Consider the following 288358-nt stretch of genomic DNA (forward strand, 5'->3'; position numbering starts at 1 on the left):
ACGGAGCCAAAAAATGTATGATTTTGTTACTTTTACTATCACATTATTCTTTTTTTTTTCAAAGCAGGAAAGTAAAGATGTAATAATTAACATGAATGACTAATTAACATGAATGACAGAACCATTAATCAACACTTTTAGTACACGTGGGCTTTACCTGTTATAAGAAAGTGAAAATCTTTACTTTGACAGGCCAATAAAACAAACCGTTTTCCAAAGTTTCCATCTGAACCAATTAATTGTGTTACATTGAATATGTGTTGGTGAAAAGCGGTGATGGCAGAGGGAATATGCAACAGATAACTCCTTCCACAGTTGTTTCTGTATAAAGCGATAGCAACTTAAAAGTGCTAATATTTCACTTTATCACAAAGAGATCAGAATATGTATTAATGGAGAGTAATTTGTTAAGTACTAAGATAACCTGCAGTCTAAAATCTCATTCTAGCCCAACTTCACAATCCAGTTATACGTTTTTATTGTCACTAGTGCAACTAAAACTATTGCAGCCTGTTGCGTCATGCTAGAACTTAGATCTTTCAGTTTGATCTGTGATTTAATTTGCTGCCAATTGCCTCCATTATCAAACTGTGACTTTAGTATTTTGTGGCATTTACTGGCCATTATGTGTTTGTTGCTGCTGTTCCTGCAGGGATTTAATGTGAATTTTACATTTCTGCTGCGGTGCTGTTGTGTCAACCACACTAAATTAGAGCACATGTATATTTTAGGTAGCAGGGCCCACTTGCTCTTGCTTTGAACAGAACCGTTTTTGCCTTGTTGTGCGTTTGCGGCACCCTGTAAGGTTGTGTACTACACTTTTCTTGCGAGGGCACAATGGTCACTATTGCTTGCCACTCTTCTGTCATGTCTTGTCTGGAATTACAAACAAGGTAGTAATAATAGCCAGAGTTTCCTGTTGTTCACCCTTCCCCTCCGGGGATAACAGTGTAGTCCCACGCCAGGACTCTATAATGTCTCTCTATCAGTCTGTGCGGTGGCACTGCTTTGCTGCAGCGCAGATTGAGTTCAAGCCCTCGGACTACAAGAAAAGATTCAGGCCATCTCTTCATATTTTTCTCCGAAATGAGAAGTCGGCATGATTGACAGGGTGTTAATAGTAAATGGAGCGAACCAGAGACGCCTGTTCAGGCTAAAGGAAGCGGCTCCTGTATCCAAAGATAACCTGACGTACACAGCTACCCTTTGGGTTTCAACAAACGTTCATAATGGAGCTGCTCCGGGAACATTTATCAGGTAAAATGTACAGAGATTAAGCTATAACTAAAGCTATAAGTTAAATACAGAGGTGGGAAGTTAAGTATTAAACATCTTCCGTATGGATGTGTTTGGTACAACATTGACTGCCAGGAGCAATCCATTAACAAAAACGGATTCATTAATAAGGTATTGTGATGTAAAACCCTTTGCGTTCACCAAAATCTGAACAATTCTTGATTTTGATGAAGTTATTGATAAAGAAAATACCAGTTAAGACAGTCCTTATGTTCTATATATACCTCTGTGACTGGCCCTTAATTCAGATGGAACCAAAAACAAAATGGCTCTTCAATATGTGCCAGTCAAAGCTTCACTTGTGTTATAAATACAACGAAAAGTAAAATACACAGGGAGTGAATTACAGTAGAACTTGACAATTACTGAAACGTGTGGCTGTGTGGCGATTATGACATTAAATTAATTCATACAGTATTGTTTTTAAATGATGTATGCAGATTAATTGACAAGGTCTCTTGATTCAGTATTTGTTGGTAGTTCTTTTGAATTGCAGTGATCACAATTTTTGAAATAGTATTCGCATTTCCAATGTCAAAATGTATATTATTACAGTATCAGAGAATAACTCAATTCAATCCAGTAGGATTTTGAACGAGAACCCTTTCAATTTGCATGTCAGCCCATAAATGTACCAATCAAAAAGGAGACATCTGCAAATTTGAACATGGGAGACCTTATGTTCGACCGGCAAAACTCACACAGTTATCCGGATAAATGAACCCGGCAATGTTTCAGAATCTACGCTTGAAAGCCGCTTAAGATTGCCGTCTTAAAAAAAAAAAAACACCATCAGCATCGTGAGGAATCGTGCCCACCAGCACTTCACCCTTGGGAGACACTGGTGCTGTCACACCTCGCAGCGAGATTTATCGGCAGCACCGTGAGAGGGTGTATGATTCCCTCACACCTCTTTCCTGACTCCGGGGGTCATTGACAGTGACTTATGCGAGAGGAGACAGAAGTGTCATGGGGGAAAATATGTGCGTCAGCTCACATCAGGTCTGTTCTGCTCCCGTGAAACCTGACCATATTTGAAAAAGTAAGAAATCCCTGACAGTGATGCTATGATACCTTCAAGACCTGCAGGGCAACTGCAAAATATAGAGGATTTCTTTATCATACATACCTTGGGAAATATGTATTTATACTGTACATATGACTTGATGTTTTTTACATTTTAAATAAAGATCGACATATGTCTGCTTTTACATGTCTAAGCTGTCATTGCGTAAAACAAAGTATGTTGTAAGTTAAAAAGATATGTCTGGGATAACTTCAGCTGACTAGTTTGAAAAGGACAACACTATAAAAGGAGTCTTAAATATGCATTTGATACATTAGAAATTATATCATACTGAAGCTGAAGCGGCCTTTTCAGCAATTGATTGCCCTAATCCATGTAAAAAAACACAGCTGGCACAGAATAGACGGAATTTTTTTTGTATTTCAATAGCCATATATTTGTACTGTAGTTTAAGAAAAACATGTAAGAATTGTTCATTGTAGCAGAGCTCGATTTGTCTGCTTTCTTTTACAAACTTGCAGTTTAACTAGCAGCAGGCTATTTGTTTGGAATGTAAAACATAATTTCCCCTGCACCATTTTGGGGATCTATGGAAGCCCATTACCGCCAGTAAAAGGGAAAAAATGATGAGATAGAAAGTCAATTATGAGATAGAAAGTCGAAATTGTTAGATAGAAAGCTGTCTTTCTTTCTAACATAATTATGACTTTCATATTTTCAACTTTCTTTTACTGGCGTAAACGGCGTTCCATTGGAACTGCCTTAAGATAAACATCGTAATTCTGTTCAATCAAACAAAAAAGGAAATACAGACTGCAGCCTTGAGATTCTACTGTGCTTTATATCTATCTCTGAGAATAAGGATATTTTCCTTTACATGAGTTTGGTCTGTTTTTCAAAAGGTTCATATTTACTTCCCATGCAGTCATCTTTCAGTTTCTATATTTGTATTAAAGCTTGTCCAAGGTGTGCTACACACAACCTTTGAAACCCATCACTGGGGTCCTCTATAAATGCAGCCAGTGCAAGAGAGCTACCCAGACACTATGGGCCAGAGATAAATCCTACTCATTTCCTGTGTTGACAGTCTGAGGCTGCTTCCTTGACTTGTTAAAATTAACGGTCCAGAACGTTATTTTCCCATCCAATATGCTGCCATCAATCATTCTGTGTGCCCTCATCACTTTCAGAAATGACGTGCCCCTGTTTTCTACAAAAGCAAAGCGGCCACTTTACTCACCAGGAGAGATGATGAAATGCACACATTTGAGGATAAAATGAGTGGGATGTAAAAGTAGATGACAAGTTTGAATTTCTGTCCATGCAGGGATAAAGATGTACTGCAATCAGTTCTGGGTAAGACACAATGCTTTAACGAGAGCGTCAGGAAGTAATACAGGATAAATGTAGTGCAGTATATGCAGTATATGTGCAGTATATGTGAAATGACTGCAGCTCAAAGTCTTCTGTAACTTACTAACTTATCCATAAAAGAGTCAAAGTATAGTTTTGTAAACAGAATATTGGCAAACGACGCCAATATTTACATTTTAACAATTTGTTTCTACACAATGTATTTTTGATGCGATGTGAAATGAAGCTGGTTTTGCAAATAAAATATAAGGAAGCCCTGAGAGGTGAGAAATGAAACGCATTTGGCAGGAGAATTTCTTCTGTACCGTAAAAGTCGCGTTACAAGCCGCTACTACCCTCGGTGGGTGTCCCCGCTAGCTCCCCGCTGTAGCCAGCTAGTGCTGCTGCTGGCTCTCCGTTAGCTCCTCGCTGGCACCCCAACAACCTCTGAAGGTAGTGGGATCAGTCAGCTAGTGGGAGCTAGCTGTAGCGTGGAGCTAGCTGTAGCGTGGAGCTAGCTGTAGCGCGGAGCTAGCAGCAGTGCTAGCTTGTTACAGCGGGGACACCCATCGAAGGTAGGAGCGGCTTGTAACACAACTTTTACAGTGTTTGTGTTGTAATACTCTTTTTGACCAAAGGTAGCTGATACGTATCACGACCCCATGTTCTATAGGACTTAACACATTACTGACATGTATTTCTTTAAGTAATGATTGAAATATTTTTTTTGCCAGAAGAAATACATGTCAGTAATGTTACATAACTTGCAAACAAACAATATACTTTGTTTTTAGGGTGCGTGGAGAAATTAAAACTCACCTGGGTGAATATTTTAAGTCCTATTTAGAACATAGGGTAGTTTACTTCAGCCTCCTGTGGCCAAAATATGTATTATAACAACAAATGCAAATGATATCACAAATAAAAGTTTGCCATTTAAAAAAAAACAACCTATCCTATCCTAAAGTTATAAACACAGAAGAGAAAATTTAGCCCATAGAAAATAGACAATGAAGAAATATATCTTACTTTCCTCCCAGCGCTTCCATAGAAATATAGTTTTTTCCAGGAACAAATCTGCATTTGAGGTGATAAAGTAGAATTTATTTTAGAACAACAATATCCTTTGGTTGACAGAGAGAAGCGAGTATATCATAACTGTGAGCTGCGACTACTCCTGCGTGAAGTATGGAGTCTCATTGCAGAGCGGGAAATTGCAAATACCAGCGAACAGATGTGAATGACATCAAGGAGGATGGTACGGTAAGGGAGCATGTAAAGCGCATCCTCATTTCCCTGCTAGGCTGATGCGCTCTCGCCGCCTGATCACAGAGCAGCTAGGGCTGATGGGAAAGCGGATGGGTGGGGGAATGTGATTTGAGGGCATCAAGAAGCGGAACTGACAGAGACGGATTCACTGTGGCCGAAGCATGCAATTGCTTTTCCTTTCCCCCGGAACTGAGCTGGAAGTGCCTGCGGCTGCAAACAATCTCTAAGCAGCAGCTTTCACAAAGCCCAAGAGCCAGAACCATAAAAGCTCAGAGGCAGGTGAGAAAACGCTGAACTGGTTAGAACAAGAAAAAAAACAGGTGGCGAGGAATAACTAAAAGTGATCTCAGGTCCTCGGAAACTGCTGCGTCAACAGACGATCTTAATGTGAACATATTGTATATCTCTTCTCATACCGTATCGGGTCAGAAGTGAGCATGTGTGTATGCATATAAGGTATGACACGTTGTTACTCTCCGTGTGCGCACACATAACTGGTGTGGGTGTGTGAGAGCCACAGACTGTCAGAGTGTGTGCGCTGTTGTAAAGCTGCACAGCTAATTAGGCTGGAGTTACACAGCTCCAAGCTGAAAGCTAAAGTAGTGAGGAGTGTTTCACTCGATGAGTTTGACAGAAGGATGGAGGTGTAGCATTCAATTTACACCCCAGTCTGAGAGAAGGTCCATGTGGATTTCTGTTGAGTTTAAAATCAGACCGAGAGAAGTCAGCTATTTTTAGAGCAGTACAGCGCTGCTACCAACAAAATTATAAAGCTACCAAATCAACATTGCATCAATACACTCCACACCATAATGAGCCCCAAGAGAGTGATGTTACAATGCGAAAACATCATTAGAATATATGCATGAGTTGAAAAATACATATTAATCTAATTTGAATTAAATGTGACAAACATCTTTCTTAATGGCCCAAACTCTTGGAGTTAACATTTGTTAAGAGATCAGACAAGAGCCCCTGTTGCTTCTCCCCTAATGGTGCATGTCTGTGGGGCGATGAGCCATCGTTGGGCGGAGAGCCTCGTCCTCACACGAACCCGCTCTTCATACCGAACATCACTGTTTCTAATCACTCAGTCGCTGCACATCCGGTGTCCAATGCGCTTGTGTAGAGCAGTGGTTCTCAAACTGTTTGTCACGCCACACTTTGGAGGAAGCAAAATGTTGGGGCCCCACCGCCCCAACAACATAGAAACAAAATGGTCCAACTTTTTGAGACTCCTCCATCCGTGCTTTTTTAATTAATAGATTAAAGAAAATTGAAATCCCTTTCAAGTAAACCAGATTGCTCCATCTGACAAAAACTAATAACATGTGCAAACACTTTGTTAAAACAATGCAAATAAAGTTATATATTTGCAAAAAATAACTCTGAGATGGACTAGACAAGGCCAGTTTATTTGTATAGCACATTTCAACAACAAGGCGATTTAAAGTGCTTCTAGTAGTAAATACATTCCCACTGACCTAAAGACATGGCATTTTCTTTACGTGTGAAAGTACTGTGCTTGGACAGGGAAAGAAAAATAGCTGCCATCAGGGCGCGATAATAAGAGGATCACGTAACTAATGCGTACATGCATTTGGACACTTCTGGTAATTACGGTCTGTCGTTGCCGCTGTAGAGACATGTCCAGCCCCACGCAATATGCAACACGGTTCAATGTTTTCCCTATTTTTCTACTCATTACAGCAGATTAACATCAAACCTGGAGTTAGGAATGCCACAGCGCATCACCGAACTAGGTCCTTGAATAATGCTTAAGCATAGAGTCAAAGTCCAGTTATTGTTCACACCTAGGAGAGTGCGATTTTCCTTGTCTGTTTTTGTGAATTCACCCTAATGTTTTCCTCTCTTTCGCCATTCTCCAGTACAATCAAAGTTTCAACTAACGAAGGAGCTCTACAAACAATAGTGGAAACACAAAACTAAAGGTCTGTTACATTGCCAATATGACTGATTTGCGGCATATTGCCGTTGCCAAGTTGGAGTGGTGGCTGTGTCGTGAGAAAGTGGCTCCCACTGAGGAGTGAATTCTCTCCACTGTGAGTGGCACAACAACATCAAAAATATGTATCTGCAAGGCATGTCATGACCCCGTCACCTCGCTCGCACAGCAGAGCAGACAGCTGACATGCGGGCCGGCAAGACTTCCACTGCAACAGCTGTCAGAAAGTCGCACCTCCACCTCTCTTCTAACCCGACGCAGAACAGGCTGCATGCAGAGATGGAAAATAATAGGACAAGCAGCTTAAAAGGGGATGCGGTTTACAGAAAAGGGAAACAATAACAGATGGGTGGACAAATAAAAAAGGGAAATTGCAAAAGCAGGAGTGAAATTGATAAAAGGCTTCAAAGAAGAAGAAAATAGTAAGCAAAGCAGGACATTCAACTGGAGGGGACCATGAATTATTCTGTTGTTATCCTGTCTGACAGCGGTCTCTGAAGACTTTTCTTTCCTTTTTTTTTTGTTGCGAGGAGGTATTCTTCCGGTACAGACGACCTGTGGAATGAAATATTAAAGAGTTCATATCTGCATTAGTAGATCCGAGGGCCCGGCCTACATGGCGCGAATCCAGAGCGCGCATCGAAAATGGAAAAAGCCAACGAGACAGATGAAGAGAAATGGTTCTTTCCTTCCTCTCATTATGTTTAAAAGGTAGTGAAAGGCCAGAACATGATACTGACAGTTTCTCTCTCTCTCTCTAGGCGAGAGACAAGCCACTTAAACCCAGAGAACAAATTCTCTGTCCTCTTACCTGCAGGGCGATGGGGTAAATGTTACACCAGTATGGCAGGTGTAATCAGAAGTAGTGAAAGGATGAGCTCAGTCGGCCAAATTTCACGAGATGAGCAGATGCCGTGAAAAATTAAGTTAGACGGGCAGTAATTGGAGGGAAAAAAAGCCTCCCAGAAGAATAAAGTGAAATGACAATGAAATTAAATCGTAGCAATAGTTTGACATTTTGGGAGATATGCTTATTTGACTTGAAAAAGACTCGTCATCACCAGGAGGTGTCCAGGTTGCTCAAAAGGGAAAGAACGGATGAAACACATCAGAGACAACGTGATAACTTGTGATCTTCAGCGGTGCATTTTGTTCCTTGCTGAGAGCCAGGCCAGTGGTTTGTGAATGACACCAACATGAATTATTCATTATGGCCATATAAAGATGTCATGCAATCTTGAAGTATTATATTCCCCTTTCGACCAACCGTCTGGCTCTTTAGCTGCTAAATGCTCCACTTTGTTCACCTGCGAGTCTCCGATGGAGTGCGTGTGCCATTTGGTGCTAGGCAGCTAGCACGTTTTTTGTTTTTTTTCCAACAGCTGTGTGCTGCTGGAATCGAGGTTGATGAAAGCGTGGAGACTTATTCTGGCCTGTCGCTGTGCTGGTTGGCTTCAAAGCCAAAAGACGCTCAAATGTTCAGAAGAGCTGTCGGGATCGGGGGATAAACCTCTGAATGTGAAAGTGGTTGTTTGTAATAACAAACCCACAAAATATTTTAAGGGTACTCATGGAATCCAATCACAGTAGAGATGTATTCATTTTATGGTGTTTTTTTTTTTTTTGATGGCCAGACTTTTTTCATTATTTTAGCTGCGGGCTTTGATTGGGCTATTTTTGGGCAATGTGTACCCTAACTTGATGAACAACATAAACTAAATTGCTGTTGATATTTGATGTTCAGTGTTTGATTGGATTGCATCTGCTCGTCGTCTTAAAAAAAAGGAGCTGCCCTCCATCCCCAGGTCCAACGCAAACACAGTAAAACACAGAAAATGCAACAAAATAAAGTGATAGGAGGCACATTGGGAGTGACTAATCTCCACAAGTTGAGGGGCTAAATGAAATGAGGACATTGTAAATTACACTATTAGTGTGAAAGACAAAGTGTTGAGAAGGAGTAGTGTTGGAGGCCACGTTGTCTTTGAGGTTGCGAAGAAGTGTTTTCTCAACTAGCGGAAAAGGACTCAGCCATGAGAGGAGGAAGATAGCCTGCTACTACAGGGATGCATGAACCGGAGGACACAGGGCTCCAGGGATGTCGGGGGGGGGATGAGGAGGGTTACAGCATCCTACACTCGGGGGCGTCTGGTGGAGGAGAGAGATGAGGGAGTAGAGGACGACTGTTGTTCTCCCCGAGGTTATTGTAGCACTATCAGTTGCACAACTGTCCTCCCATGGCTGCATTTATTTGAACAAATGCACTCTGAGAAAAGGGCAAAAGGAATGAGGGAGATAAAGACGGGAGGGACGAGGGACATCTGGATGAAATGGAGACTCGCACTGTAGAGACCTGGAAAATAAACACTGGTAGCACGGAGAGTGTTTGCTTTGTTGTGTTTAAGTGCCTTGAAAGTTGGCAGCAGCTCTTTGAATTAATGGTCTAAAAACAAACACAACTTGTGTAAGCAGTTAATACAAATCCTATGTAACACTCATGTAATATTAAGTATTATTACTATTATAAATCAACACTTAGACTCAACTGTGAACATGCAATTATCCGCTGTCTCAGACATAAATGCTCACAGCTAAAAGAAATACATACAAATTAGTTTATTTACCATTTCTTTAGACGCTGGTAAAATACAGTAGCTGCCATGTGCCTAAGTCATTGTAAGAACTTTATTTTTTTTTTTACAGCAATGAAGAGGAAACATCCACTTTATTGACGAGGGAATGTCCCCGGTGTTTGTTCACTACCTCAAAAGCACGTCTGTTCCTGTTGAAGTGGCGTCAATGATCACAATGAAGTGTGATTGATGTCCGTCGGCGTCGCGTGCAGCTCCCTTTTTCTGCTCTAAAAAAAAAACCTGAAGGATAAATCCAGTTGCTAAGCCAGTCCCTCAAAGGCCTGACCTTTTGATAAGCCCATCTCTCAAATTTATGGCAGCTTTGAGTTGCTTTATTGCCACAACCCAGAAATGGTTCATGTTGACACGAGATCATTTACAAGCTTCTCCCCAGAACCCTCAAGGCTCAACAACTCTATATGTGTAGCCGGCTAACAACGAGAGATTATCCTTGGGGGCCAAATAACTTCAGCCTCTGCTTCACCTGAGATTGTAATGTACATCAAGATGGGGGGAGGGGAGGAGGGTTGAAAGCAATATTCTCTGCATAACCTTAATATTTGAACACTATGCAAACTTCATTTTTTGCTTTTCCCTCGGATTTCACACCACCAATCTGCGCCGTTTGCACCAATCTCGCCAACCATTTTGTTTCCCTGTGGCCGCTTCTTGCCAACCATTTTGTTTCCCTTCCATTGGATTAATTCAAGGCCACTACATGACACAGGTCAAAGCTTCCTGCGTTAAAGGTGGCAGGTGTCCGTGTGTGGAAGCATCCCTGAATGGTTTTGTCACAGCAAAAGGTGAGCGTGATAAAGAGGAAATGGACGCTTGAGTTGCTCGCGTGTCCGCTATGATTCTGGTTATCTGTCTCCAGCTTCCTGTTTGCCTCAATGATCCGGGCTGGAACCATCAGGAGCACCTTTTTGCTCAAACACGTTCATGTGAACCATGACTTTCACTGAACTGAGAGCACACTGCTAAGATAAGGGCTCTAGTCCGACCGACTATGGCAGCGAGGAAAGCGTGGTGGACGGAGCCATCTGGCCGGCTCCTACTTCGTCCTCGCTCTGCTGAGCACAAAGCTGGAGCCACCTGTCTTGTCGGCTGCACTATCCGGCAGAAGTTGAGTACCACCAGCATGGTAAGACAAGCCGATGTGTGTGTGTATGTGTTTACATTTCACCTTGGAAATAGAAGAAATGCACAGACAGAGAAGACGAATTTCTCCTCGGAGAAGATCCGTCTGTGTACACATCTGTATCGCGTCTGAGAAATCATATATTAGGCGACATTGATCCGGAGTTTCTCCCTCTTCCTAAAAGCCTCCAACACTATTTCCATGCCGTGTTAAAGGATATGATTCTCTTTTTTCTTTTTTATTGACTGGGGCTCATAGGCAAGGTCACCCTCAAAAGCTTTTGTGACAATATTCTCCCAGAGAATATTGAGTTGTATCTGCATCTAGCATTTGGCATGAAAGCCAAAAAAATGTTTAATATTAAGATACACCACTGTGCTTTGAAACATAGCATTTGGCAAATGCTAAAAAACCCTCGAGGAGATTTATAGTCTGTATCATGTTTCTGTAGCTATATGTGAGCAGTAACTCCCAACCTGAGGTATTTATATATCCCAGCAGGTGTTGCTGCCGTTGCTAGAGGGTAAACGCAAAGTTGGTGGATTATAATAAAACATTCTTGCATTTAGGGAGAAGATATATCCATAAAAATACACACTTTCCACCAACTAAGTTCAAACACCTGATCCATTTACACATCCATTTATTTAAATTGCAAATGCAGGAAATCTTGTTTCTGGTTAGCTAGCTGAGAGTTAGCTACAAGTAGTTGATAAATAGCTAGCAAGAAAATAACATTTGAAATAACCAGCCACAAAAAAATCATTACAAATAATTACCTTTTAATAACGGATAAACGGAAATAGTTAGCTAAAAGTCGTTGGCCATTAGTTGAGAGATGAGAGGAAAGCCATGCGTACATGCTCAAAGTCTTTCAGTAACGAATGACTGGTTGAAATAGTTAGCTAAAAGTATTGGATAAACGGTCTAAGTGGTAAAGTTAAATCAAAGGATAGAACATGTGAAATAGTAAGTTCAAAGTAGTGGATAGTATTGGACAAACTGTTGAAATAATTAACCAAATGTACTTGACAAAGAACAAGAAAAGGCTATTTTAGCGCGTGCAGCAGCTGCTGCTCGGCCTCCTTCCATCCATCAGCTGAACTGTCGGCCCTCGCTGTCGTTTTAGAGAAACACCACGAGAGTGTGTGTCTGGTGCGAGACTCACCAGGGAGCCGGCGAGGCTGACATCCATCCAGCCCGTCAGGAGCGGAGTAGAAGACAGGAAGCCCAGAGAGAAAAGACAAAACCGAGTTGGATCTTGGCCCCCGTGATAAGCTACCTCGCACACGTCAGTTGTTACGGCGTCAGAATTAAATGATAAGATTCCAATTACCGATCAATTTAAACCACCGGTCAAAATTGAGTGGCAAAGGACGATGGAGCCGGAGGTTAAGGATTTCACTCTTTAGCAGGCCGACTTTCCTCCAGGTAAAAAATCGTATAGATTAAAATAGGGTAGTGTAAATGGCCTGCCTCAGTGAAAGAGCCCCTTATCCTGTCATCTATAATGCATTTTTGCTCTTTCTCAATGCCATGACTAATGGACAATCTCATCCAAAGAACTCTTGCATTTACCAAGGCACTCCTTTATCACACTCAAAAGCTTGTTGTCAAGGTTGATCAATTTCCAAACAATCTATCGGTGAATCCGTAGCAGGAGGAGGAGGGCGGAGGGGGGGGGGGGGTCTTGTCCTTTAATTAATCTGACTTGTCTCTCTGCTAAACACTGGATCAGTTTGCAGGACCGCTGCATTATTCAACATGGCCGAGGGGAGGGAGAGAGGAAGTCTGTGGTCTGGAGTCACCTTACTCTGGGCAGTGCAGCAGAGCGAGAAGGATGGAGAAGGATGAGAGGGAGAAATGAAAGTAATGAAAGAGGAGTTGGGGATGGGAGGGTGAGGGGGGGTTGAGAGGCTGGCGGTCGGTAAAAAAGGGGGCAAGGGAGAGAAAAGAAATGAGAGATCAGAAGGAGGGGAGCGATCCAATGGTCGATGTGGTTCAAAGCGAAGGGAACTGCTAAAAGACCACATCCGTGTGAGAAACCGCAGGGGGGGTCAGAGGCGAGACAGGAAGTCCATGTCTAGCGTTCAGTCATCCGCTTCTGCTGACAAACCAATCCTCTTTTTTTCTTTTTTGACAGAATATCCAATGATAAGTCGACAACCACACATCTTTTTTTTCCTTCCCCCTTGTTCTTTTATTGTCGAGCGCCGATATTGTTCAGAACAAACCCCTCTCCCGACCTCTAAATACATCCGTCTCCTCCATCTCTTTGGTGGAGTACACACCTCGTCCCCCACACGTACATCGTGCACGTCGTGTGCTATCGGTTCGTACGGGAACACGGGCGCAAACCGTCGGTCCTCTCGGTGGGTCAGTCGCCGTCGCTCAAGTCACGATAAAAAGCTTTTGGAATGGCCAAAGTACAATGTGCTCACACAGCCGCGGCGGCTGCCGGGGAAACACAGCAGCTGAAATCAAAGGATGTGGGATATTCTGCGAGGAGCTAAAGGAAATACAAAGCACACAGTGGATTTCGCACATGCTTTGACAGACATGTTTTTACTCAGAGCTCTGGGACGGGCGCTCGGGGACGCTGGGGTCACACTCGGCTGTTTGAAGTCCCGGCCCCGAAAAAAAAACAACTCACAAAATAGTCATTTACAGCACATTCACCTTCGTGGTTATGTAGTGGTTAATTACTGTACGTCTTCACTCTCGGCAAACATAGAGTATATTATTCACATGGTATTCACATCACATCATTTACATCTGTATGTACACATTCCTTTCACCCGCGAGAAAAAAAAAAAAAAAAAGTGTCCAGGCACCTCTGACTACACGCTAGCTCGCCTCATTCTTCATCATCAAAAACACGCTGCTCTATCAGTGAACCGTCGTACTCTGGAGCTCCCACCGGAGCAACCAGCTGGCAGCGGAGCTCCTCTAGCTGCCGTCTCTCACCGCTTTCCGTGGGCTTTTCAAGGCGTCTCTCCTTGTCCTTGAGGGCAGGTCCTGGAGCGATACCTTTACCGCCCTCTCGGAAAACCTTTCAGGAGATATGGTGGAGCGCAATATATTTTTAAAGGGCACAAATTGAGCGGGGAATAGATATTTTCGTGCTTCTTGTAAGAAAATGTCAAAAAAGTAATTAAAATACAAAGATAATTCATTTCTGGGTCATGGGTGGAGGCTGACGCAGGTCATTGTGTGTATCACACATGCCAAGCCGCCCGAGTTTTGTTCAATGTTTCAGGCATTAATAGTTTCCAGTGGTTTCCAGGTGTTGAACTGGAACAGTGGCTTTTCTTTGTCGATCAGGTCCGTGATGACTAAAACATCTGGGTTTACGGGTCTCTTGCTATTCATTCTTCTCAAAACACCATTTTCTATTTTAAAATACCATAATGACCTCCGTTGTGAAAACACCAGTCACGAGCGTTGACGCAAAGTAGCATTTGTCCTCCTTGCACAATGTTAATGCCCCGTTTTATTTATATATATTTACTTTATTTATTTTACACCACTAGGAACAACAACTAATATCCATGTCAAAATAGTTGAATGAAGCCCCTCGTGAAAGGGGTGATGGTGAAAGTCAAACTGGTTTAGCTTGCTGAGACAGTTCACAGTACAACCAAGTGCCTCAGACAACGAAAAGGAGCAAAAGGAGTTACAGACTCAAACCTGCAGCACTGGTTTAGACACGTCACCACGGCATTAATGGAACATCATTTTTCACACCAACACTATGGCATGTCGGGACATTTTGAACAGTTTCCCCCCCCCCCGTCGCTCCTTTTTCTTTCCTGCTGGGCATATAAAATACAAACAATCACTTTGGAGCGTGAACGTTAGCTGATGCGGTACACACTGTATGTTTGTAGGCATATATCAAGATGGTAGAGGAAAAGCAAATCGAGAATTCAAGTCAGTAAACGGGATTGGCACCGTGACAGTAATGAGACAGGAATGGTCCGTGGTGGCACCGGGCCCAGCGCTGTGGTCCCTGGAAATGTCCACCGAGAGCACACATGGTAATCCAGCACAAACATTATGGCAAAAATACAACACGTTGCACTACTGTACAGTTTCTGCATCAATACTGTTGAGGACTGAGCCGGTCTATCCTAATGCTGCAAATCTCTTTGTTGCTGTTTATACACCAGTATGACAACCATCTTGCTTCATTCAGTGATTTGAATAAATCCGTCAGAGAGTAAGGCAGTTTATGGTATGGTAGAGAAATCATGCCACAACCACAGTGGACTGTTGTCGTATGTAGCTCTTGAGGGAAAAGGAAAATGTCTCCAGGTTTGGATCATTCAGTTTTGACTCTGGATATTCATCCAGCCTCCTTCGCCGTTTGAATGAAACGATGAAACTCGGCCATGGTGACCTTCCTTCAGAATAAACGGGTCCATTTTGTAGCTCCGAGTATTGTTTTCCCGCTACAGACACCGTTAGCACAAAATGCTCCAGTCCCGAGGCAAAGAGGATCGAGAAAAGCACAAAAGAAATATCAAAAGAGATAAACATCACCAACAAGGAGGAAATCACAGCTGTACATTAAAGGTTAAAAGTTAGAACCTTGACCAAAGTTTTTTTAAATTTTTTTTATCTCCTTTCTTTCCAATCCTTTCATTGCCAAGTCCTTAGGTCCAAACATTAAGGTCGAGGGGTCACTGGGCGGCCTCAAATCGAATCTCCAGCGGGTGGAATACTGCCGCTGTGGTCAACATTTGGTTGCTATCTACCTTCAAAGCAGTCCAAGTACTCCAGGACAAGGTCATAGCAGAACCGATACTGGTCCTGAGGGGAAATGAAATATTCAAAAGTGAAAACGCATGAATAATCATAGACATATTGATGCCAATTTCAAACACACATATATTTTTTTATTGATTTGTGTCTCTTACCAAGGACTCGACCATGTTGGGTTTGCAGTTGCGTAACGTTTTGACAGCATAGAAGATGTCCACCATGTTCTGGTACTGGATCATCTCAAGGAGGATGTTGCAGGCACAGAGGGTCCCACTGCGCCCACCACCGTTACTGCAGGGGGGGGGGGATGGACAGACATTAATGTTTCTCAGATTAGAAAGCCGCATGACTTTGGCGACCCCATGCCAATTCTGCCACTATGAGGTTGATTTTGCTGCTTTTTTAATAAAACATCTTGACTGTCAACAACGGTCTTTGGTCATCCCCGATCAGAATGTTAGATTTGGGTTTATTAGCATGTTAGCAGGCGGGTTTTCGCATTCAGCTGCAAGCACCACTCAGCCTAAAAACAGCCTCACACAGCCGTGGAGTGTAATTCTGTCTGAACCAGATCAGAGTCCAGAAAGAAGTTACCAAACCCGAAGCGAACTTCTCATTTTAATGTCCGGCCAGAGTTCTGAGTTGATGTAATAATATCACGCAATTGTTGCTCACATGGTTCTAGCCATTATTTAGTCTGGTAGAAACAAATTCCAGGGCTGAACAATAAGTATCCTGACATTTTAACACATTATTTTCACTAAAAAGAACTTGAAGCGCCGTAGAGTAAGTGAAGTGGGCGGGTTGCAACCTGAACCAGAGCATCAGTTGTAAATATTTGTCTGAACTCTGGTATCCACACTAATGCGCGAGTATGGCAGGAGAGTCGTTTTTTTATTTTATTGTGATTCATGCACTATAAAAAATCGCCTTTGTCTTTAAAATGTGCCATACGAATGAGCTCGCCCCGCTTTGCCTTCCATTAGACGCAGCGCAGCTTCAGACCTCGACGGTCATTAAAGCTGCAATCCCGATCTTATCGCGTCGCATGAGCTGCGTATGTGCAGCACATTTAAATACAAATGCCTCTCAAGTGTCCAATCGCAGCCTCCTAATATGTTGGAGTGGTTTCTGGAAGACAATAATGCAGCATGAGCGCGGCAGTAGTCTTCATAGTCTTCATGCTACCTCATGAAACACGTGACACAGTTCATACAGCGTACGCAAAAAAAAAAGAAAATTGCGACACGTGACGAGCTGTACATAGAAAGAAGGAAAAAAAAATTGGAACAACAGCAGTGTGGCATTTCCTCGGAAATATTGTCTTGGTCATCACAAATGAAAGGCAATATCAATAAACCAGCGGAGGACAATCCGCTTCCTCTCTCCTGAGACAAATCCAGAGAAGGTGGGCATGGACTCCTCTGCAGCGCTACACAAGCAATATTAAAGTAATCAATCGTAGTCAAGCGCCTTGGCAGTCCTGAATTTACTGTAGTGAGAGCCATCGCATTCTGTATTAAGCCGTAATTGATTTGATCTCCATAATCTCTTTCCGGGTTGTCGTGGGTAATGCTGTGTGACAGCGCTGAGTGATGTGCTTTTGGATGGGGTGGTGGGTGGTGGGTGGTGGTGGTGGTGGTGGTGGGTGGGGTGGAGACGTGCGACGGGTTCGCAATGAGCCGGACGGCCCATTCACATTCATCAGCGGGCGTGCGCTCCGGGGCCTTGGGACAACAGAGGGGCCCCCTGTGAACTGCGCTACCTTACAACACAGTTTGATTTTCTACTTTATGAAAAAACTTGGCGGCGAATCTCATCGATCCGAAAAACCCACGTGGAACGCCGACGAGACACGAGCCTCCGTCTCATCGAGACGGTCGTGATTTACCACGGTTTTTTGTGATACACTCCTCGTGGAACGAGATTTTGCACCTTTTTTTTTTTTAAAATGTCACTCTGCGACAGCAGTAATTCTCACGCCTGAGACCTTTTCAGAGAGAGAGAGAGAGAGACTGAACGTATTTCTGCCTCGTCTCTTTTTACTTTTAATTTTACGGCGCGTGATGCGTGCCGCTCGCGGATTACTCACAGGCAGTGGACGACAGTGCGTCCTTCTCCACACTCCCTCTGCCACTTGTGCACTTGAGCCAGCAGGTTGAGGAAAGCCTTCTTGGAGTCCGGGACATCTCGATACGCCGACCAGCGTAGGAACTGGAACTGACACACCACCAGCTGGCCCTCTTGGAGCTTTGAGGAAGAGGGGGGGCCGGGGGGGGGGGACGCAACAGAGAAACATTAAGCACATGGACCGTGAGCCCCGTCATACTGTGTGTGGCTGTGCGCGCGCGTGCTCTCCGCCTTGTTTGTGTTGCATTACATCTTCTGGTGGTTTCAGTGTTTCTGAGTCGTGCCAGTTAACACGCCGTGTTTGAGTTCTCCCCCGGGCTGCGTGCCGGCGCGCCCAGCCGTGCTCAGCTCAGCAGACTGACTTTGAGATATATGGGTTTGCGGGTGTGAGCGGGGCCCCGCCGCCGCGCTGGAGACGGGTCCCTGTGTGTTCATAACCTCGTCCTGCAGAATCTCGCCTAATACTTAAGCACCAGTGGAGAACTGTAAGTCATGCAAATTGGGCTGGCAAAGACACCAATGATGCATGGAGGAATTGCCTTAGCAGATGTGGGATTTACACTATGTACTCTTTTTTTTTTTCCTTGCACTACACTCAAACCCACACATATATATGCTTACATTGCACTTTGGTTGACTTGTACTCCCTGCCCTTGTATATCATTGTCAAGCATACAAGGAAAGCTCACTAAAGCACTGCTGGAGGGGCAGTGATGGGGAGAGGTGTGTGTTATTTCGGTGCGATTTGATTTCTCCCATGCTGCGTTAAGTCGCCCTCTCCTCGACAGTGGTGTGCACTTAGGAGAAGAAAGGTGCCACCGGGTGGAGGGGGACGACGGGGGCAGCCGAGAGAGGAGGTGAGGACGCCAATCAAGGACGGAAGTTCTGGGAAAGGAAAAGTGGCGCTGCTTTCTAATGGCAGCGAGGAAACGCCTTGCATACAGATTTCTTCAATAATTGGTTGACAGTGATCCTGAACAGTATGCATGAGCTTATGCAAATGTGCAGGCTTAAACCATACCTGCACACACCAACACACACACACACAGTAACATGTGAGGGAAGACACAATTACCGATACAGTTGCACACATCTGGAGCATGAAAGTTGCGAAAAAGGCCACAGTGACATCCCCTGTGCTCCCTCCACCGTGACGGAGCTGTCAGTGCGTTTCATAAAACCCGTTTCATAAACGTCTTCCTAATTCTATACATGCTAGATAAGTGGGGGAAATGTGTGACATTGTTTTTGAACAAAACAAGCTCGCAGCTTGAAAAGAGAACGCCGTCACTGATGATAAGGCATGCATTTTGATGTGGAAAGTTCCCTCTTTAGTATGCCTGCAAGCACAAAAGAGAGGGAAGAAGGATCTAGGTAATGACACGAAGAAATGGAACAAAAAAAGAGAGGGACTGACCTTTATTGCATGCATGTTAATGTGCTTTTCTTGCATGTTTTTCGTGCAAAGTTCTTATAATATGTATCACTCTTGGGAACATCTTGTAGAAACACTGGTTCAATTTTCTGGACTGCTGAATACCAAAACAATGTCCCTTGTCGTATTTATAATACAGTCTATGAATACGTTTTTTCTTCCTCCTGATGTGCTACTGTGCTCACTACAAATCTCCAGGCTACAATTTAGCAGTGTATTTATTTTCAAGGGTATTTATTTGACATCTCCCTCTGCTCCACGAGGCACACACTGAAGAAATGCCGATGTGTATATGCAAAGATATAGACATAGCAATAGCAAGATATATGCAAAGGCACAGACCGGAGAAATCTAGCATCAAGTGGAGCATTCAGCCGTTAAGCCTCTCACACACACAATAAGGTTTATAGAAATTAAAATCCTCATCCGAAGGTTTCCGGTACACAGTAATTGTACAGCCGGGTCTATAGTACTTTGACTCTGAGGACTCGTGTCAGGTGGTTTTTATATGCACATTTCAGCTGGCAGCTCTAAATGCTCTGTAGGTAAAATGTCACATCTGAATTACCGGTGAGGATCACGGCTAATGCATTTCTAATGAGGGTCAAGTTATCACTTTGTGAAATACCACCGAGTGGAACAACATGTCCAGGTGCAGGCTTTCCCCCCCGAAACGGCAATGACTCACCCTCGTGACATTCTTGACCCGAAACAGACGAGTAATGACATCCTCATCTGCTGACATGGACAGAAACTCCACTTCCATCGGCCCGTACTGCTGGAGGCCCGGCTCCGGCCAGTACTGAACACAAGGCTACAGGTAGAGGGGGAAGGAGAGAGAGAGAGGGAGAGATTACATATAGCACGTGTCGTACTCGTGCATTCTTCAGTGGTTTTGGCCAAGAAACACTTTTGCTATCAAAGAGAGAAGAACTTTAAGAAGCTAAGATGACACAAATGAACCCAGTATGTGTGTGAACGGGTGTGTGTATATGCAGTGGGAGGGTTGGGGGGGTATAACTTGTCCTTATAGTACGTTACGGTGTCGTAGTGGTGTCCATGAGGCGAGCAGCAGCGGGAGCGAGAGATGTTATGCGCTTTGAGAGCTTGCGAGAGGGAGACAGAGTGCTCCAGCGCCACAAATGAACTCCATCACAGATTATAGAGCGAGATCTTGCGAAGAACAACTTAAAAAGGGCGATAAGTGAATTTTCAGGCGAGAGCCAAAAGTAACCGCATTGCACTGGGAGAAAAGAGATGAAAAACATTTAACGGGGCGCAGATTAATGTGGGACTGAACAGGTGGAGCCCACAATTTATTGTATTTTCTTTTCTGTTACACAACAGCATGCAGACAAAACAACTGCAGTTGATAACTTCAATGTAAATAACTTCTATTCATACTTAAAATGATCATCTTTGGAAAAAGTGCGGCTTCCTCTGCTCCGAAGAGCATTTGTAAGATTCCACCACGCCCAAAAAACAACGACCAATCAGAGCAGAGGAGTCTCTAACGCAGCTGTCAATCATTGCTTGTGAAGTTTGTGAACTCCAATTAAACTGTCAATCTAAAAGTTGATCAATTATGAACCTCTGCCACCGCATCGGCTATTGCTCGCCTCAAATGTCGTCAGAAACATATTTCCGTGTAATGTTTAGCCGTAAAATGTGTTATTAAAGTTACTAACGGCAGCTTTAATGACCACATCTAACACAGTGGTTAAACATATAATATAACTTATTGACATTGTTCTACAGTTACAACGTTAAAGCACTTAAATCAGCAAAGATGAATATGATCTTTAAGTTAATTCTCCTTTTTTAATAAGGTAATCTAATAATGAAGAAACAGTAGAGCCACTACGGCTACTTACACCTAATAAGAATATGTCATTGTCATCAGAGCATTGTCAATGAAACACAAAATACATGTTATGGGATGATTTTACAACAATTAGGTAGAAATCTAAGGTAAAAAGATCCATAATTTAAAATAAGCACCTGCTTTTCTTAGGCTGTGATACAATGCAATACATATTTCACATGATTAATGTTTCATGTTTAAACAAGCAAAGCATGTAAATCAAGCATTCATGGGAATAAACTAAAATCTATATTCTGCATAAGCCATTATCTTGGACGCCGTTGGCGTTTATGTAACTCACTAGTGATTCATACCCATTAAATATACAGGTGTTAACACTGCACAAGGTAATATCAAAATTGACGCACAAATACTTGAACGTGTCCTTGTGAGAGTTGTTAATAATGTATTGATGAGAGCTGGAATGACGGATTAAAAGATTCTTATTCAGAGTTTAAGTATCTCTGGAGCTGTCCTTGATCGAGTTTGTTTGTGAACCGCAAATTGCATCGTATCCGTCAGCGCTCCTCCTCACAGTGTGGCGCACCACAAGGGTCAATCCTGGGGTTAATCTTATTTTCTCCCATGTTTTTTTCTGAGGCTACATTCTTAGACGGCGTGACGTCTCCGCATTTCTTTCCATTATTATGCCGATCATATCAAGTCATACCTGTCCCAAGGTCGTTGAATAATTCAGCGGCATCGCTGTTTATCTGCCATTAAGCACTGGTTGTCTGCCAGTCTCCTTCAGCTTAACTCCAACAAAATGGAGATCTTAATTATTGGCTGAACACGTCTGTCGTCAGGTTGTGCCAGCTTTCAGAGTATGTTGTTCCTTCGGCTGAAAATCAGGGATTTACATTTTATCAGTCTGGACCCTTATATTACAACAATGGGCATAATCTCTTTTCCCCTCACCTGAGAAATAGTTAAAGAATGAAATCACCCCTTTCTCTTCATGACACTTGGGCTATTTTACATGCTTTTGTTTCATTCACGCTTAATTAATGATCTGCTCATCTCTCTTAATCAGGAAATTATAGGCTGGCTCAATTTGCTCAACAGTTGGCTGCCAGACTCTTCACAACAACGTTAATGTGTGAATCATTAATATGCTTAGAATAGACTTTGAGGATCTATTGCGGACTTTTTAAGTGTTTTTCATTATGACGCCGTATTACCTGGTCTTTAATAAAAACGACACACTATTTTAGTTCCTTGTGTTCCACTAAGTTTGATTGATTTCTTTTTGTTTTGTGTTCCTGCTTTTATTACAAATGTAAAAAAAAAAAAGAAGCAGAAATACTGTAGCACAGAAAGAGACACATGCTCATGAGACAAAAAGTCAACTATAAGTCAAATAAAAAGCCCGATATGTGGCTGAAGGGTCATGCAAGCCCATTCTTCAGAAATGTAACTCGAGGAGTGGAAGGAAAAACTGGGGTGGGAGTTATCAAGTCATGCCTTGAGATCAATGTGGTCAGGGATCAAAGCCCAACAAAATAGCAAGAAGGAACTAATCCCGAGCACAGTAAGAGACAGAAATAGTGACGGCGGTGTCGGCCGGAATAAGTCTTCAGAAAAGTTCAGATAACCTCGAGACTGGAAGAAAAAAAACTTCCGCAGCGAAACCGCGGCTCTTGTGCGAGTGCACTCACACATTTTTCCTTCATGCTGTCAACAAAATCAATGGCAATAAAAGCCCGTGTACAACGCTTTGACCGTACCCAGGCAGAGTTTGACTGGTTGAGTTGGTTGAGCATGACCACGGCCGTGCAGCCGTAGTCGAAGACGAGCCTCCAGAAGTCGGCCGTGGTGCCCGGCAGAGGGTGAGGGGTGACGATGAACGCAGCCTGCCGGTGGAAGCTGTCGGCGAGAGCGGCGTTGATGTAATTGTTGCTCTCCCCTTCGGTGGTGACCAGGAAGGCCAGCGCGCGGTCGGGCGGCAGGACGTCCATGCTGCGGTTCTTCTCTCGGTTTCGGGGCAACAGAGCGATGCTGCACTCCTCCACGTCCAGGTGGGGAGTCACCGAGTTGAGCGTCTGCAAACGGGAACATTGAAGAGGTGAGATGAGAATCACACACATGGAAAGCGTGAGGAGGAGTGAGACACGATGGCAGAGAGGAGGAGGAGGGGGAAGGAAGGAAAATAACATCGTTTGAAAGAAACTAACATCACATTAACAAACGGATTCAAATGATTGAAAGGAAAATATTGCATACCAATTGTCTTTGATGAACTCTCTGTTCATTTAGCCGTAATTACATGAGACAACATGAAAAAAAACAGTAGTTTGATCATTAATACGCAGCATCAATAATAGATCTGTGACTTGCCGAGCGGTACTACCGGTCGGCTGTTTGCAGACTGTGGGATGAGCAGAAAGGCAAACAGAGAGCCGAGAGGCTCGCAGAAATAATGCCAGACGAATGCGTTGACAAGATCAAAGTGAGGCATGAAATATTTGCCTTTGTGAAGAACTAACCGTCAGTAATCAAAGTGTGGAATCAACCTACAGTGTCACTTATTCTAAGCAATATCTATATTGTCATTTTAATGTAAAGAATATAACTGTATGATATTAAAAAGGAGGAGCGTGAGCCTTTTCCATTATTACTTTGAAATGCTAAATCTGGAATCAATGCGGCTGCTGGTTGAGCGCTGGGGGGGGGGGGAAGGTAAAGCTTGTGGGAACACAGCTGGCTTTCTTCTCTCCTAATCAACATCTAATAAAATGTTCTGAGAGCATTCCTACAAACCAAGCAGAGGACTTCAATGGCAGTCGCACAGAATCAAAAGTGAAGGGGAACAAACATCCTCCTGCACGAAAACACACATTTTTTTGGACACATTATTATTGCTTTACTATTGTTGGTGGTAGTAGTAGTACAAGTACAGTAGTAGTACTAGGTCTACTACAGTATAATATTGTTGCTGCTACTAGCAGCAGAATTACTAATTCCATTGAAGTAAATCCTTTTGTTCCTGATATTTTAAAAATTGCATCATGAATGCAAATATATTTTTTTCTGTACTGTCGTGCTCAGTCAAACAGTGACTGAAGGATTTTATAGATTTTTAATGACTTTTTTGATGGGTAATTTTTTTTTGTACTCTTTATTTATAGTTGTATATAAATTGCCAGCTTGCAAAGACAACTAAATACTGGAGGTAACAAAATAAAGGTCGGGGTGAGCTCTTATTGTGAAAGGCTCAGAGCCTGAGCGTGTCGGAGTCAGAGCGCACTCTGAGATTCTTTTGAATGAAAAGTGCGTCACAACAAAAATGAAATTTGTATTATTATCGTTAAATTACTAGAGTTGCCCGTGTTATTACTGAATACATGTTTTTGCTGCATACTGGACCCAAATAAATATGAGCTCAGGAGGTTGTTCAGGTCCTCGACGTGAGCCTGACCTGAAACTCCTCCCGCAGCTGAGACGAGTTACTCTGGGAGTCCACCCGCAGCATCTCTTTGTAAGTGACCGCGAACTCGTTCACCAAGATGGCCGTCTCCCCGCACAGGCAGGCCTCCAGAATGGCGTCGTGGATGAAGATGTACTGCTCCTGAAAAGACGACAGCCGACACAATGAAGTGCCGAGCGTGTGCAGCGTGTGTAAATGTTGCAAACAGCGAGACACACCAAAGAGGCCGGCGAACGCAGAGAGAGATTAACATCATACGTTGATGTGAATAATTAATCCCACAATACGAGAAGAATGAGTTGCCATTTTGTTCTGAATTAAACATGCGCTGTAATGTTGGTGGTGCATGTAAGCTGTTGAGGAATAAATCAATATGTCTAAGTCAACAAAACACATGCGTGGTGCATTTAATTAGAGCACCCCCGCAAATAACTCCAAATAAAATAAACAAATGTCAATGTCGGATTTACATAATAAGGGCTAAAATTGCAAATTGCCTGCACATCTAAAGAACAGCACGTGCCGACAACACATTGAGAGACAATGCAATTCTTTCCTCCAAAACTATTGCAATGACCTTTACATGAGTCCCAGAGGGGCAGTATGATAATACACCCCCCCCACCCCCTCCTCTCCTTTCCCTTGCTCTTTGAATTTCCAAACAACAGGAGGGGAAAAAAATAATAAATAAATAATCTAACTCTCCCAAAAAATGTTGCGGCGGAGACAGATTACCATATGTGACGCAACCTCCTGAATATGTGCAGGATAAAACTGCAGCTATTTGACCGAAGTCTGCATGTGAAGTAGTTTCCGAGCTGACCTCCGTCTGGATCATGTTGATGCGTCGGGAGCAGAGGGTTTTGACGCAGTTGTAGATATCCACCACGCCTTCGCACTCCGCCATGTCCAACATGACATCCAGCACGATGTAGCAGCCGGTGCGGCCCGCCCCCACGCTGCCACACAAGAGGACAACGCACACTCTTAAAGCATTTTATTCGCCGGACTTTTCGGCGAGGACCAACATCGCCGGGATTCAGTGTGCCCCCCCCTAACCCGCTCAGAAGCACGAGTTATTAGCGCCACATGACTTAAAGGTCAGATGCAGCACACAGCCGAGGGTCACGCCACAGATGGAGGTTTGCGAACGCAGCGTACGCGCCACGCCGGGATCGGGACAATTTATCGGTCCAAATCCCCCGTTTCAACAATATTCAGTGAATCCCCGATTTTTTGGATGGTTTTGTAGGTTATGTGGCCAGATTTTCTTGTGGTGCGAGGTATTCAAAACGTGTTTTTACGTCCCCAGTCTGCTCACAAGTCCGTCCTGGCAACACCAATTTCCAATTGCAAATATCAAACATGCTCAATATTTACTGCACACACTATGAGAACAGAACTGAAACCTTTTACTACATATCATTACATATCATTATGCGTGGAGTCTCACATTTTCCAAGCTGTTAAAGGTCTATTAGTTCTTACATAAGCTCACATGCACTAAAAGCACGCACAACACTGACTGTCAATAAAGCAAGCGGAAGGTAGGAATAAACTACACACTGGGGGAGAGCGCCTTCATTCTCAGGTCAGCGAGTTATTACTCTACGATACCTTCTTGTGCAAATTGCTGCTATATTAATGCTCTGAATGTCTAATGTGCAGCTGAAAGCCATCACTGGCGGCCAGAGGTGAAAACTAGACCACACTGCATTTACACAGTGTTATACAATGCGCAGTGTATTTGGATGAAGGTTACATCTTTGTATGAAATGTATTTTGGTTAACTTTTAATACATTTAGTTGTGGCTGTACCTTCTACAAGTTAATAAACACTTTGTTAGGTCTGCACCAATACACAATTTAGTGAAAGTACAAATCTGAATAAACTGATTCGGCATGAATATCCATGGTCACATTTTGGAGTCTAGTGTTGTATTTATTTAGCAATCTGAGTGTTTTTAAATGGCCAATGTTTGGGCACTTTTTTATATTCAAGTCAGGGTAACATTTGAATCACAGGAATAAGGTATTTGTTTGTAAAAGAGAACAAAGATGTGTGGCAGCATGATTCAAAAACCCTTTGTGTTGAACTGATTTAATAGCAAGGCTGTAAAGAGGGCCTTACCAAAGCTAACGGCTGCCTTTTAATGTGACTCACTCTGCACAAGGAGAATACCATCCATCACTAAAACTACATGTGCTTTTGAACAAAAGTCACAACACGACGGGTCACAGCCGCTGCCGAGCGCCGCACTACCTGCAGTGGACCACCACGGGGCCGGCGTCAGGCGGCGTGGAGGCTTTCACTCTTCGTATAAAAGCCAACAGTCCGGTGGCGTGATACGGCACCCCGTGCTCCGGCCAGGATGTGAAGTGGAACTGACGCACCTCATGCTTGGTCGAGTAGCCTCTCTGGAAACAAAAGCGCGGCACAAATTAGCATGGCGCGGAAAGCATCAACATTTATACGGCTTGCATCGTAACCGTAATCGCGCCTCGGGGCCCTTTTTTATTTCATCCCGAGACGGGCCCCCGTCCATTAGCAGACGGCCGTGATAGATGTGACAGATTTTTCGGTTCGCCGTGTGGACATTATTTACGTAGGGTGCTAGGTCTTCGAGGACAGTTAGGCCTGTGGGCATCACACGCTAGTAGCAGCTGCACTGTGACAGACACGCGATAAAAAAAGAAGAAGAAGGAATTACTGAGGCTCATCTGAGTTCATGGAGGGCTGCGAGGTTTTACTCCTCTCCACTGGGAGGCTCGCTGCAGACACACAGCAATTTCTTCCTCTGTGCGGAGATGACAAAGTAAAGCGACGCAAAGCAAAGATTTGTTGAAGACAGAAATCCCCCAAAAAGAAAAAAGGAGAAAAAAATAACTGAAAAGAGCACGGGGAAAGAAAAAAAAAACAAGCTGTCAACCAGCTCCCAAATTCGTGCCGATTTGAAATAAGCGGCAGCGTGTGCCCGTGGAGAGCGGATGTGACAGTGTGATGATAATGCTGTGTGTGTGTGTGTGTGTGTGTGTGTGCCACTGTCACTCCAGCGTGGCTCCGAGCCCCCCTCCAACGCATGAGATCCCCCAGGAGATTGACAGGAGGAAGACCACCGGGGCCACAGCATACTGTAACGGCTGCGGTGGAAAGACGGCAGGGGCATTCACGTCGCGACTGGTGTTAATTCCTCTCAATTTAGCATGTAGCCCTCGCACGCATCGGCTGTAGATCCTGTCGAGTGTCTAATCCCGTCTAGTAATGTACTGCTTCCCTTTCTGAGACGAAGTACGAATACAAGCAAAAGATGGTGATGCAGACAAGGGCGGACAAAACGTCAATCTCAGGTAAACTTACTCTCTCCAAGGCAAAGGTGCGAACTGTGTATTCGGCCAGTGTCTCTGTCTTCAGCAGAGTGATGTTGATGTCCCCGTACATCTCGCTGTCTTCAGGCCAGTATTTACAGCATTTCACCTGTTTCAAAATAACCGAGCAACGGAGTTAAACCTCTCGGTAACGTTGCAGAAAAAAAAGCACTTGCAAAACTAGCGGGGGTATAACATATGTGTTGATTGATTTACATTTTTTTGCAGCAGAAAATTCAGCGCATCCACCAATCTTAATTAATAACTAATAAACCAAAGAAAAGGGTGAAAACGTTTTAAGTTAAAACATCCATCCTTTCACAGAAACGTTGCTCAACAGAAAGACGACCTGTTCTTTCAGATAGAGCCAGTGTTCCCCAATTTAACCTTCTCAGACTTAAATTGCCCAATTTTCTAAATCGTTTCCCTCTTGAGGAGTAATTTCTCTGAATCTCCCACTCGTTATGACAAAGATACCTTTTACATTTCGATAGATCTATAAGGTTACACCAAATAAATGACTTCTATTAAATGTGCTGCAAGGCCGTTCTCTGCTGTGAGCGATGCTGTTGAGTGTTTCAGGTCACTGCATTAGAGCGTCGTCTTACCTTCAATCTACTCAACCACAAGGTTAAACTGTTCAACACATGACACGAGATAAGGCTGTTAAATGCAGGTTTAATTGTATTGGATGATTCTCAGTGTCCCCCTTAAACCTCGTCTTGCGCTAGTTGTGTCCTTTTTCCAACATATTTGAAATTTCAGCATTAAATGAAGCATTAAATTGTAATAACGACAAAAGAGATAATTCCCTGTATCATTGTGATCCATGAATATGAAGTGATTGGTTTGTTTATTTAACTAAAACAAATGAGTGTGTAACAGTCAATACATTCAAAACGTACAGGAGCTACACGCAAAAACATTCCTCCGCAGATATTTCATCTTCGATGGCAAAGAAAAAAAAAGCACAATAATCATATAATCATTGGATGCAAAAATGGACAGGAGGGCGGCAATCTTCTCCACGGAGGCCAGGCACAAAGGAGGTCGTGTTCTTTTATTTAATGGAGGTGTTGTTTGGATGCAGTCCCACGTATCAGTCCTCATTTGTTGACTAGTTTTCAAAATGATTGGACTGGAGAAGCACATTATATGTTGGGCTACTCCTAGCCATCTTGTGAGTAATACATTGCTCTTGCCTCTTCTTGAAAGAGCAGCTCAGAGCAGTTTTCATACACTATGTGTACCATAAATATAGCATTAAGCCTGTGTTATTGTACCGTGGATATTCAAGGACAGCAGCTCTAGTTATGTGGCTCAGACATTTGTATGCCTCGCATGTATTTCACAGCACATTTTATTGACTAATTAGACGATGAACATCGCAATTTCATGATGTTCTCTAAACAGACAAATATGGGATAATCCACGTCCCAATCCTTTAAAATGTGTCGGTTCAATTACCTCTACAGTGCACAGAGACTGTGTGTCGCCTGGTTTAAAGTGTGGCCCACAATTACCACCGAGAGAACATGGTACATGGAAAGTTAAAAAGGCACTGTTTTGACATTTTGGGAAATATGCTTATTCACTTTCGTGCCGAGAGTTAGATGAGAAGATTGATTTCATTCTAAGTCCTGTGCAGGAAATATGGAATTACAACCAGGCAGCGAGTTGGCTCAGTTTAGCATAAATACTTGAAACAGCTCTCTGCCCAAAATTTCAAATGAACTCACTCAAAAGTGCCGGCATGTGGGTTTTATGGTGCAACTTTGTCTCCAGTCTTCGTGCTGAGCTGCTGCTGGCTGTAGCTTCATAGTTAGCCGACACACATGCAAACCGTATTGCTCTTCTCATCCAGCTTCCAACAAAAATAAGTGCATTTCAAAATGTTGAACTGTTCCTTTAACAGGCTCCGTACTGCTTGTGGTTTCACATAAATGCAGGGCATCTTCACTCAAATTAACCACTTTCAGGCCGTGGTGTGCATGCACAGCAAGCTCCTGTGAGATCTACACTTACCACACACACACACAAAAGCCTTTTTTATATATCCAAAATGTCCCCTATGGCGAATGTGTGATGTTTCTGAGCACTGGGTGGTGACAGGAGAGGAGGGGAGGGGGTGGTGCACATCACTTACCCTGCCAACTTCCACCAGCTTAGTTATCATGACGATGCTGAAACAATTTTCCTGCCACACCATCCTCCAGAAGTCATACAGAGTCTCCTGCTTGGGTCCTGCTGGGGAGAGGGAAGACATAACAGTGAGAGGAACAAAAGCGGCGGCATCAGAAAGCATACTTTGTTCAATTGCGGTTGTGCGGCGTCGCATCATTGCGACCTCGTTGTCCTTTCCTCAGACGGCGTGGCCGTACTGATCCCTCCGGATTGAGCTGTCGATAAAGTTATTGGGAATTGCGAGCAGGGAAAAGGGTAAAGGGTGACAAAGCAAGAGCAATGCAGCTGGTGATGAAAGCCCGCGGGACCGTCAGTCACCAACGGTGATCAGAGGAGGAGAATTCAGCTGCAACTTTCAAGCGAGGATCACCTCAGAAAGGAAACGCTCAAAAACACTGCTGGTGTTTTGTTTTTTTTCTTCTTCTCTCTCTCTCTTGCAGGTTTTTTCTCCCGCTGTGTCTCTAACTGGGTGAAGACGAGGAGCTGGTGCAAGATAAGCAGATGAGCAGACCTTGGGTGACTTTGAGATTGGATCTCCCTGGAAACTGACACTCCTTAGGGGTTTAGAAACATTTTTTTTTTCATGGATTCCTACTGTACATTTGAGTGACAGAGGATGAACTGATCGCCCCGACAATGAACGCGGCGCTCGGCCCGCTGCGGGGACTGAGAAGTCATAATTAATGTCTTTAATTATTCACCGCTTCTCATGAATAATGGAGTGACATCACTAGCACGGGCTTCACGGGTTGGTGCTCACGCTATTACTTTTGGATTTTTTTTTGCCGTGGAGATTGTTTTGGCGAGGGACTGTTCATGAGCAGGCTCATTGGTTAGATCATCTTCAATTTATTACATGGCGGCAAAAAGTACTTATCGTGCTGCATGCACATACACACTCACGCATGAACACACACACACACACACACACAGCCTTGCCTGGATACTCACCCTGAGTGGCGATGAAGTGGTTGGATCGATGGTAGCCCTGAAAGAGAGAAGAAGGATGACATGCTGAGTAAGCCATCTGCGCCTGAGGCACAGCTGGATGGGAGGGTGCCTCTACGTCTCACCCTCTTCCTTGTTCTCCGCATTGTGCTTTCCTTTTCCGACTGACCCGCTGCAACTGCTAATGCCGTTTCCTGTTTACCTGTCCGGCTCACCGTCTTTGACCTATTGCTCACTACACGCCGGGTCTTTGCTCATCGACTCCACAGGGAGTTTGGCGCAGTTGAGGCAGCACGAGGTAAATACTGCATTTTGACAAACTGCTGAGGAATAGAAATGAAATGTGGATGCCGGCAAGCAGTCGGGGGAGGCCGACTGAACAATCACTGAAACCCTTTGAAAGTTTAATAAAGATATGATAAAGAAGATAAAGGTGCACATTCTTCAATTTCAAGTGTCCGATTGCTTTAGCTCACTCTCTCTCTCTCTCTCCCATAAAAACAAATCCATTTTTTTTGACGATGCAAAAAGGGACTATATCTGGGATGATGAATTCAACCAAACTTCCCCCTTGACTTCTTCTCACAAGTCAAATGAGGGGAAGAATAGTGTACTCAGGTGTCACATAAACGCACGATATCATCACCAACAAACAGTTTTCCAGACACAATCTGATACGTACAGTGAAGTGCTCGAGATCCTTTATATCAAAGAACGTGACGGCCTTTGATATAGATGACAGACATTTTCCTACGGTGAATATGGGGTGAATATGAATGAACATTGAGATGTCACCTCTACAGCCTAGAGGGGAATAAACATGACAAAGACCACCTGAGGTACTTTGAAGCGAGAAGACGTTAAGGACGAAGCAAACTATTCAAAGGAAGTCCTGAAAAAATAACGTTTCAAGGTGAAGGAGACGCCCGTCTCCGTGACGCAACCCTATGAGAACATCATCCTGGAAAACCACCAGGATGTCGTGGTTCCACAGTTTTGTTGTCACTTGGAGCAGCTGGGAGGATAATTGATGCTCCAATTACATTACACGTGTGGAATTGAGAAGGCAGGTCAGGATTAATCTCAATAAACTCCTTGAGTCCACCGGCTGTCATCAAATCGGCATGATGGGGGCCAATCCACGTTCATAACAGGTTCCCTCTTCCTGCAGAGGGCATCTTCCTAATTCATCCCGTCTGTCCAGGTTGCTGATGGGTCGCTAAACTGAATTTCATCCAGTCGTGTAGACGGGGACATGTTGGAAATGGAGATGGATGACCAGAGCCGTGAGGCCCGCTATCCACAATTCCTCAACACCATCAGCCATCCTCCAATAACGCCATCACCAAAGTCTCAGACACTTATGAGAACCACTTCCACAGGCCACTTCCTCTGTCCGAGGACACATCTCCTCGTGTTCATTTACAATGAAAGGGCTAAAAGGGCTTTTTGTGACGGAGGAGGGAGGAGGGGGGAGGGGAGGGGGCAAATGTGCACAGACCTGAAACACACTTACACATCTTTGAGCATTTGTGGAGAGAGGATAGTGGAAAGAGAAGAGGGAAGTGGAAAGAGAAGAGGGGCGAAGATAGAGCGATGGAAGGCAGAAGAACGAGCAGTGAAGTACTTACTTCCCTGTTAATCCGAATCTACAGGGTCCAAGGTCGAGGAAGTGGGGAGGGGAGTAGAAAAAGAAGACATAGAGGCTAGTTAATGAAAGAAGCTTTCGGTAAGTAGGAGTTATGGTTACAGACAGGTGGGAAGAGGTGTGTGTGTGTGTGTGTGTGTGTGTGTGTGTGTGTGTGTGTGTGTGTGTGTGTGTGTGTGTGTGTCAGTAAGTACAGCAGGGGACTGGGCTTCATTTGTTAAAAGATCTCAGTTTTGAATGACTTTATGGCCTTGTTCCTTTACTCTTCATATATGGTTTGCTTTTTCAAATGAAGATTATTTTGGGATGTATTACTTGGATGTGTAACATCAGTGGAGAGCCCGTTCATAAATAAGAAATCTAAACAGGAAAGTTGTTCGAACTGTACCACACATGTATCCATGTTGGGGCCCGTCATTTAAAGCAGGAAGCCAATTAAGCACGTAGGATGCTACCATTATTTTTACAATAGGTACATTTAGACATAACTTAGTAACAGTATGGCGCTGTGTGTGGGTGTGTGTATGTGTGTGTGTGTGTGAGAGAGTTTTGGATTGTGGCCACGCTACACCTGTCAGCGCGACTGTGTTTCTCTTCAGAAGCAACCGATATGTAAAGCAGCCACAGCCATGACGCATTGGACTGCTCTGCATTTGCAAAAAAAAAAAAAAAAAAAAGGCACAGGGAGCTTTCAAACATATGCAAAGTTCTGCTCCTCTTCCGGCAAACAAACACCACAGCCGAGCAAACACTCTGACATTAAGTGACAGAGAAAGAGGCGACGGGGAGCTTGCACTTTTCCACCTCGGTTTTTGAAAGCGCGATAATAGTTCAAGAGAGAGGAAAAACTTTTGCATTTAACCTCCGGTGAAGTAATCACAGGCTGTCCAAAATATGCCTCGCTGTGGTTAATAGGTAGCATCCAGCGCGCTGGGTCAGCCTCGTCGGGGGGGGGGGGCCGACGCTGACACTGTAGTGGCTGCTGAGTGGTGTTTTTCCTCTAACGTCTGCACCTTTGTGCCCTCGACGCTAATGGAGACCCTCACAATAACTACAATCCTAACAGCAGGCCAGGTTTTGAATGCCCTCTCATTGTAATGAACTATCTAAAAGCATCTCGCCAACACCGGCTATACTTTAGAGCGGAATAAAAGAGGGAAAAAGACCCTGTAGTGTCAAGCATTTTTGATTGTATAATTTGGTCAATCGTCAACTTGTGCAGGTAGTAATTTTCTCTCACTGAATTTCTTTTAATGTTCGCTCTAAAAAGATTTTCTCAGAGTCGTTTAAACTCTACCGAGCCTCAAACGGGACTGGAAAAACATCAGCAGGCCTCAGCTTCCTACCGAGTGGCGCATATACACTTTACGGTATTCCCGATGAGAGGCGTGCCGAATAAACCTTGTAAATAAAGAAATCACATCACACGATTCAAATGGAAAAACAACATCTGACAACCATACCAGACAATCCACCGCGGGAACCAAAGCAAGTTTCTATTCGCGAGGACATCTCGTCGTAAAATTGGAAAGCTCACGTTCAATTTCTCTGTTGAATTACGTCACTGTTGCCATCTTAAAACGTGCACTTCCGCTTTCTGAATGAACACAGCCTCCTCTAGTTTTGTATGAATGAGAACACGTATGAATGGGACCGTTTGAGACACATTTGGAGCAACATATACTGTACATGTATTTCGTATGATCAGTGAGAATGCTGCTGTGGCGCTGCATGTGTGGCAGACAGCTGAGGTGAACCGTGGAGAGGATAAACTCCACCGAGCCAATCCAGAGATTGAATAACATCAATCATGTCTATTTAATTTGGGGGGATTTTTTTTTGGGGGCATCTAACAGAAAGGGTCATCTCCTCAGCGGGGCATTAAATGCATTCATCCCACTTTGTTTTAATAAAAGCAATAGCAGAGTTAGTCTGGGGCAGGGATTCGGTGCGGCGATTGACAATCATGGCAGCTGGCAAAAAAAAATAAATAAAAAAATCACTCGGAAGGATGTTTGATTGGATGAAAGCTTCCAGGTGAAAGTGGGCCAGCAGACTGGTGAGCTTACAGGAATGAGAGAGATGGGCTGTGGCTTTGCAGGGTGTGAGAGATAGAGAGATTCAGCAGAGGCTGACTATTCGTATCCCATGTCGAACAGATTCAGAAAAACAGGATTACGCTTACGTCAATGTAGTTGGCGTTAATGTAGTCGGAGTTGGGGTCTCCCAGGAGGGGGTGGAGCTTGACTCTGTGGCGGTCATCTGAGACGGATTGGAAGGGAAGAGCAAAACAAAAGGACTGTTGGAATACAACGTGCACGCAACATTTTCTGTTCATTTGGTATTGAGAAAATATGTTGTTTGTGATGACTTACGTGACAAGGTGTCGTGCCTCCCTTTGGTTTTGTCCTTCTTCTTTGTGCAGTCCCAGCCATCAAAGAAGCTCTACGGAGAGAAAGAGACACTCGCGGATTTTAGGAACAGCAACATCTCGATTAACCATTCATAAAACATCTTGGATAAACATTAAGCAAAGCTTCAATACATCTTTTCTTTTGATTTATGTGTGATACGGAAAATTGGGTTTCACGGCGAGCATGATAAAAGACGATCAGCACATCAAGCATGGCGGAGGAGATCAAGAGCCAGTGTGTCCTACGGAGAGGGTTAGTGGTTTATACATGGAATTAATCACAACAACCCAGTAGCTATTTACCTTCTAGGTTCAACATGTTGTGTCCACCATGAATGAGAATATCAAGAAATACATAAAAAAAATGATCTTAGAATTGAGTTGGAGTGGTTGCTGTGCTGCACAAATTGACCAAACAGCGATCATCCAATCACAGTTCAGCGATTATAACTAGACACGGCACGTCTTGGGATCTTTGGGAACAGGGTTATTGACATTTTTTTTGCCATGATACTTTAGTGCATAACAGTCCCAATACATGCAGTGACAAAAGAAAAGACAAGTCCTGCAGGAAGAGCCGAGAATATAGACAAATACCAGAAATGCGTGCTAAACATATGTAGTGTCTTTTAGAAAGATTTTGCCATAAAGTGCATATTAAAGGCTGCCTTTACACCGTTTTTGGTTTAAAAATGGGGTCAGGTGGAGACACGTCAGCTGGATAAGGCTTCCTGAGTACTGAACTAGCTCGCTTACGATAGCTGATCAAATCTGTCAACGGCAGTTATTTTAGGTCGATGACGAGACATGAGAAGCCGGCTTTTGTCCATCTGTGTCTAAATTCAAGGCCTCCACTATCACTGGCAATGTTGTGTGTTGTGCTCTTAGAGCAGATGCTAGTTTGCGACTAAGATTAGAATGAGGTATATGAAGTCTGCAGCCCCTTCAGATCCTGCACACACACACACACACACACACACACACACACACACACACACACACACACACACACACACACACACACACACACATATATCAGTCTACCCCCCGTGGTTTTCAGCCACTGGGGGAATTTGGTGAAACTTTGCCCAAGTATGCATGCTGAGCGGGGGATTACAACACAGTTCCCCCCACAGAGAGCCAAGAACCAGCCAAATCCTGCCCGGGATTACACCCTCCTCCCACTTTTTGCTCCTCTATCCCTGCACACTCTCTCTCTTTCCCTGAATCCCTCTCTCTCTCTCTCTCTCTCTCCAGCTTCATCACTTTCTCTCTGCGTTTCTCCCTCACTTCTATTTTTGACACCAGACCGCTGAGCTCCGTTTCTCTGCTCCCACCACTCCTCTCTGCTCGGTCCTCCAGGGAGGAGAGGGGAGCGGGGGAGAGGAAAACACAGAGAGAAAACTGCGAAAGAGTGGCAGTGTATGGAAGGGGGAGGGGAAGAGAAACAACACAAATCTGTGTAAAGATTGATTTGAAACCCTCATTGGCAGGGATCAGTGGGTGGGGTTGGTTAAGAGGATCACATCAAAAGAGGAAAATTAGATGAAAGAATTAACGACACAGCCCAGTACAGCCCTGAACTATTGACATCATTACACTTAAAAGTGTCATCAACGTCCCACTAGATTTCCTAATGTGCATTATTTTCGGCCTCACAATACAATTTCCTTTTCGGAATCACTCGATAACTAATATGTCACCTTGTTTGACCAGGAACGCTGATGAGATTCATAATCCCAGCATATCCTGTCATGTCATAATCCAATCAGAGATGTCGGAGATGTGATACAATTGGGACACGGGATTTAAAAACAATATAATAAACAAGCCTGAGTCACGCTGCACTAAAGGTAGCATCAGGCCGCTGTTTTCTTTTCGAAATAAGCGCAGTAATTCAGTTGCCCCTGGTGGAACAAGACGTTGTTGAATCAATGAGTCCATCATCCTCGCTCACCTCAGCCTGCGGCTGCAAAGCGGCATCATGAAAGTTTGGAGCTCTGCTGCTGTGGACTCGTAAGCGTCTGTGGTGGGATTATGACGGGAGTGACAGCAGCCGCCACACATGCGAGCCCCTTTACAACTCACTGTAAATGTTTGATCAATGGTTTTACACAACATAGGTATTCTTCGGGGAAATAAAAACCTATATCTGCCGGGGGGGAGTGTGATATGATACTCCTCATCATTTTCCTTCATAATGGAGAGAGACACTCTATCAAAACATATACTCTAGCAAAGAGGAGAAAAAAACAAAAAACAAAGCAAAGAGGTGTGTATTGATTTTTTTGAGTGGAGTGTGTTTTGCCCGTGAGGGACAGTTTAATGAGTCTACAAGCAGAGTTCCAGAGGGGCGAACCATGAACCAGACAAAAAAAATGTTTTCTCTTTTCATAAATGCCAACGGCTGCGGGCGACAGGGATGGACTTCTCCCCTGGGTGGTATCTCAACTCTCAGCCACAATCATTCCACAGGGGAGGGGAGAACTCGACCCTTTGTTATGTGCCCAGAAACATACAGCTAGATATAGCAGCTAGTGGGCCAGCAGAAGGGGAGGAGGCGGGTAAGCAATGTATTACCAAAAAAAATAACATGTGTATACATCCAGGTCAGTTCAGGACTGAAACCCCACGATGAGTTGATGCCAAAAAGAAACTAATCCAGTACTGATCTGTCAGGCAAACCCTAAGGATTTAACAACAGTACTGCTGCAAGCAGATTCTGAACCATCTTTGTTAAGATGCAATGACAACGGCTTGGTTGATTATAGTGTGTCTTAATGGGAATTAGAAATGCAGAGCCCCCACTCAATCATCTGATTTGGACATTGCAGAAAGGCAATCATCAGACATCTGCTTTGTGAAGATCAACATTCAGTGGTCCTCAGAGACTAATGGCTTTCTTCGGAAAATTATAGAGCATTTACGTTCCAAAATATACTGCATAAATACCAACATTGCGACTAGGATTAGGTTTGTATGGAGCCAAGAGCTCTTTTCATCAATTCTGTACCCCTTCATCTTCAACAACCCCTCCAGTCTCCCCTTTCCTCTCTTTGCTACTCAACAATCTGTCAGCAGTGGACAGGGGACTCACTGTCTGGAGCTCCACCAGAGACGATTTACCTCATCAGGTCTGTCATGGTGACAGAGGTCTTCTTCGGGGCCTAAATGAGGCCAATTTATTCATATGCCCAGCAACAGTGTGATTCCTGTGCCTTTTAACCTCACTAATTAATTTTAGTGGAGGGTATGGAGGGCGCATGGATGATGTCAGAGGAGGATTGATGGCCTCCCACGCTGCTCTCACAGGAGTCATTACATCTCTAAGCTAGCAGTTACCCACAGCATGAAGTCATTTTCACACGATCCTTCTTTAAACTGACTAACAGACGGTAAAGATACCCAAAACGCTCGCTTTTTAAAGCACAATTTAAGCTCAATTGTATCTGCTGGCCTGAAAAAACCAGGCTCCGGCCCCCAATCCAATCGGTTATTTCTTGCTCAGTTTACCGAAAGTGGTGACAGGAGGAGACACACTGGATCCACGCCAGAATCCAAATCCGCACCTTGAAAAAAGCTCTGCTCACAGCTCGGAGTTTGAATGCATCGGCTCGCAGCACTCTGGAGGTTATCGCCAGCGTTGGGTGTCTGTCATGATTGGACTTGGTTCTTTTATAACATTTTTTGGTGCCTACACTGCAAATCACTTTTCACAAGATGTTTCGGGAGATATCAGGAGGATATTTCAGGTCAGGAAGGGGTGGGGGGGGACATAATCTCACCGTTTCTTGGATGTGGGGCTTGACATCCGCCCTCTCTCCTGGCTGCGTTGCTTGCATTTCAAGCCTTTTTTAACTTGTCAGTTTTCTCTGCTGCGTTAGGACTGCGCAGGTTTAACCAGGCATGGAAGTACATCAGTGTAGCCACTGTACCGGACCTTATGGTGAGGAGGGAGCTAACCCACAAAGCACAGTCTTTTGTCTTTGCTACAACCTCCAACCAGGCAAGAATGAGATCATGGATACAAGAGGCTAAAATAAGTTGTTTATTCCACATGGTGACTGGGCTCATGAGGGCAAGGAGCTCAACGGACTTTGGGGACCTTCTGTGTCTTGGAAACGTGTACAGAAGATCCCGGGTTACAGCTTTAGAGGCATACTTGACCGGGAGGAAACCTCAGGATGCACACGTTTGAGAGATGACACACTCCAGCTGCCATGAAGAAGACGCTTTCTGCTGTGACCCACTTAAGGTGTTATACAACAGTTGGACTGGATGAACGGATAGATGAACTGCAGACTATGGATTTTTATTAGTAGATAACAGTGAAAGACCTAATATTATTCATATACAATAACTTGAAGTTTCAATGAAGATGGTGACCTTGTGCATTCTTGAGAATAGCAGGTTTTCTATGACTATGTATGCCTCTATTTGAATGAATCTTAGGGGCTCCACGAGCTTGAGACTTGTATTTCTATAGATAAGACACAGAACGCAATAGAAAAACCCTCTCCATGGCAAGGAAACTGTTCTCCTCGCGCGGGAACCCAGTTGCCATAACATTATTGACAACCACAAAAGAGAAACTAAATGAAGAGTTCATATGTTCAATGTTAAGTAGAGGTGAAAAAGCCTCCAACCTTGAGATCGTATTAAGTGTTTTACTGCAATTATAGTGTGAAATTATATATATATATATATATATATATATATATATATATATATATATATATATATATATATATATATATATATATATATATAGTGAAATTACAGGGTTGGTTAAGTTGGTTATTTCTGAATACAATCACAGTCTGAATACAGACACCGGTGCACAACTGAATAGTAAATATTTGCATTTGCTATTCATTTCACGTTGTCAGAGTGCACGAGTAGCAGTTGTCCGTGTTGTCTGGTGCTGTGGAAGCGAGGCGTGGACTGTAACGTCGCTCTCTCACCTCGTACTCCTGTTTAAAGCCGTAGCCCTCGGCGGTCTTCATCTGGTTGATGTGCTGGAGAAGGTCAGCCACTCGAACGGCGGGGTGGAGCTGCCCCGTGTGGTAGGGGGAGCCTTTACGTCCACACTGGTGCCTCGGGGAGCCTCCCAGCAGGCTGCTGGCCTCGTTGACTGAACTACGAGCGTCACCTGAGCGAGACACATTTGCACATTTCAGCGGGAACTCCGGGATGAAACATTCATGCACGAGACCGCTTGTGATGTGAAAAACATGACATTGCCCGTCACGTAAAGACATTCTGCGCGCTTGATGCCGACACATACGGCACAGCATGGGCAACAGGTGTGTTCGCTTTGATGAGGTTTGTCCTCGTAATAGATCTCATGGAGACGTGACGGCAGCTCGGTCTGCAGGAGACCGAGATCTGAACCAGCTTTGGAGTGAACACGTCTGTCGCTGCCTCTCCGCGAGACTGACAAAGAGATCAAGAGGAAAAGTACTGACAAGCCTCACAAATCATTTCTTTCGATTCAGTCAAATATCTTACTTTACTTCAGCAATTTTCCCCTTTTTTTGCAACCTTTCCGAGAGATTTCTTTTGTCAATCAGCTGCGGGCAGTGCAGGTTGTACCAAAGAGCATTTTTTTCACACAGGATGACGACTGTCTTTCACAATACTTTAGACATTTATGGGGCGAATGAGTGGCGGTCAACGGGATTACAAAGTGAGGGACGCTGCATGTTTGGTTTGACGTTGCTGTCTGTTGTGGTGGTCAGCTGGTATGTTTGTGCACACTGCTCTTTGCGTGTCTTTTGTCTTACTGCGGGTGCCACAGGTGTGAGCGTCCATGAAGGAAAGGGCCATTCTTTCATCTTCCTGTAGAGTGCTCTGGTCTGTGAAACTGCGCTCCATGGAGCCCATATGGCTCTTCTCCTGCCGGTAAGTAATGGGTGTCTTATTCATGTTCACTGGTTTCCTATTCACGGATAAAGAAAAAGAGGGCGGGGGGAGGGGAGGCAATAAAGGAGGGATTGTAATAAACAGTGAGTTCATGAGAGAAAGGCATAATTTTGTGTTTAGTAATAAATAATATGGAGGTGAACCGAAATAAAAAAAGGTGATAAAGAGAGGAAATAGTGAGAAAGAGGACATCCGCTGCCTTATTGTTTTCCCTTGGCAGCTTTATGATTGACAGCCAGAGCACAAGCGTGTACAGGATGGACCACAAAACGATGGGAGAGCAAAGGGGTGGAGTCACTTACGGATAGTAAGAGTAGTAGTCCCTTCTGGCAAGAGCGCGGGAGAAGGGGAAAAAAAAAAAAAAAAAAAGAATCAAGAGAAAGAAGAGATGTGAGATGAAAGCAATGTCAGCCGAGGCCAGAATGTATCGATAACAGTGATAATGAGATCCGTCCTCTTTGCGGACGGCCGAAATGACACGCGCACACGCGCAGATTGGGCGCCGGCGGAGCCGACCAGAGCGAGGTACAAGAATGAATATGTCCCACTTCAGGGACTAGACCACGTGCTTCCTGTCACAGCAGATTCAGCAATCAATTCTCTTAGAGCGAACTTCACGGTGGCTTAGCAGAGGGACGCCGGACTCATGAGGGGAGCAGTGGCGACTTGAAACAACATTATTCAATATTAGCCTGGACGCCGTGTCAGCCGTTTAATAAATGATTGCTGGAGCCCCGAGTAACTCACTATTTGGCATGGCGGGTTCTTTAGAATACAATGCATCTCATTTCAGGTTATTTGAGACTTAAACCCCACTGGCCTGCAGCCGCCGCTACAGTCAAGCAGAGCCAGAGGTGGAGATGATCTACTGTAGACCTGTGGGATCATTGGCTAATAATCTCTAAAAGCACACCTTTTCCCCTCCCAATTACCATCTCATTTAAGAGTCAGGTCTCTGCTCGGTGAGCATAATTAAGTGGCTAATTGAATTGCATCCGCCTTTAATTAGTTGCTTCACACTCAGATAGGCTCTGCAGACGAGAGCCGCCCCCCCCCCCCCCCCCCGTGCATTGTGAGGGAATGGAAACAACGCCGCGCTGGCTGTTGGTCCAGCTTCTTCCCTAAACAAGCGTGACCTTTTCCACAGTTGATTACTAAAGTGTGCTGGAATAAAACATAAACGAGAAAAAAAAAAATGTAAAAAATGTGGGGGGGGGGTGTGGTGTGAGTGTACCTAAAGAGGCGTGTTATGCACGCAACAATTATCGGCAGACGTTTACCCTTTCTTAATGATGATGATCACGGCACCCAGCAGAAGGATGAGGACCACCAGACCTCCAGCGCACACCCCGAGGATGAGACCCATCTCCTCAGAGTGTTGGGTAACCTCCAGAGCCTTGCGGTGATCCTTGCAGGCGGCTGGAAGCAGAGATACAGATGCACAGATTTAAAAAGAAGGAGAAAAAAAAGCACAATACAAATACAGAAGATGAAGGAATGAGGCTGCAGGTGCTGAAGAAATGAGTCACAGGAAAGTATGAAGCAAAGAGTGTGAAAAATGTAAATGCAGAGATGAGAGGATTGGAAATTCACAGCTTTGAGGAAGTTATTATTCATGAACACAAATCTCACAAATGTAGACTTTTTACATGACACTGAAAACATTCACACTGCTTATCTTGACTATTGTGACAAGAGCCACTGAATTATGATGATCTTTTTAAAGCCAAAAACTACTTTTCAATAACAATTGTGTTTTCAAATAGCTGGGGAGGATGAAAGACACAAATATAAAGAAGTGAGGCAGGCAGTGATTGTCCGTGTTGTCCAACCCAACAACACAACCTGCAATCCTCAGACTAACATAATGACAATTTGACAAGCGACATGATTGGCCTGCAGAACGAACGCTCGGTTGTCTGAGAGGTTTCAACCGGATACTTTTCAGGATTGGTTTACAGGAACGGAACAGAGATGGGAGAATGAAGCGAGGTGTAGAAGAGTGAAACTATTTCCATGAGAGTTGCAAACATCTCAGAGTCAGACAGGAAACTCATTTCCTCAGATCCATTAGTCAAGTGCAAAAATCGCTCGCGAGCACATTGTTCTTCAACCTTGTGAGGTTACAATGGAGCATTTATGTGCGATGATACATACGCAAAACCTTTGAGCTGCACTTCTATACAATACTGAAGTATTTTTCCCAGTCGCAGGTCAGCCATGCAACCCGACAGTATAATCTCAAGGTGTCCATTCGTCTGCTGGCTGAGGTCGTTATCATAATAGCGGGTTATTCATTTCTCTGGCATAAAGCTTTGTACATATGTAAATGGTGCCGAGCAGCGGGCCTTTTCTTTGTCTTGTTCTCGGGGCCCACTGATCTAGTTTTTCTTGTGTGTCAGCCTGTCCTCCAGGCTTTGACAGCCCCCGAAACTATACCCTTCTCAGTCTATTGGAAAAGCACAGTCTATCTGGAGAGTGGGAGAAGAAGTCAGAGCAGGCCCGAGGATAGAGCTCTATCTTGCAGCCTGCTGGGGAAGAATCAGATCTGGGGCAGTGGAAATGAAAACAGAGCCATGTTTTAGCCTGACTATCTGCAGCCCCCCGGCGGTTTTCATTTTCACTTTCCGGGGTGCTTTAGAATCCTATACCGAAGATGAAAGTAGCACAATATTTCATTATTTGGCAGAATTTCTTACTCAATGATGAGTGTTTGGCATATCTGAATGTGGAAAATGAGTCATTGGCTTGATGTTTGAAAGGAGCTGTTCCTTCTAAAACTGCTCAGGATGTGGCTTTTTGGATCGCTACCTCCATGTAACATGTTGTTCCAAAAAAAAAAAAAAAAGAGGGACATTTCTTCCATGTGCCGTTTAGTGTATAGACGTCACATCTGACAGGTATATTTTAGCCAGACTGAATCAAAGACCGACTTGTTCTTGTTCTTTTCTCCCCTCACAGGGCCACGCCGGCGTCCACAGGGGCCTCGCTGTCTGTGAGCTACTCTAACTGAAGATAACACAGACTTACTCCCGTCTCAAGGTGCTCCCTTCAAAAAAAAGAAAACAGCTGCAAACTCAGCACTTTCTGGTTATTTTATGCTGTGACTTCATTTAAAATTACATGTACAAGTGAAATACAGGGGTGCATTATATTGACTAGAAGTGAAGATTAGCGGGGTGGGGGGGGGGTGAAAAATCAATTTCAGCTTTCTGACATTTTGGACAGATAAGGCGTTTTTGCCACATTTAGCCTCAAAATTTCTATTAAGCCAAACACGAGCATGAAATAGATTTCCACATGAATCCATGCACCTGCCACCTGCCCGATGGTGGAAATTGGCACTTAGAGCAGGAATGGAAGTCTATTGTTGTGTTGAGCCTGCCAGAGGATCCTTAATTAAACTGTCACCTGGAAGTTGAAATGTAATCTCCAGCTTTGTTATCCCAGCCAGAATCATTTGCCTCCACTTTGCTTGTGATGGGCTGCTTGATAATAACGGCTTAGGACCCGATGATGCAGAGGCTATGTTAATGGTAGAGGGATCACAGAGATCACAAACAGCCACTACAAAAAACCTCTGACCTGTCGCACCTTGAAATTGGAAATCACCCTGAGAATTTCCCCCCCTGGCAATGAGTCTTTTAGGCTCTATTTTTACCATTACATCATCAACGTATGTGGGTGATGCAACGCTGGCAATCTTATAAATCATTTCTCTCCACTGCACACTTTGTTTTCTCTTCCCCTCTCGTCTTTCCATTTTCATGTTATTGTTCTTTTCTCACCTATTTATTATTTTAACCGTTAGCGGTCCATCGGGTATTCGTTTCTTCCTTCCCGTTGCTTGGCGTCAACGGAAAAAAAAAGAAGAAAAAAAGGCAAGCGCACTGAAAAGCCCATTGGTGTGAGAAAGCATAATTAATCAATGCCCAACTGGGTGTCTGTGTGGGGCAGATGGAGTGAGACGCTGAGCTGAAATGGCTGGCCTTGCCTTTTGGCTTTATGCTTGAGGAGAGCCTCATCTCTTTCATTTTTTACTCACAAAAAAAAAAAGAGGCCTTCCCGCCAAGACAATTTACTTGCAAGGCTCTGCTTACTGTTGCTGTGCTGTGATAACTATAAATACATGACTTTTATTCACCATGATCTGACAGTGTACTACAGCAAGAAGGGCTCTCCTGCCATCAGGACTTAGAGTCAATTTCCGTGCCCTTTTCATGTCCCCGTGAATCCAAAAGCTGAGGTATAGAAGAGGAGGAGAAAGTGGCGGGGGGGCGGGGGGGGTCTTTCTCATTCTGAGAGGCCAACGTAGCTCCATCTGGAAGTTTTGATCTGGAGGACCCTTCTGGACCTTGTTGATGTCAAAGCCCTCAGATGTAGCCGTGGAGTACGCTGCTGATGAGAACAAAGAGGCTGCCTTTGATATAGTCTGTCCCGGCGTCTGCCCCCAAACAAAAAGGATGAAAGCCTGACCTTAAACCCCTCTCTGCTTGTTGCCCTTTCCTCAGGAGGCCCACTGCTAAACAATCAAGACCAGTCAGAGAAAATGTGTCCAGATCCCCACCTTTTGTACTCAAAGAGAAAGGTGAGCAGAGATGCAGTATCGACGGAAAACGAAACAATACTGTGAAGATCACACTCTTCATTTTCTTTACCCGACGACAAGGAGAGAGCAGACGACATCACGAAGCGCTCAGAAACAATGCAGGGAAAATGATTCCAGGTCACAGTGCGTTTGCGTGGAGGAGAAATATTTGTTGAATTACCTTTGCGAGCTATGCGGATGCAGTTTATTCTGGATTCCTGAAAGAGAAAGACAGACATCAGAGGGAGCGGTGCCACTTTGCATCTTGCATAAAAGCGATAAAAGACGGGAAATACTGAACTGAGACATAGGCGTATGTATCATATTACAAATATGACCACAGCAGAGAAAAAAAACATATTGAATGAACATAAAAGAGGAAACAGGTGAGGACCACATCTGGAACCACAGAGTTTTTACCCAGACTAAATATTCAAATAAACATGAGTGGGTTGCACTACGCTTCTTTGAAAAAAATAAAACATCATTTACTTTATAATATAGACAAAGATGAGCAATATTCTGACACAAAGAAGAAATCACCTCAGAGTTAAGAGTCTTATTGATCCTTATGAGATTGCAAAGTGTTTAAAATCTGAGTTGTGTGCGTTTGAGAAAGATCGGATATTCTAGCTGAAGGAGAAACTACGAGAGTTGAAAAAGAGAGGAAGCATAATTAAAAGGAGGGATTCAGACCAGTGCACCATTATAAAAAAGGAATTAATTTTATTCAAATTCCACTGATGACATCTCAGTATTATGAAAAGGACCTTTGTCAAACAGCGCTAATGAGATCCAAGTCTGTAATCCAATTCCATCCTGCCAACACTTGGAGGACATGCATTATCAAATTAAGATTTACAGATGCTAATTCAGGCATTATGGGGCAATTATGCAAATTTGCACATTCGGAAATGAGCAAAGAGCACTTTCCTCAAACTCCAGTTAAATAGCTTCTTTTTTTTTTTTTTTTAAATTGAAAATCCATTTCACACTGACAGACACTTAAACAAGTTCTTAACATGGAGGTTTGATTTGAAAATACACTCCCAGGCTGTAGACAAACATGTTATTTGTCAGACAGACTGTCATTTTCACAAACAAACCGCCAGGACTCAAAAAGACTGTATATATTTTTCCCATTATTGAATGCTCTTTGTTGTCCTCTTATTGATATTCCTGTACCGTGAGCTATCAGAAATAAACTATTTACTGTGCAGGTTGGTAAAAAATCCAATGCAACAATTGTCAGCGCATTGCCTTTTCATTTAATAACTATTCTTTTGGGATTGTTTTGTTTTTCGTCGTTAATATCAGTGTTGGAAAGTAAGAAAGTACAATTACTGAAGTCAAATTTGGAACATAAGACACACAGACATGGAAATAAGTTTATTCCTGATACGTTCTTCATTCAGTCCTTATTTACTCTGTATTGTGACATCAGCGTGCTACCATGCTCACTATGGCAATGCTAACATGCTACCATGCTATGCAGGTATAAGCTGAACCCTTCTCCTCACAGGTGTTCAAAATCAAAGTAAATGAGCAGCCTGCCCTGGCCTGCTTGTGGTGCATTGTGGGATTTGCAGTTTCTCTCCCAAATTAAAGTGAGCTCATCTCACGTGAGAAACAAATGCAATAATTAGAGAGTTCTAATGTTTATCTCAACATTCATATCGGTCGTTTATCCCGCCTGCTCACTGCAAATGTGTTTTTTTTTCTGCATATTATGTGCAGCTAAACAATGCTCCTTTTTATTTTTTCATGTGCTTTTTATTACAATGAGACCAAAAGTTGTAAGTACAGTCTGGACAGTCTTTTTCTCGCCTCAATAGGTAGGTCTCACCTGTCACTGAGGCAGAGGTCAGGGATCTTGGGCTTCAAAAGGTTGGTGACCACTGAGCTACACCATATGCTGACCTTTATTTCACTATGCCAACATATCATAATTAGACATCTGGTCATAAACCAAAGTATTGGACAAATAATAAATTGTCTGTGATGAGGGTGACAGGTAAAACGTTTAGGGATCAGCTGATCAAGCTGAAGTAAAATGTCTGAAAACTGAACTCTCAATTAAAAATTAATCTCAATCGTTCCTGTTTACCTGATCATTTGAATGACAAACATGAAACAAATTGCTTTGTATTGCATTTTTACTATATGTGACTGACTTTTTAAGCCTTAAAAGCATTATCCATGCACAAAATGCTGATTCATCTGAGCCTGCCTTCCATACAGAGAAGGCATCGGAAACCTTACATTCATTCCTTTTCAGCGTCGGCAAATTAAGACACACATTCTGACTTATATTCCACTGCGTCCATCTGATAGATAGACGCAAATGTCTGCCACATGAACGTTTGAATTGTTGCGCGCCGGCTCGGCCGAGGAGTCGATCGGCCGGCTCCATATTGTGGGACACACATCACACGTCAGTCCGTGCTGCGGCGGTCACGCCAGAGGGGCTGGCGGTTCCTGGCAGCTCTAAATACAAAAACTCAAACGCCAACATGCAAACGCGGGGGCTCTACGGCACACTCAAGGTTGTTTTTTTTAACAATGTGTGCGCTCGTGCGTGCGAAATCGGGAGACGCAAGCGCCGATGTTACGAACGACGACGGCGCTGTGACCTGCGAAGCTACCGCGCGCGTGTGTGTGTGTGTCCACAGTATTTCAAGTACTTCTTTAGATGAATCCATCAAAGCAATTAGAGAGGCTTGACAGCCCCTCTCGAGATAATTAGCATGGGTAAATGCCAAATATTATGGGCCCCATATACTGTTCAAACCAGTCCCACTGCTGTCAGTTGTAGTGGATTAGAGGCATTGTTATTTCACACAAACAAATTCCAGAAGAAAAAACAACACCTAGACACTTAAACAGACCACACATACTTAGGCTGACAATATGTATTTTGATAAGGGGTTCAAGGTGCAAATCATTTAAATGGAAACTTTATCACCACGTCCAGATGCAGAAACCCTTATCTGCAATTGTTTTATCCAAGTAAATGTGTGACGGCTTTTAATGCCAGCTACCCTTTCAGTTCAAGAGCAGGTACCGGTTTGTTTTCTCCATCTTCAACAAAGAGTGGGCATAAGGTAATTATGTTTCCATCTTCTGAATAAAATCCCACTATAAAAATACCCCACAGTACATAAATATGCTAAATGCATTCATGCTCCCGTAAAAAAAAATCTCATTTAGGATGCTAAAACTCTTTTTTGGCCTACATTTCTGCAACAAAATGAGTGTTAAAATGTAAAAGGCCTGAAATACATAATTGCACACAGAGGATAAGCAAGAAGACAAAACACAAAAGGAAGACACAAAATAGCGCAAAATATGTTCGGAAATTCCAGTTCAGAGTCAAATCATAACATCTGCTTTGTGGTTTTAATAGATTCTCTCATTAACACTTTTACATAAATCTGTTATGGAAATATAATTATTAGGCAAAAAAAAAGGCATCAGTGTCATAATGTATAATTCTGTTAGTTTAATTGCTGTTATGTAATGCTCTTTTATGTTATCTTGAGTTCTGTGATTAGCACTTCTTCATGCGTCATGTTCATGTTGTCCCAGCATTGCTGACATGTCCTCATTGCCCTGCTGTAGATTGGTTATCCGCCCAGCAACTAACAGCCCCGCTAGCACTGCTGAACTGAGTGAATTGAGCTCAATCCTAAGCTTTTTAGCTGACATTCCTCGTGGATAAAAACAAAAAATACAATCACGTATTGTGCCTAAAACAGAGCAAATTGCACCCAAAACAAATACACTGCCTCTACAATAAAGCAGCATCTGCAATTATGTTTTCCATTTCGTCTTTCTTTGATCGTTTCCCGACAAACATTTTTGTGCAGCCGTGAAAATGAAGTTCCTTCCTTCCCGGCACCCTGTCGCTGTTCCTCCAAGAGGAAATGGTTCCAGTGCCGTAGTCCCAACCCGACACTGACGGCCAGATTTCAACTGTGACTGTTACTGTATTTCCAGGCGAACGGCGGCAGCGTTTGAAGGAGCGGGGACAGTGTTGGCCGTGTGAGTTGGCACTGCGTTTCCACTCATTGTGGGTCATGGATGCTGGCCTCCTGCCAGGCAAAACAAAACCTAATCCCATCCGCCGGTAAAGCCAGGCCTCGCCGATCTAATCCCGTGCTTAGTAGCCCAGTTGTGTGAAGTGCTCACACTGCACTACCGCCGTGTATTTCTCCACTGGGTTGGAAGAAAGATCCTACTGGGGTCAATGGGACTTTAACCACTGACGAGGCTGGAAAAAGGTCGCACAGACCAGTAACCCAGCTCGCATGTGTTTATTCCCACATGAACACACGGGGCTTCATTATGACAACAGCCCTCAGCTCGGGCTGTGAAGATTAAAGCAGCAGCGGTCTGCCGCTGATCATCTGCACCTGTGCCCAATTATCTTTAAGTAATTGCCTCGCCCAGGTAGCAATTCTTCCTGTAATGGAATTTGGAAAGGTAATGTGGCGTCCTCTGGGTATGACTGGCGACCGGAGGGCTTTGTGTGCACAAGAGTGTTGAATTGGAAATGAAAACAACAAAACTGTGTAAAATAACACACTGCTTCTCAGCTAACAAGGTCTGCCACCAGCATTCACAAAGTTTCGTGTGATTTAAACACGAACCCTGACATGTAAAAAAAGCTTTAAGCCGGGTTTCCTTCGGTCTAGAAATACTCGACTGATTAGGAAGAGAAAGAGATGAATAGATAAGGGCATTCGTGAAAGGGCCATTGAACGAAGGACATGAGGCAACAACAAAAAGGACAAAAGAAGAACAGAATAGGACCGACGCCGAAAAAGCACAGGAAATAAAAAGCACAGGGAAGTGAAGTGCGTTGTTGACTGAGTAATCCCAGCTAATCACAGCTTTGCTAGCTGTAAGTAATTGCAAGTAATTCCCTGTTACACCGCCAGCTCAATATGTTTTATCCAACAACCCCATTCATGGCACAAATACTCTTTCAAGGGGTTGTGAGCCCCGACAATGCCAATTGTCCTCCAGACACAACCGCAGCATCAGTAAATACAGATACTCATTAACGGCACTCATTCATTATGCTGAACACTGTAGTTGATATAGAGCGTTGCCGTATCTGCTGCCCCGCTGGTGGGAGTTAGCAGTCACTCACCCCTCTGAAGTTGCTCATAGCCTGGAAGTAGACAAGGTAGCTTTTTCGCGGGTCCAGAGGGCTGTTCCAGTAGCCGTTGTAAGTGTGATTGTCGCCCACAGTGAAGGGACTGGCCTCTGGCAGGCTGCTGGGTGGCAGCTCGGCGGTGTAGTAGTGCGGCGTGCCGCGGGCCTGCGCCTCGCCGTGGGACATGGGCAACGGGAAACACTCCTGAAGGCCCAACTCTCGCTTTACTTTCTTCACGGTCTCCTCTTCAACCACCACCTGGTACGTACTGGACACAGAGTGGATGTGCGCCTTTAAGTAACATGTGTTTAGCGCAAACCAGGGGTTCTCAAACTGTGGGGCGCGACCCTCTAGTGGGGCGCGGAGGTATTACAGGTGGGATGCGAGGATTTTTTAAATTTTTTTTTTCAAAGAATCCTTTTTTAATCCCAGTGGGGGAATTATTCTCTGCATTTTACCCATCATCCTTAGTAATGAAGGAGCTTTGTGCTGCTGTGAAGCTGTGGGGCGCCAGTGTCTTGCTCAAGGACACTTCAACATGAAACTATGGGGAGGAAACAGGGATCCAACCAACTTCCTTGGAATATTTTTTGCCAAATATGAGTTATTTTTTGCACATATATAACTTTATTTGCATTGTTTCAACAAAGTGATTGCACATGTTATTAGTTTTTGTCAGATAGAGCGATCTGGTTTACTTGAAAGGGATTTAATTTTCTTTAATCTATTAATTAAAAAAGCACGGAAGGAGGAGTCTCAAAAAGTTGGACCATTTTGTTCCCATGTTGTTGGAGCGGTGGGGCCCAACAACATTGGGGCGTGACAGAAAAAGTTTGAGAACCACTACTTCAACAAAGATTGAATATATGAGCGTTTGAGATGATTCTCTCACCTGACAGGCGCCCCTCTGCCTTGGGCGGGGCGCAGCAGGACAGTAATGGTGCTCTCAGTCTCGCTCAGGGGGGACGGCATGTCTCCGTAATCAAACGTTGGCGCTGTGGACACAGAAACGCAAATATTGGCTAATCCAGTGGTTCGTTTAGTCCACCTTAATCCATTTTTAACAATCGCCTCTGCTTCCTCGTGAACATGTTCAGCCCATCAATATCTTGTGAAACTGACAGACCTATTAGAGCCACCCCTCTCTCAGTGCTACTCTACTCCCATGTCATCATATTGAGTGCTGAATTTCCCTTCTCGTTGTCTTGCATACAAGACCAATTATCCCTTCTGTGTGTGACGCTAAATTTACAGAGTTTCTCACTTGAAAGGTTACGGCCAAAGTCGTGCTCCTCCCTGGAGATGTGGCAGCCCATTTCTCTTTCATATCAGTAGTCAGTTAGTGAGACGAAGGAGAGCAAACTATTCACGAGGAATCAATGATTATCTTATTAAAAAGGCGGTTTGCTCACGCCGCAGCAGAGAAGAGCTGACATCAATTAAGGTGAAGCATTAAAGGGAAACTCAGTGTGCATTTGTTGACATTAAAGGTCTGCTGAGGTTTGTCGAACTAAAAGAGGGTTTGATGCCTGCTGCCAGATAGCATCCGTTTGAAGGATGGTTGCGTGTCAGCCACGGTGGTGCACACGTCTTTAAGTGTACGGGCGAATGAGGAAATGTGTGTAGTGGGATACTCTGCGGTGGGTATTGCTTGAAGATGCTGACAGTAGTAGCTGTTGAAAGGTGTTCAGTGTTTGCTCGCTGTCAGAGCAGATTTGAGAGACACTCAGTGTAAGTGAATGTTCTGCACCGTGGGCCAGTGGAGGAGGTTGAGGATGATCGGCAACGACTTTTGGACTTTATCTGCGGTCTGGCTTTGTGCCGGCGTGCTGTCTGACACACAGCCAGTAAGCAGTGATTGTGCACCAAATCTATAATTAAACCAACCGGACCCCCTCTGTAAGGAGACGAGGCAGAAGGAGCGAATAAATGTGCGAGCGTGAAAGGGTGGGAGAGGCTGTGCTGTGCGTTCCTAAGGGGCGTAATCCCATCCCTTAACAAGCACAAATGCATCATTAGGAGGAAATAGAAACACCAATGCTGGTTTTCTATCACCAGTAATAAGCTCTGAGACTCTCGGAAGTGACACTCTGGTCCCGGGAATGTACTGCATCTTTCTTTATACGCAACACACAGCAGAGTCCCCCCACCCCTCTGTAGCATTTCTCTGTTTCCTACGAGTTAATTTATGTCTTGAGGACTGTGAGATGACAGTGTGTCAGGAGTTTGGGGAGGCAATGGGAAACAGCTCTTACACTCTGGGAGCAGTAGTTTTGCCTCTGCGAGAGAAGAAAGATGTGAAGGTCAAAAGAGAGAAAACTCAGATCCTAATTATAGGATAAGTCTGGCGGTGCACCTGCATGGTGCACCAGTGCTAGAAGGTGACGGCACACGCGCGATACGGAGAGAGGCGGCCCGTTTCCATTTCTATTTTACAATCTCAAGGCAGCTTTCACACGCCCTCGAGCGCACACACGCGCTCAGTCAGCGAGCGGGGCTAATACCTGAGATGTTAGTGGTGATTTCAGTGAGGGCGGTCTGCCCGAAGCCCTTCACGGTGCGCGCTCGAACTGAGATGAGGTAAGTAGTTCCCGGGTGGAGGTTGGAGAACATGTGGTAGGTCTCATTCTTCATCTTGGACACGGTTCTTCTCGGCCCCGGGACGTTGATGCCTGGATCGGACGACTCAATGCTCTGGTAACTTATCTGTTGAAAACCAGATGGCGTTAGGGTAAGATGGTGAAAAAGCAGAGTCACCTTAGTCAGCCTCATTATTGCAGCTGCTCACCCAATTTCGAGTGATAAATTCCTACTGATCTGCTGAGGTCATTACCTCAAACAGCTCTGTCATATAAAGTCATTTGACTGGCTGATTGATACGATTCACTTCACTCAGAAATTAATTTGCTTCTCTAAATCAATGTGCTAATTGCTCGTGTACCTTTATGGTTTTAGAGGAATACTGTGGGACTTGATTGGCATTGGCAGTGTTTAGTCAAAGTCAAGCAACCTGCCGTTTTTCAAAAGTAGTGAGTGGGAAATGATTGACTAAGTAATGCATTATAAAGGCCGTGGACCGCGGCAACACGCAGTAAAAAAACTGAATTCAAGTGTTTAAATCAAAAGCACTAAGTGTTTATGAGTTTAATTAACTCTTTGATTAAAACTCAAGAATTGCTGTTCATAAGTGTCCTTTAAAAAGCGACATTTTATGAATTTTTTCCTCAAGAGGTGATTTTCCTTGCCTCCATAGTACTCTCAAGAGAATTTCCACTTATACTCTGTGAAATAGTGGAGAGCTAAATTAGGTGACCTTACCGCAATCAGACAAGGGTGAACATATTAGGATATACAGTACATTAGGGCTGGGATGGATCCACTTCATTCAAGGAATGAACACACAATCACTGCTCATATGCATGTTATATGCGCACACACACACACACACACACACTAAAGATGCCACTCAAGCCAAACCAAAGGCTTTGCTCATTATCATAGAAGAGCTTAATGACTGTTCATGCCTCCTTAGTGTGGAGATAGAATTAGGAGCCATCCAGTGACTAAACACAGACAAACCTCTGTGCTTCCTCTACAAAGGCAGACATAAAAGAGGTCTGACAGTGCGATGAGCAGTGAGCAGGGCTAGCAGAACAGCATGGCGGCCCATGGGCTCAGACGGTGGTCAATGGTTTAATCTGAGAGAAATGAAGAGGCTTCTTTTACAGCTGTGTATCAAGTGCTCTGCATTAGCTCAGAAAGTTCAGCACACACACGGATCCTGTGCATTCTCCACTTCAAATGTCAAACCACGGATCCTATTTAATAATATCCTTGAGGTGGCATTGCAATTGAAGCCAAGGGGGGAAAAAAAGGCTTGAGGATACTGATGGCTCACTGCAGACAGAGGATACATAGGAAATCCTAAATCATTATCTGGCTAAGCAAAAGGCCTGACACAGGGCTCTGTTTTAATGGCACAAAACCAGTGTTAAGTGATGGGGCTTGACCAAGAGCACAAGGTCAGGCACAGCAAATCAGAATATTGCTGCTTTTTTTTTCCCCGTACACATGGGCAAAGCGCACCATGCGCTAAATGGTTGGGTGGGGAAGAATACAAAGTGGAGTAGAGTGGTTCGCTGATGAAGAACATGTCTGTACTGTGCCAATTGTGGTGGCAGTTGAAGACAATGGCTCACCAAATAGAGAGGAAAGTACTTTAGCACTGGGCACACCAATACCAACGAAGGAAAAGGCTGATTTCAGTTACAGGAGCATGCTAACGTTACATAATGTTGCTTGAGATTTAAAGTACAAATGCGACTGGACGTTTTGTCTGTGTGCAGTCTGAGTATTAAAAGTGACATAACAACATGCTGCACCTATAGCTGCTGAAAACTAAAAATACACTCGCTGACCAAACAATCTGACCACAAGGTCAATTTGGTAGCACGCATCTTCCTCAGCTGATGTTTGCACAGTTGACATGAAGTCAAACTTGAACTTTTCTCTGCACTTAATGGACTTTACATCAATCATGGCATAACAATTTAACCCCCTAACCCTAAATTGTATTTGAAAAACAAATAGAAAAAATAGACTCCGAGACATTTTTAAATGCTATAGCTGTTCCACAACCAAAAAAACACAAGAGAAAAAGTTGAAGAAATGGATTAAAATGTGTACTAGTGTGTTTATCTGCTCGAGCTGAAAGCGCAAAGCCAGAGCTAATGCATGTCCGGCTAACTTGCCTACAGATCAAGGGAGAGGGTTAGCATTAGCTGACATTTTGTGTGACATTGTGTGACGTAACAGGTTACGTAGAGAAAAGAAAAAAAGTAATAATTGTGAAGTATTTACCCACCGTCAAGGACACGGTACTGGATGCTACTTATATCATAGCGCATTAGCTGCTCTGTACTGCACGTTATTGGATTAGAGGAAACCTAACAGTCCAGTAATGCTAGCCAAGATGGCCGTTAGTGATTAGTTCTCATCCTTAAGGCATTTCCTTTAGTGACGTAAAAGTAAAACAAATACTGTTTTAATAAACAGTGAAGCATAAATCTCAACCTTGCTCGTCCATGCAAGTCAACTAAACTAACAATTAAGCTAACCACGCTGGCAATCTTTACATTTCTGAGCTCACCTCATATTGGGTAATAAGGCCGTTGGGCTCGACGGGCTCCTCCCACTTCAGGAAGATCATGTCATCCAGCGGGGTAAAGGTGAGCGACTCTGGCGCTATGCCTCCGGGAACTGTAAGAAATTGACAGAACAAACATTTGTCGGGGAAATTGAAGCGCTGATCCCACGGTGGGTTTTTCCCTGTCAATATCACAGACGTGAATGTCACAGTAGCTCAGAACAATGCACCACATGAGACACTCAGACGAGAGAGCAGCAGGCGCAGAACATCAGATAAGGACACAGTTAATTTAAGAACTGCATTTATTATGTAACCGCAACACAGACAAGACAAAAATACACTCTAAGAAGGATACAATCATTTTCTAGCAGTCTTCAGTTGAAATATATCTATGAATGTGTCAGACACTGGCACACTTGTTTCTGAATGGCAGTAGGAGGACAGTCAATGCATGAACATTCAACATTAGCCTCTTTTAACAGTTTTTTTTGGGCCATTTGGTTGCAGCCTCAGTCCCCTTGGTGTGTGTGAGCGCTGCACAGAGAAAGATTGTTATATGAGACTCAGGCCTGAGGCTGAAGCCAGAGCCAAACAGCTGAGTCAGCTGTTATTCTTTGAATCGAGTTAGTCTGGAGGAGAGAGTTGCTTATTAAGGCTTTTGGAAGAAGCGTTCAGAATTGACATGTACTGTATGTGCGTGGGTGTCTATATATATCCAATCACTTCTGTTAAAAAAAAAAAAAAAAGTTTTAAATTCTATTGCGTTTTAATTTTCTCTTGATGTTTTTTTTACATCCTTCCCCGTACTGTATGGATCTTTTTCTGAAAATCTTGTTTGTTTTGATTTTTGTTCACGGCAGAATTGATTTCTCCCTCAACTGCCATGCAGACGATGTGCCGCGGCACAAAAGAATAATAGGAGATAAGAAATAAGCACAAAATCCTATCTCAGGGTTGCCAGAGACTCAGATATAATGTTTTCTCTGTTATGTTATTTTCGTCTAAAAATGAAATGGATCTTTCGTCATGCTGATTCCGCCGCAGTCAGATGGTCACCCTCTGTATTGTGTTCAAGGATATGCATAGTAGCTGTTGTTAATGTTTGGAAATATGTAGCAAATGTACCACATATGAAACAAAACTGTTTTATCTATAAACTTCGATGTTTTCCCCACATGTACCCACTTAAATTAGGTTAAACAACATCATAAAACCTCAAAAAACAACCTTTAATGTGATAGTAAAGTAGTAATCTCATTGCAGGATACAGACTGTGGTGTTGTTGAACTGTACTGACATTATAATGATGATGTTCCTATTATTGTGTCAACCCCATTAATATCAATGAAGAGAGGCTACATTAGAGAAAAGACATCTTTTTTTTTATATATCTCCTGATGAAAGTTGGATTGATTGCATGTTGTTAGACTGCATTTGTGTGCCTAACACTCTGGTAACTTAATGCATATTAATGTTAAAAGATCAATTCTGACAAGTGTCATTTTTTTTGTTTTCCTCTCTGCATCCATGCTATCTTTTCTGTAACCTCCGCAAGAGACTTACTGTCTTCCTCGGTCTGAAAGGTGACCTCTCTGCCCTCTTTCTTTCCCTCGGGGTTGGCCAGTGACAGACGGACATAGATGCCGTGGTAAGGTGGCAGATCACGCAGTGTGAAGCGTGAAGCGTTGTGTTCCACTGCCAGGCACTCGCGCACAGTGGTGTTGTGGCCGCCGCCGCCTCCCGCCGTGGTGTAGCGGTAGCAGAGGGACACTGAGTAGGTGTGGCAGCGTGTCAGGTTGAACGCCAGATTCTCCCACTGCAGGGACAACTGCCTGGGCTGGATATCTGTGGCTGCGAGGCCCCGCAGCGCACGCATGGGCTCTGGGTGGGAGGAAGATTGAAGTGGGAAAAAAGAAAGAACATTTAGCAATAAACAGAGAAGTTCTGAAGGCGTAATACTGGATTCTAGAAAATTATACCACAGGTGACTTCATTTAAATGTGAAACATGTGATTTCCTGGCATGCCCATCATATAACACTGTCACTGATCCCGAGACTACCCTCGCAGTTCTTCGCTTGTTTTCCCTCCTAGATGGCGCGATATTGCCCCGCCACAACATGGAGGTTGACAGTTTGCTGCCAGCGCAACACGCCCACATCCCCCATGGCAAAGCAAGAACTTGTGCCAATTGTGCTAATTAATTGGACAGGCTGCGGGTTGCTGTCGCACTCCCACCAGTCCCCGCCTCCATGTCGCTGAGCAAATTGACTCTCCAATAGTTTTACTTCTTTGCCCTGAGGTTTAATCCACACACACACACACACACACACACACACACACACAAATGCCAGCGCTTTACAAGGACACTCACTTCCGCTGGTCACTTTTACTTCTGGGTCATTGCGACGGCCAGTTGTATTTTTAGAAGGGCACCAAGTTAATTCTGGTCACTGCCGGGTTAACCCTGACTTTTCTTTGACCAAAAGAACAACAGCTCTGTCTTTGATATCCCCCCTCTCCCCTCATCAAATGTAATGGCGAGCCGAAAGATAAAGAGAGTCTCTATGCACAGAAGCACAGACCACCCAGTGTTCAGGAGGATGTCCGAAAACTGCCGAGAGGCCAAGTTAAGCCAAGGACATCCTCAGTATCAATGGAGGCATTTATCAGTGGCCATTATTAACACAGTCGACTCCTTTCGGTCGAGCAATATGCTCCATAATGTATTGTATTGCTTTATTCTTTACAAAGGCCGTGTTGAGTAATGGGCCGGGGAGGCAGGTAATGACAGCAGAGATATGGGGAGCAGGGAGAGATCATTGGAGTTTGAGGTTACTGGCCAAGGTCTTCATTCCTGTACTGACTCGCGCACTCAGTGGGATTCTCGCTGCAGCACGGATTAGTGCAAGGAACATGAATAAGGCGGCTAATGCATCACTTAGCAGGGGCTAATGCACTAAAACAAGAATTATCAAAGAAGATGGATTTGAAAGTAGCTTGCAAAGACACAAAGATACACACACATTTGCTGTGTAAAGCCCCGTCTCTATCTTTTTTTAATATCCATTTTCAACTTCCATTTATTTCTATCTAGTTTTACAACACACACATACACACACATACTTTTGCATGCTACTGTAATATAAGATCCATCATCCCTACACCCAGATGCTGCTCACTTATTACTGCCTATGGTAGATACACTCTTTCCAAGAGAAATTGTATGACACTTCCAATCTATACTGAAGGTTTCTGCCGTCACCGGCCTTCTCTTTTAATGTGCTGACTGGCATCTCACACTAGACGGAAATATGACCGGAGCATTGATCAGAACCTCATCCAGACTATTATGACGACAGATAAATGGGTGGGACACAGTAATCTCAAAGTAGTACTCTGCAGCCGGCAAGAAACGTTAATGTTCCATTGTTCGGTGTGAGCGAGGATTGTCTTAATGGTGCAATTGATAGTCTGCACGGTCTGAGAGCTAAATAAAGAGAGGCATTTAACTGTTGAGTTGATGAAAGCGCCGCCAAAAGAGGCCACAGTGTGCTCATTGTGGCTTTTCTCAAAGTGGACATTTGTGCCAGCCCCTTCTCTTTGCTTCGTCCTATTTGTGTGTATGCCACGGGCGCCCATTCTCTGGCACCCTGTGGCGAGAAAACTGCAGCCACTCCGACATGGCCAAAAAGCCCAGAGCGCCATGTTGATCCTTGGAGATTGGAAGTTAGAGTAGATGTGACAGGTTATGGTTTTATTATCTCCCCTAAAACTGTAAGATGGGGGGCGGCAGCAGGACGGGGCAGAGTCGCCGTGGACCGCACGCGTCGGTGGAAGGTATCTGCACTGACGGTGTCAGCCGGGGAAAACCAAATTGATACAGACATGCATGCCTTTACCCATGTGCGGGCAGAAAAACACCAGCACGCATAAATCCAAGCACCCCCAGATGTAAACATACAGGGAATTGCGGCTCAGAATGCCAGCCTTGATGGATGGCATGCCAAAAAAAGGCAAAGCACTTGTGTTCCTAATGTGTCTATTTTAGTCAAGCGCCAGCGTTGGCTCCCTCTAACAGACCAAGAGCATCATGGGTAAGGGGCTTTCCAGAAGGTTCAGTGACCCAGTAGCAGGTGGAGGCACATTAACGTAGTTCGGGGACCACCTGCAGTACAAATGCACGCCTCTCCTCTGTGATTTACTTGAAGGGGCTTCAAGCTGTGCTAATGCACCGTGCTGATAATCACAGCAATGGCTCATCAAGCACACCTGGACGGCCATCGGAGCCAGGCAGAGACCATGTTCACATTCACGGTCATTAGTTTTACAGCGGCCGCGCGAGGACAGCTCGCTCGACTCGGCGAAGGGATGCATGTGTGCGTGTGTGTGTGTGTGCGCGCGCCGGCTCGCCAACATGTTTGGGAAGGAAGGGAAATGTTCAGCATGACCATGGGAGAGTGAGATTAGTCACGGTGGCGATGGCACAGCTCCCGGAGAAGGAGACGCACTTTCCTCCTTAATACAGCGAAGGTTCCAAATTTCCCTTCTGCTCGCTGGATAATTACCACCTCACCCATCACCGCACCCCCACTATCTATTTTCTCCTCCTTAAACCTTAATCAGGCCAACAGCAAGGTTGGACAATTAGGATTCAGCGGTAGGATGTGGGGTCAGCGGGGGTCAGCGGAGACCAGATGGGGAGCTCTGTTGTCTCCCGCAGGGTCAAGCAGGTGAGGTACGCCAGGTGGAGGAGGTGTACAGTGTTGCAGCTTACTGTAAAGTGTATAACACATCAATAAACTCAGGTCAGCGCTGTGAACACTGAAGGAAAAACTACGACACAGAGTGATTAGCTCAATGAATTTCACCTACATTGTCTGTATTGAACTAGAGCGGCATCTAAATGCCCCATTTAACAGCTCAGCAAACGCAGCAGCGTTACTTATCCCGCACATGGCCGAACACGCTACCGTCACAGTGGTTGAAATGCAAATACATCATTAAAAGGCTGAGTTTAGTGACTTTCACAAACACCGATAGCAGCGACTGTGAAAGCAATTTCTGTACGCCGGGAATCTCCTCTCGCTTCAACTCTCGCACATTCGCTCGCTTCGTTTCTACTGTTTCACTCTCACTTTGAAGGACTACCTCTCGCCCAAATCGCAGCCTTCCCCTCCGACTCGTGCTACTCTCTCGCTATCGACTTTTTTTGATTTTTTTTGGATTTTATTGTGATTTCTCTGCGTCTCTTGGGTTGGGGCGGGCGCGGCGTGCAGGGAACGGTGGGGGAGCTGCGAGCTCACTCATGGCACCCTGATGAATGGGGGGTGTCTTTGGCTGTTGAGAGAGGAGAGTAGCTTTAATATGTCATTGGAGAGAGGGCCAGAGAGCCTCTACTGAAGCAGTGTAGGGAGATATGTGAGGGATGGTGTGTGGCAGGAAGAGACCGTTGGGCATAGAAAAGAGTGATGACCATGAAAGACTCAAATCCACAGACTGCCTTCGGGTAACACAAAGCTCTTTATTTTGTGTGCCTGTGAGCGCCGTGCACACATTGCAGATGCAGGCAGCGGTAATGACTGTGTGCATCTGCATCAACACAGACCTCATATATATGCTATATATACACTGTGTATATGTGTGTGTGTGTATTTTAAAGTAAGCATGGGATTGGCTTGCTGGTATGACTCGTCTCCCTGGGTGTTCTCTCCCAGCCAGCATGTCCATGTGGGGCCCATAAGGGTTCAATTTGGGCCGCCGATAAGGGTCCCAAGTGGGTTTGTCCACAGTTTCCACGGTGGCCTCACATGTGTTGGCCCATATGTCAGCGTGTCATTTTGAAGAAAAGTCGTGATATTTGACATTTTCACTGTATTCCACCAGATTCAACCATTTTCACATTGTAGGCCGATGCATGGATTTGTTGTATATTTGCCACTTCATGAAAAATACTCTAATCAGAACCAAAACCCCACCACTTTATTATTTATTAGATGGAGAATAATCCAACTTGAAACCCCATAATTGAGCTTTTAGATAATTAGTCTATTTTATAATTAGTTTATCAGCAGAATGTCTTTTTAGAAGGTATTTTTAATAATTGCTTCATTGTTTCTGTCATTATTCAAACAAAAGTGTCAATCCAACCTGGTTGCAGGTTGTCAGATTTTGATTCGTTCGCATAAAACCAGAAATTAAAAATTAAACATTTCCAATACTCACAAAAAAGAATGGATTAATATATAATATAACCTGAAAATGAATTAACTGACTCCATATGTTATTTTAAAACCAGTTCCTTTATCTGTGTTAACTGGTATTGATACGTCACCTCCAAATTCTTGTCCATTTCTTTCTTGACCTTTTATTGTTCGTGCCAAAAATGTCTCTCCTCTTCAGTAGATACCAAAGAAGCTAGTCACTGTAGTCAACCGTTATCTTTTAAATAACAGTCAAACCAATATTGCAGTGCTGGCAGCAAAAAAAAGTCTTTCTTTCAGTCTCCTCAGCTCCAGAGTTCAGAGAACGCCATTGATAGCAACTGTCTTTTTTCCGAAGAGATAAGTATATGCAGAGGCGGGTCACAACGTGTCTATCAGCTCCTCTCTGATTGAATTTTAGCAGATTATCGTGACAGATGCAGCCCCATAATGTATAACTCTCTGAAGTTTCGGGGTGTTGCTGTTGCATTGGTACTTTGAGCATGCAATTAATTAATTAAGTACCAAGAAGACATAGTTATTGGTATTAACATGTGCAATTTAGAGAATAACAGAGCGGCGTCCTGGTACAGGTTGCATTGAACACCCTGCTGCCCCGTGCTTGTGGTTTCCACCAAACAGACAACACTCTGAATTCCCTTATCCGGAGCTCTGGGCGACTGCAGCACCTCAACAGAGCAGCGCCGTAATTCCCCCAAGCGCCACACATCACTACACAAAGCATAATGAGTCCTTTCAGAACATTTTCTCTGCCCAATAAAAAAAATAAAATCGCATATTTGGCAAGACAGACACGATACTACAAAGAGGAATAGAGTGAATAGCCTGTTTTCTCTGCAAACATGACAACATACCTTCAGCTTCACCTCATATTGCTGCCATAGACTACATGTGAGTGTTAAAGTAAACAATACTGCATAATTCAGCTTGAAACTAACAACATGTGTTACAATAACACAAGTTTAGTGGTGCATTTTCAGCTGACAATGCAGCAGTTTGCAGAGTACTGACACGGGTCTGATGGGGCACAAGACGGTAAGAGGGATGCGAAAGAAAACTAAATCAAGTAGATTTCTTTCAAATTTGTCTTTTTTTCTTGTCAAACAAAATACTTTCACCTCTCAAAACCCTTGAACACCAACGCCACAACCCGCCAGGACTGCATGACCGCGGCCACGCCCCGTCCAGCGGCACAGCGTGCCCGCGAGCTCACCTGCACACTTGGTCCTGCTCACGAGCGGCGGTCCGGGCGGGCCGGTCCCTCCCTCTCCGGGCCGAGTCAGGAGCACACTGATGTGGTACTCGGTGTCTGGTTCCAGGTGCCACAGCTTGTACGTGACCATGTTGACTCCGTGCACCTCTGACCACGGAGACTGGTTGGCGCGGTACTCAATCTCCTTCCTGATGATGGGGCCGTCTCCCAGGATAGAGTTGGTGTTCAGCTGGATGATGAGGTAAGTCGAGCCGCCGCGCAGCAGCTGGGGCGGCGCGATGGGGGATGGCGGCACTGTCGGGAAGAAATGAAAAGCAGTGTTTTTTTCGTTTTTTCCCTGCTCAGACATGACTTTGTATTGTCACTGGCATTCGCTGGCGGGCCCTTAGCACTGTTTACAGTGCAGGGGGGGTAACGTTGTGGTGGTATTAACTGTATTAATTAGTTGTATGCAAACAGATCACTATGTTTAAAGCCCACTGACACCTAAATGAGTCCCCAGAGAATACAGGATGTGAGCAGGTCAAACTGCGTCCAAGTAGCAGATTAGTCATACCTATTAACAAGGCATGCAAAGCCCCGCATACATTTTTAGCAAGAGAGAAAAGCTGAGCATGCAGTGCAGTGAACGTCTATGATCTTTGTAGCTGAAGGATTAAGTGGAGTACATCTTTTTCTCTGACTGAGCGGTCGGTCCTCAGAGCTGGTAACCGTGATGAAAGAGGAGACTCTGCATCACTGTCGGGAAAGATTGCCAAACCAAGGATTAATTCCAGAGCCCACCGGTCAAATGTCACTAACTGGCAGATCTAAGCCACTGAACAATTACACGGGCAACAGTGTGAGGGAGGGAAAGGAATGCAAAAGGAATGAGGACAAAGCAATGAGAAAAGATCAGAGTTAGATCTGCGGCTGTGACTAATCCTTCATCCGGCAGAGGCGCCTCTGTCTTTTATGGCGCTCCTTCTCTGTGAGCTTTCAACATTACGAGCCCCTCACCTCTACTCCCAGCTGCTTCTCTTTGGCTCGACTTAGCCTGCAGCAGCTCATCTTTTCGCCGTCAATGACTGCATTCATAACGAAAGGCCGACTCTAGGACTCGGGTGTAAGCAGCCAGAGGGGCCAAACTTAAAATAATTCACTTATTGGTTTTTTTTTAAGTTTACAGCTCAGCTTTTTTTGGTGTTAATTTTACAGTTTATTTTTTTTTTCTTAGTAAATTATTAGTTGTCCTTTTCATTGCTTCCCTCTCGATACAGAGCTGTAGAGTGCTGCAGTGTTGATGGCCAACCAAGAGGCATTGCAGCAGTCCCCTCAACAAAAAGCCATGGATTTTGGGGGAAATAAGCTCTGTGCCAAACATTATTTGTTTGTCATACTACATAGTTTTAAAATGAATGAAACAGGTTTTCTGCATTCGAGCCACCCTTAGCAGGAGCAGTGAGCTGCTGAAAAGCCAGATGTTAGCGGCCTTTTAAAACACATACATTTCAAATTCAAGAGCAGGATATTGACTGACTCCTGATTTCATATCTTAGCACAAAATGTTAAAATCTGTTTTAACCACAGACCTTATTTAAAAGGCATCCAACCCCAAATTTCTGTTTTTTTTCTTCATAAAAACAATGACTTCCAGAGGGAACTGGAAGTGCTGAGATGCTAACTCATTTCCAGCAGCACTCTATTCTCAAACTAAACATCGCTCCCTGGTTAATTAAGGACTTCTTTGCAGTCAGACTCACGCTTTAAGAGGGGCTAAATCCCTGAAAACACATCTTCAAATGTGCTCAGGATCAAACTGTGATACGGGACCAAAAACAAAAGCCACAGTCACACAGTACCTTAAGGAGACCGAGGAGCATGGTTTATTCATTTTGTGGGCACGTAGCTGTCCTCTATGGAGCAATACGAGAGTTTCATCATGATTCCTGCATTCAATCGACGAAGTTAAAATGAGTGGTTCCAAGTCATTAAGGGAAAGATTAGGCCTCTTAACGGGGCAGTGTGGGGAAGGGAATTCATGAAAGTCGTTAAGGTGGAACAGATTACAGGGTCACCGGCAGGGTGTTCGAACATGACTTACAACCGGCCACTACTCGTGGTGCAGAATGAGCTTCCTCATAAATAACAACTTTGTCCTGATTAAAAACTGGAATTATTGCCTCGCCATTGTACGCTTCCGTCAACCGGCCAACTCGTTGTCTACATCCACGTCTTTCCAGACTCGCATAATATATGTCGTGAAAACGTTGACGGACTTTAATGAAAAAGGTATTATGTGTGTTTGTTTGGTGAAATGGAGTTCCAGTGGACAACATGCTGTCTTCACGGAGGAGTTTGTTTTCAGAGGAGTGCAAAGGACTGATGGAGAACGACGTCACACGGTGCAACGACAACCACCGAAACCTCGATGTCAGCAAAAACTGGCCACGCGGTCGCGTCGACGGACTCATTTTGGTTTATAGTTCCCGCCTTTTCCATACGCCAGAACAGCAGGTGGCGCAACGACCGTTTAGAGTCGACCTGCACACCGACGGTCACCGATATCTCCCTCCAGGAATTCACCGCCATCTGCGTGTCCTTATACTCCGTCAGACGGGTTTTAAGAATGCTCATATTTGCAGGACCTCTTCAGCCAAACGTTCTTCAACGGGATCCATTGTTCGTGTTTCTGCTGCGGCTTTTAAAAATAGCAATATTGCAAAATGCGAGATTCAGAAAAGATGGGGTCAGCGGACCAATCGCAGCCTTGTGGGCTGCAAACGGCTTGAGTGGCTTCGTCGGTTAGTCAGAAATTTTGGTGCGATGCACGCAAGCACACAAGAGGGCTGACGGGGCTACGCAAGGGCCCCTTGAGCGTCTTGCATGCTTACGTCTCTGCGTAAAACCAGACTATAAATGACCCTTCATACAAAGTATCTTGGAGTCCAACTCAAAAGAAACGGGGTGCTGCACATCTTCTCTCAGTCTATAGTAACCAGGGCTCAGGTCTTCGCAGTGATGTTGGCATTAAGGCTTGGAGGTCAGCAGCCTCATGAAGCTCTGAGGGAAGGCCAGCTCGGCGATCGGTTTGAAACTGGCGAGAGTGCGGAGGCAGTATGGCGCATAGGAACACAAGGGCAGAAATCAAAAGCATCTTGAATAACCCTTCTCGCCCTCCTCTACAACGAGCTGTGGCAGGTCGGCAGCTCGTTTCAAAGAGTAAGAATGACAACGAGTCAAAGGGTCGGAGGATGGAGGATGTTGTTTGCTGTGCAGAATTTGAAGCCCCTTGAGGATTTGTGATCAACATCCACTTGATTTTGTTCAGCTTTGTAGTTCTTGCTCGGCTGTATGTCTGCAAGCGTGTAACTTTATTAAGCGGAGCAACAAACACAGTCATGGTCCTCGCTCGCGTTCACGCGCCACGACAGTCGACAATGCTCTACATGTAGATGTACGAATGTAGACGCTTCACAAGCTAAACTCCTACCGAGCAGCACGGACGATCTACACCATCACCCCGGTTTTAAAAGGTGGTGATCGTACAGATTGTTTGTGATTAGTGTCACAGAGTCAATATCTGATCATCAGAATCAGTTTATTGCCGGGAGTGTTTTCACAAACGAGGGATTTACCTTGGCGGACGGTGCAACGTTAGACGAGACAAACAACAATCGACAGTCGGCAACAACGCAGCGCAGTGTGGTGTTAAATTAAGTGTGAGGTAATAGGTGGCAGAGGTGAAACATGGTCATAATCTTCCCTTCCGTTGCTGAGTTACGGCATGGAATAATGGCCAGGAAAGTATTTTATGAAACTTAAGGACACGGCCTTGTGGTTGAAGGATGACCTGCTCTACCCACTCAGCCACAGTGGAACATTAATTACAGATGAGGCTGATGGGAATGTCATTAGTGTTTCAGGTCATAAAACAAAGTATTGCACCAAGAGAAATTCTGACCAGAGAATGCCACGAGAAGAAGAAAAAAAAGTTATTTTTATGGACCCTGATGAGGAAGACGCATGTTCATACCAGATTTCATGGCTTCTAATTGCTGCAGAGACATTTAAAAATCAACAACATTGGTGTTCGGGGAAAATCTACCTTACACTTCCGTGCACTTTATCCTCATCTTAACTTCCCAATGTAAATATTCATGCTGCTTTCTTCTCGCACTCTGTTAATAAATGTCTACCTATAATGTTACGCACCTCCCGCCAGGACAAATTCCTCGTATGTGCAAACTTACGCTGCAATAAATGGTTCTGATTCTGGAAAAGGGATCGTCCATTCATTCAGATACATCATCTGGGGAGCATGAATGTCTGTCCACGATTTAAATGGCCATCCGTGAGACATTTATTGAGCTCTTTTTAGTCTGCACCAAAGTGATAAAGGCACCAACCAATTGATCAACAGACCGCCAACGTACAGCCTGATGTTGCCATTAATACAGCCTGTCATTTAAAAGACGTCGCATCAGGAGCAGCGTACAGTAGAGGACAGGGAGATTGGGAATCTCTCATATTCTTATTTCCCCTTTTCTCGACCTTCCTTTTGCTGAGGGCTAGAGTTTGTTATGCCATCAAACCATCCCGCAGCCGTGTCATTACTATGCTGTCAAAGTGGTGTCAGGCCGTGGGGTTGGAGTGAGTAATGGGAGTGAGGTCACTATCTGTGGTGCGTGATATGACAGGGGCTGCAGGAGTCCAAGTCAAGTGAACAGGTTGGTTGTTTTTTTTTTTTGACAGAGCTGAAGAGCTGACTGTGGCGGCCTATTTGACAACTCCAGCTCAGAAAACAACACATGTCGGGGAGACGGCGTTTGCCATGCGAGCAGCCTGGACGCGTGTCGAGCGCCGTGCGATTTGGGCTTTTCTGGGAATCGGTGACGTTGTCGGTGATTCCGGCCGTTACGCACAAAAGATATCCTGTGGGTGATTTGAAATGTCTTCAGACGAGTGCGATCAATTTTAAATTCTCCTCGGCGTCACACGCAGTGCTCTACGGTGACCGAGAACATCCCGTTATCGGGAAAACGGCGGGAAAACCGACGGCCGGGATGAGAGACAAAAGGGTAGAGGAAGAGCAAAACAAAAACAAACAAAAAAAGAGACAACAATAAGAGACAAATAAAGAGAGACGGTTTTACCTTTGACAACGAGTTCAGCAAAGTTTGAGACCCCGGATCCCCTGGGGGACTGAGTGACGCAGCGGTAAAGGTCTTGATCCGTCCGCTGGACGCCGTCGAGCTGGAAGGACACCACAAAGCGCCGGTGACTCAAGTGCTTGACCGATGCCGTTGTGAAAATGTCCCCATTGTGTCTCTGAAAAAGAAAAAAGAAAAGAAGCAGGAAAGAACAGGGTCAGAGAAAACAGACTGGGGATCATCATGTCTCTCTAACACACACACACACACACACACACACACACAGGTACATGACATTTCATAGTGGGCATCGCTACACACACACACACACAAACATACACAGCTAGAAAAATAAGCAGCAAAAGCCAAGAGAGCTGAGCTGTTGTTGTAGTCCCTAGGAGGGGTCAAGCTCCTAGGGACTGTGTCACACACACACACACACACACACACACACACACACACACACACACTAAATACCTATTAACTAGCCTTTGTATTCAGTTATTGCTCAGTAAACCCCCCCAGAGACGTAGCCAATAATGTAGCAAAAACACGGTGAAATTATCGCTATCTGGGTCAGTTCTTATTCGAGCCGTGTGATTAAAAAGGAGGATTGTCCAATTGTGTGCAATTTAATTAGAACGGCGGGACCGCGTCTCTGATTTAATCGGGCAATATGACGATCAGACAGGCTTTAATAAAACAAACGATATCTAGTTAAAATAATAGTGATTATGAGGGTAATGCATGTCACGAGTGCCGTCCCTTAATGGAGCCCATCTACAACCGTCGCCGTCCTCGGTGCGCAATGTTATTGAACCAAAACATTTAACTGCTCAGCAGTTAGAATTGGGAGACAGATGGGCTCTGGTGCATTAAGGTTTAATCAGTTTAGTAAATAGGCTAACGGATGAGGAGCGGCATGTAGACTGTTTTGTTTTTTTTTCCCCCCCGTAGAAAAAAAAAAAAAAAAGAGACCGTGGAAATGGCTGTGAAACAACTGCTGGTTTAAGCATAAAAAAAAAGAAGTCTCAAAGCAGAAACAGAACATAAACAAAAGAGAGTTGGGGCAGAAAGTAGGAAACAGAGGAAAACAGGGCTTCGAGAAAAAAGTGCGATTCGGATGAATGTTGCATGATGCACCTCGCTGTTGTGCCGTGAGAGGCATTTCTTACATTGTTCCACACCATTAAAACCACGAGCATCTGTCAAGTCCACGTAGTCTGAACTGAGCACATTGGATCTGACATTTCCTCTGCTCTGGCTTTCAGGCCATTCTCTTTGTGTGAAATGGTGGACATTAATCTTGAAACGCATCCTTTTGATCTGCCATTTTGAACAGAATCCGCAGATTGTGAGCATGCTGAGGCTAACAGGGAAGCCTTTGGGGGTTTCTGCTCGGCCATCCCGGCCTGTGTTGCGCTTCTGATTCGGGCCTTTTTTTCTCCGAAAAAACACGGACCGCACAAAGTGGAGCCTTCGCAAACAAACACATGAACACACACACACACACACCCTCTGATTAGAGTTAAGCCGGCAATTAATCGTGTGACCGCGAAGAAATAAAAACACTCTCAATCATACTCCGTGCAGCATCCTCCCCTTTTTTCTTTTTTTTTTACAGTATTTTCATCGCCGAGCTCGTGGATTACAGTAAAGGAGGCGAGGGAAATCAGGATGAATCAAATAAGCATGAGATCACTTGGTGTTACGCAAACAATCTGGCTGTGGCTAATTGGCGAGGAAACAACAAAAAACGATCAGTTAATCTGGCAGACGTGCGCCGCCAGGACGGCGCTGCAGCTGGTACAGACACAATAAACACAAAAAGGGCACAACAACAACAACCGAAAACAACAGTGATGCGAGTCTATAGGAAGAAAACGGGTCAGACAGGCAGACGGAGGTGAAGAGGACAGTAGTGAAAAAAAAAGGCCGAGGAGAGGAAGAGAAGGAGTCTTCCCATGGCCTGGACGGCTCATTACAAGCAGGCGCCTGTATGTTTGTGCCAGCGAATTACCCAAAGTATTTATCTTCATCCTTGTGTTGTGACCAAATTGCTGTTTTGATTGAGCGTTCAGAGGCGTTAGGAATGAGGATGCTTCGCATCCATAAATCACACACCCCAGTTTCAAACAATACAGTCGGGTGGCTGAGGTCGACCGTGATTAACACTCGCTGTAGCGGGGCGGGGGTAAGATGTTGGAAACCGTAGTGACGGTGTGGCTGCAGAGCATCTGCAGCGTGAGATGAAAAACTGTTTAGCCCTGCAGCATTATGACGTTTGGTCCTTTAATCAGTGCAACATAAAGAGGGGGATTTCAAGACCACAGAGTTATTCCCCACCAGAGGAAGACGGCCTGCGTGGCCCGTCTGACCTTCACAGAGTAAGCCGTTGTAGATGAAAAGACAGATATCTAAAACACAGGACACGATTTGAATAGAAATGGGAGACAGTGCAGAAGGCGGCGAATGCTATGATCCCATAAGCAATGCAACTTTTCAAAGGCAACGAAGTAAGGAGGCTTCGAGGCCTTCACGGCCTTCGCAGAGAGAACTCTACTGTCTGCCGTCCTTATTTAAGCACGAGCACGTTTGGGACACTTAATGATTCAAAAGACAGAGAAAACCTTGTTGCAGTGGTTATTTTGGGTAACACACGGCACTTAAAATGCAAATAGATCACTACAGAGAGTCAAGAAGACGACAAAGAGACATGAAACAACCACGAACGTAAACTAAACGACCACAAAGAGATGCAAAATGACCACCAAGAGAGGCAAAACAGGCACAAAGAAACACAGAGGGACGCAATAGAACTACACAAACAAACTTGCGCTTATACAACACGCGCAGACACACAAAACAACCAGAAAGAAAAACGCAAATTAAGAGGCAAAAAACAACCAGAAAGTGAGGGAAAATAATGATAGAGCAACACAAAGTGATCACAAAAAGATGCATACAAAACTTGTGCTTATGAAACAAGCAGAAAAACACACAAAACAACCTCAAAACTACAGCGAGGAGACACCTCACAACCTAAAAAAAGTTGTTTTTTGGACTTTTTTAGTCTGGTTGTATTTCTGCTTTTCAGGGGAGCTGAGGGGCCGATGTCCAATCTGTTCATGAACTGAAGTGCTTCTAAAATATAGAGGTCTAAACCTGCTATTTTCCTGTTGCACTGCTGCTGGTTTTTGGCGGTACAGAATACAAAACTCACACACTTCCATGAAGTCCAGCAGTAAACCACTGACCTCCAGCAGGAACTTCTCAGCCTCTGCCGCTCGTCCAGCCGCAACACACTGAAACGTGGCGTTTTGCCCGGCGTTGACCTCCTCGTCGCCGAGCCTGGAGAAGTGCGGCGCCTTATCTAAAGAGACGGGCGGAGAGAAGAGGAACGCAGTGAGATCAAAAGACTCCATTACCGATCTGCCAGTCCACAATGAGTTACAGAAAAGCAAATGTGTTCAAGGCTTTTCTTCTTTTCTTTTTGAATGCTGAAAACAGGAATTTCCGGCATCATCGAATGATGGCAAATATGTACGATATCACAAACTTGCATCAGAAACAACAAGCAGCAACAGCTGATTTCAGTTGAAGGTTTGAAGCAACACGAAACATAAGCAACGACTTTCTATTTTAATTGTTTTATTCAAATTAATTTGGCTTAATTTATGATAGTGCTGATGAATATTAATGCATCGGACTTTAAAACTGCTCTATCCTTTAGGTAATTGTTTTTTTTTCCTCATAGCAGTTTGCAAAAAATGCATTTACAAATAAAGTTGTGGGAAAAAAACAAAAACAAGTAAAGCAAATAAAAGTATAAGTGAAAAAAAACAATGTTTTGGGGTATGTGTTGGCGTATTCGTGTTGACACTGGAGGATAGAAGATGTTACATTGCTTTCCGCTCCCCAGATCCTCCAGAACCGTGTGTGGACATGTACTGTGTACGCCCATGGGAACATTCAAATACATTTAAATAATAAAATAACCAAAAAGTTGAATTGCACTGTTTGGATGAGACAAAAAAAAAAAAAAGTGAGTAAATACGTGTTGAAAGGGTCACACACTGCGAACAAAATGAGAACAGAGGCGATGTGAGCGGGATGTGGGAGTGAATCTGCAGAAGGAAAAGCCACAGAGTGAGCACCAGCCCTCCACATCTCCACTAATAACGTCCCAGCGTGCTGAGCGAAGCCGCCAATGAGTCAGTGCGTGTGGGAGTCGCCCTCTCGCCCAACACTCTGGGATTTACAACAGTGCAGCGAGAAGCAGACCCCTGCAGAGGCAAATCGCCGGGTAAACGCCGGCAGCGCCGCCTGCGAATCCCTGGGAAAGGAACGGAGGGAAGGCCGAGTCCACGCGTCGCTCCGGGTGATTGACGGGAAAGAGACGGCGGAGCGGCGGCGGCAATGTTTGGGGTCTCGCACGTCTCCTGCTTGGTTTTGCATAACATTATGTTGTTGTGTAGCAAGAGATGGAGGAGAGGGCGAGGGGGGGGGGGGGGTGTTGATCGTGTTTGTTTACAATAAGTAGTATGGGGAGAGTGCTTGGATCTGCACCCCACTGGTGGCCATGTTTTCTTTGGGTGACTCGCCCTCCTAATAATTCATAATTCATGCTTGAGAGCCAAACAAACAAACAGTGAAATGAGTGTGAATGGAGGGGGGGGGGTAAAGTGGCCCCACAGTTGGCAATAACTGCCGTGTTGTACAGCTAAATATGTCAGATTTTATCCTCAGGACCCTTTAGCGTGATGAATATTTCATCGGAGTGTAACGCCGGTTTCAAAGACTGAGATTCCAGATGAAGAAAGAAGAAAAGTCACCCATGCTTTCACCAGAATGTTCTACAAAAAGGAACTTGTTGAGCTTTTTATTGATTTTCACATGACATTTTATTTGTGTTTTTTTTTCTTCTTTCTTTCCCCCCTGCAACACTTTTGCGTCGGCGTTTTCCCTCCGTCTTCCTCCCTCGCTCTTCGTCAGCTGCCAACTGACGCAGCCTGGCCGCGTGCCACATCAGAAGGCGCGCTCAGGTCTTGATGAGAGTCTTAATTATTTAATGGCCACAGTGGGAGCGTTCGGGAAGACGCCATCTGCCGTCTCGGGGAGAAGCGGGGTGACGGACCGGGTGGGCGCGCCTTCACCGATCTCGCAGCCGGTGCTCATTTATTAAAATCACCGGTGACATGTCCCGTGTGACGTGACGTCGCCGACACGTCTCCAAAACACTATTGCGATAACAGTCGGGGTGATGGAAATATTAACACGGCGGTAACGCTGAAGCTCTGTGATAGTGAAATACATCCATCGGGCGCGTGTTAGCTGTGCCACTTGAAAGCAGGGTGGACTAAATGGCGTGTGATGTGCTTTGAGCCCTCGTGTTCGGCAGTGCGACGCTGAAATACTTTGTCCAGGTATTAAGAGACTCTTGACTCCTCAGCTGGGAGCCATTGGAAACACAAAAAAAAAACCCCACCATGAACATTCTCATAAAGCTTTGAAATGCAGCAGAAAACCTTCCGTGCACAGTGACTTATGACAGAAAAAGGGTACATCGCACTTCCAGGCAGAACACGGAGGCCTTCAAGAGAGAGAATTACATATTTCACTGATTAATAAATGTAGCTGTCAGACGGGGCTGGGGCGGCAGGTGTGGTGTCAGGTGGTGAGCGTTGGCATTTGGGTGTCACAGCGTTTTTAATAGCCCGTCTGTTGTCGCCGGACGCCTCAGGACAACCCGCAGGACTAATATTAAAAGGTCAATCAGCCATCACTCTTCTCCGTATCCTATTGAAATACATATTCCCCTCAAAACCACAAAACCTTTCCTTTCCTTTATTCTTTCCTCCCTCCAGCGCCTCCGGCAATTGCAATGCATTGTCAGAAGTGGCACTTACAGCAAGGGTAGTTGAGCACCATGATGTCATCCAGGGCGACGTAGCCTCGCCGCTCTCTGGAAACGGTCGCCTCGATCAGAACCTGCGAAAGGGATTAAAAGAAGATGCGTTGCTATCGGAGGAGTTGAAGTACGGAACAACACTCACATGGACGTGAGGACGGTGAACTCGTGTTTGGTTTGTAAGAGGATTATTCATAAAACAATATTTGAGAGTTACAGGTGTGAATCAAATGTTTCTACATGGAAGATGTAGACGGACAGACAGACATGTGTATATACATCATTTTCTTTACTTTCTTTGAAATTAATTACCTGATTTAATTGATAACAATTTAGGATGGGATTATATAAGCATTTTTGCTTCCACCTATACCTTTTCAGTCTCTTTTTTTGTATATAACAAAGTATACTATAATAATAATATTGTATTATAATGATTGACTGAATAAAGCACACAAACAAACAAACAAACAAAAGCCAACGTGAACACGCGACGAACAGATTGGAGTCCATAACCAGGACGGCGGAAGCAGACGCTCGCGATTGACCCCGACGCTCTCAGAGCCGACGCGTGCGAGCGATCTCCTGAAGAACGTCGGGGGCGGCGCGAGTTCCCCCGCTTTCAGGTCGACGGACGCATTATTTACAAACAAGCCCGTCGCCACACGGTCGCACATCCGCTGACCCGAAACAGAAAAAAATGGAGACAATGGGAGGAAACGAAAGAGAGAGAGAGAGAGAGAGAGAGAGACAGAAGCATAAAAAATAGGAAGATGGATAAGTTTTGCCTGAGTCCGCAGGGCCAAGAGAAATAATAGCTTTATCAGAGAGGCACACAATGTGGCGGCTGACTCATGAGCTCTATTCTACATTCAGGGCACGGGGGCCGCTGCGAAGCCATAACGGCGGATAATGCAGCGAGCGCGGGGCCACGAGACTCGAGGGAGGACAAAGCTGCACACCGTCCCGTGGAACAATAAGCTGGACGAGCAGCAGGCTCTCATGAAACCTAATCAATATCAAATCACCCTCCTCAGTAATAGTGAGAGAGTTATGAGACACAGGGGGGGGTGATGTTTGTTTTTCGCAGCGCCAAGGACGCTCTCCCATCCGCACGTTTGATCGAAGGCCGGCTTTTGAGTTATTGCTTCTCATAATCCTCTGACCGAATGATTACAACATGTTTCCTATCACTGGGTCTTGATTTTTTTTTTTTTTTTGACTGAGATCTTACGTCCACAGAGCTACTTTAAATGTGTGTGTCTGTGTTTACACACAGGTGGAGGTGAAGTGGGCTGTACGAGAGTGGAGATGGAGCTTCTGGAAGTTGTCGTAGCTTCACCTGTGACTCTTTTTTTGGGATACACTGAGGCTGGGTACCTGAAATGTGATGCTGTCGTTTCAGTGCCAAAAACAGAACATGCAAGTTTATACTTGACGTTGGTAGTTCGGCCCAAAAAAAAATCTTCCAAAAAGCGTGTTAAAAAATGATAACTGCATCCCATGGTCCATTTGAGATAATGCAGTTTACTTATTATCTTTACCAGGATGATGATAAGGTTGAGGGCTCTGGGAACAAAATTAAGTGGGCCGTTATATACTTTTTGGGAGATTAGGAGTTTTTTCATACTCCATCCACAGAGGAAAACCTTGAGATGGGATTGAACGTTCAGGAAAAGGTTAAGTTGGTGTTTTTTGACTTCACTTTGAGGATTTTCACCAAAATAATGATCAGATGCGTCGATCATAGAACGACAGATTCGAGTGGCTTTTTCTGCACCGTATGACGACAGACCTTGGCTTTTTTTATTTATTGATGACAGTATGATATTTTCAGTTATGCCAAAAGGTTCAAGTTCACAACTTAGCTGGTCCAAAGATTTCGTTGAGTTATTTTTCATTTCAAACTCTTAGTTTCAAACACCATCCGCTGCGGAGGACCGTGAGATTGAGTTGAAAGCTCAGTCAAAAGCAAGAAAGTGGACCTTAAAGTGTGTGGTTTTTACAACAAAATCCTTTCTCTTTTCCACAAAATAAGCAAACATTCTCAAACGCATCAGCCATATAACTAAATCACATCAAGACAAGTCATAACACCTTCCCACCAATGGCAATATGTGTTGTTCAGCAATCGCACGACAGCATCAAACATCTGATGCAACCTTTTGGCATCAAACAATCTTATGTTGCTGAAGACACATTTCAAGCGAAAAGTAGAAAAAAAAAAAAATCACCCAAACCAGAAAGACTCCTGCTCGTCTTCACCGACACACAATCCGCTTGTGTTTTCAAACCTCATTCAAGAGTCAACATCTCCGGGACCTCTGGCCCAAATTCCAGCTCCCGCCTCCCACGCTTTGAGAGGCAACGCATGCGATTACAGAAAAAAAAAAATAAAAAAAAAATTGGTGTGACAACATCCCTGGCCAGGCAGGAACCCCTGAAGGCAGCTTGCACCGACACATCACGATGGGATGTGGGGGGAGATTTGGGTCAGCGAAAAGACTCCTGACAAAGAGAGAGGAGGCATGCAGAGAGAGGAGAGGGGTGAGGTCGAAGGGTGACGGAGGGAGAGGTAAGGAGGAAGGAAGGAGGAGGAGGAAAGGACCGGCCGGCTGGGTCTCGCTGGTGGAGGGTGACCCTGCTCGGCCCACAACTGGTCGCTCTCCTCCGGCTCAGGGAGGAACAATCAGGATAATCTTCTCCTGCCAGAGTCAATTTTCCCGTTTGTTCGCAGACACCACTGGAACCTGAGCCGGGGACGAAGAAAGAAAGCCACCGCTTTGAAAATGTAAAAAAAAAAAAATGAACATTTCCACTTTTCATCATTTCCTCTTTCCCCTCGTTTCAAGTGGTCTGTTTTCTTTAAAAGCCTCGCCCCTCATTTCACTCCTCCGATCCTTCAATTGTTCGCTGTCGTGCTTTGTTTCTGTTGCCGTCCATCTTTCCTTCTCTCCGCCTTCTCCCTCCCTCATCCCCCCCCCCCCCCCGTCTACTCTGCAGCTGCCTAAACATATGATATTTACGGCAATGATTAAAGCACAATATCCTTCAATGTGTTGACCTGAATTAGCCGTGGAAGCACACGACCGGCCGTGTCGTCAGACCGACATCAGAATTAGCCAGAAACACTGATTAGGCTTAATGGTACACATAAAAGACAGAAAAATGTCTTGAAAGTCTAATTGAAGGTGCTATTACTCTCTGCTGAGCTCAAACACTCAATAAGAGATTGATTACTGGTTAATCCTCCCTCGTCTTAGCCATTAGGATGGGAGGTTATTAAGGGGGAGACATTCACAGCATTTGTTTCAATAAACAACCTCCGCATGTTTTTTTTTTTATTGAAAGCCACTTTCCCAAAGAAACTTTCTCGATTCCTGTACTTTATTCTAATGAAGCTACTTTACTTTCCGGAAGATATAAAAATGCGGGAACCGGCTTTTGAAGAAAAAAAAAAAGCGTGACACGCAGTGATTTATGACTGGTATAAAATGCACATTAGGAGAACATATTACATTACCCTGCATTATTGGCTTTTAGAAGCAATTGTTATGTATACAAATCAAGAGATGATTTATCTGGCCCTATAAACAAGCGCCTAGCTTCCCCTCTCCAGGCAGGAGACACCATTAGACGCAGGGCTTTCACTCACCATTACACACCGTCACATATAAATAACTTCTTAAATATTCGCAGGCAAAAGGTCACACGCTGAAGTAAATCTGGTCAGGTGGAAAATGCCAAAGGATAACAGTATGTGTCTGACATTATGGTTTAAATCTTCGGAGTCTCAATTTGCTCTCCGCAGTATTTCACAGAGGTCTTTTCCATACAGCCAAAGGCTCAGCTGGCACCACTCATTAGACCGAAGGAGAGGGAAATGGGAGATATTATCAGACAAAGCCGAGACATGAGGATGCTCATTTACACGTCTTTGTTGCTGCCGACCGTAATACAACGCGTTCCTTTTCCTGAAGGAAACCAGCCTCATAAAAAAAAGGAAACGAGGCGGAATCACGGGAAGCGTGATGAAGCGAGCTCCTCTGCTTTACGACCTGGATGAGGAGCTGGATCCATCTCGCGCGTGTCGCTTGTTAAAGTTCAGAACTGCTTCGCCTTCGCCGGGTTTGTGTGTAGCATATAGAGCCACGAGCCGGGGGCCAAGGGTAACACAAAAAAACAACAAACACACAGCATCCCCTTACTTATGAACGCGATGTGTCTCCTTTATAAAAAATACAGCGGGCCGGGTTGTGCGCTGGACTCGTTTCTCGGCCCGCCGGCACGGCGAGGTTACCAGACAGTGGTGTTTGAAAGTGCATTTGACATGACATTTGAGCATTGTATTAAGATCAGAAGTGTAGTGTGTATCCGTGTATCGAAACGAGGGGGATGAATAATGAAGACGCAACGTGAACGAGTGGAAAATGTAAAAGCAAGGCAGGTCTGAAGAAGATTCTGACATTTGGAAGGAGACAAAGTAGAAAGTGAGAGACGGTAAAGAGGGGAGGGGGACATGTCTGTTGGCAGTCTTGAAGGGATAGATAACATCTTTAATATTTGATAACAAGGTTCTCCAGCTACTGCAAACACTTCTACAAGTAAGAGTCAGAAAGAGAAATATGGCAACGTGTACACCAGACCAACACACGTCTTCAATCAAGATATCTCAAGGTGATCTTGTTCTGTTAGATTTTCATCCCCAAAAATCCATTGCACTCCAAATCCCAATTTCCCAAACTGTGATAGAAGAAAATTATGTGTGTGTGTGTGTGTGTGTGTGTGTGTGTAACGCTCCTTAAATACAAACGGCAGGCTGGTCACAGAGGAAGAAAACAAGGTGATTTTGGTTTCTGGCATTTCAATTAGTTGTGTTGGTGATTTTTAGAGAACTGCTTTGACATTCTTTAGTAAAAAAACAACAACACATTAATATATTCCACAATTACTTTTTACAAAAGTGTGTTACATGTGCCGTAAACAAGGTCTTTCTTTTCACTCTAAACCATGAAATGAGCGAGCTTGGACGTAATCTCACAGCTATAGATCTGTGCAGTGCAAAAGGCTAAACTGGCATTTTGTATCCCCGTGCCGTAGGAAAAGGAACCAGGAGCTCCAATATGACCTGAAATCTAATAAGACGGAAAAACCTACGGATTTGAAAAGCCTCTCTGAAATGATGCGTGTTCTCCTGGGATTTATTTTACTCTGAGACAAAGATAAGAAGTGCCTCCTCTCCACCTCTGCTTCAAACGAGTGCTTTACTAGTTTAATGACATGGTAAATCTGCCTACCTATCACTTTAAATCCAAAGTGATTGTATTAGACTTGCCGTGGAGCTGATACAACCCAAAGCCCTTACTATTTAAAGTCGCACAAGCTTCAGCTAACGTGCTTTCGAGCTAAAAGTCTCGGGTGAATTTCAAGAAACCTTTGTTGAAGCGAAGCCGGCGGTAGCAGAGTCCCGTTGCGCTGCTTTTTGTTGTTCTGTTCTCATTGCACTGTTGATAGCATTAAGAAGCTCTTAAATACAGCATCCAGCCCGACACCTCCAGATCTACCCTTTTCTGTTTGGTCTGTTTAAAAGAGAGCGGTGACGTGTGGGAAAGGCCAGACCTTGTGTCGTTGCACAGTGATGAGCTCTTTGACTGCAGAGGGATTAGCAATGTAAGCTGTGGTATGTGTGACTTTGAGGGGGCAGTTTGTTTTGCTCTCTTTGTGCCGAGAAGCAAGCTCAGCTGAGTTAAAGTCAGATGTGGAATGAGAAAGGAAACAAAGAGGGAAAGCTTCATGTCACGATACATTTTCTCTTAACGGTGCCAATTCCCTCGAATTTTAATCCATTACATTTGAACACTGCGTTTTCCCACACTGGAGAAGATGTGTATTAAAAAGCTGTACTGTCGATTCTAATATACGTGTTGAGCATTTCTTTCTCCTTCACTATTTGTCCTGTCTTCAGAGTCATCTCTTCCTCCTCCTCATAAGCACTTAAAAAAACCTCCTTCTCCTGACAAGAGCCTCTCGTTGGAGGCCGCAGAACCATCCTGACTCACCTCTCGGCCATCGTTATTTAGTGGGATGCTTACAGAACAAGAAAGTGCACGACGCCACTGGGTGAAGTGGAAGGGAAGGTTGAGGAGAACAGAACCGGTTTCCACTGGCACATGCAATAGCAGACAGACGGCGAGGAGGCAGGTTAAAACATGCTAACGTTGTGTTTGTGAACCATCTGTCCTGATGCGGCGAGACTACGGCAGCGTAGTGGTTGAGGCGGTTTAATAACAGAGAGATCACAGCTCAGCTGTAACTGCATCCATCAGCAGCGAAGCCGCTCCTCAGCAAAAACACTCCACTGTTTTTCGGGCTCACTCATTTGTTAAACATTCATCATAAGAGAGACAGCTATTTAATACATTTAATTGGGGTACTGTAAAAGTAATGATTCACACCGAAAATGCCATTAAAAGAAAAGAACAGACAGTGGGAACCTCATTATTTTTGTTGCACCATTGAGCTAATGAACAGTTTTACTGGCAGGGGTCCTTGCCGGCTTGTTTATGAGGAGCAAAGCTCAAGAGAAGGTGCGACTGCCAGAAGCATTGATTAGTAGAGCTCGCGATCCTCTCGTATACTGATTTGTAGCTTCGAGATGAGGCCTGGAAATAAGGATTTTGTACTCTCAGCTCCACGTGCATCTGTAACGTAATGGGTTTTCCCCGGTAATGTTTTTTTTTTCTTTACAAAAAAGGTATTTCTATAAGGCCACGGGGCCCTTAGTAGGACTGTCAAGGGGATTGTGTGTTGTCCGTATTTCAATGAACAACGTAAACATCACTGGGAATACACGTATTCACTTCAGTACAGTAGAAGAGAATCAATCAAGCTTTATTTCTAAAGCGTATAGAAAAACCAACCCACGTCGATCAAAGTGCAACACAGACCAGAGCACGTAGCGAGAGTCGCAGATGAAAGAGACGCTGACGTAAACATCCAGAGCGATAGCATTCTCAGGGCTGTACGCTAAGCAGCACGAGGACTGGAAACATACCTGTACTGGCACGTACCAGCACCTCTAAAGCTCACGAACCAACACGTTATATCTAGTTTCTTTGAATTTGTTTAAAACCAGCTGCCGGTCGACCTCACAGTGACCACCAGCGTCCAGGAAATAGTCCCGCTAGCGGTATAAAACCGTCACTAGCGGTTGTTACCACTCACAACGGTTACTGCTAATACAGTTGAGAGGTTTCATTTCCGTGATGTTTGTTGTTACTACACAGCAGTATATTTGCAATACATTTCATATAATTAATGAGCTTTAGCGGTGCTAGGCTTTTTCTTTTCTACTCGTTTCTAGTTTCAGTGCTAAGCGGTGCTCATAACTCCCAACACTCGCGTGCAGATATCAGAATCTTCTCTTTTAACTCTCAGCAAGAAAGGAAATAAGATTATTTCCCAAAATGGCTGACTTTTCTTTTCACAACAAATCCCATTATTCTCTGTCATCGCACCAGTGGTTGAAACAAAGTTATCTCCGCTGTACCTTTAGTCAAAGTGCCACGGTTTTCAAATATTCTCCTCAGATGTTTGTGTGTTTCTCTGTATGTACATTTGGACGTCTGATCGTATTTTAAGATCAGGATGTCGGTGGAACTGTGTCGGCATACGCCGAGCCCTCTGGTAAAGAAAAGACAGTCCTTTGTATAAACAGAGTGAAGGTCAGATCTTGCAGAGCAGAATAGAATTTAATTAAGTTGGCGGGATTGACAGTTCTTGATAAAATGCACAGTAGTCAACTTAATTGCTTTTTGACAGCTCCGCAGCGTTTGCAGAAAAAATAAATTGGATTAATAGATGGATATCCCTTGTGCTCACCTGACTCTACCGTCGACAGACCACACAGCACATCAGGCAGCGGCATTAGATGCCAGTCAATGTCTGTCTACTGCGAGCGGGCAGTGACATGTCAAGCAAATTGTCAGAATCGGCTGAATACACAGTACACAGGCTTCAGTAGCTGGAATATCTACCAGGCACGCCCACAAAAGAACTAGTTAGGGCCCTTGAGCACTAATGTTAGCTAGATTCACAGGGGAATCCATGCTAATTAAATTGCAAATGCAAGTAATTAACACCAGATTCACCTCGAGGCTAAAATGAGTGGTGATCAACAGAGCCTTACTGTGTCGCATTTTTCAACTGAACAAGATGTCGGTACACGGGTCTGCAGATTTGAAATCACGGAAATGAAACCTCTCTTGACTGTTAAACTCTGTGTCAGAGGGGCATCTTGTGCCATTAGCACATCCTGAAATCAAGGATCCATTAGTCGCTTCATCACACGTACGAGTAACGAGTGTCGGCCTGAGAGAGAGAGAGAGAGAGAGAGAGACAGAGAGAGAGAGTTTGTACCTGGTATTCGTTGGGCCAGAAGGTGCTGACCGCCAGCTCCACCTGGTGCCACTGCTTGGCGTGAGACCCGGACGTGTTCCAAACCGGACTGCCGAGCGGACCCCCGTTGACTCGAACGTACGCCCGCAGGGCCCCCGGGCTGTGGCCGTCGCGACTGTACAGGAAGTAGCTGAACTGGACGCAGTGCGTGTCATTTTCACTCAGAGTCTGCAGCAGCAGCTGAGCACGATGACCCACGGCATGCTGGGAAGAGTTCACCAACATATAGGACCCTGGAAAGGAGCAGAAGAAATGCATCAGCTCATCTTAGTGTTCGCACTTAATGGGTCATCGCAACAGTTTAAAACTTCTGTCATCTGTGAATAGTTTGGTTCCTTCGACCATTTCCTGTATGAGGCTGAAGCTTCAGAGAAGAACTCATGTTCTGCACGCCCAATATTACGGGTTTTAAAAGTCAGGACGGTTGGTTTTGTAGGCAATCTGTCCAAATCTTAACTGGGAGGTATCTGCTATCCATCCCCTCTGCACCGACTGTCATATTGTTAGCGTGTAGCATTTATTGAATGCCTGGTGTAAGCCTGCGGAAGAAGTCAGTTTGACAACTTCTCTCGTTCTCTACAACTTATTTACTAAATTGATCACAAGTAAAGTAATAAGTGCTGCCGTTGCAAAAGCAGTGAGCGGTACAGCCAACACGCAGGTTGGGGAAAGAACAGCTGCCCCACAAAAGGGAAGCGGAGCCTTTTCAAACACAGGTTATCGTCACAGGTTCGTCTCGCGTCGCGCTAACATCTGATTCGCTTTATCCTGTCAAGAGGAGGAAATCCCGTGTTCTCATCTTTTCACAAGGCTGCAACGCGCCAGTCTGCTTCCCTAATGTATATATGCTGATAAACAGGTGTGGGTGTTGAAGTGCGAAGGCGTGTGACGAGCTTCCCTTGAGAACCGGAGCTTTCACAGATTTAGCTACAAAGCTGTGTGATACTAACCTCGGCTACCTGAACTTTAATAGACATGAAGAATGATGAAGAAATAAGGATTTATATTATGGGGCAGAAACAGACATCTTAAACAAGTTGAGGCAGTTAAGCATTTAAAAAAGTTACCAAGCAGCTTAATGCCTGCGGTGTTGAATCATCTTAAATTGGAAGTTGAAAGCAGCCAAACAGACATGAGCACTGTGTCTGCAATGCCCGTTTTCCCTCCGGCAGTAATAACGTTTTGGTCGGTGTTTTTTTATTCAAGGCTTACATTCAAAAGACATATTTGGGGTATATTACTATTAATTTACTGCGTTGTTTTCATTGTAAATGAAAGCCAATAAAGGAGACATAATATACTACAAGTGTGCACTGTAAGTTATGTAGTAAGACTGAAGGCTATCAATAATATATATATATATATATATATATATATATATATATATATATATATATATATATATATATATATATATGTAGATTATTAAATTAATCAAAACAAAAGAAACAAAAGAATTTTAATAAATCATTATGATCAATACAGTGAGAAAAAAGCAGGAAATGTATATAATATAAAATTGTAGTCAGAATATGTAAATGATAATAAAGTAATAAAGCATAAAGTATAAATGACAACAGTTGTTATTTTGTGAATATGTCCATAGCACAGGTTTTTTTCATTTGTTATAGATTTACAGAAACGTATATAAACCATTGAGGGATTTGTGTTAAGCCGACTTGTATAAACCAAGGCAAACGTGTCATAAAGGAGCACATCTGCAGTTAACCACTGTAAGAAGGGGGAATCTACAAGGAGTTAAAATGAACGTTTTCTCCCCCAACTCATTGTGTAACGCGTTCGCGGTTGAAAACCGGGAAAAAAAAAGAAGTTCCTCGTTAAATCTGTGCCCGCTAGGGCACTAAATGTGAATACTGGAGGGAGACACACAGAACACAATGGAAGAAAAAGCCAAGAGACTGTGCAAGAGAAAGTTTTTTCCCTCTGCAAGGTGACGCCGAGGTAGGGAACGAGATTCACAACCCTCCCCCCCGAAAGCCTCCTCTAATCAGGATAACATAACCCCATTGCCCTTTGCCTAGCATCTGTCCCGCCTTGAGTCTGTGCCCGCTAACGTGATTAGCACAACAATGTTGGGAGACCTTCCTGTGTACTCACATAATCAAGCCTGTTGTCTTTCTATGCCAAGGTCTTTCTGCGCTCAGTCTGAAATGAGCCCCAGACAGCCTCTGCCTCGGCGCCAGGTGTCCTGAAGACATTTTATTCTCCACGCCGATGGAATAGCATGCGAACGCCGGATTGTCAGACAGATCATTCTGAGCATCCCACGCAGTGTGCGCCTCTCGACTGTGAAGCATCCTCGACACAGACTATACTCCTTAATGTTGTCACACCTTCCCAACAACTCGCCATGCGGGCACAAGTGCAGCAGTACGAGTAATGAGCAGAGAACTTGTATTTGCTCTTCCGGCGCAAGAAAAAGAACTCGCTCGTGTCCCCTTTTTCTCCATTGGCTGTGTGCAAAACAAAAAAAACAGGACAAGTGATGGAGTCATCAGCTTCTTTACTAAAGACACACTAATTACCTCCTTCAGTGCAAATAAGACAGAGCACCTAAATTCACAGGCTGATGTTTAACATAATGAGAATGAGATCCACAACCCTTAACCCGTATAAAGGAAGTTACACTGAGGGAAAGAAGTAGGGACGGTCATTAGCTGGAGGCAGGAGGAGCGGCCTTTATACTGCAAAGCCCTATTGCTCTGCAGCCCACTGTCAACAGCCCCTGATTTGTGCCTCGTCCCGGGCTGAGGATCTCTGCACTCTCATTTCGCATTGCTTAATTAGATCTTTCAGAATCGGTCTCCTCTCCTGCACCCTCCAGGCTCCCGAGAGACTTATAAAATAATAGCTGGGCTGCAGTGCTTCAGCCGTACTGTCCTCGACGCTGCTTCTTTTTTTTTTTCTGGACACGTGCCCCTTGTTTTATAGAAAAGACATCATTAACACCTTTCTATTGACTTTGCACGTTACCATCATGTCACGTGGGGACACGTGAAGCAGTCCTTCTGCCGCCCTCTGACCTCATTTGAGATTCAAATTGAAGATAGGTGAAGTCTTATAATTAATAGGGTGCTGTAAGTGAGAGCATATGATGTATGAAAATGTCTATGAATTAAACATGGTGGCAAAAATAAATTGAGGTCCTGGACACATTCTGTGCAGTAATCCTGATCTATCGTGAGATAGTCCATTGCACCTCATTCAACATTGTGCATCATTTTGGTTTGTGTGATTTGGCAAAGTTTTACAAAATGTTTGTACCAAAGGAATGAAGGAGTACAAAGCATTTTATTTATTTATTATAATTGCATAATTTAATGGAAAATATGTATTTGGAATCTCGGTTTCAACACATTTAAAAAAATTTAAAAAATGTTTTGCTATTTCAATGATACAAAACAGGTAAAAGCAAAAAATCCTCACATTTGAGAGACTGGACCCTCTTCAATGAAGGACTAGTGGATATTATCTGAAAGTCAGTTATTGTGTTCCTGTCTCAAGGTTGAGATAAATTGACTATCTTTAAAAAAGCTGGAGTGATTAAGGACACGTTACCTTCAAGTCAGGCTGACTAAGTCATGACGCTCTACTACTTACAAATCCTTGGCTTTCTAAAAAAAGTACTCCTCAACTGAAAGTCATTCTCATTAATTCCATGCTTGTGCACTTTCACTGTAACTTTCAGTTTGTCATCAACACTCGCACCATAAGTTTGTGTTGTTGGCGAGTCCAGTGGAAGGAAGGTATTTGGGGGTAAAAAATATTTCCTGTAATATTGAGAACTAAAACACCCAAACGGCTCTCATCAATGTCACTACAACTTTCTTGATGCTAGTTCTGGACACTTCTGCTTGGTTTAATCTCTACCTTTGATGTGGTTGAACACTATTTATGTTGCCAGTACAGAAAAACAGCGAGCAGAAGCTTTACAGTTTTCCAAGATGTTTTTCCACATCTGCCTCCCTCACTTGCGGTGTTACCCCAGAGTCATTGTTAGGGCCACTGCTATTTTCTGTTCATATGTGTATACAGATTTTCCTAGAATGTTCATGTGCCATTTATTATTCATTAGAAAACAACCTGCTCATACTTTTCCTCTAATTCCCTCGTTTTGAAATCACTCAAGTAGTATATTCCTGGATACTCCATCTTAAAAGGGCAAAGCAAAATTACATTTCTTGGTTTTAATACCTACATAATCTAGATTGTCTTCTTTTTTTAATCTTCTTTTTCGATCGATTATTATTTGTAATAATTATTTGTAATTTTCTCACAGATCTGCATGAAGTCATCCATGCTCTCATCTCTTTTATCTTATCTCCTTAGATAAAGGACAAGAAAACAACCTCCCCACCACTCTTGCCTCCTGCTGTAAGTTTGAGAATTGATTTTAAGATGTGACTGATAACTTTTAACACTCTACATGGTCAGACTCCCAGCTACATTATAGATATGTCAATCCCACGAGTCGCAGGGCGGCCTACAGATACAGGTCTTCTGCTTGTTCCAACAAATTGTCTGATGACCAAGTGTGGCCTTTTCAATCAGGTGCCCTGAGGTTTCAAACTAGATACATGAGCGTGTCAGGCTATAAACAAAAGAATCTCAACTGTATCTGATTGTTCACCTGGATTTATTAGGCTCCCCGTCTCTGTGGAACAAGCTTGTATTCTTGTTTTATTTGTCACATTTGTAATCGTATCATATTTTTTTATTGTTTTGCTCGGCTTCCTCTTCTGTTTTTCATAGAAATAACTTTCAATTTTTTTTCTTCCATTTTCATCAAAAAGGTAAATGCCGGAAAATAAATGGAAACTAAATCAGATCAAACTTTAGTGTTTAGAACCACCGTGAAAATTCCCCCTACACACAAGACATCACCTTTCATAAATAATCCTCCAAAGCATCGGGAAATCTGATAACGTTCCATCCATCTATTGATGCCCCTCCCAAGGGCAAAAGAACATTCATAACAAGATTAGGACTGATCCAGCACATCATAATTCATAAGGAGCACGGCTGGACTACAACCTGGTCACAGGCTGCAGGTGACACGATCTGTGGCAAGCCTCAACAGATCAAAAAGGTCAAAGCGGGGTCATAAACACAGGGTGGAGTTTGAGTTGTGCCGCATTGATGGATAAGGTGAGAAGGTCAGAAACTGGCAAAGTGCAAATAAGACGCAGAGCTGTGGACGTGGGAGTTGTGAAACATGAAAGCAGGAGGCTAGCGCATATTTTTTCTATTTATTTTCCTCCGATGTATGGAGCCTTTCTCTGTATGAACTATTCATTAAAACTTTGTTCCCCTGACATGCAAGGCCAGAGTCCAAGAAATCTCTGCGACACCAAAAACAAAGAGCAGAGGTCTGAATATAATAGGCTCAATGGCTGTGTTTGGGTTTAAGAGGCGTCCTTGATGCTGCTTTCCGTATCATTACTGGCCAGCTCTCAGCACATTGGCCTTGATGCTCGTCTTTTCACCAGGCGCCTTCATTCTGCCCTGGACTCTGTTCTAAGAAGGTCATGTGGGATTGCAGACGCAATCTCTGAGGTTCTGATGTCCCAAAACTGTCTTTATATTTGCTGCTGTCCGCAATAACCTTCAGTAACAAATAAATAAATAGAGTAGAGCTCTGGCCAATGCCCTGAAAGGCACATTAGTGTTGTCGTTTCCCTGATGTTTGGTCACCCTCTGGGAAAAACTGGCTGACAAATAAAAAAAATTTGCCTCGTCGCGTAGTGAGATTGTTCACCGAGCGATAAGAGCTCTCAGTGAAAGACGCTGCAATCAAAGACATAAACACTTTGTCGCTAACATCAGACGTTAATGTGTTTACTGCCCATCACTGTACAGAGTAAATGGCTAAGCTAATTATTCTTTGGTGTGTGTTTTTGTCTGATCTCGTTGGATAATTTAAGGCAAGCCTGTAGGTATATAAAAAAAACATAAACAGAGGATAAAAAGAAACCCGTTGAGAGGAGAGACAAGTTCCCCCTCCTAATGGAAGCACTCACACAGGGACAGTGCAATAACAAGACATCACACAGGCTTAATCGACTTATCACAATGACACACAATGACAGCGTTCCTACTGGGAATCCAGGGGCTGACCTTATACTCGAGAAGAAATCAGCACAACAGTTTCCTCAAAACATTAGCAGCCATTTTCTTAGCTGTAGCTAGCTGGTTCAACAAAGCCAGCGTTAGCTCCAGGAGGCACTGTTGCTGATGTGTTTTGGATTTTGGAAAGATTTGAAAGACACCAAACTACAAACTGATAAAAATGACTCTTATAACAATGCCTGACATTTCACCTCAACATGACAGGAAATCCAAAACTCAACAGACCTGCCATGACGTTGCTAAGCTATGACTCGACAATCTCTGTGAGCGGTTGGGCTTCAGCAACTGTTCAATTATACAATTGCAATAAATAATGTTAAAGTTATGGCTATGCCATTGTGAGTATATATATATAATTTGTTTGTGTATCGATAGATAGATTTTCTATTCGTTTATATATATTTTTTTATATTTCATTATTTTATTTTGTGCGTTTAGTTTATTCCATTTGATGTTTGTTAGTGTGGGACACTACTATGACAAAAAAAATCCCCCTGGGGATTAATAAAGTACATATCTATCTATCTATATCGATGTATGTGATGTTGTGAAACCTCACGTTAATCAACATTAATTAACAGATTCCTTGTCTGCTCAGACACACAAACACACACACAACAACGTTAAACCAGTGAGAACAGCGGTGTTCTCCATTGCAGATGGATCAATAGAGCCCCCCGACCAGCTTTGCATAAGGCCATGAAGGACTGACAGGTTTTTCATTCCCAAGGCTGACATGCCACCTGAAGAGCGTAACCTAATCTCATTTTCACCCTCTCTCATACTATCCTTCACAGCTCCACCTCCGTCATCCTCGTTCTCGCCCATTCAAATCATTTTTCATTATCATCGCCGTCATCCATCAAGCAGCGCCTCCATCCTGCAACTTTAAAATATTCAAAGTGTACAATAGGTATCGACATGTTCTGTTCTTTGCCACTATCCGCCCCTCTGGCTCTGGTATTTCTTATTGATTGGAGATCAATTTCAAATGACAGCTCTTCAGTCATTTATTTCGAAAAAACAAAACAAAAAAAAACATGAATAACGGAACAGTCGTCACTTCATCAAATTATTGTTTTTCATCTCTGTCTTGACTAGACTTTACGTTAAAACATTGTTGGAACATCTATGTCCTCATTTCATAACTTCACTATTCTCCTTAATTCCAATTTTAAATTGAAAAACAGTCCCACAAGTGAGAGAAAGGAAAATATTGAATTAGACTGTAAGGCGCCACGGGGCGCTCTTAACCTTTTACCAGTACATTTGCTTTTGTCTACCATCCGAACAACCCATCCTCACTTTCTGCTTTTAACTTCGTCTTATCATTCCAGCCCAGAGCTGTGACTGTTTTCTCTGCATCTTTATCGCCTCAAGTCGAGAGAGCCAGAAGACCATTACTAACACCTCTGGGGACAACCTGGTGCGCACTGGATAGAAATGGAGAGTGAGATAGAGTAGGGGGGCCGGCTGAGTACTGATGTTCGAGCACAAAATAAATGAAATACAAGAGTGTTGCAATTGTCGAAGTAGCCTGTGCCTTCCAGCACTTGAGAGAGATGAGGCCATGTCAGCAAGTGCTGTTGTCTTTTTTTTTTTTTTTCCAAAAGAGAGAGAGGGAGGTGGGAAAGAGGAAAGGTGCAATTTCTCAACAGTCTGCTTTCATTGACCTTTTGAATTGTCCTCCAGGCAGTTCAGGATCAACTGGCAGATTTGCCCAGGAGAGAGGCGGATGAGTGGACACATGACAAAAGATAGGAAGGAAAGGAGGAAGTAGTATGTAGACTTTTAGTATCCCTCAGTTGGTCAGCACCCAATATAACTCATGGAAAACACATTATTTGGGCTTAATTAATTCTGTCAAAAAAAAGAAAAACCCTCACCATGCACCATACACAGTAACAGACTCTCAGTGGTTGTAGTATGTATTACTGTAGTACTCTATATTCAGCAGTAAATTGGGAGCCATTATCATTTTGCATCAGACTGTGTTGCACAGACTCATTGTTAGCAGAAGCAGCGTGCGCGGCATGGCACTGATTCCTTTTGTTCCATTGTGGAAATTTCTGGGGCGACTATACATCGAGCATAAAATTCACACTCACAATGTGGACACTCAAAGAAAATGGCGTATAGTTAGTACAGTGCACTTTAGAATACATTTACAGTGGTGAGCTTCTAACCACCGCACACTAATGAGCTCTGAAAGGATGGACTTTGTTACGAGTAACTACAACGTCAATCGTACGATGGTGGCCTCGGGTTTGAGACACAAAAGTGTGTCTACTAGCGGACACTTGAGCACTTCGAGCACTGACTTTCAGTGCTGAGGGCGCCACGCTGACAAAACCAGCAGAGCTCAGTGCACTGAAAGTACCCGATGGCGCACTGCAAACGGTCAAGAAAAAGCAGGGTAAAAACGATGGACACTACTCGCCCTCAACGGGCGCCATCTTGAATACGTAGCGGAAGAGGAGGAGCTATTTCCTCCAGCTTTTCATTTATTTATTTATTTATATGCTGCTGTGATTGTGGAGGTGTCCCCATTTTCCACAAGGGGTGAACAGGGGACAAAAGGACGGCAAGAAGTGCGTTCATTTTGTCAGTTTTAGTTTCGCGGGTATCGCGAGCAGATTTGCGTATGTCACTCTCGCCAAGTGGTTAACATAAGTATTTAATTTAATACAGCGCTTATCAGCGACGGAGTGCACTACAGATGTTAGTGCACTGTATTGCGGTGTACTTTGTAAAGTGTTGGGTAATTGACACAGTCACTGACTGAACTACAATGTCCTCAGTTTGATGCATTTTTGGAAACTCAATTGTGTGCTTTCTTTCCGAGTCATTGTCTTGCTGGAGCACAAAGTATTTCTAATATTTTAAAAGTCGTCAAATCCGGAGTCAATCATAATTTGGTGTGGAAACTTTTCCAAGAGCACTTGAAGGAAACTGACCTTCAAAAATAGCACACCGAGTGAGTTGACTGATTGGTTCTTCCTCAATGCTTGAAAGTGTGCTAATCAGTAAAATCACCCTGTGTAGTCCTGCATACTCTCAGCTCTGCATGGTGGCTGCACAGCTGACCAACCGGCTGCAGACTAAACCATATGCAAGTCCTAATAAGGACAAAGCATTTTGGAAATAGTAGAACTACTTATTTCTAAGTGTCAAGACAAATCAACACAGGAATCACTCAGGATTAGCAACAAAAAAAAAAATTCCTGCGCCGAACCACAGCCATTCAGAGAGGTAATGTCGGCTGCAGACTGGAAAGCGCCAGGAGAAAATCCTTTACATATTTGCCCAGATTTTTACCGTATGACTGAAATTAGTGACTCATTAAAAAAGATTAGTTCAGCTTTCCAGAGATGCAAATGAATAGAATAATTGCAAAGTTGTTGTTTAATGCATTTTGAATTGTTAGAATTCATAAAACCCTCTCAAAACGGAGCTGTTGAGAAAGTGTTGAACTTCAACTTTGCAGATCGGTCAAAGAAGTGATTCGTAGGGCGGAGGCACTCTGACTGGCAGAAACAATGGGCCATAAACACCTGTAATATTTGCTCAAATCAAGCACCTCAAAAGAAAAATGTAATTACCACCTTGTGTTTGTCTGCCTCCACTCACGTCTTTTTTTTCCCATGTCTTTGCAGAATGTCATCAATTAATCTTTTTATCCTCTTAGATGCGTGTGTGAAATTGTCATGATAAGCATATTAATTATTGAGTAATGGACAAAATTGTGTTTCGTGACATTTGAACACATTCCAATGCGTTCAACCATGAATGCAAGTGGACGTTTGCGCCAAATTTGAAGACCTTCGCTCGACGCGTTCCCGAGATGACCTTGACTTTTCACCTCTGACTTCCAAAATCGAATAGTTTCATCCTCGAGTCAGATATTTTCCCATAGTTTGATGCAAAACGATGAACGCAGAGCTGATGCCCGGCGCGACAGAAGGTAGCTAGCCCCCGTGAAGCTTTGTGGGCTCTACGTCAGCGCGAGTGCACACACGCGACAACCAGGATAAGGTCACCCCTGGCGGCTCTGAAGGTTGGTCAGCGATGTAATCAACCATGTGGTCAGGCTGTAACCTCTACTGCAAACTGGATAACCAAGAGGCCAGATTAATGTGGTCCCCATTCGGTCTGTAGGAAAAAAAAAGGAAAGAAGTTGCTCACCAATGAGCCATGCATCACCATTAGCAGTCTGGTCAAAGTGCAGGCCCATACTGCTGTTCTGCAGAATGAACATGTTATAGAGCCCTGCAGGTCAGCAATAAAATGTGTTTAGCCGATTGAGACTGGCATCATAAATTAACTGTACGATAATCAAAAGGGAAGTGTGTGTATAATTGAGACAGACTATGTAGAGGCCTTTTATTAATAATCATGTTTATTGCTCCAGTGGTATTTTGCAGGACAGCAATCACCTGCAAATACCTTTTGTTTTGCTTTGCTGTTATAAGAATTTAATTAATTGGGATTTGCATTTGGGAGCATGCGGCTGACGGGCTGCTGTGATGACCCACACTGGATAGCTGCCTCCTCCTAGAACATACTGGACGCCAGGGAAGCGGAAGAAAAAACACACATTAAACATGTGGAGAAAGAGGTTGGGACCGGGTTGCAGTCCTGCTCCCCACCCCCCATCCTTCCCCCCACGGGTGTTGCGGAAATCCATAAACCTCGCCCCTTAGCACTCAACAGCACTTTATCAGCCAGTCGTCACCCTCAGAGAACACATCACACAGCTCCTGAAAGACACGCTCCATCCCCAACAGCACAATTAGCCCCGAAGCTTCCAGAACAGCAAATATAATATCAATAAGTGCTGGATTCACTGTGGCTCGTAGGTCTTTTTATATCCCCCCATCCATCACAATCAATAGATCTTATTTTCTGCATTAGGGGAGTGAAATGCCATTTAAAGTTTGGAATCGCCTGCCACAAAAGCTTGATTGAGTGCCGCCAGATGGCAGACAGGACTTTCTTCATTTGGTGCAGTATTCAGTTTTATCTCTACTATGATACAATTGCAATTATTCAGGTTAAAAAAAAGATGAAAAAACACCGATATAACAGGTGATTCCAACTTTTAAACAGCTACGTTTTTTTGTAGCAGTGAGAGCTCAGACATAATCCATGCACGGTTCGTACTTAATGGATTCTTTAACTACTTGGTTTTGCATAAAATCTCGTGTTTGTGGACACATTCATGAATTAATATTTACATAATATCTAATTATATGCATGTTAGATTAAGCACCGAGCATATGTTCAAACTCAGGTGCGACTCTCCGGGGTTACGGCTCCAGACAATACACATATGGCTCCTCGTCGCTGCCCTACATTTACCGCCTACGGGGTATTCACACATTCCTCGGTAAAGCCTGCCCATTTAGCTTCACTGCGGCATCCAGGCCTTGAGGGCTTCATCCCAGTTAGCGGTTCCCCCTGTATAGAGATGAGAAAACATACAGTCTCCCCCCCGCTCACAGTGCAGCGATATGCAAAGCAGAATATATCCCCTCAACTGTTGAATGAGTATAGTTTTAGTCGAGAGATTATCTGACCTTCTCTGCTGGGATGCTTAAAACATGATCGTGGCCTCAGCTTTGACCTACTCTTTGTCCTGCCTCTCAGCGCCCCAGGAGGATGAAGATAAAATAGAACAAATTAATGGGGCTCCATTTATTCATTTCCTGTATGCCCCCCTTCGAACAGAAAACGCTAAATTTATCATCGCCGCGATGGAAGGCGACCTGTTCAAAGTGTTTTACGGTCCCTTCCTGATGCAGTCTGGGGGTCATTTCTCGTCCCCGAGGCCCCAAAAAACAGGGTCGAGAAAATGAATGAGCGAATAAATAAATAACTGAATATTACATTTCTCCAGGATGACACTGCAAATTACAGCAGCTAATGAGACCTGAGATGGAAGTCTTCCTCGCCGTCTGCGACACTCAGAGAAGGAGAAGACAATCCAGCGACGGGCTTTTCTGATTAGATTTTCATTAGCCCCTCTTGTTATCAATGACTGATCCCATTAACAAGTCAGCATGGCGACGTGCCCCTGTGGTAAACTGAGAGGCCCCCGGGGGACAGTGGGCGCCGCCGCATCGCAACGCCCGCCACGGCGTGGTCATCCGTCTTGACACGAAGCTAATGAGATAGTCACGAGAGGAAATGAATGGCAGTTTGCTGGCAGTCTTGAAAGTCCTTTCCAAAAAAAACCAACTTCCTGGCCAAACATTATCGTCACACGACATGCACTTGAAAGATATTTGTCGTTTCTAAAACTTAAGTCAAAGTCAACATTGTAGTGATTTAATTGTGAGGCTCTCGGCACGCCATCTCCCAGGATAGCAGACTCAATAGCGATAAATCTGCATAACAAGCCATTCAGGCAAAACAACCCTATACACAATCTGCTCGTTTTCTCTCCACACGGACACACACAAACACACACACGCGCGCGCTTATACACCTAATCTAGCGATTCGTGTCACAGTGGTGTCAACAGATGCCTTCAGCATGCTTTTTAGTAATTACTCTGCTTGTTTAAAAGAGCCTTCACCGGTTCCATCAGCGAAGTTGTCCACCCACACTGTCCCTTCAAAAACATTTAAGTCCCAATAAAGTCTGCCAGCTTTTTTCCCCCTGATGGATGGAAAACACAGCAAGGGCGCTCCAGCGACGACAAAGCGTCTCTCCGGCTCTGCAGATTCGTATTGTAGGAGCAAAGACGCCGCGTCCGCAAACACACTTGCGTGGCATTTATTTAGTCGCACTCGCCGCATGAAGCGCTGCGAACGATATCACGGGCGTAGGAATGTAGAGATATTGCGTCCACTGCGTCACAGGAGGGCTTCAGACGCTGATAGATGGACAGGTGCCAAGCCCGGCCCAAGACGAGGCCACAGTCGAGTGCGGGACGGATAAATCTGGATCCGACACTGATAGGCCGCGGAGTCATCATAATGACAGGCAGGGCTGGAGCCGAAGGCAGGAGGCTGCAGTTACGCCCATCCCAGAGGTGTAATGTGCCGGTGATTAACTGTCAATCCATCCCCCCCCCTCCCCCTCCGCTTTGTGGGCAGACGTTCTCTCTCAGTAAGAACCACTCGTCATTGTGACAGCGACTGTAGCCCTGACCTTGGCCTCCATCAAGAAGGCTGCAGACATTTTCCAGGACACTTCCAGGGATATAAACAATAATACAGACCCATTATCAGTGTTTTGTTTCTGTTTTCATCTGTGAGACACACACACACACATATATATATATTCATTTATTTATTTATTGGATTTTTTTCTAGCATTGGTTGTCGATGTGTCTGGCTTCCTGTGTAGCGAGCTGCCATGTTGCACGTAATCTTTCTCGAGGTAGGGGACATTCGACAAGTGGCCCGTGCGAATGTAAAATAAAATGGTGGTTCCAACTATGGGATGCGAGGGACCCCCGAGGGCATAAGTGCACAACACTCATTAATATACATGTGTGATAGTGGGTTCAATATGGAGAATGATGAGTTATGTCTGATTTATGTCCGTGTTTTTCTGTCCTAGTTTGATTGTTCGTATCGTTGGTTGTTAAGCTGTTATGTATTATTTTGTATTCATTGATTTATTTGTTTTTGTTGTCTAGTTTGAGGTAATGTGTAACGTGTACAAACGTGAAATAATGATTGAAAGAAAGGACTTTTTAGGCATTTTTTGAAAGTTGACGCGTCACCGTATGAAAACAGGTGTAAATCCTTTGCTGTGAATTTGGAGTAAATTAGGTTTGAATTAAACGTTTAAAGAAACGTTTCTTCTGAGCAACCACGTCAAACCGCTCTGCTCCAGCAGAACAGTTGTTTTGTCATCTTGCTGGTTTAGTGCACGCTGGCTCGCTGTCACACTCGCGGCTCTCTGGGACTGAATACAACAGAACACTTGTGCTTTTTCCCTCCGCTTTTTAAAAAAAATTTTTTTACAGTGACAAGTCAAAATATCTGCTGTGAAGAAAAAGGTATATAGCTCAAGGATTCCTTCTCACATACCTGCAATCACATACACCCCCTGCAGTCAACTGGTAACCTAAATGCTTTTAGCTGACACTTCTTTCCAGAAACAATGTCAAACCTCACTGTCACACATTTGCATTGAATCTATTTTCTGCTGAACAAGCACTGACTATATACAATGTCAATAGTAATGCTATTTTTTTTTCATCGCCGCGAGCTCTGTTGAAAATGCATTTTATTGAGAGCCAACAGTGAAGAGAGACTGGAAACATCGAGAGGAAGAGCGGGAAGTGACGTGCAACCAAGGGCGCTGGTCAAAATCAGATTATGGGCATTTGTGTCTGACTTGATCTCGACTCGCTCCGAGGTCACGCAACACGTGGTCAACGATAATCTCACGAGAGCGAGGTGGCGGCTCACCGATTTTAGAGCCAGGCACCGCAGCAGCTCTCCACCGACCGTGTGGCCCAGTGCATGATGGGAAACGCCTCGCTGTCACCACATCAGAGGCTCTTAGATAGTCAACGATCGAGTGTAGTTAATTACAACTATTAGTCTCAGGTTTCATCTAAAAACATATGGTGTGGTTGATAATAATAAAGCTTTTTTATACACAATACAACTAGTAGCAATGTATTTCACAGGCAGATGATGCTACACACACAACTACAGAAATATGTATTTATAAACACATATGAACAAATCTAAACGTGATCTGTAAACTACAAGTAGACGACAGAACTAACAGGAAGTCATTTTTTCTGTGACTTCCTGTGTATACTTTGAAGGCAGCCGAACACGGTCCGACTTAACCACACTTTTTCGTCATGGCCGCCTGCTCTTGTCTGGATTGCAGGCGAGCTGCAGCGCTTTCGGATGAGCCCCATTGCTTCCGTTGAAGTGCCCCGATGTGCCATGTGGCACTGAGCCAGTCTGTACAATAGCAGTGTCTTTTTAACTCACTCAACTAAGTGGAAGGAAGCCGTTAACAGCAATTAATTTAACGTGTGCGTTTTTCCTTCACGGCCCTGTCAAAATGTCTGCTTTGAATAAGGCCTATTAAGTTATGCTTTAATCACCAGTCAGGACGGGTCACAAGCGTTTTTCCACCCAACACCCGAGCTCTGTGCAGAAAATGTTGATGTTTGAAAGCGTTGACCACTACAGCGCCGCTGTGCAGATACAGGAAGGAATTCAACAATTGTACCGTAGTACTCTGCTCAGTGACGATGGTTGCCACTTGATAAGAAAAGTCTGTTCGGGGGAGAAAAAAAAACTACCGGTATGAAAACTATAGATACTGTGAGCACTCATTTCCCCACTATCTTTAACACAATACATTTGTTCTCATGAATCAAAAACAGCATTGAGCCTTAGTGATGAGATATCTATCTATCTATAGAGAGAGAGAGAAAGAGAGAGAGTCTGAGAGATAGAGAGAGAGAGAGAGAAAGAGAGAGAGAGAAAGAGAGAGAGAAAGAGAGAGAGTCGGAGAGAGAAAGAGAGAGAGAAAGAGAGAAAGAAAGAGAGAGAGAAAGAGAGAGAGTCTGAGAGAGAGTCTGAGAGAGAGACAGAGAGAGAGACAGAGGGAGAGACAGAGGGAGAGACAGACAGACAGACAGACACAGACACAGACACAGACAGACAGACAGACAGAGATAGAGAGATAGATAGATAGATAGATAGATAGATAGATAGATAGATAGATAGATAGATAGATAGATAGATAGATGGACATAAATGGCTATTATCTGTTGTTAGCTACAATGATTCTCCCCTGCCTAAAAAACAGAGAAAAACACACATCTGTATACAAAAGAAAAGCTGAGCCAGTTAAAGACACATTTTCTTTTCAATGTGAAAGTGGTTTTGGGTTCTTAAAGCTTAGCAGAAAGAGTGCTTTTCTTCCTCGGCTTCTGTTGAAGGTCCCATCGATTACCTTCGTTGGCTGAGAGCAGAAAGGTGGGGTTTTTACTGGCCCTTTTTTTGTGGTGCCTGTCTGTGGTGTGTCATCCTTGTCCTGACAACAAGACTATGTGAGAGATAAAACACAATGAAAGTTAGAATAAACAGAGACAAAGGCGGCAAAGCAGCACAGCCAAGTACTCACTGAGCCTTTGTTTTCATCACACATGCAACTATGCACACTCAATACAACGATGCGTGGTTGAAACCGACAGAGAAAACTAATTTGGACTCCATTTTCCTCATGACTCCCTCTTGCTTGCTGCTCCCCACGCTGCATGTATTGTGTTGCCAGTTTTGTTATTCAAAATGTTATTCAGTTTTGCAGTCTTATTCTTAATGTATTCCTCTTTTATCTGAGTACCTAGAGGGAACTAATTAGAGCTGGTCACAGATGATGGGCTCGGCAGGGTCCAGTCTGGTTGTGTGTCCTCCAGCATTGGACTGATAATGCAGTCACTGCTCTGTGAAACAAAGACTTATTTACTTAACCTGTGTCTCTGAATGGACCAGAGAGACATGCGAAAACAATCACTTCTAAAACTTCTGCATATTGCACTGTTAACCTTTTGGAAACTGTGTGCAAAAATCCTTCCGCATGCCCAATTTTAAGTCCCGGCATGCCCAATTCAGACAATCTTTTGGCATAAAATACGTAATTTCTCCACTTTTGAACGGAACGGCACAGTTTTTTGACTGAAACTCCTTCGTAACATGCCGATGCTTTGTTTTATTCTGATTTTTGTTGCACATTTTGATTCTTTAGGTCCTAATCTTTCCAAAAAGGTGCCTTATTGATCGCTCCAGGAGGCATTTTTTGGGGAATCTGGCTCATATCTTGATGTTCGTAGCTACGATCAAAATATCTTTTAAAAGTGTTTTTTTTTTTTTGCAGCTATACATTTCTTTCCTAAGACTTTGCTGAACAAATACATACAATAAACACAAGTATTGGGATTCATTTGGGGTTTCTAGGACGACTCAAACACAGGGAAAAACACTCAAACACAGCGAAAAAGGAGCCAAAATTGGTTTCCAGAGTTTTCGACGGGTTAAATATCCTGTGCATCCATTTTCTGTCAGGAATTTCACACACGCAAACTTGTGATACATCCACAGAGTGCCGGTGTCCCCATCTCTACTGTGTTTAAAATAATCAATAAATCACATCACACAAAACACTTTTTTTTTCTCTGAAACTCCAGTTCCCAAATCTCTACAGGCATCTCAGACTCCACTTCTCCTCGTCGTCTGCCAGGGCTTTATCTCTTGCTTAAAAACGGATCAGAAACTGTCAACTGCCAAACTCTGAAGAGCAGCAGCAAGGCCATTAGGCAACCGCGGAGTCTGCCGCGCTCGCTTCAAGAGGGGTTTTGCGAGCGAGCGGCTCTGAAAAGCCCTGCCAAGCCGCAGCCTGAGGGAGCTGCCGCGAGCTCGGGGCCCCACTCCTGCCTTCGACTCAGTGGCTGCGCTCATCAGCCGGCGTGTCTGCAATCAACAACAGAGCCAGATGGACGGCGACCGAAAGGACCCCGTCGGCCGACTCTCCAGATCACGCCGCACAGAAGTAAAGAAATGACTTTGTGAAGCCGGGAAGTCCTCAGTGTCCTGGGCCTGAACAAGGTGCTCGGGCTCGTCTTCCTGGTGCTCGTTTCTACAGGAAGATCGCTGAGCGTGCACGCGCACACATATGTGCTCTTTCACTTTGGCACCATGACCCTTGTTCACACCTGGAGGCTTCGCAGTACAATCGCAGTCCACCGCGGACCAAAGCGCTATACATTCCCCGTTTAGATAGCCAAAGCCAGGCTGTAGACATCCTCGCTGCAAGGACGCTTTCCAGGACTTCACATTGCAGCACATTACAGCTCATATGGTAGGTCGTTATTGCGCTACCTACTAGCAAGAAAGAGTATTTTATTACTAGGCCAGACGCTACATTGCAGGTTCAGACGCTCAACAATGGAACAATTATTTGCGGCAGCTAAATAAGATTTTTTTTTGGACCGATTAAGTGAAATTGGACATTTTCCCACGACACACCTGAAAATCACTCATCTAGTCTACCGTTGTGTGCAGCACATCGGTTCTGAGTACGGACGAGAGAAGAGATGCTGAAGATACAGCATTTCCCCTCTTGTATTAATGGCAATATGTGTGTAATTAAGTCAGAGAGAAATCACTTTTATTGTGACAAGCTGTTAATAAAATATGAAATGTCACTTGAGATAGCTCATTAAAAATGTTAATTAATTCTACTGCAGTACCTCAGTGTGGAAGGGTCAAACATCAACCAGAGGACTGTACATCTTGTGAGGAGGAAGGACTCTGTGTGGTCCGGTCTGATGCAACGGCGGTCTATTTCATATGATGAATGTACCCGACAGAGACGGAGCCGAGGCTGTGCCCAGTCCTGTCACACAACTTTTAGAAAAGCTTTCATGCAGTTTCATTTTTTTTTTTGTGTGTACGTACTCCCATCTGCTTGCGAGTGTATTCAAAAGAGCTGGAGGTCTTGTGAGACCGAGTGCCGAGCGCGGCCCCCGAAAGAGAACAGACTGTACGTTTCCCTGTGTGGCGCCGCGACCTGCCAAGCGTCCCAGGGCGGGGAGGTCTCCACGAGATGAAGCGCAGCAGAGCCGCGGGGAAGGAGAGCAGGAGAAGGACGAGGCCCGAAAAGCCAGCGGCATGAGAGACGAGCCTTTGAACTGGGGACTGGGCTAAACCTTCAGGATTTACAGCTGCACCCTGCTCCTGCAAACAACCGGGCATGAGCCATGTGTCCATCCACATGCTGGATATACATGAATAATATCTCCTGCGGGGTTTTATTCTCACACACACACTGCATTACATTCTCGCACACATGCAGGGACACATTAATTGTACTGTATCCAGCTCACACGCGTACACGTCGGAGCTTATTTAAGACTTTCCTCATCTTTGAAGTGCTCCTCTTTGGTAGCGTAAAGAGGTCCGACCCTCAAAAGCCCATGGAAACAGGATTAGTCGAGGCCCACTCGCTAATTAATTGTCGAGGTGTTTGGCTAATAAATCTTGGTTATCTGGTCCTCTAATCGTCGAGGAAGTGGCACGACTCTGACCTAGCCGCTGGAAATTTTGAACAGTCTGTGCTTTCTGTAATCAAGCTTCGAGAAATGTGGAGGGAATATCTGCTTCTTTTTTTCTTACTCTCCTCCTAATTCAATTAAAAAAAAAAGATAGGCCAGTGCATTGCGGAAATTGTTGTGCATCGTTAGATTAGGCTCTAATTGGCTGGCTGTATTCTGCAGGAAGTTGTGTGCGTGTGTGTGTGTGTGCGCGTGTTTAAGAACTTTTCTTGACACGGGGTAGGCAAGGACAGAGGAGGAGAGGCAGCGAAAAAAAAAGTAAAGCGAGGGATTATCTGACTGCAGAACACCTGACGTTTGACTGAAGCGGTACACATTGTCGTGTACTGTAGCTGGAGTGTCTTGAGTCTGGCATACCAGCAGACATTTGAGGAGAAAAATGACGCTCTCACACCCAGAGGCATACATGCCGACAGTGATCACAGGTTGTGAGATGGCGGTGGCTGGTGTTCGACTGCTCCTGTGCCCCGACGCAGACAGCTTGCGCCTCTCTCTCGCAGACACGATTTTAAGTCTGGCACTGCGGGTCTGCTGCAACGTGTCTGTGTGGCTTTCTGTAATGCAGCAACCAGAACTGCCATGTCATCTTATTCTCAGTAGCGCGCTACAGCCGGGCGTGAAATGTGAAAGAAAACTCAAAAGAGTTAAGCAGAGATAGAAAGAAGAAGAAGAAGAAGAAAAAACAAAAAGTAGTGAGCAAAAATGAGTGAGCGATCATCTGCGGAAGAGCAGAGAGATAGAAATGCAAATGTGAAGTTGGAGGACAGCCGGAGACTCTATGAAATGGAGAATGTGTGTGTGTGTGTGTGTGAAAATAAGTGCATCTGATCTGACTCCTCTGCTCCCAAAGAGGCCTCAAATAAATTAGGTTAAGCGATGTGCAAATCCCGCAGCTGTTTGTGGGAGCGCTGTGCAGCGGTGTAGGGGGCATCCAGCTGAGCATCACAGACTGTCCCCGACACCTCGCGGAGGAGACCAAAGCGCCGGCTTCGTCTCCCTTGGGGAATCATGTTGATGAGAAAGCCTCTTGAAACGTTATGTTTCCCACAAGTTGGCTCCTGAAATCCTCTGTTTTCTCCGCAATGAAAAACACAACGAGCAAAGCATATAAAAGAATATTAGTTTCCACTGAAGTTATGATTATGGCTTTTTTCTATAGCTCCCTTTAGAGAGCGGGGCCCTCGGCGAGGTGACGAGCAAGCCGCTCACGTAGCAGCGGGAGATGGAACTTCATAATTGTACTGTCACAATAAAACTGATGCAGGGCTTCCAGATTTCGCTTTATGGCGTTGCCTGGAATGCTTACGAACTGGCACGGAGGCGAAGCAGCCTCATGTTTTCCTTCACGTTAGTCAATTGCTGCGCATGCAAAACCAGAAAGGCAGCGCGCGGCGAGCGCGTGACGGCGTGCGACCGAGTCCAAGTTCACTCAGGTTGCCGGTCGCGTTTGTGCGGCAGCGATTTGCGGCGCGTGCCATCACCCTCGCTCTCGTCGTCCGATATTAATATCTGAGCAAATGCTGTCAGACAGCTCCTGGCGGAGAACCCCCAGCAGTCATTAGCTGTAACAACCTGGGAGTGTTCCTCGGAGGGACATGCTCTCCGCCGCAATTACAAACAACACAGAGAAAAGCGGGAAACCGGGACGCCGCGATCGAGCCACCTCTTCAGCGTCTCTGATGTGTTTTGTTCTGCTACAAAAACGGAGCTGTTGTTGTTGGGTTTTTTTTTTAATAGAGCAATTTTGAGACTTCAAGCTGTGGCTCGCGCGCGCGTCTGCCGCCGCATTTTGATCGTCGCAAAAGACGGTCGCTGTTTTATGCCGTCCTCGCCGGATAATTGCAGTCAATATTTCTGAAGGTAGGAGGTACTGAACATATTTGATGGAGGCAGTAAAACGCAGTAATGACTGCGACTGTGATAGAGTATAATGAAGTAATCCTGCAGAAACCATGAAAGCACACTCTTAAAATGATTATCTTTCATTTTGGAGGCTGCCGGAACAACCATTGGAGTAATTATGAGAGGATGATCATGCATTGTCGCAGTCATTTAAGATCAGTTTTTTAATGAAGAATGATACTTTTTTGGGGGGGGAAGAAAAAAGATTCATTTGAATTTTTACAAAGTCTTAACTTCACCGCAGTTAATCCATCTTTGTTTCAGTCCACCGCGGTGTCCCGTCTCCATCCAAGCCCTTCATACAGTAATAACTCATTTCAAAGGCAATGAGCCCTTTCATATGAGTAAATGGAGAATAATAAAGTTTGGCGAAGCTTGAGAAGCTAATTGTCTGCAGTCTGGTAAAAAGCAAAGAGAGGGAGAGCATACTAAACAGATTGGCACATGACAGACACATAACAGACACTTTCTCACTTTGTTATCCTTTGTTAAAACCATGCCGGAAATATCTCCCTCCAAACACAACTCTGCGTACGTTTCATTGCCTCGCGCCTCTTCCACCTATTTACACAAATTCCTTGCTCGCTCCTCACGCGACCTACTTTTGCACGTCAGATATTCCATTGAATCAGTTTCAAGTATCACGCCTGTGCCGAGGAGGTTTGGGAGGCTTTCTGGGTGCAAGCTTAACTTGAGCGTGAACTGTTCCCCATCGACGATTCTGTCGCACGGAAAATTACTATACTCGTGACCTTTGACCTCTATTTGAATTTCAGTCAGTGGTCGGATCTCCCTCTGTCCCTGGACGGGAGAGTTCATGTAAAAATAAATATTCTCCCCCAAATGTATTCAATGCTTTGACACAGTCAATTATTCGATTTTTATACAACTAGATAAATAAATCAACTATTTTAAATTGGAAAAAGAAACCCCCCCGAATTAGAAAGAACTACAAAGACCAACGCAGAGCGAAGGCGTGGGACAGTATTTAATTTACAGTATTATTAAATCAGGACGTCATTGTGAATGAGAACTGGTTCTCTGTTGACTTATTCGGTTGAATAAATGTAAATAAATTAAGATTATTGGCCTGTAATGCACCAGCTCACTCTCTCAATCTGCATGGATGCAAACTGATCAGGCCCCACGTTACTCTTCCTGTCCTGGTGCACCGTTTCACTGTTTTCCTTTTCCTGCTGCTGAACCTGTTGTAAAACAGTCGCTTATAATCTGGACTCAAATATGACAGCATTTTGCGTGGCATGGAAAATGATCTCCTTGTTCCTCTGCAGGAAGTTGAAAAGAGAGAAGAAGAAACCATTTCCATCGCTCTCCATTAGATAGCTTCTTTGAATTATGGTCTGGATAATGGCATTATAAAACTGAAAGATCGTCATATTAACGGCATGTTTCCCTCTTTTGAATGACTGTGCAATACATTTCATCTGCCTCGAGCCTTGTTTCGATTTCTGCATTTTCATAACTGTATTAGATCCAGTGTGGCTATCTTTCCCCGTCGACTCACAGCCCCCTGATGGAGTCTCTGTTCGCCGTTCATCCTTCGTCTGGGAAGGCGATAGCAAAGATCTGTACGTCTAATCTTTTAGATGCATCTCGATTTTCTGGAATCCGCTTGTGGAGGAGGACCTGGCCATTGGCTGAACAGAGGAGCAGCTAATGCCCAGAAGGACGTGCACTCGGCGTCTACATGGAGCGAGGATGCTCCCACACAGTTCAGGCATCTTTGATCAATGGGAATTAGGAGACAATGCAACGATTTCAAATAGAAAAACTTCAGTTTACGAGGTTCCATTGAGATTTTCCATAACACCCTTTATTGATTATCGAGAGGCAAGACAATAGATACATTTTTTTACTACGATAAGGTAAAACCTAATAGATTATCTGACATATATATACACACACACACACACAAAAATACCAACAGACATAAAAGCGAGAAGAAGAAAAAGAGAACAGTGGGTATGAGGAAGAGGATAATAAAGCGGCAGATGAAGAAGGGGATGCCAGATGTAATGCAGACTATTTATATCCAGGCAGCCGGGCCGACCCCAGTGAAAGACAGGCAACGCACGCAGACGGAGCCGTGGACCCCTGGGACCTGATATAATATATTACTTATTGTTAATAATTCAAATAACCATCCATCTCCAGTTACACATTCTGCGTGCATCAGGCCTCCCTCACATTCATTATCGTATCAGTTAACACGATTTAATGCAAATGGCTCCACCCAGAAGCAGCGCCCACATATCAATTACTGACACCGTGTTGTGCACAGCAAGACTTATGGCGGCAACGCTGCCGAATTCAATTGCACCTGAGAGGACGAGTGTGAACGCGATTGGCGGGAATGGATGAGAGATGAGGAAGGAGCATGAGGAAGGGAAATGAATTGTTTTGTCCCCCCCCCCCCTCTTCACTCCTCTCCCCTGAAGGACCCTCCCCGAAAGCACTTCATGAGCCTCCAAACCAGATGCCAACTCAAGAGGATCCCACGTCTCAAATCAATGTTATTCCAACAAATGGAGATGAAATAACCGACACTCAGAACCCCTCCTGGCAACTGGATTGCCACCCACCACGTCTGCAGAGGAAAACACAACGAAATCATTAAGTCTCACAGCAGAGGATCAATGGCTGCATACAAATTTTAGCTCGTGTGCGATTTGCAGGGGTGTTTATCTTTGCCATTATTTAGCACTTGTCACGGCGATGATGGCGAGGACACCTCGAGCATATGCTGAAGTTTCAGTCTAAATGGCACATCCATCACACACTCAGCCACGGTGACGGATGATATAAATATGGAACAGAGGGTTCCTTTTTTTTTGCAGGGGATTCAATGATATGCTTGCGTTTCAAAACAAAGCTTGTAAATGTTTTAGAAGTCAGACAGATTCCTATCAAATGCTTTGTGGTTGTGAAATGTGAAGTGCGATGGTGCTCGGGTTGTGTCGCTGCTTTGAGAGAGCTGTTGCACAGCTGAGGCCACTTTGTGAATCCTTCAAGGCACAACCAGTGCTCCCAGTGGGACCTCTGGAGTATGAATTGTGGTCCCAGAGGGAGACAGGGCACTGCATTCATATTCAGGCGGTGGTTACTTCCCACTGCGACAGGAGTACACTACAGCATTTTATCTCCCTTTCAGAAAAGCAGTCCGCCTAACAATGAAATGAAGCATGGCGCTGAAGAATAATATCATCCAAAGAGCAAGTCAGCAAGTTGGCAGTATTAAGTGCAATGTTCTGATCCTGTAGCAAAATGAGTTTAGTCTTATAAGGGCCTGTTCCTGTGGAGAATGTTAATGAACCAGGTTGACTCCAGGAACTTTTTGTCATTAAAGTAATGCCGCACTTTGACATTGACGTTAGAGTTGATCCACCCAGTACAGCTGGGTGGATCGGTAATACTTGGCATTCAAAACAATAATTTTTGATCTCAGATAAACATGTTAAATGTTCTCATCTCGCGTCATAAACACATTGTTGACATGCAGAACCATCGAGTGCACTAAGCCCTGGCTGCTGTCTATCATTAGATATGTAACGCTTAACTTATGAGTTCAATACAGTTAGTTTATTAAGCAATTATTTACTTTTTTAACTAAAGCACCGCATGGCTAATCTTTAATTGCAGAACTACATGCAAAGGATATCTGTTTTATGTACATTGATTTAAAAAGGAGCACAATACAAATGAAAAATACAATGCTTTATATGCAGCATAACAACCAAATACAACACATGACAATGACCCAACAACTAAACGTTGTAGGTAATAAGATCTCAGCACAACTCGATTACTCTGCTTGATCCTGGAATAATGATTTCCTTTGACCAAAATCAGCTGTGCTCGAAATACATCATGCATATTATGGAAATTGTGTACTATATGGTCGAGGATAGCGAATGTTTGGGAGGGGGAGGGGGGAGATAAAGCGGTAATCAATCAATCGATGCACTTAACGGTTAAGAGCAAAAACAAAAAGGTTGATAGTGTGAAAATAAGTGGACATTAGGGTGAACATCCTTAACTGTTCTGCTTGAGCAAAGATGAGCCACAGGAGCCGTTGAAAACGTGAATATCCTTTAGAAGAATGAAACCCTATCAAAAGTAACACGTCTTCATATATCTAGTTCTGACATCTTATCTGCTGAGTTCAAGTACTCGCAGAAGAGACGCTATTCCCACTTGTAAAAACTAATATAGCCCAGAATGGGTCATGAATGAGTGTTCGTGATAAATGAATGCAGAAACCTTTCCTCCTCCTTTTCGTATGGACAATTTTAAGAAGTGCATTAAATCTATTTGTGCTGGTTTTCTAACATGCCAAGGCCACAAGGCCTTTGATCTGTGGATATTTGGAGAGGGATGGAGCAAAGTGTGTGGCCACAGAGGAGAGGAGGAGTGCACAGAAGTTGGGAAACGTCTAAATACACTTCCTGAAACTACAGCGGGCGCACGTCCAGAGCGTGTTCCAGTCTCGAGATTGCCAAAGAGGGTATATGTGTGATTAGCAGAAAGGCGGGGGATATCAGAAGAAGAAAGAACACTTCAAATGTTCAACATGTTCAAAGCCGGCAGGCAGGAGTAGAAATACCTTTCAAAGTTAATTCAAGTGTTTAGATTTAATCCACAAAGATGCTTTAATTCTGTTAATCGTTTGCTTACAAAGACAGGAACAGAGAGCCTTGGTTGGATTAAGTTATTTTAACTTCTGGACCTCTTTGGAAACATCCCTAAGCGCTGAGCTCAAACTAACTTGCAGATCAATATTAGCTCTACACATTAGACGCTTTTAGAGCATTTATCATGAATAGTCCGTTTATGTTGGTGACAGTGGAGAAATGAGCGCGCCCTGAAATTGAGAATGGATCCTTTGTGCACATCGAAATGGATTTTGTGTTTTATTATATGCAAAGTCTCACACTAGCATATCCGTGTTATTAGCTGAAACCATAACTTTTGCAAAGGAAGACGGATCATTGAACGCACAAGCAGCATGGCTTTATGGATGCCAATGCCAGTCTGCCAGTCAGCTACTGAAGTCATTTGAATGGATTGGCCCAAAAGTTTGGTCCAAACATTCTCAGTCCCATGAGGATAACGCTTACTCCCTTCAGTGATCCACAGAAATGTCCTCTAACGCCAACATGGTTCAATTTCTCGACAATTACTGGATGAATTGCCATGCAATTTTTGAAAATCAGGCTTTCATGGTCCCCAGAGGACGAATCCTCAGGACTTTGTTGACCCTTTGACTTTTTGTTGCTCAAAGTTGTTTGATACGTCGCCTAAAGTTTAATTTGCTACAAATATTCATGTCCCCCTGTGATGAGGTTAATCTCTGACCTTCCATCCAGCGCCACCATCAGGTCCAAACTTCTGTTGGTCTAACACTTTGGGTTTGGACCAAACATCTGCCATCAGCCTTATCTGTACTTAGTGTTTTGTGCGTATTAGCTCATATTAGCATGCTAGCAGAAAAGGACACAGATAGCTGTTGACTTGTTAGATTGTATCCAACATATTCCACTAAGGTTTAAACACTAAGGACTGCAAAGTTTCCAAATCTGCAAGCAAAAAATGCCATTGCTCAAATTGTGTTTTAAAGAAATCACTTATAATGGAGTTGCAAACCAACCAAAATCATTTATAAAATATCAGAACAGCTACACCACTCACATGCTGATGCTAAAACCATCCTGTTCGGCATGCTTCACTATTAATTCCTCTACAAACTGTGCTGAAATTGTTCAAACGGCAAGGAAAAAAACACCAATCGCCCGCTACTCCAGTCTGCCAATTATGAGCAAAATCCAGGTTTCCCCAATTCACACCGCAGCGAATGTTGCAGTTGTCAACCAGTTGACCTTTTTCATGAGCTGAACCATTACGCTTCAAGTGACCGGCCACTTCATCTCACCTGAGTTAAGATGACTAACTAAGAAAGTCAATTTGGCTACACTCCCGCGTGTGCTTTCCGAGCCGCAATTATGTTGTTAAACCCCGCAACCTTCCACATGAAAGCCCTCTCGCTGTCCCTAAAGCGACACTAATTAGACCGGGAGCCGCAGACAAATCGCTGTTGCATTACCATACCTACCCATCACCTGGGTGTGTGTGTGTGTGTGTGTGTGTGGGCGATGTAAAGCACGGAGAACAAAAGATGTGGTCGCAGAGTGTGCACCGGCTGGAAAGCAGCACACGGCGTCCGGGCACAATGTCGGCTCTGGAAACCCTCCCCGTTTGCGTCTCCATCACTCACATTAACGATTCCTCTATACCTTGTTGAGAAGGCATAAAGGGAGCCGGCGACCGCTTCCCCGAATAACAGTTTAATTAATTTGCTATATTTTACAAGCTGTGACGGGCATTTTCTCAGATGGCTCGAAAGAAGATTGAGCCTTCGGACGTTTATATGATACATCAGTGATCAATAAGCAGGATCTTCTTTGCCTTGAGGTAATGAGTCGTGAGCAGTTATCACCCGGGAGCCGCGGGGTGTCCGGCCCTGAGCCACGGAAAAGACTGCAGGTCCTCATCCCCACCGAACGCTACAGCTGCCGGTTTCGCTAATTAGTTCCTCCCTTTCTGACCGAAGGTAGGTTAATTAGTGAAATCAGCTGGTGGAACGTTGGGCTGGAACAAAACCCCGCAGACTCTTCGACAGCACATAACCGGACACGGCGCTCTTCAAGGGAATAATTGTCCTCTGTAACCCGAGTTAAACGATAAATATAACTCTGTGGCCGGGAGATGTGGAAAAAGGGTCCTCTCCCGGTCGTGCACAAGAGATGCAATACCATCCATAAGAGTACACAGTGGAGAGCATTTTATCTCAATTAGTTTTAGCCTTGAAGCCGTTATACTACTTTTAATTTGTTGTGTCCATATCCTGCGCTCCCTTTCAGGTCCTCAAACATGATATATTCATCACTTTAGAGGGAAACTCTTCTGTCAAGGTTTCTGAAAAACATGTCCTATGACATGCTATAACACAGTAATAATGTATTACATTAAAATAATGCAAAATACAACATTACAGAATGTCACTACTTCCAGAATAACGGTGTCTTACAGAGCTGTTGCAAGTGAAAGCTGGCAACTTTTGAGTTCCCCGTTTGTAAAAAATGTTATACTTGAAATTCTCTTTCCATCATCCCAAGAGCAAATACTGACACCAGAATAAAAACAAGCTGATATCTGTCCTAATACTATCACGCTCGCTCGACACCTGTGAGCACTAACAATAGACACGTTTGTCGTTTCCGTTTATAACGCGAGGCCTTCTCCAGAATAGGAACGAGACGCGTTGGAGGAGGTTAGTGATGACAACGATGATCTGCGTGCTCCCTCGCGGGCGTTCACGTGTTTTGCAGGTGCAGTGGAGGGATGGGCTGTTATTTTTCAGTTGGATCGCTTCATCACGTTGCACACTCCGGCGTAATTTGTGTGAGTTAGGGCCGGGCAATATGTCAGTGGGATAGTTTATCGTCTTTCCATGGAATCATATCAGGATGAAATCATATACCGAGATATCGTCGTGCACAATAACGTCACCCAACTGTTGATAACAAGCACATTCTTACTTGAATTTGTCAAATACCAAACACTAAGCTTAACACTTTCAAAGCTGTGATATGAGACCTCGAGGTTCAGGGTAAAGCAGCTTGTAGCCTCCGTCTGTGACGGTAACATTAAGGTGATTTATTTACAACCAGCAGTTAGTTATTGGTACCAGAAGTGCCCGACCGTGCAGCTGAAATCAATACCTGATGCTACATTTGTATTTCATGATTATATTCCATATTATTTCGTCAATATTGATGTCAAGTACATCTCTAAAGCGATATTTCAATAATTTGTCAATGTTTCTACAGAAAACTAGACAGACTTTTCTCCGACGGTTCCATCACAACAAGCGACTTCACTATTTATAAACATATAAACGCATGAATATATCCAGATGTATTTATGTAGACAGAAATTCAATCTCTGAGTGTGCTTGGTACGATCGTATATTTTCATCCTGTAGTATAATTTATAGAAATTTCAATATTGGTCAGAAAAAGTGCAGCTTGATCAAATCAGACGCACAACAACAGACAGATATCTACAACGCAGCAGCACAGTTTCAATACAAGCTGCAAATCTACTAGCTGTAAAGTATATTATCTGCCCGAAAAGGAAGAGTTATACGAGCAAAACTAACTGAATTTGGAGCCAACAATAAATGGAGACCTTATAAATGAGATGGTATACACTGCATATATATGTTTGTATATATATAGAGAGAGAGAGAAAAGGCAGACTGCCAGAGGGGAGAGGTGGAGGAAGGCGGTGTAATAGAGTATTAAACCAGTAAGGATGGCTGGTCAGCTCTGATAACAACGCCTCTCCTGCAGTAGATGTATCCGTCGCCTCGCTCTGCCTCGTCCTTTCACGGACGCAGATGAATCTCGGGTCGCTGTCAATGACACACACACACACACACACACAGCTGGTCCGTAGTGTGCGCCTGGGGCCAGGCAGGGGTGAGGGGTGACGGATATGAAAAGGCAGAAGATATGACATTGCCCTCCACGGCCGACTGCAGGAGGGTGCCGAAGATCCAGATGGAGGTCTGTGTGTTTTAGTGTATGGATTACCTCTGTTAAGGTCATTGCATTGCGCCTGCTGCTACAGAATGCGCCACGTGACCTCGCCATGACCCCAGGACCATGTCTCAAAGCCATGCTACATGCAAGTCCTAACCTTCCTTTAAGGTCCCACGCAACTTTAAAGTCCATTAAAAAATGTCTGTGCGTATTTATGCAAGTGTCTAGTTTGCTAACAGCGAATAAAACAGCCAATCAATGTGTACAAATACAAGATGGAGCAGGATCCGAGCCTGCAGCAGGACACTTTTTAAGAAAAATACCTTCATTGAATGCGTCATGGGAATTTTTTTTTAAAATTCCAATAACAGCCCCCCAAACTCCCGTAAACTGTCTTTACAACGCTGTGTGATATTCAATCTTCACTTCCACAGAATCGTTGAGGCGTTGTGTAACTCTCTTCTCGCCAGAGTGAATACTTTAAAGATAAGTTTGGGTTTTTTCCACATTCGGCATTTCAGCTTTCGAAAGAAAAACTTTGCCGCGACGATTGTGTAAAGCTGGACAACACAGGAGACTTTTACAAAAGAATCCAAAAAAATAAAAAGATAAGGAGAGAGCGGGATTTGCAAGTTTAGCATGCAACACATTGTGAGGAGAGAGAAAATAAGCATATTTCAACACTAAACACTATTTCAGTACCGTCAGAGAATTTTTGTATAACTCGGCTGGAAACTAAAACCCCAATTTCTGCATATCCAAGAGACGCCGTCTGTGTCATTGCTGAGGTGGACTACTCAGCGAATGTTGTGTGCTCAGTGAACAAGAAGCAACACCTTACGCTGAGGGTTGAATGGGGAGGCTTTCAGCAGCTCACACACACAGACACACACATCACTCAACCTTAAGACGGATATCAAAGTACGTTTGCAGGTCTCCGGACGGCGCTGTGTGAAGCTTGATAAACTGCCTCAGGTGATGTCACTTAAGTCAGCGTCAGGTTCGGGCTGAAGAAAAGACATTTGAGAAAATAAATCCGTCTGGGAGGTCACAAAAGAAGTGAGCTTGCCAGTGGACAGCTCCTCAGCGCTGCTTGGGGCTCAAGGTTTGTGGCTACATTCGACACAACTAGCAACACACACAAATCTTCCAAGTGTTGGTGAGCGAGTTGCCCGGCGGGTAATGGGAGCGCCAGCATTGGACAAGGATTGCCACGGGTACAACTTTACAGTTATCAGGCAGATTGTCACTTCCATGGAGTCATCCGTGTTGTTTTCCACCTCATGTGTCTGCTTGGCATCCATTCATTCATCAGCTTTACAACAGTTAATGGGGAAAAAGTGTAAATATTTATTATATGCTATATACAATTTTGAAATCAAACATATTTAATCGCTAACAGGCTCCCATATTTGTTTTTGTTTTAGATTTTTTTTTTTACTTTTAAAGCTGCTGTCACTGTTGTCAACTCTGCCGCTTCTTTAGTGCATTTTTGGATGTCAAATGTTGAGTCTTTATATTATCTATATGCCTATTTTCTCATCTCTACTTTTAATCAATTACACAAGAGACTATCTCCAACATGTCTGATCTGTTGACCTGTTGGAAGGAATTACAAATTACAGCACAGAACAAGGCGAACAAAGAAAGCAAGATACATTGCCATAAGCTGCTTTTTAAGCTTGATCAAGTCTCTAATGGATTCTCCCTTAAGGCCACTCCGCTACACTTTAATGGATATGGCAGCAGACCCATAACTTTTCAAGATAATGAATCTGCCTTTCAGAAACGCGAGGCACACTTGACATGCAGACACATTCTTCTTTACAAGGTCATCATCCCGCACGGATTCATAAACCGCTAAAGAATTTAAAATCATCAACGGCAACCCGACATCTCGGATCCAATTCAGAATGAAGGAGAATGTGATTTAAAAAATGGGCCATTCCTATTAAGACCTCACTGCATTTTTATCTTCTCTTTTTTTTTCCCCAAGACTATTTTCTCTTTCATGGGAACGGTAGTCTCTTAATTTCTCCTGGGAGTCACAAGCTGCAGCTATCTCAGCTGTGTTTACTAATCTTCCCTCGGCACCAGTTTCTCAGCCTCACAAAGTTAATACTGGTCCAATGTAAATATCCTTATCTCATAAACTCTTGTTCCCCTCCCCACCTTGGCTGCCCAATGTGATACACGGTTAGAAGTCAACACGGGGGATTAAGCCAGAGAGACGGGGAATAACTAGAATTCCCGCCTTGCGGCTGTACGCCTCTGCCGACGAATCAGGTCGCAGTTTACATCCGTGACTTTCTAAAAATGTAAAAATGTCATCGCTCCATTATTTTATCCTCGTAGACATTTGTGACTGCTGTCACTTTACAATGACACCCACCCCCTCGAAGAGCATGGGTAATGCACTGCTTATAGCGCGGGGGCTGAGGGATGAGCAGATAATAATTTAAACAGAATTTGTCTCCCGGTTCTCAGAACTGATCGATGGAGAGTTGATGCCCGCAGCCTCCGTCGCCTTCTCGCCATGCGCAGATTACAGAACATGCCTCATTTCACCTGCGTTTGTCTGTTTCACTGGAAGGCCCTCAATCACAGTAAATGCCACGGCAGTACGTTTTAATTAAACCCAAAAGGGAAAAAGTATTAATTATCCCCATCGCCTGCCGTGAATTGGCTGGTGGCTGGAGGCGAATTCTTGCTCGAATGATGACTGTGGATGTGAGTTTTAAGAGTTTCGGATTAAATGTGCGATTTATCAAGTTCACAATTCGATTTTGATAGAAGCCGGAGGACATGAACACATTTTGCTCCGATAAACCGAAATCACAACCGCACGGCTTTTAAAAACGACGCCGCTCACACTCGTTCAAGGGCACACATCATGTCGGTACTTTCCAAAAAGGACGGATTATTTCATGAGGCCTGCAATGATCGCTTTCAAGTTGGTGTCCATGTTTCTGATTGTATCCTATCTAGTCATCTGTACCTCTGCTCCTCCTAGCTGATCTATCTTTATATCTGCCACATTAAATGTCAGTCTTTTCGTCCAAACTTGAATGACTGCCGTCACTGAACAGGCAGGTTCCTTCTCTCCCTTTTTTAAATGTATGTTTTGTCATGCCATGGTCATGAATTGCTTGATTTCTCATGACCAATACCATAGAGTGATTGATTGGTTATAGCCCTGGGACGCAAGTTTCCACAGTAAAAGTATTTCCAGCAGAGAACCCGCTGCTGCCACTGATATTTCTGCTGAGAAGCTGAAACAGCACTCTTCTCTTTGTTAGATCCCTGTAGGTATTTGTTAATGCAGAAATAGTGGAGCGCGTTATAAACTATGCATGCCATCTCCCTCTGGCACCCACCAGTAGAGCGCATGATGGCAGGAAAATGCTAGTTTCTATTAGTCCTGTGAGGCTGGTTAACATAAAATTATCCTTGGGGTTAGCAGAAAGCAGAAACAATTGGGGTGAGTGCTTCATTAAAGCTGGAGCTTAATGGACGCTGGACATCTATAAAGGCTGATTTGCATGTAGTCTAACTTTTCTGATATGTTGGCTTCGTAAAATAAAGTCATTTTATTTCTCAGACAATAAAATAAGAAACCTCGGCACACACCAGCTGCTGGCACGTCTCAAAAAATAGCCTTTAGTGTTGTGCCCCATGAACTCGTACTTGATGTGTTTTTTAGATTTGGAGTGAGCCAAGCGCCGGGTCTGCTCGGTCTAATCTGCATGCCGACAGGCATCTGATCCGACCAGACAAAATGGCTGCCCGCCTGAAAAACTGTCCCGTGCAGAAGTGTAGAAGTGGGGACCACTCACCTCGCAGGAGGTCGGGGCTGGCATAAGGTGAACTGTACGTCCGAAACAGCAGCCAATCAAAGTCGTCCTCCTCCCCCTGGGTGAAGTCACACAGACTGGGGTCCGAATCCTCTTCAAACGTGCAGCCAGCCGCTGAGAAGAGAGAGGACAATTAAAACGACCATCAAGAAAGGGAACAGCATGTTTTTTTTGGTGTTTTTTTTTTTTACTGTTTCAAAGAGATAGCTTTACCTCACAGATGGCTGAAAGACAGGACAGAAATAAACTAATGTAATCACTTTTATACTTTCACTCTATTTGCTCCTTTTGTCTGACCATCACTCCTAGACCAGCTTTAAAAACAGCAACAACGTTGGAATTTATGCTTGAAAAAATATCAAAATACTCGATTAGCACAATTGTCGCTGCAATCAACATTTGGGAAACATAACAGAGCATTGGTGCTTTATTTTCCAATTCACTCTGAACCGCCTCCTCTTATGAAAAGTGGAATAAAAAAGCAATCCCGCACTAAATGTACACTTGATCCACTGACAATGAAATGTGGCCTGCAGCCACACTGACCAGCTCGCTGCCCTTTCAGACTAAAACAATGACCTGCGTTTGCTATTGATGGGAACCTTTCAACCAACTGCTGCCACCAGTGTTTTAAACAGAACTGGTCAGTTTATTATAATAAATGTTGTGTTACAGATTATTATAGCCTGACTGGAATCACAGACGAGTAGGCAATGTGTGTCCCTCAAAGACAAATAGTCAACTCTTTGTACTTGTGGAGATGCTTTCACATGAATGTAAAGTATGAGTTTAAGTGGTCAATATCAGCGAGGCTCATACACACAGGATTGTGTGTCAAGGTTATATTAGATGAAATGTGTCCACATATGCTCTCAAACCAGCTACAAACCGAGCAATGAGCTGTTAATAGTTTAGACTCACACAAAAAAAAGGTACAAAATTCCTGGCAAAAGCGATAATTGCCCCTGCATCTGAGGAGAATAACCCCTCTCATTAAGCATCCACAAACAAGACTACATATCCCAAAGCCCATGCACAAAGGCATACAAATAGCAATAACATTTGGGGAAAGCAGGCACCCTGGGGAATGTAGTGATTATCATAATACCTCACAACCTGCTATACCACGAGCCAAATAGCTAATTTTTTCAAATTATATTTAATAGCTATGGCTTTAATGGTCCTTGGGTCCTGAATAATGGGCTTCAGTTCTGCATCTGTTGCCAGATTTCACATTAATCCATCGGTGGGAGAATTACAGTCTAGCAGCGGGCAGTTTGAACAGCGCCGTCATAAGACCAGAGCCCGCGTCAGTCATAATTGGAGTAGGACAGCACGAGACGCCACATGCTAACGATGGCATTACCGCGAGAAGCTCCTGAAGGTGACCCGTGTGGTCTGCAGCTTTATTGGTGCTCATTCTTTTCTCTAATCTGCCATTAAACAAATGGTCTCCATATGACAGGCTGCAGAGAAAAACGCCAGCTACACTGGAGTGAGGAGACATAACTCACTTTTTTTTACTAGCGTTGTATAAGATAGCCACAGCTTCCGGTCATTAACAGGTTATTGCGATTGCTGGTTTGCTATGTTATGGGCCAAATTAAAATGGAGGACGTAATTAAGATTATGATAGAGCCGGGTGCCGTTTGAGAATTTGTTCTGCCAAAATGTGCATTTGTGAAAAGACACAAATATAGCAAGACCAATTACCAAGCGGACAAAGCTCGTTCCAAAAATGATTGTAAATCCATCTATCCAAACATCTTAACCTGCTATCTATCTTAACCTGTTATATAAATAGCAGGTTAAGACATAGTTATCTTAACCTGCTAGCTATCTATCTTTCTTAATCTGCTATCTATCCATATTTCTTAACCTGCTATCTATCGATATTTATTAACCTGCTATCTATACATCTTAACCTGTTCTATAAATAACAGGTTAAGATATAGAGATATCTTAACCTGTTATCTATCTAAACCTGCTATCTATCTTAACCTGCCATCTATATTTATTTAACCTGCTTTCTATGTTTCTTGCTGCGGTTAATTATTTTTTTAGGCTTTTATTGTGAAGCAGCTGTAGAAAAAAATATTTTTCACAGGATTTGCAGAACTTTCTTTGCCAACTACAGTTACCGCTTTAAAGTAAGTTTGAAGTTTACATCCGTGTCTTTTCACAATGTCCTCACCTCATCATTTTATCCTGTTTGGCATTTGTGTTGAACTGCTGTAATTAGCATATGAATGACTGGGTTTGAGAGGTTACAGTCACTTTTGGCCGACAGATTCTAATCAGTTCATCCTCATATCTAATCCAGCAAATGTTATACCTGACAAATTCAGATGCTTTGTCACATTAATGCAAAAACTATATAAGAATACAATATTACCATAAATCATTCCTGTTCAATGATCCAAAACATTGCAAAACAACCTGAGATATTACAGCAAAGCCCTCCATGGTAATAACATTATAGCGGAATATATTTTTCTTTTATAGCCTCACACTGTTTATCATCATATCATCCAGCACTCAGTGGCGGCCGTGGTTTTGGTCCCTATGCCCGCTGTTTAGTTTCACAGCTGATCGCGGCGCGCAATGAGAAAATAAGCTAATAGGGAAAAATAATGATAATACATTACATTATTTAATAGATATACATTTGATTTAAAAAATATTATAATAATTCTAAAACAGCCGTAACTTTGTGATTCTGTTCAGGCCAGCAGAGGTTTAGCCGGCCCTGAAGGCCGAGCCACTGCCATTTCTTTTAAAATATGTGGTAAAGAAAATGGCATAAACAGGAAAAAATATAACCATGTGTCCATTTTAGAGAGTCCCAACTGGCAGATTGATCGTTGTGAGCCGAGTTCTTCATGATGCCTTGAAATAAAGTAGCATGATTAGTAAAGTGCTGCTATTTCGTCTCGATCGGCCAATCAATGATTGAACTGGTGTTTCTGCACATTAAAGTGTCAGCCTTGAAAAGATTTTTCTGCAGTTTTAAACCAAGACCTCATTTACCCTGATTTCACTGTTCAGTTTCATACACTAACTAGACTCTGCAGGTTAGCACTAAGACTCTGATGTGAATGTTGTTCCACTGCGAATGTCTTGGACTGTACAGTATGAAGCATCTGAAAGTTAAGAGAGGGGTGTTGAGCATTCTCGCTCATGCTGCATGTTTGAAAGTTTTCAGGAATTGATTCAATGTAACAGTCGCTGGTTCCATCACAGTATGGTTTTGCTGTTAGCTGGAATATGTTTTAATGCACGAGCACAGTGCAAACCAGATGCACTGCAGCTAGAAAGAAACTAATGCATGTCACTCTGACCTTTGACCTACAGATTATAATCAGTTCATCCTCGACAGGTTTGTGCCAACCACCCGCTTTTCTCAGATATCACCAGGCACACTGACGGACGGACAACCTGAAAACACAAGGCCTCGGGCGACATAGAAATTGGTACCTATAGATAAATATGCCACAATTTCATGCATGAATTTGTAGGAAGAGATGGCAGAAGAAAATACTGTAATAATATTGAGCTTGTTACATGAGGGCATTTTGCTGGGTGCTCTTTGAGACAATAGAAAAGCACGTGTGCCTTGCAAGAAAGCAACATGAGATAAAATAGGTCTTGCCGTTTGGTTTGTAGGTTTACAGTAGCTCTCAGGTGTTGGATTTTCTCCAGATGGTGTATCACTGCAGCACTAACAAACTCAGGGTGCCCTTGCCTACAGCCAACCTATTACATCACACTTGCACCTCGAGTGATCATACGATAACACCGGAGCATATCTACCATCGTGTAAGCTCAGTCCATTGGGCGATAGTAGCAGCCAACCAACAGGGGAGGGAGTGTGGATTTCTCCCTCTGGGTTTGATTTATGGCCCCGTGCTGCGCTGTTACTGCACAGATCTGCTGCTGAGGCCAGGGGTTAATTGTCCCACACTGGGGTCTATTTCTAATAGAACAGCCAGAGATATGGGACCTGACACATCCAAAAGCTGGCACTATATTATTCCCTGCTGCTTCGGTAAATGAAGCCCGCGAACTCCTCCCTGCAAGAGACTCATCATCCAGAGGAAGGAAGCCGGGGCGCGAGGCCAGCGCTGCCCGGGAATGTCATCTCCTCACAAGACACTGGGAGGGATGCAGCCAATCTATTATGACAGAACGCACTCCCTCCTCAGCTCCTTCAGGAGGACCAATGGGTCTGTGGGTTTGTCAGTGGCCATTTTTTACCTGAATAATTACTGCTTAATTTAGTGCAATGACCAGTGCAAAGTCAGACACTGCCAAGATTTTATGGCCGAGGTTGAGACATGTCACTATTTGGTGCTTGGAGGAATGAATTCTGGAGAACAAATTATAGGGCCCGCCTCATTAAAATGTTTGTGAGACTGCTAACCGATGTGTTTGATCTACTTGCCAGGATTGCAATCATTTTGAATATGTAAGGTAAGCCTCCAAAGAGGACATGCTGTGCCTCTTCTTGGAAGCAAAACGGAAGAACCTGATTAATCAAATTCTCTCCAACAAGCCAGGAAGCAAGCTAGTTTTTAAGGACGCAGTAGAAAACATTGTTCAAACCACTCAGCTGGGCCAAATAGGCCTGCTGTGGTTCTCTGCATGCGGCACAGCAGTGCACTGTTCCCAGGAGCACCTGAGGGAGCGAGATGACTGAGGTCTAGAGATGCTGAGAGGGGGGGGGGGGGGGATTTAAGGACTCGGATGGGAGGTATTTCTGTCACTTTTTGGTTTTGTCACACTCTTTTAAACACTGATCTCAGCGTTTACAATGAATCAACACCGATCGCTCATAAATAAATTGATCCACGACCTCCGACTTTATAGGGAACAGAGATAAACTTCAGATTTACACAGTGAAAGTAATGAGCCACGCTGTCAGAGGGTGGACGCAGGAGCTCCTCTTTGATTTCATAAGGACATGAAATAAAGTGGCAACTTGGCTACCAAACACTCCAAGTTGCTTTCACGTTTGTAATAAAATGTTCCCTCGTTTTATATATGCACAGCTAATCAAGGCACATATCGGTTGTGAGTGTCACATGTAGACCTTCATGTTAGATTTGCTCTCTCTGTGTTTACTTGTATAATCCTTTGCCTCGCTATCTAATTGGAGCGTCAGCTATGCACAGTGGATATTGTCAAAGTCTCTGCTGATCCCTTTATTTGCATATGTTTTAAGCAGAAGGACGCCGGCCTAAGCTTATTTATTTTATTCCAACAACTTTTCACTTGAATAAATCAAAACGCAGCAAAACATGAAGTCTAGGAAGTGGCAGAGCAACAGTTTTTTAATTATTTTAAATTATATGGTCACGTCACGTGCAGACTGTCATTAAAGTGCAATTCTAGCACCTCTTTTCACAATATTTTGAAGAAAAAGAAAGATCTGTTATTAATTACAGAAAGCAATCTTTTGATCTGAAACACTGCAGTTAATCTTTTTACTGTCTTTTCAAGAGAGTGAGCAGAATAAAACAGTCGAATCGAAACACTACAGGGCAATACTTGTACAGATTGTAAATCAGTAGCATTTGTTTGAGTACCGAATCAGCCCCTCAAAGAGATAGTAAAAAGCTGTGTGAGAAAATCGCAGTAAATTTGCTCAAGTGAGAAAATGTAGAACAAAACATCTTATTGGGGGCACGACCAAATTCATATTTAAACTTTAAGACCCATCAAGGGGTGGGCAACATTGATACAATCCTCTGACAGACTCTCAATGTCATATATTCTAAAATAAAAAAATGAAATTGAGAAAATGCTCGGTCACATTAGTGCAAAAACTGTATACGAATACAATATTACCATGAATAATGTATGTTCAACGATCCAAAACATTGCAAAACAACCAGAGATATTACAGAAAAGCCCTCCATACGTAGTTATAGCTAAATATATATTTTCTTCTATAGTCTCACACTTTATCATCATATCACGCAACCATTCTTTATCCAATATGTGGAAAAGTAAAAGCAGTCAACATGAAATAATATCACCAGAATGTGTCATAATCTATGTTCATATCAGAGAGTCCGATCTGGCAGATTGATCGCTGTGAGCAGAGTCCTTCATGGTGCCTTGAAATAAAGTAGCATGATTAGTAAAGTGCTGCCATTTCGTCTCGAATCAATGATTAAACTGGTGTTTCTGCACAGAAATATATCTCAGCCTTGAAAAGAGCTTTTCAAACCAAGACCTCATTTACCTTGGTTTCACCGTTCAGTTTCATACACTGTAGCTGTAAGTTATTATACGCTCTAGACCCGCGGCAAAGACTTCTACAAACTCTGCAGGTCCCATTACAGTGTGGTGAATGCATTGCAACGCTTAAGCTGTATCATTTGCATGGATGTATATAAAGAGAATCGAGGCCTCCATTGCTATGAATATGGCTCAGTGGAAATTTCCAGGATCGTTCATTGATCTTGGGTTATCAAAACTCACGTTTCCTTTAGCTCTGCCTCCCAGCCTTCATTCAAGTCTCTTTAGCTCATTTGCATGAACGGAAGAAGAAAAATAACTCAGAATTTCACGTTTAGTACCTAACGACGTAAATAAAGTATATTCTTATATATACACAGGTTTTAATACGGTGGACTTGATTTACCTAAAAAATATATATCTGCTGAGTTAGATACGTCTCTTTCCCAATAACATGGATCCACTATGGGGAAAAGTATTTTTGGGCCCCATGGGACAAAGGTAGAATATTCAACTTCATAAAATTGACCTTTCAGCTACTCAGCAATGATGGGTCAGGATGTGTTGTAAGAAAGAAGAGACAGGTCTCCTCTCATATGTCCCCGCCTCCAGAATTAGAGAAGTTACAAAGTGCTGCTTGGATTCTCATCAAACTCTTGGCAGGAAAGTGAATACGTGAATTCATGAAAATGTCAAACTCTGCTTTTAGCTCAATATATTAAAAAAATTTAAAAAATCAAGGCAGTTAAGATTCAAGATGGAAAATATAATGTAGATGGGAGGTTCAGAGGAAAGTTAAAAAAAAAAAAAAAAATTAAAAAAAGGACAAGTGATGACTCACAGCTGTGCCCTGGAAAATAAAAAACCTCTGGTCTTTTCCATTATGAGACAATGTCCGAGAGATGGAAGCCAACAAGCCAATTTCAAGACTCTGAGCAAAACACTTAAAACCTAGTCTCCAGTTTACAGCAAAACAAAAAAAAAAAGTAGACGTCGATGTGTGTGCTCCGAGAAACCACTCACAACCTTTGCTTTAATGTCAACTCAGCCTCTGCCCTTAATTATCTGGCAGCCAGGATGGGTAATGAACACCAGAACCTGCAAAGTCACACGGGAAATAGCGGCGTGATGACGAGGCACGGCAGCTCCACGGATCGACATCCCCCCCCCACCCCCCTAAACGGGAGCTGCGAAAGCTGCGAAAACAGTCCGTACCTTAGAGCTCTCCCACTTCCACAGCCTCATCGGAGTCTGCGGTGACTGAGTGTCTGGCTGGTGGGGATCCAGGTGGGAGCAGGGTGAGTAATACCGGAGGCAGTTAGGGGGGTGGAGAGTGGCTGATTTGCATTGCACCGAGTGTGGCCCGATGCATCAGCTGGAGACAGGTATATTTATTCTCTACAGAGGCTCTCCTCCCCAGCACTCCCTCGGCTGCCGCCGAAAGCCATCCATCCCCACACCTGAATACGCAATGAAATCATCTTCTCTGCCTCCCCGGGCATTAATAACTCAGCCCAGGTGGCTGGACGGTCCCGGTCACACACAGAGAGAGACAGAGGGCCAAGAAGATTGAGAAAGGAAAAGTGAACAGGTAGAGAATGTTTACACTGCAAGAAGATTTTAAAGGTGTAATGACTAAGAGTGGGAATCACCAGAAGTCCCAAGATACAATATCGTCACGATACTTAAGTCCTGAAACGATATTATCGCGATACATTGAGTATCCCGATATAATGCGATTTATTAAAAAATGTTCAACCCCAAATTGTCAACAACAAATAAATTAATTTCATTATTCTAGGACCAAAACGTTTAGAATTGATTAAACAAAAGTTTGATACTTGGCTTCCGCGTATCGATACAATATCGCCACGCAAAATATCGCGATACTATGCTATATCGATTTTTTCCCCCACCCCTAGTAATTACACCTGAAAATGACTGAATCTTATGGTTCCCTCTTATAAAAAGGAAGAATGGCCCTCAGCATTGTTCATACTTTCTTTGGACTCCCTTTACTTTGGAAGAAACAACACTCTTCCCTCAATATCTCATAATGAAAAGACACTATTGGATTGGTGGCTCAATAACTAAGTATCTCAAGACACACAGAGCAAGGATGAATTGTTAATTGCTTTCTGCTATGATTTAATCAATTTCACCTTTTTTTCCTCTATATAACAACATTACTACACGTTGGCAACATTGTTATATTAATGCCAATGAAACACATTTAATATAAACTCTTAAAGAGAAACGTTGCCGATGGACACTTCAAAATAAGTAAAAACTAATCATGCAGCAGAAGCAGATAATATTGTCCCTTTTTTTCACGCATTCCTCTTCCTTGACAAAACATACCTGGCATCCAAATTTCCCACAATGCAACTGGACTGTTTGGTTGGCGATGTGGGTGCGTTAGCTAACGTAGCCTCACGCTACTAGCTTCAAGCCGAGGTGAGAGCCGGCTCGAGGTCTAAAAACTCACTTCCTTTTAACTCCAATACTCTTTTCTTTTACATTATTCAAACCTGTACTTTTGGTCACTTGAGGCACTTCAGACCTCTCTGAGCTCCGAGGTAAACCTTGTTCACATGTGAAGACGTATTCTCAAAAACCTGTAAACTTGGCTGTGTAAAATGCATTGATTGTAACATTTAACACATGACAAATGTACCTACTAACTGCATTTAGCTGACAAACTGAAGGAGCTACAGTAGGATAGTGACAAATCATTGTCTGGGAGGCTGGTTATGAGTGATTGAACGTTACATCTCCAAAGACTGCAGATAAAAAAAAATGAGCTTTTAGCTATAACTCATTCAATGCATGTCTTGTGCGACGTCCCTGCTAAATAAACTAAATAAATAACAAAGATCTATGTCTATTCTGCTTCTCAAACTGGAATGAGAAAAAGTGAAGTGGGTCTATACTCTGCCTTCAGCAAAAGGAGAAACATATATCACCCCTCCCCCATCATTTCCATACAGTAATCCAAATGAAGGAAAGCCACATTTTTCAAGAACATTTCATTTTTTCACCTTCTGATAGTGAACAATGACAAAGGTTCGCTCCAGTTGTGTTCACACTGACTCCTCATATACCAGTCAGCCGCGATTCATCTTGTAAATTAATTTTGCCTTCCCTTTAAAAAGGATCGGTACAATATTTCATCCTCTGTGTGAGGGTTGATGATAAAAAAAAAAGTATCTCAGACATCAGTAGACTAGTCAAAAAATATTATTCCTCTCTTTCCGTGCTATTCTGAGGGCAACACAAAAGGGAAAAACAAAGACGCTGAGACAAAGGCAATCTGCGCTTGTTGTCTTCGGTTTCTTCTTCTCGGAGAAAAAAAAAAAGAAAACATCAATTATTCCACTTCCCAGTTCCTCTGGGTATCCTCCCCCCGACAGTAGAATAATTCTCAGTTCACACTGCTCATAAGGAGTTAATTATCACACTTATTTTCATTTCAAATCATTGATCTATTTTGAGTCGATGTCTGTCCCAGGTACGACTGGATTGCCGTGCGTTCGTTTCCGCCGAGTCTTCCACTCAGACGACAAAAGGCGGAGTGGCTCGTGACAGCGAAGGCCCGTAAAACAAATCAGTTTAATTAGCAGGAGGAAATCTCTCCTGTCTGGTGGCTTCACTTCCAACATCTGTTTCATTCAAGGCTCTATGAATACTCTTAGATTCGAGAGACACACAAAAGAACTCATTTGCAAATGTAGGTTCAAAGCAGAGAAATAATAACCATAGTGCAGAATAGCAGGTCCTTGACATAGCGAAGGGCTAAAAGACGCAAGTCTCTCGAGGAGAACACATGTTTTACTTCAGCGAGGGACCGAGACTCTGCAGCGAAGGAGCTCTTCTGAAATATATAATATTGTCAACATGTAATGAGATTTACTTTGCCAAAAACTGCATTCTTTTGATTCGGCACGTTTAAGTGATCTGCTGTCGAAGTTGGATTATTAATTAAATGTTGAAGTGCATGCCAAAAAGTTGCTGGTTTTGCTCCTCTGATTGGCTTTCTGGTTTATATATATATATATATATATATATATATATATATATATATATATATATATATATATATATATACTCTTTGGATTTAGTCGTCAACTGAAATGGCTAGTGCATTTATTGATTAGTCGATCTATAGAAAAGTATTCAGCCGTTGTTTTCATAATCCATCAATTGGAGATTTTAAAAGCTAACATGGTCTCATTTTAGCTTCAGCTTGTGTTGTCACGTGATAGTAAACTGAATGTTTCAGGGTTTTGAATTGATGCTCCGGAAATACCAACATCTGGGAACATGTAACGGACATTTATTTGTATTTTCTGGGAGAAAGAAAAACAGCAGATTGTTTAATAATGAAAATAACGGAGCGTAATGGTGCGGTGGACTCTTGGAAATCGTGATGGATGTTTTACACCTTTTAATGACATTTTATAGATAGTTTAGTTGATAAAATAAAACAAGATTGATACAATAGGGAAAGCGTAAAGGAAAGACTTCAGACCTGAACAGCATTTAAGATTCACTTTTACTTACAAAAGGTATTGATCACTTTTCTCATTACATATTTTAAGATAATTAGCAGCATTTGATATTCTTATTGGATTTCCATTTCACACGTATATTTTAAAGTAATATTTGAGTCCTGTTGAGTAAACCAAGTGAAAAACCAAGAACGTGATCCAAAATCTTTCCTCGTCCATGTCACAGGACCGTGTCTGCAGAGATAAATAATTAACGCGCGGAGATAAAAATACTACACTATGACACACCTCGCTTGTGAAATAATTGATGTCTTTAATTTACATACTAATACATTATGACCGAGCCATAATGACTCATAATCCCTCCTCGCGTTATGAATCACGTTATTATTATCACGTTCTCTAAACTATGATGCAATTGAAATGTGCTTAAATGGTGATTACGATGTGTCAAACAAGACACAGATCTAAATCTCAAAACGTATTACTCACTAGCGCGCCCGCACCTCCAGTTGCAGTGGAAAATATGCAGAACCGAAGAAAATGTTGACTTGTGAATGTCCACACTTCCTGTGCGTTGTTGCCACAGCTGAAGAGTTGAAGTAAATATTGGATTCGTTCCCTGGCGTCGCCGACACTTTCAGAGATTTCTCTTTCCTATCAAAACAGCGTGAATGAGCTGCGGTCACCACAACGCGGGGGGATAAAGACACGACCTCAGGGTTCATTTAGAAAAAAGGTCACGAGTACAGAGTCGGGATTTAACAATTATTTTTGGGTAAACAACCATTTCCTCTTTTCCCGTTCTGACTGACCTCGGCCGATTCAATGCGGCTCCTGACCAGCTGAGCCAATTCAATTTGACTCTGCATCCTAATCAAACTGCCTGTAGTGTCCCGACTCGCCGCCGCCGCCGCCGCCGCCGCCGGGGAATAAAAAAACAACAACAAACCTGTTGTCTATCAACACTGCTAAACCACGTACCCTGCAGCAGCTTCACTGCTCTGCTGCCCGTCAACTCCACTAACACAAAGACGGCCAATTGCCGTCTCCGCAACCTGCGGCCTTTCCATCCCACTCGCCCCCACGAAGCATCACATGAAGGCAGCGAGAAGGGAGGACCTCACTGCTCTCTCACAACCCATTGTTCCTGTTGTCGATGCAGCAGCACACGTGGATGCCCTTTATTTCTCTTGCCATCAATATGAAAGAGACAAAGGGCAAATGATTTTACCCTTTTTAAAGTTGTTTTTTCTTCTTCTGGGTAATTAAAACCTGGGACCAAATTTAGTCAACATGATAAGTTGTGCTCTATTCGTCACCTAAACACAGACGACATCTCAACAGGCGCACACAGACAGTAATATATTCATTTTGTGGAATATAGTATGATATAGTCCGACAAGCTGTGTCGAACACAAAATATAAATGTGATTTGTGTGGGACTTTTTTTCGAAAAATACGTAAATGTTGAAAATTACGAAGCAGTCAAAAGCAAGTTTTTCCCCACTAAAGCAGCCAGGATTTGAATTGTTTCATTACCAGTTCACAGCGAAGAAGTTAAGCATTGTGTCGGCTGATGTGCATGTTCTTTGCGTTTCAATTCACAGTTGTTTCTTGGAAAGTTTTTCTCTGTGTAAAATTAAATATTCGTCACAACATTCAGCAGCAATCAAAGTGAAAAACACCCGGACATCGGGGATGCATTTTGATCCCATTTTACTGCCAGTAACGCATGTCTTTGGGGCACAACAGCATTGTTTAGTAAATGAGCTCTGCAACGTTCACACCAGTGAGAAAAGCAACACATGTGTTCAGGTTGCTGCCGGCGAACCAGCTCGTCCAATGTAAACCGCCACGGCGACGAAAAGGTCATAAACATGCGGCTAATTAAAAAGACAAATAGTGTTGGCTTGTTTCAGGCTGAGCAGTATTTAAATAACTCCAGTGACTCCAAAGCCAAACAGAAACGAGGCATCCTCCCATTTGGCCATGACATTTTAAGGGATTATCTGTGAAGAAATGTCCTGACACCTGTGCAGCTGGTGCACAGAGGAGGTGTGGCACGTGTCTCAGCAGCAATAAGCAGAAAAGAACAACAATATTCACCTGACGCTAATGCAAATATGTAAAAAAAAAAATCAAGCAAGCAAACCACTGTGTTTTACAAGAGAACAAAAAACAAAGTGAAGTGCAATTCATCTAAGATAGCAGCGGCCACGGTGATGTTTTTGCTGTAAAGATTCCACAACGGAGAGCAAAAGAGTTGCTGAAGCGGCTCTAAAACTCCTGAGAGAAAATGCAAAAAGGATAAGACAGAAAAAGTTACGGAAACACAGCGAATTCTTTGTGTAAGCTCACGCTGAGGTACCGAGTTCAGCTCCTGTGAACACAGACAAAACTGGCGCTCCAGATGGCTCTATGCACTCAGGAAGTGTTCCTGTGGGGCAACTTCTGAACCGCAATGCTAATATACCTCAACTTCCAGTGTAAGAACAAAAAAAAAAAAGTCTAACTCAACTAAAGAGACACGCTTCATCACCTTTTACCAGTATCCTCCATTCCCTCCAGCATCCAACTGCTCTGCTACCCTTTTCTGGGCAGCCGGCCGCCAACGTCCACCTGATCTTCTCGCATCCGGGCAGCTCTTATGAGCTCTTATGAGCGCGCTGCTTGGGCCTGCTGTGGGCCTACTTCCTGGTGCAGCTGCCACCTGCCCAGTCGCGTGGTGCCTCGCATCAATCTCGCTGCAGCCGGAGCCAAGTGGTCAGTCCGCTGTGTGTGTATGTGTGTGTGTGTGTGTGTGTGTGCTCTCATATGTGCATGTGTGCTCCTGTCTGTCTGTCCGCATTCATTTATATGTGCAATATGCTGCTGCTGCTGCTGCTGCTGCTGCAGCAGAGACACGGCGCAGACAGGCCGTCACTCAAACAAAGACGGACGTGTGGCGAAATGGGAATAGACATGCAGCGCTCACACACACACACACACACGAGGATGCGCTTTCACACTCAATCCGAGGAGACACGGCCACAAGAGACGCCGAATAAACCTGAAGCTGCCCTCCTGACCCACTGACGCTCACGGCGCTCTCTGTTAATTCCTATGCTGTCCTCCATGCTTGAGATGTGAAGCAAGAAGGTGATTAAACTGACCTCAAGTCCAAGGGTGGGGGGGGGGGGATTCTGATAAATGTCACAACTTTTTGTTTGTGGCTTTCAACTGTTATTAGTTTAGTGCGTCGAAACCCAACCCGAACTGGCCCTGGTCTGAAAGATCCAGACTTGAAGACTAGACTCTGTTAGTTCAGCTGGTCCTCGCAGTAGACGGGGAATGTGTGAGAATCAGAGCCAAGTCCAGCACCGGCCAACCTAGCAGCTCATTGATCGTCCACATCATTTCGTGGTTTGAATGTTCAGCCGTGACGGCTTGCAGATACACGAGGAGGAAATCACCGGCGCTACGCGGAAGCCGCGGCAGATTGTGCCACGCTGCGTGTTTTCCGACGTAATAAAGAAGTGTTTCCTCTGGTCTCCCGGGGACTAATCAGTGACAGTCTGCTGTCGACACCGCGTCAGGAGAGGAAAAAGAGAGCATCGAGGTGCAGAGAGCTGGCCCCGGTGCGTCAGCGACGAGCGGAAGAAAAAAAAACCCCAAGAAAATGCCAAAACCCCCGTTCCAGCCCTGTTAGGTGGGGCGAGTGAAGACGGCGGGAACAAAAGGCCTCAGCCGGTCGCAGCACTTTGAAGACAGAGTCAAAGCTCCCCTCAGAGTGGAAAACACCGTTTTGAACAAATTCCCCTCTGACGCGTGTCAGACTTTTACCAAAGATTCATGAATATTCAATCCGGACCCTGATTAATCGCACGGTCGAGGAAAATGTGACAAGCCTCTTCAGAAGAAAAACCCTACACGCTGGCTAATTAACACCAAGTCAAATAGCACTGCTGCTAAGATGATAACGGAATGGAAATGTTTAACACGGCACTGCTGCAAAACAAATACATACGTGTGCGTGTTTGCTGGAGTGAGAGTGAGAGAGCAGAAAGACCAGACGATATTTTACTTTCTGTTTGGCGCTCGGCCAACCAGTAAGGGGACAGTGTTTGAGGTGAGAAGTCCAGGGGGGGAACAGAGAGAGGGACGGCTGCCAACATTTCACCGTTAGAAAGCTAATTAAACTCTTGGCTCATTGTGAGGGAGGTGCGGGGTTGAGGAACGGGCTCCGGCCGGCCCCCAGGAAGCACCTCTGCAGCGTCGGAGCGACCGAAGCCCATTTTCCACTGAGTCATACAAACAGGCCGCCGACGGCCTTTTTTTTTTTTTTTTCCCCCGATCACTCCGCTCTGCCTTCTCTTCTCTCCGCCGGTCGCCATCTTCTCGCTTCTTCGCCCTCCTGTCTCCCTTTAGCCAAAAGAAAAGAGACATTCCAGGAACCGCCCTGCGGCTTCATTCGCCGCGCCCCGTGTGAGCCCGGATGAGTTTCTTCTTGGGTGTGGAAAAAAACAAAAACACAATGCACCGCAACGCAATAAATTCTGCCCGAAATCTGGGGGCCGCGCTCGCGCCGCGCTGACAGCCAGCGGGGTTGTTTGTGGCAGGCATCTGTGTTTTTATTGGACTATGAAAAGTGGGAGCGTCTCTGCCGCCGACCCCGAATGACAGCGGCAGCTGTCTCTCTCTTTGAAGGAGTGACACGGGAGGCTGGAGATGAAATGATTTGACGACTCGGCCACTTCTTGTATTTATTCTTGATGAATAATATTGAAATATATGTACTTGCTGGGCTTTGAAATACTGCTTGTCCCTAGCTTTTAAACTGCAGAGGGAAACGTTCGACAGGTAGGAGCGATCAGCACATTTGTCAGGCCTTTCTGCCTGAACATCAAATTCAACATAAAAACGCCTCCAAGAACCCAGAGAACGGTTCCCCACTGGGCCCGCGAAGCGTTGGCCCCTTTACACTTCATTTCTTTTAAGAAATCTAAGCAGATCCACAAATATTTCCAAGAAACTTGCAGATTACGGACATTCTCCCGGCAGGTGAACACTAAAAGTTGGCGAGCAAGAGGTTCATTTGTGATACATGTCGGCTGTCCAGAGGAATAAGAGGTTAAAGCTGCATCCACGTGGAATCAGGCAGACGGACACAGAGGGGTAAATTAAAGAAACACTTCGAAAGAATAGCAGAACGACAAAACAACACGCATGACAATGTGTCTACGACCTCATTGTGTCATCCGAGTAATGCATGTAAATATTTCTCTTTCCTACTTTATTGCAGACTTAAATAACCTTCTCCTGTGTGTGGAGCTACCATGCAAGGTGCCACATCAGCACTGTCTAACCGTCATACACCGTAGTCGCAGCTACGGGAGCAATTTTAGGGTTAAGCGTCTTGCTCAAGGACCCATCGACCCCGGCTAGCGGGGCCGGGGATCGAACAGCCGATCCTCTGATGGAAGGACGACCCTTGCTCATGGGCAAGGCTGTTTACCGGTAAACCTTTGCCGTTATTCTCTGCCTGCCTCGCCTGATTTTACCATCCTGTCCTCGTCCAGTTTGCCTCATTTCATGTGAATGCAGCATGTGGAGTCTGACTGCACATCCAAACTCCTTTAATATGCATTTGCTTCTCTCACTGACTGTTGATGTTTCGGTGGTCAAACCCCGTGCATGACTGCGACACATCGTTTGCAGCCGATTGGCATTTCAAAATGTGATTTAACTCAATGCAAATGCCAAACAGCACACTGCAGTTTGTTAAAAGACCTTTGGAGCTCTGCTCCATGTTTAGAGGACCAGCCTCTTCATAGACATAAAACATGAACCGATGCACGAGGGTTCCATGATTTGTAGCAGCAAACATTTCTTAGATATCCCATGCCTGTGGCCGGCTCTCTGATCAGCCGTGTGGATGCAGGGTGCAGCCCTGAACATTAACAAGCCAACATAAGAGCACGCAGAGCCTTCAGATATAGCGGCGTCCCGCTGCATCTCAGTGGCAATTCTGCCCCAGTTGGTTTTCCCGACTGCTGGAGGACCCCACAGGCTGCTTCCTCCTCCTCCTCCTCCTCACAGTTATGGGACCCATGCAGAGTGAACTAGAGGTCATGCAGCCACAGATAGGCTGCAAGCTCAAACTCACTGAGAAGTGAGAGCAGAGACTGGGTGGGCTGTGGAGACTTGATGTGTTGGACATCATTGATGTCATGATACAAGGCCAAATATGCATGTGATACATGCCTTTAACCAATCTGTATGCATCCTTCTTTTCATTTTACAGCTTCAATGCATGGAAGATGACCTAGTTCTCCAAGTACTCCGTATTCTCTTTGGAACACTGACAACCATAGACGTCCAACGGCCAATATGTAGCTTACTGATTCATCCAAATGACAGAAATATGACTGGTATGATATTTATCCGCAAAAGGCAATCCTTTTAATATACCTTTACTACATTTTTCTTTCTGAATAATGCAAAAAAATAACTAAATTCTTCATTTTTGTTCCCCTGATAGGATACTTTATCCTTTGCGATATCAGTAGCCGAGAGACAATGTGACATTTTCTTCTGAAAAAGGTTTCAAAAGCTAACAGAAAACAAATTAAAACTCCCTTTGCCACACCTCGGCTTAAAAGGAGGGATCATTTTCCACAAGTCAGAGATGCACCTCAAAAACATTTTCACGGTAGCACGTTGTAAAAAGGTTTTAGCTGCTTTCAAAGACCTATGCGATTTAGGAAAAGGTCAGAAAATAATCCAATCCTTTCATGAGGTTTTTACCCTTTTATAAGAACTGCACTTTTGTGTAATAATATCTTCCATGAAGGTGCAAACTTGTCACTTTTAAGGTCTTGAAAGGGGAATTGAATTGTTGAGAGCAAGGAAACAGTCATTTTTGTACGATAGAGTGTGTGCATTTTTTACTTTGCATTCAAGTATAGTGATCCAAATCTTGACTTTTAGAGATGACTTCCAGCGTATTCTCAAACGTAGCTACATCCTGATATCATCAAAGCCAGTCATTTTTCTACCAAACTTCACATTGGGAGTTTTACAGACTCAAAACAGCCAAATTCAAATTAGTTTTTACTACGAATCAAGTACTTTTAGACCTCCAACACCTGGCATTAGAATGGCGGGCTGAGCGGATTTTATTTGTTGTATATGTGGCGACGCCCTGCTGGTAGACACATTTTCTCAGCATGCCGCCGTCTAGCTTATGCTCAGGACAATATTCTGAAAGATCCATTTGTGTCCTAATTATAAAATCTAATCATGGTGAAATTAGACTGCTATTGTTACATCTGGCGAGTTCTATGAAATTGCAGTTTTGCTCAGAATGCAGGTGTCGCTTGAATGTGTCTTTCAGGAACAAAAGGACTCATTCACGGTGCTTTAATTGTTGATGCTCTGCGTCTCCAGCTCCGTCCTCTATTGGTCCAGATGAAGTGTGCTTGTAGTCTGGGGACATAATTGGTTGCCGTTAACAAAACGCGTCGCAATTTCGTTCAGCTGAAAGTTGAAAAAGTAACTACATAAAAAAAAAAAAGACTGATGCATATCTTCCTGGTTTAATTATCAGAGGAAAAATGGCTGACAAATAGAGGTAAAGTCCAATATCTTCCTACGGGGTTATCTCTGGAGGTTAATTGCTATCGGAATGTTGGGAGAACGTCTTGTCGAACATGACGTGAAAATCACATTTGATTCAACATGCGCAGTACACAACGCTCAAGGATGAACCTACAGGTGAACCCTGGCTCGATAGCCGCAGATTCAAAAGGGACTCAAAGCATATTGTTAAAAATAGCTTTGTTGTGGTTGTCGTGAAAGCAAAACGGACTTCCTGTCACCATCTCTCTAACAAGCTCTTTTTTTTTTTTTCCACGAGTCGGAGCTCTCCGGCTGCCATCACAGACCGCGCGAGCCTCCATTTTATTAACGCTGCACTCAGCGGGCTCCAAATTGATAGGATCCCAAAGTGATGTCCCTGGACTGAGATGTTTCCATCATGATGTCCTCTGACAACATAATTATGCATTGTATCTCACTTCGCACGGCTCGCCAAGCCACATCAGCTGCAGCTCGTAGTCCCTCATCCCGGCAGCGGCAGAGAGGAGGGTGGAGGGGAGGATGGAGAGAGGATGGAGGCGGGGGGGGGTGGAAAGAAGCTCGGGGCCTTACGCTAAGCAAATGCAAAGGCGGTAGATTGGAGACCAAACGCAGAGGGGCCTGGATAGGGATGTCGGAGGAGCGCCAGTGCTCTTTCACTTTACATCAACGTCAGATTAAGGGCACTGGCAAGAGGAGCAGGAGCTAAGGCACCGAGGGGCAAGGGTGGCAAAAGAGTGCGGGAAGCGAGGGAGGAGAGCGTTACTCTGGAAGCCAGCGCTGCCACTGCACATCACTGGAAGACCGTTTTTTTTTTTTTTTTTTCAGGATTGGAATCGTGATAAAAGATGATGAGGAGAAAATCTGCCCGAGAGAAAGGATTGGCCCTGTGCTGAAAAAGCCCTATTATCACACAACATCATGTTTACAACCACAGTCTGAGTCACTTTTAGGCATATATCCAACTTTGACCAGGAATCCATGAGCGTATTAAAAATAAGAATAGAGGCTTGACTCATGCTTTGCAATCACTGCGAAGCACAACATGGTTTAAGATGTTTTCTGGGTATTTTCAATTTGTTGCATTGAGTCCACTTTAAAGAGAACAACGGGTGACTGTGAGGCCGACAGGGACCCACTGTGTATGCTGCTGCGCACGAGCAGCGACTATAAAATAGGAGTATACATAGCAACTGTTTATTAAATGATGAGGATTAGACAGGTCCTCTAAATTAAACATGACTGCAACTACTGAAAGAAGTAGAAATGCCATCGTCCAATTCAACGCAATACCTAAGCAATAAAACGCACCCCCGACTCAATTCAACACACCCCACAACCAAGTCACCAAAGAGCACTTGCGCAGCTTCTGCACCTGTTAAACGAAACAGAAGCCGTGTAATTCTCCAGGCACCTGCAAAGGGTGAAATTCGTTGCTCTGCCAAGCTAAAAGCTACGTGGTGGACCGGTGCTATTTGCATTACTTTTAATGAGGTAATATGCATAATTTAGAGGAAAATTGGCTCCTTTCTATGCGAATGAGAGTGATCGCAAAAACATTCAAATTCACAAAGATTAGCACGAACAGCCACATGTAGTCGCAGTGAAAATATTAGCATCTTCCAAAAAAAAAAAAAAAAAAAAAGGGGTGGCGGTAACTGAAGGGCAATTATAAGCAAAGCAACATCACGCCCAAACACTCTAGGGATCTTGTGCGTATTGGATCCCAAATACAGTTTCTCTCCATCACGTTTCGAAAAGTTTGGAGACATGCCTCGGCAACTTGTTGGTCAAGACTTGCAGCCGGCAGTCTGAGAATGTGACCTTTCCTTTTTCCCTTCGCTTCTGCCGACTGTGCTCTTGCTGCAAAGGCAACATATAAGTTGCCACATGGATTGCTGCACTCAGAAGCGTAAAAAAGAGGTAAACGCACTCAACTGCGAGACATTATGGGCATGTTTGTTGTAATATCATTAGTGCAATATCTTTTGTGAATCGGGGCATGGAGCAAGTGATGTGCGATTCATGTTGCTATCAGTGGCCGCAATTTATTCTGTTATTTCGTCAGTCAGTGATTTTGCTGTCACAGTCTGACATGACCAGTATAGCTTGTAGTGGTGAATATTTGTTGACCTATAATGCCATCATCCTCCTTTCTTTTTGACAGACAAGAGTGAAAATTGCTCACGACGTTTCCAACATATGTCGTGATCCGGCATTTGGTGAACTGGTCGATGTTCTTGTATTTATTAGGGAGGACTGTGTCGGTTTAGAGCAGCGACAGGATCGCAGTCTTGGAAGGTTTCAAAAGGAGGAATATTGGACTGGGATGTGTGACAACATTTAAATAAAATCTGGCAAGTTAGTTTAGTTCACAGGTTTGAGAAATTCGAAACAAACAGTGAGAAATTGCAACTAAATGATCTGCAGTCACCACCTGCTCATGTCAAACATTCCACTGTTCACAAACACATTTGATCATGTTCTTTCACACTGCACATTGCACTTATTTTAGAAAGACAATTTCTATGAAAGTCTGTCTTACCTAAATGGCTGAATGTTACAGAGTACTACCCACAAAGCAACAGTGTGAAAGTGTAGAGGAGATAATCATGATGTGCCTTCAACTTTACTAAACTAGGTCTACTTAGTTCTTTTAAACAATTGTCCTGAAAGAAAATAGGAAAAAAAATAGTCACACAAAAAAAGCAAATGGAGTCTACAAAGTCAAATATCACATAAATCTAAAAAAAAAATAGTCCCTTTAACTGAGCTACCATTCCCAGCTGAGCCAAAGCACGAATCACCCCCAATGATCCATTTGGCAACTTCAGCGAGGTCATTGTTGTGGAAGTCCCGCTGCGCCGTAAACCCCGCCGCAGCCGATAGGGGATGCTGGGTAAAAGGGGTGAGGGGTTCAAAAATGGCTCCTTATATCTCCACCTCCATTAATCACACTTTGCACGCCTGTGGTCCAGCGAGCAGTGTGACAGTGACTGTGCTGAGAATGATTAATACTTAATGCAGCGTTTAAGAGAATGATTTATGCCGTCTGTTAGTGGATGACATGCCGCAGAAGTTTGGGGCGATATAAGGGGAGGGAGAGGGGTGTGTGACGACCTCACCATCAAATTAATTAGTGGTAAGCAAGAATAGCCCACAACTAATCAGGCATCGTGCTCAGTCCAGTTTGAACACCTAAATTGTTCAAACCCTCCATCCGTGTTCTGCCACTTGCCCAGTTGTGGAGGATGGTATCGAGGGTACGGCGGTCCGTATCTTCCAGCTGTTGCCCGAGGGATGCCGATTGCTCCCAGAGGCAGTTTGGATAAATAATCCCAACAGTATGTTCTGGGTCCAACCCAACAATGCAAATCAGATGACCTGACCTTGCCGATGACCTCTGAAGACCTATTAAAGCAGAAGAAGCAGCGGTTCTACTCCGAAACCGTGTTTTTAGCCACTTATATCCTCAAGCTAAAGCTGTATTCATACTTGGCAAAAAAAAAAAAAAAAGGCCTCGAGTACTTACAGTTTGGGTTTAGATTTATAGATTGAATTCATTGACATCAACAGCACAACACTAGATTGTTCACTAGGTTGTTCTAATGTGCTCTTGGTGCTCTGAGGGACGGCAGGATGATGCGTTCATAGCCTTGCTCAAGGGCACCGCCAGTTCCCAAGCCAGGTCCGTACAGGCCGAGCATCTGTCGCCCCAGAGGCCGCATTCAGTGTTTGTTTGGTTTACTTGCGATGAAGAGCCGGCGTGGGCAACACATGTACTCATTGATCTGTTATTTATTCCCTGTGATGGAAAACATCGATCAGAGGAAGCAGAAGGTTTGCGGTAGAGATGGCCGGGTTCCTGGAAAGAAAAAAAAAAAAAAAAAGGAGAAAGCTACTTTCTTGAATTTCCTCATGTTGTCTTTAAAATCAAAGATCTCAGCTGGCAACAGGAGCTTAGAGAAGAACAGACAAGGATCAGACGCACAAATAGATCGACTGGCAAGACGAGAGCGTATGCTCTTTCTGTCCAACACGCTTGTGGATCTCAAACCATAAAGAGGTTGATTTTGAATATTAATGTAGTGCAACCGCATGTTGGGAAAGGTGTATAGCATTCAGCATTTAAAATAGTTCCTTGTGCTGAAGTGGTCCAGCTATGAAAAACTCTTGGCTTTGAATATTTAACCTCATGTGGCCTGATTACAATACAAATCATACCGTCATGATAATCAAAGCTACTTAAATTGAAAAAAGGGGGGAGAAAACTGGATTTTGAGTTGTTACTAAAAAAGGTTTAGTGCTTTAAACTCTCCCAACAAGTATCATCTAATCTTGGTTGCAAATGAGCGGCGTTATCTCGGCCTGCCTTCCTCGCGGTTTCCCCTGTAGTATCTACGTATTCAAACAAACTGTCAGAGCCCCAAAAACAAACAATTTGTTATCCGCCAGAGTTTGCGCAGTTAAAAATACTTTGCATCTCATCAGCATAAAAAGTGTCCGTCTCTCGTCGGGCGTTCCCGTCGTTCTCCTCTGTTCTTCAGAGCGCTATCACATGACAAGGTGAACACAAGGGTAATCAGCTCGGTCGCTGCTTTCAATGAGTCTATTCTGGAAGGTTACGCTCTCGTTTCCAGCGTGACGTCCCCGCTGAGAGTTAATCGACAAAAATCAGTCTTTCAGCAAACCCTCCGATCTCTCCACCCAATAAACAGCCTGTCCAAACAGTCACTTCAGATTACCGTTAACACTGCGCTTTCGTAAAAGAAGGAGAAAAAAATGGTTTCCTAATCAAGATCAGAGAGAACATTACTGTATTCAAATGTGGAAGGAACGTGTCCTTGGGTATTTTTATTCTCAACCCATCCAGAACCCTTTAGGGTTGTTTGTCAGTCTCAGGCTGCGATGGCGTCCAAGAGCGTGGGAGCAGCATTTGGAGGAGAAAAGCTTGATGCTTTGATAAAGAAAAAAAACGCATAGAACAATCCAGACGTGAGGGCAAAAACAACCTCACCTTTATACATATTTATCGTCCCGAGCTGTTGCTTTTGAAAAAAAAAAAAAAACTCCCTGCAAATTATAAATTAGTTGTTTTTAAAGAGAGAGAGAGAGAGAGAGGGAGAGAGACAAAATGCAAATGAAGGAGTTTAATGAGCGCCCCATTTGTTGGAACAAGATACTTTATCCAATTAATTTACAGAGTCTTAAAGCTGCTAGCTTCTGCACCTCACGTTGTTATCCAGAATGTGGAGCCGTCTGAATTTAAATACATTACGACTATTTTTAAGTGCAAAAGACTTATGTTTTTGCTTGACCTATTTAACGCTGCTTTTTTCTTTGCACCTTTGCTCTTCCCGGTGCAACTGCCTCATGTCTGTCTACAGATAGAAGAGAGCATTGAAAACCAAAAAAAAAAAAAAAAGGTATTTAGAGCAGTGAGTGAGTAGTAAGATATTTATGAGAGAAAACTCCACCACGGGAGTGAACAGCAGGATTCATTTCATACAAGCAGTAGGGTGTTAAACAATAGTTACCTCAGACGTCTCATAAGCAATACTCGTGTCTCATTAGCGTCCGATTTCAGGCCCTGGCGTTTGCTTTTCTGCCGGCTAAAGGGATCGACTGAGACGCCATCGAGGCGTACCTGCAGACGCTACCTGTGAAGCCGCTGCTGCGCCGTCGGCCCACGTGAAACCTCCTCCGATACGAACTCTAATGATGTGAGTGTTGTAAAACGACGGCGCGCGGCAGTCTGAGCCGAGCGCACTCACACGCACTCATGATTGATTGATTGATACACAGTGGTATATCAAAGAGTGGGGTGCCTTTTCAATCACAGCTGAAGTCTTTGAACATAAATAACGGCGTCCATCTTGCCCGTGGCAGCTTCAGCTCCCTATAAACACAGGCACTCTGGCAGTCTGTTTGAGAGGAAGACAGAATTCTTCACAAATGCTAATTTATGGACACCCCATTTGACACTTTCCACTCTTGATTGGTTTGTATTTTTTTTTTTTTTTGCCTCCTTCTCCTTCCTACTCATTATCAAGAGATGATTTGCATTATTCCCAGGCACAGATGAGGCAACGAAGAAATCTAGCGGGTGGAAACGAGGGCTGTGAAAGCGCCACTAACCCGAACCCGTACCCTGCCAGCTACAGATAGCCGGCAATGCCTTTCTTCTGTTGACAACAAAGAGACACTGCAGCTATTCACCTGAGACCTGAGCCCATCACAGGCCTACAGAGGTACAGTAATAACAACTCCGCTAACCGCACACTGAAGAGGGACCCTTCTCCAGAGGCAATTAGTTCTAAAGAGCTTTGTCTGTTCTTTTCTTGTCTGCAATTTTAGCAATAGCTACCAAAATTACAGAGCCCGGGGAGGAATGACTGCAGCATTCAACTGTGATTTAGTCACGCTTTTCAATATTAAAAAAAAACAAAAACTGCCACATTTGTGGCATTATATGTGATCTTTGTCGCTGCATTAAGCTCTGTTCCACTTTGAGCGAGGCATTTATGAATCTTGAGAGCAATGGCTCACTTTCATTTAAGAAGATGACAGTCTGCCAATTTGGCCATTAATGCACCCATCAGTTCCAAAAAAACACAGCCAAGAAGAATGACTTCCAAACTGTTCCAATAATTATGGCGAGTTGTTTTGCTTTTTTTGTAAATGTATTTTGACAATGCTTTACAGGGTTTTTTGCCGGTCCTCAAAGCATGAAAGAGAAAATGAATCAAGACCCATCGCTTTTTTGGCAAGACTGGAGGTTTTAAAAGCAGGCATGCAAGCACATAAGTTGCACAGACACATATTCATAGATAAAGCATAATGAACACTTAAGTGTTGTGTACTCACTTCATAGTCTTTGCTATTTTGCCTTTCGAATGTCAGAGAGAATCAGACATTCGAACAGACAGCATGAGGATTCATTCCTATGTGGGAGTGACACTGCTACCTACCGCTAATGAGAACTGAAATATACAAAAATAATTAACGGCCGATGGTTTTGTACAATTATTTGCATACTAAATTAAACCATTACCATGTCAAAAGAGGTCCCTTAAAAATGATGGAATCTTTTATGCAGCCGTATTTGCATATTTCCACGCTTCCCGTAAAAACTGATTCACAGTTTTGCAGTCACTTATCACTTCATTGCCCTAAACTGGGTCATCATATCTCCAGGCACAATTACAACAACAACAAAAACAACCTATGGAGAGACAAACCCGCTGTCACTCGACCATCCCGCTTTTATGTACAAACAGCAAGCTGTCAGCGCGACGGGCATAGATTTAAAAAAATAAATAAATACAAAAAAAAACAACTATCAGAGGGCGATGAGGAAGCGTTGCAGCGGCCCTAACAGGTCGATAGGAGACAAACGTACGTCTAATAAGCGATGATGAACCCAGAAAGGTCCCTCTTGTGGGGCCACGCCGGCTTCTAACAAATGTGTTATTGACCTCGCGGCGGCAGCCAGTCGCAGCAGCACACTGTGCATCTGAGAGATGACACACGAGAGGCTGCTGCAGCGGGTTAAAGTATCGATCATGTGATCCACTTTATACCCGCCAGCGAGTGACGGGGACATAATTGACACGCTGCAGCGTGACAGCGTGAGCATCGGAGGAACGGTTAGAACAATTCAACCTCCGCACTGTTCAGACATGTTTTTGGACATTAGTGCGAGGGACGTTCCTAATAACCGAAGAACTACAAATCAGATCCACGCTTTTGCAAAATGGAAAAATCAATGGTCATAACAGCCACTCTTTCTTCTGCTTGCATTTACTGAATACTGGATGAGGCTACTTTTAAATAGCCGATGCACTGAATAGGGACTTCAGCTGACGACAACATCTCGCGGAGATCGGCTTTTGGTAAAACGCCACGAATTGGCCAGTCGCGCATCCGCGACCTGTTGAAAACGGCAAAAGTACAGGCCTTTCCCTTATTGGCTTAATCGACAAACAACTAACAAACGTTGACTTAAAAATGTTTTTCTCTATTGACATATTACTCGACTAATCGCTTCAGCTTCTCACTAAAGCACAGCTTCTTGTACCTGAAATAAATCCTTCATTAAATTTGAATTACACTCCTTTAATGGTAAGTGTGTTTGTAATTTATGAATGTATACCTTCACGAGTCACAGATAACGAAGACAAAATAGCAAAATTGCTTCCAGAAAGATTATTAATGTGTTTGCTCCTGATAGAATTGCAAAGTGCACTAAATTCTATAGTGCTTCCCAGAGGGGCATCATGAACCGCCAACAATAAGTCAGGACCGCATTAAAGCCATTTCATCTGCAGTTATTCATCAAAGTGATTCAGTAATATTAACCGCGGTTATGCAGTTGCATGCCGTGCATTATAGATATGACTTATTGAGCTGCGAGGCTGAATTACAGTCACATGCCACAGAGTCCAGTGAGTCAGGCTGCCACGTGCATGTGTACTTGTACCTGTGTGTGTGTGTATGCGTACGTGTGTTCTCACGGATTCTTTCAAACGCCGCTAAATGGGAGATGAACAAAGTGGCTCGGAGGAAGCCGCCGAGTTCTCAATGTCCTCTTTTTTTTTTTTTACATTAAAATCTTCTATTTCTATAAAAAGGTTTTTGAATGAAGGTTTGTATTTTTTTCACCGCAGTGAAAATGTTTTCTTTAAAAAAAAAGACTAAATAAATATGGATTGAAGGACAACATTTTGTTAGGAACAAAGCGTGGAACATGATTACATCTATCCCCCTTTTCAATAACTTCTGGACTGAGATGACTGAGACAATTACAGAAACGGGGCGCGCTGCAGAGCTCGCCGTGTGTGTGCGTGCGGGTGTTTGAGAGCGAGAAGGAAAGAGAGTATTGTGTACTATTGCACGCAATGTTTCTGGTAGTTATTAATAATAAATTGTAGTTCATCTTTAAAACATATTGGCCGTTGAATAAAAGTCTGGACCCTGCACATACACAGGTGTACTATTACTCACAGTTTTTCCAGTGGAAAAGTTCTACAAAGATACATAGCACCAAATGGTAGAAAAGCCAAGTGAGCAACGGAGGAGCTGAAGAGTCAGATATTCCCTCGCCTGCCGCTGGAGACCAAAACTGAGCTAAAAAGGAGACTGAATATTAGACTTAAATCCATAGATTCACAAAAACATGACTCCAACTGAAGTTAAAATTCTTAACCAATCCCTGAAACTAAGATTTTTTTTATCTGAAACTGTAAATCATGGGTTGTTTTATGAATTAAAACAAAAATAAAAAGCCCCAAACTGCTGTATTTGGATGTATCGAACACCATAAGTAATAAAGTGAAACAAGTGGTTTGGTACTGCAGCTTCAGCCCTTATTCTTTTATTTTACTTTGACGAAAGAGTTAAACTGGACGAGCTCTTAACGCATGTTTCTGAATATCATCTTTTTAATGAAATATTTTGTTACAATGAAACACTATCAAGTCAGCACTGGCCACAAAAATGCCTCCAAAAAAATCCCTTAAAAAAAAAGGTGACTCTTAGAGAACACAACCGGCATGCTGTAATCGGAGACCTGCGAGTTCCCCGCATAGCACCTAGTCTACCACACACACACACACACACACACACACACACACACACACAGACACACACAGGTGTGTTTTCTGGAGACGTTGGTCAACCAAATTACTTCAGTAGTATTCTCAGATGGGTTCAGGCATGTTTCCAGTTGATAAAGAATTCAACGTTCCCATCGTGTTATTTTCTGCATGTTTCATTATGGAAATATGTGCGTTTGTGTTGCAAGTGTTGATTCAAAAATCCCCAGTTGGGCGGCTGCTTGCGTTTGTTGTCATTGCCGACTTAATCCATGCATGCGCGCATACATTATCTGTGCATCTGTGTTTGTCTTCCTGTGTTTGTGTACATGTCGAGGGGCATGAGCTGTGTGTGGGTGCGGAGCAGGACGCAGGTGGAGTTTGTGATAAATGTCCCGTTTGGTGCTGACGGAGCACGTCCCAGAAAGCTATACAGTCCCCAGGGGCGGGAGGCTAATCCCAGCGGTTTCTCTGGAGCCCTTCTGCTTCTGAATGACCAACAACTGTAACCGCCACTCATCAGAAACAACACACACACACACACACTCATATCGTCGATTTCATTTCTACTGTCCCAAACTTGAAATGTTGGCGTTACGTCACATCAAAACGTGTCTGTAAATCCCTTTAACAAACCGGTTCATCACCAGGTGAGGGGAGAACGAGAGGAGCGGAGCGATACAGCCATAAAACTTGATGTAGTGCCGTCGAAACACATCCTTACAGTTGGTTATGAATTAACGCAGGGATTTAAAAGCATCCGAATGGTTTTGGGGAAAAAAAAAAAAAAAAGTAATCAGTGTTTTCAGCTTTTCATAACCTGAAATTTAATTACTTCCAACCACCAGATTAATTAATGTATATGAACGCTTTGTTTAGTCCATTGTGAGGAGGCATTTGGAGAGTTTTCCACGCTGATCCTCTTGACAATATTTGCATTTGTGATCAGAGCTGATACTGTGTGTCGACACAGTTCTGTTTAACAAAGCATTAATTATGTAAACTCGACAAAAGCAAAGCCGGTTCCCCTGGCCTCAGTTAGGCGCTCTCTCTCTCTCTCCCTCCATCTCTCATTGCCTTTCCCTCCATCCATCCATCCTCCCGCCATCCCACAAATCTCAAACACGCGCCCTCAGACGCACACACAAAGTCCAGTGAAGCAGAACACATCTGGCTACACAGCCCGTCAATCACACGCACTGCTGTGTGGCCTTGCTGCGGGACAACGCCGGCTCTGCCCGGTCTTGCTGCTGGTGTTGATTTGAGGCTTTCCGCAGGACGGCATGAGAGGAGAGGATGAGACGGAGGGAAACGGGGAGAGGAAGTGGAGAGGGAACGACTGTGGGGGAGACGGAGCGAGACGAGAGAGATGTGGGAGATACGCTTTTGCCCACCGAGCACCTCTTTCTCGGCGCTAGACGCACGCATGTGAAAACCTCTGGTTGTGATTATTGCCGCTCCTGAAAACTCGTCTGAAGCGTGTCGCCGTTCTGCAGAGAATAATGAAACGTCTTCAACTCTTAGCGCTCTGTGCGCCGTGGGCACTAAACACATGCAAAAGATCCCGCCGCCGCCGACAACATGCCAAACACGTCTGAAGATAATGTGCAAAAAAAAAAAAAAAAAAAAAGGAAGCAGCCGTGTAAATAGAGGCCACCTTTGAAAACGTAGCCTTAGGGTGCATAAGGGGGGGCAGGAATGGTGTCAAATGACTGCATCAGGTTGCTGGAGATGTGAATGAAGCGCCGTGTGAAAATAAATTATGGCAAACCGAGCTTAAAGCTTGACAACTCATAATAGCATTACAACCTCTTCCAACCCCTCCGTGCTCCTTCCTCCACAAGGTAACAATGGTTTTCGCTGAGCACGCCGGGGAGAGGGAGAGAGGGGAGTTAAAAGAAGCTATGAGACCGAATGGAGAATGCACAGTGCAGCTGGGAAACCTCGAGCAGATACTACAGAAGCGCTGCATGATATCTTCATACTTATCCTGCTCCTTCAGGCGCCAACTGAACACACCGCTCAGCTTCAGCACCAAAGTGCTTCTCCATCGCTGAGATAACGGCTTTCTTAATAACTGCAGGGCATGTGTAAAAGACAGTGAAAAAGGCAAACGGACAGTGGTATCTGTGTAAAAAAATAAACCAAGAAAAGAAAACTTTTATTTTCTCATACATTCATACCACGGACTACACAAGTGATGTCGTCTATTGGTTTGTGGACGTTTGTGGAACTGGAAGTGACACTGGAGACATTTTTAGGCAACCAAAATGGTCACAATGAACGTTTATGCACAGATGGCACGCGGTTAAAGCCGTAAGGTTGTAAGACAAAAAAACAGACAACTCCCAGACTGGAAAATGAGGCGGTAGAGACCTGTAAATCAAAAGGTTGCCCCGCCCGAAAGCAGAGCGCTTTATGGCTTTATGGAACATTATTTGATACTGATTTCATCATTTTTCTGGTGCATTATGTATGCATTTTGTTGAGTCTGTGTGTATTTGTTTAGTTGTGTCTGTGTGTTTGTATGTGTGTTTTGGTGCTTCTGTGTGTATTTGTTTGTGTTTTTGGGGGGGTTTCTGTGTATTTATGTGTTTTGTTGAGTCTGTATTTGTGTCCATCGAGGGACAGAAGTTATAAACTTCACAAAAGGACCACTTTAAACCTCATGTTCACCAGCGATGTTCTTAAAACTAAAAATAATCGATTAAACAAATCTTAGTGGACAAAGAAAAAAATAACGTATTAGTTGATTAAAGCACTTCAAACTATAGCTGAGGCTATAAATATATGAAATTGCGACAATTTATGACATCCTGAAACTGTTAGTGTCTGAAGGCAATTTTCCCATTTTAGCTTCATCATAAGTAATCAAGCTTTAATCAAAAGTGCCAATTTCTTGTCAAGCGACTATAATTCCATCTACTAATCATTTCATTGAAGGAAAAGATACTGGAAATCCAATATTACCATAAAGCATAACCGGTCACGACCGGGCGTGGTGGTGGCAGAGCAGACGACAGGAGTCAGTGTGGCAAAATAAAATTTAAAAAAAGTACTTTCTTTACCAATTCAAAGTTACAAAACAAGGAAAAAGACTGGCACGGGAAACACACACTAGAACAGCGGTCCACAACCTTTTTTGCGACATGAAGCAATTATGAAGTGCATGAAGATACAACTCACCATTACGCTGAATTAGTGGGAGCCCTGAGCTGGTTTCTCTGCTACCAGCCGGTCCCGTCTCAATGTGATGGGAGGAAACGTCACCCAACGTGTGCTTATGTCCTGTTAACTCCGTAAATTAGACTTGTATGTCCTTTCTACTGCTTAATTTAAACCCGCTTCACAAAGACAGGATGTTGAAAATAGACGCAGGGTTTTCAGAGCTTTTTTTTGGTGATCTCAAGGATATACTCTGCCTTGATTTTAATCCAGAACACCAAGTTGAAAAAGACTTTTAAGTTTCATTTTTGGGGCAACTATCGCGTAACATGTGTCAAGAGGTTTCGTCTGACCTTGATTTTTCTTTTCTTCATTCATTCATTCATTCATTCATTCTTTCACTGCGGCCCGGTGCCAAGGGACCCACGGACCGGTACCGGGGCCGCGGCCCGCCTTTGAGCAGTAGGAAAGTACTGCTCAAAGGCGGTGCAACATGCAGGTATACAAATAATACAAAAGAGAAAAGCGACAATCTCGCAGCTAACAAAGGAAAGACAGCCAGGGAAGGCAGATAACGAGGCACAGGTGCAAACAATCAGGGCGGGGCTTTATAATCACACAGGAGGACGGCACAGGAAGAGGGAGGAGTCTGGAACGAGAACAGGTGAATTGAATAAACAATCAGGAAACACTGGGAAGACACACACACACACACACACACACATAATACACAGGGTGAGAGACAGAAACCCTCTCTGTATCTGTGCCCAGCAAATATGACCCATTCCTGATCACAAGACCCTTCCTGGTTATTTTTCCATGACGCAGATCATTTTTATCAAAAGCCATGGAGAGAGGGCAGTGTTTCTCCACGCAGGCAGCCGATCCCTGGCCCTTTAAAAAGTGTCCCTGCGTCAGGAAGCTCTCCGCCCTGCATACCGCTAGAGGCCAAAACAAAGTGTGAGTACAGTGGCTGCTGCGATAATAACATAGCATGGTGTGTTATGAGCTTTCATGTTGATATAACCACTAATGATCCACCTGAGCGTCTGTCTTTTTGTCTGGGTTTTTTTTTTTTCCCGCTGGAGCTCAGTGGCTCTAGCTTAAAACCCTGTGCCACACACCGCGCCACGATAATGGAGATGGCTGGAGGAATTCAAGAGCTGTAATTTTTGCGAAATTACAATCTGCACTTGTAAACACATATATGTGTCCATGTGCACATTCACCCCGCAGCCTGAAAGAAATCCTCCGCTGCCGTCTTTTGCAGGAAAGAAACACGCGGCCCCCACCCTCTGAAAGAAACCTTCCAGCAATCACGGCTCGGGAGGACAACCTCATTTTCATGAGTGTCGTGTTTTTGTCTTTTTTAGAGCCAGAGGTTGCAGTCAGTTCAGTTTCCCTTAACACATTTCATCAAAGCAGCAGCTCGGGCAAAATCCCACTGAATCTGGCCTGTCAGCTTGAGGATGACAACAACAGGGCGGCTGTCGGAAAGACGTGTGAGATGAGTCCAACCCTCGTTCCCTCCTCTCATCTCCGTGTGTCTGCATTTCTACAGCTTCACCTGCCACCCCTCCCCTTCCTCACACTTCTTCACCTTGACCAGGACGCATAACTGGGAAACTGGCACGTCCGGGCTTGTGTGTATGTGTGAGAATATGTTTTCCCAAGCATTTGTAGGTCAGAAGAAATTGCCTCACTGAGTCTGACAGAAGGCTTAGGAATACGTTTTAGTCTGAACTGGCGGTAAAGCCTTGCTTATGAATGTTATATTATAGCAGAGTGTGTGGCGAATTCGCAGAATATACACACATTTCAGTGAAAAAAAAAAAAAAAGATTTGGTTTCAACAGGTGAACGCCGACACAAAGCTATTATAATGCCTCACAGGATAAGAGGCACGACTATTTATGAAAGCTGCCTTAGCGACAACTCCCTCAAGTGATTTTTGAGGTGTTTTATCCAATGCACGCGGCTTCATGTGAAAAGTTTTAGACGCTTCTAATCCAACACGCCCAAGGAAACAAAATTCCTCTATTTTCTGGTCAATAAAGTCGTAGAGAGGATGAAAGAACTGCAAAAGTGGCCCTGAAGACACGACAAGTGATCGTTTCGATGAACTGCTTCCCCTGAATGATACAAACTTATGTTGTTAATTTTATTGCCCAAGGTGCAACTCGGGGGCACCGAGGTATCCGTAAACCCAACGGCAATCCCATCAGCTAATGCGGAGAGTGAAGTCGAGAAGTGCTGCGGATCAATCCGGGTTAAAAGAGGTCAACGTCGTTTTCCCTCAGAGTAATGAAGGGGAGCGGGTGTGTGACCACGCATGACTGCAAATGTTGGTGCGTCTTACCCGCAAAAGATATGTTGACAGGTATGTTAGATGCAGAGAACTGACAGGGACGCTTTGTGGGAGAGAGGCAGGAATGTTAAAATAAAATAACAGAAAAAGACGGGGGTGAGCTAAGGGTAATGTGTGCCTGAAATCTTAAGGAGTGTGTGTGTGTGTGTGTGTGTGTGTGTGTGTGTGTTAAAGCACGAGTGAGACTTCCATCGACCAAATTATAGAAAGCAGTTCCAAGACCGGTACCTGCTCATTACCTGAAGATGAGTTACTTTGCAAATTACAGAGCAGCCAAGTGTCCCAGGTGTGTGAAATGACACTCCTACTCTCCCCTCCTTCATTGCACACACACCGACCCACACACACACATACACGTAGTAGATGCACAAACTATCACTCCTGGTGGGAAAAAAAAAAGACGCAGAGACTTGAGTTCCAGGTGCGACGTTTGCACTCTGCACCGCTGTCGCCATCGAGACTTAGTTAGTATAATCAAGTTAATCCGTACAGCGGGAACCGGCTAATGAAGTTACCTTCTCCCATAGCCCCAGGCTGGGAAATTATGTCTCTGTCGGGAGCCTTTTAACCTCCACATGCTCGCATGTTTCCCTCAAAAAGCCTCCGGAAACACACACCTTCACACACACCAGCTTAATGAGTGCCTGGGGAGGCAGGCCGACACACACACTCAAAGACAGGTCTGCTTTGAGCTGGCGCTCACCCTGCCTAGAATACTGAGCCCTTTCCCAGAAACACAGAGTATACTGTAGGTCCCTACGAAGCCCTGAGGCTGACAGGACAAGGACAAAGATGGAGAGGAAACACGGCACGCGGTGATCCACGCAGAGGGAATGATGGAAGCAATAAAGACGGAGAAATTACGAAAAGAAAAGCGCCTCGACACACGTCTTTTAGAAATCCAGTGCCATCTACTTTTACTTCATCTGTTTGTCACCAGAATCACAGTACTAGCGCGACACGGGGGGATGTTAGCTATTGTAAATGTTTTATTTTAACCATGTACACAACATTTTGAGTACAATGACGAAACTCGGCTGAAGAACGAGAGCAGCAGCTGTGAGAAAGCAGATGCTTTCCATGTTTGTCTTCCGGTAATTCAGACTCAACTTTTTTCTGCAGCTGCTTCAAAATAAAAGCCTTCCAGAAAAACAAACAGATGGCGACTGACAACTGAGAAACAATTGTCAGATGTTGAGGAACACTCACTAACATTTTCTTATATATTGGGCTACATCTACCTTTAGGTACTGCTAATGTTTTGGTCGGGGGAGGGGGGGACCTTGTAAAGACACAATACTTGTTTCAAATATCGAGAGCCGACGACAAAATGGCACCATTAAAAGTATGCAAAATGAGTATCCTGTTGGCAACAGATGCACTGATGATTATCACAGGATTATTTGGATACTGAAGAAAACCTGAATGCATTATGGCTCTCTGGCAAGTTCTGGAGTTGTAAGGAGTGTTTTTTTTCTTTTTAGCTGTTTTAGTTTAAACTACAATATTTAACTTTCTTTTAGTTTTCGAACACTGGTATGCACCCACTTCTTTCACCACGCGCTTCTTCCTCTGCATTTATCATCCTCCAGTACACCGGCTTTGTCTAAAACCCTTTGAAATGGCCATTTGAACTCTGGCCTCATGGAATCCAGCTGTTTCACCAAAATGACTGTAGACATAAGCCAAAGGGATTTACCCACACCTTTTGAGGTATTAATGGTTTATAACTGGTTTATATATCATTAGCAAACAGTTACTTAAGCATGATGAATGAGTTATTATTACACTATTAGAGAGAGAGAGAATAATGTCAAGACTTATGAAAATCACCTTTTCTTCTGAATAACTCCTGAACTTCCACCTTTCACCCATATTTCTTTCATTACTCCTTTTATGGTATCAGCCACAGGTACAGACGCAAGCATTTATTGGGACTGAAGATAAATCTTTCTTCCCAATCTCAGGAGAAAATAACAGACAGACGGACCAATCTTGAACCCTTCAGCAGGAGTTTGTGGCGCCACAGGGACTCACTGGACTAGGATAAATCCTCAGTTCCATGGCCTAAGCACTGAATGAGCCCATTCCCCCAGGAGCATATGTGCCTAACCAAGCCAACAGACAACCAGTGGAGCGAGGAACCCTCCTCTGAGAGGAAAAACCTAGTTAATTCATCTGTCATAATGATAGTCTGAGCCACCATGGCATCTCCACAAACCACTACTGAATCCCAATCAGAAGTTGTCTCCTGCCAGAAAACCAGACGCTGACTCTTTATTCTCGCTCGGGGAAAAGCATTAAGAAGTCAAGTTGTCTGGGAGAAGTTTTCCTCTTTTGCTTTTCCTGTTAGGAGTAAATGAAGCCAAGTTAGCCAGACAAACACATTCCTGTCTGCCTCTTGTTCTGGCAGCGCTATGTCGGACGTGACTGAGTTAGCCCTCCACGCTGTGCAGTCCCTCTGATGGGATTAGCTCTTAAAGACGGTGGAAAACAATCCCCTGCTCCCTCTGAAAGCCAAAAGTTAAAACAAAGGATTTCTGTGTCACATCGTGCGCTGATAATTTTGCCAACTACACACCTGCAGGAATGTTTTCCGATACCAGGCAGAGCTGATACCGGGAATAAATGCACAGTTTCATTGTGAATAAGAGTAATGCGACGATTTAGGTGGGCCATTTGATGTAACCTTTCTGTGTTCGGATAAACCCCGCTCTCGACGTTCTTATTATTCACACTGGCCTGATTCCATATCCTTTTCTTTTTTTTTTTAAAGGGCAACAAATAGCTTCCCAGAGGCTCCAAGCGTCGGGTTACCTCTGCATGCGGATCACAATAAACGGCTGGACTGACAAAAAAAAAGAAGAAGAAGCTATCTCTCCATTCTCTGTTTCACATGCCAAACACAGCCCTTCCATTTCAGCGAGGAGGGCCAAGACTGGAGGGCGTCGGGCGTTTGGTTCTGCTTTACGGCTCGTTTGCTCGTTTAATAAGAACACAAATTGCAATTCCATAAAAATATCCAAATCATCTATAATATTTATAAGAGTGTGAGGAGAACAATCCTGCTGGCGGGTGCTGGTGTCAGGCAGATAGGTCTGAACACTGCTTAAGATACCTCAGGGAGGTGTACGGCAAAAAAATATTACCATTTTTCTAATTAGGTTGAGACAAATGATTTTTTTTTTTTGGTACAAAAGTTAGAACGTATAAGGAAGGGAGATAAAGCAGGAAGGTGGAGTGCTGCACACTGTGCATACACAAAGCTATCTGCGGTAAAGAGTATTAGCTCAGAGCGAGGGGATCTCAGCGCCATTGTCAGTTGTCTTATTGTCACATGATACCACTGCTAAGCAGAGTAATACCCATATTAACCAGCATTCTCCTAATGCCTTTTCTCCTGTCCCCTGTGATCAGCCTACTCCCAGCCATAATCCCAGCTCTAAGCTGATTCCTAATTACCCTGGCTGTTCGGGTAGACAAAGGGCAGGCCATGACCGACCTGCTTCCGAGCTCTGTGACACAGTGTGCTCAGCTACTCTCTAAACACAGAATCGCTCCAAAGCTTGTTTCGATGGCAAGGGTGGGCTTTTTGATCGTTGCAGTGCAATGTATTTATCATCAGGAAAAATATGTCCTAAGCAAAGAATGCAATTTTTTTTTTTCTCTTTCCATTAGCATTTTCACACTGCGGAGGAATAAAGCAAACAAAAGCTTGACAATAATCCACATGGCTGTGATTTATTTAAGTTCAAAAGGGCCAAAGGAGTTCAGCAAATATTTACATATAATCAGGCGGGAACAATCACCAATATGCCCCCTTCCATATAAAACACACACCTCGGCACTCGCGAGCATGCACGCAAACACCCACACCAACACCCGCCCACACACGCGCACACAAGCAATTATTATAATCTTCTGTTTGTGGTTTTGAATTTAGCTCTTTGTTAACGACACCCCGTGGGCTCCCTGGACATTCTTGCATATTTCTGGCATTTTGCGCTAATGTGAGACACGCAAACGGTGCACTGCCTTCGGCTGCAGGAAGTCCACGCTATTTGATATTTGGCATGAAAGCTTTTTGTCCACAATAGCCTTTCCAGACAAGCCGTTCTCAAAAAAACTTTGCCGTTTGTATTAAAATGCCAAAAATAACAAAAAAAGCATTGAACTGTCTCGCTTGGGTCGGGCGGCGAGCCCCCTAGCGCCAGCGGCTTTGCAGTAGATCACATCACAATGGTGCCGTCAGCTCTTCTGAAAAGCTCCCTTTCCCCCTTGTTTCACATGACAACGTGAGGCCGGCATTTTAAGAATCATCCATGAGAAGAGTTTTCAGAAAAAAAGGTCAAACGTTTTAGTGCCAGCTTATCCAAGAACAGATGCATTTCCAAAATGTATCCACATTAGTCCCGACATATAGTCTTTGTCTGACTGTCGAGAGAAACATGAAAGGCTCCTCAAACAAGGCTCCGGGTCATGTTGGTGCCCACTTCAATCCACTCATAAGCCCCTCATCTCTCGAAGCAATCACCTCCCCATTCCTCCCCCCTATCTCCCTTTAGCTGGCGAGCCGAGTCAGGCGGCCGGCCGGCCGGCGCGGGAACAAACAAAGGTCTTTCAAACTGTTTGACGAGCTGTCCCTTAGGAACGCCGAGAAGCTCGGCAATCACCAGGAGGAGGACCCCGGAGGGCCCCGGTGGGCTCTGAAGCGTGCTCAGGAGGAAGGTTAGTCAAGGCTACCGCACCTGGCATTCAGGGGAGAAGAGGATCGCCTCTCCGTTACTGGCTACTCTAAACAGGCCTGGAGATCAAAGTATGTGCAGGCAATATGAGGAATTGTGTTTTTGTTCCTTTATCTGAGCGACACAATAACAGCACAAGGATCTGAAGATAAAGGGCACATATTTCCTTGGTCAGGAGCTATCTCTCTTCATTAGTGTCCCCGCAGGACGGACTCGCACGCTGTCTAAATACACTGGGCAGCGAAAAAGAGATTCATCTCTTTGCCCTCAGGTAATTATGCCGCCTCGTCAAAGGAAATGAATAATAGACACTGTTTTCAATGAATCAGCTGCTAATGAGTGATTTAAATCGCGCATACCGCACACCGTGACGCCGGGGAAATGGTAAAGAGGAGGAAGGCTGAACTGTATGCCCCTGAAATGTCTTACAACGATACACAGTGTAACAGCCGAGAGGGAAAGGGGGTGTTCGTTTTTCTTCTTCTTCTTCTTTTTTAAGTTACTCGCGATCCCCTGAGCAACTGCTGAAATAGCAGCATGTCGAAGTGAGGAGGATTGTGATGGGAGGTCATGGAGGATCGAAAGTAGAGTTTCAAAAGGAAGAAGACAATAAGCTGACTGTGACAGGCCGTGTTTGAGAAATCAATAAGCTGTGCTTTTTTTTTTTTTTTTGTTGCCCCGTCTCATTTCAACACCTGAAACAGAACAAAGTGCCGAAGCCCAGTCGAGTTCCACAACTCTCTTTACTAGCACCATTGACGAAAAGCTTTTTCAGCCCCACTAGCGGTCAGACGCCATTGTGCCGCCTGCCAGTGTATCGTAACACGCGAGTACGCTCCGCATCGCCACCGTTTCTATTTACATTGTAATAAGATGCCGATACAGTGCAGTCCACAGTAGAATAAGGATGACATGCATTTTGCAATGATAACAAAAATGACAGATTATTTTCTTAACAAAACCTGCCAGACTACAGTACTGTGTCAATTTTCTTTGCGTGCAACTGTGATGAAACTGCATGCAACTTGAAAACCGTGCAATTACACTGCGATTGGATTTGATGGGTTTTTTTTTCCCGCATCAACTCAAGATTTCACAGACTTTGAAAATTCCAGATGAACTCAGTTTGCAGTTTGAAAAACCCGGTGACAAGGTGAGCCAACGTCACACTGTTAATTTCTCATACATGTTATAAGTGCTCCAGAGGTTTGGGAATCAGTCCATCGGCCGATTCGCCGGCAGCTGGCACCTGTGCTGTCCCAGCTGCTGTGACCTACCCGTAACCCACCAGCCACAGCAGCTGTCACAGTGTAACCACGGTGCCGCGAGGAAAGAGAGACGAAGCGCCTTCGATTTAACAGCATACGGGGACGAGCAAAGCCAGCGAGACGATGTATAACTGAGTTTTTTTTAGCTTCGTGCTGTGAAGGCCTCAAATACAATGCCCTTTTTAAATGGGCACACGAGCCATTACCCATGCTCTGTTGCACTTTAATGCTCTTCAATTTCCACCGCCCTAATAAAGTTCACGTGAAAGACTGTCTGTCTAATCAGTGTGAGATACATCCGGGTGATAAGTGCTCGGGTTCATGGCTGGGTCTCTGCGAGGACAGCTCGTTGCCCATCGGGACCAGTTGAACCAGAAATACCACTCCCCCTTGGAGAGCAGGCATTGTGGGCACAAAGGCAACTGAAGCCTACATCCATTACAACACCGGGGAGGAAAAAATGTCCTGAAGAGACTGTTTTGACTTTTGGCAGAGTGTCAGCGGTTCACATTTCATTCGGGGGTGGGGGCTTCGTATGCAGAGGACTCCAGGCGGCTCCAAAACAGGTCTGGCCTAATCCTGAACCCTGACTCCAGTGACCCGAGCCGTCGTCAAACACTATCCATAAACCAACAACAGAGGGCCGGAAGAGTCTGGCTGTGAATGTGTTGACATAGAAAGGTAGAGAGCTGAAACACAACCACTGGGTTAAATATAAACTGCTCAGCTGGCTTTCTTTCCTGCAGAAGGTAAGGAGCAGCACACTCGTCTTCCAGACCCACTTCTTGTAGTCTGGGGCTCGCTACCTCGTGGGAAGAAAACCTTGGGACTGCATCTCACAGCCTTGACTATTTCTTTGTTGAGCACTTACACATCTGTGTCTCACTCTCCTCCACATCCAGGCTATAAACACGCTTCATCTGCGCTGAATGATACATTTCCCATGTCCATTATTCAAGTAAAACATATGCTTTTACGTGATAATGAGTAGAATAGTCCTGTCATTTTAGCCCAGTACATCAAGAGGATAATTTGCAGCTTATTTGTAATATATATATACAGCCTTCTTATGAAAATGAAGCCCACTCTTTCATGTTTGAGAGGATTTCTACTTTTTCCTGTCCTTTGCACTCCACAATGCCGCGAACGTTTCTTCGCCGCAAACCCGGCTCCTTGTATATTACATCATGCAAGTCCTGGCTGGCTGGCTAATTCACACTCCTACATCAAACTGGCAGGCCACAGACAGGATGCCACTTTGATCAAATTTAAGTAAAATGGACTTGCCGGAGTTTGAAAGATCAATATCGCATTAATAACACCTGGCCGAAGGAGGCGAGTAGCCGGCACTCCAGCTGTCCCCGCGAAGTGGAAATGAGGAGACAGGCCGAGGCAGGACGCTGGCTAAATCCTTTAGTCTTGGCATATTTTCCAGGATGCTGGAAGGTCTCGCGTTCACGAGCCCAGAGTGGCGGCAGCTCCAGCCACTTCTAGCACTTCGGTCACTGATTTCCAGCTCCTGGTGGCGGAGAAGCTAACGAGCTAGGATGTAGCATTGACAGCAAACAAACGCAGAGTGCATGTTTTACGGTAGAAGAAATGATAATAACAACAATCCCCTCCGAGTGGTTCATTTCAGAGCTTTTTGTTGGATCAACCTGCTCTTTTTCTGCACCAGAAATATGACTCCCAAACCTGCACTTGACCTTTCTGAAGAGCAAACGACCCTCCGCCTGAGTAGGCCACAACTCACACTGCCTTTGATGACAAAGACACAAAGTTGTGACTGATTTAGAAACGGTAACAAAAGCGAGAACAACTAAATTCTCAGCGGGATTACTTGAGCATATAATCCTCGCAAGCGTGAGCTGCGGCATAGCATGAAGAAATGTCTGCCCACTCTAAAAAGGTGAGACGCAGACAAGAAAAATCTGCTCAAAGCAGTCGAGGTTTCCTGATTGGGCGGACGCCGCCAGTACCGATCTCGGCGTTTGGCGCGAAGCGTAATTCTTTACACTACGGATGTGTTTCCTCATCCAGTCTTGTGAGAGGAGCGAGCCAATCAGGGGGGCTGGCTCTGGTCCACACAGCTCCCCCACACTACAATAGATCAGAGACAGAAACTGGAAAAGGCACGCTGCAGAGCAGAGGACTACTCTCATCAGCACCCTGTTTAATCACTCACGCCGATGCTGAAGGCAGAATGGACGCACGAGCCGAGCAGAAGTCCTGCTGTGACCTCGGCTGAAAACAAAACACCCCCGACAACGTATCTGAATAAATTCTTCTCTTTCCCTCCTTCTTTTCTTTCCCTCCAATCCCCTCCTTCTCTGTTGCAAAGTTGTTTTTTTTTCCATCTGCTCTCTGAATTACTGCCTTTGATCCTGTAAAGATGGAAATCAACCAGTCTTTTCAGGAGTCTGATTTAGGTCCAATCCCTACCGCCCCCCCACTATCTATCCAGAGAAGTTGGCCTGGCTCCTGCAGGGAACCCTTCCACTTTGAATTTGATGCAATGACGGTTACATTTCTCCCAAGAATGATTCATATCGGGAGGGTTTTTTTCACCCATCCAGTTTAAAGCTCATAATAGTAAACACATATGTACTCTTAATAACATATACGTATCGTATCAGCTACAAATAAGTGCCTTAAGATGAATAATGGAACAATAATCTACATTTTTATTGGTCTTGCAAGGACATTTAAACAAGACAATTCTTTTGAAAGAATATGTTTCATGTTCACAATTGTAGCCTTGAGACATTTCGGTGATAAATGTGTGTCCTCTTTTAAGTACAGCCTTCTTTATGTCATCTTTAATCATCTTTTATCCGTTTGCTGCATGTATCAGTGAGTCAGTACACCTGTTACTGCCTGATAATCTGGGTGGATGTTGTCAAGTAAATGTCAAAAAATAAAGTAAAAGATGCCAATGGTGACATCTTCAAATGTCTTGTTTTATCATCCAAAACCCATCCCAAAATAATCATGTATCATTTGGGCAAAGAAAAGCATCAACAATTCACATTCAAGAAAATAGAGGCAGCGAATGTTTACACTGACATTTATCCTGGAAAGAATTACAAATATCACTTCAGCTCCAGTTCCTTTCCACGTGCTGGTGGTCCTATGTTACGTTTCCCGATGCTTATGCAGTGTAAACTTGAAGCCCTCAAGTATTACTCATTCCATGCCATGCTTCATAACGAGACAGTCTGGGCTTCACAGCCCTTTTCATCTCAACCCAAGTGTTATCTTATTCAGTGAAATAAGCAAAAAGGATATTCTGCCTTAACTTTAGATCAAACCGGGAAATGAGTCATGAGACACGGGATAATTACACCACTCAGTTGACAGCGTTTGCTGCTAATAGAGGAGACAGATGGTAAGTGAACATTCATTCAATTCCCATACGAGACAACAGAGGAGTGAAAGTGTCACATTGGGCTGTAAAGGGAAGAAGGAAAAAAAACAACAACACATAGACATACAACCGAAAAACTGGACTTGTGTAACCTTGTTGTGTCTGCGAAAATGTGATGCAAATGTGATACTTTTTCCTCTGATCGACCTCATTACGATCCCGTGCAGCAGAGGGCCTCTATATTTCATAGGCTCTAATAATTCCACTTGCCCTGAACTGCCAGCCTGGACAGACGGCGGCAGAGCGAGAAAAGAAAATATGGATTACATCGCTTGGAAAAAAGGCAAGTAATCCCCAATGGAGTGCAGAGTCTTAATTGTTATTAAGCACTCAAGGTCAAGGTGTGGCCCTCACGCAAGCACAGCACATAAAGGCAGAGGAGGGTGTTAATCAGAGGAGACACTCTGAAGATTGTGGAAGTCAAGGCTGCCTTCATTTCCTCCTATAGGATGGAGGCAGGTGGAGAAGCATTAAAGGAGCCAGGCCAACGGGATCAGAAGCCACAACAACAAGCAGCGGCAACTATTAGCTGCTAATAGGAGGGTGAGAGCGCAGGTGGCGAGGCTTGCAACACTCCAGTTAACAAACTAAAAGAACGACAACATGTAAATTTCAGTTGACAGCGTCAATGTTCCATTCAGCTCTTTTAATTACCTGTGCGAGATTTAATCTTTCATATGTCTCAGCCCATTCGTCTTAATGATCTGCTCCGTTCACCTTCTGACAAAACACATTCCGCTTGCATGGTTGTGTTGTTGTTGTTGTTGCTTCTTTTACAATAAGTTACAAGTGTTGTGCTGAGAATTAGGTTCTTCAGGGGTTTTTTTAACTCAAAAAACAGAAAGCATGGTGCTCGTGAGGAATACAAATAGTAGCCAATAAGTCAATGATCTCAAAATGCATGTGACAAACACTGTGGCGCAATGCTTGGCAGTGTTGAAGCAGCCTGCAGTGGCAATGTTATCAATATTTCTGTCGTATTGCACCGGTTTTATGTTCTGCAGAGCTAAAAATCTGCACATCGATGGGCGCGTGGTGTGTCAATGAGACAAAGAGTCTCGAAACAGGCCCAAGTCCTTTTTTTTTAAATAACATAGAAAGATACAGCACTGTAATTACATTGCACAATGACTAACAGAATTCGGCGAATAAAAGGAGATTTTGAAAAACATGAATATGAGGGAATATGAAAGTGTCATGTGTCATTTCTATAAAAGATATTTATTTTTACTACTCCGCCCCGCTCTTTCCATCTCTCTGATGTGTGGCTGATTTTCAAAGCTGGATAATGAAATGGGAAAATGTCAGAGTATATTTCTAAATGTCATCGAAGAAATTGCATGATTTTAAGCATTTAATCGGAAAAAAAAACACATTCTGTCCATGTAACAATCCAGTTTAGTTTCACACAAAACTGAAAAAAATACTTTTATCATATATATATATATATATATATATATATATATATATATATATATATATATATATATATATATATCGAGATAGAGAGAGAGAGAGAGAGAGAGAGAGAGAGAGAGAGAGAGAGAGAGAGAGAATATTTCTTCTACAGCAAGACAACCTAGAAGACCAGAGGCAGCTCATCACATCAAAATCCAGCAGCGTTGAGAAGGAATCTGATCTATTTCCCCACAGTGGAAGGCTATATTTAGGCATATTATAACAAGCATTTGGTTTAAAAATCAATAATGCAGTCTGACAATCCTCATTCAGATGTTGGCTAAACTTCTAGAGAGTCACTCGTTATACAACTATGCTACTCTGTCTGTATGGAGCAGCTCCAGGTTCTGGTCTGTGGATGGCAGATTGGTTCAAGCTGTTGGGATTTGGGAGATTCATCTTTCACAAATATCGACCAAATATGTAATAACCACATAGCCTGAAGGTAGTGGGAGTGTCGTTCATTGCGTCGCAAAGGGACACATTGTCGCTCTGAATGAACTGATTCATAACTTTGAAATCACAATGTTAAAAAAACCTTTTAGGCTACCTGCCGTCTTTAAATAGACTTGAACAATAGCAACAACAACAACACACAAAAAAAGAAGAAAAAATAAAAAAGCATCGTAGTGCAGAAGGTTGTGGCGTTTTGGTGAAATGGGAGCTTTCCCCTCCCGAACACACACAGACGCAGTCCTGCTAAATAACCAACATGTTTGCAGGAGTCTGGCATCAAGAAAACTTCATAGCCTATTTCAGCTCACAAAGTTATTAAATTATGTGTTTGTATTTTCTTGCTGCGTGGATTAACACCGCGCCAGTAGTAAGTCGCGGGAAGCAGCGGGCAGCCGCAGATAAACGCAGCAGCGCGTAAGAGGGGAAAAAGGGGGAACAAAGTTGGCACCATCACCAGAATCGCTCCGCTTTTGCGTCCAGTGAAGTTTCATCCACACGTTAAAACTTCCACACTGCGTGAAGGAGGTCGACGTGAATATGCGCCTTACCTGTTGGCCCCTCAATGCCATCGGCGTAGATCTGAACAGTCAAAATGAGCAGAAAGGCGCAGGTGTTCATCGTGTCGTTGTTTTAGTCCACTTTAAATGTGCAGAAGAAATCATTTCATTCACTCCATGACGTCCGGGACGCTCGGGTAGTGGAGACGAGCCCCATCTACCACCTCCGTTCTCACCGACAGGAGTTTCAGAGACACTGGAGGAGACAGGGCAGAGCTAGTCCTGCAAACTGACGTCAGGGTAAACAGTTCAGGGGAGAGATTTCTTTCTTATGACCATTTTCCTTCCCAGCCTCCACTTCTTACCCTGATACAACGTATGAGTCGGGCGCCTCCAAGCGGCCGAAACCCGCAACGACACCGTGGTATTCAAACGTCGGCCAAGCAGATCCCCAGACTGCGCGCGTGTGTGTGTGTGTGTGTGTGTGTGTGTGTGTGTGTGTGTTGTACTCTTGTATCTTTATGGGGACCGTGAGCAGTTCAAGGCGTTGAGAATGGGGACATGTTTTTGAAAGTGAGGACATGTTTGCCTTGTCTTTACCTCTTCACGTGGTTGTTTGAGGTTTTAAATTGGATACTTAGGGTTGGGATTGGATGATTTGTTTCAAACATAGCGAGTACAGACAAGAGCTTAATCTTGACACAAGTAGTGACAGTTTATGTAAAGGTATAAGGGTTAGGGTGAGACTCCAAGGAATAAATGTAAGTTAATGCAATGTCATCCTAAAAGACAAAAAAATAAAAGATGTGTCTATATGCGTTGGTGTGTACCTATGAAGACCACGACAAGGTGCTGATCTCTTTCTCTGCCTTTGCATCCATTTTGGCTTAATTTGAGATATTTCTTAACATAGCACAGCAACTCTTAAAACCTGTCAACATGCACCCAGCAGCACAGGTAGAGGATTATCAGCCTGACAGCGACATGTTGAGAAAATACTCATTATTTAAAGCAACATATGTGTTAGTCACTTCTGTGTAATGATAAAGTCATTCTCAAGTCCAAACATCACATCAGCGATGTGAAGTCTAATTAATCCAGCTATGCATAATAAAGTGTTTTTGTCATGTTAGCTATATTTTTACATCTGAGGTTAGCCATGGGTTGTATTAAAATAGGACAGTTGGGTAAGCATTGCCTTCACCCCTCCTCATGACAGGTGCAAAGCATATTTCTCCATACATTAGACAGTCTGGCATGTTGTGTGCATTGAATTTGCATTTGATGAGGCTACATTTTCCTCTCACAGCTGGCCATGTTTGTTGGAGAATACCTGACAGAAATCACTCTTGGCATTCAATGTTGTGTAAATATGGCAAGCCACGATGACTAAGACATGTACAAATATTTCCCTGGCATGTCATAACCCTATATAGCATGTTTAAAAGCAATAGTCGGGTATTACATTATGAGTTGGCGGACACTCGTGCTGCATGTTGCCCTGCGGTATATCATTACAGCAATACACGGCCTCTGAGATTCACCTTTCGAATCGTTGCAGGTGCTGATGCTGCAGTCTCTGCTCTGCATTACCCAAGCTGGTGTCAAAACATAGCCGGGCTGACACATTTAGCAGTGGATCCAAGAGCCCCAATTGGATCAAGACACCATTATGCCAGCTATTCATCATTCATTTTGTTGTCCAGTGCAAACATTAAAGCAGTGGATTTAATTACAGAGGGGGGAGTTGTGGGGGGGCAAGAGACACATCTAAAATGCTTCCAACACGAGAGCACATCTCTAATGTTGTTAGCCTCAAATGACAGATGAACGATGGATTGCTCAGTAAATTACTTAATTTAACTAAAGGAGCACATCATATGTCATGCTAACACCTGTAATTACACCTGCTTGAAGCATGGCACCCATTTTGTGCGCACAGGGTAGCAATTTATTTAAACTCGTGTATTTTGGCCTGAATCCATTCAAACACATGATCATTTAATTTGCAGTAAAGTCCACAGGATGTTGCAAAACACTGTTTGAATCCAACAACAGGACAGACGTCAGCATGATGCTGATAGCTCTACTACAATAGAATTCATTTTTTTGAGTATTTCAGCAGCTGCCACTCATGAAAACTCCCAAACAACCGCATCTGCACAGGCCGAATTCATAATAACATATTATTAGTTCTGAGAGACGTTGTCAAAGGCTGGCTATCAAACCATCACTGTCCATCACAGGACAGCTGCTGGAATACCCTTTGACCGTTTATGAATGGAATCAAAGTAAAAAGGTATTCACATCAGGGGATGGCTGATCCGGTGAGAAAGATGAGGAGTGCGGTGTGATATATGAGTCAGTGTAAGACTAGACAAAACAAATCCATCTGCATGTCTAATATATTGGCTTCCTGCAGTGAGCACTCTTCCTCCGGTACTGTCACAGTCAGTCAACACCAGCGTTGTACAATTCTTATCAAGAAGCTGCTTCTGTTAAAATATCAAACGCAAAGGTTTTTATTTTGAATATGATCATTATGTTACAAGGTCATTTTAGATCATTTGTGTCTCTTTTTATCTCACTCATGTGCATTATGTATTTATGTCCTGTTTTTTCTTTATAAACAAAGGAATATGAAATAAGATTATGCATTTGCATCACATGTTAGTAAAAACCCTGCAACAATTCTATCGAATTCAATTCACAACTGTAACTCACAAAATGTTCAATTACAAATAGCATGGGAAATTAGTTATAAAAGTGTGAGGAAAACATTTTCACAGAGACCTGCAAAAGTTGCAAATTGCTAGTAAACGAGGGACAATATTATCACCAAATATCATAAATAGAACCAAATATTATATTTACAGACATCTGAGAGGCGTCGTGATACTAACTAACTTTATAAATACTAACATAAAGTACTGTTCCTAAAACTATATTCAGTGGACAAAATATGTTGTGTTTTAGGACATCAACTAATTATTTTCACAATCAATTAAACTTTTATTCTATAAAATAGTCAAAACATGGCCCGTTGCAATTCACCAGATCTTAAAGTAACAGCTTCATATTACAAAATACTGCAAATTGTGTTTGACCAACAGTCCAAAATCCAAAAGTAAGAAAATATTCACATTGTAGAAGCATTTGAGGATTATTTCATAGAAAATGACTTCTACTATTACAATTGTGGACCATGAATGTCCTGCTAGTTGACTAATCAATGAAGTGACTCATCATGTCAGCTCTACTGTGTTTTGAGTAACATGTTAGAAGCGCATGACTAAAAAGCTCTTCTTGAATGGCTCATTTTCAGCCTTGAAGCAAGAACAAACCTGTATCAATATTTACACAGCACATCTTGACAAACATCTTCTGCTCTCGGGCACTGTCCCTTAATTAGTCCAGCATCCTTTTGAGATTGTTTCTCTCCCTAACTTACTTTTATGTTTCTTTGACGCCTTTCTTCCTATCACCACCTTGTCAAAAACATACAAGCCCTCCCTCTCCTCTCTTTCCTCATTTCTAACGTGAGAAAGGAGAGGAGACTTAACAGTCCTCTGTCCATGCTCTTTGTGGATGTCTAAGGTGTCCTCTCCTTCCACGCCCTCCTGGACCAGCCTGCGACGCTTCCCCGTTTCACCAAACTCGAGCTCCCTCTTCAGTGGGGCGTCATGGCCGCCCTTGTCCGTCCTGCCGGCTCTGATATGGTGACGCTGGACGGTGGAGGCAGAGAAATGGGTGAAGAGCTGAGGGTTGATGGTGAGCTGAGCGTAAGCGGCAGCAGATAAGCCGGTAACACAGAGCGGCTGGGGGGGCGGCCTTGTTCTGACAGGGGACAGCAAGTTGTGCGTCTGGCTGTTTGACGGGCTGCGACGATGAGGTCGGAGGTGTTTCAAGGGCAGAGTTTTGCAGGAGGTGCTTTCATCGCAACCATGTCTCCTCCGCTCCTCCAAAATCTCTTCCGACACTAAGGAAAAACAGGATATTAAGTCAATATATGTCACTGGCATACCACATCCTGTGTACCATGCGGTGCCTGCAGCAGCTTTCTCACCATAAACATTGTTATGGATTTTGTTCTCTTCGTCCTGGCTGCGCTTCAGGTCCAGAGCTTGCTTCACTGAGTCTAAAAGGCCAAACATCTTACACAGGGAATTAAGTATGACGGCATCTGACAAAAAAAAAAAATCATCATAAGTCAACTACAACGATTAATACACCATTAAATTAGTCCACATTTCTCTTACACCAGATCTAGCTGGTGGAGCCTTTATTAAAAATCATTATGAAATGAGATTTACTTTTTTTTTATTGGCTTGACTGACATTTTACTGAATTTGAAGCAATTCTTGGCCAGTCCAGTGGTGAGCCCTCACCTGTCTCCTGCAGGCTGGCCTTCTCACTGCGAACCTCCACTCCATTAAGAGTGGCTAATAATTCAGTCTGGAGACTAGACAGGACCTCCCCCATCAGCCCCGAGTCGGCCACACCCCTCCAAAGGCTCAGTACTCCATCTAGAGAAGGTCAATTAGGTGGGACATTATTATGATATGTGGCAAACTCTTTGTGTGTTTGTCTTTTCATATAATAATGTATAATGCCACAGAGACTAAAAGAGAATGTGGTTTTTGCAGAGGTGATTTGTACAAGTGAGCTGTGGCGTTGGACAGCGAAAGAGATATTGCACAACGGGCAGAAAAGGCAAAGCAAACAAAAGAGGAAATGTAGAATTTATGAGATAATGTGTTGGAGAAACAAAGAAAAAAGATATACCAAGATAGAGAAAATGGGAAGAGTGCAACACTTGAAGAAAGGATGTTAAATAGGTGAGGTAGGTAGAAATGAGGGAGCAGGAATATGGTTTTAAAAGAGGTACGGGAAATTACTGGGGATTCGTAAAAAACTGAACCGAATAGAAGTTGAGTATATTACAGTGATAAAATGTCAGAGGTGCTTGATATCTTATCTTGAAAGAAATGCTTCCACTTTCATATTAGCTTAAATATCTGTCAAGATAAATGCAATATGCCCAGGAAAAATATTCAAAATTCCATTTACAGCTATATCTGAAGCTAAATTTATGTATTTCTCTATCTCGGGAATGTACACTAATGGAAAGAAGTGCATTTCTGGAGATAGAGGAGAGTAGTTTTAGGCAGAGTACGTTTCCTAAGAGTTGTCAATTTGTTTTAAGCCCTGTGACACACAAGTGAGGCGCTGCAATTTGCCTACCCCACAAAAGCTCACTTGAGGCTATTTTACCTCCTGGGGTCCAGCTGGAACAATGCCTAATCAGGTCACCTTTGGAAGCCCTTAAATCAAAGCTAAGGTCCCTGCAAGAAAAAGCCGCACTTGAAAATGTCAGATGGCGACGACGGTAATATAAAGGGATGTGACCCTCTGCTTTTTAGTGGTAAGCAACTTTTTAAGGTCAATCTGCAGGAATGACAGAACATCTCACAACTGCAGATGCAGAGGTTTCATTGACTCAATGCATCAGAGGTGTCACGCAGTGGTGGCTGCAAGAGACACAAGGGGCCGACGGGCCGACGTTAATATTCACAGTCGTCATTGTTTTTTGCCATTTATTATTCATGCAGTTGTAGTTGAAATTTGAATCGGAATGTTTCCTTTCTTTTCCTCATCATTTTACATTTCGGATCTACCAGGATTATCGTAAATGGCCTCTGGAGGACTGAAGGTCAGTGGACTGAACCTGTGTCTCCTCCAATAATACACAGGTGTCAAATAAACTTTCCAAATTTACCTCCAGGACATCTGGCCCTTGCTCCGCAGACAAAGAGGTTAATACCAGAAGTAAATGCAACTTCACTGAGTTCACGGTGGAGGTTATAACGTGACTTCCACATGCCTAGCACAACACTTCAGTATACCACGAGATCACAAGGCTTTTAAACACAACATATTCACTACGCAATGATTACACTACGCGATAAATAGTAAATAATACTGTCTTCATTTAAAATGAAAATATTAATAGATTCAGCCTTAATAGTTGATATACTGTATTTGTCAGCCAATCCATTTTTCATATTATATTCTCTCCGTATCGTGTTCAGGCTGTTTAAAATGCACTCTTGCATCCGTCCCTATCCTTACCAGGTGTGTCACCCCTCTTTCTCTTTGCACCGTGTCCGTTGGCTGTTGTGGAATTTGCAATTTGTGGACAAGAGCTCCACTCTGCTGATGCACTGAACTTCTTCTCCAACGGCTCCTCCACCTCCGCTGCGTCAAGCACAGCCTCTCCTGAAATGACTACAAAGCAGGATACACTGTAAATACAGAGCATAAAGATTACTATCGAACATGGGTAGGCAGAGGGAAGACTGACAAGGAAAACCAACTGGTTTTCCCTCCACGGTTATGTTTTCTTTCTGTGCAGTAGTTGCTCAGTAAGGAAAGCGGTTTATCAAACAGTATCTGACTGCTCTTTATGTTTAGCATGTGTCAGATATGACAATTCATGTTTCATTGCTGAGGATAAATCATAACCAGGTGGCTTTAAAGTTTTTGCTTGCATCATATCAATCATAACTGTTAGAGACACAAGTGTATATATTGGTTAAGTGGGAATTTCAGGACTATTAATAATTTACTTTCTGAATTATGCCCGTTGTGTAGGAACTAAGGTACGTGAAAGATATTGTAAGACATTTCTGTTAATGATTGACACTCCCTCTTCATGGTTTAATGACGCCATGCTGGCTGCATCTGCAAAACAAAGGGCTGTATTGGGGATAGGAGCATATCGTTTTTCTACCGTGTGATAGTGTGACAGAGTTTATTTATTTGTGATTTTATTTAACGTTGAGCTGCACAAAATAAAAACAAAAAGGAATAGAGTTAAACGATCTCCTGTCATTCGCCTACGCAAAGGAACTCACTGCGTCTGCAGCTGTTTAGCGGCTTAACAACAAACAACGTCAACGGAACGGAACGCCGCAACAATAACAAGGAAAAAACAGCCGCCGAGGCATATGTGAGAGAAAAAAAAATGTCAAGCTGTAAATGCCAACTTAAATCTACCTGTCGGGGGAGGCACCTGTCCTCCGACAAGGTCAAGAGCCAGACATGACGGGCTTGGCTGCACTGAAGTCCCCGAAGGAAGCCGCGTGCTGTTGATCAGCACATCAAATTTAGTGCTGCGGCAGGTGTTGCTGCACACGGCGTCATGCTGGTAGAAATCTATCTGGCCGGAGTCCATCATTTTCCTGCGAGGGGAAAGAAGCAGGTTAAAAGAACACTACAAAAGTATCCAAGCGAAGTGGGGATCGAATTTCTTAAACGATCCCAATATAGCTTTCAAGGGGTTTGTTTGACACAAAGCCCATTGATGTGACCTCCAGAGGAATAAAGATCACAAGGGCAGATATTGGCTATTGAGTCGGTACATATTGACTCACAGTAACGCCAAGAACAAGTGCAAACACGATACAAGAGTGAGAAGTCTCACTCAGCAGCTTGCTTGCGTGTTATTTGATCCTGCGATCATAATAATGCTCCTAACAGACTACCTCTGGAATGTCTTGGCAAACCCCCGGCACAGACAGACTCGACACAAGTGCAAATTATACGAATGAGATACGTTGTTGACTTCATTATATTGAGGTACTTCAAGTCTGACACTTTAACCCCGATGCAACAAAGTAATTAAAGGTCGTGCGGATTTACTGCATGCATCAGTCAGCAGCTCAGAGGAGCAGAACAGACAAAAAAATAGTGTTTGGGTTTTATTTAAGTCTACCTGAGCATTACCCCTCCCAGTCTGATGGCCCTTTTCCAGTCCTTCAGAGTGGCTTTCCCTGCCAGATGTACAAACTGCTTGGGACTAATGAGCTGGTCATTGAACTGTAAGAGAAGAAGAACACAGTGTGTGTGTGTGTGTGTGTGTGTGTGTGTGTTTATAAAAGTGTTTATACAAGTTCTAAGTATGCAGAGAGGAGAATACGACGGATATAGCAGGACGAAGGTTCAACTATGTCAACTTACTTTGACACATCTGACGTTGATTCCAGGACACACAAACTTCTTAAATAGTAGAACCGCTCTGCTGTCTCCACATGTAATGGGATAGCCATACTCAACCTCCTCTCCTTCTGCTTTACTGTGTTCTAACGACCAAAAGCCAAAAAAAAGATGTTATACTCTCAACAGCAAAGCATACGGTCAAAGTATGAGTTCATATTCTGTCTCAACACAATAGGATTGCTTTAGAAGAACTTTCCTGTTGTAGTTTAATGTCAGCAGTAAAGGGAAATGTCTCTGAGTGACATACCATGATGTGTCTCTATAGCCAAGACTGTAGTGCCAGTGTCAGCAATGGCATCGTGTATCCTGCAGAGGGCGACAAAATGCGCACATTCAACCTAATAAGGATTTCATGGAAGCTGAGAGTTAAATATTTCATATTTTAACAGCAAAATATACAAATAGCAACTGAATATCTGACCTTTCTTGGTAAGGTAAATGCTCACCGTCATATTTTTTTATTCAAGCTTTCATTAAACTGAATATGAGCAGCATTGGTGTTGAAAAATGTCATAAGATATTCTTAAAATATTATCCTGATGCTAACATGTTTATATGTTTAAATGCGGATCTCTGTCTCAAAAAGAAAAACATTGAACTGGCTTCAATGACATATGCCGTGATGTTACCCGTGCAGGAAGGGCTGCAGGTGCAGGAGGACTTGAGTCTTATGGTTGATGCCACTGGAGTCCCCTTCCTCCTCCTTCACCGTCATGAGATCCCCTGAAGACACAGTGACCTCAGCAGCCGCCATCCCCACTCCCCACAGAGCTGCACGCAGAGAGGGCCGCGCACGCACGCATGTTAACATCCAGATCACACACACAGGCATGCAGCGATGCTGGCTAATACACACAACAAGTCAAAGGAAGCCTCCCCCAACAGTCTTTTCTGGCATGCAACTATCATAGAAATGAATCCCTACTGGGCTTAAAATGTCATAATCCTCGTCCTGGACCGGCCTTGCTTCCTATCTTGCTGTTGAGAATGCACATTAATATCCTAGATGATGGGACAAAGGCTTATACAGTTTTTACTAAAACCTGGGTTATAAGGCCATCTTTCTACAAATAGTGAAGTAATATAATAGCTACATTGGAAATTAAGGTTTTCTTTAGAGGGAAATTCTCAACTCAAATAATATCAGAACTGTTGTCCAACCTTGTTGCATTTAGGCCACCAATAAAATACCTGTTGAACAAATATATGATCTGCAGGAGTATTGTTTACAATTCATATAAAGCAATCGTTAAATCCTAGTTATTTCTTTATGTCTGTTGCCATAATGTTAAGTCTGCTATACAGTTAATCCACACCACTTCTGAAAAAGATTATTAAATTAAAGTAAGGTTCTCAAGTACTGGCTATATAGGTGTTGAGAAATAAACTCATTTTAAATGGGTCAAATGTGATTAAAGTGTCCACTGGCCTACTGCCTGGTCAGATGAATTGGCTTTTTTTTTTTAAAAACACCCTGGTAAATAAATAATAATACCTCATAAACTGTGACTGCATTCATTTCAGTACGATTCGGCTCATAATATTCTCTCAGTATAGAAACACTGGGCGACATATCAACAGCACAGAGAGGAATTGAGGTGATATGAACTATCTGTCAGGTTAACCCCATGCTAAAGAAACAAAACAAACAACCTTTCCATGCACTAAAAAGCACACTGCGATGAATGGATCCACATATCGCACCCTGTATCAAGTGGCCCTTGTTGGATCAACTCCTCCACGGACAGTTGCGTGCCTTTCTCACCCTCCTTCACCCACTCAAGCTGACGTCCGTCGGCGCGGCAGCACGCACACCCCGGCCCAATACGACGGCGCGCGCTCCTGTATCCCAGCGCGCGTGCACAAACAAAACCTTTTTTAAAAAACTCCTTTAACACACTCTACTTGCTACTTTAAATAATATTGTCATAGTTTGTGCTTACCGTTTTTACAGCAGGGGGTAGTTCATCCTCTGGCTCGTCGGAGACACACAGAGCATGCGCCGTGCTGCTGCCTCGCTACACTTCCTGCAGAGCAGCGTTCGCCTGAGAAGCATCTGTCCCGCTGTCACGAGAAGCGCCGAGTTCGCACGCGATGTGTAAATCGGTCAAACGGCTCGTGAGTGCGAGCGCGCGCCGCGGCTCGGTTTGAGCTCTGGGTCCGCGTATGCTGCAGAAACATTTCGGTTTTTTTAAACCCCCAAAAGAAGTCGCTAATAATATATATATTTTTTTAAATGACAGATCCCTCTTGGTGGGGTTTTAGACTCAACAGCACGAGTTTTAGTTGCCACTTGTGTGGCATACTGTTGTTGGTTTTGTCACGCAATACAAGCTGGTCAAAACAGTTGGAAAATAGTGTTGTGTTTTTGTTGTTGCCTGTATTTCACCAGCAGGTGGCAGGCTTTGCACTTGCAATGAGAGAGATGGATGGATAGATAGATAGATAGATAGATAGATAGATAGATAGATAGATAGATAGATAGATAGATAGATAGATAGATAGATAGATAGATGAAGTTACAAAGTAAACACAGATATTAAGTATGGGAAATATTTAATATATACAATACAAAAAATAGCAGAGCAGAACATATTCATTCAAGAAAAATAAATAATAAAGAAAACGCAAGTATATACAGTGTATATAAAGTTAAGTCAATTATTATTTCAATTATTAAAGTGATAGTTCACACGAAAAAATAATAATAAAGAAAATGAAAGTATATATAGTGTATATAAAGTTAATTAAATGATTATTTAAATTATTCAATTGATAGTTCACACGATATTTACACAAGTTGATTGAACCATATTACCTTTTTTAAATAGCCATTAAAAAAATAGCCAATAAATACATTTCTATGGAAATAGCTTTTACAGACAAAACATTCCGCTCTGAGACTCAGGTTCAGTGTTGCCATATTAGCAAACGGGAGTAAATCATTAGTAACTCAGCCAAACGACTGGTCTCAGATCAGCCCACACCTACAAATCGGCCCTCCCCTATTTGGGAATGGAATGCTTGTGATTCTCTGATTGACACTCGCGGGGAACCAATGGGAGGGCGAGCTCACGTCTCGTGGCCAATAAGTAAATACCCAGTACTTCGTCCCACAACTTTTTTTTTTTTTTACTGCGGCCAGCAGCTCGAGCCGTCGAGGCTCGCACCTTACTCTCTCACGCAGCGTTTCTGAAAATCATGCTTTCAAAGTCCGAAAACATCCGAGATGCTGTGAAGTCTCTTTTTGCCGTTTTCTGGGTCACTTTCAGCGTCTGTTCCGGAGGTGTTGACGGCCAGGAGGGTGAGAAAAGAAAAAATAATCTCCTTTTTTTTTTTTTGTTTTTTTTTTTTGGTTGCCGCTTCTGATAAGATAAGATATGACGCGAGGTTTGTTCTTTCAAACACCTTGTCAGTCGTTTTCCTGCATAGCAGAAGTTATTCTTATTTCAAAACGCTACTACTCCTTGTTACGAAGAGCCAATATCGGAGTCAAAGCTAGTTTACTTGAACTCAATGTCGCGACATAAGCAGTTTAAAAGTGGCAGAAGTGTGACAAAATAACAAACCTTCTCATCCTGCCTAACAACACGTTTAGCATCAGCAACTGCATCGCCATCACCTGGGCTAGCAATGCACAAGGAGTCAACGTTGTTCTACTTGTATGTTGTGCACTATGATAAACTTACTATATATTATATTTGTTTAGGTCAGTGGCGAAAGACAGTATGTCAAAATGTAGTCGTAAAAGTAGGCGCAGAGGTCAACAATGTGATGTCATGGGAGCATTCTTTGCATACTCTTCCCTTGTGCATGTTTACCTGCTGATCCCAGCCAGCAGCAAACCTTTCCCACAGGTTTTGTGTGTCTGTGTGCACACATAAAACCTGTGTGTCCACATCGACAAATAGAAATGCAAGTGACTGTGAGCCATACCGCACATGGTTTTTTGTTGATTCGTGTCTGTATCTTAAGCTTTGGTTTCCTCACACCGGATGATGATTAAGTCCGGGGTCGATTACTTATTCTGAATCACTTTTTTTGGGGGGTATTATTTCTGGCAAGCATGCATAGAGCTCTGGCCGGAGGCCCGGGTGTGGGGGTAAACACTCCAGCCAAATGGTGTTGTAACATTCTTGTTAAGTTTGTGATTGACACACTAGACAGGATAAGGCAATGCAGTGACAGGTAGCACAGGTGAACCTCCCGATGTCTGCCAGTGTGGACCTGTAAAGACCTGCCAGCAAAGCCTCGGGTGGGAAAAACAATGTTGCGGGGCTGCTTTTAGATCGACTGTCTGCTATCCTGCCATCCGGTTCCACTCCAGTCGTCTGTAATTCACCTTCTAAACTGGTCAGAACAAGCCAAACACATACACCCCGCCCCCCTCCTCTAAATGAAACTAGAAACAGATTGTCCTGGAGACAGAAAGGTTCAGTGATCAGGGGGGGAGATTACCGGCCACCCAGAACTTCCCCGGCTCCTCCGGCCTCCGTGGCCTCCCACCGGAAGGTGACAGATCCATGCTCCGTTGAACCTGCGGTTTCCACTTTGTCGCTGTGGCATTTCCAGGGAAGTCCTTCTGGGACGTGAGGAGGGGCAATAACATCCAAAGGGTCACGGTACGAGGAGCCGAGGAGCTGCCGGGAAGCCGGGCGAAAGGGGTTGGTGTGATGCAGGATGTGTGCGCGACACGGGGTGACTGGAAGGTTATCCTCCTGTTTCCCCTCAACACTGCAGGAGCCTTATAAGGAAGACAAGGACGGGGATGGTGCGTAGGCTCGGATGGACCCTGGTGCCTTTTTCATGTTTTGACCATTCTTGGAATACGTCATTACTTTTTTTTCAGAGTGGGGGGGGGAGTCCGCCGCCCCCTCAGCACTTATCTCTCTGTATGAGCACTCTGGGAATTGACTTCTCGTCTGTGACACACTGGGACGCTATAGGATCTAAATATTTGTGTGTTCCCGTTAAAGCGTTAGTCACAGCCACCGCAGGTCCGAGGATGCAATGAATAAACGTTCAAATAAATAAATACCTTCTAATCTATTTGGTTGTTTGTCAAGGTCAAGAACAGCTAATCTTTAAATACAGTTTGAAAAATGTCGTATTTTATTCTTAGGCGAGTATCTTTTGTAATACATCCAGTGTGTGTGTGTGTGTGTGTGTGTGTGTGTGTGTGTGTGTGTGTGTGTGTGTGTGTGTGGAGCCGAGCGCTTATTAGTATCAACATGCCCTGGTGTGCTGTGCATGTTCAGAAGAGACCGATTACTCATCTGTCGTGAAGTGCTGGGTTAACAAAGCCCTTAATATTCTGTGTATTTAGTGATAATCAATGAGCAAACTGTCTGCGGTTATGTGATCTTACTCCGCTCTTTGTCTGCTACGTGTTTCACAAGTGAACTTTAGTAGTTGTTGGTTAACAGAACTGACATTTCAGCGTAGAGATAAAGCGATTGGACGATTCATAAATTAGTTAATGAACAGATTATTAATAAAACATTCAGTTGATTCTTTTAAGTCACGCTTATATAGATGGAAGAAAAATACCCATAATTCACTTCTTTTTCTAACAAAAAAATACATTAGTATCTATAATTAGTATTTTGTAGCGGTAAAAAAAGAGAAAAAGGTTTGTTTGTTTGTTTGTTTTGTTATCAGGGTATTGACACGAAACAGGAAGAATGAGGCGACTGTGGTTCAGTGGTTAGCATGCCCGTCTTTCAATCAGAGGATCGGTGGTTTGATCCCCAGCTCTGCTAGTCCATGCCGTTGTGTCCTTGAGCAGGACACTTAACCTCTAATTGTTCCCCATTGCTTTGTCTACGGTGTATAGAGCAAAAATGTAAGTTGCTTTGGATAAAAGCGTCAATGTAATGAATGACTCTTTACTTCAGATCCAGGAGCCGTTTTTTTTCAAGAGCCTCTTCATGAGCAATGAGTTGGCGTCTCATTTTGGAATGAACTGTCTCTAAACATTTTCCTAATTGGATCTCCCTCGTGAACCGACCTCTTTTTCCCCCCCCCGTCACAGACTCCCTCTCGTACTTGTGTCATTTCAGGCAATGGCTGTGGACATTCGTCGCTGGGCACCGAGTCCGGCACCTTGGCCTCTCAGAACTACCCCGGCACCTACCCCAGCAACCGCTGGTGCACCTGGAGGCTCCGAGTGCCGGAGGGCCGAACGCTGCGGCTGCTGTTCGGGGATTTTGACATCGAGAGCAGTCCGGGCTGCAGGAACGGCTCTCTGGTGATCACAGGCGAGAGCGGAGAACCCAGTCTGGGTAAGCTTGAGTTCGTTTTTTTTCTTTAAAAAAACACGTCAGACTTTTATGTGATCACTGAGACATTACAGAAGCGCGCTCTGGTTTCCTTTTCGGGACGCCAGCTGATAGACTATTAACATCCCGCGTCATTGCCGACGCTCTCCCAGCCGTGGTTATGGAACACTGCGCACGAGGCGTGCCGTTGCTTTGACACATTGACAGATTCCAGATTTTGCGACGTTCTCCAACCAGGTGTAGCAGCTCGTGTCTCGACGGCATACTGCATTGACAAGACACCAAATGAGGAAGAGAGATATATTCTATTGGATTCCTCAAAAACTTGTGATTGTGATGTCGTTTTCTCTGCTGGGGAGGTGTTCTTGCATGCCTTCACACATATACAGTTAAATCATCTACATTCAATTTGTACAGCCCCAAATTATAAATTTGCCTCAGAGGGCTTTACAATCTGTACACATCCGACATCCCAGTCCCGGGACTCTCACATCGGATCAGGAAAAACTCCCCCAAAGAAACAGAAAAAAACCCTTTCACAGGGGGGAAAAAGGAAGAAACCTTCAGGAGAGCAACAGAGGATGATCCCTCTCCCTGGATGGACTGAAGCAATATATGGCATGTGTACAGAATGAAGAACCTAACAGAGTTACAGCTCTTGATAAGTGCTGATAAGGGACCGACGATATATTTCACTCTTCAATAATGTCACTTGTGGTTTCTGCCGCCAGAAAACCAACTTGTGTTTGTGGTTTTTTTTTGTTTTTTTTGTTTGTGCTTTTACAAATGCAGTTTGTGTGTCTGCGTGTGCACAGGTCCAGTGTGTGGGAAGCTGGATGCATCACAGAGGAATGTGACACTAGGAAGCAATGAAGTGACGGTGACGTTCACGTCGGGCCCTCACCGCTCCGGACGAGGGTTTCTGCTGTCGTACGCCACAGATCAGTATCCAGGTAAGAGACCTGCGACTCCATTGCTTAATGAGTATGTGAATGTTCAATCTCTGAATTTTACTCATTTACAAGTTCACACTGGTGTACTTCTAACACCACCATCTGTGTGAATATTTGCCCTCGCGTGTTGATGTGTGTGTGGTTTGCGAGTCTGTGAGTCACTACTTATTGGCATTCATCCTCCATCGCTATCTTTGCTCTTGCGTGTTTGTTCAGAAAGCCGGAGTGAGACTCCTTCTCCCTCTCCGGCTGAATGGAGGGAGGCCTCGGGCTTCAGTCTGTCGCTCGAAGAGGCCGGAGCTCTTTTTTTTCCCTCCTCCTCCTCTTCCCTCGCCCGTTCACCACTGCCAACCCGTGTTTGTTGGACCCTTGTTGATTGAGCGTTTCTTAAACCTCCACACTTTAACTCTCTGCCCATGCGGACTGCAACGTGCACACATACATGTCTGGATTGTACAGATAAAAATCACAAAATCCTACAATGGTTCCATTTTAATAACCATGTGGACTTGTTCGGTCTGAATGTCTATACTTAGAGATAATTTCCATTTTTCTCTGGATGAAGTCATCTCTGTACTGTACAGCGTGGTTCAGTATGTATCATAGTTTCCTGTTGTTTTTTTTTTACCGAGTTGTTTACGAAACCCGTCAGTGTCTGGAGCTGAGCCCACGTCCAGACATACAAACCACTGTCTGTGAATCGCGACCACACGAGGACCATTCACTGTACTCGTGAACTGGGACGAAGTCACAGTAACAAAGGGCTTAGTCACGTCTACAGCGATGACCGCTTATCCCCTAATACAGCACATGTGGAGCACGCTCGACCGTCGCACACAGAATCAGTGTGTGCCTGGTTGAGTGCCCTGGAGGGTTTTTATGTAAGCCTGAGTTACCGAGTCCCACACAATTCTATTCAAGTCCACCAATCTATAGTCAAGAAAGTTTGAAGTAGTTCTCAGGAGTGTTATTTGAATGCACGTCCGTCTGTTTTGTCGTTCTAGAGCTCATCTCTTGTTTACAACGAGGGTCTCATTCCAGCTCGCAGCTTTTGAGGTGAGTGGTTGCCCTCCACATTTCCCATAATAGCTTCTTTATTCTATAATATAATAGACTGGAGCGTTTTCTCACGTGTATTTCCGCTGTGTCTCAGTGTGTACTGCCCTGCTGGTTGCAAGGATGTCACGGGGGACGTTTGGGGAAACTCTGAACAGGGTTACAGAGATGTAAGTGAACCACTTCCGTAGTTTTATACGCGTTTGTACACCTTATGACAGCGCATGGCGTGCACAGCGCATCCGTTCCCGCGCGGAAGCACGAAAATAAACCGGGCTTTCGACTTCCTGCCTGACTTCCAGCGCTGCGCGTGTCTCCTCTGTTGCAGACCTCGGTCCTGTGCAAGTCTGCAGTCCACGCTGGAGCTGCGTCCGATAGTCTGGGAGGTCGTGTTACTGTGAACCGTTGGAGGAGTCTCACACTTTATGAATCCACCTTTGCCAATGGGATCCTTTCAAAAATGTGTGTCTGCTGTTGTGCTGTTGTAAATGAGAGATTACATGAATGTGATAGTGGCTGTCAGTGCACTGACCCCTTTTTTAAATGGTCCTCTTTTAACAGGGGATCGTTATCGGAAAAGAAGCTGCTCTTCAGACAAGGTATGACCAAGAAATGACAATATTTCAAGGAGCACACCCAGAATTCTTACATGTTGTAACTCATTTATTACAAGCAAGAACATTATTTACATTCCCCTAGTTCATTACTCATGGCGTGGTGTTGTGTTTTAGAATTTTATCAAGGCTATTTTTTTGCCATCGTCCTGACATCCATAAGCGTCCACTCACCTCGCTATGATGTAAAAAAATGAATGTCATGATGCATGCAATTCATTGCAAGCTCTGCAGTGAAGTATACATGGTCTGTAGTCTAGTGGCTCATGTGGATGTGTATAAAAACAGTATGTTTGGTACCCGGACAGACTGCAACAACATCCTGCGTGTCTCTGGGTTAAACGCCTCATCTTTGTGGGATAAAGAGCACGACACGTTCTGGTCCTCCAGAAACATGGGTTCCAGCCACGAGTTCTTGCCCTGGGCCGCAGACGGCAATGATCTGAACCCGTGGGTGGAGCTGGGGCTGAGCGATAGAAGCACGATCACAGGTAGACGTGTTGAAAACAGAATATGTGTGCAAAATATGTCTATTTAAAAACATGTGATACACTTTAATGTTCCTGTATTGTTTTTGTATTGCCAACAAATTCCACAAAAAGACCAAATCCAACAATTAATTTATCCCACTGAAAGCAGCGTGCGTGTTGAGAGCATTCCTCTGTGACACCGACCTCCATTAAAAACACATCGGTGAGATAAACACGGCCACACTAATTCATTATCAGTCAATCCCACGTACACCTTTTTTGCTGCGTCCTGCCAAAAATACTCGCTAGCACACCAAATGTGTATTAATCCACTGAAAATATTCCCCAACAAATGCAGTGTTTGCTGCTGCTTGACGGACGTTGGCTGGAAATAATTGAGCTGGATTTAAAGATTCAGTTCAGTAGGAACCGATGAGCTCGGGGGAATCGACAGGGTGTCAAAAAGTAATGAGGTGACTCGCTATTTGGTCTTTTTGTGCAATTTATTGACAATTAGAAAACTTCATCAGACTTTATATGACCTTTTTTATATGTTTAACTTGGGTGAAATTGTTTTACCAAATTTCAACAAAGCGTATCAGTGTATTTGTATGTCTGCAGTGTCTCACAGTGTTATATATCATTACTTTTTCCAGGCATAATAACAACGGGATCAAACGACCACTACATAGAGTCCTTCAGTCTATTTTTCAGCAAAGACAGAAAAACTTGGAAGCTCTACAAAGGCGCTCTCAGCAAAGAAAAGAAGGTTTGCATTGTGCCATACCCACTGAGGTTCACCACATGGCCCCCGAGTCTCTGCTGCTGTTCTCTGTGAATAAGTAACTCGGCTCGTTTTTGGGTTCCCAAGGTGTTCCAGGCCTATACCGACGGACACCTCAGGGTCCTCAACAGCTTTTCACCCCCCGTGACGGCTCGGTTTGTCCGGCTGCAGCCACTGAGCTGGCACGGCCGAGCGTCGGCTCAGGTGCAGGTCCTGGGCTGTCCTGTAGCCAAGGTCACACCAAGGTCGCGCTCACCCGCCGGTGGGTATCGCCACTACTTCTCAACGTTGACATGACCCGCGCAGCGGTGAGTTTCGGGGCCGTCCTGCCGACGTTACGATGTGCCTGTCGCTTGTCCCAACAGAATCTCCACCCATCAAAGTGAACATGGGCACCCCACGGCCCAGCCCCACCCCGACTCCCACAGACGTCCCCGTGCTCGTGGAGACCAGACTGAGTGTGTACTCGTATTACTCTATGCGTCTAGTTCAGGGCGGATTCGTGTCGGATCACAATGATGTTCACGCATTCTTCTTTCACGCTGGACGTTGCTCTCCCACTTGGACAACTGATTACTGACTCGGACACTTGCGTTCCTGTAGGCTCCAGTCAGCCCGTGATAGTGGCCGTGGGCGTGGTCCTGGGGCTGATAATGTGCGCTAGCTGTTTGTTGGCTGGAGTGTGGTGGAAGAGAAGGTACTTTTTGTTTATTTTGCACACACTCTCACTGAAATAGATTCTGAATTAATAAGAATGTCATAATAAATTAAACGTTATTGTATTACTGCATCATGTTGCTTGAGCTGATTATGGATTCATCTGCTGCATTTGTTTTTTTTCAATTCATTCTAATTAAAAAGAAATGTTTTGCTTTTGAAAATAACTCGACCAATTAATCAATTATTGAAATAAATTGTCATTTAATCTGTCGTCTGATTGACTGACTCACTGCTGCAGCGTCGATGGGGACGCTCCAGGAGACACGGCACACACTGTTGAACTGAAACTCTGTCGAGGACGTGCGATACTAAGATTCTCTGTGTTCATCTCCTTCTCCGCGCAGGAAAAAAGAGTCACAGATGAAGTACTCCTTACCCAAAAGTAAGTCAAGTGCTCTTTGATGGTTTTCCAGTGTTTTTCCCGTCCTCTCTTAAAAAGCCTGACGGTGTGTGTGTTTTTTTTTTTTTCCGATGTGTCAAGCAGGTTGTCAGAGCTTCCAGGCGAAGAGTCTCTCGTGCCCACAATCGGAGCTCATCTCTTACCCTCTGGAGCGAAACGTCCACGATGCTCTACCTAGTCCTCCTCTCAATGGTGAGACCTCACGGGAGGAATCGCGACTCTTATGATCGAGGTCTTTGCCCCGGTCCGAGTCGACTGAGCGATCTCAAGTGCTGCTCCGTCCCTCCTGCTCTGACGGTCTCTGGCTTCAGTGGTCAGTTGGAGGAGCTCACGCCAGGCCTGACAGGCAAACAGCTCTCTCCACGGGTTGTCCATTCTCCCCCTCCCTCCACCGCCGGCTCAGCCCAGCACCCAGACACAGCATAAGCATTCCTTTCTTTGGTCCATGGAGCCTCGCTGAAAGAGTCCCTTTAATTGGAGCTTGATAAAAGGCGCTCAGCTTACACCCCTCCCCACCATCACCACCAGTCCCCCCCCACCCTCTCCGACTCCCTTCTGTCCCCTCCCCCCAGCAAGGGGGCCCTTCACTGAGCGGTCCAGTGATAAACAGGACAGCGGGTCAAAGCAAAGACAATCAAAGCCCTTCTAATTGAAATAGCTCTCGCTCTCGGGCTCGCTGCGGGCCGGGCTCATCGGTGAGGTCTGGGCCTCCCGCACCACAGCCTCTTCTGCTGTGGAGGGTCTGGTGGAATGACTGGAGGAGACGTTGTTGGTGGCCAACTAGGTCATGCGAGGGGGTTCAACGTTGGCCGAGTATCAGACTGCTTTTTAGGTCGGGGAGAAGCATTTTCCCTGGAAACTAAAAGAGTCTGTGTGTAGACGGGAACTGACAAATTGTGAAACTGTGCAAAAACCTCGCGCCAGACTATTTGAGGTTAATGCCGAATCTTAACCATCTCGCGAGAGTTCGTGTGATACAGTTGATGTTTTCATACCCATCTATTAATAAATAAAAAGAATATCAGAGTATTTGAGTTAAAGCTCATCAAATGCCTGATATTTCTTTCCAATATGCATTTTGAGTCTTGAAGATAGAGAGCTGAAGTTAAGCGCTTTATGTCATGCCTGTTTGAAATGTGCGTAGAGGTTCACGCTTGCCCTTAGGAAGGCCGACACTGTGACTTTAGAAGTTTTATCACAGTATTTTAAAAGGTACTTCAAGGTAATCCTATGGTTTGAAAGAGTTTACATCAATCCTGGCTTCTTTAACAGTCATATTTGGTGATGGTGTATTAAATGAAACTTCATTTTGAAGGGGAAACTCCCAAAGAAATGTATTTTTGTCAGGAGTGTGTCGTGAGCAGATCGATAGCACTTTACTGGACAAGACTGCAGCAGCAAGCCTCATCAATTAACACACCAAACTGTTTGTCACCTGGTTTGGTGCCACACTATTTCTTGCCTGGGCCCAGTTAGTTCCTGGAGTCTCCACTGGTTGACAGTTGCTCAGAGCTGACAATATCTACAGAAAATGACAGCGCCATTGGCTCAATACTAAACTTGAAACTAGTGATCGCAGCTGACACCCGTGCCAATGTCTGTTGCATTTTAAACTAATAGAAATACAATCTGATCTATTCATTTCTCCTTCCAGACTATGCAGAGCCCGACATTGCGGCCATTGGACAGAAGGTTGGCTCAACATTCAGACCCTCCTCAGATGAGGGCTACACCACCCCCTTCGCCTTCAACCATTATGACACTCCTGGCAACCTGCCCGAGTACGCCGAGCCGCTTCCCCCCGAGCCCGAATACGCCACCCCGTTCAGCGATCAGCCCCCAGAGTCCCTCCTACAGACGTTGACGGGGCTCGTTCACAGCAACACGCACGGACCTCCGATACCAGCGGCGACCGCCGGGGCCAGGACGGCGTCCGGCCACGCTCGGTACGACTGCCCCTCGCACAGGATGCTGTCCAACGGCTACTGCACGCCCGCCCTGCACGCCAACGGCCCGAGGCCGATCAGCGCGGTCTACGCGGAGCCCAAGTCATGTGACGCCTTACGACAGAAGCACACGTATGAGGAGCCTTTATGAACGCAGCGTGCTCAGACGTGGAGGAAGAAAACGAAGACTTTCTTGAGTTCAAATGTGTGTCTGGAGCAACCTGAAGTGGACAGAAGACATTAAGCTGGACAGCGTTGTCCAGACAGTACTAATGCTGACAGAGCTGAACTTCCAGTGAGCGACGCACCAGAAGGTGATGAGTCACTTTGACCACGATGCGAATACGAAGGTGCACGACTCAGCTGTGCACAATGATCCGAGAGCCATATGCACACAAATGTTGAATCTTGTGATGCGCGAAGAATATGCAGGTGCAGTCAGTTGCCCCTCAGAGACACTGTTTATTAAAATGTTTAATCACAAACTGCACTTTCAGAAAATACATACAGCAATGTATGCAGTGTATTTAACAGGTTAATGCAAAAAAAAGTGGATTAAATAAGTTACATGTCCTCATAATGTATATTTCAACATGTTTTGTTAAAAGAAAAAAAATATGAATATATGGTACACTTTAACAAAGTGGTTGAGATTGTTGCTATGACTTTGTATAACCACTAGGTGGCTCTCTTGAGCTTTAAACAGTAATGTATTGTGTAACTATGTGTCTGCTGGTTCTCACTCAGATCATTGTCATCCATTTATAACATTCATAGATACAAATAAACATTGTTTTTACATAAATGATTGTATTTGAGTATAACACAGAAAGGCACAACAGGCAAGGAGTTATGATTTGAGCAAAACCCAAAACCTCATTAAAAAGAATGTGGCCTCAATATTCGTTAAACTTTTTCATAGATTTCTTGTATGTAAAATACAGGTCATAAACAGATTGAATTACTAAAGAAGTCAATTGAAATGTCATTGCTGTTGTTCTCACTAAGAGGAAAAGAAGATTGAAAAATGTACTTCTCCCTATTACAATTTTTTTAATATATATATAACGGTCAGGTGACCCATTATTATATCTGAAAGTGTTACTAAAAGACCCTCAAAATTGTATTTGTAATAAAACTTTCTAGAAATGCTTTTACAACCTCTGTGGTGTCACAATTAGTGATGACATCGCTGATTAAGGCACAATAAAACAACTGTATTAAGAAAAATGCTTTAGAAGTTGGCCTGATGTGTGATTGCGTGTTAAAAGATTTTTTTTTTTTTTTTTTTAAATCAAGCCTGTAGCAGTGATGATTTGCAAAAACAGACAGCTGGACACAATACAGATAAAAGAATGGCAACCAATATTAAGTCTGAACTATTATTAAGCTAGAAAAAGTGCTGAAGCAACAACTTTTAAAACTGAAAAACAACAAAACTTAAAGTTACTGTCAGCAACTTTTAACTCATTATGCAACAGTTTAATACTGATGCCTTTATGTAATCCATATATACACACACACACACAAGTAAACGAGACCATCAGCGAGATATAGCTATTCTTAAAGCCATCAGAGTGGGTCGAAATCAGAAGGAATCATGCAAAGTTCACCAGAAACGCCTTCGGCTCAGACCACAACGGGGCCTCTGGCAAACAAAAAAAAAACCAGCCCTCTGAGGTCAGACTTGCTGCTGGAGGCCCGGTATTGCTGGACCCGCTGGAGGGAAGGGAGGCCCTCCAGGACTGAGCGGGGCAGACCCCTGGGAAATAAGAGGTTTTCTAAAAGGAAACGCTTTTGTCCACAGGAGCCGCATAAATCAACATGAAATCGCAGTAATTAAAAGTACAAATGCATTTCAAGTCCTGATTTACTTGTTTATTCACTCCCCGCTGTTATCGTGGACCCTCTTGTCTGTGCTTAACTCTTTCCTCTGCCCTTCCTCCTCCTCTTCCTCCTCCTCCTCCTCTCTCCCCTCGGACGAGTAGTGCATCAGGGTCTGGTGCCGGTTTCGGGACGGTGCGTCCTTAAAGCGCAGGCCGCAGTCCTCGCATGCATACGGGAGCCCCGCTCTGTGGCCTCCCGGGTTCGCCCCCTCCGAGTGAGCTTTTCCCTCGCCGCCGGCGCGCGCGTCGGTCGCCGCCGGAGACTCTCCGGGCTTCGGAGCCGTGTGCGGGTTGCTGTGTGAGCCGTGAGGTGCGTTCAGCCCGACGTTGGTTTGGGGGAAAGTCCTGGGACGCCCCGGTGGACAGCTGCGTCCGGCTGCTGCTGCCCCGGGCGCCGCCCGATACGCATCCCCGGCTCCAGCCTCCCTGGCGTGCTCGGGGGTCAGTCCGTGGACCGTGCGGTAGTGGAAGCGGATCCCGGAGCGGTTGGAGAAGCTTTTGTCGCAAAAGCTGCAGATGAAGGGCCTCTCCCCGGTGTGGATGCGCATATGAATCTTAAGCGCTCCTGACTGGGTGAAGCATTTCCCACACTGGCTGCAGCAGTAGGGCTTCTCCCCCGTGTGGGTCCTCTGGTGGGCCCGGACCCCCGCCAGATGGGGGAACCCCCTGCCGCAGAACCCGCATGTGTACGGCCTTTCGCCGGTGTGAATCCGCCTGTGGATCTTCAGAGCCCCCGACTGGCTGAAACTCTTCCCGCAGTCGGAGCAGGTGTAGGGCCGCGCCCCGGTGTGCACGTTGAGGTGGATGCGGAGGTTGCTGTGCGAGTTGAAGGCCCTGCCGCACTCCGTGCAGAGGAAGCCCGGCGGTTTCTGGGCGTGCTCGGAGCGCTGGTGCTGCAGCAACTGGGACGGCCGGGGGAAAGACGCAGAGCAGTGCATGCAGGGATGAAGGGACAACATGGCCGTGCCCGCCCGGCCCCTCTCCACCTGCTGCTGAGCGTGCGTTTGCCTGTGCTGGTGGTGGCAGACCTGAGTGCAGGCCGGGAAGGAGCCCTGGCAGGGCAAGCAGGGGAAAGGGCCAGAGAACTGCGGGGCGTGAGAGCGGCCCAGCTGAGGGCAGGGTAAGCACGAGGCGATGGGACAGTGGTGGTGATGGAAAGGGTGATGGCCGTGGGCGTGAGAAAACAGGGAGTCGGCGCCTTCCTGGTTGCTCAGCATCTGGGTGCAGGTCTGGAGGCTGCGGTGGCAACACAGGCAGGGAAACATGGAGAGGTGGGAGAAGGGGCCCGAGGACGCTCTGGAGGAAGCCGTCTGGTCCGCAGGCCCCCTGTCGTCGCCCCCCCTCTGGGGCCGACCGGACTGCCTGGTCTCGAGCTCGGACGTGGTGCTGCTGGGCTCCGGGGTGTCCGGCAAGCACATGTTGAGGCTCATGGACGCGGCGCTGCTCAGGTCTTTGGGGTGGCACAGCGCGTCCGAGTGGGAGGGCGCGGGCAAGGATTGCCTCGGTTTTAAAGTCTCAAAGGACGGCGGAGAGGTGGCGGAAGGGCAGCCAGGGCAGGCGCAGGCATTGTGCACGTCTAGACGGGAAATAAATATGCATGACAATTAAATGAATGCAAGAAAATGACTGAGCTCGACTTGTTATTTCTGAGCGCTCACCTCCTCTCTTGTCTCGGGCCTCTCCCTTCCTCTGGGACGCCCCGGGCTGGACCTGTCGACAGAGCTCTGCCTCGGACTTGTCCCGGCCAGGTCGCAGCTGCTGCAGGGGTTCAAGTGAAGCACCTTTGAACCGCAGAGCCTCCATACCCCCAGAGGCCACGCCCCACGCGGCGTTCAGCACATCTGGCTGGTCCTGCAAGGCGCTTCCAGATGTGATGAGGTCTCCAATGAACTGATGCACCTCCATCCAGGAGCACTGAGCCCGCTGCAGAACAACAACAACAACACAAAAACAACAAGGTATAGTTGTAGCCCTAATGAACGAAGAGGCACACGACCAGGTTACTGTGCAATGACGAGCAGGACTGTAGCTGAAGACATTGGTTCCTCCCACGAGCGAACGGTGTGAAATAACGAGGTCGCATACTTACGACGTCGCTTCTGTCTTTGTCCATGGCGGGTGTGAACGTCGTCAGCTCGGCTTAAGAGCCACGAGCTCAAGCCTTCGAACACTGGGGGTCAAAACAATGACAGTAACAACAACAAAATGCGTTCTTTATAACGTCCCCTCTGGAGCCTCCTCCCGTTCACCTCGCAGACGGAGTGTTTCCGGGTCATTTAGTCATGTGACACGAAGTGGTCTTTTTATTTTTTTATTAAAAAAAAAAAAAATTCACTGCGAGACATTAAAACGATATATATATATATATATATATATAATATATATATAATATATATATATTATATATATATATTATATAATATATATATAATATATATATATAATATAATATTATAATATAATATAATATTATAATATAATATAATATATATATATTATATATATATATATTATAATAAAAATGTAAATGGTATATATTATATGCTTGACATAATTTATACATATTATATGTACACGCAATATATACATGTTCTAAATCAGTATTAGAAGATAAGAGGAAATGTAAAAAAATAAATATGTCTCTGTAAATAGCATTTGATAAATAATTGCTTTCAGGCTGTAAAGGTACATTTTTTATTTTTTTATTTTTTATCAAATGATGGAATCCCAAAAGCATATTACAGTCACAAAAGAATAAATTGCTAAAACTATGAATAATAGATGGTCAAAGGTTTAAAAGCATTTTAGACTGTGGTGTGTCTTTTAATATTTGAAGATATTTTCCAATTAAAAGCTAATTTCATAAAATTAAATCATATTTTAAAAAGGAAGCTATGAACTTTACCTTTGTCATAATAACTAAACTCACCAGCAGGCGCACGACACAGAATGTCTCCAAGACAACATGTCAATTTGTATTATAATCTAGTCTTACTATCTGTCTTTAGCTTTACTAAAAACATAAACTCTGGTTTTAAAATACGTCCCTGACTCTGTAGCTGCATTCCTGTTGAAGCAAAGAAATCATGCAACGTTTTAGAAATCATACAAAAAAAGAAGTTAACAAATATTGTGTCATAAAAAAACTGTTTATTTGCCCTTATTTTTAATACATCAAAAGATACCTGCAGAGTGAAAGATCAGCAACTGTAAATCACAAAGTGACAGAATGTCATTGTACCATAACTAGCATTATTTGCATTCCTTAAAGTACTAAAAGTGAAAGTTTCTTTACACAAAAATAATTTCAAGTTCCCAGCTGAATACAAATACAAATCCAGTGTTTTCATTTACCTTAATACACGTTAATACACCTATGGGATTTAACTTCCCCCCACACAAACATTTTCATTTACCCCGAAATAAAAATAAAAAGGCCTTAAAAAGCGATAGAGCTTGGAATGTTTTGTTCGAAAATTACAGAGGAAACAATCAGATTTCTTATTCTAAACCTAAAGGTCACACAGTCAGCCGCTGGAAATACACTTGATTTCTTTAAGCGTATATTCTCAGTAGTAAGGGGCGTGATGGGAGATGAAATGATGACAAATATATACAATATTGAATAGTATACTGTTCTGGCTGTAGAATAACACTTCTATGTGTGACTATGGATTTATGTATTATTCTTTTTAGTTTACTGAAAATTATTGTTTATTTTTCTTCAGCAATGGCGACCTCCATCTTAATTTCTTTCTCCGTCAGCTGGCAGGATCTGGATGAAGATCGGGACCCTAAGATTCGGGCTCCTTCTTCACATCTGCAATCAGTCCAGAGGCCGCAGCGTCAACAGCAGACCTGGAGAGGTCCATGGGATCCACTTCAAATTGCTTCCCTTCAGTATTTGCATCCGTCTCTCCCAGATTTGTTTTAACAACTTTAACTTTGCTGTAGGTGTTTTTAAATGATTGTCTATCAGTGCTGCGAACACCTCCTGAGATTTCAACTTCTCCTGGCTCCCCTTTAATAGGAGGAAGAGGAACGTTGCCGAGAGTCGACGTGGATAAGTTAGGCTTAATTGACAAATCCAGTGGCGCTTCCCACTGTGGATCCCGTTTCATCCCGGCCGCCAAACCCGAGGGGCCATTTGTCTTGAGAGCAGAATTCCCCCCGAGGGGTTTACTCGAATTGGCCGGTGGAGGCGCCTTTTTCGGCCGGCCCCGCTTGATGGGAAGCCTCGGAGCGACTGCAGAGGTGGTCGTCAGGCTGACGGCTTGAGGTGGACAGACGGAGAGAAGCACAACAAGTTTGACACCTGAGGGCGGCTGTTCGTTGAGGGTTAGTTTCCACAATCCATCGGATTGGCCCCCGCCAGCAAAGGCCCCCCCCGTCCCAGCAGCAGCGTTGTTGACAGCAGCAGGATTGTTGTAGACGGCAGCAGGCACGGCGGCCGTTGGAAGCGATGAGTCTGGTTTTGCATTGACCTTCCGTTTTTTGAGTGCCCCCTGAAATAAAATAAAAAACATCAACATTTGAGTCACTCAATGAATTGCACAAAACTAATAAAACATGTCAAATATAAATCAAGCTGGGGAGACCTACAACTTGCCAGAGGACGTTTCCAAGACACAGCAACACAACGCAACAAGAAAAGAGCCTCCGATATTGTTTTTGTGGTCGTTTATAGAAGCTCCAACATCCAAAATGTAAAGCGCGGCTCCACTTACACGAGCTTTTCTCATCGTTACTTCACTTGGATGTTTGCAGAATGTTGCATGTGCAGAGTTTGACATTAGAAGGCTGTTTTCATGAGCATCTGCTTAAAAAGGGAATTTTCATTTTCATAGAATTTTGAATAATTCAAATTACATCTATACACCATATAAACAAATGAGTCACTGAACACCACTTCAAAAACATTTTTTTATAAATGAATGAATAAAATAACCCTTCATCTATTTCACACCTTAAAAAGGTCATATTATAGTGTTATGTTAATAATAATGTTACATCCAAGTTTGAGGTGATACTGTGTCACTAACAATAAAAAAATGTTTCAATATTTTTTTTTACTAAAATGTGCGTCACATCCTATCCCGCGCCTTCTGCTGCAGGTGACTCATCATGATCTGCAGAGCCCCGCCCTCGCGAGTCTGTCAATGGATGAACGAATAGAAAAAGAAAAGTCACGGAGAAAAGTAGAGTTTATTTCTGCGTGAACATATGAATTTGCTTTGTCTGCCAACAATAGGAGCGTTTCCAAACTCCTTTTCAACGCCCGTTTCATTCCTAATCTAATATTAGGGAGAATTTGTCTCATGAACAAGATTCTAGTTATACGATCGTACCGTACTTGGACAGACGAACCAGATTTGGAACAGGCAAATACAGCCATTGTAGGATTTGAATTGAATAGACGGACAAAGATAATAAACACTCACCGCAGGCGGGGCAGTCTGTCCGCAGGTCTTGAGGTGGCTGTCGTAGTTCTGCTGGTGGGGGAAGCCCAGTCCGCAGCTCTGACAGAGGCATGGCGAGTTGGCGGCATGGCCCCCCATGTGGGACATCAACAGCAAGGCCGACCGGAAGCCCTTCCCACATTCAGCGCATTTCAGCACCCTCTGGTGAGCCCCGGCGTGTTGCTTCAGCTCCTCCGTAGTGTCGAATCTCTCTCCGCACTCCAAACACCGGATCTCGTCCCCCTTCGGCTCCTGGTTGCCCCAACAGCCGGTGTCCTTTTTGTGCCGCTGGAACGCCAACTGACTGCTAAACTCCCGCAGGCAGGCCACGCAATGAATGCGCTCGGGTTCGCACTTGTGCTTGCGGTACAGCTTGGCCAGGCGGTAGTGGCAGCGGCAGCGTACGCAGGTGTAAGGCAGCAAACCGAGATGGGAGAAGCTGTGCTTCAGGAGGGCGTTCTTCTTGCGGAAGGTCTTTGCGCAGTCGGTGCATTTGAAACTGCGATGGCACGTGGACTTGCGGTGGCGCGCCAGAGATTTCGCAGTGGAGAACCTGCGGCCACACGTCTCACAAAGGACATCCAGCTGGCATTTGGGGATCCGCACGTGATATTCGCACGCCTTCCGGGAAGTGAAAACCCGTTTGCACTGGTCACACTCGTAAAACTCTTTCTCAAAGTGAGTTCTCGACAGGTGGACTTTCAAATCTCTCTGCGACAAGAAGTCGGACAGACATATGCGGCACCGGAACACGTCCACTTTGGTCTGGGCGTGCGTGCGCAGGTGGACGAGGTAGCTGTCGATCTGGCAGAAGCGCTTCCGACATTCAGCGCAGGAGTAAGGCCGCGCTCCCGTGTGCAGATTCATGTGATCCTGGAGCTTGAATTTGGAGGGCAGCTGCAGATCACAGACGCTGCAGAGGAAGTCGCCTGACTGACTCGACTCTGTGGGAGAGACGGAAATGAAAATTGGGCCAAAAAAGAAAAGTTATATTGTGGTTTAAGTAAAAAATAAAGAAGGTAAAACAGGTCTCAAATGTGTGTTTGTTTTTTTTCAGGGCTAAAATAGTCAACAAAAAAACAGCTGGGCACTGTAGTTTTTAGCAAATAGTATTTAAACAGTGCATTTTCAAATCGGAGGATCTATTTTCAGTAGTGGATTAATACACATATGGCGCTTGCGTGCATATTTCCAGCCGCAGAACAGTGTGCATATGTGTGTTAAGTAGACTACAATGCCCAAAATCCATTGTAATGTCGGCACATGTCGCTCTGTAGACCCAAAGGATGTCTACTTGTTTTAAGACAACAAAATAAGCCAAGAGAAACTGTATCAAGCTTCAACCTCACAGACAACACGTGTTACAACGATCAATTCATTGATGATTTGGATCTTTTTATAGGACTTGTTGACAATAAGAAAAAAAAATCCTATCGGACATTAATTCATGGCAATTCTGATAAAACATCTGCCTTTCAGACACACTACTACCTGCTAATGAGGGTATAAGTGAAGGAGCCGTACCATCATTTAGTCTCTCCTCATCCTCCTCCTCCTCCTCCTCCTCATCATCTTCAACCTCCTCTTCCTCCTCATACACATCTGACACATCACTGCCATCGGAGGTATCCTCTGCATCCAGCATCTCTGTCGTGTCCACCTGTGCGTGGTCACCGTCATCAGCATCTTCCTCGCTGTGGTCGCCCTGCTCGGGTATCTGTGGCAGGTCGGCGGCCTCCGGCCCGGTGGGCGGATCCGTCACCGTGGACTCAAGAGTTGTACCGGCTTTGACAGCCTGCTCATCCTGTGGATCGCGTGCAGGGTTTTGTGTCGTACAATTGTCTGTCAGAGGAGCTGTGGGAACCGCTGTGGTCCGCTTCGCTGCACCTGCTTTTTCACCAGCACCCGGCTGCTGGCTTCTGACCAGCAGTCTTTGTGCCTGACTGGGTGAGAATGAGTCATCCGGTGACGTGGGGCGATAGGGTGGCTCTGTGGAAGTCTGGAGGAGGTCCGGATATCCCAACTCTGTCAGCTGAATATCAATGGTGTAGTCAATGGACATGACTAAAGTCTGAGGGGTCACAAAGAGGGATAAAAAGCACAATAGAGATGCAGGTGTTTAAAACGAGCGTGCAGAGTTACGGGTTGAACGTTGAGACACAAAACGTATGTTTATGAACTAATGAAAGTGGTAACATTGTCAAATGCCGCCTTACCTGATCAGTGACTACATCTGGGAGTATTCCTCTGAGTCTTCTTACTTCTTCGTGTTAAATGCCGTCGCGCTTGCCAAACAACTTTCCGTGGAAATGCATGTATGACGCACCTGAACTGGGCTCCTCGCTCACCTGGTAACGTCGGGAGGAAACGAGGATGGCACGGCGTGGCTGCAGGACAATTAGAAAACAACCTCTCGGTGTTACCCCTTCACCCCAAGGCAAACCAGAAGCTACATTTGCGCGGGGCTAAAACACAGAGATTCGCCTTCAACGACGTTAAAAAAAAACAGCGACAGAAAGATACGAGCGGCTCGCTACAAACTCACGTAGCCCACAGCAGCACACAGCCCGGTCAGATCATAAATGGGAGCTAAACATGAGGAAAACAAATGAAGCCTCATAAGGAGAGGGATCCAGCGCGGGCGCTCGAGCGCGCCCTGTGGTTCGGGGTGGTATTGCACGACACAACAGCCAATCAGAGAGCAGAACAGGTGAGAGAAGAATTTCACCAGGACGAGTTTACTACCACGCCTATATATCCCCTGTGAACCTAATTTATATGCTATTCTATACTTCTAAGCCTATGAAATGCATTGACAATATTTTATTGCTGATTACAGAAGAAGCTCCACAGTGAGCCGCTGCAGCATGGTTTTCCCTGTTAAAGGGTTTTTACTATCTGTATTTGGGGGAGTTTTCCTGATCCGATGTGAGGTTCTGGGACAGGGATGTCATGTATAAGCCCTCCGAGGCAAAGCTTGTATTTGTGATTTTGGGCTATACAAAAAAAACTGAATTGAATTGAACATTAAAATACACACGAGTATGAAAAAAATATATTAATCAGTTACAATATTCAGGTGCTGTGATGCCAAATGAAGACATTTTACAGGTGATACTTAAGTACTTTTATATAGTATTACACAATAGCTAGACATTAAGTGTATTAAGTTTAGTATTCCTTGTATAACCCATTAGATTAATTATTACTCTGGTTATTACTGTGATTTATCAATGTGGAGCGAGTTCAATTTGCATTGTACTGTCTATAACAAATAAATGCACGTTGATTAGTTCAGCTGTCCAGTGGAAAAAGTTAAAATCAAGTGTGTCCGTTTCTCGTTGTGCAAACATCTGAATCGCATGTTGCGGCATTAGAAGTGAGACAAAGACAAAAGGTAATTTCTTCAGCAGCCTCCCGTGGGATGACATGTTTTATTACATTTTTGCAGTGTCCAGACACATTGCAGTGGGGAGAGAAACAATCCAATCAGTTAAAAACACATGATATACAGTTTCTTTTGGGACTCAAAGGCGTTTAAGAGTCACGAGTTCCAGTTAAGAAATGTCTAAGACATAAAATATTATTCTAATAAGTGAAAAATTTTAAAAGGACCATTTTTCTTTTTACCATAGACAAGGAGGATTATAGTGGATCATTTCTGCCCACATTTAATCTGGAGCTCTAAGAGAACGTATTTTCTTAACAGAACAAAATCATGATTTTTTTTTAATTTAGATAGGAACATAATCAAAATATTAGGAGTAAAAAAAAATGCGCAACATGAACCAGAAGCTGTACATAATTTTTTTTTTGACAAACTGTCCGCACATTCAAACATAGTATTTCTACTAGGCATCTAATTTGCTTCAGAATAGGTAAATACCCAATTTGTGTTGGAATAAAAACAAGAGGAAATAAAAACTAATTTTTTTTATACCTTTTTTTGTTAAAACCACAGGGAGTTGAACTCAAGAGTCCAAGTAATAAATTCAAACCACACACATTTCAAAATAATACAAAAAAACAGACAAAATACATCATTAAAAAAGTTAAATCAAAACAGTTGTTTTTTGTTGTTGTTTTTTTTACAAATAAACTATGTTTTGTGGCAACAGGTGCAATAGATGGATTTAACAACATTTGGTTAGTCAGTTTAGGCGGTGTCTGTGTGATCAATATCTCAACCTGTCATAATCAAAACTGAAATTCAAAACCATTCCAAACTCTGAACTACCATCAGGAGGATGAGACCTCCAATGTAAAAAAAAAAAAAAAAAAAAAAAGTATTTAAAAAACAAAATAACAATTCCCAACTAAAATCTTCAAAAACCACACACTTTCTGCAAGTTCCCTATGGGTCAATTATCTCTTTGCATTTGGGTTTTCAGTATCTTCCTCCGGGTGGGTTTTCTGGTGAGCTTTCAAAGTGCGCTCACGGCCAAAGCTCTTCCCACAGACCGGACAGGCGAGGCGGCCCACGGCATGAGCCCGTGACATGTGGGCGTCCAGCTGCTCGGGGCGGGCAAAGCTCTCTTCACATTCTTCGCAGGGGTTGGCTTTCCGCGGCGCGTGTTTCTCCTTCTTGTGAGCACGGAGCTGAATCAGGCCCGTGAATGTGAGGTCACAATCGGGGCAAGGGTGCTGACGGGCCGGAGGAGCAGCAGCATCTGCTTTAGGTTTCTTCTCCTTTGCTGGAGCTTGATCGTCATCCTCGGGACCCTTCATATCTTCCGCTTCTGATTTTGCTGCCGCTGCTGCTTTTGTCGGACGGCCACGCTTTGCACCAGTTGCCTTTACTTTTTCCTCTGCAGGAGGCGCTGTGGATTCTGATGTGCTGCTGGCTTTCGCTGCTTCCTCAGGCGCTTCCGCCTCATCTTTCTTTTTCCGCTTTCCCTTTTTCTCAGCAGCCGCCGGGTCTTCAGCTTTGGAAGGCCGTCCACGTTTCTTGACGGAGGGAGCGCTGCCATTGCATTGCTGACCTTCGGGATACTTCTCCTGGTGTTCTATCAGCTCTGGTTCCGTTTCAAAGCCCTGACCACACTTCTTACAGCGGTGGGTTTTTGAAGGGTCTTCCGGCTGTTCCGCTGTCTCTAACTCTGGGCGGAGATGCTGGGTCAGGCGATGATTACGCAACAGTCCAGCGCTCCGGAAGGTTTCATTGCAATCTTTACATACCAGCTGTTTCTCTGGACACACCTGTCTTCTGTGGGCGGTTAGCTACGAAGGTGAGAGGTAACAAAAATAAAAACACCGGGTAAATATGAGCTTCATATTTGTTTGGGATTCATGGTAGTATTTAGTTTTAATACTGCCGAGGACATTTAATTAAAAGCAGAATCATCAAACTCACTTCAGAGAATGTTTTAAAGCTCTCCTTGCAGTGCACACATTTGAAGGGCTTGTCGTCCTTGCTGTGTGTTGGCTGGTGCTGTGTCAGTTCCTCAGATGACAGAAATGACCGGTCACACACATAGCACGTGAACAATGTGTTTCCCTGTGAAGAAAGACAACAACAAACAAAAGCACAACAAAATTAGGGGAGAGCTGGAACAGGCATGGATAAGATCATACAACACAGGGTCAGCATGAAGGGCTGACGCAGCATACATTTATGTCCACAGCTCATTTCATGTTTGAGTTTATTGATGTCTGTTTATACAGTCTTCTAAATTACATATTACTCTAATATATACTGTTATTTTCATCTGCATAAAGACTTAAAAGTATAGTTACGTGTAGGGCAATTGGTCAAACTGTTACTCTCTAGTCATTCAATGGACTGATATGATGATGCTTACCTGCTGAAGCTGTTGCTTATACTCTTCCCGGTGGCTCTTCTTCATATGCCTTTCCTTGGCTTTGGCACTGCAGAAGGTGATGAAGCACTGGAAACACTGCAGGTTTTCATGCTGGTCTGGAAAGATACATCATGATTAGGGAGATCATGCATTGACAATGAATTTTTCAGTTGCTGTCAGCAAACAGAGTTGAAGTTGTGACCATAAAACACGTACAGGATTGAACGGAGCCTGCAGGTCCATTCAAAGTGATGGGTTTGGGTTTGTACGTTGCTGCTGGTGGTGGTGGTTTTTGTGGAGGAACTTCAGGAGGTGGAACTGGCAATCCCCCCATCACTATCTCTTCTATGTTCAAAATGTCCGAGTCCATCTCGGTATCCTGGCTGGTCTCCACAGGCAGACACTAAAAAACGTCCTGAAAATAAATAAATAAAGGGGGACAAATATGAAAGTCAGGTACTTCTCACAAACGGTGTTTTTGTTGACAGCGTGAAAATAACATTGCGCTAATCAAGTAGCGCTAATCCCAGTCTTCTTATGTTCAACAGATGACAACAAAGACATTATCCAACAATTTAATGAGTGCAAGGTTACTGTAAAACAGCTGCTTATATAAAACACAACGTATTCAGTGAATATTAGTCCCGCATCCCACAACACACATGCAAGTTTCAGCTCATCTCGGCTCACGTTGACGATCCGTTACTGCCCTTAAGGCCGCTAGCTAGCTATGCTAGCTAAGCTAACTAGCGCCACGAGAGACCACGAACACCCCAGTTAACGCATTAAAACACCAAAACAGGTTTATTTGGCGAACGTTAACTGTTCGTGGGAAATGCACATGCTTTAGTTTTATGTAGGTGTCCCGTAGCTGACCCATATCGTGAAGTACCAGCCCATCGAGTGGGCTAACGCTAGCTACCCGCTGGTTCGCGCTAACAACACTGGCTGCCATTCAAAGACGATCGAAGACTTTTCATACTTCCCGAGTTTTAACTCCGTTTGGCGCGTGCGTGTGTATGACATGAGCCGTTATAACGCACGTTAATTAACACACCTACATATTTTAAAACAGTAAATTATAAATTGAGTAGCCGTTTACCTCTAGCCGCTCTTTGCCGATAGTTTGACTGAAAGAGTTGACCCCAGAGAAGTACAACGGATAGATCGGACACTTCCTGGTGTGTGTGTGCGTGTGTGTGTGTGTGTGTGTGTGTGCGTGTGTGTGTGTGTGTGTGTGTGTGTGTGTGTGTGTGTGTGTGTGTACGTGCGTGCGTGCGTGTGCGCTGGTACAACTAAGATGGCTGCCGCGCAATCTTTAGGACTGTGTTGTTATTGTCGTTGGTGATGCTCTGACAAAGACAAAAAAAAATCCAATATAAAAAGAAAATGGACCAGCCATGTTTTTCTGTGGCTGATACAAAGCTGCACTTTGTATCGTAGTGAATATAGCTTGAAACAACACTTCCTTAAAAAGATCGCACAGTTGTATAATGTAATAATACAAAATTTTCATTAAAAAATACTGCCACCTCTGCTAATATATTTTATTTATCTTAAAAAGATCATTTGGAAACACACAATACGAGAGCTCCCGTTATAGCTTTATGAACATGGATGAATTTGAACGCATCTCCTTTTCTATTCAGTCTGATTCTATGGTTGATCTCCGTCACGTGACCAAAAACAACTTCGTAAAAAGTACTTTTCGTTTTCATTCACCGTAAAGGTTGCCTCGTTTATAATACTAGCGATACAAACAAGCTTACACAAGATGTACCTCGTCAACTTCTAAAAGTAAATCGGTAGTATTTCATAACTCATGCCCCTGTAAAATAACCTGTTTAGGAGTATGTGTTTATACATATTACATTCAGTCACTTATATTTTAAAACTTTCTTTGTGACCATCACCACTAATGCAGAGTGTCAATACATATTGGAGAGTAGGGTCCTCCTGACACAGCCTTTTAAAAGCATGAAATCTACCTTTTCTGCTGACGTCAGTTTCGGGGTCACAGCTTACTGGGACTCTTGAATAGAACAAAGACATACTTAAAAAAAAATGTCTCTTGTGAAAAAGATTTATTGTGCAAACATTTCTGGACAGTCACCATCTGAAGAAGGAACAGGTAAAGATGGGGATGGAATCAAAGCCGGAAAGGAGACACTGCTCTCTCCCCTCTAATGCCATCTCTGCAAGCTCAGGCTCAGTGTCCCAGTCTGAAGCAGCATTCATCCCTCCAACAACCTTATCCTGCTGTTTTGGATGCTGGTAAAGATCCAACCTGGAGACGCCTTCAAAGACGTTGCCATTGGTGTAAGTGAGACCGGGACTCTCCACGATATGAACCGCCTTGTGCTTCTGAAGGGACGAGACGTCGCTAAACTTTGCCCACACTCCTTACATTCTAAGGCTCGCTTGGATTTCTTCTTGGAAGTTATTACTCCTTCAGTCTCCACTTTCGAGGAGGCTTTACGTTTCCTGGCGATCTTTGGTTTGGTGGGCAGCATCTCAGGTGTTTGATTGGAAACTTTTAATGACAGCAACGAAAGAGGTTTATTGTGCAAACATTTCTGGACAGTCTTTAAATAAAGAAATGCAACAATGCATGTATATTTTCCATCTCTTTTATTGTTTTCGAAAATTAAAATAAATTAAATTCATAGATCTAAAACCAAACTCATCATAAAATGTAAATTCAGTCAGGTTAAAATAAATAGTAAAAAAAAAATCATGATAATTGCAATGTCAATATCACAATTTGTGCAGAACATGTGTTTTCTATGCATATTTGTTTTACATTTCCTTCTGAAAGCAAGATCATTCTAAACTTGCTCAATGACATAATAAACCACATCACAAAGCATTTGCTTTTTAAAGTATGCCACTGCCAATGAAAGGCTTCATGGAAAAAAGACAAAGGCAATAATACTGTATTTTTTATAAGCTGAATTTTCATACATCAAAAGTACAGTTACATTCTAACTGAAAGAGCATAATGTTGAAAAATAAAGGGTAAATTCTATAGTGGACGCTACACCTTTTCCAGACTCCCTTGATTATGAAAATTTAAAAAGCAGTTGTGGTTGCGTGAGATGCAAAGAAAAACACAGCACTTAAGGCATAACACGCGAGATGTTCTTTGACAGTCCCCAAAGCGACACCTGCCCCCTTCTCCCTCTCCAAGCTGCTCTGGCCAGTGGCCTGAACCATCGTACCGTGTGGCTGCGTCTGGCAAAGGACTCTCCTCCACCAGGCTGGGATTGGGGGTTTCTTTTGTTGCATTTGCCCTCTCTTTGGTGGGTTGAGGGGGAACTGAGTCCTGGGTATCAGAGCCGCTACAGCGGATCAAAGCTTTAGACACATCCAATCTGAAGGACATGAAAGTCAATGGTGCAGACACTGCCCTGTGATTCTGTCTGTAGAGGAGCCACGAGTTCACCAAAGCTAGATCTGTGAGGTACCACAGCACCGCTTGAGGCCAGCAGGTTGGGGCTGAGGCAGTGAGAGGAATGGAGTAAAGATTCTGCAAGTCTCGGTTGAGATGAGCTGACATCTGGGCCTTCTCAAAGTTGTCAATAAGGGAAGCCATGTTCCTCTGGCCATTTCCTGCGGTAGAAAGTATGAAGCCACAGTGCGATCTGCGCAGCATCAGCTTCCCGTCAGAGCTTACAAACTCATCTCCAATCTGTCCTCTGGCTCCTCCAACCCTTCCAGCCCCATGAACCCCTGCAACTAACAGACGATCTAGCATAGCAGGGGTGGAGAGTTCCTGTTTGCAAAGAAACACCATACTACCTTTGGGGACCATTTTTTCAACAGCATCTTCTTTGCCGGAATGACCCAACTTTAGATCCACATGTAAGAGAAAACCGCCAAATCCAATTAATGTTGTACAGGAAAGAGACAGTTTCTTATTGTGCATCTTACCAGGCAAAGGAAGTGGATGTTGGTCAACTGCATAATCACCCTCTCTTCTCAGCGACTGGCATCCAGCTTTGAAACGGCACAATAATGGCCGAGCCTTCCACAGTGGATCAGTCTGTGTTTTCAAACTGTTTGGGTCATTTGGTGCGTCCCTTTGTCTCTGCCCATCACTTTGTTGACAACTTTTACTTTGCCTGCTTGAGAGCGTTTTACCTTGCAGTGCTTTTTGAAAGTCACTATCATGTCTTCCTTCCTGAATATTGCTGTTGACTGGATCTTTTGCAGGAGAGGCGAGTTTCAACATGCGAGACAGCTCAAGGAAGCGGGAAAGTGGCACGGCCTCAGCGATCAAGGGCACCTTAGTCAAGTCCTGCCAGTAGAGCCTTGGACTAGGAAACTGAAAAATAGCAAGAAACCAAATACATCTTTAGTGGTTTTACATCTAATTAACAGAGCCAAGTAAAGATTCATTTTCAAAACGGAGCACAAACCTTTAAAGTTCCCATAGCTATGTGGATCCCAACAAACTGTGCAACCTCTCTCGCTGTGACAAGTTTGGTCATGTTGGACAGTATATTTGTGCAATTGGCAATGTCTACCCAGGTATCCCAACCAAAATAACTGGAGAAGTAGTCAATAGGCTCTCTGGCCGTGTTTTCCTCTCTCGGCGCTCGCAACTGGTTTGTTGAAGTCGGCAAACTGAGGAAGAAAAAGTGAGAGAAAAAACTGTCATAGACAAGAATGTTTTGAGATCAAATTTAAGATTATTTCTGCACAGTATTAAAAACCAAAACAATTGAATCTTAATAAAATAGTAGACAATATAATTATCTTAGCAGTGCTCAGTAAAGGTTGTATACTGTACTTTTGTGACAGGTCCTCTGGCTGTTGTGCATGATTTGTTTTGTTCTTGGAGAAATAGGCCATTACTTCTGCTTCTGACTCAAGCTGAGGATCTGACAATTCAAAACCACCCACGTCCTCTTCATCGGAACTTTGGAGGAGAAAGTCCCGGAGGTCTGGTGGAGGCTGCAACTCAGTGTCTGTTACACCTGAAAGATCAGATTGTAAATGGACGAGTTATGTAAATTATGATTGACATGAGGTATCTGGAATATATTGAACAGGTACCTACAAGTGGACCAAACTTCAAAAAGAAAACCAACCTTGTCCATCTGCAAAGTCACAGACCCTTGGTTCTGACAACAGTTCTCTTGCTCTCATTTCCTGGTAGTCTGGTACAGAATCGCTCCCTGTAACTGTTAACAGATTCAACATGAACATCTTCCTTCAGTCTTGGGTAAAAGAAGAATATCACTTGAAAAAGCAATGACTCACTTGAATGATCTGTTTCTTGATGTTCTATCTGCTGGGCATCACTGGATGCTCCTGTTGTTAAATTCCCACTGCAGGTCTGAACAGCTCCAAGTAGAACCTCCCTTTCCTCCTCCTTCACTGGGTAGAAGATACACTGGTTGGGGTTGAACTCTGGGGTGATGCAGCTCTCGTCCCTTGTTGTCTCTTCACTCTCCATTACTGAAAGCAAAAAGCCAAAAACATCCATCTCTTAAAATATAAAGCCCACAAAATCTTACAGCTTTTTAAAGCGAGAGCTAAGAGATTATTGGATAAACTGAAAAATACCTAACAGCTACATCTGGTTCAATGCACGACTTCTTCTTTGTATTAAATTGATGTTTTTTTGTAAATATTCCCTGACAAATTTAATGAACTTTACTAATCTTCCAGTCTTAATGCTAAACTAAGGTAATTTAATTGCCTCCTGGCGGTAGATCCACTGACTTGTGAGAGGTACCACTCTTCTTATCTGTACGTGCATATAGTAATGTGCAAGTATTACTTAAACATGTACCAACAGTATGGCCTAATACTTACATAGTCTGGAGGAGTTTTCCATGTTGACTGACTCCACATTCCATCGGATGTGTCTGCTGCCCTCCGTGGCCTGGGCCTCGTGCGGCACGAAGCGGGTCTCCTCCTTCACCAAAACAGTCCTTATATCACGATGGTGCTGTGGCTGCAAACTTGCACTCTGTTCGTTTTGACAGTTTGGTGCAACATGTTGTGGCTCTGAGATGCTCTCTTCAACTTTGATCACCTGGCTCCCATGAGCTTCATTCTCAGCAATGCTGTCCGAACCCTGGAACCACAACAAATATGAGTTAGCAATGTTTCGATAATTAGCCATTGAGGATAAATGGTACCTGTTGATACAACTGGCATCTCACCTGTCTGTGATTGTTCATCTCCGTCATCGGGCACGGCTCTTTGTCAGCAGTGGCCGTCTGTCTCGAGGGAAGGAACTTTTCAAGTATGATGCCTGGAGACTGGACAGAGTCGTTATTATGTTCCTCTGCTCCCTGCAGTGCTCCGAGATGCATTACCTCCTCAACACGAGTGGCAACTGACTCCAGCTCAAACACAACTTTCTCTACAGGAGACGATGCAGTTGGAGCTTGTTTGGCCTCAGCGCCGGTCTCAGGCTGTGAAATCTTTGTACTAGCCTCGGCTTTGTCATTAATTTCTGAATCAGAGCTGATGGGACATTCTTCGTAAACTAACCGACATTCATCCTGTTCTGTCACTGATTGTGTTTCTTTGATGGTATCTCCAACTGAAGCGTTCTTAGATATCACATCTCGTTTTCGACGGCCTGTTCCTCTTCTCCTACCACTCGGAGCATTCACTGAAACAGCTCCTTTCTCTCCTTTTTTCTTCTGGACTAACAGTTCTTCCTCCTCCTCTTTAATCTCTACATGATGAGTGGAACATGACACTGTCTGCAATGTTAACATGTTTCCAGTGGTTGTTTCATTCCTAACTTGCCCTGGAAGTTTGTCAGCGCTTTCACCCTGAGAAGTTCCACTTGATTTATTTTGGGGAACGATGTCTTCATGAGAGGCTGGTTCATCTCTCTCAATCTGCTCCCCAACAGTGACTAAATCTACCTCAAGAAGTAAATCCTCCTTAATGTCTTCATCCGTGGGAAACTGAACTGGAGATTGTGAGCTGGGACTCCTTGGAGTAACTTCTTCTTGCTTGTCCGCATCTAACGCCAAAGGTTCTCCTGTTTCTGAAGTCTTTGTCTGAGTAGAGATACTTAAAGGGGGTTCAGATGTGAAATTCGGAAGAGTGTCACTGTTTTTCCTTTGATCAGATGGTGAGTGAACTTCAGCGGCGGTATGGGATTGACAATCTGCTTCTTTTTTACCTTCAGCCGTATTTTCAAATGCACCCACGTCGCCATCTGAAGAAGGAGCAGGTAAAGATGGGGATGGAATCAAAGCCGGAAAGGAGACACTTTGCTCTCTCCCCTCCAATGCCATCTCTGCAAGCTCAGGCTCAGTGTCCCAGTCTGAAGCAGCATTCATCCCTCTAACAACCTTATCCTGCTGTTTTGGATGCTGGTAAAGATCCAACCTGGAGACGCCTTCAAAGACGTTGCCATTGGTGTAAGTGAGACCGGGACTCTCAACGATATGAACCGCCTTGTGCTTCTGAAGGGACGAGACGTCACTAAATCTTTGCCCACACTCCTTACATTCTAAGGCACGCTTGGATTTCTTCTTGGAAGTTATTACTCCTTCAGTCTCCACTTTCGAGGAGGCTTTACGTTTCCTGGCGATCTTTGGTTTGGTGGGCAGCATCTCAGGTGTTTGATTGGAAACTTTTAATGAGGACAGCAACGAAAGAGGTTTCTGGTTCTTTTTGGGTCTTCCTTTTTTCTTACCTTCTGCTGTAATATTATTTGGAGACTCACTGGGTGATTGTTTGCCTTTACTCTCTGGGGACACAGTTTGGGCATCATGAGGTGAAGCCTCTGGTGTCTGGCCTGATGCTTTTGAAGGGTCTAACTTGTAAACCTTCAGTAGAGGCTGTTTATGACCTTTAAGTAGAAGTAGAGCGTCTGGCGTTATCTGTGGTGCAGGGACGTCTGCTGGAGCCGTGGTTGTTTTTGTATTGACTGGTTCCTGTTTTGCCAGGTTTTTCTTTCGTTTTCCATCCTTTGCTTTCTTGGGCTGATCTTTTTGCATTATTTTGGTTTGTTTTTCCTTTGTAAATACAGGCACGGCTTCAGTGTTGGGCTCACTTGTGAGCGTAACCCCCTCTCTGGCCACTTCTTTTTGCTTTTTCATTTGCTTTTTCCTTTTATCCCCTTTGATTTGTTGCACTCGTACCTGCTTTGATGGGGATTTTATTTCAGAAGTAGATAGCAAATGTCCCACTTTCTTGTCCCTTTTCCCCTTTCTTCCCTTCTTCTGTGATGTTACTTTTTTCACTGAGAGATTTTTTGTTGGTGTTTTATCTCTGACTCCTTCCTGCATTGGATGATGCTGGAGTGATGACTTCTTCTGTTTCTTGTTTTTCTTTTCTTTTTTTTGTGGACCAAATTTAACAACAAGGCGAGACTTTTTTGTTCTTTGCCGTTTGGCAGGTGTGGTATCAATTTGGAAATCCTCCTTGCATATGGATCCGACCAGTTCTTGTATATGTCCTTGAAAGATAAATGCCCTGGTTGGCTTTCTTTTCCGCACTTTAACAAGTTCTTGAGCTGACATAACATTTACTGGTAACTCTAACATCTGTGGCACCTGCTTGGTATTCAAGTGTGATGGAACATCTTCTTTAGCAGGTGGATCCTCTACTTCAGACTTGTTCTCAACCTTCTCCTGACTTTTCTCAGATGGTTCTTGTTCAGATGGTTCTTGATCAGCTTTTTCTTCTCGCTCCTGTTGTGCATCTCCATCCATCATTAGGTGGCTCTGATCTAGACTTACCTTTTTCATCTGTGAATTAACCTCTTCTTTGAGATTAGTTTCGGATTCACTTGTAGTATGCGTGAGCGTGTCTGGTGGAACAAAAGGGCACGAAGGAAGGCCCTGTTGATCCGTTTGTAAAGGTGTCAGCTCCAGCTCAACTGCAGTCAGAAGCAGTGGAGCTGACAGGCTGGTCTCCTGCTCAGCTAACATAGTCTGATCTGCAGTATTCTCCAGGTCAGTGGTTGGTACCAGACAGGAGGACGAGATTTCATTATATGGCAAGGTTTGCGATTGTTCCAGCTCCACAGTTGGTATAAGTTCTAATATGACTGTTTGCTCAAGGTTTTGCTCTTCTTCAGTCTGATAGATAATGTGATCCACAGGATCAGACTGAATTGCACCAATATCGGGCTGTGGAAGCATCTGATGAATCACCTCTCCCTCGGGTCTCTCTGTATCTTCAGTCTGAACGAGTGTTAGCTCTATATTTTCCCCTACTGCTAGGTGGGAACCGAGTTCTGAGAAAGATGGGTTTTCCAACTGACCATCTGGCGTAATAGGTTCCAGTATAATTGTTTGCTCCATTGAATCAATTGGGTTGTTTGAAGAGTCCAATTCTACTATCTTAGAATCCGTTTGTTTCAGTCCTATAAAATCTAAGTGTGATTGGTAGAGATTCAAATTCATGGTTTCTGTCAGTTGTGACAGCTGGTGCACTTCCAGTGGTGGGGCATTAGGTGGCACCTGCCCTAATATGACAACTTGGTTTACTTTCTGCACATTTCCCAAAGACTCAATAAGTCTGCGAATCTGCTCCGTGTCAACATTGGCATCAACTTTTTGCAGAGGTCCATTGGGCCCCACCTGTAGTAGTGCCGGTTGGTAAATAGATATTGGAGTTATGACAGGTGTATTTTGGTTCATTTGCTGCCCAGCATAGAGCGTCTTACTGACTGCAGCAGGCAACCCAGTGTGCTTGGTTTTCATGTGATATAGCCGTGTCTTGGTACTCTTGAAAGTGGCCTTGCATAAAGAACAAGGATACTTTATTGTTGAAGAACCTAAAGATAATACAAAAAGACAGCTGTGATGCATTGGGATATACCATGAAAAGCACAACACATGTCCTAACAGTTTGTTTTCTAGAATTGTATCATTTTTAAGGATGCATTTAGAGAGTTTTTACCATCATGAAATAATAACAGTTTACCTCTCGGTGTATATCCAGACTATATCTCTTTTTGATCTATTGGCTCCAAAAACATGAATATACACTACACATTGTATTAATCTAAGCTCTTGACTCAAAGCCTTTACAAAGGCTGCAAGGGCCTCTAATATATTGTGCATCCCTAATCATTTTATTACTTTGGATTAGAAAAGTGGCATAAGACAGAGTCTGCAGCAATACTTACAGCTGTACACAGTCACAGCGGTGCTTACAACTAAATGCCAGGGTCAGCAGGTCAAAGCGTTTGTTGGGCAAATTTTAATTTTGACCTGAGTTTAGCGAATGATTACAATTCATCTTTAAGGAATACATAAATGTTTGTATGAAAATTTGTGGCAATCCATTGCATAATCATCATCCACCCTAATTATGACATTGTCATCCCACGAGCCACGTCGCAGGCATCGCTAAAAATAATGTTAACATTTGTGTTAACTGATAAGTAATCTCTGACATGGAGATGTTTCTTACCATCCTTCCGTTGTGCCTTAGCTTTAGTGCCGACCCCATCTCCTTCAGCTCCCTCTGGCAAGTGTGTGACCATATGTTTCTGCAGAGCTTTGGACATGGGGAACCTCTTTCCACACTCCTTGCAAACATACGGCCTTTCTCCGGTGTGCGTGCGCCGGTGATACTTCAGCAAAGTCATTGTTTTGCAAGGTTTACCACAGTCAGTGCAGGCGTAACCGTCCTGGCCAAAATGAATTTTTTTATGAAGGGTGAGCTCTGATGACTTGCTAAAGGCATGGCTACAGATTGGACACTTGAAGGGTTTCTTCTCTGTGTGGGCTTTCTGATGGACCATGAGCTCCGTGGAGTTTGTGAACTGGCGGTCGCAAACGTAACAGGCGAAATGGGCGTTCCTCAATACGCACTGTTCATATTCCGCCGGGTGGCTCAACTTCAGGTGACGCACTTTGCTCTTGTGGTCACTGAAGATTATGTGGCACTCGAGGCACTGCAGGGAGAGCTGAGATGCTGGAGGGAATCAGTGAAGGAGGGTTAGAAAGTTTATATACAACATACAGTTTATCCATAGACAAGTTTTTATTAAAGTATTAATTCCTGCAAAAAACAACATGAGGCTCTGGAGGCTCCAACATATAGTAAGTATTGCAAAAGAGTTTGTCTGCACATTGGAGCTAGCAATAAAGTAATATGGGTTCAGTTAATTTTATTACTGAAGATATCATTTTACAGTAGAGTGTATACAACCTAAAACAACAATAATAATCATGCCACCATAAAAATCACACTATTCATTAGATTACTGTAGAAAATAACAGTATCTATTAACTGCGTGGACGACCATACCAATGTAAACTGAGATTTGTGAAAACAAAGAAACCCCTCAACCAAGAAGTGTGACTTAAAGTGTCGTTGAATTTTAATTTTCATCGTTAGGAGTGTCTAGCACTAATTTAATTGTCAAACAAAATACAACCCTGGCCTGGTTCAGAGAGGTCAAACAAAGAGCAAAACAAATACAAGTGAAATACTCACATGTGAGAGGCATAACCAGTGGTTTGGACATGTCCATCTTGAGAGGATCTATCATGGCCTTCTTGGAAGGAACGTATTTCCGACCGTCACGTGCACCTTTATTCGGTTTCTTTGCCTTTTGCCCATCGGACCCAGGATTTGCATTTGTGTCAGGCGTCTGTTCTGTGGGGACACTTATCTTTGAAGCAGAGTCCGTCTCCATCCCTGCAGTGTTCACGGAGGGCTCCGTCAGCGGCTCATTCTCCACTACATGTGTGACTGCCATACCTGGTGCTTCTGCCGTTTGCACCTCTGTCCCATTTCCCTGTGGCTCGACTACCGTTTCAGTCCCATCAGGAGTAGCTGATTTGTTCTCCTCTTCCTTTGCATCTGGTTCACTCGGCACTGGCTGAGCTTCAGTCTCGGTGTCCAGTGGTTGCACTGTGGTGCCGGTGGTCACAGGGTCTGGTCCGCTGGTGGACTCGGTCGGACTCTGCATGGCTCCCCCCCTCTTTGGCTTCTCAAATGCACTTGTTCATGCGTTCCTATGAAATTAGGTCACACACACAAACACAGAACGGCTGTTAATTGATCAGGTAAACCAACAGATGCATGGACACAAGGTACCAAGAGAGCAATTATCAAAATGTAATTCACTGCTTTATATTAAGAGGGATCTTTTTCACGATTATGTACATGTATGTTAACGCCGTTAACAATATCTTTGTTATCTACTTAGCGGCGACAGCTGGGTAGCTGGGGAATGAATGGGATCCAAACACTTGTATGACAAAAGAAGACGGACGGGCAGCTGTGTGAGCCTGGTGCATCCCCCAAACTCAACACTTTAATTGGCATAAACAGCGCATGCATGTACTTTAACGTGATGATAATGTATTTGAACAAACCCAACCACAATAACCACATATACACATTATTATATAGTAGCAGAGTTAGCTTAAATTCACCGATTTGTGGTCCAAAACGGGTCGTGCTTGTTAGCATGTCCACCCAGTTTCACGCCAAAGACACATAATACTAATTCCCTTCCCACGTCCCCGTTTCTACACCTGTGAAGCTGTGTGGATGCGGGAGGAAGTAGTTTTACGGTTACCGAGGCTGTGTTGTCCGCCCAAACATATCCGCGTCGACCCTCACAAAGCCAACGGCGACCAGCGCCAGACACACGCGTGACGTCACGTCTGACGAGGGCCCGCGGAGGCCTGATGGGAATTGTAGTTTTTCCCACAGTCAGTCCACTTCTCGAGCGGCGCTGTTCACGCTGCTAAAAGACTACAACGCTGCAGTTTGTTGATAGCAATTAGCGCACTTGACCTATATTTGGACTACACTTAAAGTTTAATACAGCAAGAGTTACTACGGCGTCTATAGTGAAGCTAATTGTGTGCCATAGCCCAATTATTTATGTCTTCAAATCATGTAACATTGATGTATTTAAGTTGAAGCAATATGTTTGATTTCAGCTTTAGAGAGGTGTTGGTAAATACTTTTTCTATGGTCCACAAATTCTCCCTCACATCCAGAACTGAAGAAAAAAACATATATATTTATTGAGGTAAACTAACACTATACTGTTAATAAACACCAGGATGTTGAGCACCATTCAGCAAGAGAAGATCCTGCCAGCAGCAATATTATTACTACTTGTTGAGCAAATCAAAATAACACCCTTATTAATCAATTCTGCAGAGCTCTTCCGAAGGACACAGTTGAATAAGGATGAATAAAGTTTACAGTACTGCCTCCTGGCAGCCAGTTGGTGGCGCTATTGCAGTACGTGATGGAGGGACTTATTCACTGTGAATTTCGATTAATGTAGTCCCTGGAAACCTCTATAAACCAATAATAAAAAGTCCATTAGTACGGTATGCTGCACCATTGATGCTACCATTGTTCATATCCATTATTTTGTACCAACATTTACATATTTATTGAAATACTGTATTGCAATTATAATTTGTACCTTCCTCTGAGATGTCCTCTAGGTTTAATGCTTGCATTTGTTTTACACAGATATACGTTGTATTCATGTACCATCTATTCCATTTAGTGTTGTAAAAGCGACATTATAATTAGAAATTGCTCAGTATGGCAAGCTGATCAACCATGCATGAGGTCATTATGATAGGATTTATAATTAATCAGATTGTGTGGAAGTGTCTTGCGCCCCATTAGCGCTCCCTGCATTAATAACTCAGTGATTAATTACAGTAAAAACTCCATTATAACGTCAAACGCAATGACACACACAATTTTTGGCACTTTTGGAACGGTTGTTTTACAGATAATTTCAGAAGTGTTTCCTGTATTGCTTTCAAGAATAACTAAAACAAATCAAAATTTAGACAATATGCTCAAAATATTCAATTTTTCTTCAACTTATTTTCCTTCAGTGTAAACACTAATGGTGTTTACACCATGAAAACACAATACCCACCCCATGCACATGAAGACAAAGACTAAAAACATTTTGAATGCATTACATTTTATTTGGTTATGCAAGTGGAGGTTTTACAGTTTCTTTCCCTTTATAAAGAGATTCTGCATCACCTAGTTGATCAAGTTTGTACATCAAAAATATACAGTAAAACCTGAAGTTTAATCTCAGAGCATCAGGCATGAACTGTTGTTACTCTTTTGTAGATGCTCATTATCAATCTCCCTGGGATATTATCCTTAATGCAGCGTAACAGTGCGGCGGGAGGGGGGGGGTTAAGTGAAAGGAATCCTAAGCACATTAGATATAAAGAATTGTTTTGTGCAGCAATAATTGTTTTGTTTCTTAGCCCTAACCAAAAAGCTTTAACAGAAAGAAATGTACAATATGAAATAAAGGCTACGGTTAGTAAAGGCACCAGTATAAGAAAAATAAATGCTTCGTGAGCATTCAACCCTCACTATCATACTGTGGCATCGGAAGCTCACCGGTCGCATGTTTTATGTAATGCAAATGCAGCTTCGCCACTTCATCAAAGCCCATATCACATTCAACACACTCCCAGTTCTTGTGCTCGCGCTGCAGGTTTCTCTCCTGTGACTCGCTCTTGTACAGCTTCTGCAGGGTTTGCGATTTCTGTACGGTTCCTGATTCCAAAGTCTCGGCGTGATGCACGGGCTCTCTACAATCCAACACTTCTCGGTTTGCGTAACGCTCAAACGCGGCGTCCTCCCACGGCGTTCCGGTTGCGTTCTCCTCCACGCGTTCCTCCTTTATTGACAGCTCTCCCATGTAGGTGTCCTTTTCTAGCTCCTCTTTGACACGAGCGAGGAGTCTCTTCTTTTCAGTCGCTTGCTTCTTCGGCGAATTCTTGAACCCCAGCCGCATCCCGTTTGACCCAACGTAACCTCTGCGATGCATTTTTTTCCGATGCGAACGTAGATTTCCTGGTTGGGAAAAGCTCTTCCCGCAGAATGTGCACTGGAAAGCTTTCGCGACGGTGTGGCAGGTGTGGTGGATCCTGAGCTGTTGATATTCGTCGAAGCTCTTGAGGCAAATATTACATGTATGTTTCTTCATGTTGTGGCGTCGCAAGTGATTATCAAGCAGACTTTTATCAGTAAAGCCTCTGGTACACCTCGTACACCAGAATGGTTTTCGTTTATGCAGATCCACATGACTCATCCACGACTTCACAGAAACGAAGACTTTGTCACACTGCTCGCACCTGGGATGTTTTGTTTCAAAGGGCGTGTGAACTCTCATGTGACCGAGTAGTCGCGCATGCCTGATAAATGATATTCCACATTCTGGACACTCATGTTTGCTTAGATTCTCAACACTGGGCTCTGGATCCTTTGATGGCGGGTTTACGTGCAGCATTTGGTGTTTTCTGAATGAAACCAAGTATGTGTAAACTTTCCCACAGACCAAGCAAACATAATTCTTCCCATTTTGCTTCTTCGGTGAGCCCGGGTCTCCGTTGACACCTTGTGTGAAGCCTGAGGGGTTTGTCTGCAATGAACTGCTCACGTCACACCAGCCTGCATCCCCACCTGTGTTTTCTCCATCGTCTACTTTCCCAGAATCCAGTGCTGCTGCAGGACTCTCGTCGTCTCCCGTCTCCTCCTCCTCTTTCTCGTCCTCTTCTTCTTCTTCTTCCTCGTCTTCCAGGGCATGCTGGTGCAGGTGAGTGTTGAAGACATCCCAGTGTGTAAACCTCAGTCCACAATCCTCGCATACAATGCTGCACTGGTTAACTAGAAAATTAGAAAAATTACCAAAATTAGAAATATTCCAAGTTTGGAGCGTCATGCACAGCAGTTGAATGTCATCGAGTTATTATGCAGTATCGAACATTTGTGTGTCTTCTGATTTTATGGATAAACTCATGTTTTCTGTGATGTTCCAGCTGAGTTTTTGCAGGTTCAGAAACAGCCTGGTCGTTACTGGTAAAGTTACTCATGTTTAATTTCAGCAGGTACAACTTACAAGACTGAGTTGGGGTTCTTCTCTTCATCCACAGGTGTTGAATGTTAAGTCTTCTAAAATTATTTCAATCTCAGAGCCTTGTGTATTAAATAACTATCTATAGGGGATAGAGTTAAAAAAAATAAAAAAATTGGACATTTAAAATATTACAGCAAGAAACGAGACTTGAGATGAATTATGATCGGTGGACAAATTAGTAAATCTTTTCAAAATTAATTTTGTATTGACATTTTAAAATAAATGATGAATCATTAACTTAATGACAGAATACGGAAACAAAATAATAAATTGGCAAATAAAAAAAATGTTACGTTAAGGTTTATAATGCGTCAATTAATTTATTTAATGCTTGAAAAGTGCACAAACCAACTTTTATGAAGCCATTTTCTAAGTATTTCATGCAACTTTGGTCTTAAGACAACTTTCTTATCAATAGCTAGATCTTTCAATCAATATTTATACTTTTTTTTAAATGTTGCTAGTCTGTAAGGCTACTTTTAAAAGTACTTTAAACACCTGCATGCACTGTTTTTGTTAATCGTTTATAAAGCCTTTTGTAACACCGTGACCAGAGACTACAGATGAAAAACAATCTTTGGACTAATGTCTATCATGTACTTTATCGATTTGTACTTTCCTTTTTCTCAAATAAACTAAACAAAAACGTGTTAATAACCCAATACATGACCACTACTCAGTCAGAAGTGAGTGCCAAAAACAAACCAGACTAATGATTCTACGACGGACAATACAGATGGACTGAATAAAGTTTGAATGAATCACATAACCCAATTATTTACGCAGAAACTAATCCATTTATTTATCTTTTTAGAGCACTTTTTAAAAAGTTAAAGTAGTCAAAGGGTATAATAGTCATCACAGGAAAAAAAAATGATTCCCATAACTTAATACAGCAAAGTAACTCTTGTACAAGCCAAATACTTTTTCCCCCATCTATAAGTGAAAAGTAAACTAACGACTATCCCATATGAACAAAAGCACTATTTTAGTTGAAGTAATGAATAGTTTGTTGACAACTTAGAAATATAAACACTGAAAAGGAAATAACGTAGGAGGTTAGACATCTACCAATGCTAATGCATTGCTTGTAACATACAATTATTTGAGTGTTAAATGACATTTCATGGTAGTAATTGGCTGTAATGTTAAACAGCAGGACTTTTCATACAAATTCACATAAGTGGTGCACATTGTTGAATTTGACCTTTTCTCTGCTAAACCTCAAGCTTTCAAAATGGAACGAGCTTATTTAGTGTTAGTTGTACAAAATAGTTCAATGTCTTCATAAACTTAGTTATACGTAGCGTTAAATACATAGTGTGTCAGCTATGATTTTCATTTTTTAAAAAGGACCAAAATGTACATGCAGAAATGTTTCCAAATATGTTTTTGATGTATTTATATATGAACTGGCATGATGCAGCCAGGAATGCCCAAATAGATTAATTCATGAACACGTCTCTTCAAAACAAGGACAAATTAAACTACAATTGTGACATTTCAATAAGTATATTTAAAAAAAGCTTATTCTTAAACATTTGTACACATACTAATCCAGTGTAAAGGAAAGGCCGGGAAAAGAAAAATAGTTAACAGCTCTGTTGTACAAAAGACTAAGAATCTCAAACAATCAAGAAATAAAGAGAAAGCATGTTTCTACTTAGCCTAAAACACATGTATAACAACGAATGTTGTCGCTTAACATATTAAAGTAGTTTTGCAACCTCCAAAAGAACCCCCACCAAAAAGAAGAAGAAGAAGAAAAAAAATCAATAATCTACAGTGTCTTCACGTCAATGCTTTCCAGGTTGTAAAGTCAATGATACTCCACAGTCATGTTCAATAATGTGCTGGTGCAAATCAGATTCTTGACAAAAAGTAGTTCCACATTCAAGGCAAGTAAGGCCATTGGTATCTCCTGAGGAGACGGCAGCGGGGAGAGGCGGGGGGGGGGGGGTTACTCTAACTTTTGTCGTCACCGACACATTCCTGGTGATGATCGATGAGGTCCTGTATGTCGCCGAAGGTCCTGGGGCAAATGGAGCAATGGTACGAGTCGTTGTTAAAGTGTTGACTTTCGTGTTTTTGTAACGCGGTCGGTGAAAGAAAGGCTTTGCCACAGTGCTGGCACTTGTGGCTACTTTGTGACTGGCTGTCTGAGCTGAGCGTAGAGGATGGAGAGGACGTCCTGCTGGTGTCAGCAGAGGGGCCGTTGGGTTTGGGAGGCTTCGGGGTCATAGCGGCGCTGAGCCTTAAGCGGACCTCGTTGGGTAGACGACAGCGTACTTCGTCGTGCCAGGCGAGGTGTTGCTGCAGCTGGTTCTCGGTCCAAAAGCCGTGGCAGCACAGGGCGCAACAGTACGGCCGGCTCTTTGCCTTGGTCTTGTGGGCTCCCAGTTGTTCCTCGGTTTGGAAAGCTTTGCCACACTTATCGCACTTGAAGAGGCATTTGGCCGTGTGCTCCGACAGACGGCTCAGAGGTTGCGACGCCTCGGCCACGGTTTCAGGATTTTGGATCTCGGGTTTAGACTCGGGCTTTATGTCCAGACACACTTTCTTATGGTCCAGGAGGACGCTTAGAGAACCGCACTGCTTCCCGCAGTCAAGGCATGAGATGAACTTCACAAATGGGGGCTCTGATCCCATTTTCTTCTTCTGTTTGCCAACGGCGGGAGTTTTCACCGTCGCCGCACTGTTGCCTTCTGTCGGCGCTAGCTCACCGCTTGAGGTAACCGACTCTGTTTTAATCCTCAGACGAGCCTGGAATTTACCTTTCATCCTCAGCTGAGCCTTTAATTTACCTTTAGTCCTCTTTGAGTGGGCCTGCCATTTGTGGGCACGCAGACCTCTTAATTTGGCAAAGGTCATAGAGCAGAGGGGACACTGGTGAGCTTTTGTCTTCATTGTCGATGACGTGGACTCACTCCCATTCAAGTAGATGTCAATCTGAGTTGGGACTTGATGATCTGCAGTGTTGCCATGCTCGTTTTCATAATGGGCATCAAGAAGTGACTCTTGCTCAAATGTTTCGCTACACTCTGGACATGAAAACCCGCCCTCGACCCGTAGGTTTGAATCGGCGTGCGGCACAGTACTGGTTCGACACAGAGGGTTAAAGGTATGGTGACGTTGGAGAACACGACGGTCAAAAAACTGTTTGCCACATTTGTGGCACTGAAAAGATCCGTCCTCCGTCTCGTGGTTCGCTGACTTCAAATCGGCATCTTTTGGCGAGGGTTGGGAGCATTTCTTTTCTTTGTGCCATCTTTTGTGGATGCTGAGGGCCTGGTTGGACACAAATCGACGCTCACAATCTGAGCAGTGAAATGGTCCTTTGCTCGACTCTTCCAGTTTAAGTTTGGCTTTAGCGACAGTTTTGTAACCCTCGGCATGAATTCTTTTATGAAAATTCAAAGCTCCAACGACTGAAAAGCTTCGGTCACACTTTTTGCATTTGTAGTTCAAATTGGTTGTACTTGGGTTTTTGAAGTTGCCTTCAATTTCCATCTTTCGCTCCCCGCTGACCATTTCATGCTTTAATTCAGTGTGTACTGGTATTTGCCTCGAGCTTTCCTGCGTGACCGCCATGTTGTTTGTGTGCAACGTTAGAGTATCATTGTCTCTGGGTTCTGTCTTGCAAACAACTACTTGACTGTCTCTTTTAATGCAAAGCTTTCGATGAGCCGTCAAAGAGGCCTTGCTGTTGAAATGCGCGAGGCATGTTGAGCACTGCAGATCCTCCAGCGCGACGGTAGATCTTGGCGATGACGGCGAGTGGCCAGTCTCGTACCCGTGGCTTTTCATGTGAAACTGAAGCGCTTTGGCACGGGAAAACAGCTTCCCGCAGTCAGGACAGCTGTATGTGTTCTTTTTCAACTGCTCAACCTGATGCTGGAAAGACTTAACGGGCGGTGGGAGTAACTGGTCCCTATGCACATACTGGTGTCTCAGGAGGCTGGAGAAAAGACGAAATGACCTGTTGCAGAGTTCACATTTGTGATTTCCGTTCTCATATTTACGCATGTGCATTGCCATAATGCCCTTGTGACGGAACTTTCTGCCACACACCGGACATGCAACCTTGAAGCGTTTGGGTGCATTCCCAGAGTGCAAATAGTCTGTGCCACCTTTCTTGAGCCTCAAATCTGTACACTGAGTCTGACTTTGCCTGTGGTGGGAGTAAGCTCCAAGAGACCAAAACCCTTTCCCACACCGTTCACAATGGCAAATCTTGGGGCCTAAAAGGGTTTTCTTTGGATTGTATTCTTTCTTAATGTCGGAAATATTCTCCTTTTTTTGTGCGGAGCAGTTTCTCATGTGGTTGAACAAGCTATCCGCATGCGAATAAGACATCATGCAGTCTGGGCATTGAAATGGTTTTCTTTTGGGATGATGCAACTGATGAGAGACTAAAGCAGACAATCGTGTGAAGCATTTACCGCACTCAGTACATGCCAGATTTTTCTTCTCTAATCCCTCTGCCTCACCACCACCACCACTTGCGTCTTCAGTCTTGTGTTGCTGAATGTGACTGCAGTGTGCTACATAGCTATCGGCCTCGTGGCCACATGTGTTGCATGTGTGAACTGCCACTGACTGACCTTGCGTATGCTGTTTTCTCTTACGAATGCCGTGCCACATTTTGTGAACGCGCAGTGATGAAGCACTAGAAAACCAACGGTGGCACTCTGGGCAATCAAATCTCTCCCCTGTCGTCTTGTTCTCGGCTTCGCCCGCTGTCAGAGCGCACTGCTCGTCGGTCTGCTCAAAGTCAATTTCCACAATTTTCAAATCCATCTCTGCCTTTGAAACGAGACGACTGGTTGAAACTCCAGCGTCGCCGTCATCTCTTACTTCCTGATCTGATTCACACAGCAGCTCCAGATCAGGATTCAGGTCTTGGACGGTCTCGTCCTCAGATTCACTTGCACTGATCACCTGTACGTTGAAGTCTCCGGGGCCATAACCCTCTACGTCATCGTCAGTCTCATTCATATGTGCGTCTTCTTCGGCCACACCGGGAGGAAGCACGCTCTCAGTCTCATTTACATGTGTGTCATGTTCGCCCGTACCGGGAGAAAGCACGTTCTCAGTCTCGTGTACATGTGCGTCTTCTTCGGCCAGACTGGTAGAAAGCATGTACTCCGATTCCATCGCGTCCTGCTCAGCCTTTTTTCTTACGCTTTCCAAAGTTTCCTGTTGAGGTAGCAACGAGGTACGCACCCGAGCCTCCTTCTCCGTCTCTCTGAAAACATCCGTGTGATGAAGCTGATGGGAGTGAAGTGCAGAGGCCCTGGAAAACTTCAGCCCACAATCTTTACATTCAAATGCCTTCTTCTGCAGCTGACACACTTGGTGAAGAAAGGACTTGGCCGGAGTCTCGTCATTGTGCGCCATGCGCTGATGCCTGTAGTAGAATGTTTGAGTCATGAATACTTTCCCACACTCCTCACACGGGAACCTGTTTGCGGAATCATTTGAGTGATTAGCATGCCATCGCTGGTGGTTGTAGAGGGCAATATGGCTATTGAAAGCCTTTTTACACTCGCTACAGTAAAACTCATTGCAGCTTTTCTTTGGTTTGTCTTTCATTTCCTCTGGAGAGCATTGACTGTTGCGGCTAAATCGCTGATGCGTTTTAAGGCGCATCAGAGCAGTAAAAGCTTTACCGCATGAACACTTAAAAGTCTTTTCAGGAGTATCAACAGTCTGGTTTCCACCGGGCTTGACTTCAACGATGGACTCCTCCGTGTGGAATGCATCGCCCAAACTCTTGTTTCGTGACTTAACTAACTTTTCCTCGTGACAACGGCGGTGTGCATCAAGAGCTGAAGCGCGAGAATAATTGCGCCCGCAGGACTCGCACTGAAACGACTTCTTTTTCAAATGTTCAAGGTCATGAAAAACGGATTTTGAGGCTTGTCTGTGTGAGCGCTGATGGTTGAGAAAGTGTCCAATCACACTGTAACATTTCCCACAGTCTAGGCATTCATAAGTGTGTTGCTTAGTTATCCCAGAATGCATTTGCACACTCGGCTCCTTTGGAGAGGTTTGACCATGACTCTTCTCCATATGCAAGAAAAATTCACTTGGTTCAACAAATGATAGTGAACACCAGGTGCAGAAATTAACCGTTTCATTGTCCTTTTCCGCATCTTGTAAACCATCCAATTGGTTGTCTAAATACATGCTTTCTTGTGGGTGTTGATGTCGATGCTCCAAGTATGCCGCCTCCTCCCTGAAGCCTTCTCCACATTCACGACAGCAGAAAACCCCTAAAAATAGAAAGGGGAAAATAGGAGGTCAAAGCCACTCCTGTTTTCAGAGAACGAAAGACAGAAAAATAATAAAAATCACAAAAACACAGGTGAAAATCATATCTTTATTTTAAAACATGATTAGAGTTTACAATATAATCAAAAGGAAACGTTGCAAATGGTATTATCAAATTGTTCTGGATACAACAATATCCATACAAATACCATTACAGAGGGGATAATAAATACAGCGCTAAAGGAAAATACCGTCCGTGAATTTTAATTATTTGGTTATTTCAAAAGATTGCTTGCTGCAGAACGTGTTGCAGTCTTAAACGGGTACATTTTACCAAAGCATCATGTTGAAATATACATTGTGGTGCTTCACTAGAGAACTGTGAAAGAAAAATTGATTTTATAAACCGCAAACCTGATGCTACTTTCACAATCAAATCGCATAGCATACACCAGCCCTACCTACATAATTCAATAAATGACAGATCAAATCAGAAAATTTAAATCACTTGTGTTGATCAAAGCTGAAGTTGCACCTGATTATAAAGATTGAGTGCTGAAAAAACATTTGATTAAAGACATACACATATGCCCATTAAAGATGTTTAATTGGCAGTAAGGAACTGTGATGAACCACAGAGCGAGGTTGAATATTTAGTTTGGGATCACACTACTAAAGTAGGAGAGAATGCAACAACATTCAAGGTATTGTGGTACTGCCTTCAAGTCATGTTTTTGACAGAGAAATGAAGTACACAATATGCCAGGTAAAAGCTGTGAGAACATTGTTGTCTGTTGCCCAACCACAAAAACAGACGGCACAAAACTGGTTATTGTTCCCTTTTTAAAAAACAGTAAATGTTTTTTTTTTTGTTTTTGCATTGCTATGCAGTGAGAAAAACTCCCTTTTTTAAATCATTGTTTAAAATGCCAGTGTGCAACAATCAGAATACTATGGTTTATGAATTGCCCACATGCACCATACCCACAGAGAGGTTTTATAAGAATGATGGTGAACATTACGCCAAATCAAAAATCAAGGTGTGTTTATGACCCCTGCTTATCTAATCAAAACATCATACGAGTACATGTTGGTAATGTTGGCCTGCCAGAAGTTACACAACCATGTCAAATTCTTACAAAGAACAGACAAATACTTTAGCTACCATTGTTCATTGTTTGAATTGAAAAAGGGCTGGCAATGGTATTTATTTGACAACTTTTGTACCATCCATTACATGATCTAAAGTGTGTGTTAATACACAGGAACTGCCTCAGTACAGGACGAGATGTGATTCAACGTAGCTCATGAAGCGCCACTTACAACTGAAGAATACACACGTCTGAAATTTAAGGTAAGCATTGTTGGGAAAGCATAAGCAGGATCGGTCAAAAGTCGAGCTCTTCAGATTGAACCTGCACCCTCATACATGTAAAGCATAGCCTCTATGACCCAACTACCTCCTGTACCGATGTTCTTGTTTACATCACTACAGGAATATACTCCATGTAATGCATTTCTTATGTCATGGTTGAAATGCATATATAACACGTTTGAGCATGCTGTTGCTGGATTAGTTCAGTATACAGGACTCAGCATCCATGAACATGACACAGCCACAAAGCTAGAGGAGGCTAACAACGCAAGTTTCTGCAACCTCATCCTATTTTCCAGGAGGAAAAGCAGTTCCTTTGCGTAAAGTCTCCATGTGCCTGCAGTGAAGTTGGTGTGGGAGGTCACCACGCCTGTTACATACCAGGTCGTGGTGCGACGACATCGAGGTGTATCTGGGTTAAGAGAGCACGGCTGGATACTTACGATCAGCGGTGTCCTCGGCCGATGGAGACGCGTTGTTTTCAGATGCCGTGTCTCCATCGCGGGGTTTGTTTCCAGTTCCGTCCTCTCTGATCGCCGAGGCAGCAGCTTCGTCCATCTTGGAGCGTCTCTGTCCCCGGTGACGCTAGCTCGCTCGAGCCCGTTAGCGTCACAGTGCCACGGTTCCTGAACCGGAGTTTGTCTCGTGAGCAGTAACTCAGCTGGACAAGGCGGAGAGCAACGAGTATGCTAACTTAGTCCGTTTTCACATAACAAAGCCGCATATTGTAATGTTATCAGCAATGCGAGTGATGATGAACGCGGCTAGCTAGCTGTTACACACACACACGCGCGCGGCGCTGTGTGGCTGCGCGTGCATTCATTGGCGGAAGTGGTTTCTTCTTCTCCTGTTTGTTTTCTTCAAGAAAGACGGTGGCCTGCAGCAGTCAATCTAGCACGCAGTGCGCAAACAAAACAGTCTCAATATAAAACACCTGACTTTTTAACGGTTGCAACGTTTAGGATTAAAATGTGGAACAGCTCCATGCAAAGTTAACAGTTCATATTATTACACTTTATGTTGTCCATACTGGCACTTCACATACATAGTATAGGAAATTAATATATTATCGATATCAATTATTTATATAATGTATAATTAACTTTCCCGTGAGGTTCCTTCAGAGTTAAATAACTTTGTTTTGATCTGTTTGTACAGTACTCGGTGCTTGTTAAATAAGTGCTCTATTATGCAGACGTTAAGATGTTGAAGTTTATCCCTGAACTATGGCTTCCCTAAAAAATACTGATCATCACAACATTGTAATCAAAGGCAAGTTTTATTTAATCCAATATGTAGACATCATGGGGAAATAAATGTATATTTCTTTCCATGCTAAAACAGTGGATAGAGGTAGAAGGGCACATGTTTTTGAAACTTTAGACACTGAATGTTAAGACAGTTTTTTTTGTACGAATGGACCACGTGTTTATTTTACAGTAGTCATGTACTAGTAGTGATTTTCAGTCAGTTATTGGGCCACCAAAGATACTCAAATGCCCATTGTCAAAACAGAGATTGGATTCTGTACTAAATCAAGAGTTATGAAATTAAATCATTCAGTATTCACAAAAAATACATTGTATTATAATCAAAAGTGGACTTAATTTTATAAACATGGGTACATTCCAATCTGAAATAGTCTTTCTGGAAAGAGATACACACATTACATGGTACTCATCAGAATCGGTTTAAAATCTCATTTTAAAGTTTATCAGTCATGGCACATTTCCAGTAATTAGCTGAATTTTATATATAATATATTCTTTAGTACATCGGTTTGTCTTGTCATTATGATAAATGTTAATGACAAGTTTAATTTAATGCAAAATTCACCATCTGACAACAGTATCATAAATACGTTTGTAATGACACTTTCTCTCTGTTACCAATAATCACTGTTCAATTTACAGAGAACTCTTACTGTGAAATGACCTTTACATGTAACCGTTACATTTTGTTTACACTTATTTTCGCTTTGATCAAATTACCATGTTGAGAACTTTAATTGTGAGATATATTTGGACCCAGCCAATAGCGTTGTGACTCCGAGTGCTTCCCAACAGGGCCGTGACGTACGCAGTCATGATGTTCTGACGCATGTAATCGGCGAGCACAAACACGCCAGCCTTTCCTCCTCAAAAGCAAAAGTGTACATTTCTTTAAAAGGTATCTTAGAAAGAGTTGCTCTGTGTTTTGAGAGTGAGGTCACATTGTTGAGTCTACCTTAAGCACAAACTAGGCCTAGAATACCAAGACAGCAGACATGCAGACTGTACTCATGAAAGGCACACAGTATACTGTACATGAAGAAACAGTTAAAATGGTTCAGGACATATGAACAGAACTATAAAAGTAGTAAGATTATGCAAGTCTAAATGCCATTGACAATAAATGAAACATAGACTGTAGCACCCCATAAATCTGCACCCCTCAGGAGTTGCTTAAACCAGGTATTTGGAAAACTTATATGCATTTAAAAAAGGAGGTGAAACTATTTTACCGGCATGTGTATACACACTTTTTATTACAAACACCCTGTGAAGTCAAATTCTGCGCTGAACTTTAAGTGATTAAAGTGTGCAGATTAAATCAATTTTACTTCAATTTAGATATTCTAATGCCCATCCACTCAACTGGTCAAACTGCACAAGGGAAAAATAAACGAGATTCCCACTCAGTAAAACTTCTAAAAAAATAAAAAGTCTTGGTGCAAGTGCGGAAATGTCAAATCTCTCCTTGTGCATGTTGCAAATAATGCATTTGTAGATCGAGCTCCCGGGGAAGAGAACACCCACATATCATGCACTGGAGAAGCCGTTCTGGGCCGAAAGGCAAACGGGGTCCGACTTTGTTGGGTTCTGTCCGGGAGGCGAGCTGAGGTAGGGGCAGGGTCTGTGTCATGGGTGGCCTCTCGCTCATTACCGTCTGTGGAGTGAAAAAAATACTCGAGGGTGGGGGTCTTGAAAGTGTGACAGAGTGAACAGGGTGGGGGCCGGGCAAAGAAAGAGGGGGGAGAGGAGCAAGTGGAGGTGTGAAGAAAGGAGGCTGATTTATGATGATTTGCGTGCCCGTTAACATTGGCTGTTGCTTCAGCTCCTGTCCATTCCCTGGTTTGAGTTGGCCAGTGAGCAGCGTTTGATTACTTTGGAAGCCCCAGACTGGCGTTCCCAACCCGTGGCCAAAACGATGAGGCTCGTACTGAATGGAGATGGGAACCTTCTGTGTCGTCGTGTGACTCTGTACACTAGCCCAGGCAGATGACACCTGCTTTTGCTGCAGCTGAAAATCTTGAGCTTTTACTAATTTCTCAGGGTTTATAGTCTTTGGAATTCCTGGCGGTGTTGGTATTTCCCACAAGGTGCTACCTACCCCATGGGAAACAGGAGTTGAAATTGGCTTAGCACTGCTTTGGTCTATTTGAGATGCGGTGGACACACCTGGTAAGCCTGAAACCCATTGCTTCTGCGGCTCACAGCCGTTCCATGGCTTCTCTGGCTGGCTAACAGTCGACGGCATTACTTTAGGAATACTAATGTCCTGTCCTCCAGTGTCCTCTTTTTTAGGAGGTGTGGATGAGGCGTTTTGTATCACCACTGGGGCACCTGTCCATCTTGACAGCTGAAATTGTTGACCAAGCTTATTTGGAGAGCCCTGTGAATTCGCTAGTAGAGACGGTCTGATACTCCACAGAGCTGCCCCGTCTATGTAGGGCGAAGGAATAGAAAAATCATGTTGCAAAGAGCTCGTGGAAGCGAGCACTGTGTGTGTGTTACCCCAAGCAACAGGCTTGTGCTGCCTGTGCTGCTCCGTCTCACTCACTGTTGACGTGCTGGATTTGTTCGGCACGGCGGTCATGGGGGAGCTGACAATAGCAGCTGCAGTCTCTGAACTCTGAGCAGATGTGAGGCCCGAATGAGTTATTAAAGGGACATCGGCCCAGCCCGGAGCCCTCTGACGGTGCTGCTGCAGGACCGGCTGCGGCGGGCTGTCAAACAGTGTCTGCGACGATGGGACGGGCATTACCTCCCCACCGTCCACCTTCCACTGCACCGGTTGAGGATGTTGCTCCGACAGCCACGGCTCCTTCTTCTGCCTGCCTTGTGCGTCCGTGCGAGGTGCGAGCATGGCAGGCTGCGGCCGGCCCGTCCTACTGTGCAACCCAGTGTCTCTCGGTGCAGAAACTGGATACAGAGACTGCTGCGGGCTGACCATCCCAGAGCTTCCTAGTTGTCTGGACCAGCCCCACGTATGCCTCCCCCCTCTCTTCCCCCGGCTGCCTCTGCCTCTCATCCTAGCACCCAGCGGGAGAGAACTATACTGGCTGAAACCCTGGCGCTTGCGAGAGTGGATCTTCTGGTGCACGAGCAGGCTACTGAACCAAGAGAAACTTTTGTGACACTCGTCGCAGCGATGAGGTCTGTCTCCCGTGTGTGTGTTCATGTGATCCCGGAGCAGATAGGCCAATCCAAAGCTCTTGTTGCACAGTTCACACTTGTGCGGTTTGTCGCCGTTGTGGGACAACATGTGGTGCTGAAGTTGGGCCTCGTCGCTGTAGCCTTTGCGGCAGCTGGTGCAGCGGAACGGTTTTTCCTGATGCAGCTTTTGGTGCGTTTTCATGTTCTGCATGAAGGCAAAGTCTTTCCCACAGTCTGGACATTTGTATGGCTTCTTGCCTGTGTGGATGATGAGATGTTGCTGTAAGTAGCTGCCGAATCTAAAGCTCTTGCCACAAACTTTGCACTGGTAAGGCTTGTCCTTGGAATGTATGCGCATATGCAACTCTAACACTGAACGGTGGCGGAAGGCTTTTCCGCACTCGGAACACTTGTACGACTTAATACTTACGCCATCGCTTCTCCATTTCCCCTGAACATTATCACTGCTTAACGGAGTGAATTGATTTTTAGGCGGCGAGGCCGCCTTTTCTAAGTGTTGTGCTACAGACTTGTGGACACTCAGCAGATGCATATTTAAACTAGATTCGTCACGGTAGACAGACGGGCAGTGGGGACATGTGTGTCCTTTTTCCCAGGGCTTGTCATTTTCCTTTGGCGGTTTGGGGGTCCGCTCCAGCGTCTCATACTCCGCCTCGTGAACAAGCATGTGGGCTCTCAGGTTAGCAGGCTCTAAGTAAGTCTGGGGACAAAGGGGGCAGTCGAAAGTGCGTTTTGGGTCGTCGCTCTGGAGCGCGTTCTCTTTTCCCGGCCCTCGGACTGCCTCTTGTGCTGACGTCGGGGCTGGCTTACAAGGCTGTTCAGCGGATGGTTTCTTTTTCAGCAGTCTGTGCTGGCGGCAGTGCGCCTTCATGTTCTGGGCAAAGGCAAACTTTTTGCCACATTCAGGGCAGCGGAAGGGCTTCTGGCCGGTGTGCAGATACTGATGCTGATGGAGGAGGCTGCTGTACTTGAAGGTCTTGCCGCAGATGTTGCACAGCTGAGAGCGCATGTTGTCTGTGTGCCTGCGACGGTGGTCTTCCATGACGGAGTAGTGTTTGAATACCATGCCGCACTCTGGGCATTCGTAGGGTTTCAGGGCGGCGTGACATCGCTGGTGGTAGCGCAGAGCCATGCTGGTCGGGAACGTCTGACTGCACTCTTGGCATGTGAAGATGTTATCCTGGGAGTGGAGCATCATGTGCTTTGTGACGGACACCTTGAACTGGAACTCTTGGCGGCACAGGGGGCAGTGGTAAGGCTTTTCTACGACGTTGCAGCAGCTGTGGTCCCGCAGCTTGTCCACCGTCGAGAAGGTCACCTCACATTCTGCACATTTAAAACATCCCTCCGCCTTTGCTTGCGTGGCCTTCTTCGGAGGAGAAACAAGTACTTCCTCCTTCTCCTTGTGTTCATTCCTGTGTTTGATGAGGCTGCTGCGGTGCTGAAAGGTAAGGCCGCATTCTTTACAGGTGAGGGGCGTGAGCTCGTCCTCGTGCGCGTGAAAGTGACGGTGGAGGTTGAACGTCTCGCGGCGGTTGAACCTCTTCCCGCACTCCTTGCACACCAAACGGCACTTTTTGGGCTTAGCTGTCGGGTTCGCGTCCTTTCCTCGGTCTGCTTCTTCCACCACCTCCTCTACCGCGTCCACGTCTTCCACCGGCTCCTCGACCACCGGTGCCGTCTCTGCGCTCTTCTCCTCCTCTTTCTTCTCCTCCTTGGGAGGCGAGGTCTCCTTCTCCGCATCAGCTGTAACGTTATCATCGACGCCTGCGTCCCGCTGTATCCCTCCAGCACTCTCTGCGGCGCTCCGGGGCTCTGCAAGAGGAAAAGCAGACACCACCATCACAACTTAGCCAACAGACGTTAACAGTGAGCGACCCACCTGTCATGCACCTAGCTGACCGCACGCGACACGCGACCGCTGTCCCTCTTTAAGTCTGGACCCCGGGGTGCTAGCTGGTGTTGTTATGGTAATTACATTTAGCGGAGTTGACTCCTGTACCGGTAGTGAGGGCTGCGAGCTCGGGGTTTAGCTGGAGCTAACAGTAACGAAAACATTCGTACGTACCGCACTTATCGTTTGCCTCCGCGCGCGCTTTCGCCTGCGGGTCGTCGTCTTCGGTTTCGGGCCAGTCAAGAGCCCGTCGGTCGGAGCCACGAGCCTCGGCCATCTTTTCAGCCGACGTTAAGTCCTCCGGTGAATTGCATGTCGTTTTTTCGGCTCCGGCACCGGACTCGACGCTAACCCCCGAATGGCTGGCAACACACGAGCCGTCGTCTCCGGTTCTCTGCTCGTCGGCGGCGCCCTCCGCGGGCTTATTGTGCGTCGGTTCATCTTTCTGATTTGATCCGCACCCCGGCTGCACCGCGTCGGTCTTGTCCCCAGATGTTTCCACCTCCTCCGCAGGGGATTTCGGTCGTTTTGGAGACTCCGACGGGTCTACGGCGGCCATGTTTCCCCCATGCACCCCCCTTGCCCAGAACACACAATGATCATGCTAGCAGAGCCCAGCGAGCCTGAACGAGGAACATTTCCGGTCAACACTTTCAAAATAAAATACCTTTCCTGACAACTCGCTGTGGTTCACGTCTGAAAGTATAATTTGAAGCCTTAAATTATACGTTTCCCTTTCTACACACCAGACACTTCACAACCTAAAACTTAAACATAACCATCAACATTGCATTCACTCTTTTATGCTATGTGACAAATACACAAGTGATCGGATTAATTTATTTGCAGTCCATGTCTGACTTTTATTAAAGTTTAGTTACATTTCATTGAAACAGTCGCTATCTACAAAATATAAGTTGTGCAAAACTACGTAGATGATGGCCATATGGTGTTTCTTTGCAACTATCTACAAACACATTCATCATACTGCATGCAGGATTAGAATAAATAGCCCCTACATACTTATGTATGCTTTTAAATTTTAAAAACGCATGAATTAAAGTCTGATGCCGACTGTGAAGTTGATGCCAGAAGTTTCTTTTTTTTTTTCTTTTACTGTTTTTCATAAAAACTTGGCAAGACTTTAAAATGTAACACGGTTGTCTTAAAACACACTGAACAGAACACAGTCTAACTTTATTGTTCAACCAAAGCAGAAAAAGACCTTTTCATGAAATTGTTAAAAAGCACAAGCATACATTAGCAGGTAAGTACAATAGCTGTATAACTACCATATATGGTAACAACTGCAGATAATGAGTACTTTATGACAATGTCGTTAGTTATTCAGGAGAATTGAGACAGTACTGAACTCCTAAGAGCATCATGAGCTTCGTACTTCGCCTGTATGGCATGTACAGTGACATGCATGTTAAACATCAGCACCTACAGTATGTTGTTGTCTGGGTATTAAAGGTCCCATGAGTGAAGTTGTCTCTCCACAAGGCAGGAAGTCTTTGCGCATTTGTCTGAGGAACCAAGCTAATGTTAAGGCCACCCTATTATCTCATGTGTCTAATTTCCGCATCCACTTCCGTCCTCTCTGAAGACAAACTAAAGTTCTCGTTCGAGGCGAGAAGTAAAACTCCAAATACATTTTTTTACAGAAATACTGTCATTAAAAGTTTCTTGTCACATTTTGCATGTACACTTTGAGTTTCTAAGTGCTTCCTCCTCATCGCCGTCTTCTGCGCCTGTGATCAACAGCTCGTCCTCGCCGCGGCCTCTGCACACTTCCATTTGTGTTGGTGGGTGGTTCAGAGGGACAGGTGCCATGTACGTCAGGGGACAAAGGTGCAGGAACCACCGCCACAGTTGACTGAGTATTTGAATGCTGAGTGACTTGTGGCGGCTGCTGTATTTGTGTTTGGTGCGGTTGTGACTGTTGTTGTCCTACGTGTGGCTGCTGCTGCTGCTGATGTTGTTGTGTTTGCAGTGGTGCTTCAATCCTCTGTTGTTGCTGCTGCTGCTGCTGCAGTGGTTCTGTGTTTTGCAGCTGCTGATGCTGAGCTGGCTGTAAGTGCTGTTGAGATGTTTGCGATTGGTGTGCTTGTTGTACACGATGCTGCTGTGGTTGTTGCTGGGCCTCAAGCACTCCTAACAGCCTTTGCAAGAGAACATTGTTTTGTTGGAGACTGGATGCTAACGCCTCTTGCGAAGCGACAAGTGTTCTCATGTCCTGCCTGAAACCGTCCCCAAACTCCTGCAGACTCTTTTCGACCCGGTTTCCCAGTTGAATCGCTGCTTCCCCTAACCCTCGTAGCTCATCTTCAAGCCAAGAGCTGCGAGGAGGGGCTTCAAGAGGACCCTGGTGTGCACCAAGTGAAGGCTGAGGACTACTCGGCTGAGGGCTGCCATTGAGGAAAGGAGCACTATAGAGGGGGGAAGGAGGCAGCCATCGTTCTGATGGAGGCGGTGGTCCGATGCCCAGACCCAGTCCTAATCCCAATTTATCTTCCATGCTGTTCTCTCCTGGTTCACACTCGGATTCTCCCATATCTCTGTCTTGCTCAGGATTATCCTCATCTTTCTCTAAACAATCTCTCTCTGATCCATCCACTCCCACACCTGTCAAAAATATCGTAAGTGGACAGAAGTAGATGTTAGTTGCATATATAGAATCAACAACAACAAAAAACAGTCCGTTATTTATTTTACCTGTATCAGAGTCAGGGAAGCATGGGAAACTGGGCTTTGGTCTGGAGCTTTGCTTTTGCCTGGCGTGTGAAAGTCTGGGACCAGTCTGGGAGGGACGCCCAAGCATCGAGGCTCCTCTGCTGGATGGCAGATAACAGCTGCGATGGCGAGCATCCGCCAGCCTGCCTCCGTTGCGTCTCTTTAAGTCATCCCAGCGTTTTTTTACCTCGCGAAGTGTGCGTGGAACTCTGGACACGGCATTGACTCTCTCCAGAATTCCCGCCCAGATGCGCTCTCTCTCCCGCCGCCGCAGCCGCCCCGCGGGACCAAAAAGCTCTCCTTCGCACCGAGTGACTTCTGACACCAACACCTCCAGCTCTGCTCCACTGAAACGACTCTTTCTTTTTCCTGCACCGCCAGCAGCCAGTGCAGCTGACATAGCTCTGTCTATAGCGAGAGAGAAAGAGTGAGAGAGAGAGAGGTGAGAGAACGGCCCAAAAGGAAAAGGAAAACATATCAAGTGGAGCTAAATATACTCGGTGAGAGAGAGACATGTGCATACGTGTGTTATTTACACTCTACGAAGCCAAAACATATACAACTATTATTCTTTTTGAAAGGGCATGGAGCATTAGGAGCATGATTTATCTTAGTCTCACTTTAAGGATTATACTGGAGCTAAATGTTTGCACGGATAAAATATATCAATGCATATTTAATAATCATATGTGTTCTGATAACAATAAGGAGACACGTGCTGTGCAAAAATGTACAAATAAACTAGAAAACACGCAGTCCAGTTTCCCAAGACGGTCTTAATCTCATGTCAGGCTTACTTTGCTCAATGGACAAGAGGTCATCTGAGGACATGCCGGGTGCCATGATGTTGGGATGCACCACTACCACGTTGAAGGGGAGTCCTCCAGGTAATCCGCTGCTCTGGTCACAGCTGCCCTCCGAGTCATCATCCTCCCTGGGGAAGCCGTTTTCTGAGGCTCCCCCTCCAAAGGGTCCCTCCGGAGACTCCACTTTGATGTGCATGGGAGGTGATTGCTCGTACAGCAGCCCCCCCTCCTCGTAGTACTCAGTCATGGGTCAGACCTGATTTACAGCAGAACTGACTGGCGGGCCAATTCTGACACTGGCAGCCGCTGCCCCATTAAGTTCAAGGTGCAACTGAACCTACTGCTAATGACATAGCAGCTCTTCAGTATACTGTATCCGGTGATTATGAGCCTACTTTGACTCCAGATGATTCATGAGAAAATGTTGTTTCAAAGCACCCGTCAATACTGATAGTTAACAGTGATGTTCATTGAATCAAGACATTGTTGCCGCTTAGTGAGAGCTACTATCACATAAGTAGAGCATGGGGGTCCAGATGCTTTCATGGCCAGCTGCAGCCGCTTACATCCCTTTCTATCATGTTTCATGTATTCTAATATGTTCCTGAAAACATAAATACACGGTGTAAAAACACCTGCAGCAGACTGAGAGCTACATTGAAACGTCCAGTTGTCACACAGTGATGAGATGCGCCTTCAAGGCAGAGCATCGCCTCGAGAGCTGAAATAAAACAACAAAACATAACACTGTTTACAACTGTCTAGCATTTCAAAACAGTCGGTCAGGGTTTTTTTTTTTTCAGCACTGCCGAGGACTTCTGCATTCTGTCGCATCGATGCGCATTTTTTTCTGCACCACATCCGCAACGGTTGCGCATTCCGCATACATTAGGTGCTGATCCTGTCACCAGCTGGTAGCTAACAGGCTACCACAGTTTGGGCTGAAGCTGCAGTCTGAACTGCCGACGACAGCTGAGCGGACACGACGAGAAAGCCAACGCATTTGTATTTCTTACCTCATCATAACGGCACATGGGAGACAACACAAAACCAAAACACGATTGGTGCAGCTGTTAGCCCAGCAGCCGATACACAAACCCGAAGACAGTCGCTTACTCATGACGTCACTGAGGGGGGTACGTTCAGGACCAATCAAAGTTTGCAGATGCTTACAGGTCCTGTAGTTTTCTCACATGTCCGAGATCCGTTCACGGTGAATTCAGCGGAAGATATGAGTCATTTTGTCTCAACTAGAAAAAAAAGACAGCAATACTGCTTCCACAGCTCACAGCAATTATTAATTGATAATAATATATTATTAATTGATGATTATCAAAGTCATTGGACAGCAGATCACATGCTGACATTTGTTTTTCGAGGCAATTCAATATTGAGAATATCAAATATAAATAATAAGTTATAATTAGTATATTTGATTGGCTTTAAATGAATGTATCTGGTAATCAACTTAATACAACAAAGCAAAAGCAAATAATAGTGTCGCCTATAATCAGTCTTTCTGACAAGTATCTCGGAAATTATCAGGAGTTCACCCAAGACCAAGATTATGACAATTTCAGTTTGTGACTATAATATTAATGACAATGAAACGGGTAGTATATTTGCATAGTGGAACATTACTTATAATTAAATGTTTATGTCTAATGGCATTGCATTAATTAAAATGCATAAAATTACAATTAAGATAATTAAACTAATATTAATAAAAAATATAAACATGACAAATAATTTAGATTACTCTGCACCCCTCTACCTTGGCCTGTTTTTCTGTTCGTAGTTGCACTCAGAAATGAATGCCTTGTGTATCACTATTACTATATTGCAGACATTAAGTATTGAAAATGTATAGGATTGACAGCTGCATATGTATTTGTATCTATCAGCTAAAACTAACATGGAAATTCTGAAGTCTGCAACTTCACCACCTGGATCCGCAGCACCATGGCCTCCAACTAAAATCATTTTAATGAAAGGAACATTAAGCTCAGGAATGTTTGACTGAAATAAATTATCACCAACCTCAATCTCTGTTGTTGCTTGTTTTGTGCTGTTGAATGAAACATACATTCATGAATAAAAGAATAAGCAGGAAGAAAAAAAGGAAATATTGTCTGAATGAAAAGAAGATGTATGTCCAAAACACTCTGCATGAATATCAGCAGTGCAAACCTACAAAATCAAAAGATCCCATCAACAACAACAAAAATTGCCACAGAATGAAATACCTTTTTACCCACACAACATTATATATTGTGTGGGTAAAAGTACACACGTCATGAATTAAATATGAACAACTTTTTTACACTGTTGATGGTGATGTAATTGTATGTTTCTTCAGATGATGGGATCTTGTTCACATAACACGTTAATGTCTGGTAGTAATGTTGTGCTCAAAAAGAAGCATTTTAATAATAATCTAATATAACAAAAATTGTCATTTCTAACAAATCAACCGATACATTGACTTTAGAATTGCTGTTTCACCAACATTACATATTGTGTGGGTAAACACAAATTGCTGTTTCAGCAATTCTGGGGTGGGGTGGCAGCTGACTAAAGCTCACATTATCCATATGTTGGCTTTCGCCTTCCAGATGTGTTTTCTCACACGTTATGCAACAAGGGAAAAGTTGAAAAAAATGGAAATAGTTCATGACCTGTGGCAATCAGATAGCAAAGGGACAGAGTGGGTTTAAAAGGGCCTGCAGTGTAGCTGAGCTGACACCTGAAACGTTCACCAACATGAAGGCTCTCATTCTTCTGGCTCTGTTCGCAGTGGCATGTGAGTATGCATTTCTTTATTTAATATTACTTTTGACTTGTTCTTATGAGGGATTTTGTCAAGTTTAAAGATTTTTTTGAATATTGAAAGTCTTTCAATCTCCATCAGATGCTGCTCCCATCGAGGATGACAAGATTGTCGGAGGCTACGAGTGCAGAAAGAACTCTGTGGCCTACCAGGTCTCTCTGAGCTCTGGATACCACTTCTGTGGAGGCTCCCTGATCTCCAGCACCTGGGTGGTGTCTGCTGCTCACTGCTACAAGTCGTAAGTGCAGATGTTTGTTTTACAGACTTACATGAGGTTACACACACAGATCCATGAGAGGTGCAAAGTCAAATCACTTGTAATTCAAGCCTTGTGTCTCTCTCTGCAGCCGCATCCAGGTGCGTCTTGGTGAGCACAACATTGCTGTCAATGAGGGCACAGAGCAGTTCATCAACTCTGCTCGGGTCATCCGTCACCCCAGCTACAACAGCCGCAACCTGGACAATGACATCATGCTGATCAAGCTGAGCAAGCCCGCCTCCCTGAACAGCTACGTCCGCACCGTGTCCCTGCCCTCCAGCTGTGCCAGCTCTGGCACCCGCTGCCTGATCTCTGGATGGGGCAACACCCTCAGCTCTGGAAGTCAGTAACACCCTGCAGACATGACTGGAACCTAGTTTTAGTACATTGTGGGGTGTGGACATTCACATCTATTGTCCATCTTCCTCTCTAGGCAACTACCCCGATCGCCTGAGGTGCCTGGATGTCCCCATCCTGAGCGACAGCAGCTGCAGGTCTTCCTACCCTGGACAGATCACCTCCAACATGTTCTGTGCTGGAGTCCTCGAGGGAGGCAAGGACTCCTGCCAGGTACGAGCTGAAGTCGCCATCGTGGTTTCTTAGCACTACAAACTCCTGAACATGTCTGCTCACTTGTTATCCTTTCTGTCTGCGTCCCATCAGGGTGACTCTGGTGGCCCCGTGGTGTGCAACGGTCAGCTGCAGGGTGTGGTGTCCTGGGGTTATGGCTGCGCCCAGAGGAACCAGCCTGGAGTCTACGCCAAGGTCTGCAACTACAACACCTGGATCCGCAACACCATGTCCTCCAACTAAAGTCACTTGTTAAAGGATTCAAAACGGCATATGCCTTGAATACAAATAAATATAATATACAGTATATCATCTTTGTCGTTTCGTTGCATTTCTTGGAGCAAAACATATTGTACTCTAACTGGTTATAATGAATGTAGTTCAAGGGTGAACACAATCTGACCCAAAAAAAGAGACATAACATATCAATACAAATATGGCCTTTATTGGTGTTAAGACAAATTGATAAAATGAAGGCTGATGTTGAAGCATGAAAAAGTACGGGTGTTCAATGCTGCATTTCCTATTTCAGGAGCGGAATGTGTATTTATTAGTGTATTTTTTTGAGAAAATGTAGCATCACTTGATTTCAAACGTAATATTATAAGTCCACAACAGAGCAAAGTCTTTGACAAACATGAACATACACATCCCTTCCTCTGAAACGTCACGTTCAGAAGACAAGGCCCGGATGATTTGAGATGCTCACATTAGAAATGAAATGCACACTGGTCATAAAACAAATGCATTAAGAGCTGTTTGAAATCTGTAAAACAATTCAGCTACACGGTGTGTTACAACAAAGGAAACAAGTTTTTAGTCCGGTCTGCAAAACAAAACTTTCACAGCAATAAGGTTTAATAAATTAACTTATGTGACATCCGCCCCTGTGATCAGTGCAGGCTGCTTTTCCCAGTTAAATGAGGTTTACAAATGTTTCAGTGGTTATTTCATGTTTTCATCAAACTTATTTTCCATAATAAGCCAATTACAACCGGTCCAGTTTCTGTTTTCAAATGCTCATTCTGTTGAAGCTGATGATAATATGCTAGGGCTGATTCTACCCAACAATAATGCACTAAATGTACAAAATATTTAGAGCATCTTTTTTGACACGTTCTGCATCTCATTTGTTATTTTTGATGGACAGAAATGTAATCACAGAAACTAACGACAAGCTAGTGGCTTCTTCCTAGAGTTGCTTGATGAACTATATAAAAGCAGAACGTGTCCATAATAGTTTTTTACATTCACATCATGTGTATATTTCAGACTCTGTAAGCTTTCTGGCTTGACAGGTTGAATACATGACTGTAAACAAATCTTCCACACATTTTTTTATTTTTATGCATTCCATTTCCCTTAACTCGACCGAGGAGTAGACTGACTGTTTGTACAGTTTATATTTTAGGTCTACAGGATCCACTGTGGTAAACAGGATGTCTCCATTCAGGCCATCACAACTGGCCTCTCGCATGCTGCAAATAATGGCAATAAAGTTCTGAAATGACTGTGTATGCGTCCCCACACACGGCACACTTCACACCATCGGCAGACGCCGCATTTGATATGCTGGCAATTCGGCTAACATTTCTTTTCACAGTTCTGAAGGGATTACTTGGTTTTCCATGCGCATTTTCATCCATTCCGTCACGACTGGTCTTTCCGTCTTGGATCGAATGTGTGCTGCTGGGACGCTGCGGAGTTTGACCCAAATCAGGAGCCTTACCGACAAAGAGACTCGTGGGAGCGAGAGGAGACTCTTGCGTGGCTTGGTCCGGACATTCGGGAAAGGGGCCCAGAGGACAGTTGTAGTTTTCCTCAGGACCTGGATGTAATGTCGCCAAGTGGGTATTTGCAGGAGGGGGAAACATTTTCTTGTTGGACTGCGTATGATCGTCTATGGTTAAATCAAAATCAGAGTCTTTGCGTGTTGAGGAATGGCATAGCTGGTGACTGAACAGCAAATCTAGAGTCTGAAAGCTGCACCTGCACTGCTCACACTGATAAGGCAGAAACACTTTCTTGGGCCTGACCTGAATCCACTGGAACTCTGGGTGCTCGCTCATGTGTTTTTTATACGAATGCGCAAACCGAAAACCTCGGTCGCACTGAGGGCACGTGAAGCGCCCGCGTCTCTGCCGGTGGACTCTCTGATGCTGCCACAGTTTCTTCCAGTTTCCCAGAGTCTTGCCGCAAGTGGAACACGTGTAACTCTGGCCCGAGGCGTGGGTGAGCATGTGCGCTCGGAGTCTCCCCATGTGTCTGAACAGTCGCCCGCAGCTCGGACATAGATATTTGTTGGGGTCCGAGCGGCTGTCTAGTTTGTTTAACTTTGACACGAGGTGCGAGAGACGGTGAGGCGGCGCTCCCGCCGACTGAAACGGTTTCTTCAAGTTAACAAAGCGCTTCTTGGGACCGGTCGGTGACGTCATTGTCGGCGTTTCGCAATTCTCCCCCGCGAGAGAGGAAGCCGAATTGTGTCCCGTCGAACACCTAAGTGCAGGCACTGTATACTGTATTAAGGACATTGTCTCCTCCTCCTTTACCGCGGCGCTGGAGGCGCTTTTCTCTCCTCTGCACTGACTGCGATGGGCGCTGAACTCGGACAGCACGCCAAACAGCTTGTCGCAATACAGGCAGCGATACAGTTTTGCGCCGGTGTGGGCCCGCATGTGGCTGTTGAACTCCTGCAGGTGGTCAAAAACATTCTTGCAGATGTGGCACGTGTACGTTAGTGCAGGCTTCACGCGTCTGTTGGGCTGTAGATCGCCCCGGCTTCCTGAAGGTCTACAGGTGTGATTCTTTGCATTGCTGTAATGAGTGAATGCCTTTTCACAGCGCGTGCAGTTGTACCGCTTGACGGACCAGTGCGTCAGCTCGTGAACGCGGAGGAAATAGGCCTGGCCGAAGGCTTTGCCACATATATCACATTTGTAAGGCTTCTCTCCTGTGTGGACGCGCACGTGTCTTATGAGGGCGGACTGAAACGGGAACGTTTTCCCGCAGTATTGGCACATTTTCTTCTCTCTTTTTTCTGGGGAAACGGGTCTCTGAAGTGCCTCGCTGTCTTCGTGGTCTTTCCCTCGGCTGTGTTTGTCAGATTTGTTCTCCTCTTGGTCCTGGTCCAGCATTTGGGAGTGCATCTTCATGTGAGAGGCATACTCCGCGCAAGAGAATTTGATCTTGCAAAATGGACATTTTTGATATATGTTGCTCTTTTTGTGCGTCTTAAGATGAAGATTTAAGTTTGAATTTTTGCTAAAACCTTTGCCACATTCGAGGCATTTGAAAGGTCGTTCTCCTGTGTGAATGCGTTGATGTATGATAAACTGAGATTGAAATTTAAATACGTGACCGCAGTAACCACATTTTAACAGAGTTTTCGCCCCCTTTTTTATGTAGCTGACTTTAGAGTCAGCTTCCTTATACTCGTTACCATAGTCTGTAATTTGTTGAGTGTCATCGCTGCTTTTCTGACTCTCTTCAAGCGGCTCTTCCTGGAGCAAAACACTCCTTATTCTCCTCCTTCTCTTGCCGCCTCTCTTGCGCCTGAAAGCGCTGTTTAGACCCTGAGCTTTAACGGTAGTGTTGGCATTGGATTGTAAAGCTTTAGGACTATTTAACTCTGACAGAGGATTTAAATGATCTAGCTCTATCTCGATATTCTCAGCTTTCATCGCAGGTGGGACTCCTACAGCTTTAGCTAGTTGTTCAGAGGACGTTACAACATCTGTGCTGGAGGACTCTGAATTCTGCAGGTTTTTTGGGGATTCAAGACTGCTTTTTGATTGTGACTCATCGTCGCCATTCATGACGGCAGACCGCTTTATGTTCATTGGGTCATCACTCTGAGTAGGGCTTACCAAGTTTAGACTATTCAAACCCTTCAGGCTAACTTCAGTCTCAGCTGGCTGGGAACTCAGTTTTCTTTCCGGTAGTGCGCCTTCCTCTCGGTCCGTCTGCTGCACTTGCCCTTCTTGCTGATAGAGTTGACCGCTCTTTCCATCCGTCTCTAGTTTGTCAGCGTTTAGTACCACCTGCTTATCTGTCTCTGCTCCCTCTCCACAGCCTGTGTCGTTGATCAACAGCGACGAGGCCTCATGGGAACTGTCCAGCCTACACACTTTAGCTGGAACTTGCTGATCGGCCACTTTGGATCGTCGTCTTCTTCTTTTAAAACCTTGTAAGATCAAAGTATGATTACTTTCCGCGGGTGTCACTGCAGTTAGCTTGGGGTCTGCGTTGCCTTCCGATTCATGTGTCAAAGGGTGTTGTTCAGCGCTGCTCCTCAATCGCCGTGCAGGACCACTAACATTATTAATAACCGAAGCGCTGGCAGCAGCAGCATTAACAACCATAGTTTTAAAAGCTGCGATTTCTGATTTTTTTGGTCTCCCTCTTTTTCTTTTTGGCAGCACAGGGACACCGTCTTGCACTTTGCCATCAGAAACAGTATGAAGAACAGACGTCTCACTATGGGGTGAATTATTGATTCCAGGAGCGACTCTTGGCAATGGAATAGTTGTGCTGATCTCCTTGTGTTGAACTGCATCATAACCAGCCAAATCTGGATCTGTTTGGCCAACAGGCAACTGCGGTTTTATTTTACGCGGGCGGCCGGGTTTCCTGCGGACCTCCACAGGCTGTCCACGGCTGTCTGTAGTGGAGCTGCACACAATTGCAGGCGTCTGGGACTTTGCTTCCGTCCCTGCCGGTGAAGACTTGTGCTCATTGTGTTGACAATTTGTTCCGCCAACTGTTTCAGAGTGAACCCGTTCATCAGGCGCCACATGCCCCGACGATCGGGATTCAAGCGCAGGTTGAGTCAGTTCTGCTGCTTTCATTTCCTCTCCCCAGTTGGATGCCACGTCTTCGGGTATCTGTGTGAGAGAGAGAAAAATACGAATATGAAGACATCCAAAAAAACATTCATCAATGCAAATGTTAATGCTATCAATCATAATTTGCAGGTAAACCCTAAAACAATCAGGTGTGAAATAGAAGACCACATGCGATTGAATAAGCAGGAACATTGTATACACATATATCTTATCGTATCCTTTATTTCCAGCTTTTAGGAACTGTCCTTCCTTCATCTGGATATCGTAGAAAAATAACAAAAGAAATTTCCTGCAGATTTAGTCCAAATGTAAAATACACTATACATTCGAAAACCATACCAAAAAAAGAAACAAGAAAGTCCTGAAAAAGGGCTCAAGTTTAAAAGTTGTTCTACATAAAGTGCATTCATTAGTAGTAAATACTGTAAAAGACAGCATAACTTTTGGAGTGATGTGTCTTATTTGTCTGTCTCACTAACTACCTGCTTGCAGTCCAAAGGCGCATGAATGGAATTGCGAGGATGCGATGCCACAGAGGTTAACTCAGACACTGTTTTTTGGTCACTGCTTCCTCTGCTGAAGGACATTTTACTCCCCATGTTAAGAGTCTGTGAATTAAACAGTGACAAAGGAGGCTGTAACTAATCAAAACAGTGATGTGTATTCCTACAGAAACCACAACACGACACCTTTACCAAACTAGCTCACCTAGTACTATTGCTGGCTTGAATACACAGCATGCTTTGCCCATTTGTGGATGGCTGCATTATGATCTTTCAAACATGATACACCCCATCAACTTTATGTGACACTGATGAATCAGTGATTCAAGCACACGTGTCTGCAGCTGATCCATGATGCACATCTGGACCAGAGAGAAGAATCACTGGGAGACTTTACAATAAAGTGGTGCAGATTTATGCTGGATTGACATGCATTATTTGCCAGACTTCAGAGTTTCCCACAAACAACAAAAAAATGTTGGGAAAGTAATTCCTATCTTACATAACCTGGTGGAGGAAAGTAACTAAGAACATGTCATCAATAACTATAGTTATATAGTGCTAGTATATACTGTACTTCATTACAGTTACACATGTCCTTATGTTTATTAACGATATCAAATTAGCTCCATCACAACCAGCTACTGCATTAAAATATTGCTTACACGTTATGGCATCAGACATAATACAATATATTAAAGAAAAAAACGCTTAGCTGATTATAAAAAAATATAAAAACTCGTGTCTGCAACCTGCAATTTTGCATCTTTAAGTCGAGGGAAATATGTAAATAAGTTCTGCACCCCTCCTATTACCACATCGGTCACATAGACTTAAGATACTGTCCGTAAAAGTGTTGCAGTGTGCAGCGCTCGAGATGAATGAATGAATGTAGCACGTCACGCGAACACAATCTCCAGCAGTGTGTCTGCATAGACTGTGGTCTCCTCTCATCTGCCCTGCAGGCACGTCTCATGTGACGGCGGGAGTCTTTTTTTTTTTTTTTTTTGATGCACCGAGCTTTAGGCTTTTGATTGTGATAGCCAGCGCTCGCGCGGACATGTAATCTCAAACACACACGTGACCCAACAGACCGCGTCCAGCTAAACGACTCCTTAACATGCAAAGCGACCAACAGTGTGAATGCAGGCGTTATACCTCTCGGTAGGCCACATTGCCACCTCCAGGTATTTACCGTCACAAGGCCACGCGAACCGCATCGTTACAAAACATGTCAGCTCGCGAGACGTTTTCTACAGCTGGTAGCCCTCAAAAGCGGTTACCCGACGCGACAATTGGGGCCATTAATAAACACAAACTGTTTACCTGAGTGGGAGAGTCAAGCCTGGTCTCTGCGTAGCCATTCACTGGAGGCTGATCGATTAGCTAGCATTGGCTAGCTCGGAGCTAACGTATGCTCTGACGTTGAGTGGGAGTTTGGCACTTCTTTTTTTGTACAATCGAGCATTGGTCTGCGAGCTGGTCTGTTGATGTGGAGCTGGCTTTCTCTTCTTCTCAGGGCAGTTTGCGGCAGTGAGTCTCTCGGTATCCGGGGTACAAAGCAACCCGAAAGTGTCAATCACTGCGAGCGCACGGAGTGGGTGCTTTCAGGTGGTGTGGGAGATTTGGGAATCATGATTTGTTCTGTAGAAGTAAGAGTGTAAAATGTAATTTGTGATGTATGACGTTTGCGGACAGGACGCTTGGAAGTGAAAAAAAAACGTGATGCACACCACAATCATTCGTTTTGGCAAGAACACAAACTACTACCTGTCACATCTTAAAGTTAGGTGCCACGTTGGCGAACATCGACCACCCAAATGTATTCATGTGCCGTTTTTTTCCTCCAACATAAGGTGCTCGTTCTTTTTTTATATCCACACATGGGTCCTCGAGATTACAGGCACACAAACAGCACTTGAACGCCCCACCACGTTTTGTGATTTGTAACTCATGATAAATGGACACACACAGCGCCTTGTTTTTGCTTTGAAATGTCCCCATGGATGTATAAAGCGAGGGGCCCCCTCTGCTGGAGATTATGCCCGCAAGAGACACAATCACGCAAAAGACCACTGCAGCACTAAGGAAAAGTGTCTTCCAGTATCTGAAGCTATTAATATATTCTGCATGGTTGTGCACCACACCAGTTCAATTGCTATTTAACACAAATAGCTAATTAAGACACTCACGTGGCAGCAACTCAATACATTTAGACATCTAGATGTGGTGAATACTACGCAGAATACCATCTCTGAATGCACAACACATGCAACCTTGAAGCAGATGGGCTTTAGCTGCAGCAGACCACCAGGTGCCACTCCTGTCAGTTGAGAACAGGAAACTGAGGCTACAATTCACACAGCCTCACCAAAATTGGACAATGGCAGATTGGTGGTCAGAATTTGGCCTAAGCAACAAGAAAGCGTGGATCCATCCTGCTTTGTATCAACGGTTCAGGCTGCTGCTGGTGTTGTAATGGTGTGGGGGGTATTTTCTTGGCCCACTTAGTCCCAATTTAGCATCACTTAAATGCCACGGCCTACCGCAGTATTGTTTCTAACCATGTCCTCCCTTTTATGACCAGTGTCCTCATCTTCTGATGGCTACTTTCAGCAGGATAATGCACCATGTCACAAAGTACAAATCAACTCAAACTAGTTTCTTAAACATGACATTGAGTTTATTGTACTCCAAAGGCCTCCACAGTCACCAGATTTTAATACAATATAGCGCCTTTGGGATGTGCTGGAATTTGCATCAAAGATGTGCTGCCGACAAATCTGCAGCAACTGGGTGATGCTATCATCTCAGTATGGGCCAAAATCTGAGAAATGTTTCCAACACCCTGTTGAATCTATGCCACAAACAATTAAGGCAGCTCTGAAGCAATCAGTACTTAATAAAGTGGTCATGAGTGTTTATACACACCTATTTTTTTTTTTTAGGATTTACACACTTGTCATATTCATACCTTCCATCTTCAAGCATCACATCTGCTATCAATTGAAGAACTTGCACTGCAGGTGTAGTCAGAATAAAAGCACTGTACATTCTGTCCTTTTTTACCATGTGAATAACCTTGTTGATAATATACCATGCTGCATTATTGCATGAACAAACACACACAGTGAAATTGAAAATATAGTTTAATACAACATATACTGTATTTGTGAAGGCTGACAAAGCTCATAAAAACACATTGCGGTCAATTCCCACAGCCTCACAACACATTTCTAAGCATACTAAAACATATTTTAAAACAGTACCTGGTTATCCCACCAAACTTGGGTAAATCAAGCATAGACGTTGATGATTAACTTTATGGATTTACATTTTCTATAAAAAATTGCAGGGGCACCAATATTGGACTGTTTACAGTACTGACAAAAGAAATTCAGCAATATTCAGATGCGTGGTTGTTGTCATTAGTAATCCTAAACTACTTCATCTTCAAAAGTTTGGATAAAGCCAGAAAGCATTGTGTTGCTGTACAATGAAACTAAACAAGTAGATGCTCTTCAAACCAGACTGACTTTATGCTCTTGGTCCGTAAAGCACATCGAATGAGACATGCAAGTTAGATTTGCCTCTCTTAGTTGTGTCAAGTCTTAATAGGGACCGATGAGGTCACTTGGTATATCATCTCAGCAGATTTGTCTGGTCCGCTTTCAACTATGTAACAATCATCGTCTGTATTCCCTCCTGTTTTTCCATTCAAAGGAACCACACCTTGCACTTTGTCTAGACCGGCAGCCATGACTTGGTTTTTCTTGATGTTACCGGAAATGGGCATCCCAAGTTTTCTCTCGCCGTTCATCTGAGCAGGACTGGGACTCGTCACTGGCGTCACCCTCTTTAGTCTATATTGTGCTTTGCCACCTCGCACATGCTTTGCCATAAACTCCTGCGCTCTGACACATTTGTGCCTCTGAAGCAGCTGCGCCGTTTCAAAGGGAAGGTGACAGACTCGACACGGAAACCCATTTGATGCATAGGACATCTCCATTGATAAATCTGACACAGATTGCGTGGCCATCTTGAACTGCCCAGAGGAAGCGGCAAGGAGACCTGGACTGCTTTTATGGAAACCACTGGGATTTGGACTCTGGCTCATCGATGGAAAGGGGGCAGTGAAATACGGCTTGGCTGCATTGGGTTTCTGAATCTTTACCTGCATGGACGGAGAGATATGAAGCCCCAGCTTGCTTTTATTGTAGGTACTGATTTTCTGATTTTCCAACTGCAGCGTTGAAGTCATAAGAGGTGATCGACTGCCTTTACTGGCTGCGCTCGGATTCTGGCTTTTCGACTGGAGATAGGAAGCGGACCAAGGCCCCAGAGAAATTGGACTCTTGGCTCCTGGACTGGCTACATTTGCTGGCTTCAAACTCAGCGGTCTTGCAGTGATGATTCTGAATTTGGTAGTTGGGGTGTTGGTTGCTTTACAAACATGGAAGCGAGGCACTAACTTTTTGCTGGAGAGCAGCAGCCCACATCCAATACAGCCAGCCACTTTATCTGTCACATGAGAGCTGTGGTGGGAGATGAGAGAAGCCCGCGTTATAAAACCCTGTCCACATTTAGCGCAAGTGTAAGGCTTTGTCTTGTTAAATTTGCGCATAGTTTGTACCAGCACAACAGGCTGGTAAACTGTCCAAAGGTCCACCGTTGGTGCACCTACACCCGCAAAAATTTTCTGCATATCTTTTTCATGGGAATTCGGGGGCAAAGATGCTTGTGACACAGAGTGCTGCAATTGAGGCACTTGTGAATTATTTGTATACTGCGTGGAAACTTGTGGCATACAAGCTGATGAGATGGGCAGCATCGTCTTTGCCGGCAAATACGACGCCTTTGCCAGCGTCTTCCAGACCACGTCACCGGTCTGTAGCCGTTTGAGTTGCTTCTCCTCTTCCATGCGCTTCTCAATTCTGCGCTTCTTTATTGTTCCATGATCAAGCACCTGGTGACCTGGTTCATGTGTAGTGCTGTGCTCCAGCATGTCTGTGTACTCAACAAACTCAGTTCCACAGGAGCAGATGTGACTTGCAGCAGAACAGAAGTGTTGCTCGAGGCTTTTCCGATTTGCAAATATCTGCTCGCAGCTGAAGCAAAACCGTCCAGCGTCCATCAAGTCTTTGCCCGAGCCGCTCTGCAGGTTAGTCTTTCTTCCTCTCTCCATCATCAGGCTCGGTTTGGTCACCGCTTGTGTGGAGCCCTCTGGAGCAGCTTTGCTGTTGGAAATAGACAAATGCATGTGTTTTAAAAGCAAAGAACTGACCAGGCCAGATATATAACTCAGTTGTAACGTTACCTCGTCGTTTAATGATGACTAATACTATCTGAATAAGGAGCTAGCTGTGCTAACTGCTGCACACATGCTCAGGTAAGGAGGGAGGACTGATAATTTCACAACCTCTTCAGAGTCCTTTGAACATTTGACCGACTCGAAAACAGAATCAGAATTTATGAGATGAACAGATGAAGCCTTAAACTCATTAACGTCACCAGATTTGTTCTAAATCGCACATGACATTAGGTTGGAAAACATACTGTAGAGTCATCCATCCGAGTAATGAGATGGCATATTTACTGTACGATTATTACACACTGCTTAATACTGTGAAAGAATAAGTCAGCTGGACACGTTTTTATAGTTTATAACGTGATTTAGCTGAACGCGCCCTTTGCTTTGCTTCAAACCTAGCATGCTAACGATAGCCTCGACTAGCTTACGAACAATAACGTCGGCTTACCTTTAAATATCCAATTTTTAATATTGAGTTATGTCCTCGCAACAAGCCGGACAACTAGCTTGCCGATTGTCGTTTTGTGGGACAGTCACAATCGACCTGACTTCCCGGTGTTGAATACGAGTAGGTGGCTGTTAGCCCATTAGCCACACCAAAAAACAAGAGGAAAGATTCTTCTTCTACGAATGGCGCGCGCTCCGAAACAAAAACGTCCGGGGTTGGGCGTCGATACAGCGACACCTGTCGCTCTGAGTTGGTAATACATCTTTGGTGTTAGTGCGGTCGCTGTACTGTGTAATTTTAGTCTTCATTACACCAAAGACATGCAAATACTATTACCATGAGCCCGGCGGGTCTCTCCTGACCTTGGTCTCCCCTCAGCCTGCAGTGGCATTGAAGCACAGAATGCATCACGGCCTTGGGAAAGTGACCATGACAATTACTGTTCATTATTTGTGTATGTAACAAATGATTATCGAGTTATACACATAGATGGGTGGTGTTAATGCATCAAATGTAAAATTAAAAAAGTCAGGGGGTTGCCCCAGTGTGTGTTGATTGTATTTCCCGTAGGCCTACTCTATGAATACTGTAGAACTACAGCTTATGTGATCACTTCACTTGTGCAATATAAAAACATTTTTAAATACATTTTAGTCTGTCTGTATAAATAAGATTGCTATTGTGGATTCTTTACTGTTTGTATAACTTTTTTTTTTATTATACTATGTGTCTCTTATCTTATGGAAATCACATGGCCACACTTGAATGAATCAAAGTCACCTCAGGGTAGGTCAACAAATCTGTCCTTCCTGTCCAGTTAGATTTACCAACATGTTTTTCCCCCAGTGAAAATAAACAGGGACCATCAATTTTCAATTTTAGAGTAGTACATGTATTATATTGATCAAATTAAAATGTTATACAAACCTTGTGTGCAAACATTTGTGATCCAAAACTCACTTTTTGTTTGGACTTTTCTTTAAATTAGATTTATACAAAACAACATACTCAGCCTCTGCTAAAGTAGAAAATGGATAATAATGCAGTTCAATCAACACTTATAAGATATGTTTTCATTAATCCAGTACTCAATTAAAACATATGGCTAGATTGTCTTGCAAGTATGTATCAAATGAACTCTAAAATGCAAATAGGAACTTGTGAAAAAGGATTCATTATTACTTATTCAAAACCTTACATAAAGTCTCCCTAAGTAGCCATTAAGAAAAAACACATTCAACAGTTTTATTTTAATTTTTTAATTGTAATAAAGATCAAATGATCAAAACATTTCATTGTGTAGTTTTCAGATTTCAGTCCTGTATTCGGACACATGTGACTCCCACACCCATTTGGCTAGGACAATTTCCATATCAAGTTTACAAAAAAATAAAATTAATAACTAAAAATAAAATTACTTAATACCTTCAAATTTTCTCTCGATGGCGTCTTTTGAGCTGGAGTGTATAAAGCTTCCTTTTGGATGAGACATCTTAATTCAATGGTAAAGTCTGTCTCACAAACACCATTTCTATTATTTTGATGAGCAAAAGACAAAGTGCATAAAACATGAATGGCTACAAAAAGCCAAAAAGAGTCAGTCATTCTTGGCTTACATTTAAGCTCCCATAAAACACAAAATGACATAAGCAACATGTTTTACAACTGGTATGTTTATTAACACCAGAAACAACAATCAGCTACATCACAAACTATGTGAAAACATTTTGATGATCAAATGTTAAGACAAATTTACAGGCTAATGAAGCTATGTAATAAAGGGATTAATTGGATCAAACAAGAAATGTACTGTATACCAAAGCTTTTCCCCCTTTATTTACAGTGGCAAGATACGATAACACATTCATAATAAATAAAAGATCTGCGGGCTGTACAGTGTGACAAAAACAACTTCACAAAATACAATTGGCACATATGGAAAGAACAAGCTATACTAAAATGTAATCTGTTCTTATGTGTACCACTCCCAAAGTAGACATTTTGTTGTCACTAAGAAGTCAGCTGTTCTTGTCTTTTTGGCTGTACGTCTCCAGCCATGATGCGATGAATCCTCCGGCGGTGGTTTTTGAGTGATTTCAGGTTTGGGTATGTACCCTGACAGACATCACAGCAATATGATTCAGATTGTTTGTGAGTAAGCAGATGTTTCTGTAATCCGTCCGTAGTGCCAAACCAGCGAAGGCAAACAGGGCAGCGCACAGGCTTGATGGCGGGCTTGCAAGCCCCGCTCCTCTGGTGGAACATAAGACTGATTGTGTTTGGGAAGTCAGAGTTGCAGTGGGAACAGTGGTACGTTTTGGGCGGATGTGAGGCATTTGTGGCCCGCACACCTTTGCATCGATTCCAGGATAAGTGCCTTCGAAGGGAGCAGCGCGTGGCGAAAGTGTTGCAACATCGTGTGCATACAATCCGCTGCTGCTTCTTTTTTGTTGGTTTCCCAACCTGCTCTGCGCGTGGTTGCTTCTGCAGGGGCTGATGCACCGTCTGAGATGGCGGCTGCGGCTGCTGCTGCTGCTTTTTAGATGGCTGCTGCTGAAATCTAAGTAGCAGAGGTTGTGATCGTTGCGGCTGAAGTCCCTTCAGCAGCTGGTGATGAGGATGCATGTGGATCTGCAGATGAACTTCATAGTCCGCCCAGGAATTAACAGTCTCTCCACAAGTTGGACATGTGTAGGATTCCTGTGCATGCTTCTGCAGATGCTCCAGGAGAAGCCTCGGGGATGTAAAGCCGACCCCACACTCGCACGTCACCCTCCTCGGAAGTACAGAGGGCAGTGACATGATGCCCCAGTTGCCTCCATCATCCTTCTTGGTTTGATGGTCTGCTGCAACGCCCGACGCGGTCTGCTGCACAGGCCGTCTAGCTGTCTGCCCACCATCTTCCATTGATCGTAGCAACTGACATCTCTTTCTGTGAACCATCATGTTGTCTTTGCGGTTGAAGGACTTACCGCAGACAAAACAAGCAAACAGTGGTTTCATATTGTTGACTGTTAGTGGAGTGGTACCCTGCCCGCCGCTATGGCCTACAGGTCCGCGTGGCCTAAATCCGCACAGCCGGAGATGCCGCCTCAGAGTAGACGGGCGACTGTAGGTTTTTTGACACCGGTTACACGGGTAACGCTTCACACCGTCTTGGACAAAATAGCGCAGGCTCGAGGTCTCTGCAGACTTCTTCCCCTGTGTGTCAATACCAGCTTTCTTTGCCGTGCTAAGCACCTCCATTTCATCATCCAAGGGCATTGTCCACTCCCCTTCATCTGTGGCTTGATCATCATCATCATCGTCGTCATCTGCTGCTGCATCCCAGCTGCTGTTTTCCTGTCCTTGTTGGTCCTTGTTTGTGGAAGATTTGGAGGAGAGAGGTGGGAATTTTTTAGCTGGATGAGTCCAGGCCAAGTGTGGAACTGCAGACTGCTGTGAATTCGGAGAGGTCACCTCGACCTTGATGTGGCCAGTAACTTCAGTGCTCACTGAAATATTCCTGTTGACGTGAGCTCCAGCGTTGACTTCACAGTTTGATCTCAATACGGGCTGAAAGAAGAGATCGGCCTGCAGAGAAGAGGGCCCTGTCCCAGGGCCTTGACATTTGTGCATTTTGAGGTTCCACCTGCGTGCATAGGTGTGCTTGCACAATGGACAAAAGAAGACTTTTTTTGAATTGCTTAGACTGTGGAATGGCACTATTTTTTGTGGGAAAGGTGAGTTTTTCGTATAAGAGCTTGATGGCTGGATGTGTTTGTTTCCTAACTGGGGGCATACGTGATTGTCAGGTAAAGGCAGCCGCCCAATAATGAGCTGTTTGCAGCGACGACAACATTGAATCCTCTCCTTTTTGTGCAAGAAATGATGCTCTGTCAGTTTTTCCAAATTTTGAAAGACCCTTCGACAGCGGCCACATTGATATCTCCCATATGTGCCATTACTGCCAGGAACCATGAGCTTTTGACGGGTTTCAAGAACCACAACAGGTGAGAAAGTCTTTGTCAGAGAGACAACCCTTTTCTTACTGGACTCAAGAATTCTGCTGATGGATGGAGCTTTTGTCTTTATCCCAGGTTTTGCAAGCAGCCGCCTCAACTGTGCAATGGAGAGATCGTTTATTGGGGACATCTCAGTTTCTGCAACTGGTGTTATATCAACAGGATCAACTTCTTCTTTAGGGGTAATTTCGTTATCGTTTTGATTCGGTGACGCAGGATGTGACAAGCGATTCATGTATGCCGATGCCAGCAACTTCATTAGGGAGTTATTTCTGGCTAAACTCTCATCCTTTTTGTCGCTGGGAACAGAATTTGTTTTGTCCTGCAAACAAATGTCCTCATCAGTCTCTGGCATTTGCTCTGTTTTGGCTGACATGGTCTCAAGTTGTTTCTCACTGTGATCTTGAGGGGGCGTACACTGGCCTTGGGGAGTGGTTACTGGGGAAATGGCGTCCTCCAGTTTTACATCTCCTTTATCGTCTGTTAATATGGGTGGTTCAATAGCTGGAACCCTTGAGGTAGAGGGGCAACTAGGAACCAAACCTGGCTGAGTTACAGTTGGAAATACTTTCTCACACCCTGTTGCACTAGAGAGAACACTATTACTATCCAGAGGTTGCAGAAGCGGTGATTGAGATGTATGTGATTGCTTATGCTGCAGCATAAGTTCGAAGTCCCGAAACTCTTCTCCACAATCACAAATGTAGAAAGAAGGATATTGACTCCCCGGCAAGAGTGACGATGGACTTGGTTGCTCACTGGATGAGTCCATACTTGCAAACAGTGTTTCAGGCGGGCTGATGCTAGGCTGTGAAGGGGAAGAGACCTTGGTGAGTGCACCGGCATGTGTTGCCTGATGTACAAGCAAGGTGGCCAGTCCAGTGAAGGAGGCTGAACATGCCACACAACGATACACTTTGGAGGTGGAAGTACTTCCCTGTAACCCAAGCATCATGGCAGCCAAACGTATGAGGCAATCCGGGTGTTGTGGTCATGCAAGGAAGTGTCCTGTAAATCACACACAACACACACAAAAAGGATGTTACCAGAATGAAAATGAACACAACCACAATTTGAAGTTTTTAACCATAAATATTTCTACAAATTCTACTGACATACACCAAAATACATTTTCTCATTAATTTCACAGTTAAATGCGCTTTAAACATGGTTTCACGAATCAAAAAAGGAAAGCAAGCATTAGAAAAATATTATATCATTATATATTTTGTATGTTTCTTTGAAAAAAAAATGTCAATTTGTATTACCCAAGCAATATAGTCTGTAATGAGATTTTACAATTTGCCATTCCTTAAAAAAATTAATCTAGGTGGGGGTTTTAGCAACAGGGTCCCGGTGGAACAATGTCTGATCAGGCCCCTTTCAAAGAGTCCAGCATTGTAGTCCTGCAAATATAAAGAAAATGCTATGCTTAGGTAGAGCCGCCGTGGCCTCCATTTTCTCCCAGCATCCAACTCAACTGAGCGCTTGAGAGCTGCCCTGGATTGCAACAAGAGCCACTGGCACGCCTGTCGTCAGCAAATCTATCTAGTCCTTCTGCAAAACGGGATCACATCCCACAGCTGCAGACTTGGGCATCATTTCTACTGGCTTTGTGTAGCATGCTTAGCCTGCCCATGACCAGGTGCATGTCCACACCTGCAGGGGAAAATCCTGCAGACATGACGCAATACAGTGATCTTGGCTCAGAGTGGGGCCGAACCATAATGGTTTTAACTGAGCTGTGATGTTTATCACAAATAGTAAGGAAATATACAGTTTACTTATTCATAATCACCTCCAACATATACGTAATAATTCATATAAAAAGCTCAAATAATAATGAACTGATTATAAGAGCCATGATGTCCTGTCAAATAGAAGACTAAATTAAAAGGAAGATAGTTTAAAAATAATGATTCTGTTGGTTTTAATTGTTAAAATCCCGCCAACTTTGCCTAATGTTTGCATTGCTTCAAAGAAATGCTCCATAAGTGGCACAGTGTATGTAATGTCAATAATGTGTTGCGTTCAAGTCCCAGAATGTGAATATTAAGCATGTTTCACGATTATTATGTTTCTGCGTGACTATAAATGATGGCAGATTTGAGGTAACATGTACATGCCTTCATAGCCTGCTTATTGCATGTACTAACAATTAATTACCCTGAAAGGTTGGCTGCTCGTGGAGATCTTTGGGCATGTTTACACCTCTCCCTCTTTACAACGCACAAGACAGAGTTGCTTCGTAAAAAAAAAAATACACAGCACAGCATGAACTTAACACCCGTAAATGGAAAATCTGAGCCCCGACGACAACGAGCTAAACCACCAACCACGAGATGGACATGAACACAACGCCACACACTCGAGGAACCGCTGCCGAGAAGAAACCAAAACAGGTCACCCACCTCCTGAATAGTGGGCACCTCGCTAGCCTGCTAACGCTGCCCACAGGGCTAACAACTCGGACGTTGTCTCACCAATAACACTGTCTACCACCGCGTAGGGTCGTCTTCACGAGCTCCAACGTGAGGCCACTCAGCTTCTCACATGAGCACTATTACTCTGCACCGACTGCTCGCTGGACATCTGAGCCCACCGAACAAAAGCCCGAGGTCTCGTGGAGAGGTCTCAGAAGGGTCGCCAGTGAAGGCTAAGCAGGGGGAAGGCCGGAGAAAGGAAGGACCAACGGTCCCAAGCTAACGCTAGCTTCTAGGTTATGCCTTATGGAGCAGCTCCTCTGCACAATGACCAGCCGTGTATTATCCGCGCAGCCTACTCACCAGCCGCAGGAGCGTTAGCGGTCCCCCCACCCTTCAAAGTGACGGACGAGGCGACCCCGCAGATCATCTGTACCCGCAGGTTTTTAGCGCGGCTCGGCTCGGTTCTCTGGTGAACAAATGTGATGCTGTGCCAGGAGGAAGACCATCGAGCCGAGAGCTGCAGCTGCAGAACGACTCATGGGGTTTTTAACAGCGCATGCGCACGCCACCCAACGCCCGCTAAGGAAGTGCTGGGCGGTGCGCCATGGCTGCGCCCATCCAGGACTGCGCCGCGGCGCGCTGAAGCCACGGTTGGCATCGCGATGGGCTCCATCCCGAGGTCCAACAAGGTAAACTTCTCTCATATGCATCTGAAATATGTATAAATAACGAAATATATTTTTCAATATTACAATTTTAGCCTCATAATATTGATTCTGATAATGATAATATAGTCTTTTAAATGTATTAATAATAATTAATACAAATAAAATCTCAGAATCCACCCACTATTGGCCTGACGACGTATGAGATAAGATATAGAATACATTCTATACATTATAATTCATAAAATGTACATCCATCATTAGGTACATTTCAATCACTTTGGTCCCTTTATCACTTCAACTGGTACACTATCAATACATTTTAAAATACATTTATTCTGTCTTTACATATATATATATATATATATATATATATATATATATATATATATATATATATATTTATATATATATAATATTGCTATTGTGGATTCTTTACTGTTTTAATTACTGTTTATATTCCTTTTTTTATTTTATTTTTACTATGTGTCTCTTGTGTGCACTTTGCCCGTCTGCTGGAGAGACAGCGCGTGCGATCACTGGCAGCGGTGAGTCCGTAGCGAGCGTGTGGCAGGCGTCAGCCAGGTGCCAAGAGAGCGGCGACTCAGCGGCGACTCAGCTGTGTGTTGGCGGCGAGTCAGTGGCAGGCGCCGCTCAAGTGCCGGCACTCGTCGAGTGGCTGACAAGCTGAGTGGGTGGAGCTACATTTCCTGGGAACACCCATTGTTGTTACAACAGGTCAGCTACCGTAAATCAGTTTTATGATCATATAATAGAGGAACTGCATGCGTTTTTTTTATTTTGTTAATGCCTAAGTGTACAGATAGTGGTTTTTTTTTAGACTTAATACTTACAATATGCAATAAGATAACATATTGCTGTATTATACTGATGTACTATATTGAATATTGTTTTGCCACTACTACATTCCACTTCATAATATATTACTTATATACCATAATAATGTACCTGCTTTTTTTTATTGCTCTCTCTCTGCCGCTGCACTTTTTGGGCTTATAAGGTGAATCTGAGCCACTTTCACAATAATGTGTGCTCTCATATTGGTATGTGTTATACTCTAAGCACCTCAGCAAGGCGGGACATAAACTGTTTCTATGTTTTCCTGACATGGATATTGCATATTCTTGACTTTCCCAGGCTATTTGCACATCTCATGCAGCTCCTCAAAAGCTGAAACCTTCTTCCGGGTCCTGAAGATGACCTGGAAGAGACGACAAAGTCTTTCGATTTATCTAATTTAATGGTCTGCAAGAAAATACATTTCAATTCAGAAGGTGCAAGGTTGTATTTTTCTGTTAAGGTGTCACAATATTTCCTTCATTATAATTTTGTGAGTACATTTTGTTGATACATTGGCTTGTGCACTGTGAATCCTGGTTCGTGCATGCATGGCCAGCATTGCTCTCTCAGCTTTCTCGCTCAGTTTTGCAGACACTTTATTTCTTCAATGGACGACGAGTAGCATCAGCATTGATTGGACATGCTACATTTTGCTTTCATTACTCAAATAAAAAAAATTGACGTACCAAAATTAAATACATCAACATTTGTACAGGTGCCCACATCGTCAGTATTTTTTTTTAGATCAAGATTAAAAGAGTACATTTCATAATATATGGTTAAGCAGCCTCTACGAGTGGTACTCCAGGAACAAGACTTATTAATAAGACCCTTTCAATGCTGTTAAAGGCATCTAACAGCCTGCTGTGTGTGTGGTTACTCTGGCTCGTCGGTGTCTTCTGCAGGTCCCTTGTCGGCATAGCTAATCAGCACCACTAGGAGCACCTGGCCACTTCCTCCCAGGAGTGTTAAGTCCTGTCTGCTCCAGCGTGGGTCTACGTTCTTCCAGCACCATGCCTTGTTTATGCTTTAACTTGTCGTGTGTTGTCAATAAATGTACCATTTCTTGTTTGATCCCCCGTGTGTCTCCCGTCTTTGTAATGGATTAAGAGCCGGGTCGTGACAAAACTGCTTTTTTTTTTTTTTTAAACACAGACCAAGATTACTGTATCTGTTACTATGACAACTGAAGTCCTGAAACTAACCTGCCGTGGCAGGTTGTACGGGTCTGAGCAGGTGCTTCAGTCTGGAGCGCCCATCCAGACTGAAGCAGTTTCCAGTATCATCCGCTCTACCCGTCATACATGTATAATATTTAGTTTCTTTATAAAATTATAATACAATATATCCAACTTTATGCATTTAGGTTCATCTACTTACTTTAAGCTCAGGTGTGTTAATCTTTGCAAGATACTTACATTTTAAATATGTATTTTAACAATGATGTATTAGAAAACTAAATGTTTAAAGCACTTTCTTAAAAAGGCAGTTGCAAGTTATATCTGTAAGCTGATTTTTAGTACACTTAATAACCAAATAACTGTTCTCCACAATAGTGCACAAAGTATTCACTTGTTTTGTTTGTGACAGTAATATTTACTTAAAATGTCAGTTCATTCCTCATTCATTCTGTGAGTGTCAACTTGGCTCATATTTGGGTTGAAGGAATGCACAGCTTTTCATGGCAAGCTTCCTTTCCGTTAGCTTCCCACAAAGTACACATAAATACAAAGAAAGTACACAGAACTACAAAGAAACAGGGACACATACATTTTCTAGTTGACTTTACTCCTTAATTGAATTTGGCAACTCAAATTTCTTAAGAAAGTAACATTCTCGGGTGCATGTACAATAAACTTGCAAACATATTTTGAATGCATGTACAATAAACTTGCAAACTAACTGAAAAAAACTGGAAACCCTTATAAATACAAGGAAAAACTGAAAAATACAAAATTATCTATAGTTCATGTCATCATAGAAAATGTCAATATAGATTAAAATTACCAGTTTAAAGTTTATCTTACATATTATCAACAAAACTAAAGCCCATTTCAAACAAAAAATGATCATGTTCGATACAAATTACAGCCTTTATCCAAGACTTTCCATAAACATCTTAGCGATCATGCTTCATTTGCATTCAACCAACAGAATGTTAAACGGCTTTACACAAATCTGTCATAGATTTACAAACAGTGAAGAAACTATCTGGCTTGTGTACTGTATACAAACCCCAAAAATATATACACTAAATATAATCGCAGGAGATGCCCTGTCAGAGACAGGATCTTTGTTACTATGTTACAAGGATCAAAAAATACAAATTAGATCAAAATTGTGAAACCAAGTGGAGGTACTGGGTCAATGTGACTTCAAGTTACTATAGCTAGCTATTCAAAAAGGAGGAGAAGGTAGATGGTATTCAACAACCATTACCGAGAGGAGCCAGCATGAGACTGTTGATGTTCCTCCAGTAGATGAGGAAAAGCAAAAGCTTTGTCACATTCTGTGCATTCATATACAACTTCGCCGACATGACTTTCTTGGTGCTGCTTCAGCTGAGACCACCGGCTGAAGGACTTGTAGCACATGTCACAGCGGAACTTCCCGACTTCTTTTTTGGCACCCAATCTCATGCACGACGACAGATCTTGTGCCGTATCGAGATTGGTGTGCAACTGGGCACGCGTGAACTTGTTTTCTTCTTTTGACTGAGGCGTGTTTTTTTGTCGATGCCTTCGCTCGTGCTCGGCGAGGTACCGCTTCTTCGCAAAAGTGTTCCCACAAAGCTGACATTTGAATGGCTTCTCAAGTCGGTGCTTTTTATTTTGGTGCTCCAAAAGACCACTCTTTGAGGAGAACTGCTTTGAGCAAACTTGGCAATTGTACACGTCCTCTCCAGTAACGTCAATCTCAATCTCCTCTTCCTCTCCTGCTGCTTGATAATAAGTTGGAGCGGACGTCTTAGCTGACGGATTTGAGTATTCAGCCTCTTTTGAAGCGTGCTTATCATGAGAACAGTGGTGCTGTTCGAAAGCGTCTTCTCCCCAAAAGCTCTGGCCACACTCTGTGCATTCAAATTCCGTTGCGGATGTCACATGACGGCGCTCGTGTTCCTCAAGGGTACTTCTCGAGGAAAATGTCGTTTTACAAATGTTGCACTCAAAAGAACCATTAGCATGCGTGGGGAAATGATTAATCAACTCCGTGGCATTGGCAAAACACTGATGGCAAACTGGACATATGAAATCAGGGGATGGAGCCCAATCTGTACCTTCAGTGTTGTGTTTATTTTCCGCTGCAGTATCACTGTGGCTCTTCAGGTGGCGGAGAAATTGCTGAGAGGTGAAAAAACTGCTGTTGCATTGATTGCATGGATATTCACCGTTGGACCACGACATGTGATGGCTGTTCCTGTGCTTTTTCAGGTGAGATGCATGCAGGAAATGTTGATGGCAGTCTGAGCAGGGGTATGGCCGCTCTTTGGCTTCCATGCAACCATGCTCCGAGAGCTCCTCTGGGTCTGGAAAACGCTCACCACAAACACCGCAGCGGTATTTGAGCTCTTTAGGGGATACTGATGAGCCTTCAGAGAGGGAAGCAGATTTCTCATGTTCTTTCCCTAAAAATGGAGGTGGGGGGTAGTGACTTGCCTTCGAGTGGCTTTTTCGATGCTCAACTCTACTACTCTTGGAGGGAAACACACGATTGCATATATCACATGGGAAGTTCTCTTCACGGTGGGTGGACATGTGCTCTGCCAACTGCAATGGCCCTGTGAAACTGAAGTCGCACTTGGAACAACGGTAGGGGCGGCTCTTGCCATGAGTATGCTTGTGTTTACGGAGCGCAAAGAGCGAGACAAAACCCCTACCGCATGCCTGACACTGAAATTCAGACTTGTGCATTCGTTGATGCTGTTGCAATTGGGATGCTTGGAAAAAACACCGACCGCATTCTTCACATTCATGTGGTTTTTCACCCAGGTGACAACGTTGATGGTCCTCAAGACCTTCTGATGTTGGGAATGTCTTTCCACACACGTGGCAGGGGAAGTATGGCGCCGAGTCTGAGTCGGTGTCCTCACTGCCAGTATTTCTCTCCTCATCGCTTTCAGCAGCTGTGCTGACTTGACCGCTGCATTGTGGTTCAACAATCTTTTGCCTTACAGTTCGCCCAGGATTCATCTGCTCTTGTGGATGCCACTTTCTATAATGTCTTGAAAGTGATTTCTTGACCGAATATGCCTTGTTACAGAAACGACAAGTAAACACATCATCTGTATGGTCTTCTCTGTAATGATTATATAAAGATGGTCTTGTCCAAAACCTGTGATTACACAGTTTGCAGGGAAAAGGCCTGTTTGGGTCATGACATGTTCGGTGGATGTTAAGATCAGATGAGGTCTTTGCAACTATGGAGCAGTCAGGGCAAGAGTATTTATCCTTAGTTTCATGGACCTTCATGTGTCTTGCCAGATGTCCTCGATTCGAAAACTCCTCCCCACACGTAATACACGCTTTGCGCTTATATGCTTCTTCTTGTCTTCCATGGTCTTCAAGGTGACTAATAAGCATCAAGCCATCCGTGAAGCTCTTATCACATTCTGAACATTGATACTGCACAGCTTTCTTCTCTGGACTTGAGATGCCCTGCACCGGTTTTCTTTCTGACTTTTCTGGGGATTTGTCCACCAAGTCATCTTTGCAAGAGAAGTTGGTCTGCAAAACGCCAGTGCCATTTGAGTCGGAGGCCTCCGAGAACAGTAGAACAGAGTCATTCAGCACAAAATCAATCTCGGCTTTCAAAGGAACTTCCAACTGTCGGATTGTACTCTCTGAAATGTGCCCGAATTTACATTTCCTGTTGTGATTACGGAGAAGCTTTTTAGTCCAGAAGCCCTTGTTGCATGTTTTACATTGAAAAGGAAGATCCATTGTGTGTACACGCAGATGACCGCTTAGTCCAGCTTTATTTGTAAAGGTCATATCGCACACTGGGCAGGGCAATGGATTGGGGACCTTACTATCAGGAGTTGCATCTTGTTTGGAGATTAATTTCTCGCCATCACTGAGCCATTCATCACAACTCTCATCCAAAGGCTCTTCTTTGATGTTTGGTATATTTGACAGATGGTGTTGTAGGGGAGCAGAGGGTATTGGTGGAAACTGTGTTTCCAGCTTGTGTGCATTCAAAAAATGCTCTTGAAGCTGTGAAAACAGCAAGAAACGGGAACTACAATATGCACAAGAAAATCCTTTTGGTGGGTTTCTAGTCATTGACTGTTGGGTTTTGCAAACTGTGGACTTGGATAATCTCGGTGTCACCATGCATCTTTTTTTGGTGCACTTTGGGGCATGACGCTTCACGTAATCCTTCCTTATAAATTTTTGACCACAATCATCACAGGCATATGGCCGCTCTCCTGTGTGCAGTCGTGTGTGCACTCTCAATTGCCAAGTGTTTTGAAAAGCACGGGGGCAAAAACTACATGTGTATTTGTACTTTTTGTTCAAATAAGGCTGGATACGATGTATTATTCTATTTCGTATCACATTAAGCGGGTTTGTCACATTTTCTGTTGGTGGATCAGTTTCCAGTGGTAGTAAAGAATTCTTTCCTTTGGAGCGAGTCCTGCACTTCTTTACCTTCCTGTGCTTTTTCAGAGTTTTTTCATGGGAGAATGATGAGCCACAGTGTAAGCACTTGAATAATTTTGTAGTATGGAACATAGTGACATGTCGGGAAAGTTTAGACTGAGTGGAGAAGCTTCTTGAACAGACTTTGCACTCAAGGGTCTCCATCTTTTCAGCAGCTGCCAGCAAACCAAACCTATTTTTCCAACCTTTGCCAATGTCATCTAAACTGATTTTGGGAATACAGACTTCCAATCGTGTTTTCTTCCCTTTACAGCGAGCCTGATGTACTTTCAGATGATCATACCTTGAAAAGCAGCAGTCACAGGCTTTACAGCGGTATGGTTTCACTTCATTGTGTGTCAAAATGTGACGTCTCAGACTCCGCGATTTCATGAAAGTCTTAGTGCAGAATTTGCACTTTAACTCAGTTTTACCTTCTGCTTCAGGCATTTGTGCTGCCTCACTCAGAGTAGGCGTCTTTGACAATTGAGTTGCAGCCACATCTTTGCCTTTCGACAGCCGCTCCTTGTCACCGTCACAGAAAGCTTCATGCTGCAAATACATTGTCTGAGTTCCAAATCTGTGTCCACAGTACATACATGAATAGGGTTTCACACCTGTGTGTGTCACAAGATGTCTCAAAAGTAACGATCTGTACCTGAACCTCTTTTTACAGTGAGTGCATTTAAATCGAAGCAGCTCTGTTGCATTCGAGTTTGGGGGCATTATGGAGACTTTTTGGCTCATCTGTGAATTGCTTTTACAGACATTATCATTAACGGATAATAAGCCATTGTTGAGGTCTGAAGTTCCTGTGCAGTTCTTCTGATGTTGAGTTAATTTTGTAAATCCAAAGTACTGCCCACATCTTGAGCATAGACGCAGAGTGTTTGCCTTGTGGCCACGGTGATGACTTTTCAGGCGATTCTTCTTAGAAAATATCCGTGGACAGAACATACACAGATGTGGCCCCTTAGTGTAAGGCTCAATTGGGACAAGATGTCCGGCTTGAGCAGGCATACACTTCTCAATGTGAAGTTTAAAATACAAGTCACGGTAAAACTGTCTTCCACAGTTAGTGCAGGAAAAGGGCTTGTCTCCAGTATGTTTGATCATGTGGCGTAGCAAATAGCGGCGACTAGGGAAATGATCTTTGCAAAACGGACACTGGTTTGATGAGGACACAGATATATGTGTAAGACAATGCTTTCTTAGTACTTTGGCATCATTAAATACCTCTTTGCACAGAGAGCACTGTAGCTTCTTTGGCCCACTCTGATCTTTTTCAGGATCCAAGGATTCCTGTGGTTCTAATGATGGTCTCTCTTCAAGCTGACTTGTCCGGTTTTCTTTTTTTCTGTGGGTTACTAAGTGCCTGAGGAGTTGTGCAGGAAACTGGAACTGCAGTTGACAGTCTGGGCATCGAAGCATTCCCTTTTTAAGATGGGAGCTTCTGTGCTGGATCAATTCACCAATACTTGGAAGAATCTTTCTGCAGACAGTGCACTGTATCCTCTTCTGGTGAACGTTTTTATGACTAATCAGATGGGCCTGTCTTTTGAATCCTTTGCCGCATTCTAGACAGCGGTACGGTTTTTCGCCTCCGTGACTGCGAACATGTTTCTTCAGAGACTGTGGTGTGGCGAAACGTTTCAGACAAAACTTACAACTCAATGCAGGACTGACAGTTGTCTCAGTTGATTTTGAGTTATCATCATTCTCTTTAGTGTTTGTACTACTTAACGTTGCCGTTTTAGACAAGGTGGAGAAAACTGAATTTCTGTACTTGAACTTTTTACCAGTGAGTTTAAACACCTCGTGTTTCTTCATATGTCTGTACTTTCCGGAAGCGTGATGAAAAACGGCGGGACAAAGATTGCATTTGTAATGTGGTACAGTCTCGAGGAATGTTGATTTTTTCGGTTCAATTTCCTTTTTCTCCTTTCTTTTCGGTTCAACCTGTTCCTTTGATGGTACCCTCTCCTTAGCAAGCCGATTTACACAGTCTCTGAGGCAAAACGATTTAATATGTCTGTATCGGTTGTTTGATAAAGTAAAGGTAACCCGACACAGGGGACACCGATATTTACCGTCATTTCTTTCCTTCCCATCACTTATGGCGTTTCGTACACAGTCACGCAAATGCCGAGCTCTGTTGTAGGAGTACTTGAAAAGCCGTGGACAGAGAGGGCATTTATATTTTCCTCTCGTTTCACTCTCCACTTTGTGGGTTTTCTCACTGGTTTTCTCACTACTCTGTTTTGTGGGACGCTGACTCAATGAAACTGCCAGACTTTTCCCCTTGTGAACATTGTGGAAGTGCTTTTTAACCTTATCCAAAGTTGAGAAGTTTTTACCACATAAACTACACGGATGAGTTTCAGAGATGTTGACAAGCTTCACGTAACATTCCAGTAGATTTGGATATTGTTTGTTCTGTACATTGTCTTTTTGTTGTGGCATTTTAGTTTCTTTGATATCAGAATTAGCATCAGAATTTGTAACTTGAAGTTTTGACCCCTTGCATCTACCAGGTACCTGCTTGTGCCTTCGCATGCTACTAGACTGCGCAAAGTAAGATCCACAGTTATTGCACTTGTAGGGTGTTTTGCCAGTGTGAGATCGTATATGTGTGACATACTTAGTTAGTTTCGAAAATATGAGTCCGCATCTAATGCACTTGTGCTTGCCATGGCGTTTTTTCTTCTTCAGTACGCTGGAGTCAGAAGACGGCCAAGGACCATCTTTGGTCACACAACACACATGTTTCTCTGATTGTTCATTCTTCATCATCAGGTAGACATTACAAGTCATGCAAAACTGGAAGTTTTGCAGTGAATGGCAATCATGGTGGTGTTCAATTAGATGATCTACATTGTAGGTTGTGTTTTGGCAATCGGCGCAATGATAAGAGTTACTCGCTCCACTTACTGACTCTGGTGTCTTCAATATTACAACAGGTTGCAGGCGTTTTCTCATTTGTAGAGAGGATTTTAGTTGAGGCGCTTGTCCTTCTGGAATGTTTATGCCTTTACCGTTAGGTCTAGCAACAGAAGTGTCTTCATAGGGACGCGTGTCAAGTTTTGTTTCCTCAGCATCACATGAGGAATCTTCTCTTGACAGTGGTTCACCATAGAGGATGCCAGACAAGGACGGATCTTCTGCAGATGTGTTCAACTCAGCTGCATTTTCAGCAACATCGCCATTAAGACTTCCTTGTTCTAGTGCCACTGGACTTTGATGTTGTGGCTGTTGCTGATCTGAACAAGAGGTCACATTTGTGTTCTCTGAGGGACTCAATTCATTTTCAACACAGGTAGTTATATCAGTGCTTGAGGTGTTTGATTGTGAACAAGATTGTAAACTATTAGAAACACTCTGTTCTTTAATGTCACCAGTCAAAGCAGTGTCACTACAATCTGGTGCTGAGGAGGTTGGAGTGCTCTTCTCTGGTGAACTTGTCAATTCTGTTTCTAGACAGGGATTTGTGTCTGTGCTTGGGCGGGTGGGCTGTAAGCAGGATTCTACATTATTACCAACATCTTGCTTATTCTTGTCACTAGTATCAATAGGAAGATGAGTGACACTAGGGGCACTGCAATCTGGAGAACTGGTGTTAATATTCTCTGCTGAACTGGTCCATTCTTTTTCTAGACAGGGATTCACATTTTTGCTGGAGCTAGTTGACTGTAAGCAGGTATTACATTGCTCATTCTTGTCACTGGCATTGCTTAAATGACCATCACTCGTCACAGCAGGGCTCAAACAAATATTGTTCTTCGGCATACATTTGTAAAACAGGTGCCCAGATAAATGCAAACAGGGTTCAACATCCCGAGTGTTACTTTTCAAGGTACTTGTGCACTCACCCAGTTCATGAATGGCATCTGTAGAATCAGACAACTTCATACATTGTTGATCGGTATATGACTGAATTTCTTTCTTCCGACGGTTGGTGTCCATAATTTCATCTCGACCATCATTGGAATTGGGATTTGGGGATGTCTGCTCATCAAAAGTCTCTTTTTCTAATGAACTTAATTCTCTTCTTTCTATTTTCAGGACTTCACTTTTATCCTGCTTGTCCTCTCGCATATTTCCATCTTGATCATTTGTGGTGTCGGGATTATCATTCTTTTGGTTGAATGATTCTTCAATTTTCTTAGTTAGGACCTCCTCGCCTGAAAGCTCTTGGACATTGTTTAATGTAGTGATGCTATTTGGCACAGTTGCAGAAATCTGCCCTTCTTCATTGCTGTCCGGGTATTGTAATCCATCGGTCAACTTTTCATTGCCACTTATTGAGATGTTTGAATTTCCTTGTACAAGATCTTGCTCCACATCTGCCTTTTGTTTCTGATCTGGACAACCAACATTATCCTTTTTCTCCTCAACAGGCTTGCTCCCTGTAGTTTTCACCATGTCCAAAGTAGCTGAAGACTGATTGTGTCCCCCGTCAGATTGGACAATTTTAACGGGACAGTCCATCTTGTCTTTAACTATGTTTTCTCCTGCCATTACATTTGAAGTACTTGGCAAAGCTACATTAGTCTCTGACATAATAGGGCGACGCTCAGTCGGAACCGTCATATTTCCACCATCAGTAAAAAGCCATTCTGATGAGCTGGGTTTTAGAGTAAGATCAGTTTTTGATTTTGGAACTGACTTGCCTCCCATAAATTTACAAGAGGGCCTTGTTTCACCTATATCTGCATCGGAGCAGCTACTGACATCAGAGTAGCCCTCAAGAAATGAAGTAGCTAACATTCCACAGTCTTGCTTAAGTTCTTGTAAATCTGTCGCAAAAGATGAAGGTAAAGGTCCCAATGTCGATAATCCTTCTGTGGCTAAATCTTTGATTTCATTATTTTCACATCTTGGCAAGTGATCTTTTCCCATTTGTTCTCCATCAGCTTGCCACAGGGTTTCGTTGCCGTATGTTTGAAAAAGGCAGTCTGAACTGGAATTTTCATAATAGTTTGTGGTAAAATTTGAGTTGGTTACAGAGTCTTCGTGTGAAGCCTCTGTGCTGGGGAAGTCATGATGTCCAATGTAGTTCTCTATATGGTGGGAAAGACTTCCCTGTGACTCAGATGTCCTCGTCAATGTACTTGATTCTGATGATAGAGGTGGAACGTTATGAAAGTATGAATCCCAACCTTGAGACATTCTCTTCCAGGATTGGAAGCTTTAGCTTATTTGGCCCAATCCTGAAAACACAAATAAGGATATAATTAAAAAACAGCAACTTCAAATCATCATTTAGAATAAAGTACACAATACTTGACAAGAATATTCTGACCTTTTCCTGGACTCGCAAGGACTAGGACTATCCAGGATGACGCGTTACATCTGCATGAAAACCTGGGGAAAATAATATTGATGAATAATATTATTGTAAAGATTTTACAAGGCCACAAAAAAAAGCACCTACAAATGCTGTCAAAATGCGATCCAACCATGAGTGATTTTTGAACCTGCGGTGGTGGGACAACAAAATTGCTTCCATGTGGGCTTAATATCCAAAAATGAGGGTCACAAGGGTGAATTGATAGCCAGGAGATGGGCAATGGTAGTATAGTTACATTAGTGACGCAAAGCACCATGAAGTAATTATTGATGGTACTTGGTACCAAAACGCCTTCAGTTTAAGACTGATCAGACTTAGCAAACTCACATGCGTGAAGGTTGAGTTGGATCACCCGGCATTTTCCATAGGGCGGTTGGGGACTTTGAATCCAAGAGAGCTATGTTTAAAGCCTACAAACGGTATTAGTGCCTATGCATCTGAACCATTTGGTGGTCATCAGCAGTGAAGAATGAATAAGATGTTTTTTTTAGGAAAGGCTAACCCTTGGAACTACTAAATCAGCAAATAGCTAGAGAGGCCAGAAGGACTGCAGTATGGAGGTGGGAGTGCTCCTTCGGCATGGGGATACTTTTGACTATTGCAGTGGGGGTATTTTTTTATTTTTATTTGGCAAGGCACAGTCCTTGCCAATCACATTCACACAACACACATTTGTGGTAAGCCTGTTCCACACCTACTGGAAGGAGACACTAGGGCAGGCCCAGGACATGCTGGAAAGCTTATCCCATCAGGCGTTGGAAAGCACTTGGATCCCAGGAAGAGCTGGATGGTTTAGCTACTGATAAGTGATAGAACTACATGTCCCTCTATATAGAGTTAAACATTTGCAATCAATCTAACTTGATGGAAAAATTTAACGGAATCTTTAAGATATTTCACATAATGTCATTTACGATAAAAGACAAAAACAAGCACACAAAAACTTAATAAAAATAACTTCTGTACCTGGTGTTAAAAGTCTGCCGTCATCTAAACATTGAAAGACATCAATCCTGGCTGGCTGTAAAAGAGAAAGAAATGCAAAATATTACCATTAAGACATGATTTTGCATTTTGTTTTTCCAAGATATAAAATAGCAGTGCAGGCTATTAATGCTCCAGACAAGACAGAAATCAGGGCCTGTTAACTGGGTATGGCTGTTACACCTAGGGATGCTCCAATGTTACACCTAGGGATGCTCTAATGACAATACCAGTATCAGCTATAACACAACCGCACCAGATACTACTATGGCAACGTGACATTAAACTCTCACCAGTTGAGCCTGATACGCTGCCCAGGTGCATCGACCACCCGGTGAACAAAGTGGTTAAATTGTACATAATTTATCACCAACTGTAGTGTGCACGAAACAGGCAGTCTCCGTCATTTCTTCGGGAGAGTTAGCAGATACATTTTTTATACATTCAATTTTATTTAGCTGACGCTTTCACCCAAAGCGACTGACAATAAGTGCATTCAATTGTGAGTACAAATTCAGAACAAGGAAAGTGCAATTTCTTCAATAAAGTCAAACTACAAAGTGATATCAGTAAGTGCCATTTAAGTGCAACTACTGCGTTAGTGTCCTTATTCAAGGTGTAGTCGAAAAAGATGTGTTTATAGTTTGCAACGGAAGATGTAGAACCTTACTGCTGTCCTTTTTACTTGCACACCCACTAAGGCTCCACCAAATCAATTGGTTTAGCTCCGAGGTTATCAGCAGTGTCTGCCTGACATACTCTTCTCTGGGTTTTTGCCTGGGTTTTGCAAGCTCAGCACATAGTTAGCAAGTGATCGGTCAAGACAGAGAGAGAGTTAGACTACGAGTATGAAGTCAGCAGTCACATTATAGCTGTAAATGAAACAGTGCAGTGTGTGTACAGTTTATATATACTGTGTCAGTGAATGAATGTGACAGCTCCTTGGGAGACCCAAGGTAAAGTCCTGTGATTTCGCAGTTCTTCTCCAACCATTCTACCATGATAACCATTATGCAAATTTATACGACTGTATATTATTGATCTTATCTACACAAAGGTAATTTCTGTCTCCACATGGTCGCACGTTTACAATTGTCCTTTGCTCTCTGTATCACACTCGCTCTCTTGCGAGTAGCACCTGGAGAAGCTTGTACAGAAATGAGCCAAAGTGCTGCATGCTCTGATAAGCAGCAACAGTCCAGTCACCACCAGATGACAGATTTTGACCAAGCTTGGCTGTCAGAAGGGAAATACTCCCCCTGGCTGTACAAGACTTGGTAAATACATAAATAAATCTTCCAAAAGCCCCAAAAAATACACTGCAGTGACAAAACATGCACACTTTGTAGTTGTCATTAAAATAAATGAACACCATGTTTATTTTAAGTGTTTGTGACGCATCCTTAGCTAGACCCTTAGACGTAGCTTGGATCACAACGCTTGACAACCCTAACCTGAAAATGTATATGGTATAGTGAATAAGGATGGTACAAAAACTGTCAATCCCAGATTGATACTGTTGAAAATGTTGTCCGACAACTAAAAATGGTTCTGCTCACCGTGGACACAGTGGGCTGACACTGTGGGTCCCTGACCATCGCCATATCTTAACAAGAGCAACAAGGACTCCTTTGCCAGCTCATGCCTTCTGCTTCAATACATATTGCAAAATTGAAAGGCTGTTTTTAAATTAAAAGAGCACACATAACTGCCACCACTCATCCATTCAGGACACGGCTGCAAAAGTTAAATCAACGGCACCTGGCCTGCCTCCATGACACAGCCTGAACGGCACCCGGCCTGCCTCCATGACACAGCGTGAACAGCATCCGGCCTGCCTCCATGACACAGCGTGAACAGCATCCGGCCTGCCTCCATGCTAAAGCCCATGTAGCTTCCCTTGCTCATCTGTTTGGAACACACTGGCTCTGTCAAAAAACGAAAGCATATTTTTTGCAGACAGCAGAGAGATGCGCTTCTGAAACATGCTGCAGTGCAGCTGGTAGGATACATAGGGTAGTCGAGATTGGTTTCGGTAACCGCGTCGCAGCCAAGACGTGTTGTGTGAAACCGTCGACCTAAATAGCACAGCTTTCCAGCTGTTCATACCAGGCATGAAATCAAACCCACCATTTCCCCCATAGGAATTCAGTACCTCAACAAAAGACAATAATGTTTAAAAACTGTATTGACGAAAGAGAGGCAGAGGAGAACAGTGCAGGCTGGGCAGCAAGGCCAGATACAGAGGCCACAACAACCATGGGTACTGGTAAATATCCTGACCTGACTGCAGCAACAAAAAGCAAGGTGAAACCTTGTTAGAGAACCTGAATTATGAGCTTGTGCACCTAAAGGAAAAAAAAAGCGCACCCAATGTAAAAGGTTAGTCTGGAACCCTGTAAAATGTTTCAATACTCTGAATGAATTCTTGAATTTAGTAGATTTGATGTGGAATAAATGCAATGGTATAACAACTGATGACGCAACCAGAATGACTGGACAAAATTCTGAGATGGTGGAAACTATTCTAGAAAACGGAAACAAATCAAATTTTACCTTCTAAACTAAGAAAGGGTGTGACTTGAAATCAAAACACTAATATGAAGCATTTTTACAAAATAGTCAGTCAATGCTGATCTATAGAGGACACCATAAAGTGCATTTTTGGATGGATAGGTCCTTGTTATAGCAATGGACAAGGTGTCAGTGCCACATGAAATGTTGTCAATCTGGTGCGTTACATTAAAACGAAGCCCGGAGAACAAATGGTGTGAAGACCCCATGGACTGAATCACACAAATCAAGTGGGTATCTTTTGACATCTTCTAAAATGTCCAATTACGCTTAGTGACACCTTTTTGAGACCAACAAACCAGCAATGCTTTTTTTCACATTACTTTATGCACAAATCATTTCAAGTGCAACACAGCAAAACATGCCATTTCCATTTGTCTTGGCCGTGTTGTGTAGATAACAGCTGGCTGGGAAAGGCGAGTACTGGTCATCACGGTGAGAGAGCTTCCCGCTTCCAGTTGAAAGTGGCACAAGCAATTTAAGGATCTCCCTACCACTTATCGAGTACTATGTGCACCTGCAATAGCTAGTGAACTGCTTGGACTCAACAGGAATGGCAGAGGTGGCTCCTGGATCAGTAGTGTGTAACATACTAAACAGCAGAATGCAGAAGAACTGTGTCAGCCAATACGATAAGTTGCATCTAATATTCTTAATCTCCAAAAAGAATGCTTCATTTCGATTCGCTGATTGACAGCCTTTCTTATGTGAGCAACTATTTTTCATGGTATAACACACACACACACACACACACACACACACACACACACACACACACACACACACACACACACACACACACACACACACACACACACACAAACACACAAATACTGTCTTGCGGAAAATATGATCCCTCACCAAAGCGATCTTCTGGGTAAACAAGGACAAGTACTGTGTCCTCTTTCTGCCGTTGCTTGTTGCTGCTGAACTACTATTTTGCCTCCATGTCTGCTCTGGTATTAGGATATATTAATATTAGAATATTAAAACACTTAAAACTGGCTGTATAAACATTGCAAAGGTAGAATATGGCAGAGCGGTGCATCAGCGTGTAGGTCAGCCTGATTAACCAAACAAGGAGGTTTGATGGAGCTTCTCTTGCCACCGTGTTATGGAATATGTTGTTGTTGATGAAGTTCTCAGCTCACATTTTACTCGGAAGTTCAGTTGTAGATACTTGTTTAACTCAGTAAACCCCTTTACCTGGTGTTGTTTTAGAGATATTTAAAGGAAACACCATACGACAGAATACCATAAGGGCCAATTTTACACTTCCAACTAAGTGTCTCTCTTTACCTGGAAAGCAGACTTCTGTAACAGCTGGATACACAAGGTTAAATGGTTTACCCATGATTATACCCTCTACTACATCTTTAGAGACTAATTAATTAATTAATATGAGAAACACATCATTCCAAGATAATGAAAGTAATATATATATATATATATATATATATATATATATATATATATATATATATATATATATATCCTAAATTATAGAACAGATTATACGCAATACATTCAAGGGTGACAACTTTGTTGCTGAAGAGTTTAGTGAACATTTTATAAACCCTTTTAAAAGCAATTAAGCCACAGGTCAACAGAGATGCCACACTTCTTATGCATGCTCATGCTAAGCAACATCTGTTTCAAATAAGTTTTGTTTTAGGTGATAATTTGTACAGAGACGAGCATTTTAAATCATCCCCATGATGGAGGAAATAAAGATGCATTTAAAACCGGAAAGCGGTGTGCTGCTCTGGTCGAGATGCGTTGTATGATGCTTTACTTGTAGCCAGTCTGGGCATAGCGCACACACAAAAGGAAACTATGTAATGCAATCAACAACAAAAACACCAGCATCCTCAGCTGCAGTCGGGTTTGCGGCTCGAGACACGTGTTTTATTAATGCATCTGACGCGGGTGGAGGTTCTCGGTGAAGCTAACTAGCCCTCAGTTTCCACAGCTGCGTGCAAGCTAGCACTATTACCCAACAGCTAACAGTGAGCGACTCGTCTGCAGCTGGTCTGTAGCAGGACCCCTTTACCTGATCAATACTCCGTGTTGCTCTCGCGTACTTCACCACGAAATCCCTCCGTGGCTCCTCGACTACATGGTCAGCGTTGCAATAATCACTTCCGAAGACGGTACATGTCGGCTTTCTTTGTCGGTCCACGAAGAAAGCGACAGACCTCCTGGTCGATGGCGTCCGTCTTCCTTGCAAAAATATCCTTCAGGAGATCCTTTTTTTCCTTTCTTTTCTGGAGTGAGACAGTGGGTGTCGTTGCTTCCCCCCCTTCCCTTCCCTTGCCCTCTCGGGCGACGTGGGCTACACAGATTGTTGTGCCCCGAGTTGCGGCGTTGAATCGAAATCCTCCTTCATTATCTATCTTTGCGCAATTTCAGACAATGTGTGCGACTTTGGACGTACGTTATAGAATAGTCTGCTTACAACCAATAAAAAAGGTGCGGATCCTCCGAGAGAGCCCGCCCCTCCGCGTTCTTTGGATGACACAGCGCGCGCCTGTCGGAGCAGCAGCACGACTCCTTCCGGGCGACCGCACCACGGTTCCCTTCTTGCTGCTGCAGCTGCACCCGCGCACCCTCCCTGCTGTAACAGGCGGGACTACTTGCTCCAGCAGGAACTGCACTGATCAAAGGAGTCCTAAAAGTGGAGCTTCTGCGCGCCCCTGTGCACTTTCGACACCACTCAGTCTGTGTTACATGAGTGTGATCCACGTTACTGGGGGCTCCACCAGTCTGACATGCCTCCTCCTTGTCTGCTGGACTGGATGGAGTCTTTAAAGGGTTAAATTGCATACCACCATTTTGTGTTCCATGCCTGCAATAAAATGGCGTAGCCTGTTCTTGTTCTGGTCTTGGACAAAACCCCTTTGGCTGGTTGCACACAAAAAAAATGTTCTTAAGAAAAAAAGAACTCAAACAGGTGAACAGGACCCTCTGAATACATCTGATATCCTGTGACCAGACCATTTCTTCTCCTACATTAATGCTCCACCAGGTGGACTTTGCTTTTACTTGACAAATGTGCAGATAATTCAGTAATTGATCCTATGGCACTGTATCTATTTGAGTGTGTGCAACAAAATTATACACATTTTTATGGAACAAGTCAGACCGGTAGAGAACCAATTGTGTTACAGTATGCAATAAAAACAGGTCTAAATGGGTTTACTTCCTATATATTTGTATGAATGCATGACTTAGTTGATGGGCACTATTTTTCTCTCCAATATTTAGTCACTCAATATTGCCAAAATCAAGCACTGAAGTTAAGATACATATTCTACATCCTGTATACTTGGCTGTAACCCCAACAATGGGTAGAGACCCTACACTTGCACTTTACCCTTACATGCAGTACCGCCCCTGGCCTACCTGAACAAATTAAGACTACAAAAACATCTGAATAACCCGGTGGCTGAACTGGGCACTTCCCATGTGTCACCAAAAGGCAGGGGTATGCAAAAAAAAAAAACTGGTTTGAAATTTGTATTCTACCTTTTTGACCCCTGTACTCGAGACAAATGATATGTAAAGGGCCTTTCCCACAGAACTCAGCCCCACCACCACTGCACTCTGAACCCCATTATTTCTAATGGCTTGTGCTTCCTTTGCGGCCTTTTGGCAACCGAAGCTTAGGGGCAGCACAAACCATGGCTATAGTTGTGACAGTTACAAATGTATGTGTGTGTGCATTCAGACTGCAGACCAATTGATTTGTATCTCGAACCATTCGGACTCTCATGCTGTCAAGTCCCGGTGCAGAACTCCTCCGTTGCAGCAGACAAATTCAGCAACGAAAGAGGCTGGTATTGGGTTTAGTGGGAAGAAGCAGAGTGAAACTGAGTGTCATCAGATAATTTATTTTAGCCTGTGTCTGACGACGGTTCTCCTTTCTGTTGTCCTCCATATCTCTCAGCTTTCAGCAGCTTAGAACCTTCAGCCCTTCCCCACTTTGAAATACAATTCAAGCTGGCAGAGTGTCCCGACTGAGAAGCATCTAAACAAATCCAATTGGAATTGCATTTCAAAGCACCGCCATGCCTGTATTTTATGTGGTGTTTGCTAAAATCAGTCAGGATACAATATGGATGAATATGCCAGGAAAAAAAGAAACAAGTGTTCATGCTCTAGGGGCCTGGAACCTTTTTTGGTTTTGGTGTACTTTCAGAAGAATACATAGGGCTCCATCTCGGAACATGGTATACAGATTTGTTTTGATACATCCATTGGTAAGAATGAAATGTCAAATGTTTTGTCGATCAAGGTGCCCTTCATGCATTATGTAATCTTAACCCAAACAAAGTGCTTCGGTCAAATTTGTCCTTGATTATTCTGGCCAATGCATTCTTCTCAATGGATACTGAACCAAAAGACTGGATCTCCCACTAACAGAAGCATTAGGACAAAGTCATAAATCCCATGAGTGGCCTTCAGGTGGTCCTTTAGTCACTCATGAACCTTTCCTCCTTTCTTTATACTGACAGTTTGATGATCAAGAGGATCCCCACATTGCTCCAGAAAAGTTTCTCATGCATCTCCTCTTCGTGGACACTACATATCTACTCACACTTGTGACTGATGCTCAGCTAACCCTTCAGGCTACATGATTTGCGAGCCTTCATGTTGGTAAATAGTAAATGGACTACTTGTATAGCGCTTTTCTGGTTTTCAGATTACTCAAGGCTTAGTAACACTACATGTCAACATTCACTTGTTCATACACTGATGGCAGGGGCTACCATACAAGGTGCCACCTGCTGATCAGGACTAACAGTCATAGCAGTTTTGGGTTTAAGAGTCATACCCAAGGACACATTAACATGGACTAGCGGAGCCTGGAATCAAACCACTAATCCTCATGTTGAAGGTTGACCCTGCTCTGCAATTACAGTTTACTTTATTTTTGATGCATTAGTGACTCACACAGTGGTGGCCAGCTGGTAAGGTATCGTGTAGTAGTGGCACCACTGAAATCTTTATGAATTGTTCAGGTTGAGAGGGGTATAGAGGGGCATTGGAGAGAGTTTAGCACAGGTAGGTCCGTCGCAACCTCCGGTTCTGAAGTATGAAGTCAATCCGGATGTCTCAAATATGCATTCTTTCAAATGACCAGCAGGGGGTGGTTCCCTTGATTGCAAAAAGATGTCAGACTGTATGGAAGACTGAGAAAATTACCTGTGGTGTTCATTTAGTGAATTATGGTAGCATTTAGATTAAACAATAAAGCAGGGTAGGCTTAAGGGCGGGCCACCTTGCAATAGGCAAGTCACTACTGCTACCAGAGCCGTATACCGCGTCTCCACGTCTCGCCCCTGCAGTCCAAATATGGTCAACTCTGTTCACCGGTTGCAAAAGGTCAAGGTGGCAACAACCAAAATACCAAACTAAAAGCTGGAGGCACAAGGTATACACTGTAGTTTTAGACAACCAAAGTTAACGATCTGGACGAGGACACTTGAATTGGTTAGTGTGTCCTAAATTTGAAATGTGCCATTTTGCTAATTCAGGCAGAGACCTTTGTGTAGAGGTCAATAAACCATTGCCCAAAGTGAATGGTATATACCTGAACACAGACACCAGTGACGCAAAGGGAATTGTTCGTTTTGGAGTTTTCAGGGCCTTTAGATAATTTATTGACCCAAATGTTGTCTCCTGAAACTGTTATCAGAAGTAGGCCATATGAAGGTTAGGGAGTCTGTTGGCTTGACGGAAACAAACAAAACAAGAACAACCATACTAGGAAGTTTTTTCCCCATGTTGAATCAGCCGATGGTAAACATGATGAACAGCCAACCAAAAGGCAGCAGAAACTATTCTAATGAATGGTTTCATTAAAAGGAGGCCACAAGCGACTACAGTGCATGTTGCCATCGGGCAAGACAAGACAAATCTGATTTATTATTTTTTCTCTGCATAGTTTTAGGACTACATCTGCGACGCAGAATCATAAGGGTTGCAGAATGTATCTTTCTTGCACAGGTAAGGTTGTAAATCAGGGTTTGCAGAAGATCTGGAAAGAAGCATGTTCCCATGAGAAGGACGTCAACCACAACATGTTTTTTGGCTGAAATTATTAGTATTATACCATTTTATACCTTAATTGTACATAAAAATGTGGGGAGCAAGCATAAGTAGGTAAAATAGCATGCAGCAAATGGTCCAGCCAGCTGGAAATCGCACCAGGGAGCAGGGACTGCTCCCGGTATGTGCACCCACTGGTGACCCTCGAACCACTTCAGGATTACCACACAACTTTTCCCCACCCCAAAGTAAAACTCCTTTTGTGTTTTCCTCAGGGAGTCTGTTGTCACAAGGGCTACAATTAGTTAGAATAACATAATTCCATATGGTTTTATATATAGAGGGCAAACTACTTTTTCGATAGCTATTTGGGGCCCCTTTAGTTGAGGGCCTCATGCAGTTGCCAATCCAACCCTATGGTAAAGTCTGCACCTGCATTTCTGACCGCGAGTAGCTGAGACTCTGATACGGGATGCAACTCTGGACTGGAAAGTGAATGTGCTTTGGACCCAAGGAAACTTAACGACAAGACTTATGGTGTTGGTATGAATTGTTCTTAAGAAAGCAAAAACACATTCCAAGCATTCGTCAGAACGAGGGCGCACACACCCACTCAGTCCAACATATTGAGTGTATAAAGTTTCACAACCAGTATGTCTGCATAACAATGGCTCGACTTTGAGAAGAATGTTTTTTTTGGCTACAGCAGATCATGGCAGTACTTCGGTTGGCCACAAGGGACAGAGCGTAGTTATTGGTCCCCAAAGAAAAGCTGGTGCAAGGCTTGCGCCAGAAAATAACAAAGTCATAGCCTGAGTGAAGGCAAAACTGGTTGCGCTGCTTGGTCTTGCACCACTGTCTTTTTGTAAATAGGCACACGCGATTATAGCTTTTCAGAAGTGACGGTCACAAATATTTTACTGATAAAAGCAATATCAACATGTCTAGGGACCATACAAAGACCATTTTGTGGTTAAATGCTTTAGAAACAGGTCATAAAAAATCTACATTTGAGTAATTGTTTTGAAGCCAAATCAAATTGTTTGCAGAATATTCAACCTTTGTTCCTTATAAAGATATAATGGTGAGATATAATGGCAAGATATAACGGCATTTCTGATCAAAGCAAAACTGATAGCACATAAAATAATTTCGCTGTACAATTTTAATGGCACAATTAAATATCCATTCCGTGACAATGCTACTACCCTTTCAAAATAAAGACATGTACAGAAACCACTTATTACAGGAAATATCAAAAAGAAATTGCAAGTAAAACAGAAGGGAAAATGTAGTTATATGATAAGAGGGGTACTAAAAATACAATGAAAGGCCTCATGTTCTTCCTTGCTAGTCGCAAATACTTGGACAGTAACTGTACCTGCAGCCTGTGGGAGAATACTAGGTACAAATTAACAGATGTCAAATCTGATTTTGATGTTTTCATGATTAGTACAAAATACATTTGGTATGCTCCCCATCCAAGTCTGGTCTATTGATTTCCATTGGTTTCTGAAATTCACCAATAAACTGAAATTTATCTTCTTCCCTAAGAAAAACGGTGTATAAAAGTAGGTATTTAAAAAAGAAACTTTACAAACTGTACAGTTATCAAAATATTTGCATTACTACTGAAAGTCAAACACTCAACTACTGAGAGCTTCATTGTTGACAATAACAATAACAAGTGGGTCTGATAGGATAGTTACCCGTTGTTTTCTGAGCCATGAGAAGTCTGATGCTGAAGAAACGTGTCCAAGCATGAGAATGTTTCAGTGCACTCAGTGCATTCATAAAGAACCTCTGAAGGATTTCTTTTATCATTTTCAGTATGGTCCATAAAGTCTTCCTCCATGTCCTCTGCATTACCCTTTTCTAAGACTGGGTCCCCACTGGAAGCAGTGCTGTGAGAGGTTGGCCCAACATTAATAGCTTCTCCAGTGCCAGGATGATTTTCAAGGTGAAGCTTTAGGGCTGAGGGATTCTTGAATTGAGCTGGACAGCTTGGACATTTACTAGGTTCCTTTTTATGATAGCGCAAGTGGCGTTGGTACACACATAACAGCCCAAATCTCTTTCCACATTCCTGACACTTGTAGTTAACTCGGCCTGCTTTTCCCGATTGTTTCCCCTTTGGGTGTGGCTCCGGTGACGGCGTTTGTTCATCGTCAGAGGAGTTCTTGGTTTTCTCATCAGGAGAGCTTACGTTTTTGTCGCCATTAAGTAAATTGGGTGCAGGACCATTTTGTGGATTTGTGAACAAGGGTTTCAAACCTGGTTTATTTTCCTGTTCAGTTTTGTGGTACATGGCTATATGCCTTCTCAAATCACAGCGCTGGGGAAAATGTCTACCACAAAGTATGCACGCGTGCATAGTACCCTTGTGGTATCTCATGTGCCGAGATAAACTACTAGAATGATTAAAGACACGATGACAGTGCTTGCAAGGATGCAGTTTGCCATTTGGATTACTTCTTCTTCTTCGGCCTTTAGGTGGCATTCTCCGTTTAAAGGTTATTTGCGATTCCTGATTTAGCTGATCTATTTCCTCCTGAGTTTGATGTGTGAGATGATGCTCCTTCAGAGCTGTTAATTTTTGGAAACGATCCCCACACAAACCACATCTGTATGGTGTGGAAGACAATTCAGCATTAATTTCTTCACTAAATTCTCTTAAGATTTTGCCATCACCATTCTTAACATCAACGGATGTTCCATTTCTGTAGCAGTTTTTAAGTGGTATGTGTTCCATGTTTTTAGAGTTCACCTCAATTTCGATTTTTGATGCTAAAGTAGCATCGGGTACTTTTCCTTTGCAATGGTGCAGTGAATGAGTCTGAAAATCTGACATCCAGAAAAAATTGCACTTGCACTTTCTACAAGTGTAAGTTTTTTCAATCTTCTTTTCCTGCTTATTCAAAGATTTACTCAAAGCTAAAGCCTTGTTGCCGAGGTGGTTTTCTTTTTGATGTGCATTAAGTGCATCCACTTTCAGGAATCGCTTACCACAATGACTACAGCAGTGAAACCTTTCATTGGCATGGTCTTGGAGGTGTTTTTTAAGGTCCTGTCGACCTTCAAAGATTTTACAGCACAAAGTGCATTTGTAACCTCGCTCTGTGTTTCGATACTGCTGGTGACGATGTAAACTCTGTAGGCTGTTGAATGATCTGCTACATATTTCACAACGGTAATGGCCCTGACGAGACTTGTCCAAGTTTGAGTCTGATGGCCTTGGCCTGTACACATCTTTATAGGGAGAAGGCCTGAGGGTTGGAGACACTGGTTTGATGGGGGATGGGAAATGCGACGGCAGAACTCCAGGAGATACTGGTTTCACAGAAGAATGTGTCTCGAAACCATTCACAACCGTCAAAGTACCATTTTCTTGTAGGACATATTCTCGAGGGACTTCAAATCCATTGGATGAGCCGTCCAAAGAAAAGGACTCCAAAGGTCCATGAATGGCCATGTGGGACAACACATTAGAGTACTGACTGAACCCATCGCCACATTCAGTGCAGATGAAGGTACTTGATTCTCCACTCAACTGCGTTGAAGCAATAGTGTTCACTGATTTCAGATTTTCCATGATGAAATTATTTTGCCGATGTGCTGATGGCATCACTTTTCAATCTGCAGTATTAGTAAAACAATATCCAGATAACCACAAAATTGGCTCCATGTGAGAATCTGTATGTCCACTGTTCCAATAGGCTGGTTCTCAAAAGAGGTCCTTGCAAGAACAGTCATTCCTCTGCTATGGTTTTCCTTTTGCATCAGCACCTAGGGGAAAACAAAAAAAAAAGAATTAAACCTCTGAAGCCCAAATTTCTTTCACAAAATATATGCCAAATGATATAATTTTAAATAATTCACATCTAGTATTCACAGCCTTTGCCATGACACTCAATTGAGCTCAGGTGCAGCCCGTTTCCACTGATCATCCTTGAGATGTTTCTCTAACTTGATTGGAGTCCACTTGTGGTAAATTCAGTTGATTGGACATGATTTGGAAAGGCACCCAATTGTCTATATAATATCTCACAGTTGACAGTGCATGTTAGAGCACAAACCAAGCTTAGATACAGATCTGGGCAAAGGTACAGCAAAACTTCTGCAGCATTGAAGGTCCCAATGAGCACAGTGGCCTCCATATTTCGTAAATGGAAGTTTGAAACCACCATTAATGTTGCTGCCAAACTGAGCGATCGGGGAGAAGGGCCTTAGTGAGGGAGGTGACCAGGAACCCAATGATCAGTCTTGACGGAGCTCCAATGTTGCTCTGTGAAATAAGGAGAACCTTCTAGAAGGGCAATCATCACTGCAGCCCTCCACCAAGCAGTTCTGTACGGTAGAGCAGCCACACAGAAGCCACGCCTCAGTAAAAAGGCACATGACAGTCCGTCTGGAGTTTGCCAAAAAGGCACTCAAAGGACTTTCAGAACTTGAGAAACAAGATCTGCTTGTCTGATACAAAGATTGAACTCTTTGGCTTGAAAGCCAAGCTTAATGTTTGGAGGAAACCAGCCACCATTCACCACCTGGCCATTACTATCCCTACAGTGAAGCATGTTGGTGGCAGGATCATGCTGTGCTGATGTTTTTCAGCAGCAGGAACTGGGAGACGAGTTGGGATCGAGGGAAAGATGAATGCAGCAATCTACAGAGACATCCTTAATGAAAACCAGACTGAGACGAAGGTTCATCTTCCGACAGGACGACAACCCAATGCACACAGCTAAGTGTACAAAGGAGTGGCTTCGGGACAACTGTGGCCCAGCCAAAGCTCAGACTTTAACTCGATTGAACATCTCTGGAGAGGTCTTGCACTGGCGCTCCCCATCTAACCTGATTAAACTTGAGAGGTCCTCCAAAGAGGAATGGGAGAAACTGCCCAAAAGAAGGTGGGCCAAGTGTGGTGAAAAATCAAAAGTATTCTAAGCTTGTCTGTCTTTGTGCAATTATTACAGGAAAAGAGATGAGACAATTATTAAGAGGGTAGTCATCAAACATGAGCCAACGAGTACAAACGGAATCATAATATACTATTCAGCTGGATAGGGAGACAGTTCTTTCACTTTAGACAAGAAAATAAGATGTGTTCTAGTAATGCTGTTTGCATCTGACTATGAAATAGGTTCAAAATAGAGAAGTTACAAAATTCCAATTATGTTGTCTCAAAGGTTGTAGTCAAAAATACTTGAGGCTGTCAAAGGTGCTTTAACAAAGTATCGAGCAAAGGCTATGAATACTTATGTATGTGTTGTATTTTTGTTTTATACTTTAAATAGATTTGCAAAAATGTTAAACTTTTTTTCCTTTTGCATTATATGCACAGTAGAAGATTATTGAAAACTACTGACCATCTGTTCTGCATTTCTTTAACACTAGCTGACGTTATCTTACAGATAACAGCCGCTCCACAGTTGACCACGAGTGTCTGTAGTCCGGTTCTCTCTTTCGCGCTGAGGAGAGCAGACAGCGCTGATGAAATATTAAGCAAAATTTGAGTTGGTTTATATCATTTGACAGTACAAATTAGCTTACAGTTATGGCCCACTTGTACTGGCAGACATTACATGGAGCAATACAAACCGTCTCAATACTGTGCGCTCCTCCTCTGTCAACTCCTCCCAGTCTACTGGCTCTCTCCTTCCCACCCTCAAATTCTCAGTCACACCCATCCTCAAAGCCTGGCCTTGACCCTGACATCTCCAACAATTACAGTACCATCTTCAATCTCCCTTTTCTGTCTGAAATGGTAGATCGCACTGTTGCCAACCAATAAATACTAACCTGGACTCCAATCTATGAACCATTTGAATCCAGATTCACAGCACAGAAAAAGCCCAAATCAAAGTCACCAACAACCTCTTCCTCTCTTCAGATGAGCATTCCCTTAACAGTCCAATAGTACTTGGACAGCAATTTACACCATTAACCCCTTCATCCTTCTTTCCTGTCTTGAGTCTTCCCTCCATATCACTGGCACATTCGTCTCCTGGTTTAAATCATACCTCTGAGCGCCCACAGTTAATTAGTAACAAAACGTTAACCTCTAAAACAGCCACTGTCTCAAGGTGTCACAAGGTACTCCGTCCCTCTGCATGCTCTCCACCGCTTCAGATATTAAGACCTGGATGCAAGCCAACTTCCTCAAACTCACAGAAAATAGCAGACCAGTATGACGTGATTTCTATAAGTGTCTGAAAGACACGGTGAAGACTGTATTAAAAGCATGTTTGGTAGAGATGGAGGTTCTGACGGGTGGTCAGGACCAGCCCTGTATCAAGAGTTTGTCTCTGGCTCTGGCTTCTGGGCCAACCAGTAGCCCAATGTTTGAGCAGCAGAAATGTTTGTTGCAGTTAGATCATGAGTGAATAAATCAAAAAGACCTGCGTTTGTGGCTGTAATTTAATGAAAAGAGACTTGAAGACGTTTTTCTCTCTGTTCGAGCGCGTGGCGGATGCAAGAAAGTGGCCTAAGTCAGCTTGCACATTAATGCTGCAGTGTGTGTTGACTGGTAAGGCACAGGAGGCCTAACAAGGGTTGTTGGAGTGCACGGATCACTTGGTCGTCAAGTCTGCAGTGTTGAGGGCTTACGAGTTGGTCTCAGAAGGGTACAGTCAGCGGTTTCGGGCGTGGAGAAAAAAGGGGATAAGCAGACCCACCTTAAGTTTGCCAGTGACTTGACGGCTCATTTTGCCCGCTGGTGTTCTGCGTTGAAGGTGGAGAGTTTTGACGGGTTGTGTAACTTAATGCTGAAACGGTTTAAGAATTCCTTACCTGAAGGGATTGTGACATTTGTCAGTGGACAGAAAGTAAAGACTACGGCCGAGGCGGCTGCTTTGGCCGATGATTGTTTCAACGCACAAACGGGATTTTGGGGAGTTCCGTGCTTATCAGTCTGGTTTTTGGAGTATCGATGGCAGTGGGGAATATCCTTCTTTCCGGCCGGATAAGTCTGGGGAAAGTGATCGTAGCATGCGGACGCCAGATAGGGTCTGCAACTTTTGCCATAAAGAAGGGCATTGGAGGGCAGAGCGTTATGCTCTTAAGGCCATACAGGGGCAGAGTGGGGCTGCATTCTTGCCTGGCCATAACTATGCCCAAGAGGTTTACTGTAGCTGGAGGAACCATGGGAGGCAGGGAAAGACTATGCTCTGTGAGATTGTTTCGTTTTTGCCTTTTGTATCAGATGGCTCGGTCTCTCTGGTAGGAAGTGCTGTGACAGTGCAAGATACTGCTGACACAGCGGCTGTTGACTCCTTTATCCAGGCTTTAGTGTTGCCGTTTTCACCAGAGAGTGACACAGGATGTTCGGTTCCAGCACTGGGGATGGGCATAAACGTTTTACAGTGGGCGACGGCCCTCTAGCTTGTGGCAGGGCCTGATGTGTGCGTGCATGCATGTGGGTGTGTCTTGCAGGTGCAGGCGGGCGCTAATCACCAAAATTGGGATCACATGGCCAGAGTCCCCAGAGGGTATTTGAGGCTTGTCCGCTACAGCGCTCGGTGTGGCTGAACCCCATGTTGTGTTAGCACCCTAAAATACTGTGTATGGCTAATAAAGGTTTGTTCCTTGTTTAAAACCTTGTGTGGCTCCCGTCTTTGTCGTGGCCTAAAGAGCCGGGTCGTGACAATGTAAATAGACCAACATCCCACAATGCATCCCAAACTCAGCTTCCTGTCTGCTCTCCTACACCTTCACACCAGCGATCACGTCAGCCCAGTACTTCAAAACCTCCACTGGCACCCCATAATTCAGTTAAAGATTATCCTCAACTACAAACCCTTTGCAACCTTATCCTCTCATACCCTTCTGACCTCCTGCACCGCCACGCTCCCACCCGCAACTTTAGATTCACTGACACTTACTCTGTCCAAGCACTGGACCTGTGGGGACAGAGCCTTCGCCATTGCTGCCCAGTCGCTCAGGAACTTTCTCCTCAAGCACCTGACATTCTGTCAGTCACTCGCCCTATTGAAAAATGCACTAATTTGTTTAAATCCGGTTAATGTAATTTAAGATTAAGGGTTTTGTTTCTTACTTTTGTCATTTCTGTCTTTATATTCTTGCTCTATCGGTTCTGTCTTTATCATGTAAAGTGCCTTTGCATACCTTGTAAGGAGCTACACATAGAATACACATGGGCCATAGAAGCTCTTTTGCCAATTTTGCAAAGAGAGGCAGCGGTAGAGAGGTGAAGTAAAGATAACTATGATACTTTTCGACCATTAATACACCTGTTCAACAGGCATTAACATAAAACACAAGTTTCAATCTGCTCTGTCTGCCTTGACATTAACCGCCACCATGTTTATACAAGTACAGAGCACTAGAAAGATTACAAAGTAAACGCAAATAGACAAATTCATGACGGGACAAGAAATTGTTGCAACATCTTTCCTCTGAAGATCATTTTTGTGCTTATTTCTCGTCCTACAACTCATGAATATAACTTGAATTGGAAAGATTGTTTCTCATAAAATCAAAATATGAGCTTTAGCATTCTGACAAACTGATCAGATGCTTCATCGATACAGTAGCTGTTTTCTTGGCTTAATTCCAATGTCAACCCAGAAGGAAAAAAAATATAGTAAGTATATTTAATCTTAGCACACTTGAGTATACTCTAGTATATTTGAAGCCCATAATAAACATGTGGTTACGTTTTTTTATGCAGGACAAAAAAAATTCCTCAGAACCCGCATCAGCGAGAACCTCACCTGATCTCACAACGCACTACAGAACATTAGAAAAGGCCCAGCAGCAACTGGATTTCCAAAAAGCCTCAAGAAATTTAGCATCGTACCCAAAATTCTTAGCAACTTCTACAGAATGTCCTTACCAGCTCATTTACAGGATAGTATGGAAACTGCACTGCCCGGGACAGGAAAGCACTCCAGAGTGTGATTACAAACTGCACAGTTCATCTCTGGAGCAGCCTTCCTCTCACGTCATGTTATCATCATATAACCACTAAGCCAAAGCCAAACTTGACATTTTGACCAACAAAAACATGAGTTTCAATTTGAACAATATCCTACTCTAACAGACCCAGCTTGGTGCTGGTGTCCACAGATCATACAAAACACAACAGACACTAAATAGCTACAGTGTCAAACAAAAAGCTTCGGATGGAGGTTCTACTTTCAGATACATTGTTTCATTAATTCTAAAGTGGGCGTGTCATAATCATTGTATTCACTGAAAAAAAACTAGAACCATCCAATGGGGCTCAAAACTGTCTTAGCTTAAATTGGCAAGGGAAAATATATATACAACCATGTACATAACTAAACAAGCGTGAGCATTTCCGTTGTGTGGATAGTGTTCCGACCAACAAAAACACATTTAAAGCTCCGACACGCGCTGGTGAGCCCGTCTCATTTGGATCCGGACCAATGTTCAGTCGACAAAAGCTTTGACGGGATTTTTTCCAACGAATACACAACGACTTCAGTCAGTGTGCGTGACTGTACGATCAACGTGAGCAGCCGAGTGTGTTCACAATGCGACGTGTGCAGCCAGAGGGCGACTGATCTCTACCCAAAACAGACGTCTGTTGGAGAAAGGCACCTGGGTGCGACACGAGCTCGTTGTACGGTGAAAAACCAATGCACACCCGGGAGGGCTCATCGGAAGAGACGACAGCTTTTTAAGCTTAACCTGCCACCAAATGGTTTCAAGTGAAGTGTTTGGGCTAATATTGTGCTCAGCAGACAGCTAACGACAGCTAGCTAACGCTACTGTGCAAAGGGAGAGAAAAAACACACATATTCATGTGTCACCACACATTTAAGGACCCGCCACTGAGCTCGAAGGAGACACAACTTACCGCATATTGTGGCACGTCTGGGAAGACAGCGGGTTTTTACGCGCGGCAGTGCTGCTCTTCAGACGGCGACTGTCTGCCGCTGCAGGCCCGCAGCTAATTCTCGCGCAACATCTTAAAATGGTAACAGCGATGACGTCATGACGCACGCACAATCCGGTTTTCCTATAAACATCCTAGAAACCAGTACAATGTCCCCACAAGAGCACAAAAAGCCAAAATGACATCGCCAAATTAAACATCAGTCCAGCAGTACCATTGCCAGCAATAGCGTCGTGGATACTTCCCGATGCAAGAGTAGACTTTGCATTATTAAAAAAGAAGGATAGTTTAATTTTCATATAATACAGATACACATTGACAAGTACCACAACTATGTCCAGGATTTTACAGATGCCTCAAAGACTTTACTTAACAAGGTAGGAGGAGCATTTATTGTTTCACAAATTAATATCAAAATAGTGAGTATGAACAGTAGTGTACCTATGGGTACCAGCACATATTGGTGTCAAAGGAAATGAAAAGGCAGATGAAGCTGCAAAAGAAGCTGCACAAATGTTGCAGTCAACAAATCATAAATCAAAAGTATTATTAAAAAAAAGTTGAAGGATAGGTGGCAGAAGCAATGGAAGGACAGAACAGAAGAATGGTTATACAGAGTTCAGAGGAAAGTGGGAGAAATGAGATGTGCAGGAAGGAACAGGAGAGAGGAAACAGTCATATCAAGACACACCGGGCTTAACAGAACACTACAAAAAGTAGGAAAACATGATACAAGCAAATGTGACGATTGTGGTAAAGAGGAAACATGTACACTCAGAAATATGAAAACGAAAGAAAACAGCTAATTGGAAACCTTTGTATCATTTAATATAACAGATATTCTGCACACAAAAAAACAACTAAAAAGTAAGCTTTAGCTCACAAAAGGCATCTCAACTTGTTGCAAATTATTTACGTAAAGTGGTTCCATCAGATTATAAATACTGTATGTGTAATAAAAGGCAGTGCTCTTTTATACCCGATCAGCTAACCATGAGGTTGAAATGCTTAAATCTGTATTGTTCATGTCATGGGAAACCTTATACTTAAGTCAACATCTCTTTGCTCTGACTGGTGTGCACTAGCTGTATGTCTGTGACAGACCCAGAAACATCGTCCTGGAAGGCAGTCTCCAAAACATTCATAAGGGATTTGCAGACTTTGTCCTTGAAATCTTGTCCCATGAACACATACAGCAGTGGGTTCAGGCAACTGTTGAGCAAGGCCAGGCCGGTGGTTATAGGGATTCCAATAGTGGTGACATGGTTTAATGTTTCACTCTGATAAATCTGGAAATTCAGCAACTGTATTAATGTCAGGATTTGAAAAGGTGCCCAGCACAGGAAGAAAGTGGTGATAACGGCAGCGATGATCTTGAAGGGGCGACTTGAGTGGCTGGCCAGGGTGCGGTTTCTTCTGATGCGATGGATTATCACAGCGTAAGAGGAGACGATGACAGTGAAGGGGACTACAAATCCCAGCAGGAAGCGGGTGATGGTCATGGCCTGATAACGAAACTGTTGCAGCTGATTCACTGACAGCGTTTTGTCGTCATCAGAAAATGCAAAGTTGTTGAAGCAAATGGTGATCTCTTCATTGACATTTGATGGCCCAGTGTAGCTGAAGATAAAGGATGGAAGGCTGAGAATCAGAGCCAGAGCCCAAACCCCCAGACTCACACAGGACGCCCTGCGTACACTTTGGTGGTTCTGGGTCCAGACGGGCCACACCACGGACACGAGTCTGTCCACGCTGATCACCACCAGGATGTAGATGCTGGCAAAGATGTTCAGGGAGCCCAATAAGCCGGTCATTTTGCACATGAAATTGCCAAAAGGCCAGTGGAAATTCAAGGCTGTGTAGGTGACACTCAGGGGCAGACATGCTGTGAGGAGGATGTCAGCCACAGCGAGGTTGAGGAACCAAACTGTCTTAACTGTTTTCTTCATCTTGAATCCGGTCACCCAGATAACCACTCCGTTCCCGAGCACACCAAGAATGAAGGTCAGGCAGTAAACAACGAGAGACATGATGTGGAGAGACCGTCTCACCTCAGCATAATCGTCAATATAGAAAGAGTAATTATTTCCAGGTACAGCTGTTGTACTGAAGTTATAGGAAGGGGTAGCATTCATCTCCATCATATTGCTCCCTGCAATGGCAACATGAAGAAACAATATCAATATTTTCCTTTTTTTCCTTTTCATAGATCAATAACAGTCTAAAAGGATATAAAGATGCAACAGAATGCTCTTTGACAAAACAAACATTTATGTTTACCAAGAGTGTGCCACAGGGATCCTTGTTGTGCCCTCTTTTGTTCATTATTTGTCTGAGTGTAAAATTAATCTTTAAGCAGACTATACAGTTTACAAGATCCAAGTATTAATCTTGGACCCAATGCAAATTTTGGAGACCACGGCTAAATTTTCTTTGTACAAAAACCCTCTCTAACTTTGTTCTGCATCACTTTGTGAAAGTCAACCTTTGCAGAGAGAATGTTCACATATTGTGTTATGATTTGGGTTAGAGTTAGACCTTACCGCTGCATCATTTCAAAGAAATAATCATCCTGAAAGTGATTTTTTTTGTTGCAGATTCTAAATTCTTTAGGCCCTTATATTTCCAAAAAGGTGCATTATTAGTATATGGGATGTTCTTAAGGCCTTAAACCATGGAGTTGGAAAAACTGCCAAGCATTTTTGGCAAATCTTGCTCATATTATGCTGGATATGAGCAAGATATCAAAATATGTTACAAAAAACTTCTCTTTTTTTAAAATATACATTTCTTTGGCAAAATAAATTCTTAAAAAAATGATACAAAGTCAAAATAAGTATTAGAACTCATTTTGGGTTTATACAACTACTTGAACACCGGGAACAAGAGGTACAGAAGGAAAAACAACCCCATGGGAGCCTATGGTTTTCACAACTTCGTTGGTTTAGTCTTGTTTAGACCCATAAAATTCTAAGAAGAAACGATACCTTTCTTGGTCGAGGGTGATCATGTCCGTGGCTGAAGTAATGAAATTCAGGTGAAAATCTTAGAAATGTGATGTCAGTCAAGCCAACGCCCACTGCGCATAGAGGAGGAACTACAGCCAGCACACTTTCTTTTTTTGTCCACATCTCTTGTTAAGACATTTAAACTGTAAGTAAAGTGCAATTAAAATGTTTTTACAATTGCCAAAATAAAAACAAGTCTTCATTGATATGAGCAACTCCAGTACATCCCATCACACTGAGCAGCATCTTGTCAGTGATGCTGTTTCTGGATGAGATACAAACAAATAAAGAAATGCGAAAAGATTGTTTAGTTTACATCAGGGAAGTTGCACAAATCTTGGTCCATCCTGTTTTTACACCTCCTTTGTATCTTTTCAACATTTTGAAACAAGCCCACAATGTCACGGCAGTTTGGCATTTCTAATTTTCTCAAATTTAAGGAACTACAAAATAGTTCTGGCTTCACTGCTAACAATAATCATGCTAACACCATGACATAAAACACAATAGACCCTATACTGTGCCTGTATTCTTAACGTTGACATTTGTTTTTATTTAGAGAGCCCATAGATGAAGAGCATACACAGACAAATTAGAAGTGTGAAATTTCCTTGTGTTAAAATTAACACTATGCCAGTGTTTGTATAATCCACTCGGGTTGAGATAACAATTTACACTTTGTATAGTGTTAATAGTGTTACAATTTGAACTCTTTCATAGTGTTGAATAAATGACACTCACACTGTTTTACGTCTTATGAGTCCTCAACACCAACAACACAAAAGATATGTGGCAGGTGGTCCAGCATGTCATACAAAAAGCAGGAGCAGCCTCATCATGTCGGAGGCCACGTTGCCAGATTGGCCTCTAGATGGCCCCCTACTGTCCACTTTCAGAATCCACAGTGGCTGTGAGAAAACCCTGATGAGAGGGAATATGAGTAAAGCTGCTGAGCCTGATAACATCCCTGGTTGTGTACTAAGAACACGTACCAACCTAACCAATGTCATCACTGACATTTTTCAACCAATTGCTGTCACAGGAGAGTGTTCCCACCTGCTTCAGGCAGCCACCATCACTCCTGCATGCCTCACAAGTCTGCAGGGTCCAAATGAATATCGCCCTGTGGCACTCAGCCCCATTCTGATGAAGTGCTTTGAAAAACTGGTTCTCCAGCACCTCAAAAACCACATCCCAGCCAGCCTGGACCCTCACCAGTTTGCACACAGAGCCAACAGATGGGCAGAGGATGCAGTATTCACTCCTCTCCACCTACAACGTTTTCATCTGGAAATTAACACCTCAGAATGTTGCTCGTTGCTTTGATCTTATCTACAGTGTGTTCCTCACTCAGCATCCTCTTTACTCTTTCTTCATTAGATTTCCGCTGACATTTAGAGACAAATATGACGTGCAACTGATATCTTCTGTTTCAAAACTACTTATCAGTTGAAAAAGGCACAAACATTTCCTCCAAACACTTCTGGCAGGATCTCGTCGTCATGTAAACATCTAATAATACACAACAGTATGGCGTTGGCTGAAATGCTCACTTTGTACAATTGAAGACGAAAAATCATTGAATGTGCTGCAGTCTTTTTTGAAGAAGAGAAATGACAAAAACAAGAATCATCATCCTTTATGATTCAATTAAACATCTAATAATATGCACAGGTACAAAGCTTTTACAGACAGGTTGCTACAATATTCATATATAGTCTGACACGAGTGGCCATTTTATTCCTTTGCTTCTGTATTGTCTGACAGTTAACTCATACGTATTGATTAGACTATGTTAGCCTGTCCTTACAGTAATTAAATGCATATTAATATTACGCCAACAGTCCAAATTCAGACAAATCTCTTTCTTTGGTGTCAGAACAGGAAAGGAAACGAGTACATCGATGGCAATCAGGTGCTCAATATACTAATAAATATACATGCATGTGTAGTTAGGGTGACTACAAACAACCACACAAACAACATTGACAACAACCACACAGGCTAAATTATCAAAATTGAAATAGAATATCCAAATTCTAAAAAGATGGAGATAAAAACAACTTTGACTTGCACAGTTTGCCTGTTTTCTTTTCTGTCAAACAGGCAAGGAAATTGTAATTAAAACCTACCTAACAGATTGAAAATAAAAACACATTAAAACTCACATTGTCAAACTAAACATGATTTTTTTTTTTGTTGCACACAATGTTGAAACAGCGGCTGGGTTTTTTTTGTTCAGGAAATCCCATTTAGCTCCATTGTGGTAAACTGGAGGCACAGGGCCATCGAGCTGTAGCCATTTGCTCCGTTTAATGAAAACGTTTCACTTTATTTAACAAAGGTTTAGTTCACAAAAAACTTCTCAACTTGTTGCAAAGTATGAACATAGAGTGGTTCCATCATGATGTAATAAAAGGCAGTAAGTACTCTTTGATACCTGATCAGCTAAACAACATCATGAGCTTGAAATGCTTCAATCTCGTTCAATCTTTACAACTCGTTTTGAAGGTTCATTAAAAAAGCAACAACAAAATAATTGATAAACACATTTATATTTGTGTAAAGATTATTTGCTATGTACAGTTTCAGAATGTGTTTATTCATGTCATGGGAAACCTTATACATCAGTCGACATCTTTGCTCTGACGGGTGTCCATTGACTGTGTG

General features: G+C 43.8%; 15 protein-coding genes across 26 annotated transcripts in view; 2 read left to right on the forward strand and 13 right to left on the reverse strand.

Moving 5' to 3' along the window:
* Window positions 1-14493: 14493 nt before the first annotated feature.
* ptprub (protein tyrosine phosphatase receptor type Ub) lies at window positions 14494-161870 on the reverse strand. 4 transcript variants are annotated; one of them, XM_068569310.1, is made up of 31 exons: window positions 161675-161870; window positions 116250-116381; window positions 82591-82862; window positions 74171-74252; window positions 71519-71634; window positions 68265-68439; window positions 63130-63423; window positions 57257-57574; window positions 55694-55803; window positions 53049-53250; window positions 51437-51539; window positions 50539-50812; window positions 45562-45598; window positions 42073-42211; window positions 41095-41118; window positions 40654-40808; window positions 39832-40019; window positions 34830-34899; window positions 34640-34716; window positions 32438-32455; window positions 30810-30846; window positions 29821-29918; window positions 27667-27783; window positions 26572-26726; window positions 25132-25267; window positions 24300-24449; window positions 22609-22923; window positions 19706-19831; window positions 17545-17702; window positions 15608-15743; window positions 14494-15500 (listed from the first exon to the last, which is right to left on the reverse strand). In XM_068569310.1, the coding sequence occupies exons 1-31, from the start codon at window positions 161742-161744 to the stop codon at window positions 15438-15440; spliced, it is 4347 nt and encodes a 1448-aa protein (XP_068425411.1). In that variant the 5' UTR covers window positions 161745-161870; the 3' UTR covers window positions 14494-15437. The 4 variants fall into 4 exon arrangements, with proteins under 4 accessions (XP_068425411.1, XP_068425413.1, XP_068425412.1 ...); XM_068569312.1 differs by lacking the exon at window positions 41095-41118; XM_068569311.1 differs by lacking the exon at window positions 32438-32455.
* A 3146-nt stretch (window positions 161871-165016) lies between these two features.
* LOC137781685 (glucocorticoid modulatory element-binding protein 1-like) lies at window positions 165017-171646 on the reverse strand. Its single transcript, XM_068570597.1, has 10 exons — window positions 171628-171646; window positions 170314-170455; window positions 169932-169990; window positions 169646-169767; window positions 169401-169504; window positions 168683-168867; window positions 167756-167911; window positions 166012-166149; window positions 165690-165806; window positions 165017-165602 (listed from the first exon to the last, which is right to left on the reverse strand). Exons 2-10 carry the CDS (start codon window positions 170436-170438, stop codon window positions 165028-165030), a joined length of 1581 nt encoding a protein of 526 aa, XP_068426698.1. The 5' UTR covers window positions 170439-170455; window positions 171628-171646; the 3' UTR covers window positions 165017-165027.
* Window positions 171647-172836: 1190 nt separating this feature from the next.
* si:dkey-34d22.1 (discoidin, CUB and LCCL domain-containing protein 1) lies at window positions 172837-184105 on the forward strand. Its single transcript, XM_068569674.1, has 15 exons — window positions 172837-172988; window positions 175747-175968; window positions 176781-176918; window positions 177923-177974; window positions 178072-178144; window positions 178303-178436; window positions 178536-178573; window positions 178897-179079; window positions 179715-179827; window positions 179930-180104; window positions 180208-180300; window positions 180446-180539; window positions 180907-180944; window positions 181047-181154; window positions 182617-184105. Exons 1-15 carry the CDS (start codon window positions 172886-172888, stop codon window positions 183057-183059), a joined length of 2007 nt encoding a protein of 668 aa, XP_068425775.1. The 5' UTR covers window positions 172837-172885; the 3' UTR covers window positions 183060-184105.
* Window positions 184106-184771: 666 nt separating this feature from the next.
* si:ch211-79k12.2 (uncharacterized protein LOC568844 homolog) lies at window positions 184772-187034 on the reverse strand. Its single transcript, XM_068569676.1, has 3 exons — window positions 186884-187034; window positions 186453-186717; window positions 184772-186370 (listed from the first exon to the last, which is right to left on the reverse strand). The coding sequence occupies exons 1-3, from the start codon at window positions 186905-186907 to the stop codon at window positions 184791-184793; spliced, it is 1869 nt and encodes a 622-aa protein (XP_068425777.1). The 5' UTR covers window positions 186908-187034; the 3' UTR covers window positions 184772-184790.
* An 890-nt stretch (window positions 187035-187924) lies between these two features.
* wu:fe05a04 (zinc finger protein 852) lies at window positions 187925-192824 on the reverse strand. Its single transcript, XM_068569673.1, has 5 exons — window positions 192799-192824; window positions 192470-192640; window positions 191778-192324; window positions 190236-191197; window positions 187925-189299 (listed from the first exon to the last, which is right to left on the reverse strand). Exons 3-5 carry the CDS (start codon window positions 192313-192315, stop codon window positions 188589-188591), a joined length of 2211 nt encoding a protein of 736 aa, XP_068425774.1. The 5' UTR covers window positions 192316-192324; window positions 192470-192640; window positions 192799-192824; the 3' UTR covers window positions 187925-188588.
* Window positions 192825-193663: 839 nt separating this feature from the next.
* On the reverse strand, window positions 193664-197266 carry znf576.2 (zinc finger protein 576, tandem duplicate 2). Its single transcript, XM_068569677.1, has 5 exons — window positions 197157-197266; window positions 196271-196469; window positions 196055-196170; window positions 195607-195750; window positions 193664-195473 (listed from the first exon to the last, which is right to left on the reverse strand). The coding sequence occupies exons 2-5, from the start codon at window positions 196422-196424 to the stop codon at window positions 194619-194621; spliced, it is 1269 nt and encodes a 422-aa protein (XP_068425778.1). The 5' UTR covers window positions 196425-196469; window positions 197157-197266; the 3' UTR covers window positions 193664-194618.
* A 1420-nt stretch (window positions 197267-198686) lies between these two features.
* Window positions 198687-220392, reverse strand: LOC137781103 (zinc finger protein 883-like). Of its 7 annotated transcripts, none has more exons than XM_068569666.1 (10): window positions 220041-220392; window positions 207500-208023; window positions 206468-206974; window positions 202234-205826; window positions 201881-202145; window positions 201323-201520; window positions 201151-201243; window positions 200850-201036; window positions 200476-200683; window positions 198687-200381 (listed from the first exon to the last, which is right to left on the reverse strand). In XM_068569666.1, the coding sequence occupies exons 2-10, from the start codon at window positions 207975-207977 to the stop codon at window positions 199092-199094; spliced, it is 6819 nt and encodes a 2272-aa protein (XP_068425767.1). In that variant the 5' UTR covers window positions 207978-208023; window positions 220041-220392; the 3' UTR covers window positions 198687-199091. The 7 variants fall into 7 exon arrangements, with proteins under 7 accessions (XP_068425767.1, XP_068425768.1, XP_068425769.1 ...); XM_068569667.1 differs by lacking the exon at window positions 220041-220392 and adding an exon at window positions 208593-208642; XM_068569668.1 differs by lacking the exon at window positions 220041-220392 and adding an exon at window positions 208447-208558.
* A 465-nt stretch (window positions 220393-220857) lies between these two features.
* zgc:66448 (uncharacterized protein LOC327401 homolog) lies at window positions 220858-226533 on the reverse strand. Its single transcript, XM_068569107.1, has 2 exons — window positions 226105-226533; window positions 220858-225851 (listed from the first exon to the last, which is right to left on the reverse strand). The coding sequence occupies exons 1-2, from the start codon at window positions 226487-226489 to the stop codon at window positions 222325-222327; spliced, it is 3912 nt and encodes a 1303-aa protein (XP_068425208.1). The 5' UTR covers window positions 226490-226533; the 3' UTR covers window positions 220858-222324.
* Window positions 226534-226786: 253 nt separating this feature from the next.
* On the reverse strand, window positions 226787-230591 carry si:ch211-261d7.3 (uncharacterized). The gene is made up of 4 exons (XM_068569123.1): window positions 230489-230591; window positions 229464-230193; window positions 228649-229074; window positions 226787-228558 (listed from the first exon to the last, which is right to left on the reverse strand). The coding sequence occupies exons 2-4, from the start codon at window positions 229717-229719 to the stop codon at window positions 227666-227668; spliced, it is 1575 nt and encodes a 524-aa protein (XP_068425224.1). The 5' UTR covers window positions 229720-230193; window positions 230489-230591; the 3' UTR covers window positions 226787-227665.
* A 1644-nt stretch (window positions 230592-232235) lies between these two features.
* On the forward strand, window positions 232236-233374 carry LOC137780847 (trypsin-3). The gene is made up of 5 exons (XM_068569144.1): window positions 232236-232275; window positions 232384-232540; window positions 232650-232903; window positions 232995-233131; window positions 233225-233374. The coding sequence occupies exons 1-5, from the start codon at window positions 232236-232238 to the stop codon at window positions 233372-233374; spliced, it is 738 nt and encodes a 245-aa protein (XP_068425245.1).
* A 204-nt stretch (window positions 233375-233578) lies between these two features.
* Window positions 233579-240051, reverse strand: LOC137780822 (zinc finger protein 184-like). 2 transcript variants are annotated; one of them, XM_068569108.1, is made up of 3 exons: window positions 239805-240051; window positions 238458-238583; window positions 233579-238014 (listed from the first exon to the last, which is right to left on the reverse strand). In XM_068569108.1, exons 2-3 carry the CDS (start codon window positions 238572-238574, stop codon window positions 234589-234591), a joined length of 3543 nt encoding a protein of 1180 aa, XP_068425209.1. In that variant the 5' UTR covers window positions 238575-238583; window positions 239805-240051; the 3' UTR covers window positions 233579-234588. The 2 variants fall into 2 exon arrangements, with proteins under 2 accessions (XP_068425209.1, XP_068425210.1); XM_068569109.1 differs by lacking the exon at window positions 238458-238583.
* Window positions 240052-253960: 13909 nt separating this feature from the next.
* Window positions 253961-269274, reverse strand: znf1035 (zinc finger protein 1035). The gene is made up of 4 exons (XM_068569106.1): window positions 268797-269274; window positions 264152-264206; window positions 263138-263199; window positions 253961-263045 (listed from the first exon to the last, which is right to left on the reverse strand). The coding sequence occupies exon 4, from the start codon at window positions 263002-263004 to the stop codon at window positions 254629-254631; it is 8376 nt and encodes a 2791-aa protein (XP_068425207.1). The 5' UTR covers window positions 263005-263045; window positions 263138-263199; window positions 264152-264206; window positions 268797-269274; the 3' UTR covers window positions 253961-254628.
* Window positions 269275-273706: 4432 nt separating this feature from the next.
* si:dkeyp-84f3.5 (uncharacterized protein LOC334144 homolog) lies at window positions 273707-282724 on the reverse strand. Of its 2 annotated transcripts, XM_068569120.1 has the most exons (3): window positions 282642-282694; window positions 278164-278284; window positions 273707-276583 (listed from the first exon to the last, which is right to left on the reverse strand). In XM_068569120.1, the coding sequence occupies exon 3, from the start codon at window positions 276420-276422 to the stop codon at window positions 274503-274505; it is 1920 nt and encodes a 639-aa protein (XP_068425221.1). In that variant the 5' UTR covers window positions 276423-276583; window positions 278164-278284; window positions 282642-282694; the 3' UTR covers window positions 273707-274502. The 2 variants fall into 2 exon arrangements, with proteins under 2 accessions (XP_068425221.1, XP_068425220.1); XM_068569119.1 differs by lacking the exon at window positions 278164-278284 and having other exon boundaries at window positions 282642-282724.
* A 1002-nt stretch (window positions 282725-283726) lies between these two features.
* LOC137781127 (chemerin-like receptor 1) lies at window positions 283727-285726 on the reverse strand. Its single transcript, XM_068569711.1, has 2 exons — window positions 285668-285726; window positions 283727-284832 (listed from the first exon to the last, which is right to left on the reverse strand). The coding sequence occupies exon 2, from the start codon at window positions 284822-284824 to the stop codon at window positions 283727-283729; it is 1098 nt and encodes a 365-aa protein (XP_068425812.1). The 5' UTR covers window positions 284825-284832; window positions 285668-285726.
* Window positions 285727-288315: 2589 nt separating this feature from the next.
* Window positions 288316-288358, reverse strand: part of LOC137781128 (chemerin-like receptor 1) — a 1247-nt gene continuing 1204 nt past the window's right edge. The window contains exon 2 of the mRNA XM_068569712.1: window positions 288316-288358. This exon is cut by the window's right edge and continues 1060 nt beyond it. Within this exon, the coding sequence (XP_068425813.1) occupies window positions 288316-288358 (43 nt within the window).

Source organism: Clinocottus analis, unplaced genomic scaffold (assembly GCF_023055335.1).
Source record: "Clinocottus analis isolate CAN_PGR_092001 unplaced genomic scaffold, fCliAna1.0.p SCAF_9, whole genome shotgun sequence".
Classification (NCBI taxonomy): Eukaryota; Metazoa; Chordata; class Actinopteri; order Perciformes; family Cottidae; genus Clinocottus; species Clinocottus analis.

Coding starts and splice junctions, on each gene's coding strand:
- LOC137780822 (XM_068569108.1), bottom strand. CDS start 238,574: ATGGGGAGTAAAATGTCCTTCAGCAGAGGAAGCAGTGACCAAAAAACA. Junction 238,015..238,457: donor CGCCTTTGGACTGCAAGCAG/GTAGTTAGTGAG, acceptor TCTCTCACACAG/ATACCCGAAGACGTGGCATC.
- LOC137781127 (XM_068569711.1), bottom strand. CDS start 284,824: ATGATGGAGATGAATGCTACCCCTTCCTATAACTTCAGTACAACAGCT.
- LOC137780847 (XM_068569144.1), top strand. CDS start 232,236: ATGAAGGCTCTCATTCTTCTGGCTCTGTTCGCAGTGGCAT. Junction 232,541..232,649: donor GCTGCTCACTGCTACAAGTC/GTAAGTGCAGAT, acceptor CTCTCTCTGCAG/CCGCATCCAGGTGCGTCTTG. Junction 232,904..232,994: donor CAACACCCTCAGCTCTGGAA/GTCAGTAACACC, acceptor CTTCCTCTCTAG/GCAACTACCCCGATCGCCTG.
- si:ch211-79k12.2 (XM_068569676.1), bottom strand. CDS start 186,907: ATGGACAAAGACAGAAGCGACGTC. Junction 186,718..186,883: donor ACAAAGACAGAAGCGACGTC/GTAAGTATGCGA, acceptor GTTGTTCTGCAG/CGGGCTCAGTGCTCCTGGAT. Junction 186,371..186,452: donor GGCCCGAGACAAGAGAGGAG/GTGAGCGCTCAG, acceptor TTTCCCGTCTAG/ACGTGCACAATGCCTGCGCC.
- znf1035 (XM_068569106.1), bottom strand. CDS start 263,004: ATGTCTCAAGGTTGGGATTCATACTTTCATAACGTTCCACCTCTATCA.
- znf576.2 (XM_068569677.1), bottom strand. CDS start 196,424: ATGGACTCGGACATTTTGAACATAGAAGAGATAGTGATGGGGGGATTG. Junction 195,751..196,054: donor ATAAGCAACAGCTTCAGCAG/GTAAGCATCATC, acceptor CTTTCTTCACAG/GGAAACACATTGTTCACGTG. Junction 195,474..195,606: donor GCTTTAAAACATTCTCTGAA/GTGAGTTTGATG, acceptor TCACCTTCGTAG/CTAACCGCCCACAGAAGACA.
- zgc:66448 (XM_068569107.1), bottom strand. CDS start 226,489: ATGGCCGCCGTAGACCCGTCGGAGTCTCCAAAACGACCGAAATCCCCT. Junction 225,852..226,104: donor GGAGGCAAACGATAAGTGCG/GTACGTACGAAT, acceptor TTCCTCTTGCAG/AGCCCCGGAGCGCCGCAGAG.
- LOC137781103 (XM_068569666.1), bottom strand. CDS start 207,977: ATGCAGAGTCCGACCGAGTCCACCAGCGGACCAGACCCTGTGACCACC. Junction 200,684..200,849: donor CCAGAGGACCTGTCACAAAA/GTACAGTATACA, acceptor TTTCTTCCTCAG/TTTGCCGACTTCAACAAACC. Junction 200,382..200,475: donor TAGCTATGGGAACTTTAAAG/GTTTGTGCTCCG, acceptor GCTATTTTTCAG/TTTCCTAGTCCAAGGCTCTA.
- wu:fe05a04 (XM_068569673.1), bottom strand. CDS start 192,315: ATGTCCATTGACTACACCATTGATATTCAGCTGACAGAGTTGGGATAT. Junction 191,198..191,777: donor TGAGGAGAGACTAAATGATG/GTACGGCTCCTT, acceptor TCTCTCCCACAG/AGTCGAGTCAGTCAGGCGAC. Junction 189,300..190,235: donor GACAGACTGCCCCGCCTGCG/GTGAGTGTTTAT, acceptor ATTTTATTTCAG/GGGGCACTCAAAAAACGGAA.
- si:dkeyp-84f3.5 (XM_068569119.1), bottom strand. CDS start 276,422: ATGCCATCAGCACATCGGCAAAATAATTTCATCATGGAAAATCTGAAA.
- si:ch211-261d7.3 (XM_068569123.1), bottom strand. CDS start 229,719: ATGACTGAGTACTACGAGGAGGGGGGGCTGCTGTACGAGCAATCACCT. Junction 229,075..229,463: donor CCTCTTGTCCATTGAGCAAA/GTAAGCCTGACA, acceptor CTCTCGCTATAG/ACAGAGCTATGTCAGCTGCA. Junction 228,559..228,648: donor CTTCCCTGACTCTGATACAG/GTAAAATAAATA, acceptor TATTTTTGACAG/GTGTGGGAGTGGATGGATCA.
- LOC137781685 (XM_068570597.1), bottom strand. CDS start 170,438: ATGGCGGCTGCTGAGGTCACTGTGTCTTCAGGGGATCTCATGACGGTG. Junction 169,991..170,313: donor CTGCAGCCCTTCCTGCACGG/GTAACATCACGG, acceptor CGCCCTCTGCAG/GATACACGATGCCATTGCTG. Junction 165,807..166,011: donor GGCCAGCCTGCAGGAGACAG/GTGAGGGCTCAC, acceptor TTTTTTTGTCAG/ATGCCGTCATACTTAATTCC.
- si:dkey-34d22.1 (XM_068569674.1), top strand. CDS start 172,886: ATGCTTTCAAAGTCCGAAAACATCCGAGATGCTGTGAAGTCTCTTTTT. Junction 179,080..179,714: donor CGATAGAAGCACGATCACAG/GTAGACGTGTTG, acceptor TACTTTTTCCAG/GCATAATAACAACGGGATCA. Junction 180,540..180,906: donor GGAGTGTGGTGGAAGAGAAG/GTACTTTTTGTT, acceptor TTCTCCGCGCAG/GAAAAAAGAGTCACAGATGA.
- ptprub (XM_068569310.1), bottom strand. CDS start 161,744: ATGAACACCTGCGCCTTTCTGCTCATTTTGACTGTTCAGATCTACGCC. Junction 68,440..71,518: donor CTGAGAAGTTCCTGCTGGAG/GTCAGTGGTTTA, acceptor TTTCTTTTTCAG/AGACACAATGGGGACATTTT. Junction 41,119..42,072: donor ATCATCATCATTAAGAAAGG/GTAAACGTCTGC, acceptor CGCTCTTGCCAG/AAGGGACTACTACTCTTACT.